The sequence below is a fragment of the Vanessa atalanta genome, chromosome 2, assembly GCF_905147765.1.
Source record: "Vanessa atalanta chromosome 2, ilVanAtal1.2, whole genome shotgun sequence".
Classification (NCBI taxonomy): domain Eukaryota; kingdom Metazoa; phylum Arthropoda; class Insecta; order Lepidoptera; family Nymphalidae; genus Vanessa; species Vanessa atalanta.
The window spans coordinates 10,417,699-10,640,393 of NC_061872.1; the positions used below are offsets into that span (position 1 = coordinate 10,417,699).

The 222,695-nt window shown below is 31.9% G+C and overlaps 15 protein-coding genes and 1 long non-coding RNA gene across 30 annotated transcripts; 5 read left to right on the forward strand and 11 right to left on the reverse strand.

Moving 5' to 3' along the window:
* Positions 1–850: 850 nt before the first annotated feature.
* LOC125072322 (ribosomal RNA small subunit methyltransferase NEP1) lies at positions 851–2,314 on the reverse strand. The gene is made up of 3 exons (XM_047682913.1): positions 1,994–2,314; positions 1,401–1,644; positions 851–1,218 (listed from the first exon to the last, which is right to left on the reverse strand). Exons 1-3 carry the CDS (start codon positions 2,135–2,137, stop codon positions 896–898), a joined length of 711 nt encoding a protein of 236 aa, XP_047538869.1. The 5' UTR covers positions 2,138–2,314; the 3' UTR covers positions 851–895.
* A 293-nt stretch (positions 2,315–2,607) lies between these two features.
* On the forward strand, positions 2,608–4,547 carry LOC125074216 (autophagy protein 5). Its single transcript, XM_047685485.1, has 5 exons — positions 2,608–2,939; positions 3,146–3,351; positions 3,429–3,553; positions 4,010–4,210; positions 4,291–4,547. The coding sequence occupies exons 1-5, from the start codon at positions 2,784–2,786 to the stop codon at positions 4,395–4,397; spliced, it is 795 nt and encodes a 264-aa protein (XP_047541441.1). The 5' UTR covers positions 2,608–2,783; the 3' UTR covers positions 4,398–4,547.
* A 141-nt stretch (positions 4,548–4,688) lies between these two features.
* Positions 4,689–6,483, reverse strand: LOC125074200 (torsin-1B). Of its 3 annotated transcripts, none has more exons than XM_047685454.1 (6): positions 6,227–6,483; positions 5,882–6,153; positions 5,661–5,812; positions 5,328–5,473; positions 5,048–5,195; positions 4,689–4,953 (listed from the first exon to the last, which is right to left on the reverse strand). In XM_047685454.1, the coding sequence occupies exons 1-6, from the start codon at positions 6,357–6,359 to the stop codon at positions 4,824–4,826; spliced, it is 981 nt and encodes a 326-aa protein (XP_047541410.1). In that variant the 5' UTR covers positions 6,360–6,483; the 3' UTR covers positions 4,689–4,823. The 3 variants fall into 3 exon arrangements, with proteins under 3 accessions (XP_047541410.1, XP_047541428.1, XP_047541419.1); XM_047685472.1 differs by having other exon boundaries at positions 5,882–6,130; positions 6,419–6,437; XM_047685463.1 differs by having other exon boundaries at positions 5,882–6,130; positions 6,227–6,366.
* Positions 6,484–10,612: 4,129 nt separating this feature from the next.
* LOC125074181 (protein-serine O-palmitoleoyltransferase porcupine) lies at positions 10,613–12,718 on the reverse strand. Its single transcript, XM_047685430.1, has one exon. The coding sequence runs from the start codon at positions 12,493–12,495 to the stop codon at positions 11,170–11,172; it is 1,326 nt and encodes a 441-aa protein (XP_047541386.1). The 5' UTR covers positions 12,496–12,718; the 3' UTR covers positions 10,613–11,169.
* Positions 12,719–13,534: 816 nt separating this feature from the next.
* LOC125074172 (ATP-dependent helicase brm) lies at positions 13,535–28,056 on the forward strand. The gene is made up of 29 exons (XM_047685419.1): positions 13,535–14,297; positions 17,453–17,982; positions 18,073–18,219; positions 18,416–18,575; positions 18,919–19,005; positions 19,097–19,197; positions 19,266–19,404; positions 19,542–19,731; positions 19,814–19,952; positions 20,033–20,207; positions 20,527–20,634; positions 20,715–20,832; positions 20,967–21,105; positions 21,310–21,391; positions 21,477–21,634; positions 22,128–22,305; positions 22,653–22,895; positions 23,049–23,215; positions 23,312–23,500; positions 23,735–23,893; positions 24,039–24,210; positions 24,434–24,543; positions 24,663–24,783; positions 24,886–25,071; positions 25,215–25,411; positions 26,317–26,442; positions 26,743–26,869; positions 26,997–27,177; positions 27,387–28,056. Exons 1-29 carry the CDS (start codon positions 13,827–13,829, stop codon positions 27,524–27,526), a joined length of 5,040 nt encoding a protein of 1,679 aa, XP_047541375.1. The 5' UTR covers positions 13,535–13,826; the 3' UTR covers positions 27,527–28,056.
* LOC125074223 lies at positions 14,594–15,917 on the reverse strand. The gene is made up of 3 exons (XR_007120094.1): positions 15,855–15,917; positions 15,126–15,210; positions 14,594–14,700 (listed from the first exon to the last, which is right to left on the reverse strand). It is a non-coding gene; the product is annotated as an uncharacterized LOC125074223 (long non-coding RNA).
* An 85-nt stretch (positions 28,057–28,141) lies between the features above and the next one.
* LOC125074190 (zinc finger protein 436-like) lies at positions 28,142–30,479 on the reverse strand. The gene is made up of 3 exons (XM_047685442.1): positions 29,557–30,479; positions 28,767–29,421; positions 28,142–28,429 (listed from the first exon to the last, which is right to left on the reverse strand). The coding sequence occupies exons 1-3, from the start codon at positions 29,954–29,956 to the stop codon at positions 28,183–28,185; spliced, it is 1,302 nt and encodes a 433-aa protein (XP_047541398.1). The 5' UTR covers positions 29,957–30,479; the 3' UTR covers positions 28,142–28,182.
* A 588-nt stretch (positions 30,480–31,067) lies between these two features.
* LOC125073728 (60S ribosomal protein L5) lies at positions 31,068–34,023 on the reverse strand. Its single transcript, XM_047684730.1, has 7 exons — positions 33,882–34,023; positions 33,302–33,415; positions 33,070–33,219; positions 32,405–32,565; positions 32,017–32,175; positions 31,647–31,764; positions 31,068–31,287 (listed from the first exon to the last, which is right to left on the reverse strand). Exons 1-7 carry the CDS (start codon positions 33,882–33,884, stop codon positions 31,099–31,101), a joined length of 894 nt encoding a protein of 297 aa, XP_047540686.1. The 5' UTR covers positions 33,885–34,023; the 3' UTR covers positions 31,068–31,098.
* A 304-nt stretch (positions 34,024–34,327) lies between these two features.
* On the forward strand, positions 34,328–35,970 carry LOC125072811 (1-acyl-sn-glycerol-3-phosphate acyltransferase alpha). The gene is made up of 5 exons (XM_047683511.1): positions 34,328–34,540; positions 34,609–34,742; positions 34,816–34,997; positions 35,065–35,230; positions 35,295–35,970. Exons 1-5 carry the CDS (start codon positions 34,350–34,352, stop codon positions 35,447–35,449), a joined length of 828 nt encoding a protein of 275 aa, XP_047539467.1. The 5' UTR covers positions 34,328–34,349; the 3' UTR covers positions 35,450–35,970.
* A 140-nt stretch (positions 35,971–36,110) lies between these two features.
* LOC125072801 (protein-associating with the carboxyl-terminal domain of ezrin) lies at positions 36,111–39,942 on the reverse strand. The gene is made up of 7 exons (XM_047683499.1): positions 39,511–39,942; positions 39,253–39,438; positions 39,028–39,167; positions 38,236–38,345; positions 37,823–38,152; positions 37,554–37,741; positions 36,111–37,291 (listed from the first exon to the last, which is right to left on the reverse strand). Exons 1-7 carry the CDS (start codon positions 39,721–39,723, stop codon positions 36,506–36,508), a joined length of 1,953 nt encoding a protein of 650 aa, XP_047539455.1. The 5' UTR covers positions 39,724–39,942; the 3' UTR covers positions 36,111–36,505.
* Positions 39,943–40,311: 369 nt separating this feature from the next.
* LOC125074579 (NADH dehydrogenase [ubiquinone] 1 beta subcomplex subunit 8, mitochondrial) lies at positions 40,312–41,389 on the forward strand. The gene is made up of 3 exons (XM_047685927.1): positions 40,312–40,469; positions 40,548–40,765; positions 41,019–41,389. Exons 1-3 carry the CDS (start codon positions 40,379–40,381, stop codon positions 41,229–41,231), a joined length of 522 nt encoding a protein of 173 aa, XP_047541883.1. The 5' UTR covers positions 40,312–40,378; the 3' UTR covers positions 41,232–41,389.
* Positions 41,382–43,430, reverse strand: LOC125074585 (mediator of RNA polymerase II transcription subunit 22). Its single transcript, XM_047685938.1, has 3 exons — positions 43,121–43,430; positions 41,802–41,903; positions 41,382–41,725 (listed from the first exon to the last, which is right to left on the reverse strand). The coding sequence occupies exons 1-3, from the start codon at positions 43,215–43,217 to the stop codon at positions 41,508–41,510; spliced, it is 417 nt and encodes a 138-aa protein (XP_047541894.1). The 5' UTR covers positions 43,218–43,430; the 3' UTR covers positions 41,382–41,507.
* A 3,793-nt stretch (positions 43,431–47,223) lies between these two features.
* On the reverse strand, positions 47,224–50,943 carry LOC125070940 (argininosuccinate synthase). Its single transcript, XM_047680968.1, has 10 exons — positions 50,833–50,943; positions 50,542–50,647; positions 50,261–50,421; positions 50,045–50,129; positions 49,526–49,671; positions 49,314–49,435; positions 48,911–49,062; positions 48,130–48,221; positions 47,584–47,732; positions 47,224–47,437 (listed from the first exon to the last, which is right to left on the reverse strand). The coding sequence occupies exons 1-10, from the start codon at positions 50,895–50,897 to the stop codon at positions 47,274–47,276; spliced, it is 1,242 nt and encodes a 413-aa protein (XP_047536924.1). The 5' UTR covers positions 50,898–50,943; the 3' UTR covers positions 47,224–47,273.
* Positions 50,944–51,553: 610 nt separating this feature from the next.
* LOC125069387 (protein ROP) lies at positions 51,554–60,198 on the reverse strand. Of its 4 annotated transcripts, none has more exons than XM_047678894.1 (15): positions 60,127–60,198; positions 58,253–58,402; positions 57,879–58,034; positions 57,432–57,535; positions 56,887–57,035; positions 56,645–56,705; positions 56,186–56,340; positions 55,920–56,071; positions 55,440–55,594; positions 55,219–55,299; positions 54,798–54,965; positions 54,344–54,433; positions 54,033–54,130; positions 53,268–53,350; positions 51,554–53,034 (listed from the first exon to the last, which is right to left on the reverse strand). In XM_047678894.1, the coding sequence occupies exons 1-15, from the start codon at positions 60,152–60,154 to the stop codon at positions 52,901–52,903; spliced, it is 1,764 nt and encodes a 587-aa protein (XP_047534850.1). In that variant the 5' UTR covers positions 60,155–60,198; the 3' UTR covers positions 51,554–52,900. The 4 variants fall into 4 exon arrangements, with proteins under 4 accessions (XP_047534850.1, XP_047534834.1, XP_047534841.1 ...); XM_047678878.1 differs by having other exon boundaries at positions 56,645–56,720; XM_047678885.1 differs by lacking the exon at positions 57,432–57,535 and adding an exon at positions 57,656–57,759.
* A 1,091-nt stretch (positions 60,199–61,289) lies between these two features.
* On the forward strand, positions 61,290–207,575 carry LOC125069305 (ras GTPase-activating protein raskol). 10 transcript variants are annotated; one of them, XM_047678754.1, is made up of 19 exons: positions 87,983–88,064; positions 90,213–91,156; positions 119,265–119,386; positions 122,184–122,213; positions 129,583–129,766; positions 195,802–196,027; positions 196,844–196,913; positions 197,939–198,066; positions 198,390–198,533; positions 199,940–200,085; positions 200,480–200,719; positions 201,391–201,799; positions 202,249–202,361; positions 202,681–202,847; positions 203,256–203,492; positions 203,689–203,783; positions 203,868–205,866; positions 205,946–206,061; positions 206,207–207,575. In XM_047678754.1, exons 2-19 carry the CDS (start codon positions 90,337–90,339, stop codon positions 206,454–206,456), a joined length of 5,496 nt encoding a protein of 1,831 aa, XP_047534710.1. In that variant the 5' UTR covers positions 87,983–88,064; positions 90,213–90,336; the 3' UTR covers positions 206,457–207,575. The 10 variants fall into 10 exon arrangements, with proteins under 10 accessions (XP_047534751.1, XP_047534710.1, XP_047534718.1 ...); XM_047678795.1 differs by lacking the exons at positions 87,983–88,064; positions 90,213–91,156 and adding an exon at positions 61,290–61,594; XM_047678779.1 differs by lacking the exon at positions 87,983–88,064 and having other exon boundaries at positions 90,246–91,156; positions 201,391–201,527; positions 202,247–202,361.
* Positions 207,576–208,194: 619 nt separating this feature from the next.
* Positions 208,195–210,481, reverse strand: LOC125069378. Its single transcript, XM_047678859.1, has one exon. It carries the CDS (start codon positions 210,378–210,380, stop codon positions 208,335–208,337), a length of 2,046 nt encoding a protein of 681 aa, XP_047534815.1. The 5' UTR covers positions 210,381–210,481; the 3' UTR covers positions 208,195–208,334.
* Between the last annotated feature and the right edge of the window lie 12,214 nt (positions 210,482–222,695).

Below are 222,695 nucleotides of genomic sequence, written 5' to 3' on the forward strand. Positions count from 1 at the left end.
GCCCATGGCCCCCATCCTGAGAGGGCCCCAAAGAACCAAAAATTTCTTTCACACGTTTGTTCTCACGTTGACTGCTATGTATATTTTTGAATGTAATATATTTGTAAGAAATAACTAACATACTTATCAAAAAACGTCAGAATCAGATTCCTACGAATATACGAAAATTTCCCCACCGTTTATTTGAAACTATACTTAAGGCCTGGCCCAAAGCAAATTATTTGGACATTTTAGTAAATATCTACCAAAAGGGCCCCAAATTTATGAGTGCCCAGGGCCCCAGCATAGCTTGAACGGCTCTGATTGGAGCTTAGAGTCTACTGTAATACCAAGGAACTCTGTTATTTCTAAAACATCTAACGCTTCCCCATTTAAAAGTACATTCGTTTTGACACATACATTGGGAGTAATTAATTTAATACATTTTTCGTTTTACTATTTAACAGTAAATTATTAACACTAAACCAATGTACTATTTCAGAGAATCATATATTAAAAGACGTCTTTTTATTTAAAAATTAAAGAAGTATCAAGTATTTTTAGGTTATTTTCTTAATCTTCCTCTTAACTTACAAATTTATAGAATTATTTAAATACAAATTTTTTGTTCTAGTCGTCACCGATCGAGAAAATAATGATGATTTAATACACATTACAAATGTAAAGTTTTTAATTTAATATTTTCTTTTATAATTAATGCAACATAATTACGATTGCAATCGGATTTAGAAAGCTAAATAATTTAAAATAATCATTTTAGTATTACATTACAAGAATTAATAAAAACTTTTTAATAGGAAAACTGTCCATAATATGATAAACAAGCCAACAAATGGAATAAAAAGCTAGATAATGTATTTAATGAATTTTTAATAGTAATTTTATACAATAATCTTTAGACTACTCCCCAAACTTCTTCAAAGGCGGAACACAACTTAGCACAAGTTAATGCAGCTGATAGTGGATAATTGCTGATAGAGATGACATCTTCTGAATAATCTACTTCAACTTTACCATGAGCCATAGCACCAATCACTAAAACAATTGGTTCATCCTTTGGTACCAATTCTCGGCAATTCTTTACTAGTTTTGAACTGAATGACATGGTTAATTTCTTAGCACCCACGGGCAAATGTGAAGTAATAGGATTCTTAATTACTTTCAACAACTTCATTGGGCCATCAGATGCTCTTATTGAAAACTTATGTAAAAGTTGCACTGAAATTATATAAATATTTATAAAACAGATTGTAATACAAATTAATAAAAAATCATATTTTTTTAATTCTTCACACATAAGATGTACCTTATACTAAATAAAAATAAAGAAATCGCATATCTGCTTAATGAGACTAAAGAATCAAAACTTATTGAAGCAATTATTATTTGAAGTAAATTACCTATTAAACCAGCAAATCTTTTAAATGTTCTTGGTATTCTTGTTTGTGGATTGATTTCAATTAAAACATTTTTTTCTGTATGTATGTACACTTGCAACAAGCCCGCTCTATTCAAAGGTGAATCCATTAACATAAGTAATGATTGATGAGCAATGTCAGGCCTACATGAACCTGGATCTCTGTCATTTTTCCTCAAAATATGGGCATGATCATCACAGTTTAAGAGCTCGAAACTATTCCCTGCCTGAAAAACAAAAACATGAAGTTTACTTCAGTATTGATTATATCCTGATTAGTAATAAGTACAAACCTACAAAACACTTTAATAAAAAATTTAGATTACCGTTGATTAATAAATGATCCATATTTCATATATAAATATTGGAATTAAAGTCCAATAATATATGAAATATGGATCATATATAAATATTGAAAAACATAGTTTTAAATGGTTAAAATTGTCTAACTATTTAATAATAACGAAACAAAATGAACGTGTAATCTATTTTGTCTAATAGTTAACAATTAAACTTTGATTAATAAGTGTTATAGCAATTTAATAATATTACATACTATTACAAGAAAGCAATTACCTTTACTGTTTCTAACTGAGCGTTTTCTAAAATAACTATTAAACGTTTCTCTTGTTTTTTGATATGCGATGTAACCAAATGCCTTGGAATTGGATCAAATTCAAAATCATCATTATTTGATCCAAGTTTTCTCTTTTTACCCATGATAAAAACCGTTTTACTTTGCAACGTTGAGAATTTCCTATTTGCTTTTAATAAACTCTTTATCTTTGTTATTGTTTAAGGATTTTTCACCTGTTTTAATGGTATATGGTTAACCAAACCACGTGTATTTTGATGAAAGAAAATTCAAACAAACAAATAATATATACTACTCTGCTTTGTGACAGTTACTGTCAATGTCACTTACGCACATTAATTATGACAGATCTAAAAATACCTTTATTTACATAGGAATTGTTAACATTAGCCCTAATGTTAATAATTATTTACTATATACAAATAAGAAATAATTAATGTAAAAATCCTAACCGCACGAATGGTGGCAAGAATTCTAGAAGAATTCCCCGTTGAATCGCTATTCCGATCCTCTGAGCAAAATATGAACCAGCTCTATATCTATTTATCTAACAATAATGACAATTGACAGTCATTGTCAGTGTCACAAATTAAAGGTTATTCACTTTTACAAAACGTAAAATACTCTGGATTTAATACAAATAATTTAAAATAAAACATGTTTTTTGTATAAACGATTTCGTAATGAGATGCAATAAATTAGTAAACATAGCAATAAATTATTTATTCAATATTTGTCTGAGAGTTTAAAAGATTTTCTTAATCAATAACCATGGCTAACGATAGGGAAGTTTTACGAGAAATATGGGATGGGAAGTTACCAATATGCTTTCAATTACACCAAGAAGAAATAATGGAAATACAACAGCCTGACCCATTCTATGTAATGGTGCCACGATTGAGCTATTTCCCCTTGGTTACTGATAAGGTATTGTTTTTGTTTACTGATGATTTGATATAGGACTAAAATATAGAAAATGTCTGAAAACCGCAACTTATATTATATTATTTGTTGCAATCCAATGGTATACTGAGTGTGTTTTGTATATTATAAATTTGTGGTTGGATTTTTAAAAATGCTGACTCATGAAGCTTTTTTACCAAATGTCATTATTTTTGACTATTTCATTTCAGATGAAAAGACATTTTTTACGTTATATATCCCAAGAAAGTGCTGACAATGAGATGTGGCTTGACTATAATGGACAACCGCTAAAGTGGCACTATCCCATTGGCTTTCTTTATGATCTTTTTTGTGGAAATGACCCTCAGCTGCCCTGGACTTTAACAGTTCATTTTACAAAGTTCCCAGAAAATATTTTACTACGCTGTCCCAATAAGTATGGCATTCATTAATTGCTTTAAGTATTTTTTTGTCTTATATATTTGTGTTAATTCATCACGTTTTTTATTTTAGAGATATTGTTGAAGCACATTACATGTCTACAGTAAAAGAAGCAGATGTACTTAAACACAGAGGACAAGTAATGTCAACAATGCAAAAGAAAGACCATAATCAGTTATGGCTAGGTTTGCAAAATGGTAAAACCATAACAAACTTGTTAGTCAGATTTTTACACTACCTGTGTTGAGTGCTTCCATTAATTGAGCAATTCACGAGGCTAAATATTTCCAAGGAGGATTCTCATCAGGCATTTAGCAGTCTTTCTTAGTAGTTTACACATTAAACATATCTCAAATAAATTGGATAGGGCAAGTGAGTGATAATGATGGTGGACTAAGTCTTTAACTTATATTATCACCCTCATCATCAGTCTTGTTTTTTTTACTTGCATATTATAGTTTCATCTCTATTGTATTTTTTTACTATGCCCTCATATAAAAATATTTTTCTATGATAATAATTATAAATTATTATAGAAAAATGCACAGGAAATAAATGAGAAAATATGTAGGAAATAAATTATCAAGTTTTATTCTTATGACATTTTATTTATGATTCAAATTCATTTACAATATGAAATATTTCTTTTACAGATAAGTTTGACCAATTTTGGGCTATTAACAGAAGATTAATGGAATCACATGGAGACAATGAAGGTTTTAAACATATACCAATTCGAATGTATTCTGATGATGGAATTTGCTGTCAAAGACTAATAAGCCCCAAAAATAATGATGGAAGCCGAAAGATTATCCAACAACTCCTATCAGAATTATATCCAGACAAACCAGAAGGTTAGTTCATTTTAAGGGTTATCTGTATTAAGATTATTGATTATTTAAAAAAAATAACATTTAATACATATTTTTTGCAGTTAAACTAAGAACACATGGAATCCTTATCCCATTGGACACACCACTTCAGTGGCTTTCAGAACACATGAGCTACCCTGACAATTTTCTACATATTTGCATGTGCTAAGCTTGCTGTTACTGCATTTTAATCATTTGGGAGTGAATAATTTACCAAGAAAATACAAGAATTTTCATATAGAGCTATGTAAATTATGAAATATATTTATAACTGCAATCTTATGAGACATGCTATTATTAAAATCACTACATTCCTGCACCAATGTTTTTTATTCCAAAATGTACTCAAGAGTTTAAAAAAAAATGTTAGTATGATTTTAATCTTAACAATAAAACTTATACATAGAGAACATGAAAATTACTAAGAATATATACACATATTAAAAAAAATTTTACAAAAAAGCTATAAATAAATTTAATTCCTTTAAGGACATTCGTGAGATGATATAAACAGGTACATCTGAGGTTCCTAAAAAATAAACATTCAACTTTCATAAATTATCACATACATAATATTAACATTTACTGTAAAAAGTTATAGTTCAGTTTTACTCTTATGTTTAAGTATTACATATGGAATTTGCTTTGTAAATCTTTTACAACCATTATTTGCAAAAATGGGTTGTTCTTCAGTTGGTCCATATGTAATCACAGATAGAGCATCTCTGAAATAAAATTAATTATTAATAGATGCTTAAAAGATTACGAGTTATATAATTTTTATTAAACAAATCTTTATTTGATATTAAATTAACTCACGCCATCATTTCTTCAGTGGGATGATAAATTCCATGAGCACGAAACTCTGCTAATGCACACATTTCTACGTGATGTTGTTCAAGTGGTAAAAAAGGTATGTAATGATCTATCAAATGCTGTGCTATGGTTGAAGATTTTTCAAATCCACCTGAGAATAAAATATTTCAAGGTTAATATTCAAAAAATACTAATCAATTCAAATTCATTTAAAAAAATTGTAATAGTAATTTTCTAACATATTATCAATAAGGTGTTGTCATTAAGTGCTAAGCAAGCTGACCTGTGCTATATGCCGCTCTTCTTATAATGGGCTCAAAGTTGTGGAAATCAACATCATTTCGTTTTATACCTTGACTGTATAAGTCTAATAAATTAGATACTATTTCTTTTCCTCCTATATTTGATATAAAAATGAAAATGGTATTCCTGAAATTTAATAAAATTATTTATGATCAAATTATTTTTTACATTAGCATTTGGACTTTGTGTTGTTAGAAATTTTGAACATTATTCAAAAAATTGTAAATTTTATGTATCATAACAGTTTGTTATGGTGCTACTTCACTATTAATTTTCTTGTTATGAATAAAAGCATTAAGAGTTACAAGTTTACCTATAGTCAACCCCATCCACTGCATGGTGATGATCTAGCATTGGTTTTATAGCGTCCAAAATGGATGGACACATTTCATGTATTTCATCAAATATGATCAATGATGCAGGACAATTCCTTACCAACTCATTAACCTTATTTATTAAATCAATCTGAAATATTCATTAACTTTGTTATATATTTATGATGAACTGTAAAATTAATTTAAAACATTAGCTAACCTGAGTTTTTTGCACATCTGAACAATCAAAATCTTTTTTTCCCATAAATAGTTTTACATATTTACTTTGCATTCCTTTTTTATACAGAGCTTCAGCTATCATTGTGGCTGCATAATTCTTTCCCACACCGGACCAACCATGTAAGCTCAAAACTAAAGCTTTTTTACTTCCTTTACTACTATTGTATAAATTCTTATGGGCTTCAAGTATATTTGAAATTTCATTCACCAAAGGTTGCCCGAACATTTTCTGTGAAAACGATTGTCTAAGTTCTGAAGGAATAAATAGATTATTACGATTGTACTGAGTTATTCATATTATGTATTCAAATATTCGAGTACTCACTATCGATATCGAATGGAACGTGATTTACATCACAACATTCTGTGTAACGACATATTGTATTTGATTTAATTAAATCCCACTTAAACCAGCTACTGCCGAAAACAGCAGCTCCAAATACAAGTTCTAACAGCATACTTTATATATATTGTATTTTATTTACGAAAAAAACTTTTTTACGAGAAAAATAAATACTTAAAATTTGAAAGTTCCTGTTGCGAATTTTCTTTGATTTATTTTTGTCAAAATAACATTTTCCTTTGTTTTAGTCAATAATTTTAAAACTAGCGAGTGTAGATAACTTGTAGTGCTGGGAGTTCTTTTCAGAAACGGTTTTAAGAACTAGTTACTTTAAAAAGAACGAACGAACTGTTTCTGGATTTAAAACGAACGAGACAACACTCGCCACCGGCGGCCTTCGTTTTGGTACTGCTTCGCGAACCGGTTCCTTTCACGTGTAACTGACTAAGCACTCTATTTTGATCGCCGTAAGGACTATTATTGTATGAATATTAAACCAGTTATAAAGAACTACTTTGGATTTGAAGTAACGAATATGCTACAATGAATCTTATTTCTATAGAAATACAATACAAATTTGGTTGTAGAAGAATAGACTAAATCGAAAAACCTGTTTCTTGGTACCGCTGCGCGAACCGGTTCCTTTCACGTGTAACTGACTAAGCACTTTATTTTGATCGATGTAAGGAGTATTATTGTATGAATATTAAACCAGTTATAAAGAACTACTTTGGATTTGAATCTTATTCCTACAGAAATACAAATTCAAATTTGGTTGTAGAAGAATTAAAAAAATACGAAACAAAAAAAAAAGTTTTCGTAGGCTCCTTATACGCTTATTATTTTTTTATTACAGATTTAGTATTAACTGCTTATTAAATTACAAATCATTTAAAAATATTTCTTAACTTTCTGTTCTTTTAAATGCAAATAAGTGCGTGACGTAAAATTAATCCAAATAAATTATAAAGTCGAAGTCTATTTTCAAAATTATATAATATGACTCCAGTGTTGAATATACATTATTTCAGTAAAGTATCGTAAATATAAGTATATACGTAAGTTCTCGAACCTATGAAAACAAACCGGTTTTTTTTATAACCATTTCGAAGAACTGTTTTGTAAGTGTAAAAAACCGGTTCGTTTCGTTATACATAAAATCTGAAATGACCCAGCACTAATAACTTGATTTTTTTGACATTTACATTTTTTTTTTTGTTTAAAACTTCCTGAAAAGGACAAGGATACTTGCAAACAGCCATTTAATAAAAGTCTCAGATATTAAAGATAAAATAACAAATAACATTTAGTGATTGTTTCATCGCTAAAAATTCAAATTACAGCAATTTAAACATCAATGCTACTTATAATGTCATATTAAATTTTTAAATTTCCTAGATGTCCGAAAATCCGCAACAGCGCAATTTTTAAGACATTTTCTGCCTCGCACAACCACTCTGTGGAACCAGCTTTCGCCGGCGGTTTTTCCGAACCAATACGACTTGGGAACCTTCAAGATAAGAGCGTACTCCTTCCTGAAAGGCCGGCAAGGCACCTGCAAGCCCCCCGGTGTTGCAGATGTCCACGGACGGTGGTAGCCACTTTCCATTAGGTGAGCCTCCTGCTCGTTTGCCACCTATGTTTATTTGAATTTTAAAATATCATTTATAATTTAAAATATTAATTATGTTAACTGTGATAATTTATCAGAGATAAGTATAGATGTACTGATACTATCCTTTAAATATTTTTTTCAGTTTTCTTATAACATAAAAAAGGGTATAATATAGTCAGCGAAGCAATTTAATTTTAAGCACCTCAAAACCATTGCGAATCTTAGAAATAAGTGAACGTAAGATAAAACGCATAATAAAAATAAAAAAATGTTAAGTGTTGACATTATCGTGTTATAATAACTTTTATAAATGTATTAATAATCATTTGGCTAGGAGAATCCTATTACCCAAATTATTACCATTTCTCCATTATTTCCGATAAATCTTTTGACTTACTTCTGAAATTTGTTGTTATTCAGGTTTCCACAAGTATATATTTTTTTCAATATTAGTTTTATATCAAGAAACGTGTATAAATAAATCCTACGATTTTTATATACACTGAATTTACGATAATAATCGCATGAATCTGTGTATTAAGGAAACTCATACAAGCGGCCGCACTAGCGGTTTTTACCTGCGACTGATTTAAAAACCGTGAAATGTTACAAAATGCTCGCGGGTAAAAACTGCGACAAAATTTGTAATCCATAGAATTTAGTTGGCGCGCACGCACTTACGATAACTGCGGGCGGTTTTTGGTCAATATTCGGTAGACCACCGCGTGATGATGATGATGATTAGATCAAGGTGATGTGTGGACGCACCATGTGTAAAACCTTATCAAAGCTGTTTACTGAAATCCTATAGCAATTGAAAAATTTCTCAGGATGTTCTCTTAAACTTTTTCTTATGGAGAATCATTTCTCAAATCTACGGCTTGTGAGAGTCTTCTCTTTCTATTTCTTAATATCAGAGCAACAACACACACTACCATTTTGAAATCCATCTTCAAACTGTGAGAATCGCGGGCGGTTTCGCGGTTTTTATGCGTAGTGCGTGCGTCTCAAGCGGTTTCGCGGTTGGAGCGATTAACCGCTAGCTGGAAAAAACCGTTATGCGGCCTCAGCCTTATATGTATTATCTATGTACTGTACTCTGTACCAGCGTTGTAGAACTATCGTTAGCTCTCCGTGAGGAATACTATTGATTACGGCACTACTATCGATAGTATCGCTAGCTCTCTGTAAGCAATACTATTGGTAGCAGCGTTACTATTGATACTATCGACAGTATTGACACGTGATAATACTATTGATACTATCGCTAACTCCTTAATTATCGATAGTCTATCGATAGTGGACTATCAATATGCAACACTACTCTGTACTCCTTAAGTCAACTACAATGCTACCAATATTACCTACATTAGTCATTAGAAAGTTCAAAATCGTCGAAATAGTGTGATATAATAGATTATAACTTAATAACAGGAGATTGACTCAAAAAAATATAAAAATCACCAAAACTTCACCATTATTCGAATGTGCATAATCGAAGTCATAGATAGATAAATCGATTTTTTCTAATGGTTTCTGTATGTCACATATCTTTCTATATTATTTAGAACGAACAAAATATTTGATTCTTGGTATTCGTAGTAGTTCAGGTAATCAAAATATTTGAAATATCTAGGATACTTCTGTTTCAAACTTTATTTTTCTCAATTCTAAAATAATTCTAGATTATTAACAGATATGACGTCTACTAAGTGTAAAGTTGAATCGGGTATTCAGTTATTGGCCCGATTAACAAAAAAAACAGGAATAGAAAGGTTTTACCCCACTATTTTTGGAAATGGACCAAATCTTGGAGAAATTATTGAAATTTACAGTGAAGAAAGTACTGCTTGTCTTCTCGCTGAATTTATATGTGAATCATTAATTTCAAATGAATTAGGAGGACCAGAAGCTAGTGTGATAGTTTTTAATACTGATGGAAAATTGACTTTAGATTATCTTATAAATATAGCTAAGAATAAAATTTTAAAATTATCCAATGACAACACCCACAAATCATCAACAAATAACATCAATGTTTTGCTTAATTCAATATTAAAAAAAATGTTTATTGTAGATATATATGAATCTACACAATTTTATATAACTATACAGAATTTAGATTTTTTTTTGATAAAGAACCCAAATATATCTTTGATAATATTTGACACACTAACAGCATTTTATTGGGATGAACAAGATTTACAAAAAGTTACTAAAATGGATTTGTATATAAAGAAGTTACTTCGTATGATACAAAAAGTTGTTAAAGATTTCAAAGTTACAGTAATCTATAGCAGACCAGAATATTTCAGCACTAATAAGGAACCTATTGAGAACCTGGAACCCTGTTGTGAAAAACCAGTAATTGAACAAATCAACTATAGAATACAGATAGTTTACAATGACAATGGTCAAAATCATATTAATGTGAGGACATATGATAAGCAGTTTCAAAAAACTTTTAATATAATTAATGATGAGATAATATGGATATAAGATAAATACACTATAAGAAATCAATTGTTTTATTTGGCAGTTAGAGGAATCAACTATTTTATAAAGGGTAGAAATATTAGATAAAAACAACTATTTGAGATATAACCATACAATCTAGTTTCTACATTATTGTGCAATTTATTATAAATCTAAATAGAAGAGGAGAATAAAGTGTTATCTATTTTAAACAACTTGTATGATGAATAAACTGGAAGTATTTGATAAATTTCATAACATTACTTCTAATGATGCATTACAATTGTTGATGAAACCATTATATTTAATAAAATATGATAATTCCACTGCACCAAGCAATAACTTGATTTATATACTGAATTTGTATTAAATACTTTCAAAGGCTTAAATATACCCAATTTACAGAAACAATATAATATTTAAACTGCTATGCCCCAATTGTAAAATACTAATTGAATTAAAAATACTGATAAAAGTCTCTACCTAATTATTGTGCATTTAGTTAAAACCTAGTAACCAAATCTTTGCAAACCTGTAAGGTTTCCAATTTTATTGACTCAGCAGTATGACAGAATACAAGTTTTGTTTGTCATCTCTATAAACTTATATAAATTCTCAATTTTATTTTAACTACCAATTTCATCAAAGTTAAAGTAATATAGTGCATATCTACTTTCAATAATGAAAGATTTCATTGTTTAACATATTTGTTCAACTTTTATTATTAACTTTATCTATTTTCACTTAAATTTTATAATTAACCTATAAATACCATCATAGAGATCAAAAGAGATTAAGATTTTCAGTTAACATTTTCCTCTAAATACAATTAATATCACATCATTAAATAAATTAAATACATAAATGCTGCAAGGCCATGGCTAAAATAATTAAGGTTTTCCCATTTATTTATAGTATTGTAAAATGAATATCCTGATTCTTGAACAGAAAAGGAGGCTTCAAACATAACTCCAAGGTAGGCTAGATGTATGATGGTTAAAACAGAAAATAATGTGTTTACAAAGACAGCTAAGAGACTGTTCTTTTTATATTTGTGTTCACATTGTTTAACACATGGGTTGGCTAAACAACAAACTTCTAAAGCCAATGCAACTTTATAACGAAAGTTATACTCTACATATGAAAATGTCCCAATGCTGAGTAATACTGCAGAAAATTGAAAATTAAAGCCATGTAGCAAAGATGATACCGCATAAGTTGTAAGTATTGACATAAATTGACCATATGGTTGGCAAGTTTTAAAAACATAATTCTTTAACCATTGATGCATTGGAATATTCCAAAATATAACAACTTGAACAAGTGACCTTGGTAGCTCAATAAAGAATGGTTTTGTTACTTGTAAATCTGAATGACAATCATTAGTTAATCCAAATCCAGCACTTATCATTGAAACAATTGACATACTTGAAACAAAATAATGAGACATTCTAAATGCTTGAGCATCACGATAAGCAGTCAACCATTTACTCACATTATCATCTATGTACCAAGGCACTATACAATTAGATAAAACTAAACAAAACATTGAAATAAAAAGATTGAATAGAATTATCTGCACCCATCTCTTAGTCAAAAATTTTACATGAAGATATTGATCATAAGTGTGAAAAGATATCCATGGACCCAAAATACAATTAGCAGGACAAAGTATGTACCCACCAAATTCAAGTGGATTCAACATTTGTTTAAACAAATTTCTGTCTAATTCAATAGCTACAGAAATTACTTTCATTGCTACTATCATTTGAACACCTCTGATTTGCTGCCAAGTTTTTGGATTTATTAAGTATATCTCACACAATAATAAAAATAATATTACACAAAAAGATACGAAAAATCCTCTACATTTTTTTGTAAAAATGGACAAAAAAATAATTAGCACATAAGTTCCGATGGTGAGGCCGTAAATCCAAATAAGAGCCCAGCCAATGTTGTAATAAAGAAGAAAACTTCCAAATACGAGAGACAAACTGTGTCTCACATTGTGAGGCATAGAAATGTATTGTATGATAAAGCGCAAACATACATTCGCTAATATTAAATCTTTGGCGAATCTGAGTCCATCATATAGAGTCGGTTCACCGCACAACGAAATATAAGTCCAAGTATTTTCAAAGTATTCATCTTCTTCATCCATATTAATGCACGCCGGCAATTGTGCTACTTGTGATTGGAAGTAAATGTTTTACATCTCGTGCAATATATTATTGGAAAATCCATCGACTCCACTTTGCTGATTATGTTTCACTTATCAAAACTTTGTAGTATATTTACAATATATATATTTTTTTATTGTTTAATTAATAGAAGCAATTAACAATAAGAAATAAGAATTGTCGGAATGTTGGAATATGGAAATATCAAAATCTAGAAGTGTCAATCAACTTGACAAACCAAAAATGTTTTCAGTTAATAATATGCTTTTTTTAATTTATTTAAAATTAGTAGAAAAATTAATTTAAATTACTCAAGCCTTTAAATATTAATACTTTAAATTATATATTTCACAAAACTAAATTAAATACGTTCCTTATTAACAAAGGCTAACTTAGAGAATATTTAAGTTGGTAGTTGAGACAATTGGCAAAAGATTATTAAGAAGTACGTGATTCATGAACTTATTCATAAGTCTCAAAAATCGAGATATCGGTCAAACAATATAATTAACCTCAATGTTACTAGTCAAGGATTTCCCAGTAGTAACGTTCTAGGATAATTTAATATAATGTTGGTCTACATAATCCATTTAATATTCGAGTTTAATTGATTTTGGATTAAATAATATATATCAAAATATTTTAATGAATATTTAGTTGATAGCTATCACTAAAAATATGTTTATATTAATTGCCACTAGACGGCATGCACATATTGATCGGAAATATAGTTACACCTAGTAAATAAAGTCAACAATTATGATTGATAAATATAACCGTCAAAATCTTCATAGAAATAATAAGGATTGAGCACTCTTAATTATGTGCATCTGATTGTTTACTGGGGTAATTGTGAAAATCAAAAACTACAAAGGTTTTAAAAATGTACACTTTTTTTAAAATAACTGGCTTAGGCAGTAACACTTTTATTTACTCATTAATTATTGTACGATTGTCGATTATAATCGTATAAATACGATAACCATTCGTGGCGTCTGGCAACACTGCTGAATATTGCATTCGCGTTATATTTCACGTTTTGTCGTTTTCTAATAGCTGCGGCTTTTAAAATATATCAGTGAATAGGTTTTTGCTTCCAGATATAACATTGTTTTGTATTACATAGTATGTGGTATTTACTGCATTGATTTTTAAATTATACGAAGTATTTAAACAATGTAGAATTGTGTTATAAATATCAATTACAGTATTGACATACGCGCTACGTTCCGCCATGAAGCAATTGTGATTGTGTACTGTGTTAGTGTCTAAATATTTTTGATATGCTGTAAGACCAGTATACGGATTTAAAATGGCAAGTCCATCTCCGCAAAGTAGCCCTATGCCTCCACCACAGGCGCCTAGCCCAATGGGACCGCCGACACAAAGTCCGGCACCGCCACAATCACCTCATAGTCCTTACAACCAACAACATGTGAATGGTCCACCTCCATCACATCCTTCGGGTTCTGGACAACCACCCATGCAAAATCACATGCCACCGTCGGGTCCACCTCATACAATTGCGTCTAATACTAACGGTCCACCTGGTGTACCACAACAACATCCAGGAATGCCACCTAGTGGTCATCAAATGCCACCTCATATGGTTGGTCCACACATGCCTGGACCACCTGGACATCCTATGGGTGCTGCTGGTTCTCATCCACCTGGCCCAAATGGTCACAGTAATATTCCAAATAATCCTCAGCATTCAAATATGCCAGGACAAGGGCCTCCTCATGGATATATGCAACATCAAATTGGACACATGCCAAACCAAGTAAGTAAATAAATTACATTTATGAAATTAAAAATATGAATAATTTATAATAACATTATAATCATGCCTGTCCATATAAAAGTTATATGGCATTAGGCATAAAATGATCATAAACTTTATGTTTTCATACAGTAAATATTCAGAACACTATTAAACATATAGATATTATATATATGCTTTATGTAAAAAGAAAATGTGTTTACTTCATTGTTAAATAAGGGTCCGTATATATCCTGTGATATGAACATTGATTCGTTTAAAATAGTAAAGAACTGGGCCTTAAGTGGATTGATTTGGCTCGGAAGAGGAAGTACTGTATTTTCATCTTCTAAGTATACAGTGTACACAATTGGCGTGTTTAACTTAAATTTTACCCAGTCTGCCATATTACCTGAAAAATTGTCTAAAAATGGGAAGCAGGTCAGGCATAAATAATTAATTTATATCTTAATAGGTTACAAATAAATCTTAAAAGAAATCCTTAAAATATATATAAGTATATTTGAAATTATATATAATTATTTTACCTATAACTGCCCATAATTAACATAAGAACTTTAAATAATATTTTTTACTAGCTCTCAGCTTCACATGGGTTCAATAAACCCTTATTCACAAAATTTAGACTGAAGGACAAAAAAACTAGAAAAATCCTTCTTTTTTTTTCTATTCTCTACTATAGTATTCATATTATACAGATAAACTATTCTCTCTTTATTGATGAAAATACCATAAAATCTGTTGCATGTAAAATATTTAAGTATAAAGACGATGGCAAGCTATTTTTTTTATATTTGTTGATAATATATATTATGATTTAATACTTACAAAAATAGTTAGCTGTTGTTCCCACATAATATGTTATATTATGGTTTTCAAGAACCTTGGAACATGTAGACCTTAGAATTTCCATCTGGATAGTATTAGTTAAAGTAATAGTTATTTCAAAGAACTAAATTTACATAATTATCTATTGTGATAACAAAGATTCATTGTAATAGGTAATACAAGTTGATCTAATTCAAGTATACTGTACAATTTTATACACAGTCAGTATTTAATCTGCTTAAAAAATATACAAAATGGCTTATGACATCAAAGTAAATTGCAGAACACTTAAGAGATTAAAAAATTGAAATTAAATATTTTTTTTATCAGTTCATAGTTTAGTTATTAGAAATAGAATAGCCAAAGTCGGTACCAATTGATTTTATGTCAACTCTCTTTAATTCGATGCCATTGTGTATGCTAATTACGTTAACCACAATTACATGCAATTCATGTATGAACATGAGCATTTTTTATTTACGAGGATCGCATGAATTTGTGTAATGTAGCAAATTGTATTACAGACCAGTCAAATTACTTATACAAGTGATCAGCAAGTAAAATTATACTAATTTTCTGGTGGTTTAAAATTTTGATCTCTTAATAATATAATATAATACAATATAGCACATTTATGATATTGCTATCCCATTTTTATGACAAATCAAATATTTTTGTAACAATAGTTTAGTAAACAATCTAAAACAAAGAGTGCAAGTACATACTTACCATTATATCATGATTATTAGCAAGGGATGTAGTGTGTCCATAAGGTACTGTTATATATCGTCCAAAACCTTTTACATTTATAAATGCAATCATATCCAATGCAAGACTATTAAGAACATATGATAAAGCCTGGCTTTCTTCTTCTGAAAGAGCTTTGTGCCCAACATAAATAGAGTTGCATTCTTCATCTATCACTACAATAGAAAAAAAATACAAAAGATTGTGTTTACATAAAAGAATGATAATCTAAATCTTTCAAAATAATATGTATAACAGTCTTTTTTTGTTCTTCTTGCCACAGTACTCACTTTTAGGAGATTTTTCGAAAAACCAATTTCTAGCAATATTAACTCCAATAGGAAATTTTCCATAGTGGCATTTCTTTTGAGGATAAATATCTCTTCTATTTTTAGACCATAACCTATCCTAGAAAAAAATGAGTTGTCTTTTATATAGTTTGAAATTAAGTAATTAAATTTTACATCAACCTATTACTGATGAATGTTATTACTGATGATGAATAGGATGAACTGTTCTTTGCTACTAATAAAAAATTGGTTATTGACATTTTTTCCTTTTTATGGAATCACCTTTCAATTTCATATTGTATCCTAAAAGTTCATCTAGCTTTAAAAATTTCAATTCAAAAACTTATGTCCCCTAGATATCTCTTATGTTTTGAGAACTAAGTTTTTAACAAAAACAACAAACCTGTTTCTTACTGAAGACAAATCCATCTGGATTTAATATAGGTAAAAGATAAACATCAAATTTGCTTAAGAGACTGTTGAGGCTACTTGTACCATTTATTAATTCAGAAAATAGGTTCAAAATCAAAGCTGAAGACATCCAATCCTTTCCATCTTCCCCTCCTACTATGAAAACAATAGGCTTTCTCTTCCCCTTTGATAAATGGAGAATAAAAATATCACGTTTCTCAAACGTTTTTGCAATAACAGTTTTTTTAAAATTACTAGATTTTTTTCCATATTTATTTATCAAGCTCAAAATACTTTCCCAATCATAAAATGTATTGAATATGTCATACGGAGATGTATCGTTTTCAGTGGGCAAAGACTCTCTGAAAGATCCTTTGTAATTATTGTTTATAATAAATTGGGTTTATAAACTTAAATTTCAAATTCCTTACATTTGAACTTCTGAAACAATATTATATTGTATGTCGAAAGAATGCATTTTGTCTTCAAATATTTGTGCTGTCTCCTCTCTAACCATCACATCCATAGGTATTGCAGCCTCATTTGACACGCCATTCAAAAAACTTATAGCTTCTTTTTTTAAATGTAAGTAATATAGGAAAGCTCTTTCATAAGCATTAAAAGCTGTTATCTCATAGAGTGTATAATTTTCAAGAGTATGGGTACATAACAACGGGCCATTTAAAAACATATAGACAATAAGTAACATTTTCAATAATGGTTTTTTGTGTCAGTGCTAAAATATCAGTATGGTCGTGCCTAAATATTGATTACCTTATGAAATACCATGCATGCAAAGAAAAAGATTTCTTCAGTTAATTTATTTAACTAAACTAAACTAAAAAGTGAAATTATATACTGAATTTTTTTTGTTTGTAGGGTCCAATGGCTTTGACAGGCGGTCCACCACCTGGTAACGGGCCACAGGGCCCACCAGGCCAACCAGGAGTGCCACTCCCACTTGGCGGTCCTCCACCCCACGGTGTGCATGGGCAAGGAATGCCTCCTATGCCACCACATCATGGAATGATGTCATCACAAGGAGGTTACTCTCATGCAGCTCCATCCCCTAGTGGCGCTCCGACTCCTCCCGGTGGTCCTCCATCTAGCCAACCGCCTTCTGGAGCACCACCACAACCCCCTGCCGCACAAACCCCTCCCCATGGCTCAGTACCACCACCGTCTACTTCCTCGGCAAATGGGGCGCCTTCTTCGTCTCCGATGCAGAGCTCCCTCGCTGCGTCTGGACCGGACAATCTAAATGCTCTGCAACGAGCTATCGATTCAATGGAAGAGAAAGGTCTACAAGAGGATCCGAGATACTCGCAGCTTCTAGCTATTCGTGCGCGAACAAATTCACAAGATCCAAACAAAGGACTATTTTCTAATACACAACTGGGCCAGTTAAAGTGAGTCACATGTACTTAAAGTAATTTCGATGAAGCTTAATCGAAATTGGTTTCAATAAACTTATTATTGACATATTGTTTATTTTGCAGAGCTCAAATAGCAGCTTATCGAAACCTGGCGCGCAATCAGCCCATCGCTCAACAAATCGCGCTGATGGCGGCGGGCAAACGCACCGGCGACACGCCGCCCGAGTGCCCCACGCCGCCCGCGCAGCCGCCCTCGCCCTACAGTCAGGGGTAACGAATCGAGTTTTTACGGCAATAGCCTACGATTGATAAGGGTTAAGTCCTAAGATTAATAGACTTACAACAGAAGTTTAATAGACTTACAACATATTTTTGTAACATGATTGAATAGTTTATTATTTTATGATTTCTCGAGTATGAAAGTAGGAAACATGACTTAGGCTTCGACATGGTTATATTCCCTTAGGCAACCACAAGCAGGAGGACAAAGCGCAGGAGTCACAGGAGGCAAGGGTGCTGCCGGTGGAGATGCCGCTCGCGGTGGAGGTGGGGCGCCCCCCACGCCCCTACCAATGACGGGACAAATGGCCCCGCCTACTCAACCCACACCGCCTTTGGTGAATCCGGTAGAATGATTTCTTATAACGAATATTTATAACTTAAATTGTTTGCTAAAAAATATAGTTTCCATAATTAATATTTGTCAATTTAACATTTTACGTGGTGAACGGCTTTGTTCAAGCCTGTCTCGGTAGGTACCAGGCTCTCATCATATGGTCGGTATAACTCATCATTTGTTTGGCGGTGGCCAAGCAGCAATACTAAGTATTGTTGGTTTTCGGTTTGAAGGGTGAGTGACCCAGTGTAACTATAGAAACAGTGGACATAACATTTCAGTTCCCAAGTTTGGTGGCCAATTTAACCATCCGCCATAAAAAATTGTATACATGGACTATAATTTTATTGCAGCCAATGGGAGGCGCGCCTGCATTGCGAGGCCCCGCGCCGCCCCGCGGGCCCGGCCCCGGAGCTCCCACGGGACCACCAACTCAGCAGGTTAAATATTTTATTCAACAACATATTTTTTGTTTGTTTTACAGTTATTTATATTACTAACAAAATTAATATTTTTACGATATATTTTCAGCCTGGTGTTCCGACTCCAGGAGCAAAGCAAAATCGTATTACCTCTATCCCCAAACCAGTCGGGATCGATCCATTACAAATTTTAAATGAGAGAGAAAACAGGTAACATCTTCACTTCTGTAAATAAATAATATTATTTAAATATCGCTTAAATGTAATTATTTTTATAGAATCGCAGCACGAATCGCTCATCGTATTGAAGTCCTCTCCAACTTGCCGGCGAATATATCAGACGACCTCCGCTTGCAGGCACAAATAGAGCTGCGGGCTCTCCGTGTTCTTAATTTTCAAAAGCAACTACGAGCCGAGGTACTTACTATTTCTTAGCAATATATTTTTTTATGTATGTTGCGTCATTGATATTTCGTATCTAAAAAAATGTAGTAACAAATATAACAAAATTATATACTATGATATGAATTAAATCATCAATGTGTTTCTGTTAGATTCTTGGACAAGTACGTCGTGATACAACTTTAGAGACGGCTGTAAATATTAAAGCCTACAAGCGCACGAAGAGACAAGGATTACGTGAAGCACGTGCCACAGAGAAACTCGAGAAGCAACAAAAGTTGGAAGCAGAAAGGAAGCGCAGACAGAAACACCAGGAATTCCTGCAAACTGTATTGCAACATGGTAAGACACTATTTAGTCTCTACTAAATAAACATACACACTTAGCTTATATTATTATTTTAACACTTTAATAATATTTGTAGCTAAGGACTTCAAAGAGTATCATCGCAACAATGTCGCTAAGTTGTCTCGTATGAATAAAGCCATCATGAACTACCACGCTAATGCTGAGCGAGAACAGAAAAAAGAACAAGAGCGCATAGAAAAGGAACGTATGCGACGGTATGTATTACAATCAATCACTTATATAAAAGTATTTTTTTAGAAAATAATTTGAACTAACAATATTTTAATATTCCTAGCTTGATGGCGGAAGACGAGGAGGGATACAGAAAGCTTATTGATCAGAAGAAAGACAAGCGGCTGGCATTCCTTTTGTCACAGACTGATGAGTACATTGCCAGTCTAACGGAGATGGTCAAACAACATAAGCAGGAGCAACGTAAAAAACAACAGGAAGAGGAACGTCGAAAAAGGGTGAGATAGATTTGATTTTTGATTTGAAAGCTAAAATAATGCAATTATGTATATGTGATAATCATTTAATTAATATTTCATTATTATTAACAACAGGAAGAAGAGCGTAGGAAAAGGGTGAGATAGATTTAATATACCATTAAAAGCTATAATAATGCATTCATAATAATCATTAGCCTAATATTGTATTATTTGATCGTTCATATTTTATTGTCAAAATTAGGTTGAACTATTTAAATAAAACTTGCTCAAAATTTAATACTTATCAGTACTTTTAATTTGCTCGCATAAATAAATAATTTTATTTTTACTTTTCAAGAAATCTCGCAAGAAGAAGGTTCTTGAAGGGGGTGAAATAGACGCAATGGACGACAGCTCACAAACATCAGACTCTCGTGTTAGTGTTATGGATCCCAAGACTGGTGAAGTAAGTAATTATCAAAATTATATTTCTTTTTAGTTGTTTCTCCGTTTCATAATAAATACTGTAATACCGTATTGTAACAGGTGCTGAAAGGCGAAGAGGCTCCGCTGTTATCTCAACTTAAGGACTGGATGGATACTCATCCTGGGTGGGAAGTTTTATCTGATTCTGACGATTCTGGCGACGACAGTCAAGATGATGGTAATTTCGTTTTATTAATAAAATTTTTTAAGACATACAATTATTATAAATATTGTTTTTTTTTACTACATACAATTTATATTTAGAAGTCATATTGTTTTATTCAATTGCTAATGTCATTGAGTGTCTTACAGAAAGGAGAGAAAGAAGGGAGAGGCACCACCATGAGAAGAGTGACAAAGAAAAGACAGACGAAGAGAGAGCTCGTGATATGATCAAGAAAGCTAAAGTTGAAGACGATGAGTATAAGACTGAAGAACAAACTTATTACAGGTTCAATATAAAATTATGTACATATTTGAATGTTTATAGAGTTTATCAGAATTTTATCTCCTTTTCATAGACCCCATTGACAAAGTCTCATACTCTACTCATTATATATTTATAAAAATTAGACAATGTTTTTTTAATTTACTTGATATTAATACAGTTTACCAAAATATAATATAATATTTGTATTATGTGTGTTATGTGCAGCATCGCTCATACCGTGCACGAATCTGTCACCGAACAAGCCAGCATCTTGGTTAATGGAAATCTAAAAGAATACCAGATTAAGGTTAGCAATATTTTAATAATTTGTATCAACCATTCAATAAGAAAAAAAAAATATTTTATGTTATTGGATTCCTTTGTTTTTTTAGGGCTTAGAGTGGCTGGTATCTCTTTTTAACAACAATCTTAATGGAATTTTGGCTGACGAGATGGGTCTTGGCAAAACCATCCAGACAATTGCTCTAGTAACCTATCTAATGGAGAAGAAGAAAGTTAATGGGCCATTCCTAATTATTGTCCCTCTCAGGTAATTTTTAACTTTACTTACTTTACTTATTATTTTAGTAATATATCGTGATTCGACATCGTTTTAGAAATCGTGAAAACAACGTTAAGTGTATTTTTTTTTGATAATTTAATCGTTGTCTTAATTAATATATTGCCTTACATGCTTAAACTGGTAAAACGTATTTTCAAATAAGTGATGCTTTTTGGATGTTATTATATTTTGGCAATTCAGGTTGGATACTACAGAGGTGGATATTAGTCATTAGTGCAAGTCTTCTTAAAAAAACCTTTTAGAATTACTTAACATTTGATTAAGCGTCAATTCAAGAGATCTACATACACTCATTAAAAAAAGTTTCTAATAATATTAGTACTTATATAATACATATATGTGTACATCACATGTACATCTTGGAAATCCGTTTATAGCAAGCTCCTAGTTTATAATAACTATTTTCATTTTATTCATCTATGCTCTTTTTACTAGTTATTTTTATTGATTTTTATTCCAGTACACTATCTAATTGGGTGCTAGAATTCGAGAAGTGGGCACCCACTGTGCAAGTAGTCTCATACAAGGGCTCCCCGCAGTCGCGTCGTCTTGTGCAGACGCAAATGCGCTCCACCAAATTCAACGTGCTGCTCACCACTTACGAATACGTCATCAAAGATAAGGGCGTTCTGGCCAAGGTAGGCTATTGCTCAAATGAGATATACGGAATCGTGTATCTAAAGTAAAAGAAACAGCCTACAAATGTCCCACTGCTATGCTAAAGCCTCCCACTACTAATGAGGAGAAGGTTAGGATCTAATTCCATGATACTGCAGATGAAAGTTCAATGGTGCTGGTGTTTTGATTTGTATCCACAATCTTCGTTTATGATTTCGGTGTTCTAACTATCCTAGATGGCCCAATTTCGGCATCATCGGCATTAATAAAAGCTTAACATTATTTAATTGCCCAGTTGGCTTAAACGAACCGCATTCAGTCAAATCTATATAAATGATAAAAAATTCAAACGACTTGTGACCGACAGGTGCAATGGAAATACATGATTATCGACGAGGGTCACCGCATGAAGAACCATCACTGCAAGCTGACACAAGTGCTCAACACGCACTACGTGGCACCGCACCGCCTGCTGCTGACGGGAACGCCGCTACAGAACAAGCTGCCGGAGTTGTGGGCATTGCTTAACTTCTTACTGCCCTCCATATTCAAGAGCTGCTCCACCTTCGAGCAGTGGTTCAACGCTCCTTTTGCGACTACCGGAGAAAAGGTAACTTGCTTGCCAAACACATATATAAATCGAATAGTTCAATCCCTTTATATATGTGTTATATACTCATCTGGTTGACTTATTTATCCCATACTGATTTATTTGCCTAAATAAATAATGCTTATTAAAATTAAGCCTAACTTTTGTTAAAAGGTGGAACTGAATGAGGAAGAAACGATCCTTATTATTCGTCGTCTACACAAAGTTCTACGTCCATTCTTATTACGGCGACTTAAAAAGGAAGTGGAGAGTCAGTTGCCCGACAAAGTGGAATACATCATTAAGTGCGACATGAGTGGTTTGCAACGCGTACTTTACAAGTAATATTTTTTGCTTTGTATAAAAAAAAAATAGAAAGTTATAGTGACATTTAAAACCGAAGTTCACATTTTATCATTACAAAATCTTTTGATTAGACACATGCAGTCGAAGGGTGTGCTGCTAACAGACGGTTCAGAGAAGGGCAATAAAGGCAAAGGCGGAGCAAAGGCGCTTATGAACACCATTGTGCAGCTTCGCAAGCTCTGCAATCACCCCTTCATGTTCCAACACATTGAAGAAAAGTTCTGTGACCACATTGGTACCGGTGGAGGAGTCGTTTCAGGGTAAAAAACTCTTTATTGTACTCATGTGTTACATTCAAAATCTTTACATAATATTAATAGTGCTATACTAATATAAATATCATTTGATTTAAATATATTTATACAACCCATGTGATACAATTCAAATTTTTGATACCAGATCTAAACAGACAAATACTGTTTCAACACTTTTTGAAAAAGTAATGTAATAAAATATACTGAAAAATTAAACTTTGTCTTTTTTTTTCTACTTAGACCGGACCTATATCGAGCATCTGGAAAATTTGAACTTCTGGATCGCATTTTGCCCAAATTGAAAAGAACTGGACACAGAGTACTAGTGTTCTGTCAAATGACGCAGTGTATGACCATCATTGAAGACTATCTCTCATGGAGGGCTTTCCAGTACTTGAGGTATAAAAATATTTGTTATGATTTAATAAGTAGTTTTATCTTCAATAAAAATCGTCGCAAATAAATATTTGTACTATTTAGTTAATATTTTGTAATTTTTTGTAATAATTAACATCGATATTAAGAGTAAATTTATTATATACAGACTGGACGGTATGACGAAGGCTGAGGACCGTGGTGAGCTGCTGAAGAAGTTCAACGACGTTGGCTCGGACTATTTCATCTTTTTGTTGTCAACGCGCGCGGGCGGTCTTGGTCTTAACCTGCAGAGCGCAGATACTGTCATAATTTTCGATTCCGACTGGAATCCGCACCAGGTACTGATGATATTTCGCTAGCAACTAGTTCACAGATATTATTTGATAAAATTAAATATTTTAATTCATGTGTAACAATTCCATTGTCACACACATACATTGTCCACGACCGAATAAACAAAAATGCAGTTATTTTGTGCAAAATATAGTTTGATTACATTATTATTGAAAAATAATTACTCTTATCTTAAAATAAGATTTTTAATATGCATATTAATTTTAGGATCTTCAAGCTCAAGATCGTGCGCATCGTATCGGACAACGCAATGAAGTTCGTGTTTTGCGTTTAATGACTGTAAATTCAGTGGAAGAAAGAATTTTAGCTGCAGCCAGGTAAATTAAATAAATTGAAAATATTGATAAGAAATTGAACTGTTATTATCAAAACATCAATGCAGTTTCTATTTATTTATTTCTTTTTATCTATTATACTAAAAAACACTTTTATTCAGGTACAAACTAAATATGGACGAAAAAGTTATTCAAGCTGGTATGTTTGACCAGAAATCTACTGGTTCAGAGCGGCAACAGTTCTTGCAAAGCATTTTACATCAAGATGGAGATGATGAGGAGGTAATATTACATTTAAAATAAATGCAACAAAATGTTGCTTCAACGACTTTATTTATTTTTGAATAATACCATATACATAATTGTTTTTGTGATAAAAACTAGGAAGAAAATGAAGTTCCCGATGATGATTTAATCAATGAGATGATAGCTCGTTCCGAGGAGGAGCTGGAGATCTTCAAGCAAATCGACATCGAACGCAAGAAAGTCGAGACGCGAACCCGACTCATCGATGAGTCGGAGTTGCCCGACTGGCTCGTTAAGAATGACGACGAGGTTGTGTGCAACAAGGTAACCTTCACAATGCTAAATTACAAGAATAAACTTCTAATACATACTTTAGACTCTAATTACAAACATAATGTAGAATAAACCTTAAAAAGAAACTCCACTACTTAGCTCATTCTAAAAAATGGTGTTAAAAATGTTATCAGGGCCAAGGATGGAACTACTTGGACGAGGACGAGACATTGGGGCGTGGGTCCCGGCAACGTAAAGAAGTTGATTACACGGACTCGCTCACTGAGAAGGAGTGGCTGAAAGCTATCGATGAGGAGTTTGAAGAAGAGGAGGAGGAAGACGATGATGATGAAGTGCTTGACAAGAAACGAAAGAGAGGACGAAAGCGACGGTAAATATTAAGCTGAGTGTGTGTGTGTGTTTTGCAACATGAAAAGTAAAATAACAGCCTGTTAATGTCTCACTGCTGGGCTAAGGCCTCGGTTCCCTTTGAGGAGAAGGTTTTTGGAGCCACGATCCTCCAATGCGAGTTAGTAGATACACATGTGACAGAATTTCATTGAAATTAGACACATGCCGGTTTCCTCGCGATGTATTCCTTCACCGCCGAGCACGAGATGCTTTATAAACACAAATTAAGTACATGAATTTGCCTGGGTTTTAACCTGCAATGATTGGTTAAGATGCACATGTTCTAACCACTGGGCCAACTCAGCTCCAACAACATATGTTGGTGCCATAGCAGACTCTCTTCCAACACAGTCCTCTACTACAAAATCTCTAATTTCTTTAATATTGCAATCTAATTTTCTTAAATATTGCAGTTACATTTCCAACTATTTCACTAAAATCCTAGATTATATAGCATTAAGATGTTCATTGTTTTCGTCACAATAGATTAATTATTAGAAGAGTGTTTAATTAATAAACCATTAATTTGACATACAAATAATTCAGATGAATCTATCATACACAGTTATTGATGTTTTAGATAATGATAAAATAACTAAAGTGTGCTATAGCCGCAAAACAAGGCTTACCTATGAATAAGAATTGTAAACCATAGTAGTGTCAAAAAAAATATGCTGGAGTACAGACAATTATAATGTTCTAGTAGATTAATAAATCCCAATAAAGAATCCTATAAAAAATATATATACTATTCCTAAATATATAATATTACTGCATAAACTTAATATAGGTAACAAAAATAGTAAATTCCTTTTATCTTAAAACAACCATATTGCTTGTTATATCTTTGTGATACAGGTTTTTTCATTTATGTTTTAATTACAGTCGCCAAGATGATTCTGACGAAGATGAAGTGCCGTGCTCTTCAAAAAAGAAAAGCAAAACGGAATTAAATCAACTCAAAAAGAGATTGAAAAACATTATGAAGAAAGTAATTGACTATTCTGATGAGTAAGTGAATCTAAAATTATCTATACTCATCATTCAAGTTTTTTTTATTTATTTATTGCAGGCGTGATAAACCGGGGTGGTTCACTAGTATTACTATTACTAGAATCATTGTGCTTTCAATTCTCATACCAACAGTTTCTATCTCATTTGCTATTTTCAATTTTACTCCGTTATATTTTTATTATAAGTATGAATAAAGCTTATTGTGTAATACGACATTTCTTTTTAATAAAATATTTTAGTGTAATTCCATAAGATTTTTAATATGATATAATAAGTATAGAACCCTTTATTTCTCAGAAATGGTAGAGTTTTATCAGAGCCTTTTATGAAACTACCTTCTCGGCGAGAACTACCTGACTATTACGATGTAATTAAGAAACCATTAGATATCAAGAAGATTATGAATAGGATTGAAGATGGAAAAGTAAGATAATCATGAATTGTTCCACATGGAATTTTATTGAAATTTTTATTCCATAATTCTTCTATTGAAATACAGATTTTTTAAATTCTATAATTAGCAGGTAATCTTATTCGTCTATATTTTTCAGTATACTGATATTTCGGATTTGGAACGTGATTTCTTTACGTTATGTGCAAATGCTCAAACTTATAATGAAGAAGCATCTCTAATTTATGAAGATTCAGTACGCCTACGTAATGTTTTTATAGAAATTAGACGGCGCTACGAGAGCGGACAGAATTCTGAAGATTCTGATGATAATGATAAAGGTAACTTTCGAATTACATATCTTTATATTTATAAATCTTCAGTAAGTGTGTAACTGAACTCAAACTACACTTGCACTTATTTTATTGAATATGTATTGGTCCTTGCATGGTTAAGGTTGGACTCACTATTCATACTCAATTAAGTGTTAATTTAAACATTTTAGATTATTTTGTATCTCAATTTGTATTTATTAAAAAAAATATTACAGAAGATGAAGATTCAGATGGGGAATCAAATCGTTCGGTGAAAATGAAAATCAAATTAAAAAATAAGAGTAAGAACACACCATCAAGAAAGCGAAAACAACGCAAATATATCTCGGACGATGAAGATTATGAGGAAGATTAGATCTTACATATATTGAACACAAAACTTTTTTGAACAATTGAATATTAGATGTAAAACTGTTGCACCAGTTTTAATATTACCTTAACAGTATCCAATTTTAAATATTTATGTATAACATCAAAGTTAAATAACTAAATGCTTATTTATTAGTAATTCAACTTAAAATTCAAGAATTACTTTATTGTAAGACAATATATACCTTAGCACATCGCTAAAGAACGAGATTATATATAAGAATTAACCAGAAAAAAAAAACGTGAATGTGGTTATAAGACTTTTTATCTAGCTATTTTTAAAGCATAAATGTTTTAATTAAACATCTTTTGGAAATACTTTTACTAAAAATGTCTAAATATTACACATATACATAATATATAAATCTTTTCATTTTAATAGACAACTGTAAGAGTGAATATTTAAAAAAAATAGAATGAGCTGTATCTCTAAACATTTGAAAAAAATTATGCCCTTAAAAAAGAAGAATTATAAGCTTAAATGATAAATTGGTTTTTAAGGATATTTCTTATGTTTAAATAATCTTTTAACAATAGACAATTAAATAATAATATTGTGTAGTTGTAGAAGAGACATGTTTTGGTAAATAAAATAATAAGGAACATTTTTGCTTTTAATTTGCTCTTCAAAAAAATTTATCTTTAATTTTCCAGAGTTAAGTTTTCTTTTTGAGTTTGTTTGGACTTAATATCTGCCCATTTGCAGTCTATACCATGTACAGCTTTCATATGCTTGTTCAGACTAGTACTATGTGTAAACCTTTGAGCACAAGAAGGGCAGGGGAAAGGCTTATCTCTTGTGTGGACACGTTTGTGTCTCTGCAGGTCACCATTAGTAAAAAAAGACATGTGACAATTATCGCATTTGTAGGATTTATCTCCAGCGTGTCTGAAATTAAATAATTTTTCATAAATAAATGATATTGTTAAGTGCAACAAAAAATGTCAAGCTTTAAGTACTGTACTATCTTGACTTGTTTGGATTGAAATAGTATTTGGTGTTTATGGTTATTAAAGACATTATAATAATTATTTATTTACCAATTAATAATGAAGTTTGATCATCAATCAGTTAATAAATATAATATGATAATATTAAGGCCCTTAATGCTCAAATTTCTTTTCATATATAAAAGGGTTATGAGTAGTTCATAAATTAAATAAGAGATTACTTTGGATTGTGAATGAAATTGAATTTCATTTAATAAATACAATTTTTTTCTTACCTCTTAAGATGGATAATTAAATTCTTTTTTGTATGTGTTTTGTAACCACATAAATGGCACTCAACTTTTTTAATACTGCTATGTCTTTTTTTGTGGTTAAGTAGTTCAGAGCAAGTTACAAAGGTATCACCACAATCTTCACAGTTGTAATTTCGAATGTTATAGTGGCGATACATGTGGTCTTGTAAGGATTGTCTGGATTTCAATTCTTTATGGCATATATCACATGAATATTTTCCTGTTTGGTGAACATCTAAATGCTTTTTGAGTGAAAAAGCATGTTTAAACTGTTTTCCACATATTGCACAAGTATAATCTGCAATGTTAGTGTGAGTTTTACGATGAGCAGTTAAACTCGAAGATTGAGTAAAGCTCTTGCCACACTCACAGTGATATGGGCGATCTCCATTGTGTCTTCTCATGTGATTTACCAAAGTTTGACTGTGAGGTGTACTATATAAACATTTAGGACAATGATATCGGCGATCAACTCCAAATCCCGTGACTTTGCCTAGATGTTTTCTCTTTTGATGCATTGAATATTTATGCTTTAGTAATGATGTGCTTGTTTTGAGTATTTTATTGCAGATTGAACATATATGTAACCTCTTCTCTTGAATGGTAATATTTATTTCATTATGTTGGATGTTTGTATCTTAAACAAAATTATTAACAACAAAAAATATTATAACTGTGATTATTAAAAAATCATAATATCTAATGTAATCCACTATAAGAACATAATTAAATAGTATTTAAACTTTACACTTTCATATAAATATTGTGATACCTGATGGTTTTATTTGAGCATCCTTATATTTATCTGGCAGTGAAATTGGACCCTCGATAATGGTTAAGTCTTTTATGTCTTCAGTTTCAACTTTTTGATTATTTAAATTACTTTTTTCTGTCACTTGTTGATAAAATAATGAGAATCTTTTTTCAAAGGTAATACATTTTTGACGAAAACTATATGCGACATTTAATTCTTCTATACAAATCTCACAAATAACTATGGGAAAGTATTTATCATAATTTAAGCTTAATTGAAAACAACTGTATATCTTGTTTAATATATTTTTCGACTCTTCTTCTTCGGAAAATAAATATTTTGCATGTGTCGCGTTTCCTAAACATATTCGACAGATATTTGTGTTTTCAGTTTCGAGCAAATAATTAATAATATCCATCAAAATGTGCTCTTATATGTAAATTTAATAAAACTTAAAAAATTCAGCTATATTATTATTAAATATATATATTTGGTATGGTACTCCATAAGTCATAAGTATTTTCTTATGCTTAATTATCAAATTTTTTAAAAGTATAATTATAAATACATCATTTTTGTTGTTTTATAATTAAAGAGAAAATATACAAATCACCTAAGGTGAAAAGACCAACACAATATTTACATTTACAAATTCAAAATTGTTTGACTTGACTATTATTGTGATATGAATTGTGAACAAGAGCGCAGATTATCGATCAACCAGAGACTAAATTAATAAAAGTCAGGGTACACGTGTTCAGGTTAAGTTGGTTTTCTTTTATTACACTGTGACATGAACACGAAGAGTTGTCGGATTTAGCAAACGATTAAAATTATAACGTTTTCAAGTAAAGGAGAATCATATCTAAAATAAACAGCGAAATTACAAGAATTGACTGCTTATTGTTGATGTTAATTAGGAACTTCGTGGACTTTAGGAACTCGGGACCAAAACGAGATATTTCTTTATACTGGACTTAAAGGGTTAACTCTAACATGATATAAATAAAACTTAATCGCTGCAAAGCTGTGTTGCAGAACTATCGATAGTTGACCTCGAAAACTATTCAGGATATCGATAGTATCGTGTTGACCAATACTATCGATAGCTCTCCATTAGCAATACTATTGATAACGGCGATGCTATCGATAGAAAGCAATACTATTGACAAAGTTTGCAATACTATCGATAGTATCAATCGAGTGGTTTGTTAGAGCGGTACCTCTACAAATGCTTTTACATAAAGCTGAAGGTAACATAGTCAACTTAAGGTTTTATTGTATAAAAAAGGGGTACAAGCTACCTTGCACCCTCTTATTCTATATCTAAACTTTTAATAATTATAGGTACTGGTATAGTATCAATTTGTGTACAAACAGGCTATTGCACCATCATTTATTATAAAGTAAATTTATTCATCAATGTATTTAAATATAGTATTTATAGTGGTTATAGAATTTAGATTTTTTATAGAAGAAATAAAAAATATGTATGTACATATGTATTTGTGGTTAAATAATATACAGTCTTGTATTATAAATGGCTTTATTTTTGAGCCTTTAAGCTTCTGCTTGCAACCTCTTGATGAAGGACTCTTTCTTTTGCTTGATTCTGTTCTTCCTCTCAGCTAAGGTAAGCTTGCGTTTGTTCCAGCGTTTTTGTTTGGCAGGATCTTTCTTAGCTTCCTTCTTCTTATGAGATGGGTCTGCACGGATTGCTGCATGAGCACTCTTGTACAGGGATTCGATCTAACAAAATATTAATCATAATTAACAAAAGGTTAAACAATTTAAAGTATTCATCTTGGTTTTATTTAACATATGAGTAAATAAGAGTAATTGTATTAAATTTTGTGTTTCTTTTTTATTTTGTTAAGAAATATTAACACCCATTTATATAGTAAATTAGTAGCAGCAACTTAATAAACTTAATTTAACAGATACAGATTTGTAATTTAATTGTTGCTGAATTGCTGTCATCTTTGAAACATGTGGCTTTAAAGAAGAAATCAACAATTTGCATTAATTTTGTCCAACTTCGACACTACTTTAATATAAAACTAGGCAGTAATTTGGTTGGACGTCTGAAAATAAGGAAATAAACTTACAGCATCAGCAGCAACACCAAGTTTAATGTATTTGCCAAACTGTCTCTTGTAGGAATCTTCATCTTCCTGTTCAAGATTACGCATGTATTCTGCTACATGAAGACCAAAGATGTGAGCCCTGTAAGTTGTTATTAATGTTACAGATAATTCAACATAAGCAAACTTATTTATTGTTTGAAAGTATTTGTATATTTACTTTAAGTGTCAGTAAAACTGGTTCAAAAAAGCTATATGATACTTTATTTGACAACCAATAGTCATACACATAATTTTGCTCCTTTAAGGCTGTTCAATTAATAGATATTCTATTTATCGAAGGATGAAAGGAGCCACTTTGCTACATTTTAAAAATTATATAAAATTATTTTACCTGTGTACTTCAGCATTGAATTTTTTAGCTTCTGCATCATAGCCAGGGAATCTCTTGATGGAATGAGGAACATTGAGACCACCGTCTACTGCACCCTTCATAGCTCCAAACACACGGGCACCAGTGGTAGTACGTGCGAGACCAACATCTAAGTAACATCTAAAAAGTTAACAAACATTGTTAAAAAAAATAAATTTTAAGAGTAAAATTATAACTAAATAGAAGAACACTTTCAGAAAATTACAATTCAACATTTTGCATTTGTCCCTTATGGTATGCTGTCTGTCCGCCCGTAATATATCATCATAAAAACAATTGCTTATTTGCAACAATTACACAACAGATTAATATAATTATTTCTATACTAGATAATACAGAAAAAAAGTACCTGAATGCACTAGGACCATTGTCTACAGGTTCAACGTTGTATTCATCACCAGTAACTTCTGTAGCTCCAGCATACAAAGAGTCAAGGCCCAGCCTTTGTAGTAAGCGTCTGGCTAACAAAAGACCAGTGCAGTAAGCAGCGGCATAGTTGGTAAGGCCAACCTACAAAATGTTCTCATTAAATAATAATAAAAGTAATGTTTGATAGTTTAATCTGTACATTTGATTTTATCAGTATTGAACATATATCAACATGGGGATTGCATTTGTACATTGCTTCAGACCGCCCGTTCAAAATCATCATAAACAAATATTTTTTTCTATGGTTAGATTAAATTTCCATCATTTGATTAATTAAATTTGATAATTAATCAATAAAAGAACCAAATTGGCCCAGTGGTTAGAGCATGTGAATCTTAAGCAATTATTGCCGATTCAAACCCAGACCAGCACCACTGTATCTAATTTGTGTTTATAATACATCTCATCACTAAACATCACAAGAAAACATACATGCGTCAAATGTTTTGCCACACGTGTATTCACTAATCCGCATCAGAGCAGCCTAATCAAATAATCTCCTAACCTTTCTTCAATAAGAAAAATCGATTTAGTCCAGCAATAGGACATTTACAGATAGTTACTAATAAAAGAAACATAACTTACTTTGATACCATAGTTCGGTAATTCGTGTGAGTAGGCAGCACAAACAATGTGGTCCCCTTCAATTCTAGAATAGGCAACTTGACATGTCACATCTTTGTTCGAAAGACGGACGATCAGACGATATTTAGGCGTATTGTATTTATTCTTATCCTAAAACAAAAGTATATGCATTTAACAAAGTTAATTGATAACCAATAAATAATGTAAATTTTAGATAAATGGTTGATCATACCTGCACGACAAGGCGTTTACGTGCATAGTAATCAGTTTTTCCTTCACGACGCCTCTTGAACTTGACTTGGTAACGCTTAAAGTACTGCTTGTTCTTCACCACTTTCACGAAACCCTAATGAAAACAAAGCTATAAAAATTGTACTAAAAGAAAAATCTTTAAGTTTTAAGTGAGAAAATCAGAGACACTTTATAATCATAGTTATTGCTTCAGAAAACATACTGATATGGCTATACACATAAAACATGGTAAAGCCTATCGAATATGTATCTTCGACAATATCAGATGACGCGCATGTGTCGTTTTTTCATCATTTAGGTTATAGTAGTAATCCATCGTTATTCTAGTTTATCCTTATAAATATAATTTATTTTTACCTAATCTAAGATTACTTGCAAACCTATTTATATAATAATAAGCAATAAATAGGAGAAAATAGGGCTCTTTAGGACACGACATCTGAAGAACTATCGAGATTTATTTCACTAATCTCAGCCTAAAATATTAAAATATATAATAAAATAAGGAACTCTCTTATAGCACAATACACTTTTGATTATATTTAAATCACTAGGCTCACCATTTTATTATTTTAATCACAATCCGGCAAATAGGTTACGTCCCAAACGGTAACCTACGAAAAAGACTTTTTCTGTGGCATATTCTAAACAGACTATATACTAAGTGGTGTTGACATAGAAAAATATTTGTTTTATGAATTATTTAAATAATTTTTATTTTAAAATAAAATGTTCTATGAAACAATGAAATAAACATTATTATTAAATATAAATTTACAGGTCCACAATTTAATCACTGTTAGATAAAAAAAAGAAAAATAAGCAAAATATTCTTTTAGCATTCGCACAATTATATATTTTTTGAAGTGTACAAAATATTTATAAAATAGAAACTATTAAATTGTTTCTTAATTACATATTAAATATATCATATACAAGTAATTAAAAATATAGGTTAATTATTGTAAATTGATAGGATAGTAACACTATTTTCTTTTATTTTTTTCTCTTTTTGTCTATGGTTCGTTATGGCTTCCTCCTATTCATATCCTGAATTATTTTTGGCGGGTTTTATATTTACCTTGCCGTTTTTATATGAAAAAAGCAATGTTTTTCGATATTACTTGAAGTTTTTCTTATATTATGTTTATGTATTAATAACGTGTACAATATTATTGCCCGTAGTGCTGTTATATCCCCGTGATGTTACAAATCTAATGTAAGATATTGATTATTTTCTGCTGTCTTATTTTACTAAGCGACTTGAAATATTTTCTTGTTTTACAGCGTGGCCTCTCGGTTTTGCCGTTATGCTTCTCATATTGTTGGAATAGAGTGGGAGTTGAAGGGATTGGAACACTGGGATAATGAACAATGTTACATCGTGATTTCTAATCACCAAAGTTCATTAGATATTTTAGGTGTGTAATATTTTATAAAAAATATTATTATTATATATATATATATATATATTATTTCACTTAACTTATGTAGGTATGTTCGAAATGTGGCCTCGTATGAAGCGATGCACCGTTGTCGCTAAAAGGCCATTAATGTTTGCGGGTGCATTTGGATTCGGTGCCTGGCTCTCAGGATTAGTTTTCATTGATCGCCTCAGAACTGCGAAAGCTCGGCAACTTATGAGAGAAGCTACTGAAAGAGTAATAGCAGATAAGGTAAACGATTTTAACTTCATAAAATATTATCGAAAATAAAATTTTAATAATAATAATTAATTTTTAGACAAAGCTGTGGGTCTTTCCCGAAGGAGCGCGCTTTAATAAAGGCAGCATACAGCCTTTCAAAAAAGGAGCGTTTTACCTTGCAATTGATGCTCAAATTCCAATCATGCCTGTTGTTTTTAGCCAGTACTATTTTCTTGATAATGAGACTAAAACTTTTGAACCAGGTACATAAAATATATTTTTTTTTTTTTTTAAATTATTTTTAGCTAAATTTACATTATTTTTTAGGAAAGGTAATTATAACTACTTTGCCACCTATTCCTACAAAGGGAATGACAAGAAATGATTTAGAGGCTCTTTCTGATATGGCTCGTGAACAAATGATCGAAGTCTTCAATGACAGTTCTAAGGATTTAGTAAAACAAAAGAAAATAGCCATTTAAGAAATATTAATTGTGCCCTTATGTTATATATTTATATGTATATAATTTGCTCCATATCAAAGACATTTATATAAATTAGATGTGAGTTTTTGCCAAAGATATTAAAATTGTTAAGTTTGCACTAACAATCAATGTAGTCTATTAATTTCTAGTCAAAATGAATATCTTCCTGATATTTTTCGTTGTAACCCATATATTTTGTAATTTTTATTTCTATAAGCAGACTAGTATTGTAGATAAAAACTTTTATCTTAGTTGTTGTTATAGATTGTTTTGATTTGGAATGTGTCAGTATTCCTTAGATATTTAAGTATTATTCCATGCATTTTAAATAAAACATTGACTTTAAAGACAATTAATGTCAAATTTATTTGGCCAAGCCATCTTGTTATACTTACATAGCTAAATTACAATTTTTTATTAAATATTGTAATATTTTGTGGTTAACATGAAAGTGATACATCAAATATAACAAAAAAAAAAAAACAATAAAACGCAATTATTTCCTGATTAGCTGGTGATGTTAAAAATTTAAGCAGCATTGCGTTATGCGCCCAAATCACGCAATCCAGAGATCAAGTGCAACCCTAGCGCGGCGAGACGATATCGCGTATATAGGTACAAATGTGTATGTTATAACATTTAACATTAAAGATTTGCAATTGCTCTGTTCCGATTGGTCGAATGTATTTAATATTATTAAGCATTTCATTAAATTTGTGATAAAATGTATTTTTTTTCTAGTATTGCTTTACATAATTATATCATAATACACAACCACTACTTTAAATTATTAAGGTACAAAAAGGATTAAAGAGTAATTCCTTATTCAATATATTATTTATATGTTTATTGAAACACCTTGTCTATGTTATCCGACTGGATTCTCACATTGCAAAAGCAGAAATTTATATTATGTGAGTAAAATATGATATGATAATTTCTATGAATGATTTCTATATACATTTACATTTATACAAACAATATACATAATATACTGGTCACAAATCCAAACAGTATTGCTTTGTGTCATTAACATCGCCTTCAAGGAAAAAATTATTCATTCCAATTTTCTCCCCAACCTTCATTTTCATCTGTTTCTTCATCGGGTACAAAGTTTAACTTATTAAAGTTTTCCGAATTTTCTACAATAGTGACTATTTTTTGTTTTTCTATAACTGGCATCATATCAGCGAAAAAGTCAAAATCGTCCTTTTGCTTGCTTATTTCTATTTTTTGATTCTTTATATCCAGCTCAGATATATCTAATATATTCCTTTTAGCATCAAGAGCAGCTTTTTCCAGTAGTGCAGATTTTGTTGGTGGTTTTTCGTTATCGATTATTGAAAGTTGTTGTATTGATTCTGTAAACTGTGGTTCTTGTGAAATTTCTTCCTTTAAATAATAGTTATTAGCTTGTATATTATCAATTGTTACTAAATGTCGATTTGAGTTATCCCAATCATCCCAGTCATCTTCCGATTCCACAAGTTTATTTTTTTGAGTATCTATTGTTATGTCATTTTCTATTGATTCACCACCAACAGGAGAAGGCCTTTCATTTAAAGTAATAGTTTGTTCAAAAGCAGGCGCACTTGCATTAACTGGGAAAATTGGCTGGGAGCAATGATAATCTCTAAGTACTTTGTTTGCCAAATAGAAGTCATTATCTATTTTTGTGTATGAATTTGTTAAATTACCCTTGGGTCTACCATCAGTAAATAGTTTTGATCTTTTTCCCCCAACAACTGTATCAGCACCCAATATAGGAACTAATTCACTGAGACAGATTAAAGTAGCAGCTACTAGATTATCATCTGTGTCTTTTATACCCAAAAGTAACTGGAAAAGGAAAATATATATTATTATATAAGTGTTTGACCACTGGTAATAATTGACGATAATCATCTTTAAAAATTGGAAAAAATATAATTTATGTAAATAAAGAACAAGTTCTGATTATTTTTTTTCAAAATTAATTTTTAATCATTTTTTTAGATAAAAGTTGAGGTGGTAAACAGCCACCAAAATAAAAGGAAATCGGTTGAAATACAGGTACAATCTGTTGATAAATGGAGATCAAATATGTGTATATAAATTATACCTCTGGTAAAATTTGACGAGCAAGCTCCTCGTGGGAAAATACATGGACAAATTTATTGAAATGAGACAATAATAGCATTCGAATTTGACCATCTCTCACACTAAACAACTGAAGTAATCTTGGTTTTAAATGTTCTTTGAATATGCTAAGACAAAAGAATCCAGCAGATTCACCATTTTGCAATCTATCTGTGAACAATTTATATACACATTAAACATAAATTATTGTACATACATAAATAAAATAGATAAATAGTAAAAGTATTATACCATTTTTAGGTTTCAATATAAATGGTAAAACATCTTTTCGTGCTGTTTGATCTAGGAGAGTAAGTCTTGACAGTAACAATCCCCCGAGCTGTTTAGCTACAGTTTCTTCATCATAACACTTGAGGTGACTCAAAATATTTGAGAAGAATTCTCTCCTCTCGTCCTCATTTTTTAGAGGTAGAAAATTAAGAAATTTATATATGGAAATGAATTCATGATTAAAAAAGTTATCTTTTAGTATATCTGATAAATTGGGTCTTTTTTCAGGATTCGGATTCTGCAGATCATTTCTGCAGTATGTTTTAAATTCTTTCAAATGGGGAACTTCATCTGTAAAAAAAGTATAATTTTGTTTCTTATGTAAAAAAATACAGTTCAATAAATGATTTAGAAAAATGTTATAAAAAATTTACCATCACAATGGCCTTTAAAAACATCTTCAACTAAAACAGCAAAGGCATACTGATCTACCTTGGAAGTGATTTCATGTGAATCTTCATTTGGGTCTATAGCTTTGTCATACCTGAAATTGTTTAACGTCATGGGATTTAATATGGTAATGATGAATTTATTTTCTAAACCACATAAAAGTATATTATTAAAAAGTTTGTCACTGGGTGCTAAAATTATTCATTATTTACCCTTCCAAATTTGTATGGCTAAAATTAATACTTATTAATACTTTTGTGAATTAAAATGTAAAGAGAATTAATGTATTGATCCAAATTTTCTATCTGACTCCTCAAATACATTGTAATGTATACTTAACATTTTCCATTCTTTTTCATAAAAATACTTGAAAAAAATTTATGTCTCTAAATATTGGACAAAGTTAGTAAGAGTAAATATTTAAAATATACTAGTATGTTAAACAAAAATTATTATTGTCACACAATGTAATTGTGTGTATAATTTAAATTGAAAGCAGGTCGAATGGAAGGTACAAAGCTAATCAAAGAAAAAGCAAAAAATCATATTTTGATCTAAATCTCTTATAAAAATTAGCATAATCAGTATTAATTGTACAACAACAATCATTTATTTGTCTACTTAATTATTACCTTTTAATGATATTATGTTTGTTCTGTTTAAGACTTAACTGCTATTGATATGCTTGTTTACTAATCAATCTACTTTATTTTCTCCACTCTACATGCCTAGGCAATTCAAACCCAAAAGAAAATCAGGCATTTGTTAATACATACCTGTGTATTCTAGCATGTTTTAAATAGGCAACATTTGATTCAGCAAATGTACATAAATATTGTAATCCTGCAAGTTTCCATTGCCCATCTCCAGATACATAAACTGATGATACGCAGATGTTGTTGTGTGACATTCCTGCCTGGAATTATATATAAATGATTATGTCAATAAAGACAACATTTTAGTAAGAGGACACGTATCATTCATATTGTTATCCCACTTACTTGTTCATGGAGAAAAACTAAGGCTTGCAAAATATTATTCAGTCCTATACAAATTTGAAGAGGTGTTTGTGAATTTAAAATATGTGCTAGAGGTTGGACATACTCTGTTGCTAAATGGAAAGTAGATCTTTGCTGCCAAGCTGATAGATATTTCACTATACATGGATGACGGTATTTTAAGAGGTTCTGAAATCATTTAAAAATTAGATATAATCAAAAACTTAAAATTTTTTTTTTTATAAAAATAAGTATACATACATTTGACAACTTTTCCAAAGGTGTTGACACTGTCCAGAGTGGCCCTAATACTGATAATCCTTTAAAAACAGAAACAGAACCATCACTCTTTAAACTAAAGTATCTGCAACTGTCTTTAATAGTTGCCTGGTAATGCGACCAAAAATCTGTTATTTCAATTGCTTTCTCTTCTATTTCTAAGCCGTTTAATTGCGAGTTTTCGTTACCCATCATATAAATATTTCTTAATATTGATCGCAATCTATGCCATTTCCATTCGGGTTATTACAATAATCATTTTATTTTAAATAATAAAGAATTAATAGAGTATAAGATAAAAATTATTAGTAATTTTTTTTCTTGTAACTCATTTATATAAATTGTTAGTCTTGAAGTTCTCACAACTTTAATATTGTTGGGTGACAATTATGACATGGTACTTAAAATACAATTTCGTCAATATTTTGACAAGTGACAGATGACGACACAACACGCAGTTTTAAGTTATTGGTTAATGAAATTGCTTAGCTATATGATACACGTAGACACAAGGCTGGACATTGCAAGATTTAAAAAATAGTGGTAGTAAAATATAATATATTCTATTATACTTGTACAAAGCAAACCTTAACCTAACTACCACGCAAGTGAACCACATATATTGTCATAGGTATGTTAAAATATAATACTATATAATTTTTTTACTGCGTGTGAAAAACTTTACTAACTAACTTTTTGTGTTTTTTTAAAGTAATATGTTATATGACAATTAATGAGCACAAAACATATTTTATATCTGTGTTAATGTTAAACAATTGTCAATGTCAAATTACCTACTTGTCAGTTGGCGAGACAAATTTTATAATCGTTAAGCCAATTTGTGTGAAAAATGGCATTGGCTTTAGTTAAAAAAGCCATTATATCCAATCCAAGTTCCTTGCGTAAAACTGTTGGAATATTTTGTAATGCTGCAAGAAACCGTAAGTTTGTATTTGAAAGTTTTTTTGGTCTAAATTAATGTATATATTAATGTGATCGTTACGTCATAATACTTTTAGATTGGAACTACCAGTACAAGCCTGGTCCATATCCTAGGACTCAAGCAGAAAGAGAAGCCGCTGCAAAAAAGTATGGCTTAACTATCGACGAATATCAACCATATCCTGAAGAGATGTGCTATGGAGATTATCCAAAAATGCCAGATATTGGTGCCGATTCAAAAGATCCATCGTATCCTTATGATTCGCCGGAATTAAAAAGAAATTTTAATGAAACAGTTAAGATATTTTCTAATAATCATCTAAGGACCAATTTTTGTTTTCGTCAGTTAAGTTTTATCGTAAAAAATAGTTTGATAATGACAGATTTTGCAAACAATTTTTTTTTCTGTGATAATAGTTAACTAGAATTTAAAAATTAAGGATAAAATTTTATTATTTTAAGTATTTCAAAATTTTTATAGTAAATTATGAGATAATGATTAACAACGGTGGAGTCAGTTTAAAAATAAAGTAAACATTTTTTTTCAGTTTCATGCACAAGCAGAAATATTTGGAGAAGATCGCTATGATATAAGCATGAGGCCTCGACTTCCTGTATTGACTCAATTAACATGGTTTTTGTGTACAATCACAGGTAGTTTCCTGTTATACTTTTACTTTGAAAATCATAAGTTTGGACGACCTGTAACTGCTAAGCAATATCCTCAAGATGGTCCACACTACTTATTCAGTCCAAAATAGGAAAAAGAAGTTTGTCAGTGTAGTGTTCTAAATTATTGTTCAATCAATAAAATGCTGTTATCAAATAGATTGATTTAAAAAATTATGTTTTTTTCCTCACAAATTGTATATTGAAATAGGAACAAAATGAGAAAGAATATCTCCTTATTGTTATTGAATACCTCCTTTTATTACTATAGAAAATGTCCACACACACAATGACATTGTCTAATCCTTATAATATTTAAAAATATACGATTATTATTGCTATACAATATTTAAAAAACTTTATAAATATTATTTATAAATGCTTGTGAAATATTCATCTTCTAAATCATAAAGGTCTGCTGCTATGTCATCACGAAGTGACATCAATTTTTGATCACATTCTTGCTGTTTGGTACGAAACAACTTTGAATTTTGAGTTATAGCTTCATTTACAGATGGGAAATCATTCAAAATTAAATATTGTTTTATATCTGAAACTAATTTCATCAGTGACTCTCCTGCTCTAACTGAAAAGAAAGAAAAATAATTAATTTTGTAATCCTTTCAATCAGATGAAAAATTAACAGTTTGTCCTTTTTTTACCAATATTTGCAGCTCTAACTTGCATTTCAAAAGTGTCCTGTTCAATTTGTGTCATTCTGTTAAGTTGGGATTCATTTTCACCTTTAGCCAGTTTTATTATTTCTGAAAAAATATAGTTGTATTTATTATTATATCTCGAAATTAAATGTTGGAAAATATCAAACTTAACCATAAATTAATGTAGGGAACCTTTGAACTATAATAATGTCTCAATCTTTAAAACCAACCAATAAAAAAAAGATATTCTTAAACTTAAGCACCACATTAGACTGAAGCTTTGGTTTCAGCTACATTTGGTTAAACCTTAGCAATTAGACAACCTTTTACAATGTATCAAGAGCGATGGAAAGCAAAGGAAGAGTTGATGCGGAGGTGGGGTGTCACTAATTATTTATGATTAAATTGAACCTAATTAACACTTATTTTTAATTTAATCAATTCTCCAAAAATGTGTACTTATTAGGCCAATTTTGAAAGAGTTTATTTGCTAGTCTGGTGTACAATTGCAAATAGTTGAGCAAAACTATAAGTTATTGTGTATTTGTAAGTAAATAGAATGTTTTATTTGACAACACTTTGAAGTGACATTAGTTTGTTTATCTATACCATTTAGTTGTCAATAGACAGTCACAATAAACTTTAAAAATATATAAATCTAAATATATACATGTTTTATCCAATTCTAGCTAATCTTGAACTTAGGCTTAGACCGAAGGTTGAAGCGATAGGCAATTAAATGGATTCAGAATCTTCCTCTAGTCTGATACTAGACAGTACTTAATAATAATCTCAAATATAATCTACTTATATTTGATTATTTAATAGCATAAAAATATAAGCTGATGACACAATGAAATTAAAAGCTTACTACAATTTTGCTTCTAAACTATATAGCATTTTTTTAATTAACTGTAATTTTAAAATTACAATTAAAATCACTGTTCTTCTAATATTTTAGTCTTCAAAGCAGTTTTTAAATGAGTGCAATGTACAGAATGAATTAATAAACTTTTGTATGCTCTTAATTATGAATTTCAGAGTTTATGCATCACGTCTCAATAATATTAAGCAAAAACGCGTTTTTCACAATCGATTGCTCTGTTAAATATAATTCTACAACATGTTCTTAAAGGCAGCATCAGTCATGACTTGAAATTGTCATAGGTAGTCCAGGGTTATTAAGCTATTAATATTATAGATTATGATATCACTTCACATGCAATTAAACGTGAAAATATATGGACAGGCAAATTATTTTCCAATTCATAGTAGATAAAAGTATGATCTAGTAAAAAAATTAGTTCTCTGTCTTGACATACCTTCAAAATTTTCTAACATACTTTTAACATCTTCTTTAAGCCGAGTCGTGTAGGATTTAAGTAATGCTTCTTTGTTTTGTGGTAAATTACGGTGCATCTTTGGTAATTTAGTTAAAAAATAATAATAAAAAGTTAATCGATTGTAAAAAACGAATTACTGCAATTCAAAAGTTAATGAATAGTAATATTGAAATCAGTTATAATTTTTAGATTTCAGAACTTTACGAAGTATCAAATACATAATAGTTTTATTTGAAAACAATATTAAAGTAACCTTCTAAATGATCTTAAACTGTCACTGTCACTTTCAAACTGTCAGATAACTGATATGTCATTTTGGGCTGCTAAGTCCGATTTTTTTTATGAAAATACAATAAATAAAATTTGAAATTACTACTATTCAACTATACTATACATGTGCTTGATAATTATTAGTAGTAAGCGTTCCCACATAGAATCAGTATATGCCTTAAAATTACGATCGGATGATCGTTATTTAGAAAATTCGTTAGAATATATTTAGTTGCTAAAAATATTTTTTTATTGCTAAATAGATGAACGACAAGTCTCTGCCCATAAGAAGTAGGATAACTAACAAACCTTTGACACCAGTGTTCCAGCACTATCGATAGTTTGACTATCGACCTATTTTTATACCTGACCTTGAAATTTATTTAGGATATCGATAGTATCGTTTTGATTAATACTATGAATAGTATTGATAGCTCTATAATTTTTAAACTTGAGTGTGTACTTTAAAGTTTTTTGATAAATCGAAAAAATAATATTGACAGCAGCAACAGTGTAACTTATATTGGTTCACCTAACACCACACCACAAGTAAGTAAGTACCACAGATTTAAAACTTTTTCGTTGAATAAAATGTATATATCTTATACTCTTTACCAGCGCTAAATTTAATTAAACTTTTTTAAATATAGTGTCTTTACTTGGCCTACTAAAGGACTTATCTTGAGAAAGTAATACTATCGAAAAATCACTGGCTGTTATCGATAGCACAAAACCTTCTACACTATCGATAGTATCGGTAGGTTTAGGTTAAAAATAATGTTTTTTTGCAATACTATCGGTATTACAAATAGTATTGCTTATGGGGAGCTACCGATACTATCGATAGAATCGACACGTAACAATACTGTAGATAGACTCAAAGTCAAAAGTCTTATTGATAGTCAAAAATCTACCAAAAATCTACCACCGGTTCGGAATTTAGCACCTCGGACCTGAGAAAAACCGGCGAAAGAAACTCAGCGGGATTTTTTTTTTTTATCATTTTGCATGTACAATAATAATTATATTTTAGTTATTTGAAACAGCCTGGAGGCGATCATTTCATTCCCAAGGTGTGTGGTGGTGTGTCAACTAAAAAGTAATTAATGTTGTAATATCCGTTAGCACACAAACGCTCTTTAACGATTCTTTTGAAATTTATAATTGAATAATTTTGAACGTTTTCTGGGATCCTGTTTTAAAAACGTATACATTGCCCCAAAAAAGAGTTACGAACCCTGTGTAATTGGGTACTAGGAGTAACAAGTTTATTCTTGTTCCTAGTGTTAATAGAATGTACGTTACAATTTCTGGGAAAATCATTTATGTTTTTGCGTACATACATAACATTATCAAAAACAAATTGAGAAGCGACAGTCATTATTTTAATTACTTTACCCCAGAATAGGATGCTATACGACATTATACTGTGGAAATAACTGAAGTACACAAGGCCAGCCGTATCCACATCAGTCAAAAGTCTAATTTTTTTTTCCACATAGGCTGCAGAGCCGAGTCTATTCGACAATTTATTTATATGGGGGCCCCATTGGAGCTTAGAGTCTATTGTCATACCAAGGAACTCTGTTGATTCTAAAATATCTAATGCTTCCCCGTTTAAACGTACACTCGTTTGACACATCTGACAGTAGTGAATTTAATACATTTAGTCTTTTTACTATTTAACATTAAATTATTAACACTAAACCAATTTACTATTTCATAGAGAGTATTGTTCACATCGTCATATATTGAAAGACGTCTTTTTATTTTAAAAATTAAAGAAGTATCATCAGCAAACAATACTATCTCGAGTTTATCACCTAGGAGATGTGGCAGATCATTTATATAAACAAGGAAGAGAATTGGTCCAAGAATTGATCCCTGACCTTGACCCCCACAGTAAGTGGAGACCCGGGAGATCTCTTTCCATTTACATCAACTCTCTGAATCCGATTGCTCAGATACGAAATCAGAAGACTGATTCAGTGTCCCTAATTCCATAATGACGTAGCTTCCTGACCAAAGTTTCGTGTTGCACACAATCAAAGGCCTTAGATAAATCACAAAATATCCCTAAGGCATCCTGTGACTCCTCCCAGGCCTTTTAAATATTTTTAACGAGCTCAACCCCAACGTCACTTGTTGGGCGACCCCTTGTAAATTCAAATTGTTTCTTGTGTAGCAATTTGTTCTTGTTAAAATGTACTAGCATTTGATTTAGTAATATCTTTTCAAAGATCTTGCTAAGAGTTGGTAGTACAGAGATGGGCCTATAGTTGTTGGGGTCTGATGTACTACCTGACTTTAATATTGGTAACACTCTACTATGTTTCATGAGGTCAGGAAACACGCCACTAAGGACACAATTATTAAATATAGTGACACGGTAGGGTGTGATTACATCAATTATTGAATTGACTACCTTAACAGAGATCCCCCACAGATCGGCTGTTTTCTTAATATCTAGTGATCCAAAGGAACTTATTACATCACTTACATATACTGTATTAAATTTAAAGCTAATATTACATTCTTCCACATTGTTTTTTAATAATGATTCAGCAACGGTAGGAGAGGAATTTAATGAGTTAGTAGTCGAAAATGGAACTAACTAGATAATTTGATATGATAATTAAATTTGGTACTGCTTAAAATATAATTAATATTTTATGTATTAATATTTAAAACATTTGTTTTTAGCAAATGATAATTGACTTAAAACATCTAGACATATGAATCCTTGATCATATTTTGGAAACTTTTAAAATAGATATCTTAGAGCGTAATCGTATCGTTTTCTCGCAAATATATGTGTGTATGTCTTTATTAACTGGTGACATATATCCGAGCCTATGCTAACTTCTCAAGATAGTTCCACCGGGTCAACCACTGCGAAATTGGAATCTCACCTGATGAAATGCACAAAACAATAATGACCTAAGTTGATAGGTCTCTATTACGTCCGTTAAGGATATTTTTTTATTTATTTATTTATTTTTTTATGTCAAAACGTGGCAAACGAGCAGGAGGCTCACCTGATGGAAAGTGACTATCACCGCCCATGGACATCTGCAACACCGGGGGGCTTGCAGGTGCGTTGCCAGCCTTTCAGGAAAGAGTACGCTCTTTTCTTGAAGGTTCCCAAGTCGTATCGGTTCGGAAAAACCGCCGGCGAAAGCTGGTTCCACAGAGTGGTTGTGCGAGGCAGAAAATGTCTTAAAAATCGCGCTGTTGTGGATTTTCGGACATCTAGGTGGTGCGGGTGATATTTGGAATTTTGACGAGATGTCCGAAGGTGAAATTCAGCAGCCGGGATTAATCCGAACAATTCCTCGGAACATTCCCCGTGATAAATTCTGTAGAAGATGCAGAGCGATCCAACATCTCTACGCAAAGCCAAAGGATCAAGCGGATCGGAAAGGGCTTGATCGTCGATAATTCGAGCCGCTCTACGTTGGATACGGTCAAATGGAAGGAGCTGGTACTGGGGAGCACCCGCCCAGAGGTGAGAGCAGTATTCCATGTGAGGCCTTATTTGCGCCTTGTATAGACTTAGACGATGGGTCGACGTGAAATACTGTCTTGCCTTGCTGAGCACACCGTGCTTTTTTGATGCCAATTTGGCCTTAGGTTAAATATTTTTTTGTTAATTCAACGTCTGATTTTTTATATTTATTTTCCGTAAGCACCTTATCTGAAGAATTGCGAAATTATAATGACTTTAATCGATAGGTCTCTATTTGGTTCGTTAAGCTAAGTAAGTACTATATCGATTCCTTGTATGAGTACAACTCAAAAAAAAAATTATACTATCTATATATTTATATTTGAACAAACGCAGTTAGTATAGATATTCGTTTTAAAGCTTTGTAACAGCAGAGTATCGTGCATATTCTTTAAGCCTGACTGCGTTGATATTGATAAAGCCAGTGCTATCTTCTGGAGAAAATCCTCCAGCAACATCCATAGAAACTAAGTCCTTATTGTATAAACTTGTACTGCTTATTCTGGCGAGTACAGCAACTGGAAAGAAGAAATAAGTATAGGCATCTAAATATATGTTTATGAGCTTATTGATATAAGAATTTGGGAGTATGATGTGTAATAACTCTAACTAAATGGAAAATTATATAAACATAGGTATGTACCATGATTTCTAGTTTACTTACCGTTCCCTTTGAAAATCTGTAACGTTACCGTGCCGTTGACAGAGTCTTGCGATAATTCCAAGCATTTTCTTGTATACGTCGCTTCAGGTGAAAACCAAAAGCCATTATACACAAAGTCAGCCATTTTATCTTGGAGATACTTTTTAAGTCTGTAATTATTGTTCAATTTAGGTATATTTATTCATTTAATTTATAAGTTACCTTTTGAAATAAATGAGAAAAATTATATATTTCGATACATTTACATTATGTTATAACCAGAGGAGTAGTAAAGACAAAATAAATGAGTTTGACATTGAATTGACGCGATATTATTGGTCGAGATCGTGAATAGTCTATAAAATTCTTTATGAATTCGCTAGAAAATTGCCTTTTCAATGCCTGGAAAATTGTTATCAGTACTTAGGAAGTAAAAATTAGAGTGTTAATAACTTCTAAATTGGAATAGTGCTCATGTTTATATGACGTAAATCTAACAGATACGTTAGATACAAATAAAAAAAACAAATCAAATCAAAAATTATAGCTCGGAATATTTATAATTACCTAAAAACTTCCTTGTCGAGCGCGTATGCTTCTAAATCCAAATGAGCAACATGCAGTATAGTTCCTGCCGGGGTTTCATAGAGTCCTCTTGACTGAAAATTCGAAACATCTAAATAAGTAAGTAAACAGCCCACGCGTGATCAATATCGAATGCTGGCTTATGAAACTGAGAAACATGCGGTTGGCCTGTTATTGTTAGCATCGGCTAAGTCGGGAGACGTTGTTACCTGTTTATTAGTGGGGATTGGAGCAGCGTGATGGAATATGCTTCAAACCTTCTCCTCAAAGGGAAAGGAGGCCTTAGCCCAGCAGTTAGAAATTTACAGGCTGTTAATGTTGATTTTTGCTCTTGATGGGCTACTGAATTATTTTAAAGTTTTATAGATAAACAATAATTTCAGTAATATAATTATTATATGATTAGAATAATAAGAAGACAGAGCGTTAAAACTTTAAAAAGTAAATTACACGAAATAATTTACCATCTAAAAAGTATAAATAGGTACGTTAGTATCTGACGCAGCAGCAAATGGCGAGTCATAAACATGGACTAGGTACATAGAAAAAAATGTTAAATATGTAGATGTAAGGTAGGTACGATTGTTTTGAGTCAACGTCGCTGATAATAAATTGTACAATAACATGATAAAAAATGACCTTTGCAAAATTCCGTAAAACAATGATTTTGTTAGCCAATGTTGACTTTTTATAGATTGCTGACTCCATTGGCAAAATTGTCAAACAAAATTAAAAAAAATTTTTACTATGTTAAGTATATTACCTTGAGGCCCAAGAAACGATTTTCTACTATATCAATGCGACCAACGCCATGTTGTCCACCAATTTTATTCAATGTCTCGACTAACGCTAGTGGATCTGATACAACCAGTGCCTTTTCTTGTCCGCTTGGAATTTTAACAGATATTGGCAAACCTGAAATATGCCTTATAGTAAGTAAAATAAACTGCCATACCGCTGATGATAAATCTGTACCAGGCGTTGTATATTGCAAAATAGAAAGATAAAAAAACATTTTACATATATTCCTTTTTAGTAATCTATCTAAATTTTGCTGCTGCTCTTCTGCCACGTATTTTATTAGGCTATCGATTTGTATTTATTTTACTTGATATCTAAATGTTTTAATAATCATACTACCTATTGAGTTTAATTGCGTTACAAACCTTTTTCAAACGAAATATCGATGGTACAAGGATAATCATCTGCTTCTTGGAGGTCACGAGTCATTTTATAAATTCCAGTTGGAGGTATAGCACCAGGATCTTCCAATACCCCTGATTCGTAACTTATAAAAATTAAAACATATATTATTATAGCATATAAGCGTAAAGTGATCGTAAATCTGAAGATTAAGATTATTAGAAGAAGATTTCACCTGATGTGCATTATGTTTTCATCTGTAGACCAAGGAGCTTTAGGTGTGGCTGCAACAGGTATGTTTTGTTGTTTGGCATATTCAATGAGGTCGGGTCGTCCTTGAAATCTATTAAAGAACTCCGGTAGACGCCATGGAGCAATCACCTATTGCGGTAAAATAAAAATTACTACAAATAAACGATTACACTAAAATGTTCTCCTGCCGAAATTTTGAAAAAGTTGAACTCTACGAGAAATAAAGATACTTATTGTTCCTTTATTCATTACTTATTGGTCGGCAGTTGGACACTACTGGATGGAGAGATACCCGAGGCTTTAGTTTTAGGATCTCTATTAGACGGCACCGGAACATTGTTAATTGATTATGGAAAGTTTAATTTTTAACCAAAATCCAACACTTTCACTGGCTTGACTCGGGCTGCGAACCCAGTTACTCGGGATTCGCAGATGTATAAGCTAGATCCGCTAAATCAAAAGGGGAATTAAATTAAATGTTTCAAAAGTAATAAATAATAACCTTTCCTTCTGGCCATAATGAATAAACACTAAGCTCAAAACGAACTTGGTCGTTCCCTTTGCCTGTAGCTCCATGTGAAATGTACCTAAAATAAGATAGTGTTAGTGTCGGCTTATATTAGGAGTTATATCACAGTAGTTTTAAAAGCAAATTTAATTACTCTATTCCGAGAACAATACATGAAATTTCAATAATGAAAAATATGTAAATACTTACTTGGCACCTAATTTTTTAGCAGCATTAACTATTCCAACGGAAATGCATGGACGCGCTAAAGAGGTACCTAAATAATACCGGCTTTCATAAACTAAGCCCATTTGTATGCCAGGTAACATGTAGTTAGTAACAAATTCTTTCCGCAAATCTTCAACGATCACCTAAATAGTAACAATAAACGTTATCAATAAAAAATTAACATTGTTAATTTTCTACTCAAAAAATACATTGATCGTTAAATATAACATACGCCATTCTCTGAAATTGAATTATGTACTTACATCTTTAGCTCCGATAAGCTTTGCCTTTTGGCTGGCTTTCTCGAAGTCTTCATTCTGACCAATATCAGCCATGTAACACACAACATCGTAATTCTTTTGAATCAACCTAAAATTATGGTTAAATCCGTTAATCTGGGTGAAGAATGCAATAAGTGATTTATTAGACTCTACTAGACCAGATAGTTATTAATTTTGATTTTAATGAACAAATTTTTGCATCTATTGTAAATTATATTTAATTAGGAAACATGCAAAAATTAATAACATAGTAAAACTGGGTAAAATTTTTACCATTTCAAAATACAACTAGTGTCTAATCCACCGGAATATGCTAAGATAATAAGATCCTTTGCCATCGTGTCAAGAAACACAATAAATCAGAATCAGAAACTAACTAAAACTAAAGAATAATGTTTGTAGCTTTATAACTCTAAACTAGATAACCTATGGGTCACTTAACATTTAGATAATTATAATAATCACATTTTACATATTATTTATTTGTCTTTGATATTCTTAAATATATGTATAACTACACATATCATACGTATTTGCATTCAGCATCGTCAACATTGTCGTATCCAATCTGATACAAAGAAATATGAACATCGTAACATAAGAATTATTTTGTACAAAAAAAATCTACTTGTAAAATTATATTAGTGTTAGTAGACTCGCTTATTCGCGTCGTGGTATTAGTTTACGGTTTTAGATACTTACTAAATATTGTTGAAATAATTATGAACTAAAGCTCATTATACACATGGTATGTAAAAAATATGTTATTGAATTAAATATATAGAGTTCAATTAAGGTATTTTTCAAACGTAAATGTGAGGCTTTGTAGATAATCCTAAAGAAAACAAAAATTTTCTTGTATGTCTTCTTTTATTAGTTTAATATTTTATGATAAAGATATAAGTCTCATATGAAACTATGCATATCAATTCAGTAACTGTCACTCCATTAGCCTTTAGTCGTTAAAAGCTTGATATAATTAAAACAACTGTCGGATGATTAAATATTTTATTAATATGTAACACTTGAATACTGATAGTTAAGTTGGTTTACACAGGTAAAAGGAAATGCGTATATTCTACATAATTGCACAAACTTGGGCGTTGACTATTAATTATTAGGAATTAAATGTAAAAATTGTTATAGTTAATATTCTAATAATCCATATCATACGATATGTAAATGTATTGTTTTATATATATTAACAATTTAAGAACCAATATTGTTATTTTTGTTTTTGACACTAAATTAATATAAATAATTTTTTTCTATATAACTAACAACTACCTAATGTCTCATGAGTTATTAAGTATTAATTAAAATGATGAAAGTCACGATATCTATATATTGATACGAGCACATAAAATTACTATTATTGGAATGTAGAGATAACTAAAACACGAATTGCTATAACATATTACTTATATGTAATATGTGAATATTATTATCGGTTTTAAAGGGACAATCTTATGAACATTTATTAAGTTTTTTTAAAATTATTCATTCTATGTAAACTTTAAGATACTTTGATCTATTTCACGTGAGTGTTTAATGTTGTCTCTACAATGTAGTGGATTAACATTCAAATAAGCCATTCCTCCTCGATCCTAAAATTTAATTCCAAAAATTTCATAACTAATATTTACTTCGTCTGTTTACAAACTTTAAGACTTATTACAGGAGGCCGTAATTATTTATCGAACTAGAGTTCTTTACTACAAATAGTAACTATTAAAATTATAAAAAAATACTTATGTCCTTTAACATATTAATTATGAATAAGGATCTGTTACAAGTAAATTCATGTCAACGTCTATTATGAGACTTTACAAAATAATATTAAAACTTGTAAAACATCAACAATATAAATATTTTGATCAAAATATTAACCTAAATCTACAAACATAACATAGAATTGTTATTACAATTCATCGCAAACAATATCACAATTACATTAAAACAAATAATTAAATATTTATCGAAGCAGTAATGTTTTAATTTCGTTTTCGACACAGTTGTTATCGACAAGGTTGTAAGTTAAAAAATGCTTAAAGCAAATTTTATATCTTTCAAATGTTGTTATCATATAATTTTCTGTTTACGCATGTATACATTACTACGTTAGGTACTGCCTAATTGAATGTATTAGAAGCACTTCGCTAGCCTATGGTAATAATTGCCATGTACAAATATTAGTTGATAAACATCGCTATCCACAAGGATTGCTAGTAAAACTAAGATTCAATCTAGCTTTTTTATCAATTACATTTTTGCCCATCGGTAGTTCTATAATACCATAAAGAAACGGCTAAACCTAAAAGGTATCCCTCGATGTTGCTGTTTAAGCGGTAAGAGAGCTGAGATCCGAGAGGAAGTTGTCCGGTGTGAGGATGTGGGACGAGCCCATGATCACCTCCCAGTTCTTGAGAGCCGCCGTCACCTCGTAGGCGCAGCGTATCTCGGAGAAGCAAACGCCTTGAAAGAGATGTTATAGTGAACATTCGTTATATTACTTTACAATCGTCAGCTTTATGCCGCCAAGCAATATAGTGTTTTTGTATTTTAATAAATATTCATAATTCACATCACAATTCATTATTTACTTAGATGTTGATTATTCCGTTATCATTTTAGACATTGATTATTTAAATAGTATTTTTTAATAAGTGTTAACTTATTACGGAAACGGTTTAAAATTTAAAACTTACCTCCAACTACAAAGACGATCAGACGCGGTACATTTTTAATAGTCTGTTGCGCCTTATCTTTATGCCAATGGCCATAACGCACACTAGAACAAGAAAAAACAATGTTTTTACATAAATATTATTATTCTGACGTATTTATATACCAGGATATCAATTGACGGCCAAAACAAAAACTGTGCGGTTCTATCTTTGATTCTTCTCAGAGAATCTATATTTCCTAACATCTATATCATCGACAGCAGTTTTAATTTCCTTCCTTTAGCGCCTTGTACAAAAACATTTTTCAAACACAACGCAGTCACTTCAAATATTTACTTTCTAGCCTATGAAATTGTGAAGTCAGTACTAGATTACTCAATACAAGTTAGTAGTATTTGTTGATTGCTAGACATGATATATAAAAAAGAAAAATGGTGGACAAGTGTAACTACTCAGTTTCTTGCCTGTTCTTCTTGGTAAAATTGGTTGATTTACATCTATTACATACCTTGTAATAAAGTGTTTATAAGCCTACTTGAATAAAGAATATTTAGATTTTATAAATGTTTGTTTGTTTATGAGTATTTCGAAAACTGTACGGAATGTTTTCGGTTCATCAATTAAATTTAAAATTACACACTGGTGCATTACTAAGGGATTTATTTTGTACTCAAAAAGTTATCTAATATGTCGGCGATTATAATAAAATAAAAAATAAACAAAAAACAATCTGTGATGGGAAAGTAATTGATTATTTATGCGTGAGTGTACCCCTAGTTGTCTTACCTCGTTGGAGCTTGGTATCCAGAAGTCTGAGCGCGTCCTGCGAGGAATGGAAAATGGCGTTGGTCCAATTTATCTTCAATCGAATCTTCAATGATGTCCTATTAGTAAGAATATAATTAATTAGAATTTAATAGTTACACGAAAATTAACTGGCTGAATAAAAACTATACTAATTACATAAAAATTAATAATTAAGTTTTGAAAAATTGAATGCTAATAAAAAAAAAAGAAAGTCAATAATTTAACTTAAAGGCATATCAAGAAGTGTTAACATTGATATCTCGAAATGGACAAAATAATAAAAAAAATACCTTGATCACTGGTGTCCAACGAGACATCTGATATGTCTGTTCAGTGATCCTCTCCTTTCGTGGTACTTGATATTGCTTCTTTCTATTACCCTGCAATATAAATGATGTAAAGGTTCGTTAGAGCAATGTAATTTTACCCTGGTGCATATGTTACCCATGTATTACCAGAGCACATTTGTCTCTTTTATCGCACATTGAAATAAACAATATGAAACAAATGGTTGTTTGAAGCCAGTTACAATATATATTAATATGCTATTTATACACTTTATTGTATTTTGTTTTTATTGTATTATATTATATACATTACATAATTTGAATATAAATCGTATTGGTTCTTTTTACTTAATGATATTAGTACTTTTTAAATAAAATTGTTCACTTCCAAGAGATTATAAGATCAAAGGATCATACTCTTTGTCTGTTCAATATTACTGTGATGTAAGGTACTGACATCGACGACGACGTTGAGGCCGAGGTTGGCGAGGTTGAGCAGCGCCTGTTTGTCGGACGGCTCGAGCTGCGCGTGCGTCACCAGCTTGTTGAGGTTCTCCTCAGAAATGCCATTCTTCGACATTATATACAGAGCGATAATGCGCATCTTGTCGTAGTTTTTGATCGTCTGAAAAATTTTACAAATAAAACACTCTAGAACTTAGAACACATTTAAGTAGTAACAAGTAGAAGTAATAATTTAAGAGAAGTATATTTTATTACAAAGAGTATTATATTTATATACTATTTTATACAAAGTGGAATATGATTCCCAGGACAATAAATTTGATCTTAAACCAAAAAAAATGATTCCTTTTGTTTTAATTTCATATAAAGGTTTATCCAAATGATTAAGTCATAGTTAGCACAGTGCACAGTACCTGATCGAGTAGAACTGGTACAATGCTTCTCATATGGTCCTTAATTTTTTCTCCCTCAGCGTCGGTACCCATTGCGAGATCCTGAAATAATTAAAATGGCGCTATAATTACTTGCTGCGCATCATCATATAGAGATCGCAAATGCTAATAGCAAAGTGTTAAATTACGTTAGTGTTAAACCTAAACGTAAAATAAATAAATAAATAGTGTAAAATCTTCACCTGTTCAACTTTGCACAGTTTGTCGACGTAGCCTTGGTAAGACTTCATGCAGTCCTCAGCAAGACGCAGGTGGGTCGCGTACTTAGACAACTCTTTCTGATATTGCGGCATCTTCTTGATCATTTGTGACAGGTCGCGCATCGACTGCTTGTCACCTAACGCAAACATTGAAATCTTACTTATAATGGTTATTTTTGTACATTTCATGTACTTGTTTTGCCAATAAGCAATATTTCCGTTGCAGTATCATGAACGTTTTGAACATTGAACGAGGTGGTTCGTTTGTAATATCATTATTGTTTACAACAAAATTACCAACAAACAGCATTAAACTTTTATTTGATTAGATTAATCTTGCACTTAGCAATCAAAACGAGAGGTCTTGCTCTTTGTCCATTCTTGAGATATAAATGGGGTATTAATGATAGTAATATATTCCCATATGAAACAATATTTTTTTTATGACTTTTATTTACATACCTCCACCCATACGTTTGGAATCAGTGAACTTCTTGAGATTCTTGGTGACAGACGTTGATACGACCGCAATGTGCTGGTGTCGCAGTTCCACCCAAAGTTCATCATTTTCATCTAAAAGTACCTCCTTCATGTGCCCCTGTGATGCATCATATCTAAAAAAATCCAGATTGTTTATTAATATAGGCTAACAAAAATTAAGTATTGATTATTAATTATAAACCTGTAATAGGTTTCCATCAGTTGTGAATGTTTCTGCTACAACATACCTATAGACGTCATTCTCAATGGGGAGTAGGTCATAGGCCATAGCCTGGAGCGTGAGTTCGTGCAGTAACGGCGAAACACAGTCGAAGCCGCGGTCCAGCACCAGCAGCTGCGAGCGCGCCTTCTCAGGACCTTCGCCCATGGTCGGCTCGTCTGCCTAAAAGGTAGAATGTAAAATAATTTGAATGCTACAATTTCACTGAATATGGAACAAAATAAAGACATTGCAATAATGTAGCTATAATGTTTGTATACCAATTATTTTTGGTGCGGTTAAGGTAATATAATATTATGAAGAAATATATAAGTATATAAAATTTATTATTTAGTAAGGCACCGCAAATTGACGTAAAAAATTTGAAGAAAAATCATTATTTTTCTAGAAAATATTTATTTGATGAGCGTTTCCTTGCGTCATATTTGCATAAAAGGATTGTTGGTAAAAAATTAAGCAAGTGTACCTTGTATGCGTCGAGTTTTTGCTGAATAAGTTGCGCTAGTTCTACATTACGCTCCCAGTCGCTGTAATAAATGTTACTAAATGTTACTATAAAATGACTTTAATGAGTGCACATACACAGTAAAAATCATTGATTTGACTTCCTTGAAATTATGTACTAAAAATAATGAATACTTAATATAATTAAAAAAAACATTTTTCATTTACAGTTAGTTTTTTTTTTAGTTCAGTATGCATTTTCACCTGCGGTAACGAACCGACGGGTACTCTCCAAGAGTAGCACAGAGAGTGGCGATCTGTTCGGCGATGCGCTCCATGTTGGCGTTGCGCGTCTGCGTGAGCGCCGGGTTGTACATGCACTGGAATGTGTCCGGTGAGTCCAACGAAAACACCTGCAAATATTTACCTGAAGTAATGACTGGATACATATGTCAAAATATACAAACATTTGTTTACTGGTTACTCTACCATTGCTTCAACATTATTCAATATTATTATTGTTGAGTGAAAATAATATGTTGATTGTAGCAAGGTTATGTTCTTAATCCAGAGAAACAATATTTTTTTTGCAATGCAATTGATTTTATAATGCTATTAAAGAAAAGAACTAAAAAATTTATAGATATTTAGCATTGGCTGAAGTCTTTGATGAGCTGTGACCCAACTACTTGCTGTATTTTGAATATATAATTCGCCAAAACATGAGCACCTTTACATTCATATGAAGTCCATGTAGTTAATGGAAATAACAGAAAGAAGTCTGGTTTAAGCTTCAGTAAATATATTACCTGACTCTCATAAGGCAAGAAAGCAATGTTGATTTCCTTTAAAGTTTTGATTTTTCTAGCAGCTGATGATTTGCAGAGTTCATTGAACAATTCCTCTGGGCACACTAATAATGGCAGCGTGCAAAATAATGTTACATCTTAATTATTAATTTAGGCAGAGACTTTATGTTATATCTTTATAGTTAAATGTCCCCTGTATATGAAAATATTACAATCCAACAAACCTGTTGCTCATATGGTATGAAAGCTATGTTGATTTCCTTTAATGTTTTGATATATTTAGCTACTTGACTACGTGATAGTTCATCAAACAGAACATCAGGACAAGCTGTAAATTGAAATGAAATAATAAATGCAACTTAATGTCAAAGCAGTAAAAAAATGAACGTGCAAATTAAAACATATTTTAAGAGTGCATAACAATAAAATATAGAACACTTGTCTTACCTTCAGTGAAGAAGACGTGAGCAGCTTTGTACATTATACGGTTACCAACTGAGAAATCGTTGATCAATGCATGAACAGATTTCTCACAGGGTGTTATCAGGTAAATGCCATCCATGGTGTAAAGCGGCTCGCGTTTCTTGTGAATGTCTTCTACCACTGAAGAATAAAAATGTTGATATCGAGGAAAACAGTTTCAAAAAGTCAGTGCTTATCTAACAGAATAAAATTTGGCATTCATATTTAAATAAAGATAGACAGTATGAGATTGATTTAAATATCATAGAACTGTTATGTAAATGATTATGCAATAATCCATATTCACATAAGTTTTTGAATAAATAATAATTATATTTAAACAATTGTAAAACACTTACAGGTAATGCCTTCCGCTGAGATGTCATGCATTTTGCAACATGCAGACACCATGCGCATAGACAGCTGATCCACGATGAGAATACGCCATTCTATGCGCTGTGATTCCTTGCCTTTGGGACCGCGATAGCGGATCACCTCGTTCATAATCTCTATAAATGATATAAAAATGTATTACATATTCATAAGGTAAAAATAAATACATATTACAAGTAACATAAATTACTAATTTAATCTCTTAGATTTAAACAAGAATTTACTAATTCAATGGACATGGAACATGTTCCACACAGTAGCATTTACCAGATAAGGTAATAACTATGTCTTTGTATTGTTTTTATTTCTTTTTATTACAATCTAAGTATAAGGCAAGGTGATTACCTTACCTTATACTTAGATTAAATAATTTGATTAAATTGAAAGACAGAATCACCAAAAATGTATTCTTATAGAAAATTTGTATACAAATATATACATGACAGTGAAAATTCATACCCAGTTTTTTATAAGATTGCTTAGGTCAGAGGTTTTTTTTTATTGGCAGTGATAAATTTTTGACAATCAATAAACTAGTGTAACATTTTGACTTCATACATTTCTTAAATTCTCATTCTTATTTGTCTATAACACATAAATGACCTAATAATATCAATCAAAACCTTTAAGTTCTGAAATGGTGACTGTGTGGCTAATAAAATAAATTTTGCAATAAAAATATATTCCCACCATTGGATTGGATAGTGAAGACAATAAAATTATCCCTGACTAAAATTTGCTGTGCTACTAGATTTATTTTATTTATTTAGATAAATATTACTAAACTATTATATTATATTTATAGTATCTATAAAATTGTTGAAAGTGTATATAATTATAACATCTATATACATATATTAATATTATAAATGCAAAAGTAACTCTATCTGTCCATTGCTTTTTGACAGCCACATAACTTAACTGAATTTGATGAAGTTTGGTATGAAATAAGCCTGAACTATCTTTTTAGGATAATACATGATGACCAACCCCTAAGACACGAGTGAATCCATAGGCGACAACTAGTATATCATAAAAAGTGTCTATATTTATATTTTCTCTCAGTATAGATTTTTCTTGTATCATATTTTTGGATACTCTACAATGTAATTGATATCAAAATATTTAAAATAGTTTGCTTTTTATGGAATTTAAATATTTAAAAGGAACAAATACAGTAATTTGGTAAGTTATTGTATAGTGTATGATGTAGATATTTGCAAGTGTTAGAGCAGTAATTCTTTAATAAGTACTCAATGATTTAATTTAACCATATAATTATGTCTTATTTTTATAATTTGTATTATGTACTGTAGAAGAGGGAATATATCGACCGCAATGAATGACGTACCAACATCGCCCACTCGGTCACCTCCCCCACCCCACTGTCGAGTGACAGAAAAATCAATAACAAACACTTAGCCCAGTTATGTATGTATCATAAGCACAATACATGATCTTTCTTCGTATTATATAAAGCAATAATTGGATGTAAAAAATAGAAATAATTTACAACTGCAAAACTTGGCTTGGAATTGTAGATTATTTATCCTGAAAGATTATACGTAACATAGAGAAAAAAAGTAGCCGAATAAATTTAAAAAGTATTTATTAATTAATTAATTGATCGTAGCACATACATTTAGTTTGAATTGTAAAGAAATTCTAAATTCTAAAATTCAATAATAACATTAGTCATTGATAAGATTACAATTACTCATTATACCTTTGAGTAACAATTCGTTTTTTGTTATAATGAATTGACACTTAAACAAAATAAAATACCTGTGTTTATGAGTTTCATAGCGAATATATCAAATTATATTAATATTTTACTTACTTTGTCCGACAAGTGCTTTTAGTGCCATCTTGTTCCATAGACTAACTAAATTGGTCGAAATTGTTGGGAATATTACTATTGAATTTTGACATTTGACAAGATATTCTTAGGAGAATTGCCATGTATAAGAACGATGTGTATTAAATGATTAACACGAGAGACGTTAATAGTTTTTGGATAACTGATAAGAAAATTTTATTTTTAGGCGGGGAGGGCCAAAACTAATACTGATTCAACCGACTGTTTGTAACTGTATGAATTGTAGTTGATAATTTGTTATATATATTGAATGGCAATACAATGTTGACAAATTATTATTCCATCTTGACAATACATAATAAAAATATAATATAATATTTATATATTTAATAAATATACAATTTTCTCAAAAGCTCGATTGTACTAATCACCTTACACAAACAACTTGTTGAACACGCGGTGCCATAGCAAATTGACGTGTAGGGCTTGCCTTAAAATGATGTCTATGGTATGACAATTAGTTAAAAACCCGTTCCAGTATTTATTTAAACATACATAATATATTTTTATTCAAAAATATAATTATTTTATAATTACACGTTTAATTTTATTTTAATAGTTTGTATGAATAAAAAAAAGATATATTGCGCGCGCATTTTTCAATCACGTCAATAACAGAAGACAGAGAAACAACATATTCCTTTTTCTTCGATCATACGAAATGTTGAAGAGAAGTGTATTCGCTATTTGGTATTCGCCGATTTAGATTTAGTTTTTTATATGCTTGCGTAGGTGATGGATGTCGCGCAAGGTTATAAGCTACTATAATCACGTGTACGTAAATTGTGCGGTATTTTTATAAATGTTTTTTTTTTTTATCTGCACAACTCATGTTTTTTATTTGCCAAAAAATTACGTTCGATCAATATCGTATGTTTTTTTTGAATAAATTGTATAATAAAATAAAATATTAATAAATACAAGGAGTGTCGACTGCAAGTAATTAGGAAGTGAATTACTTTAAATATAATTTTAATTTGCTTCATGAAATGATTATAAATATTTTGTCATGGTAAATTACAAAATTATTTAATATTATCATTTACATAGCGAATTTGTTTAAATAGTTAATGATATTATAGATAAGTATTTAAATATATTACAGAGACTATAATATGAGTTGATTTAATCACTTTTCATTGATCAACGTGGTTGTCTTTTTATCGGTCGCTGGTGAAAGTGAGGTGCGGTGTTTGAAGAGTCACTTTGTATATTCCACTGGCTGGCTGATTAGTTGCAGCTAGTGTCTAGTGTGGTAGTGACTAGTAAAGTGAAATGTAGTGGCAAATCGACGATGTATGTGCTAGCGTTGGGCTTAAGATTTTAGCCAATGTATGTTTTTGATTCGTGATTGAGTGCAAGATGAACGATGAAATGCCTGTTGTGATCTCCTACCCTTGCCGCGCTGAAGGCTGGTTGGATAGATGTGGTAAGTTTTTCCGTTTTAATTCTGTAAATATTTTAGACGACCTACCTATTTTAAAAAAATATGTTGCTTTGCTATTTTTATGATTACATCTGTAAGTTATTTGGGGCGATTTACGTAAGCGTTCAACAAGTGACATGCATTATTTGTGCAAGTGAAGCGCATTGTTTTGGTAGGAACAGCGTACAGATTTGTACGTGTAAAGGAATCTTTATAATGCTTTATAGAGATTTGTTTAATTATAAAACTAATAGATACTAAGTTTGTACCTACTCATACATATATGCATACATATATATTACCCTTTGAATAACTAAAACTTAAATGTTAAAAATCTAAGATTCTATCTTAATAAGTTATTTAAAGTAATTATTCCTCCTAGCATAATCTTCAAAATTTTCTATTGAAAACGGAACATATAACAATGTAAGAGCTAAAAGCCGGGCTGTTACTATAGTTTTTTTAGAGCTAAATTCTTGTTTTTATTCATGCTAAATATATGTTTTCTAATAGATTAAATTATAAGTGAAATATATATTATTAAAAAAGCTATAAAATAGCCATGAGATTGTACAACCAATCAGATTCCTACGAATATACGAAAATTACCGCACCGTTTATACTTAAGAAGTAACCGAAACTATACTTAAGGCCTGGCCACAAGCAAATTATTGGTACATGGTAGTAAATATCTACCAAAAGGGCCCCAAATTTATGGGTGGCCAAGAGCCCCAGCATAGCTTGAGACAGCTCTGTATACTACGCAGTACATACATATTATACTGCACAAATGTGTACGGAAACACAGATTATTATTCCCCTTGAAAGAGATTAGCCACAGGACTATGGGCTTACGTGTTATATATATTATTATTGTATGTAATACGTTAATACTGAGAGTTTTACGAAAGAAAAACCCAACAACATTTTATCAACCCGACCTAGGGTTTGAACCAAGGATCACGGGATCTGCCGACTTACACCTAACCACTAGACTACCGAAGGCGACGTAAAAATGATGTTTGTTTATTTTGTTGAAAAAAACTGGGTTTACTTGATGGCAGGGCTTTGTGATAGCCTCTCTGGATAACCACCCACTTATCAGATATTCTACCGCCAAACATCAGTACCCAGTGTTGTTGTGTTTCGGTTTGAAGGGTGAGTGAACCAGTGTAACTACTGGCACAAGAGACATAACATCTTAGTTTCCAAGGTTGGAGGACCATTTGCTCGCCCGCCTACCTATATCATAAAAAAATAAAGATTCTAGAACTATGAAAACCTTTGAATTAGTCAAGAGTTTGTATCATGTTATGAAATAATGAAGTCAACAAAAGTTTTGGGTAAATACAGTACACTCTTGGTTTGGTTTAAAGGGTTTGTCATGGCTGGCATCGCATTGACGATTAAAGTCATTGTTAATATTTCTTACGGTGCCAATGTTGCTGGCAGTATCACTTATCACCAAGTGGCTCATTTGCTCGACTTCCTTCTAATTATAAAATTTATATTTTTCCCGTCAGGTCCATACTTTGAGCAAAAAAATATTTAAAATTACCATTGATAATAATATAAACAGACGCAATAAAGAATTTGACGATAGAAAAGAATTTGTTTAAAATGTGCTTCATAGAACAAAACAATTATCTTCTATTTTGAATTAGGGAGATTCTTTGTCCAGCAGGTTAGCAGTGTATGCCCTAGATAGAGTGAAAACTATACGGTGTTGTGGTTTTCTATCGAGTTTCGGTTCATCAGCCTAGGCTTAAACGACTCGCTTTCTAGTTGAGGTTCTTAAGAGAAAATAATTAGTTGGTGTAATAATTTCAGCATTTCATGCTGTTTTGTTTAAAATGGATGGCGAAATTTTAACGTAGTCTATAGATAAGTCAGGATGTCTATTCGTTTATTACAAATGGCGTACATAAACTGTTCACACTTACATTGACTGATATAAGTGTCTATTAGGTATTTACGTAGCTTTGCAAGGGAATAGGATAGTAATTACTTAGTATATAACAATACCTGCCGCGACAACTACAAATTCAATCTAACAGTTGGCATGAGCATTGAGCAGTATCAGTAACTTGAGGATTCGGGCGCCATGTTAATATTTATTTTCATTGCTAGAGATGTGAATTATTTTATTTGAAAATATTCTCAATAAGATTAGTGGAAGTAAAAAATAGCTGAAATGGGCCAGTAGATACAGTACGTGTAGCCAAAGGTTTGTATGTTTTTGCATGCTCTAGTTGTAATTAAAATCCACCATCCACAATATCGTGGAGGTAAAACCAATCATCTTTAGGAATCCCTTGCATCAGTCATTTGCCACATGCATATCCACCAAACTCAGATTTGATCAACAATAATACAGAGATGAGGGTGTTACACAGCAAGGTAATGTACCGCATTCAGAAAACATACACGTACTCACCCATAAACTGATAATGTTAAGACGAAGACTAAATTTTCTTATACTGATAACACGAATTATTGTCGATTTACATATGTACTGGAACTAATAATTCAATTATGTAGGCCAATGAATATCTAGTGATGGCTTGTCTATCCAAGCAGATCATTACTGCATATTCTGTATTCTTATTTCAAATTAATTCGATTTCATAAAAATAATAGCTTATTAAACGTGATTTAATTGATATGTAATCTATATTATGTCCGATTTTTCCAAATGAACGTATTAGATTTTATTTACTTTAAAATTTTTTCAAATTATATTTAGAATTATTTTATTAAGTCGGATTTCATAAATTTAAATAACAATATGTTACCGGTGTAAAATAGCTTAAGTGAGCTTAGTTATGTAGTAATTACGAATGCTCCGCGCCCAGCCGCACCTCTGAGTATAGTCTACATCTAAGATAAAGATACCATTTTCGAAATTTTACACTCCTTTAACTGTTTCTTCATCCGGCTTTGTAAGCGTGTATTGAATTTTCCATTTTTGCATATACGTACGCTGAGGTACGACTTTCGTAGGGATGATGTCATTACTGTGTCAGGTGGATGCTTAGTTTAGGTCGGCGAGCACGTCCTGCCTTGTTTTAAGAAGAAATCAAATAAGGAAAAGTATTTAGAATTCTAAAAGCGTACACTGGTTGTCGTACTACATCCGTCAGTTAAACCCATTTGCGGCTTAAATTGTAACAGATTTATTTGAGACACGTCTTTTATCCGTTTTTAGGTTTTCATTCATGATTTATGTTGTTATTTATTTAAATTTGTTTCTATTTGAAATGTAATTATTCTTTTCGTACAAACGATAATATTAGTGATGTAAATACGTAGATATTTAATTTACCTTTATAAATAATTAAAGAAATATAAAATCTATCCACTTAAGTAATACCTACATGGTTAAGATTAATCAAAATAATTACAATTTGTGTCGCTATTTATAACTTTCTATTGAGCTTACCCTTAATCAAATATAGAGAGACATTTTGTAGGTTTTAAATACGAACGTTACATCCGTACGATGCCGTTAGATTCGACATCGGTGTCCGCGCGTGTTTAGCTTACAAACTAATTGTAGAAAGTGAACAAATAAGAAAAATCACTGGCGAATTTATTATTCGTATATAAAACAATTCGAAAAAGTTAACAAGTAACAGCCTGCAAATGCTCAACTGCTTGGCCTCGTCTGTCTGTGAGGAAATAGTTTAGAGCTTACTAAACACATGCAGGTTTTCACACGACGTTTGCGAAAACGAATCTATAATCACAAAATAATCACATGATAATACAATAGAGATTGCTCTCAATACTTAATTTACTTTCAGGTTTGGAAGCTAGATGTAGTCTAGTAGATGCGTATTTTCATTTGGTTTTGCGTTTAACTCTTAGTTCGGATCGATTAAAAGTGATTTGGTTTTTCTTCAATAAAACTTAGGATATTAGGATCTTCCGACAGAAACTTCCTAACACCAAACATACTCCCAAGCCTCGGAAACCACGTAAATCCATCCATTCACCTGGTACCTTTTTTATTAAGTAGGTAAGCGAACCTGCAATAGATTACCTGATGGTAAGTGGTCAATATCCTCATTAGACATTGGCCACTAACCTGGGGAACTGAGATTTTATGTCCTTATGCCTGTAGTTACACTCACTTACCCTTCAAAACCAGAACACAAAAATACTTAGTGATGCTGTTTAGCGGAAGAATTTGTGATGAGTGGGCGATACCTATATATAAAGCCCTACTATCAAATAAAATATGACAGTATTTTCTCTGGTCATATCAAATTACTGAGCAATTACCACTCGGGAGTTTTAACTAAGAGTTTTTTTTACATAATATTGACAATAACACAAATGAAATGGTCGCACAATGTGATAAATAGTTTTGTATAGAATGTACTTTTGAGCAGCATCCTCCAAGCAATTGATTATTTTGAAAAAATATTAACGTAATGTTTTATAAAATAAACGATTATAAATAATAAGCCAAATATTTGTAAATGTCTGACAGTGGATCTAGGATAAAAAAAATCAGAACTCAAGTAACCAACTTCAAATAACCAGATTCTATTTTTTATTTGAATTATTTTAAATTCTGTCCCGATTCAACTGCAATGGTTTCTTTTATATTGTACTCGAAGGAATAATCAATTTTATCACGTAATAATTTAACAAGAGGGGCTTTAGCGAATTCAGCTTTATACAAGGGTGAGTGTCAATAAGGGAGTTCGATGGCACTTTCGGTCATTCGTGAGCATCTAATTATGTGCCTCCTGGGAATGAGATAGACGACGGCCTCGCCATAAATCAAGATAACTGCTGGCGCGGGCAATGAAGGACGAAATTCTGCTATCGGAACGCAAGATTAACTCAATTGGATAAACATCTTTTAATCTGTTCATTAATAAATTATATATTATATAAATTTTAAGCTGAATCTTCATTTGAATTTTAAGCTTAGATTTGGTGGATGTGAATATAAATAATAATAATAATAATTCGGGCTTATTTATACTTTACTGTAGACACGATTCAACAACAAAAATAGATATTACAATACAAACTTGTTACATTAATGCATCGAATCGACTGCGTCGAATATTAATATTTATGTATGTGTATCTTGCAGACTTGCATCACATAGTATGTGGTATGAACAAAAGTCGAACGATTTCGTTTTGTAACTCCAAAGGGAAACCAAGTTGTGCCAATATCACATGAACAATTATTATCCAAGACGATTTCTAGTGTCTTTAATTTATATATATACACATACACGATTTTCACCACGGAGCAAGATATGTTTTGGTGATTTTATATTTTTAACGTCTAACAATTAAGCTGTGCTAATTAATATAAATGTAGTAACTACTAAAATTACTAAAATATTAAGCGCGGTTTTGGGTTATATGCGGTATACCCATATACTGTTATTGAGCAATGTTTCTGTATGACCACCTTCAATTGTAAAATATGATAGATTTTTTTATTAACGAGTTACAATAGGCGTTATTCTTACTTCCGGTTGATGATGTAACAGTGATCTTACAGCATATAATACATATATAGTTTGTTTTAAACACATGTAGTAGAATACTAGAAGCATGTAACTTACGTTCTGTAAATATTTTTACTTAAAAAATAAATATGTACATACATTTTTATGTACACAACTGTGTTACGTATTTACAAGTGGGCATACATTAAGTATTGCACAATGCGGAATATATCGTAAACCTGTGTAAATATTATCATATTCTTATTGCTTTTTACTGTACTCCATTTCCAACCGTGTGTATTATTAGATATTAAAGAAAGAAAGAGGTTAAATACGAACGGCATATAAGTACATTTTTGTTAGGCAATTTAGAAATATATAATTCGTACTGATAATAGTTCTACTTTTAAAATAACTTATCAACGTATAGCAGCTCTGTAATGCAGCTGGTGCAATATTGTGATAGCATTTTAATTATATATTTACTTAATATAACTAACTAGGTTAGTTAGATCGTTTCAGTAGAAACGAGCACAGTTTCTTAAATGATCCATCGAACATCCTGACCTCCAGCTCTTGAGACGAAGGCAACTGAGCAGATTTTTTGTCAAATTTTATTGTATCTTTACAATTATCATTATTATAACCAGCACTGGACTTTTTCACTTTTGCTGCGGTCATGTTGCACATTATAATATATTGCCCCACAAATCTCTATGTTAGTTAATTACAAAATATATTAACTAAAAAAAATAACGTAAGATAATTTTTTGTTTCATAATAATTCCACATTTGCGAATTTTATGTAGATGATAAATATTTTTTTAACTATTAATTTTTTTTTAGAAGTTTTAAAAAAACTTGATAGGTCAAAATATATATTGAATTTAATTTATTAAACTAGTTTCCGCTTGCGTGCGTATGAAGGGTTTGAGGGCGTGTGCAGGTAAGTGTTAGGTAGATTTTTCCGGGATAAAAAGTTGCCTTTGTACTATTCTAGACTATAATCTATTTCTGTATAAAATTTTATTCAGATCCCTTCTGACGTGATTGAGTGACAAACATCTATCCAACCAAACCATCGCATTTATAATATTATCTAGTATAATAAGATGGTATAGCTATCTATGCAAATGCCCTCGATAGGTACGAATAAAAAAAGTATTTAAAGAGGTTATGTGAAAAGTTTCTATTTGAGCACTAATTAAATTTCAAGTTGAATAAAGTACTCAGAACCTCACTTAACATACATTATTATCGATACTTTTTTAACGAAGATAACTAGCAGTAAATAGGAGGTTCATCGACATTTTTGTTCGATGTTTGTTCTCGTCAGAGCGTACTGCGTAACTAATATTTAGTGGTCCATCATTCAATTAGATGTTCCGAGAGGTCAGGGAAGCATTCCTCCCACGGTCAGCGGTTTATCGGACAAACTGGAACGGGTCGCAAGCTCCCGCATTGCGCTGCTATTGTTGTACTCGACTCTTGGAAATTAAAATGCAAACTCTTCAAAATTAAACGAGACTACTTTAGAGCGAAATAATGTTGCGAAATTTTTGTGAAGAAGTTGCTTTTTGCTAAAAAATATTGAGAAAAAAAGGTGGTAGATATACGCTGATATTGAAATGTCTTTTAGTTAGCATCTGTAGTTGCTCTTTTAAAAATATTTGTTATATAATTAAATAAGATTCGTCGTCAATACCTAAAATGACATTTCATTAGCATTATTGATTAGGTACCTACTCGTTTCTGTATACATAATACGTATTTAGGGAAGTGTAATGAAAACTGCTAAATTCTTTGTTACGTTCTCAAAATATATTTTTTATTTTTTTAATATTTTGCTATCGAAATAAATAATATTAATACGCAGTAATGGCATTTTACGTAAATAATTCTATATATTATTTACATTATTTTTTATTTAAATATATATACGAGAAATATATAAATATGAGAAAAACTTTCAATTCTTTTTTTTATGCAAGCGCTCTTTCGTTTATGCAAATTTACTATGTCAGCTGCTTACATTACATTATCATACACATTTGCGGGATTGTGAAATTATTTACACACCAAACTACGTCATAATGATATGTACATCATACATAAATATTAGAATCAAAACTTCTTATAAAGAAAGGTGTTTCGTAAGTGACCGGTTATATTTTTTTCTGTATACTTTCGTATATACGTACACGAGACAAGTGACTCGTTATTATGTGTGTGCAAGTGAACTTACGTTTTGCTATGTCCCTCGGCAATAGTTTCATAATGCTTAGAATATATATTACGTAAACCTTTTAACGATATGTCTGTTTCTTATCCATTTACTAATCGACGAATTGTGGCGTGATTATTAAAATTTAAACGCATTAAGTTGTAATTTTTTTTTTGCCTAATTACCTACCTGTTTAATAAATTTTTCCAGTGACAAAAGTTATTTGATAAACATTAACAGAAAAATATTATCTTAATTTTTCCACTTTTATTATAATCGTATCACGTATAATATTAATACAGATGATATAGAATATTTTATTTGCTGCAAAATTATTAAAGCTATATTTGTAATGCATTTGTTGGTGCTCTCCCGAATGAGTGCAAAGAGAAGCAGTTTTGAACGCAGCTGATATTATATCTAATGCGTAGAGTATTGTAGGCCCGCTGGGTGTAGTTGGTTCATAAAGTGCTGATATGAAAGCTTTGACAATGGTCTCTAAACAAAGTCACTTTTACGTCTACTTTAGACACGAACACACTCGTCGCTCGGCATCTGTAGCGCCATTTATTGTCCCGTCACTATTAGTTCTATGCACTTAAACTTAGAGACATTTCTAAAGGCTGTTTAAAAATACTTATGGTATATAAGCAAAGTGTTCGCTTCGTTAAAAAAACTTGTTAGTAAAAACAATTTAGATAATCACCGAATAACCATGTTCTTTATGAAGTACAACAACCATAACTTATTCTAATACCTTAGAGATTTTCGAAGAGAGATAAGTAGTGCGCTTCGTCAAAACGAAGCTAATCTTGAAGTTATAGCTTGATATTATTCATTAAAAAAAGGGAGAGGCTTAGACTATTATACCTTAGTTTCTACAACTACATACACCTTGTAACTGATGTTATTAATGCAAACATTATCTATGTGACTACCAGCACGGCTTTTACTCGTAACTACCAGCTCGTCGATACTAAATTAAATAAACTAGGAAGGACAGGTCTCCCTGCCTCACACCACAAACTAGTGCATAGCCGAATAAATATTGCCTCATTTTACATATTTTTCGATATAATCGATCGAATTCCATCAATCAATTCGATATTTTGTTTAAATGTTATTATTTAATTTTAATGTATCATTAAATCTGTCTGTTCATTATTTTTAATCGACGTGTAACACGCCGATTTTCTGGAATTCCTGATAAATCATGTTTATTAGATCATCGAAGAATACTACCGATTTAGATCATTTAAACTTACGTTACGTTTACGTTTTACGAATTACGTGTTTCTAAACGAAATCGGTTCATTAGTTTCGTAGGTAGTTATAGTAAAACGGCTTAAATTAACGTTCATTTAATGACGTTCGACTTTCTGATAACTTTAGTTCAAAGTATTTGATACAGTAATTTTTCTTACCAATAGTAAAATATAGTCGATTTATCTTTAAGGTTTGAATTACAGCTATCTTAACAGTAAACGTGACGTATACTATTAAGATTGCTTGTTTAGACGACGCTGATTGTTTTAAATATAATAATATACATATATATCTATTTTAATATTTGGGTTAGTATTTTAGTGTTATGTAAGAAAATTTAATACATATGAGAAGAAAAATCGGCATGAAGGCTACTTCAGTAAGATTGTTTTAGCACAGAAGGTACATGCGGATCGATCATTATGATTGTTTTCTAAGTAATTTACTTGGTTCTAACGATAAATTGCAATGACGTTTTACGTTTTCACTCCACTAAGAACAGTATACATTTGCTATAATAATATTGCTCTTTGATTAGTGATTATATTACGACGTACGGGTAAAACAGCTTTCTCAGCCTACAGTAATACAACTCTAATAAGACCCATTAAAATTTAACGACGAAAAAAAAATAATTGTCAAGTCCAAACTCTTTTTACACTATTTTTGTATTCTGTATATATATACTTAGTTTATTTATGCGCTACTTGCAAGCTATCATATAAATTGTGTACATAAATACTTATTTATAATTATATTCCTATTTATTTCGTTATTAATATTCGTGTATCATAAATGAAGTTGTTTATGTTAATTATAGGTAAAACCTTAGACAACTCAAATGTATTATTTGTATCTTTTTAATGCATTTTATATAAATTTTGAACTTTGTTTTTTAAATTATAATCTTTATATATTTATAAATTTAGCGTTATTTAATAAAGCGTTTAGTTATTGTGATCAAAATATCTTCATTTAGAAAGTACAGTAAAGGCTTATCAAATCGCTTTATCGGCGTAAACACTTCTAAATGATTTGTTTCCGTCACGTAACAAATCAGATTGAAACGAGAAGCTATCACTAGTATGGCACAGCGAAGTGACAAAGTAGCAGGTCATTGTATTTAATTTTAGCTCCCAGTCTTTATATAATCTATACGACACGTATATATAAAATAAAAGAGATAGTGTTTGTTTTCCGTACACGAACAGATTTAAATATCCCACTTTGACTTTTATAACCCGACTACTATTTATATTATTTCACCAGCCTATGTATAAATATATGTTTATTTATTCTCAGATATCTTCTAAACTAGCTAGTAAGTAAGTAAGTATAATTGACAAATGTGGTATCATTACATACTTTTAGATCGGCCGCTTGTTGTCATCATACTAAATTTAATACGGCGCCCTCAAGGTCCTCGTTTATGGCAAGGTAACATGCGACCACGGCTATCTTTTGAACATGACTATATAAGTAAATAAGTGATAAATTGCAATAATTTATATAACTTGTCTACTTATTAGATGACTATTATTTTCTTGTCTTACAGTTAATATTTACGCGGAAGTGTGTAACTGGACGTTTAGAGTTTTATAGTACTTACTGTTAATAAAACTTTTTACTTAGGTAAATATTACAAAAAAATAGGAACTTCTTTTTTTATTTTCTTTTATTTACGTCTATGTGTGATGACGACGGGAAATAGGTAATTCTCAATATTTGTTTTTTTTGTTTCTTGTTACCGACACAAGACACATTTAATAAGTAGGTACGTAATTATATTATCGATTTATAATTTTGCGGTAAAAAAGTTGGAAATTTGTAAAATAATTCATCCAATATAATTATTTACAGTTACGTTGAACGGTAAAATATTTCGAATGATTAATATGAACTTCTTAATTTAAAATTCCCAACATTTTATTATATAAAAATAGATATATGCGATCTGTTATGAATAGGAACAATTTTTACCGAATTATGACGTCATAGCTTTATTATTATTATTGTGAATAGTTTAGGTACTTTTAAGATAAATCTCCCTCATAAAGAAATATGAATATTTTTTTTTAATCTACATTAGCTTTTCAATTCCAGTAATATCAAGTTTCAAAATAGTTCTACTTTAACAAAAATATACTATCCCATCAAAAACATAAATGTAAAAATGAGAGCCAAGTTAAATATTATGATATATACCTTGGTTGTTGTCTTCAACGACAAAAGAAGTGAGATCTAAATTTGTGCCAAGTTAAATAGTCCTTTCTGAAATTTATTTATAACTACATAAAATATCATTTCTTCTTATAACTTGGGATAATATATTGTTGCCTAAGGTCTGACTTGGCTAGTTCTCATATACAAATTATATTATAGCCTTCGTAAGTTCTAAGCCTGTTACAAATGAATTATAAACACAAATTAAGCACGCAAATATTCAATGGTACTTGTCTGGATATCAACTCGCAATATCTGGTTAAGATTCATGTTTTCTAGTGACTGGACCATCGCAGCTCTTAATGTACGTTAATACTAATTAAGCAATACTGAGCTGTCCTCCATTCTTCTTAGATGTTCTGAGTTATAATTTGTTATTCTAAACACAAACTACAATTTGTGTTTATAAACATATAAGAACTAGCCAAGTCAGACCTTAGGCAACAATATATTATCCCAAGTTATAAGAAGAAATGATATTTTATGTAGTTATAAATAAATTTCAGAAAGGACTATTTAACTTGGCACAAATTTAGATCTCACTTCTTTTGTCGTTGAAGACAACAACCAAGGTATATATCATAATATTTAACTTGGCTCTCATTTTTACATTTATGTTTTTGATGGGATATCACTACTTTTTGTATATAAATTATTAGTAGGTACTTATTAATAACAAAATTAATACCAAATTAATTAAGTAAATTAATTAAATTAGTTTTTGTTAAGCTATTCTATTTTCTTATGTTTACGGGGTATAATTGTCTTTTTTTTGATACGTTCTTATTTTTCTTGTAGGTACCTCTGAAATGTTCGAGTGAATTGCCCATTCAGTGTCCGGATATTTTTTACGCGTTTTCTGTTTATACTTAATTTGCCCAAGTAGGGGTGGTATAATGCGCGCAGACGATTGTACTCTACAATAGAGCTTTCTTGTGTCTTGATTTGACTTGGACCTAAATTGATAAGATGTACTCCATCTAAGTTTTTAACTCTAGAGAGGCCAACGTAAGCCTGCTCTTTACTTAATATAGAGGAGCCTATGTCGAAAAGAGCACCGTCAAGGCGAAGGCCTTGTGATTTGTTTATAGTAGTAGAATATGCTAAGCAAATAGAGAATTGTTTCCTTTGAACATATATGTACATTACTTAATATCTGTAACTTGGTTTGGCTTCTAGTTCGCAAATAAAATTATGTTTAAATTGAATTGTTATTTTACGTGCGCTTTTGCTGTTGTCGACGTCCTCAATGTGCTTTCTCTATTTTTCCATTGGACCCATTCACCAGTACTTTGCTGACATCAGCATGCTCGCTCGATACTGTTCTTCCAAGCAATAAGGATCCCCGTTTGTAGCGCTAGAGTACAAACTTAAATCATTCCTGTTACGATATACATACTCTACTACAGTCTCACGAAACCTATTTTATTGTTGTATACTAGTATACTCAAACAAAAAATATGCAGTCGAATAGACTAGGCAGCTTCCATCGGAAGGCATTGAAATAATTCTTATGAGCGCGGTTGCCACTCGCTCAGACACGTCCTCGTTAAGGTTTAATCGCAACGCTCCTATCCCGCTGCTCTGGCGTCGCGTCGCGCGCCGTGTACCGAAATGCCTATTATTATTTTTTTTAAAGTATATATATAGATTTTGCACCATTGATGTGCGCTAAATGGTAGTTAATAACGTAATAAATACCAAAGTCGGCTATACTAATAAGCAATAAAACCGAAATATTTGGATTTAAAAAACTTAAGGGTGGTATTCAACTTGTTATATATGCACGTGAAGACCTTAAAATCCACATTAAGACCGGCTGTCATAAGTTTTGATTGCTGGTTCTTACATTATTTTTTTTATTACAGGAACTTAAGTATATAAGTGTTCCTATAGACCCAATAAAATGAAAAAATATAATAAAATGATAAAAAATTACCAGTTTCAGATTTTTTCCTTTATATTGGCCTAATTATCTACCTGCATGCCAAATTTCAACTTTCTAGGTCACCTGGAAGTAGGTTATAGTTTTGATCTATAGGTCAGTCAGTGATAAAAATGACGATTTTTAGACGTTAATATCTAAACAACCATTTGAGATGCGTTTATGAAATTTGGAACACATATGTATCTCGCGAGTCTCAATATATGAGCCAAATTTGACACATTTATGTAAAATAGTTTTTGAGTTATGAGGAGGTCAAAAGTGGCTCCAAATGGTTCGTGTAATATTACACACGGTGCTGCACGCCAGTTCTGTTACTAGAACTTGGCTGACACGCTACCGCGTGTCTAGATTATAGTCTATTAGAATGTCTTGGGTTCATTCAATATGTATGTACCTAATGTTCAACGTAGGCGCTTTGAGAATATTTTAAATAATATGGTTAAGGAACGGCGGTAGTAGCAAAGCAGATGGCAGACGTCTTTAGAAAGTCCCGATTAATTATTGACCCGCCGTGAATTATTAATAAAGAAAATGAGAATTGTTCTTAGCAAGGAAGGATGTATGTTTATTTATTTCATAACGTTTAATTATTTGTTAACTTAAATACCTATGTAAGAAATATGAATATTTAAAATATTATTGAATAATAAATTAAAATTTATTTATGAATTATCTGTGACACTAAGACATAAATGTATAATGCTTATTATTCAAATTTGGATAGTTTAAACTGTCAAAATCTACATTTTATAGTATCTGTTGTCTGACTACCCGTTATACAGCGAAGGTTTTTTTTTGTTTCACATAATTTGGAAAAGGAAATATTACCTTTCTTCAAATGTTTTCATTTGAATATAAAATTGACTTCGCAAATAACCTGTTATTTCTAATAGATAAAATTAGTTATTATTATAATATTAGTATCTTATAAAATAGACAATTGTTATTGCGAGCTTTTCTGTAGACATTTTTAAGACTTACAATTTTCTAGTAGGTAAATTGTTTTAATATCACTTATATTTTTAAATAAATTTCTCCCAAGGTTTTTATTGTTAGTTATGTAAGCGTACGAAAAGAGTTTTTTGGATAAAACACTGATATAGTTAAGCCTTTTTGTTAAAAATATTTAAAAAGTATATTCGTCGTTTATTGCTCTTTTTGTTCGAGAATATATAATAGATACAGACAGAGGCAGGAAGCGATCGTTTTATACTACTTATAAATTATAGATATATAAATTGGAAAAATGCAATATGCGACATTGTAACAGTGACAGAGAAAACAATTAATGAGACATCAATTGAATTATGTATGCCGTTAATGAGGATTGGAAATTAATTATAAAAATCTTAAGATAATCATTTTAGAGACAAGAAATTGTCTCAGCAGATGAGAACGAGCAGCAGAGCGCGACCAGTTGCGGGCGCTGGATGATACTTCTCACATTACTGTGAGAATATTTTATATTATTTGACGTGAGAGGCTTTTAACTTCAAGTAACACAAGTAAGCGGGCTTAACATAATTGCGATGAATTACTGAAATACTATGATGACTTAGGTTGAATGCCCAATTAACTACTAATAGCTTTATATACGGAATTATGATGTGAATTATTTCAACTAGATTACCTTAAATAAGCATAACGTTAACGTCTGAAATTAGGTACCTAGCTAATTATGAAGTACGTTATAAGCAGACATGCTGAGGTTGGTCTTATCTAAATGTAAATCAAACGACACGCTCAGAATTTTATACTTCATACCGAGTACGATTACGTTCCCACAACATGGTGACACGTCATGGGATTTCGTGACAAAAGTCATAATTTGGTAGTGTTTGACACGCTGCCAATAAAAGCTTATGTTAGTCCAAGGCGCAATATTAAAACAGTTGTGTTCTGGTACGTTACATATTATAACTTGCGTATTGAGCACAGTATATTAGCTGTTTTAGGAATAAATGGCGTCGATACATAATATGTTCCTACATCTCGAACATTAGAATAACATAAAAATACCCTTTATCAGACATGCACTTACCACTAAATTATCTGGACTTTATCACTAAGTAATAATATTTTGCGTTTTGGGTATCGCGACTATGCTACTTAGGATGCGCGAGTTTCTTACCGTTTTTTTTCTAAAGGCTGCTTTCCGAAACGGTAGAATGTATTTAATATCGTCAGGTATTATATATTTAAACATTGACTATTTAAAGATGCTTTATTATAAAGTTTAGTTGAATCAAACTTTTTAATTTGATTTGTGTAACAAATTACTAATAACATGTTTTTTTTTAATGTTTTCATATGCATTACGTAAGAGAGAAAACATAGATTGCAAACAGTGAAAATTTTTCCTTTTCCATTGTTGCTGTAAAGTACAATTAAAATAAATAATTAATCGACGGAATCGGTCATGCGCGTATCGTGTTTGATCTGTAACAGTCGATACGTGCTTATTTTTGCAATCAACGAAGATGTGATGAATCTGCTAATCCGTTTGTTTCAGTGGCTTGCAACAGATAATGATGTGCATCTACTTTATATATTTCGTCAATATTGTTGTAAATTATCCGAAGGTTATTGTGAAAAATCTTTTATAACGAAGCACTAAATTCAAACACTTCTCAATCTTGCCGACATTCTATATTTATGGATCATTACCGTACAATGTAGTGCAATATACTCCGGTCCCTTGCATTAAACCCTAGACAACAGAGGCCTCTTTTACTTTTCGCCCTCCGTTCCGTCTCTTTTCGATGCATTGTACAAGGAGGGCAGCGACCGTAACAAGAGTGCACCCTCGTTGCCATGACAACGCCTGTTCCCGCGAAAATATTGACACGGCGATGGTCCAGACGGGGAATCAGCCCCTGTTGCGACGCGTGCATATATCTTGATGTATTTTACGATTATTACCCGCAAAAATAATGTGCTCATTACAAGCGATAAGGAACCTCCGCTTTTATTCGAAAAAATTGTAGGGTTCATTATGTGTTCTATATTGTAATTAGTTTGAATTGGGGCTAGTTTTATAATAATAAAATAATACTATTATACATAAATAAATATTAATATGAAGAATAACAGCTATCAATTATAATCAATAAGTAAACGAGATTACAAAAGTTTGAAATCCAGGCATCTAACTTTAGTAATCTCGAGATAAAGAATGATGAATTCTTCGTTTTTGATCTAAAATAAGTTAAGTAAATAGTAAATCTTATCCGAAGAAAATATTCCATTTAAGGAATATCAATTTCACATAAAGAACAAAACTCACATCCAAAAATACTTTCAGGTTAAGTGAGGTAGCACACCAACGATCAAAAGAATCACTTTTATATCTGAACTCAATTCTAATAATGCTTCAGTGTTCCGCATTCTGGCATTGGGTTACTTCCTGCTTGCATTTTAAATATGTACACGACATACAGTTGGCATTGCCCACGCACGTGAGCTGAGAAATGTAGTAAACAAAATAACCTGTGTACTAAAGAATATCAGAGGGTGGTCTACGGAATATAATGGAACCAGGATTGTAAGAATTTAACAAAGTTTTTATTTTTTTTCTCTTCAGCAATTTAAATAGGTATAATATAAAAATATAAGCTCGAATGAACTCAATACTATGACAACCTTTTTTTAAATAAAATAGGTAGACGTAGTAGATGAGCAACTCAGCAACCTAATGGTAAGCGGCGATCATCGCCCATGGACATTATCGACTTAAGATATTTTAGCCATACCTTAGATCGCCATTGAGTAACCATAAATAAACCTTGTTAACTGAGATGTTATACTCCATGTGCCTGTAGTTACACTGGCTCATTTATCTTTTAAACTGGGACACAGCAATACTAAGTATTGCTGTTTTGTGGTAGAATATAAGTAGGAGGTATCAAACCAGATGGGTTTACATTAAGCCCTACCACCAGTATGGTACAATTTAATTTAACACTATAAAATCTGTATTTTACGATGTTTATAAACAACTGAGAGTTTGTACATATTGGCTTCTATCGTGATGAGTTATGGTACGCAGTCACGATAACTTAATTTAAAGTCTACCCAGAATTAAATTGGTAACACTAATCTGAGCATCAGCGACGTGCCTCGTTATCTACATTTTAGACAAATTAAGGTCAATTAAAAAATCAGGGCATTTCTTCATTTAAGTCATTTGAGTTTGAATTCATTTAACTGCGTTTTATCGCATTTCTTTCTTTCTTTTATCCTTATATGGACTTATTTAGTCGAACGAACCTATTGAAACTCATTCGTGTGGTGCTCGTTCGTAATAACAATAGAAAAATGGGCGTGTATAACTGTAGGCATACAATAAAACCATTTGTAATAATGGAGACGCTCAACACATGCCTGTCCTATTCAATTTAATCGATTTATAGAAAACATTGCTTTAATATTAGAAGCACTTTACTAGCCAACGAAATGTAGCACAATAGGTAATTACTGTAATAGAAAACAGTCTTGAGTATTTTTTTTTAAAGTTTGGCTGGAAGTTATATTGTTAAATAAGTACTATTAAATCACGAGTCAGCGGATATTGGTACTAATGTGACCTTGACATAAAACTCTTAAGTGAAGTAAGACCAGTATTGGTGTAAATAAAGGTCTACGTCAGCGCCTTGCTCGACCGAATATGGATTATTGACGGAAAACAAGATGCATAATGACCTCCAGCATAATCAACAAGTTGTCCACTGTTTATTATAATCAAGTGACCGTGTAATAAAACAATAAAAGCAAACTGTAATAACATTTCATATTGATTCGGGGGTTTTGTACGTATTAAGAAATCTCTTTATTGGTTATGTAAATATACATATATAACATTTTAATCCTGTTTTCATTTTGCTCTCTGCCCTATTGAGTATATTATTAATCTGCTGTAAAGTTGTTAAAAGTAAGAGGTCGGCTCTATACAAAAATGAGCAATTTCACTATACGTAAGTAATTTATTTTTCCTCAAAAATGATTCATATGCGGAGCACTCAATATCGACCTTGAAAAAAGTTTCACTTCAAAAATATTCATCATGATCAAATATTGTTCATCTAAGCATCACCTAATATTTACTGAATACGTTTCAAACAAATAACGGTATCGTTTCCTTTTGATACACTTAGAATAATTTTTGACGCAGGAATAAGATCTGAAGTGGTAGTCAAAATAATTACCGTATAACTTAGTGCGTAGTATAGTACATTTATATATATTTTTAAACAACAAGGTTATAAATATAAAACAACTTGCTAAGGTTTCTGCCGTGACATAATTGCAATGTTAAAAAGCCCTACAAATTAAGATTAAATCGACATTGCATATTACCAATATAATCTACTTTACGTTGAAAATATTATATGTTTAAACAACACATATTAATGTACGTACTTTATATTGTGCCATCGAACACGACCCGCTTTAAAAATGCCTGATTCATTTGTATTTTAAATGTACAAATATCTTTGAGTGTAACATACATACATACATATTTATGTGTACGTGTTCGTACAAATTCTCGTGAACACTATTCACCTGCCAATCTCGCGAAGAGCAGTCGTATACTCATATCCACGTATACAGAAATAGGATATACGCTTTTCTGTCTATTTATATATTTAGTAGTTAGTATTGAACTCTTAGATTTCCATTTATAATTATTAACATTAAATGTACAGTAACAGACCCATTGATACTTTCTAATTCGTATACGTTTTTTGACGTTTATAAGTAAATTTTAATTACAGCTTTTAAATGTTTTGTAAATTTGTAATAAAAAAGCCGGTATGTATGCTCAGGCAAGCTCACACTGTGAACTTAAAGCTTTTACTCCATGTAGCGTTATGTATAAGATGAGTTAAAATATTTTTAATCAATATTGACGTCTCCTCAAATTGGCTTGGCGATAACGTAAGCGTTATAAATCACTTCGTCAATGTATCGAGACGCAGAGGCAGGCTGTTGCGTCCGGCGGCGGCGCGCTATTTCCCGGAGGCAGATGCGACGCCCCCGTAATTTCATTCCCTTCGTCTACCCTCGCTATGCTACTGCCAATTGCATTTTTATTAAATTATCCTGAAATGTCTGTGCTTAGGAAAATATTTATTACTTATTAAAAGGAGATGTAGTAAATGCTGTTTTGTTATTGTCGAGATCTCTAATTTTTGAATCTAGAATGAAATCTCAGTGAAAGCTTATTGTGTAGATTATAAAGGATTATTGACTTTGTAATATTTTTTGAACCGATTTTGATAAAAACAAATTTGCTGTGATTATTCTCGAAGGTCGCCTAAGTTTAATTTAAAAATGTGTCCTATTTAAATGCCCTTATTAGAAAGATTTTCACGTCACAACGTTGTCACTTTTCCTGAAGATATTATTTTATTCAATATCTCCGCTGGTTGTACATTTATATTGATGATGATGTAATGATTGATGTCAGTAAATGCAAGGCAATTCTGTTAAGATATAGGTAAACGACTCCAGATGATTACGTAACTATTAAAAAAATATATTTAAGTTTTTTGCATCTAAGTGAATTTTTATTGTATTTTTTTTTATATTATAAAGAACATAATATTAGCCTTCATATTTTTCTCGATTATTTATATGGTAGGTAAAATGAACAAATCTAATGAGTATGATATTTAAAAATGTCGGTAACATACAACTTTTCTACAGTTTTAAATAGAAACTTATTTTTTCATACGACACACGTTCACTACTGTGTAATTTAATGCTTTTTAAATTGAAATAAACAAGTAATTGATTATTTCCTTTGTAATTTAATTTGACTCGTCGATGCAAATAATATGTTAGGTTAGTAATATTTTTGCTAGCAATATGTTATCTATTCAATTATATAAGTAATTAGAACATTTAACATTTAATTAATTATGTGTTTTAAATCTTAATCTAATATAAAGTGTTGACCTCTACGAGTGCGAGTCGTGATTTGATTACTTCATTTCATGTGATAAATACATAATAATGATATTATGGTAACAACAAACGAATGCGGACAGCCCACATTCGTTAGTGGTGAGTTGGCTGCGCATTGCATAACACATCTTTTGTAATTAATCTAATTATCATATCGATGACGAAACAAAGCGATTATGAATAAAAAGTGTGTTATTGGCGTATGTTAAATATGAATTTTGTAACTCCACGCTTACAAATCATAATGAAATTCATATAAATCCTGGTTATAGGGAATATTTTAACAAACAATAACTATTACGTTATTTGATCACATATTATAATTATAAATTCGCTGTAATAATCTTAATTGCATCCGCTTGTTATCAACAATAATTACGATCAGCCGTTAGTATTTAAAGGGAAGTTTCAATACGCCTCGTACACTTTGGTCTAGCAAACAATAAAACGGTAGCTCGATCACGCAAAGATAATTCAGGTTCAACGGACTAAATGTATTCAAATGTGAAAAGCGAACGTTCCAAAAATGAGTGTAGTCACGATGTGCAAATACGTTAACGGTACTGTCGGCGTGAGGCCGCCTGCCGCCAGCCCGTTGTCTGATATGTGCTTGTACCGGATGGGTGAGGAAGGACGCGGCGTGTCCTGCCGGACGTATGGGCCTTCACCAAAACAGTGATCTCATCATAAATCAATACGCATTCAATACCACATTGAATATTTAACTATTAAATAAATGCAATATGCCTTCGTCTATCTTTCAAACGGAAAATGCTTTAGTATTGATTTGAAGGTTAAGATTTATCTTAACTTCAATTAAATGATATTACGAAGATGAAAAAAGTTAAAAACTATAACTTATATTTGTTGCTTGTTCGTTAATCGTTATATTCACAGGCTATATCGTTAATATATAATAAGTTGCGGACTACAAAACTTACAAGCGATTACATTCGTCTGAGTCATGTTAACTAAAGGCCAACGAACGCTAGCTGTCTTATGTATTGTCGTATGACAAATTGTTATGATAATATTTCAACTTTAGGGAGATATTAGACTCGAAACATTGGGCTTTACTTAAGTCAAGTATTTGTATATAATTGATATTAATTATCTACTTAATAACAATTTAAAACGAATGATTGATAGACAACTCAGCCTGGTGGGTCTAACAAGATGAAATATTGTATAGTAATTCCTTATTCAACAAATAACCTATCAATCCTCACCTAGAGCACCATGAAAATATTTTTAAAATCTGTACATAAGAGTGATAAAAGTTTGTATTGAAAATTCGAATTATCAAAACTAGAACTATGGTATTCGGTGTTTAGACTTACGTTAATTAGTTGAATACAGATGTTAATGCTTTTTTGGAAAATCATCATCTAGAGAGTAAAACTTAGAATTTAAATTTTTATTGCAGTATGGAAATCGGTGTTTACAGTTCTCCTCATGAGGTCAAGTTAGTTGTTACAGCGTTTTTGAAATAACATCACCGAAGAGGCATATTAGGGGATGACAGTTCGCATTTTATTAATATTAGAAAAATGGAAAACGGTTTTTCGTTTTCTATTTATAAGTAAAATTTACTTGGTATTTTGTTTATGAAAATTTAACATTTGGATGAAATCAACATCAGGATGAAATTAGGTATAAATTGTTTGTATAGATTTTCGAAATGTTTGAGGATAGTAAATATGGCAATACGTTTCAAAGGCAAAAAGTTCATGTAGTTTTCAGTTTCACTGAGTTGATGTAGTTTTCAATTTCACTTTTGAAAGGATAATTTAAACTCAGCTTGTCACCTCTTACTCAACTCTATATCTCTATTATGTTACTACTAACGCTAAATTTGGGGAACCTGTGCGCGAAGTTCAACCGGTGCTTCATTATAAATATCATAATCGAAACCAATGTAATGTTTGTATTCTTTTTTTAATTACGTTGTTAATTAATTATATTATCAATGTCAATTGAGTATATAAATTACATTATTCATTAAAAGTTAATTACCAAACACTCTTCATTAAAGAAAAATTGAGACATCTGCACAGTTTGAAATAAAGTTTGAATGTATTAATTTATTTATTTAATTTTGTTTTTTGTATTTTCGTTTGCATTTTTATTTGTATTAAATTTTTTACTAAAAATACTAAACGTTTGGTAGGTATGATCTTTATTGTGTTAATTATTTTATCATTTGAAGACATTTAAAATAAAAATTTAAAATTTTTAAAGATTTTATTTTGTAAAAAGGTCTGTAAAAATTAGCACAAACTAGATTATTTTATATTAAAAACTAAGAATGATGTTATGTAATATAACATAATTCATTTTCATTTTAATCTTATGTGATATATCTGTGTACTTACGTAAAATATAAATTCACATTATTAAAATCCTTAGTTTTTTGCAACAGCTGCATTAGTTCGGGCAAAATAAAAGATATGATCTCGATGATAGGAATGTCCTCGAGATTTATTTTACCCTATATTTTTGTTAATCTATACTAATATTAAAACAGGTTAAATCGGTGGTAGCCCTTTGTGTAAGTCCGTCTGGAAAGGTACCACCCGCTCATCAGATATTCTATCTCCAAACAGTAATTTTTAGTATTGTCTTCCGGTTTGAAGGGCAAGCAACGCCAGTGTAACTGCAGGCACAAGAGACGTAGCATCTTAGCTCCCAAGGTGGTGCATTGGTGTGATACAAGGAATAGTTATTATTTCTTACAGCGCCAAAGTCAATGGGCGGTGATTACCACTTACTATCAGGTGGTCCATTTGGCCGTCCCCTAACCGATTTCATAAAAAAATATGTTTTTTATGCAGTGGGTAATCTCCGGAACTAATGATCCTTATATAAAAATATTCAATTGTACAAAGCTACGTTAATGCCTAAGTGCCTAAATAAAGTATAAATTATATTGGTATCATGCATATTAGCCGAGCTATCCCTATTTTTGTCTAACAAGTCGGAGAGAAATACTGCTTAAAACAGAATATCTCTAGTAGATATCACCGATTCCATATTATGTGCAACCCATGAAGGTCGTTCGCTGTGAAGTGGGCGATCGGATAACTGAGTGTAAGAATAAAATTGATTTGATCTTTCTTTATAAATAAATTGCGTTAAGTACCGTATTAAAAACATTTTAACATAATTATATTCGTATTAATAATTTAATAATATATAAAGAAAAATAAGTGTCATGTACATGTACTAGCGTAATTTTTCTGTACGACTTTCTCTATTCTGTACGACAGTTTTTATACCAATATCATTACATTTATGAGCTATATAATTAATAGCAGGTTTATTGGGTAGAATCTGTTGTTTTTCAATTATACAAATAATCAATTTTGTCTCTATGGAATGCTTGTAGGCATTTAATTATATGTGCCTTTGCCAAATGGGTTTAATTTAACTCTGATAGCGAAGCAATGGACAGGAAGTCTAGAAACCCGATGTAAATATCCAAATGACATCAGGTGGTCATATTTGCTTATACACATTGGCATTGAAAGAAGAGTAAACCACTCCCCGCATTGTCAATATGTCAAGGTGTTGTGTCCGTTGTTCTGGCTGTAATTGTCTAATTATATTAGATCACTCAACCTTCGGTTTGATGGCAAATTAATCTATAAATCAGCAGTATTAAGTAGGTATTAAAACGGGCCGACTCAGGGCTTTAATTCGGATTTATTTCTATTATTATTTTTTTTGTCTTTCTTGGTATTCATTTGATATTATTTATTTACACAAATTACATAGAATTCATTTTCTACTTTATTTTGTGTACTTAAAATGTATTAAAAATTATAAGAATTACAAAATAAATTATTTTGTTGAAACAACGCCATCTATGAAGCATAGTTATGACTACGTTAAATATTGATAGGCTTTTCCAATCACATGATTTTTCTATTCGACACTAGATGGCACTGAATACATTTTATAAACTAACGTCGGTTCTTAGAAATATGTTATTACTGAACAGTCCCTCTTTTTTTAAAGAATAGTATTAAATAATTATTAGAAAACGTTTATCTCTGTTTTTTAAAAGTGGTGAAATTGCTTTTTTTTTTAGTCTTAACCTAATTATAATATATTTCTAACAATTCGATATTCTGAGTTCAGTAACACCTACAATGGCAAGGCTGGTGTGGGTGTCATTGTTATTTAATTGCGGAAGGGTTAAAGAACTTCATGTCGCATTTTGCATTACATTTACAGAAATCATTGGCCCCTACGCAGTATTTATCTATTGGAATATTATTTATTACATTTGGTATCAAATCATTAAAAACATTCCAACCAAAACATACGAAATTTTTATACAACAAGAGTGTTTCCTTTTCATCATTTTGTAGGAATAATGATACGACGATAGCAGATGATTTATACCTTGTTATGTGTATTCTTATGTAGGAGGACTTCTTAGCTATCCTTAATTTACTATTTCTAATCCGCATGTTACATTTTATTCATTGATTTTTAAGATATCTATTCAAACAATTTGATAATATTTATCTTTTCTCAGTTTCAATATTTACGGAACGCAACCGCTAGTAAGAGCTGTCAGCAAGCTATAGACTTACAACAAACAGTGGCTTCCCGTGAGAATAGCTTTAGAAATCAGTTTTGACATTTATTTATAAAAAAAAACTTATCATTATATTTGAAAATTGAAAAATATTTAGATATGTAATTATGTATATAATTAAGTCTATATAAACTATATAATTAATTTTTAAAAAGGTTTTATTAGCTATTTGTTTAAAGAAAAAAACCTATATTTTAAAAGTAATAATTTACGGTTGATAGATCATTTTACTATAAATTCAAGGCTATGAAATACCATGTAGCAATATATATGTGCCGAAACTTTAATGGCGTAAGATGAATTATACCCTTGACTCATTAATTACACTCTTGCGAGTATACGTACTATAATTATAACCTTTACCTCCGTCGTTTCATACAATTTTAAATATGCCTTATGATAAAGATATTTATTCAGTACGCTTGCAGTGTCGTTAAATGGTTAAGACCTAAGAATTTAATAAAATGGAAGTAGGACTCTGAATTTTTGTATAGAAATCCGAATTCTTATCATAGACAGTTTTTTTTTTTAAATATAGAATATATGCTTGATTGACAGACATTTGAATTTTGTATGTGTAAAAAGGAAGCATCACATTTGTATATGTGAAAAGGATCTGAGTAATGCCGTGCCTCATTGCAAATGTTTTTGTAGTTTGGTTTACCGCAACCATTTTGGTTGGATATTGAAGCGCTAGTTGATAACATTAATGTCCAGTAAAATCAATTATATTTTTATCAAACGTAGCCCAATATTTGCACTGTTATAGTGATATAAGGTAGAGCTGTTCTATGTATTCTAGAAATCACAAGATCTCCTAAAATTTATGATTTTCGATGATATCTTCTGATAAAATTATTCAAATGAATATTTTTGATGCAAATTTATGCGAGTTGGTTGCAAAGATTAAAGTTGTTATCACTTCTAATACACTTCGCTCTATGGTTAACTCAAGTCGTTAAAGCTAAGCGGGTCTGCGAAATGCAAATACGACTGACTCGAACCGGTCCGTTCGAAACGATAAAGCGCTCGCATGTGATTGTTGATAGATATGATCTCCATGGGACTTGATTAGCGATGACGCATTGTACCCACCCCTATGTTAACTATACGTTAATGCTCACAAAAAACCGATGACATCCTTTATATAAAACGCTCTGTGCTCCCCACCGTTGTCTAGGATTGACTGTAAATCAACGATTATACAATTTTATGGAGGGGCATCTGGTTTAACTGAACGGGTGCAATGTTAAGCCCGACTTATTGTACTCCTAGTTTTTAATTCCGTTGCTTATCTGTTGTATTCGATTAATAATATCAAAACTTTACTCATGTAACAACTATAGTAAATTTTAAGTTTAAACGATGGTCTTACTGAGTCGAATGTTAAATTCAACAAACATATTTTTATTCGGTGAAAACCTTTGATTAATTCAAACGTTTTTAAGTGAATAACATTCTTTAAACATGAGTAGGTACTTGAGTTTATTTAAAGGTACAATCGATTGAGTATTAAGGAGTATAGTCAAGAAGTCGTGGTGTACTTCGGTGATAACGGTCCTTTGGTTGGCGAACATCTGCGAAGTCGAACAGATGAGCGACTCATACTCAACGTTCGGCAGTCGCGGCTTGTGCCCTCCGCGCACTCGCAGCCTGTACCAGTCGTGAGTCGGCTTGAGCGCGACACGCCACGCGCACCTTTACGCGCGTGCTCGATACGATTTTACCAAAACATACGAACAAAATACGGTAAAAACAGTGGCATAATTATTCTGTGCAAGTGTCAGTTCTATGTTTATATAATGTAATGTGTTGTAATACTACGGTCGCTATCCCGCTATCGATAGAGCTGTGTTAGATTTATTTACCGGTCGATTTGTTTGAAAATATATGGACCTAACGTTTTACATTGAAATTTGAAATTATATTTTCCTTAATAAGTTGTTTATTGTTTATTATAATTACTGTTACTTTTCCTCGATTCTGGGAACTTCAAAAGCGATACTCGTGTTCTCGACATTGTTACATTGTAAATATTACGAAGCAAAATCTTAATCATTCATATGCCTAAACTAAATTGGTTTAACATAAATCAACCGTTTCTTAATTCGCTCCCCATTCCAGTTAGAAGGAGTTTGTATTTTTATTTAAATTTCGTAATAGATAACTGAAACGATGTCTATATAGTTAATAGAAAATAAAGTAAAGTTTTTTTTATGTTTTATTAACCGCTCGAGTGTCGGTTAACGGACTTAGTTTAAAATCCTTTATCCATTGCAACGAAGCTGCCCGCCTCCAGGCACTCCGGCACTTTCGAGTCAAATCTCTGGGGAATATTTCCATAATGTCTATGAGGCCGACTTTCCGATACAGTATTCACGGAATTACTATTCAAATTGCATTCGACTGAGAAAACCTGTAGCAATCGTTCTTTTGAATGTACGTACTTACTTTTATGCACTTAAGTAACTTATACAATAGCCGATACGATTATACCATTACCTTAATGTTTTAGCAATTACAATGTATATCAGGCATACGTTCAGATTCCAGTTACCTAAATGATAAATAAATCATCATTATCATTAACGTTCACCATAACTCTTATAATCTAAAAATTGTTCATTTAAAAGTTTTATTAATCTCTTATTTCGATTCACTATTTGACAAAGATTGTTTCACAACAATACGTTATGTTTATATGTCATACGTTTTATCTCAATTAATAAAGGGCGTAAAGGCGAGTGCGGGGCAAGAAAATGTTGTCTATTTTCGTTCATTGACCGAAGTTAGCAGTTTTGTGTGCTGATGTAGCTATTTAAGCATTCACACTTAGTTAAATCACTTTTATATCAGCGCAGTTGGTTAATAGATGCAATTCGCTACAATACGTCCTATTATAAATATATCCGTAAATAATATATCATTTTGTAATATAATCACTAAGAGGGAATAAAAAAATAGAATGACCTATGAAATATTCAGTTTCTTCGACTAATACTTTTGAAGAATGAACGTAAATATCTTGATGTAATAAAATAATTTTAGTTGTGAATTGATTCAAGAAACAAGCAAACACCATCCATTTTTTGTTTAAATGTTTGTGTAAAGGAATACACATAGAATACATAATCCGAAAACTATTTAAGTCATAGATTAAGAATTATCTACCTACTTAGTTATAGGCACTTATTTCACAATTGTGTACGATTATACATTTTATTTATAGGCGTAGATTTGTCTTGCTGCGTTCTTGTCTTGAACAGCCAGCGCCGCCGGCGGAGCGGGCGTCACGAAGTTAATCTCATTATTGGTTTGGGCTTTCATTCGCTGTAAATACAAGCTTATCATATTATAAAATGATAGGCGACTTAAAATACATTATAAATACTTCCTATACATCAAACTGTAGCCGTCACGGACCCGCATCTGTTATTATTGAGCCGCTATAACAATTTCAGAGTACTTACAAAATAATTGCATTTTCTAAGCACGACTCTCAGGCATTGAACTTTTATTCCCTTAGTGAGTTATTTTTGTGGAGAAATATATGTTTAGTCTAAAATAGGATTATACGATTTTGTTAACTATCGCAATATTAGAAGTGGGCGAAAAAATATATATATTTAGTAACGACTGATTTACCACCATTTTCAGTAAATTATTGTCCATTTTTTTAACCCAACCATTATTTGAGTTTCTTTCAAGCAAAAATTGTTAATCTGCGACGAAAAATAAACTAAGTATAAAACAAATAAAATATACTTCCATGTACGTATTACGTAAGTGTATATGTAGGTGACATACGCGTATGTGATTCAATAATAACAGAAACATACAGTTTATTTAGTAATTAAATGAAAGTGCAAACTCTTCTTAAATAATATATTTGTACAGGTGCGGATGTCGACCGTAGTGAAATTCGGTATTTTCATCTTCATAGTTGAAAGTGTGTCATGTGTTCTTGGGTGAAGCCAGAGACAATATTAGTGTTCTAATATAGTGATGGTGTTTATTTGCAATGCCGGATTGGCGATACAACGTTCTGTCGACGAGCGAAGCGTACATAGACGCCGAAGGGGGTCCTCCTCGCGATCCCTTCGCCGCTAGTTATCCGCGTCGAGCCGATCGCTCTCGGCCACCTCATACTTGTCCCTACACTACTATATTTCTTGGAACACGTACACATGTGCCTTATCGTTTAACGCCTCTGCAGAGTGAGAATGGCGACCTATATGCTGATGCTTACTCAGTTGATCGGTCTTCTAATCTCACCGATACATCAAGCTTCGCCCGCTACGAAGATTGTCGTTCACAATTGGAGAGTACCCTGATACCAAAACGAGATAATGCATATTCTAACGACAAAACAGAAGGAAGTGTAACGCTGCAAGTTCAAAAAGTGCCCTATACATCGGGCGTTTTTTATGTGGCGGCTAAAACGGACTCTGTCAACGATGTGCCGGGAAATAGTTTATTTCCATGTGAAGCGTCAGATTCGGACGCCTTGTCGTCCTGTACATGCGACAGTTTCGAACGATGCGAGTTTGATTGTAGAGATTTTGAACCGTTTTCGGATACGTGTTGTTGCGATCCGCTTAGTGATGGAGTATGCAGTCGTAGTCCCAAGGAGGTCGACTCCCCCGAACACTTTTGTGATCGAGTTGTGGAAGAAGATCGCGTGTCAGCACGGAGTGACATGGATGGTCTGGATTTAACTCTATTCGAACCAGCACAAACTGATTCTAATGATTGTGGAGATGAATCTACAGACCAAAATTCAGCGTCCGCTACAGCCGCTCTATGTGGCATTCTATACGCGCTACCGATTGCAGAAAACGGTAAGACATTTCTAAGGCTATTAAAATTATTTGAGGAAACCTAAATTTTGTGGTCCAACTAAATTGTACTTACCGTGATCTATTAGGAACATATTGAATAGTTTAGCTGTGCACTTGACCATCGTGTGGTCAACTTCAATCTTATTCGTATCGGATACGAACAACGGTGCGGGGAAATTACTAACACATCAATCACTAGGAGTCATTGTCATACCAGCGGTAACAAGAATATATCGGCTGTTCCATAAAGAAGCGAAATGTTAGTGCAAATGTATGACACTCGTACAGCCTTGGTATTTTGCAGAAAAACACATTCCTTTTGCTATTTTTTTGTACAAATTTCCAAAGAAGTTTATTATGTTATTAAAAGGATTAAAAAAAGTTACTTACAAAATAAAATAAATACTATTGAGTGTACAGATGTTAAACGATGGAAATGAAGATTTTGTAGGCGATCTTGATCTACAGATTGCATACCGTTACCCATTCGTAAGTTTCTAATTACCTGGTGTAGATAGAGAGCGATTGTTAGCTCACATGCAAATCCGATAGATTTTGGACCAGATAAGTGAATACAAAACTATTTTCTTGCATGTGTTATTAAGTTCCTCATTTACAAACGAGTACATAAGTATGTGTTTAACGGTAGCGAGATACACAAAGTGTAAATATTTAACGTATGGAATTTCATCGAGTATGTACATGGGTAAATGGTAATTTAATTCTTTTTATTTCTGTGTGAAAAAATAAAAATAATAGACATTATATTTTGCGAGGTATCTCTGTTGTCTACGTTCGTTTTAAATATGCAGTAAAATAACTCGTTTGACTAAATCTGGTTTTGAATGGCTTTTTACGATATTTTTATATTTTATTGTATTCATAATTTTTTTTTACACATGATTTTACGTAAAGATATACTTTACTCATATTAAAAACGTATAAAGTCTTGCAAGTTTTATTAAAAGACCATTCTACCGGGGTACGAGAAACAAAGGGTTATAATTTAAAGCTATAATATTCCTTCTTTGTAGCAGTGTTTACGAAAGAAATGTATTTTTTTTTCTATCTGTATGTCAACAACACATTTGATACATTTACTATAATGTTACAATCGCCTTTTCGTGGTGTTTATAATTTCATAATTGATCAACTCATTTAAAAAGTAACCACGTTATACATAATTATGTTAGTGTATATATCATGGTTTGGAGTTTATACGATATTTTAGTATATGCATATATCAGTTCTGTAAAACATTTACATAAATTTTTAAAAATGACCATGTCGTGACAATATTTATATTCCGTAACAATTGAACGTGTGTTGTACACTCATTGTTAAAAAAGAATTACGAGTGACCGTGGCCGACCGTATAAACATTAGTGCTTTACGTGTTCGCCGAGAAAGTTACAGGGTCAATACGGCGTGTATTTTATGATGTTTTGTTGCGGCTTCAGGAACTTTACCTGTCGACGAGATGACATCATATACATTGTGACCAATAATAGTACCTTATTTTACAAAAAAACATTAATATTTAAATTATAAATAACAGGAAATGTTTTGTCTTTAACACAATCACTTAGGCTGCAATTAGCGGTAATCGTGTACGGGCCGATAGTGGCAGTTCGTAGTCGTAATCGTACAGACAACTATAAACAATGCATTAAATAAACCCTTCGTCATCATCATCAATAAAGGAATTTCTAATAAAAGGATCTCTAAGTTAAAACATTGTCATTAAAAGTGAGATGAGAGCTTTTGTTGAGTAATGAGTTAATGTATGGACATGAAATGCATAAAAGTATATAAGGACGATTTTATCGTGTAAGCAGATAGTTTTTTCCCTGTCGCCGCTCCTACTTGTGAATGAACATTCTTTGTAACTGTTACACTGATATGGAAAAGAATGTCCCGTCGTCTGCTGTCTCTAATCTATTCCGTGCTAATTGACCAAGTTGCTAATTCATAGTTTTTATAACTTCCCTTTCCCACATGCAGTTACGTTTCAGGTTTCTGGATTTTTCTCAAGAAGTCTATTCGCAGGTGCATCTGGGAAATTCTCCTACATATAAAAAAATATATAGTGGAATATACAAGGAATACCTAGTAGATATAATATTTAGAAAACTGATCCGTTTTTGTTTTTAAAATCTCAGAAGTCAAGTATTATTGAAAATTATGTTCGATTGAGTTCCTCTTAAGAAACATAAGACGCGACCAGTAATATCATTTGATGATCTGTTTATACTTTCAAATGGCTATTCCCTTCCTGTACAGAACCTCTCCAATCAATGTTGTAACACTTGTTCTTAGCTTGTTTCTTGTAGTAGCTTGAATATGTTTCATATGGAAGATACACCGCTGGCAAGACATGGTTTTTATATATATCTCGTACAAATTATTACATTAAGAAGCGCATCTTGTATGACATAACGGATTAAGCTTTATTTATGTGAATGTCGTTTCTAACTTGAGCAATCTGATCTTATCTTACTGTTATTTAATTAGCAAAAAAGTATGAGAGTTGATTTTCAATTTAGATGATGGGCAGCTGATTATGATGTCATTATCATAAGTGTAACCTGTAAATTATACTTATTTATATTTGACTTTAATAGGAGGAAGTTATACATATGTTCGTTAACATACTTCAAAAAAGGAAGTAGTTATTGTCGGTTGTGTATTTTTTCTATGTTTGTTATCTTAGAACTGCATCGTTTATTAACCGATTTCCAAAAATATATATTTTCTGGGTATACTTGGTCCTATCTAAATTTAATAAGTTGACGACCTCCGTGGTCGAGTAGTGTGTACACCGGTTTTCATGGGTACGCCACTCTGAGGTTCCGGGTTCGATTCCCGGCCGAGTCGTTGTAGAAAAAGTTCATTAGTTTTCTATGTTGTCTTGGGTCTGGGTGTTTGTGGTACCGTCGTTACTTCTGATTTCCATAACACAAGTGCTTTAGCTACTTACATTGGGATCAGAGTAATGTATGTGATGTTGTCCAATATTTATATTTATTATATATATTATAATAGTCTTTTTTTTTACACAAAGTAATTAGTACAATAAGAATACATTAAATTTACATTACGGATATTATTGCTTAACCTATAATAAAACTACTACTCTCGCTACAATGTCTACAAATAAAAATAATTAACATATTTTTTTAAAATAATTAAACCGTTATAAAAATAATAGAAAATGCACGAAAAAGTGAACAATACAACTTTTATAAATTTTTTGAGAACGGAATTTAAAACTTCCAAAAGGGGAACGTTTTGCAATGAAATTCTATTTAGAATTCAAATCTTTAAATTTATATCAAGAGGGCTTTATATTAAATGGCTTTGAAAAACATTTCAAATTTTAACTTTTGAGTTAGCATTGTAGTGTGTTGTGCACAAGAATTTAAGCATAAAGCACGCTCCCCCATCGCACTCAAATGAAAAAGATTTTCTGTTAAAAATGTTATGTGTATAAGATTCAAAGGTATTTTAATATTTTATAAAGTAATCTTTTATTTTTACTTATATATATCACCATCGTTGTAAACTTCAGTTCACGAGTTTTTTTTTTATGTTCAAGCGATTAAAGCATTTCAAATATCCTCAAGCTTTTAAAACATCGTAAACTCTTGTCTTTCAGTAAATTTAAAATTGTGCGTCATTTTTCACCTAATATTTTTATAACAGTAGATTAACACTCGCTCAGCTGTGGTACGCGTTTACTTTTCATCAAACCAAACCATTGAACCGAATTTGTCAAAATTTGTTATGAAGCAAGCTTTAACCTCAAGGACGTTTTGGACAAAGACAGCTTTTTAATGCCTAACACTTGACCAAATCTTTAAACGAGAGAAAAGTTGCGGGTTATAAACAGTATTATATGTACATAAGGTAACCGACCGTTGACTTATGCCGATTACAGTCAATCTCGTAACCCTATCAAACTATAATAACGAATGATCGCAATAGCAATGGAATGTTATTTTCTATGGGGAACCTATTACATTACAGTTAGAATAATAGAAAAATGTACTCTGCGAGTGATGACAAATAACAACATAATAAAACCAACGGAGCATTATTGCGGCGGTATTTGGTTTAATGGCGGCCAATTTGTGTGGGAAACAATACGAACATGGAATTGAGATTACGGTATATAATTAGACTATAATGATTTTGTACGTGGTTAAATTAATTCGGTGCCGTGTAAAAGATTCAAATTGTTTACGTCCGAATTTCATTTTATTTTAGTTTCAAATATTATATTAGTTGAATAACGTTATGTATGATGTTTACAAATATATTACATATTCCAATAGAGATGTAAGTAATATTTACCCGATAGTTTCCGATTAAAATACAAGGGGATTATTGATTCAAGTTGAGATAAGATTACGCCTCGGTAAGGTTTCTGATAAGGTCAAGGCAGTGTTTACATACCTACTACCCGATACCCCCCCCCCCCCCCCCCCCCTTAAACATGATGGTTGTGCAGAATTTGGTTACATTACCCCAGGAGGGTACCATCAGCGACTGCGGTGGAGAATCCCTCTCTGGGCATCCATGCTCAGGACATACACCACCTGAGCAGGGATGCCCAGGCTGCCCTCCGAATTCTGGGGGGGGCAATTTTGCGCTCGCCACTGTTCGGGGCAAGCGGAGCAGGCATCATAAGGCAACCCCTACCACCCTCACTGTGGACTTCTGCAACATAAGGGGACTCAACTCGAACTTGAACGCCGTCCACTTTCACCTTGAGACGGCGAAGCCGGCCTTGCTCTTTCTTACCGAGACTCAGATATCTTCTCCTGCCGATACGACTTTTCTTTCCTACCCCGGGTATAAATTGGAACATTCCTTTGTACCACGAGCTGGGGTGTGCGTTTACGTCAGAGATGATATCTGCTCTCGACGCCTCGGCAGCCTTGAAGGACAGGACCTATCAATTATCTGGCTGCGTGTAGATTGTGACGACCATCCGCGAATCTACGCTTGCCTTTATAGGTCCCATAGCGGTAATGCCGAAACCGACCGACTGGTTGAGCACGTCCAAATGGCTACAGATTCCGTACTGCAGCAGATCCCATCCGCAGAGATCGTTATTCTTGGCGATTTTAATGCCCACCATGCCGAATGGCTTGGATCGCGCACTACCGATCATGCGGGTAGATCTGTTCTCGACTTCGCTTTAGCATATGATTTGACACAACTAGTCCCCTCGCCAACGCGAATACCAGACGTGGAGGATCATACACCTTCCCTGTTGGACCTTCTGCTGACTTCCCATCCGGATGGCTACCAGGTTATCGTCGAACCCCCTCTGGGCTCGTCGGACCACTGTCTCGTCCGAAGTACAGTGCCGGTTGCGCGTTACTCACGACCTCGTTTCGTGGGCTGCCGCCGAGTGTGGCACTACAGGTCAGCAGATTGGGATGGGATGCGGTCCTTCTTTGCATCCTACCCATGGGGGCAGGTTTGTTTCTCGCCGGATGATCCGAGTGTTGTTGCTGACTCTGCTGCCGATGTGGTACTGCAGGGTATGGAACTATTCATTCCGTATTCTGCGGTCCCCATCGGTGGCAAGTCCCAGCCCTGGTTTGGTCGTTTCTGCAAAACGGCTTCACGCAGAAAATGGGAACGCTACCAAGACTGGGCTAACGCATCAGCGTCTCGTGATGTAAATACCAGCGCAATCAGAAAGGAATATAACTCTGCCTCTAGGTCCTTCAAAAACGTGATTGCTAAGGCGAAGACGGAGTACATTGGCAGAATTGGCGAGAGACTGGTGCGCCTCCCTTCAGGAACACGTGCGTTCTGGTCTCTCGCCAAGGCTGTCTTAGGGAATTTCTGTCAGCCTTCCTTACCATCTCTGCACAAGGACGGTGAGTCATTGGCCCATACAGCGAAGGAGAAGGCTGATCTTTTAGGCTCTCTCTTCGCAGCGAACTCGACTCTGGATGACCGAGGAAAGTCACCACCAACAATCCCGCGGTGTGATACCACGATGCCGGAGGTTAAATTCCGGCAAAGTGCAGTTCGTAAAGCACTTCTTTCCTTGGATATTCATAAGTCGAGTGGACCCGATGGCATCCCTCCAATCGTGCTACGGACTTGTGCTCCCGAGTTGGCGCCGGTCTTAACGCGTCTTTTCCGGCAATCCTATGCATTCGGCGTCGTCCCGAACTCCTGGAAGACTGCTTTGGTGCATCCGATCCCTAAAAAGGGCAACCGCTCAGACCCGTCCAATTATAGGCCTATAGCCATCACCTCCTTGTTCTCCAAGGTAATGGAGTCCATTATAAACTGCCAGCTCCTGCGGTACCTAGAGGAGTACCAGCTGATTAGCGACCGCCAGTACGGTTTCCGTCGGGGTCGCTCAGCCGGTGATCTTCTAGTTTACCTTACTCATAGATGGGCGGAAGCAGTTGAGAGCAAAGGGGAGGCATTAGCAGCCAGTCTGGACATAGCGAAGGCCTTCGATCGCGTGTGGCACAAAGCGCTTCTTTCGAAGCTTCCTTCCTATGGGCTTCCCGGGAAATTATGCAATTGGATTACCAGTTTTTTGGCAGATCGGAGCATCAAGGTCGTTGTCGACGGTGTATGCTCTGACTTAAAATTCGTCAATGCTGGTGTTCCACAAGGCTGCGTTCTATCACCCACTCTGTTTCTTCTGCATATCAATGACTTGTTGCAAATCAGTAACATTCATTGCTATGCAGACGACAGCACCGTAGACACCTCATACACCGGCCGTGCTAATATTTCTCGGGAAAACGTCGAAGAAAACCGGAACAAACTTGTATCTGAAATCGAGTCTTCGTTAAACAAAGTCTCGAACTGGGGTCGGCTAAACCTAGTTCACTTCAACCCCAAAAAGACGCAAGTTTGCGCGTTAACTGCTAAAAAAACACCATTTGTCGTATCTCCACGATTCGAGAACATTCCGTTAGCCGCTACAGCTAGTATCGGAATACTTGGCGTTGATGTTTCGAGTCTCGTTCAGTTCCGCGGTCAATTGGAAGGCAAAGCCAAATTGGCATCAAAAAAGCTTGGTGTGCTCAGCAAGGCAAGACAGTATTTCACGTCGGCCCATCGTCTAAGACTATACAAGGCGCAAATTCGGCCTCACATGGAATACTGCTCTCACCTCTGGGCGGGTGCTCCCCAGTACCAGCTCCTTCCATTTGACCGTATCCAACGTAGAGCGGCTCGAATTATCGACGATCAAGCCCTTTCCGATCTGCTTGATCCTTTGGCTTTGCGTAGAGATGTTGGATCGCTCTGCATCTTCTACAGAATTTATCACGGGGAATGTTCCGAGGAATTGTTCGAATTAATCCCGGCTGCTGAATTTCACCTTCGGACATCTCGTCAAAATTCCAAATATCACCCGCACCACCTAGATGTCCGAAAATCCACAACAGCGCGATTTTTAAGACATTTTCTGCCTCGCACAACCACTCTGTGGAACCAGCTTTCGCCGGCGGTTTTTCCGAACCGATACGACTTGGGAACCTTCAAGAAAAGAGCGTACTCTTTCCTGAAAGGCCGGCAACGCACCTGCAAGCCCCCCGGTGTTGCAGATGTCCATGGGCGGTGGTAGTCACTTTCCATCAGGTGAGCCTCCTGCTCGTTTGCCACCTTATGACATAAAAAAAAAAAAAAAAAAATACTTATTATTTATGTTAATAACACTTTTAGAAAGAAATAAAAAAACTTTTAAGTGGAAACAAAACGGTTTTGGAAAAATTATGAAATCAAAGTCAATTCTAATATTAAACTTATTAATATTGTTTAACGTTAATGTTTTTTTTTAATCCTATCTACTCTACCTCGTTTTTTAAGCAAACAAAACTAACATAAATCCAAAGCGAACGAACTACTCCACTGTAAGATATTTCTTGCTTTGCTTTATTAGCAGGACAAGGCTTATAAATAGTATTGAAGTTTATTTTGATTGCATAAGTATTCCCTTTATATTCTGAATGAGGTGCGGTCATTGGCACCAACGTTTGAATAGAAAGACGTGAGTTGTTGGTGAAATTTGTCGCTGTCCGAATAAAACATTTCGTCAAACAATGTTCGAAGTAGTAGCCGATATAATATATTGCTCGATATAAAATTCAATGATGTGTTATAAGTTAATAAGGTTTGTCATTATATTTTTATTAAGTAGGTGAAGCTTTAAGGCGATTAACTCAATTTCACTAGAGAATTTAGCAGTTTAATTTCTATTACAATTTCCTGTATCATTTAGGTGTGTCCACGATTATATTTCCATAGACGTATTTTATGATATTTTGGTTTGGCAGGAAACTAAAATAAAAAAACGTTCGGTATAATATAATCTTCTTTCCTTTAATGGATGAACAGCGTAGTCATCAGTAATATGTTTATGGTTGATGATTAATGTATTTAGTTAGGTGATAGACAAACTAAAATAAATTAATGATTCACACTCGCAGCCCTCTCTGGAAATCAATATTTTGGTCTTATTGTGCACAATACGAGCCAGTTACACAAGGCACTATCTGACCATAAAAACGACTTATATGTTATTTGAACAGTCCGTGAATTGAAATCGTTACCTAAGTCATACCAACTAACTGCAGTGCCTGTGTATTATATTATTAATTTTATTTAAATATATATGTATATTGTTTTATAGTAAACTGAAAATTAATATATTGTACACGTATTTTGCAAACGTATTTCATACTAGCTGTGCCTGCGACTTCGTGCGCGTTTGAATTTACCAAAAAAGTTATTGTTGTATCCTAAATTCACTTGGTGGTAGGGCCTTGTGCAAGCCCGTCTGGGTAGGTACCACCCACTCATCAGATATTCTACCGCCACATAACAGTACTCTGTATTGTTGTGTTCCGGTTGGAAGGGTGAGTGAGCCAGTGTAATTACAGGCACAAGGGACATAACATCTTAGTTCCCGAGGTTGGTGGCGCATAGGTGATGTAAGAAATGGTAAATATTTCTAACAGCGCTTTTGTCTGTGGGCGGTGGTGACCACTTACCATCAGGTGGCCCATATGCTCGTCCGCCAACCAATGCCATAAAAAATAAATATATTACATCAGCTATCTGCCAGTGAAAGTCCCGTCAAAATCGATCCAGCCGTTCCCCAGATTAGTCGGAATAGACAGACAAAAATTTGAAAAAATGTTATCTTGGTTTACGTACCGTGTATACATAAAAAGCGGTTATTTTAATATTACAAACAGACACTCCAATGTTATTATATGTATAGATATAAATCGGAGCTTCTTAGTTCTGCATTTCTAATTAAGAGTCGGAACTACTTCATATTCTACAATTGTAAATAACGAGACGGGGCGACAACCTATCGCTCACTGCTGTGTGTGGGGTCGTTTAGCAACCAACAAGTTTAATCATTCCCTATAAATTTATGTGATCAAAGAAGCACATCACTAGGTGTGTCCCTCTGTGTCGGTACCTCTCACTCTTCAATAACTCTACCGCCAAATGTTTGAATATATACTCAGTTTTGTTTTGGTAAGTATAAAACGAAATGGTAGGTATATTGACGGTATAAGGAGCTCTTTATATTTCTTGCAGTCTCAATGTCTATGAGCGAAGGTTGGACGATCACTTCTTTTTCATTACAGCATTTTCTTGACAGCATTCTAAAAAAATATTAAAATATCGAAAGAATAAGTAAAAATGTATTGTTATTTAAGTACACGGAACGCCTGGCATAGAAATACTAGAACTTATAACATTTTGTAAGTTGACAGTAATCTTAAATTACAGAAATCCTAGCTATAAAGCTACAGGCACATATTATATATTTATTTATAACTAGTTGTCGTCCGCGGTTTCGCTCACACTGATCGTAAGGTACTAAGGCATAAAAAAGTAGCCGTCCTTGCAGTTCAAGCTTGCTTCACACCAAATTTCATCAAAATCGGTTCAATGGTTTGGCCTTGAAAGAGCAACAGACAGACAGCTACTTTCTCATTTACAGTATTAGTATAGATTATAACAACTTTTTATACTCCTATTATTTTACGAGCAACAAAAATTATCAATAATCCATGTGACTCAATTAGAATTGAATTAAATGTAGGCAAATATGTTTATATATCAAGTTATAGAGAAGAAGATGTATCTTATATCTCACTTAACCTTATCTAGTTAGTTAATTAAAATTAAGCTATGATAATAAATTCTTAATCTACAGAAGATGCAGAGCGTTTTAGTATATATACCTAATATTATTAGTTGCTGTGCAGTTTTACCCGCGTTCAATTTAGACTATAGACGCGATAAGAGTGAAAATCATGTACTTGTAACTTATATAATCAAGTAACTAAATCAAATATATATTACTACGGTTCTGATTAACATCTAAACTAGAATCGAGCCGAAGGATAACACCTTTTGGTTGAAAACTCTTAATTGTTTTGTCTATAATGAATATCTGACCTTAACAATTGGACTTAAACAATGGCTAATAATATAGAGACTGGTTGATTTTATTTCGATAACTATTACGTTTCTTAACCTTAAGGTTAGGTAACTCAAGATTTCAAGGTTCACTTTAAGGTGTTTACGATCGTGAGAAAATTTAACATTACTGGTAGATCGAATCTAGTTTCTGTTTTATTTTAATTCAAGTATTATATAATTAACTTTAAAGTTTCGTTCTATGAATATTAAATCCAAATTTATGGGTCGATGGAATTGACACAGCTGGTGACGAATGTAATTGACAAGACCTTATCTTTTTGTTTTTATTTTTATTCCTTGAAGCCATCTGTGGCAGGAGACAAGTTTCAATTGGAAAAGTTCGCGTGCATTTTCAACTGGCAGTTGAATGCATTGTAAAAAAAGAATTTATAAAAAATGGACATTCCTCATACCAAATAAATAATTCGAGTTTAATGAAACAAGTACATATTCGAGAGGAGTCTGCAGCTCATGCGCACGCGCCGTACACCTGTACTGGTCACCCGCCGGACTGGTTCAATTCCCGGTTCGCTTCACACGTCTCTGACGTCACCTTTGTATAAGCTTCACTCTGTTTCTTGAAAATTCTATATGTACACTTCAACAAAATATTTAAAAATAATACCAATTTCTTATTAGGTAAGGCTTTAATGTCATGAAATTTGAATTTACAACACAAGTAAATTTTTGATCTATCTACATCTAAAACTTACAGTGTGTCTGAATGAATTCTTTTTTCAAATTTAAATAGTACCTTTGTACCTTTAAGTACCTTTGCGCTATAGCTGATTTAAAAGCGTGGACATAATACTTCTCGACTTAAAGGCATTTTTTTTTTTTAGCAGCCCGTAAATGTCCCACTGCTGGGATAAAGGCCTCCTCTCCCTTTGAGGAGAAGGTTTGGAGCATATTCCACCACGCTGCTCCAATGCGGGTTGGCGGAATACACATGTGGCAGAATTTACGTTGAAATTAGACACATGCAGGTTTCCTCACGATGTTTTCCTTCACCGCCGAGCACGAGATGAATTATAAACACAAATTAAGCACATGAAATTTCAGTGGTGCCTGCCTGGGTTTGAACCCGAAATCATCGGTTAAGATGCACGCGTTCTAGCCACTGGGCCATCTCGGCTCAAAGGCAGGATATAAAATATAAATTTGATTGTAATTAACTTACATAACCTTGTATCTTAAATGTTGACACAAGTAACAAATGATTTGCCGACTTTTCTCGGTTGAATCTTCATTCCGAACCGGTAGTAGCTTTACGTTTAATACAATTATGTAAAATGACTATTCAAAAGTGTTTGTAAAACACTACTCGAATAAGGTAGGTATATTTTTCTATAATGAATATTTGACCTTAACAATAATAAGGTAGGTATATTTTGATTTCGTTATATTATTAAAAATGTTCACAACCGGTATAGATATCGACTTGTTATAATCATACTGCCAACTACTACTATTAAACGAATCATTACTACTTCTACTTATGTATGATATGGAGGCTACTTCAGAGCTCCAGCTCTTTTCTGTTATTAATAATAACTAATTAAGATATCAATATTTGCGTTTTGCCACACCAAATTAGGACGCAGTTGGCAATGCAATTTATAATGTTGATTCACACAACCGAAATGACATCATTAGAGATAAAAATCCGCTTGCAAGTGTATTAAAATAATTAATTATAATGCATTAAATATGCAGTAAATCTTTTATAACCATCGTTTTCAATGTGAGAAAAGTTTCGAAACAAATATCACGACTATTACGGATTATTACGATTCAGCGCTAATGAAGGAAGAAAGAAACGTATTACAACGCAATTTAAAACAAACTGGCATTCTAACCGATGCAAAGATTAAAGATAATAATCTATTCTGCACCTAATGTTGCGCGTTTTAATGTTATTTTTATGTGTTCCTAGATAAACAACGCCTTCATTGTTATTTCTTAACCTTGTTGAGAGAACTACAATTGATAATGTGTTATAAATATGTCACTATTTTTACATAAGTATTGTTTAAATTGAAGACTCTAATAAGCACTTGTATAAAAAATAATATTAACAATAACTACTGTACGAATCATAACAAATTTAATAATGTTAGCAGCATTTTCCCGTTGAATCGCAAAGGATCGCGTTGGGCGATACATGAACCAGCCGACCTGTCAACAGTGAAGGCGATAAGGCTGGGTGCTGTATGATTTATAAAAGTAATACTTTTTCCACTATTGATCCAAGACCCTAGTGGTAAATTACATATTGAAATGGTATATTGCAGCGTAAACAACAAGCATCATTCTATATACTCCGCTACCATGGGAAATAGAAATATTTTATGTCCCTTATGATTGTACTAGCTCACTCACCTCTTAAACCGGAACACAGGCATATAAATTATTGCTTTTTGGGGGTAGTATAATCAATGAGTAGGACATAAACCAGACAGCTCTGCATGTGGCCCTACCACCAAGTCACCAAGTCTTACTTCATTTTTAATTAAAAAATTACGATTACAATCCTTTAACGTAAATTCAAAATAAAGTCTCCTTTCCGTATTCCAATTACTATTTAATTAACTTAAATTATTTTTAATTTGGACGAATAAAATGTATTTCCCAAGATAAAAAAAATGAATAGTTTTTTTTATATTAACAAGGAATGAATATCATGTCAAACATGATTAACATACTTCCTATCATTTTAAACAATACATAAAAAGTAACAACTCTTCTACTTTAGTAACATTAGTTTAGAGCCTCCAAACATATTTGCCATTAATTAAGGTCTTTTGCCATTGGTTACTTGCGAGCTTAAAACTGCCTCGCTAGCTTTTTTTAAGTATGAGAATATTTTTACTGTGTCACCAATAAGTTATAATAAAATTATATCTAATAACCCGTAATGTTTAGGAACCGATAGGGACTGCTTTACACAGGCAAAACTGTAAAAAATATCTCTAAAGTGTTTAATACTAAAACTCGCAGCTGAAACGGGACAGTCTCAATAATACCATATACGTACACCACTATATGTGACTCTCAACTGTAAATGCATACACATTTACCTTGATCGTATAAATACATTAGCTAATACACTTATATATGTTTTTTTATCACAACTATATTTTAATATAATTTTATTAAAGCGGCTACAATAACATAAAGTTTATTAAAATAAATGCAAATCAAAATTCAAAATAGCTACTGTACAAAATTGTAATCTCCTAGAATATGAACAACATTATATATATGTAAATGTATATGTTATCACATGAAAAAAAATAGTTGATAAATTACCCTTCTTAAAGCTAAACCAAGCGTTAAAACATATTTTATATTGAGAGTCAGATCGAACTTGTATATAAATTTGACATTTAAATCCAGTTTATATAATTTACATGCAGCAAGGATGAAGACAAATATTTGATATTCAATCAAAAAAGTTAACGACGGATGTAAATAGAATTCTCAATCGTAATCTTAAAAGGCGTCTGACAAGAAATGTTGGCTTTTGAATAATCTATCTTAATTATGAAATATTTAAAGAGATTTTTTTATAGTATCGGTAGACGGATGGGCAAATGGTATATAGCCGTCTCATAGTATATGTTCACCATCAGTATAGCACCAGAGACATTAGCTTAATAAGATATATTAAACACTCTTTACATTGTAAATGTACACCACCTTGGGAGCTAAGATGTTATTTCCCTTGTGTCTGTTACACTGGCTTACTCACCCTTTAGACTGGAATACAACCATACTAAGTATTGTTGTTTTGTGGTAGAATATCTGATTAATGGATGGTACCTACTCAGACGGGCTTGCACTAAGTAAATTTACATAAATTTAATTTGTTGAATTAATATCAAATAAATAGGCATAGGAACCGTTCATTGTGATATTGTTAATAATTATAAAGTGCAAGCAATCCCTAATGAAGGTGTCATGAATTCAACGTACAGCAATTTCAGGATAAAATGTAAATGAACTCACTTAGAACTAGGGTTATGTTTTATACGGGTTATATGTACCAACCTATACTCTGTTAAAATTGTTAATATCTAGAATATATTTATATTTTACCCAGTTATTTTGTATTACATAACAAATTACATTTTAACTTTAGTAACATATTATTACCATCGAAAAGAAATATTCACGCGCCTTACGTCACAAGAGCTAAGACACTTAATTCAAAATTTATTTCAAATGTTAATACATACTTAATAGTCTTATGCTGGCCTCTTTGAGAACGCCCCGTCCCCAATATTATCTGACGATTATGCTACCGCTTTTGAAATTCATTTAGTTCGTCAACACAAAAGGACTTAAGCCAAGTCAATTCTATTTAATGTCAGAGAATTCGTGACTTGAGCTGAGAACCGATTCATACATTTTAATTCCTATTGAGTCATATTGTCGCGCACATTTAGCTTTTGAATAGAGTTGTAATGGTTTTTTTTTCTTCCAAATTCCAAAGTATATAAAGTGACTTGGAATACATTTAACTTTTATCTGATCCCAATAATTAAATAGACGCTATTTTTAACTACGTTAATGTTATTTGTCAATGATTATCAATATTATAGCTTATCTACTAACAAGAACATTAAATTTGCTCTGGTCACTTCAATAGTCTTAAGCAAGTGAAACTTTAAAGTCCAAAACCGCTCTGCGTCTTCTGGTGTAAGATTTATATATGTATATTTTTCTTATTTATTTGATTAGTATAGTTTAGGATGAAGGCGAAATTATTTTTATATAATTATAAAGTTTTTTTTTTCATAATGTTTCTTATGATTTTTTTTTTATTTTTATTATAGAGCTTAGTCATCAATCTGTCTATATCGCTCTGTACTGTAAGCAGTTTACACAAATTTATTTTCTTAATTTTAGAATATTAATAACTAATTTATACAATTTTTTTGCTTCATATGATGTAGGAAATGCTAAAAAGCTTATACAGTGCGCAATAGTTAAAGTAATGCCCAAATCAACATTAATATCCTGTCTTAGGGACTCGCTCCGGCCGCATTCCAATAGAATATGGTAAATATCTTCGATTACACCGCATTCGGTGCAATTTGGGGAATTCACTTTCTTCATTAAGAAAGCAAAACAGTTTATTGGAAGGTGGCCGGAACGGAGTCTTAAAGCAACAATAAGATCACGGCGACTCAAATCACAATTATCAATCCACGGTATATTTAAGGGCTGAGGTTGCATCGTTCTGTACCATATACCTTTTTCTTTTGAACGTTCATCAAAGTACTCTTTCCATAAAAATGAACATTTTTCTTTTACTTTCCAAATTACATCAGAGAAATATGAGTCCAACGAAATCTTAACACCCTCCATACAAGCTTGCTTCGCAAAATTATCTACCATCTCATTGCCAGTTATTCCAACATGAGATGGTATCCATTGAATACAAACAGATTTAGATGCCTTGTTAAATTTATTCAATTGATCTAAAATTGTGTATGCTATCGATATACCTCTATAAGCTGAGGTACATTTTATTAGGTGCTGAAGAGCACTTTTAGAATCTGTAAATATTACAAAATTTTGGAAATCAATGGAATCAATATATGCCAATGCCTCAGAAATTGCTAACAGTTCTACAAACATAATACAGTGATTATTACTTAACTGAAATTTCATAGAATTATCTGTTTGTACATCATAAAAAGCCGCTCCAGAATTAATTAATTCTTTTGAGCCATCTGTAAATATTTGGTAATGGTTAATATAAACATTATTAATAAAGTGATAAACTAGTTCTCTAATTTCGGTTAGGTCGTATTTATTTTTTGATTTTTTTAATGTAGGAATATTACATTTGATAAATTTCTTCACATCTATGTTACTAACCCACGTTTCTAAAGAAAACATTTCTAATTGATAAGTATATTGAATGGAAATGGACTGTAATTCTGTATGGGTGACAATTAGTGCAGGTTTTCGTTTATTAGACCAATAACTTTGATTTGAATTCGAATTAACCATTTTATTAAGTAAATCAATAACTTTATTATTTTTGATAGATTTAGATTTAAGCCAAAACTTCCCAGCCAAAAAACGTCTACGAACAAATAAGGGTTGTAAACAGAGTTCACTCTCCATGACGTGCACAGGAGTCGACTTTATAAATCCACCTATAATTCGCATAGCTTGATTTTGCAATACATCTAGTTTTTTTAGTTTATTCTGGGCTGCATTGGCATATAGAAAGCTGGCATAATCAATTCTACTACGAATTAACGAAGTATACAAGCGTCTTAAGTGTTTTGGGTGCACACCCCAATCTGGTCCAGCCAAAACTTTAAAAGCATTCAGAATTTTTAAAACTTTATTGACAATCTCATGTATATGCTTGCTCCAACGTAATGACCGATCCAACTACAGCCCTAAATATTTCACATTTTCAACACATTCTAAAATGTAATTATCTACTTTTAAACTTATTTCATTTGCTCTTCTTCCTTTAGAGAACAAACATATTTTACTTTTGTTAGGGGAAACATCAAGCCCTATCATATTAATTTGTACAATAAATTTATCTATCGCTACTTGTAGGTCTATTTGAGCCTTACGAATATTTTTATTTGACGTATAAATGACAAAATCGTTAGCAAATTGAGAAATTAAAATAGAATCACTATAAATTGGACGACAAACATGGATAGTTACTATATTAAACAATAAGGGCGACAAAGGATCGCCTTGAGCTAATCCTAAAGAGGTATATCTACAATGTTCAGAATTATAGATATAAACTTTAAGCCGACGTTCACTGAGAAAATTCCAAAGATAATTACATATTTTTAAGCCAACTCCAAATTCATGCAGTACGTTTAGTTTCTTGTGATTTGAATATCTTTTTATTTTGGCAATATTAAAACAGTTTCAGGGGTCTTCGTAATAAAAGTTTACTTAAGCTATAATTTTGTATATAAGATTTATAAATTTTGTGTTCAGCTTTTCTTATCAAACATTAATGACAATTAAAATATCTGAAAGTTTAAAAAACAATCTTAAAATCGAATTAATATTAAATTATGTGAACTGTTAACAAAGTTACAGTTATACACATTTAGTTAATATACAAAACTTAAACGTTTAGCTCTTTTACTTATTACGTTACCACATTCATTATCATTTGAAATACAAAATTTTATTATTAAAAGAAATCTTTTAGATCAATTCTTATAAATCATAGTATTGATTCATTTCAATTCAAAATGCAAAGGAAGTTGTTTTTACTTCATGGAAATATGTAGATGTCGCGCGTGCCCGTGCATTCGGATATCCGTACGGCGGCGTACCTCCTGCCGCACAAACATCAATAGAGAAAGTTTAATCTTTTCCTGTCTAACATCTTCGTCTTGTAACAGTCATTACGTAACTTGTGATGGGAACTGTTAAATGTTCTTCGGTTCGTTGTGTCATTAGTACGCAGTTCTATAACAGACATCGAAATATCACTTGGTACAATTACATAGAGACCACATAACAACAATAATTATTATTTTATTTTCACGTATTGCATGGAGTTTTAACAAATTTCATTATCGACTATTCGAAAGTTACAACAAAATTTGTAATAAAATTTCATGTATAGTTATGAAATAATTATCTTTTTCTATGAGTGTATTCTATATATGCAACGTTGGCACAATGGCTTAAGGTTTAACTAGCCACAATAATCGGCTTGAAGTCGAAGGGTTTCCATAACAATTACATCAGCCATCGAGAATCTTTGTGTTGTTTGTTATCGCTCTTCATATGATTCCTAGGTAATAAGAGCATGTTTCTGTATTGCTTACACTTGTGTTATGCATTCCATTTCATTCAAGTAATGATTCATACATTTTCAATGAATATTCACATGTTTTATGAGGCGGAGCGAAGAGTTAAGTTCAACGGTGTGAGTCAATTGAAGAACAGATTGAAAAAAAAAACTGAAAGGAAAATGTAAATTGATGTTCTTAGCCATAAATTATATACGTGTTGTTAATTGACGTTAAATATAATTAATAATTATCATGATTTTGATATTAAGCTACTTTTAGCGCTTTCTTCTTTTATGAGAGTAAATTACAAAGTCGTAATTAAAAGTAACATTGTTGATGTAAAAGGGTCACTTGTACTTTGTCGAATGCGTTTTAAATTTCCCTAAAGGTAATATGAGTAGTTAAATATTTGTTTGTGAGAAATTATCCAATGGCTGAATGTTAAAGTCAATCTTATCTAAAATCTCTAGATGTAATATCGATATTTTGTTAGATATGTAGACTCTTACAATAATAAATCAATGGATTGTAATTTTTTTCAATATCTCTTAAAATCGGTTCTTAAATTAGGGATTCAATAATCAAAATTTCAATTTATGACTCCATAACCTGCCGACAAGCTTTGATTTTAAATGTATTTTATTTTATTTTCACGATTGACATATTTCTGTATTTTAATAGTAGTGTAACATTTCAATTTCGTTATAAGGACCCAAATTGAAGATCCCTCTTTTAGTGCTAATCGATATGGAATCTCGGATTGCAGGTATAATGATTTTGTCTGTTAATTGGATGAAATATTTTTTAACAGATTATAACGATTCGTTGAATGAATAATAAAAATCTATACTGGATTTAATGTATTAAAGTATATTTAAAGGTTTTTATAAGCAAAACGTGCTCTATCCGTAATTGAGAGTTAAGAAGTGCCTTGAAGCAGTCGTCGGTTGTTGACCCAATTGACCTAATATTTTATCAAGTACACCAATATAGGCTTACTGAAATTTGATCAACGCCCTTGCTATAAATTATATGAGTTCATAAGCGTTCTAGTAAAGGGCCACTTAATATTTTAATGTCTACATTTTATCTATTTCAATCCAACCGCTGTCAAGAATAATCATAATTCATTCGGTTGTGTACATTGTGTATTAGGAGTGGTACCGAGTTAATTGTGTCAAATTGTATCGCTTTCTCGACGTTTGTCGCGGGCCCTGTTGTGCTGGATGTTGCGCCTACGCTTTATGAAAATTTTACAAGTACTATGAATGTAGGTACATGAACTATTACACATTATACAATATAATATGTTGTTATTGTTATATGACTTACATTATGATTACTTTGTGCAATATATTATTTATCTTTATAAATAGATACATCATTGAATATATCGTCCAAAAATAAGTTATTCTACTACCAAATATCAATACTATGCAGAGCTATATAGTATGGATTGGAAGGGTAAGGGTATGTTACAGTGACAAATTTTATAACAGCTTATACGACTTAAGGCCATATAAACAATGGTTAATACTCCTCACTAAGTCAAGTGCATTGAAGTGAATTTCTTCCAGGTCACAAATTTTCCTAACTACCTTATGAGTTACCATCAATATAATTTAACGAATAATTTTTTTTCACATTAATAAGAAAGTAAAATTGAATGGCTACAGACATGAATTTTCTTAGATAAAAGTACGTATGACGGCTACGTTGATAGAATGCAATATATTACGCGTAGCCGTTATTTCGATAAAAGTGTGGAGCCGTCTAGTGCGACCCATCTCTATTAAGTGTGTTATTTATATTCAATGCACGAAAATCACGCACGATGACGACCATACTTGGATTTATAGTCTGGTAACTTCTGTAAAACATATTTTTACACTTGAGCCGTCCGAGCGTTTACATCATTTCCAATACGCGGCGGGTAATACTAGGTACTACTTTATATTATATGTTTATTAGTGTTAGATATGATGTGACTATTGTATATGATCTTATTTCGAAATTTTAAAATTTTCATTCAGTTTTAAATTGATTTCAAAACCACTAGCGAATAATCGACTTAAATACAAAAAACCTTATACCAGTAAAATATATGCGAATACATTCACTCGAGAAAGCTAAATAACAACATTTTCTTTTTTTTTTTTTAATAAGAAATATTACTCGAAGACATTGTCGATTGTGAAATGAAATGACTTCAGCAATGCCCTTTTTTTATTGCACCGGCTTTACTTCGAGGGTGATGTCATTTATATTCAGAGAATATATTATATCCGTAAGGGAGACATATTCCTAAGGGTGGATTCGTCACTAGATTCTTTAAACGACGTCGTCGCATTTGAGTAATACTTTTACAAAAGCTTGCCAATATTCAATATAAAAACTATAAGACTTATTTATTACTAAAAAATCAATTAGATTGTTTATTTATTTAGATAACAAAAACCATAACTACATTACAGTATTTTGTTAAATAATATAGTATAATGTAAAATATGTCTAGTGTCAATATTTATCAATCGTGGTAATGTATTAAGACAAGCTCTAACAAATCAATATTAGAATCAGTCAGTTGAGAAGCGTACAGTTACTTGTGATACGAATACTGTCGCCCACGCAGCAATCACTCGGCAGGAAGCCACAATACATATCATGCATATTGTTCTCCAAGCATGAAAGAGTTACAAAAGACGCCATGTTTAATTTAAATACCATAATTGAATGGATAAATTCCGACCACGCTTTGCCGCTTGAGGTTGAATTGGCCGTTATATTCTCACGATGTTACTGATCTAGTTCAATGTCAGTGTAATTTGGCATATAGATGCTATATCACTAATGTGGTAAATATGTATTCCAATCTAGATGAAGCAACAAGATAAGACACCGTTAAGTGTAATTTAGAATGTTCTTATGGTAATAAAAATGTGATTATTATAGCATTCCTCGTTATACTATGGTTGTGATATGTATGCATATTATAATTATGTTATGCCTCTAAACGGCCTTTATTGTTGGTCGACGAGTGACCTTTAGTTTTACCCTGTCTAGGGATCGTGCAGGAATACATTGAACTTTTTACTTTTTTGTTAAAGACTTGCTCTACCATTATGGCGTGCAGAAAAACAAGTATTATTAAGTAATATATAGAATTATGAAATTGATTCTACATAATCGTATAAAGATACACTTGACTTGCAAGATTGTAGTATACAGGTATATTATAACGATTAATTTAGTAATGTATAATAATATACCACATTCTAAATGTAATAAAGATTGCGTTAGTTAAACATATTTTATTAATGTACATCGCTTATATCTATTTTTATTAAATTTATTTAATTGACAAAAGAACGAATAGACGTTCGAGAATATTTTTTTATGCTGTAACTTATATTTATAATAAAACAGTAACGGTTATATAAAATTATTAATATAAATGAAATGAAATAAATGTAATATTAAAGGTACATTTGGTTGTACAATATAATATGTATAAAAATAAATCGACTTCAATCAGTTATATCCGTTAACTGTATCGCAATTACTTTAACAGCGTGCTAGTTTCCTTACTTTAATTATAATATGCGAAACTTGACAACTAGGCCTTGTATGAGCACTGGCTTATTTCGCGTTAATGAAATGTCTCGGCTGAGTATTGCAACCCGCGGCCGGCGACTGCATACTTCCTAGCAATTAATAAATATAAAAATGTGCATTCTCTCCTGACAATTGCTGTTATCATTGCCCACAGGAGCCAGGGTCGCCAGTAATAAATTATGGATTTATAAATATGCAACACCATAATCGAAATACATAAAGTGTTATAAAACTTGATTTAAACGATGCTTTCTTTACTTTCTTATTCTTGATAAGTTTCATAAATATCTATAATAGTTTCTAAAATACCTCCCAGTGAAGTCTAGGATCTAGAAGCTAGCTTATTTTATTAGGCGTCGTAATACGTACCCAAGAGGGCATTGTCTGGCAATGTCCGTCAAAGAGGGAATGGATGGCGAGCTTAACAGCGTAATGTGTTGTAATACGTGTCCGTATGTATACATAATTGCTATTATTAATTGCATACTATTGTAAATGTCAACATATCATGTGATGATAATAGTTCCACAGCTGTTTATATCAATTTAAATGTTTGTAAATGTATCGATGCTATTGAATTTCTCGACAAGTGAAGTTGGTTAAAAGTTTTTCAGAAGATTTCTTGTCTTGTAAAGTTCGAAGTTAAAATTCGTGCAGACGTATTCAAATATTCATAATTTATTCAATGTTTTAAAATATGTATATTAGTCCATTATGGTGTCGATTACAAAGATTTTTATTTGAATAAATTAGAATTTAGACTATTTTTACCAATACTTTTAATACTAGCTACGAGACCGGATAATAGCTAGGATTGAGAGACATTGCTGTATTCGTGTAGCTGATTAAATCTGGGTGATACGTTGCCAAATCCAATATTACTCCGTGTAAACCTATGTCGTGCGGGATATCTGTTTACAACGACTTAAATGTGGAAATAAATTAATTTTATGTTTACTATATGTAATAACATATGTAAATCAACATATTTATTATGCAGGATTTAGTTTGATTTCGTAAGTAACGGAGCGAAATATAACGACAAAAATAATACGCACTAAAAAAAACATGGACTCATAAGCCCGAACAAATAATTATGAATCTACAACATACTTTTCTTTTATTCAGTATTTTACGTTTTTTTTAATTCTATTAAGCGCAGAAACTGATTTTGTTATACCGATTGTTACGGGGATGATAATGATACTTTATTTCATTGAATACTTGATTAAATTTGAATTTGATGCGCATTTCAAGTGGCGGCAAGTCTTTAACCTATCACATCCCGCCGCCGCATCCGCAGAGCCACACATAAACTTATTATAAGAGAGACGGGTATTTCTCGTTCGTATGAAGACTTGTAAACCGTTCTTTAACTAGGCTCTAAGCATTAAATTCTAGGATGTAGCCGGTTTTGTAAAGATCGTTTGCAGGAAGGAAACATTTATGTGCTAAAACCAAGTCTTTAGGTATAAGTTATAGTATTTCACATAATTTTCAAATAAATATAGGTAATTTATAGAAATACATATATTTTTTAAAGATGATAACATTTTTTTTGTTTTAATTAATATAGTTGTGTTTCTTTGGATTCCTTTTTTTGCTCATTAAATATGATTATAAAGAAAATTGTTTTTACATTTTTCAATGAATTTGTAATAATTGTTTATGAAGGATGTATGTATAATGACGGCAAAGATAACAAGCTCATGTTTCGTAGTGTAAAGCGGAACGCCTGACCGTCTCGGAGATGGACCTCGATTGCTCTCATCGCCTCAGCGGGATGCATTTTATGCCTGTTTAATGAACTATAATAATACTCCGTATGCCTACAATTTAATGTACATAAAATTGTACGTTAGATCTTAAAGGTTTCTTTTTAATACTTTAAAACGATTATTATTGAACGGGTACAAACCAAAAGAGTTTAGACATAGTGCCCTTTCCACAACTTTCGTAAAGTAAGTAATTGTGTTCATTGTAGATACTTCATGTCCTCATCAGTACATACATTGTGGTCACTAAACTGCGTAATTGGTGAATTAAATCTAAAGCTAAATTTAAATTTACATATCCGTTTCGTTGCCTTACAGAGTATGGTTTAAACAACAACATCTTGTGACATTTTTACTATTATTAACTTTCTATTATAAGTTATTTAACGACTTTTTTATATTCGGGACGATTTTTGAAGATTATATAGAGTATGATTTTTTTGTTATTAGGATATACGTATGTGTGAATGTTGTATAAGCATGTACGTGAATGTGTTTATGTCCGTGATGGTTTCTTGCATGTCTTATTGAGTTTCGATTCGAAACCAATTTAGTCCCACTCGTAATTGTATATTGATCATCTGATTAAGTTTCCAATACAAAAGTATCAGGCGATTATTTTTACCTGGGTATAATCAGCATCAGTAGGCAAATTAGTACATTTTTTTTAAATCATGAAGCTAGCGAATCGTTTTGTTTTAAGATAAAGTTTGTTCCTAAAAGAACAGAATTAAGATAACGCAGCTTGATTATGTAAGAATATAATAAAGTAACGGTTCGGTGCAAACTATGGTTTTGGAGAAGTTTTTTTTGTAAGGGTTACAAAGTATTTAAAAGATAAGTGTATTCGAAAACGTTGAGCTTTCTTCTGCTGATGGTATCGTGAGTCAGTGTTTAATAGATTAAATGGAACGCATTAATCCACGTTGCAACGTGCGGCGTCGCGTCAACGACTTTTATTAGCTGAATAAGTGCTCCAATTGCCGCCATTGTTCTCATGTGTGTCTGTATGTTTCTGGGTATTCATACACATTAAGGGCATAGGTTTTTAATTGATATTTATAAATAAATATTGTTATATTCATCAATTATATGCAACCTGGGCTAACGTTTAAATAAATAAATTATATACATTTGAAGATTTTTCAATATTCTGAATAACGACGAATAATAATATAAAATATAATTTAATGTATAATTAATTATTTTCGGCACTTTTATTCTAAATTGTGTTTAATATTTTAAATTTTTATCGAGACACTCATACTTTTACAGATTCAATAAAAAAGTTATTAGCGGTAGAGATAATTAAAACTCACTCAATAAATTGTATAGTAATTTTATATCAGTCTAATAATTTTATAATAATTAGTATTAATTAAATTATTAATAACTGAATTTTTTTCTTGTTAAAGAAAAAAAACAGATATTATAAAAAATGGAATATATTAAAATCGATCAAGTTTGTAATATATATATGTAATTATATATTTGTAATATATAATATGGTGAGTCAGTGTTATAACGAGGACATAATCTGTTATGGAATTAGTACACAAGATTCGTTTGTAGAGTCATATTTTATAGACAGACAATTACTTATTATTATAAATTAGACGCTGAGGTAATATTCTTGGTCCTTAGATAATATTTAAACATTCGCGTGATTACCTACTTGTCAACATTTGTCTTTCTTGGAAGAGACTTTACCGCCTATTTCTCTCATCGGCAATACATATATACTAATATTAGAAGGATACAGAGAAACAAGTCCCTGTTAAAGATGAAGGTATCTGCGGTAAGGATGTGACTTATTCCTACAATTAGGTAACACGTCATCAGATAGCAACGCAGGTTACATATCGGCTTGTTGAAACAACTTAAACCTTAATAGAAAATAATTAAAATGTTTGGCAATTCGCGTATTTCAAAACAATCAGGTATGCATTTTGGTGTAAAATTTATTACCAATATCCTATCGACTTGTAATGCCGATGCAATCGTCCAATCGTACAGAGCCTTCTTGTTTTTTCATTCGTCGCAGCCTTGAGGTTCCACTGACCGCAACTAGGTTTAAATAACTGTAGAACCGTCGTCCGTTTCACAAAGCGGAATATTTCGAATGTACGCAACAAGGGCTTATTATAATTTTGTCTATGGCTCGACAATAAACGACGAGTTCGCATTTCACACCTTGTTTCGTTAGCATTATCGTTTGCAATAAATGCAACATTGTACCGTGGTACCTATTCATAGTTGAATTTGGATTGGTTTGCCTCTAACATATTTACTGCGTGCGCAATAAACGCAATATGTAAAAACGTCTGCGCATATGCATTGAAAAGAATTGGTAACAATTATTGTTCCCCTTGTATAGACACAAGGCGTCAAGGCCTTTGTGTATTAACTCCTATAAATACGGGTATATGGTACAGGAAAGTTGTGCTTTATCGCCATATAAGGGACAACAATTGGTATCAACTAGCAATCTCTATACCTTATTAGAGTAAAGCGGTATTGGTATTTTCTCTGGTAGAATTTACCAAATAATTGTTCACATATTTATACATACTAGCCCATTGGTCGATATTCGACAGTAATTTATTGCTAATGAAATATAAGATGCGTTGATTCGAAAGATACTTAGGAAAAAGGAGGCTCAACTGGACGATACCTTGACCCTTCTACAATAAAACACAAATGTAAAAAAAAAACATTGATTTTCGTCTTTGACATGACGTGTGTTATCATTGGCAATATGAACGTAAACTATGAATGTTTCATATTAAATACTATGTAGATAAACGTATGTGTTAAACATATTGTAGTTTGTGTAGTTTGTTTGCCATATTTTTTTTATTCTAATGCATTTCTAAGATTTATTTTTTTAAATATTAGTTTCCTGCACAAGGAGTGCTCTACATAAAGTTTAATAGTGACAAATTTCTAAAAACCTCCGTCCGCTTCTTTTTGGTAAAAATGGGTTACAAAGTTATTGCTTTACGTATTCATATATAGATATAGATAACATACTTAATCCAACGAATATTATGAGTGGATATTTGTTACTTAATCACGCAATAATCAATAAAATAGCTATAAGATTTTGGATAAAATTAGGGAAATGAAATACGTGGGGTTAGCCGATGGTAAAGCTAAACACTATACAGATGAGATATATGCAATATTTTAGCAGCATATATATAGATGTCTATCATTAAATTCGTATATTTGTTTTCGCTTGATTATTAAATTAAAATGTTGTGACTTATTATAACATAAAATTGATCGCGAGTAAAGACAGAAAGAGCAGGTAAAATTACATATATAAATTACCTCTATCGTTCCACATACCTACTTCGTTAAATTATCGTTATAAATTAGTTATTATGTAATTGACTTATAACACAAATTATTGTAATCTCCATGTACCGTATTAGATGTTAGTATAAAACATTATACTACATCGTAAGAACACCTGTTACTTTGCTATAAGTGCAATTAAATTATATAAGAAAATAGGTTAAGTCGATTAGACTTAATAGCTTTTCAATTATATATTTATATTATATAGGCTCTGGTAATGAGTTAATATAACAGTTACACACAATGTCTCAGTGACATTTAATTTCCCTACTCTCGGTGGGCTATTTGCATGTATTGAGTCGTAAATAGTAAAAGCTCATCTCTGTCATATTATAATCATTGGTTTGATAATAATTGTAATAACTGTAATGTTTACATTTATTTAACTCTATAATTAAATATATATATATATATATATATATTAGAAGCCGAGATGACACAGTGGTTAGAACGCGTGCATCTTAACCGATGATTTCGGGTTCAAATCCAGGCAAGCACCACTGAATTTTCATGTGGGTAATTTGTGTTTATAATTCATCTCGAGCTCGGCGGTGAAGGAAAACATTGTGAGGAAACCTGCATGTGCCTAATTTCGACGAAATTCTGCCACATGTTTATTCTACGGAACAGCGTGGTAGAATATGCTCCAAACCTTCTCCATAAAGGGAGAAGAGGCCTTAGCCCAGCAGTGGGAAATTTACAGGCTATTAATGTCATGTAAAAATATGTATAAAATTGAAACGGATAATTGCGAGTCTTGTTTTGCGACAATAACTTCGGGAATTGTAATGTTACTTGTTTCAGTTTGTTCTAAGAGAGATTAGGATTATTTTTATCATCATATAATAATATGTATATTATAACCTGCAAGCAAACGAAGTTGTAGACACATAGCTTGTATTTTAGAATTTATTTATACAATTATTCGTATAAACACATATAATTAGCCCGTCGTGTTCATTGGTTTATTTAACAGCTCAATTAAAAAATAATCATATAAATTTTAATTAATTCTCTATTTTTATTTAATTTCAGATGTAGCGACAAGTGCGGTTAGTGGTGCCGTTGTTGGTGTGCCTCCTTCTTGGGAGCCATTCTACTGTGTCCTGCAGCAAGACCGACGGACACTTACAGCATACACTAGTGAAGAGTTAGCTGTAAGTATGCCAGACAGCTCTATACAACCTTTATTATAATTCTAACATCCTGCTATTTCGATTTATTGCCGATCAACATTTCATTCAAATAATTATTCAAAATTCCAAGATAGACGTTATTTTTTATAGTTATACGGTTATTGTTTGATATTTTGTAATCAATATCATAAAGCCGGACATAGTAACGTAATTATATCTGACATCAATAGAGCGTAACGGATTTACTAGAGCTGTTTCAATCAAATGTGGAACTTTGTCGGTTGAAAAATTTTTTTGCACGATTTGTTCATTCATACGAATACATTTGCAATTACAATTAGCGCAAGGACGTCGTGATACAAATAATGATCATCATTTCATCATCATCACTTTTGACTGAAAACTTACAAAATAGCCAATGCATCGCACGGAACATTGAATATTGAGCAGACATTGTTAATTGTTTTTGTCTATAAATTTGAGCTATATTAGGTCAACGGTTCCGCTTTCCTGGTCTTTGAGGTAATTTATCTTTTACTTGAAACTCTCGATTTTCACTTGTTGCAAAAACTTTCAAAGAAATAGAATAAAATTTACGGATTACGAGCAGTCTGTAAAAAGTACATTGTGTTGTGTTCCAATCCGTTATATATATGAGCCCAGATCCATTTTATTCTGAACTTTTAAACATACTTGAAAAACTGACATAAAACTTATATATTTACTTAAAAAATCAATACCTTATAGATATTAGACTTATCAGTAAACACTGCTGCTTCGTATGAAATAATAAAAAAAAATGCTTATTATATGATTTATTTGTGTATTATTATTATTATGTAAGCATAATATTTTAGATATCTTTTCGAATAGTATTCCTAAAAAGCTATGTAAAATTTTACATAAAACTTATACGTTAAATACCATTTAATCATTATTTAAGTCGATACATGATTAAATATGAACGCAAAAATCATAGACAACTTTTATTTACTATAACGGTAATTATGCTAACGTTTTTTTATCTGTGGTAATCCAAAAGATCATTGACTTAGTTTTTTAAATTATACAAAGTGACTATGACAAAATGTCCGCTCCTATATCAGTGAATCGCGTGCACGTGTTGCGTAGCGTTTAGAACTGATTTCACCATAACTATACTTTTAGATAATTATTAGCAGATGAATATCATAAAAACGTCCACCGTTTATTCAAAACCAGTGCTCACGTCATACTATAATTTTTAAATGATATATCTTCGGAGTCATATTTAAGAAAATTTGTGCGACATTTTAGCATGAGTAATAATTTCCTTTTTAATATGTTTTATTAGAATCAGCTGCATTGGAATGTACCGTGTAAGCACTTTAAAAAAAACTATTTCAGTGGAAAGTTGTTATAAACCAGTATATATAATGCTTTGTATATGAAATAATATATGTGAGTACTGATCGCCTTTATTAGCTATATCTAAATATTGTATAAAAATAACTATAACATTAAGTTACGCATATAAGCTATTTTGCCCATTTATATTTTTTAACATTTTGCAATGTTTATTTCATAAGAGTTCAATATGTAAAGATAATGTATTTGAGTATTTCTCTAAAGTACAAACAGAGCCTTGAAGCGTGGGCGCCTGTGCTGGTTTAATGCATAAATCGAACCTAACAAAAGAGAAGTTCCACTTATGCTTATAATAGTCTTCCTGTATGTATGATATAGAAAAAGCTTTTCCTGCAATGGTCGTTTGCAGATATTGATTACATATTATGCATTATATAAAATTAATAAGAAAATCATTTACATATGCTTAAATAATTTATTTGTAATTAACTAAATTTATGATGAATGAAAACTAAAGATATGTATATTTAATGAAGTCCCTTTTCGAAATCACTCATTATTCTTATATTAATATTCAGAAACAATAAGCAGTATGAACTAAGTTTTTTGTACAGATAATGTTAAATAAATAATGAGAGGATGTATTTGTCTTTCAACTTAAAAGCTCTAACTAAAATTTCAAATACAGATAAAACAAATACGATGTATTTTACCTCTTTGAATTCTAACTCCTTGCACACCGACGAAACTGGAAACCAGTCCAGTAGTATTTACATAGTATCTTATCTTAATGTCCATTGCAGTAGCGATATCATTTAATGGGTATTGGCAAAGTGTTAGCGAGAATAGGGTCTAACACGGTAACAAAAAAAAATCTCGTAACTCGGTACATGTGACAGAAACGTAACTCGTTTTTGCGTTAATAAGGTATCATTTCGTTAACGTTTAATCTTTAATTATAATAATGTTGAAATGTTATATATAACGAACTGCACTGAAATTTGACTCTTATGGCAAATAATTATTCAATCTAATAAAAACCACTAAATCAGATAATGTTCTTAATTTGTTATACTGTATGGACTTTTTTATTATGTTTTTTTTTTTAACTATTACTATTAATATTTAATAATCGTATTAAGTAATATGCGCTGTTTATATAACAGGTGTGACGCCAATTGTCAGCGTGTAGAAGAATGATATTATTTTCACGTGATCAACCCGTTTCTCAAAGCAATTTGTGTTAGTTATGACATCGGAAGCGTATTCTCAATTTCTTTTCACTGTTGGTTGTTACATTAATGTAACGATTAAAAAAGTTTATGTCTATAACCGTGGTCGTGGATTTTAAGCGGTATACAAATCGAGGCATATCATTGAAATTGTTATTTTAAATAATAACTTATGATTTATTGTAATTTAGCATTTTATTTTTCTTAATAAAATTTTATTGTTACACGCTATCCAACAGTCATTTCCTGGCTTCTATTTGGACTATAAGGTAAGAAATGTGAGAGTGTTATTTATTTTTGCCTTGTGTTGTGTTTTGATTAAGTAATTCTCGTATTCATAAATACAAAACTAGTCTATTCTAGTTGGTAATAAAGTTTAATCATTTTAAAATGACTTAATATGTCTTGTTTTGTTTGTTTTCGTAGTCACAATGATTTATTTAGTTGTTATAACACTATAAAGCATTGCGTTTTTGTTGTTGAGAGTGACATGTGCTCTACTTTCCTTTTGTGGTCTAATTGTAGTACTTAAATCTATTCGTTGATCGTTATACCCACTTGTGTGATAATACATTTTAGTCCTTATACCGCAGATAATAAGGTTGTGTTAATTGACAAGCTGAATTGAACGTTTCGTGTTTCGACCTGTCACGGTTTTACAGAGCAATAAATAATTTTAGTAACTAAATCTGGTTACTTTGTAAACATTATTCATTATTGTGAACATCAAAACGTAGGTATATCACACGGGAACTAATATAACACATAATAGTTGTTGAAGCTGCAACGAATATTCGGCTACTATTCGGTGTTCGAGATCTTCGGCCTTTTACCGAAATTGAAATTATACTAAGATATAACTACGAAAGTTTCCTTTCCCAAAACAGGGCATAAATACATAATGCTATTTTATGCATTGCTTAAATAACATAAAACTGTTTATATGATTAAAGTAGTTTGAATTAATCACAGGGCAAAATAACGAAACGGTCGTGAAACGTGAAGAATTTGCTCGGAATACCTCCGATAATTTGAATTCGGCTATCGGTTAGTTCTTGCAATAAACTTTCAGCTTTATGTGAATAATGTATTCATTTCATCTGTAATAATACTTAATAATGCTCGCTCAACACACAACTCATTTAATTGCGTATGTGTTTCATTTTATAGGCTGCAATTAACACATATTTTAAACATGTGGTATTTATTTAAATAAAGACATAGACTTGGCTTAGGTATTTACTGGCGGTGGTTATCCAGATTCTTAGAACGGTGTTCTAAATGGAAACGTATTCGCTTATGTCACTGACCATATCAGTAAGCAACATTAGAATCTTTTTAGTATATAAAACTTTTTTAAATTTGTCAAATTGATTGAATAATATTTAGGGATACATTTTTAATTTTTTTTTTCCGATAACAATATAAATAATAATTTAATTTAAATGATAGACAGTCGAACATACATAGACTATTTTAAGTCTAATAAATTCTAACAAAATTTCTGAATAAAACCTAACTGTCATACTTTTTTTCATTTAAATCTTACATGTTATACACACGTTTTAAGTGTCATAAAGTCCGGTACGGTAAGTTCTTCTTAAAAAAACCGGAGTGTGAATAAATAGCATATGTTTGAAAACGATTTATTATTAGCATTGCGAATATCGTTTAATGTTTAAGGCAAATCGTTCTGACTCATGGCTTTATGTCGGTGAACTTAAGTCGATAACACGTGACCCTTTTGAGAGGTCTTTTTATTATTTGTAGGTTGTTCAAATTTTCAAAAACGATATTGAGGTTTTTATTTTGTTAGAATTTGTATCTGATATGATGTTATTGTTAACATCGAATGTTTATACACTTTAAAGGTTATTGAACTTATCTTTCTATGCTTAAAATGAATGTGCTGTTTTTAGTGTAAATATATCGTTTAGCGGAATGTAATTTATCATGTATACTTCCTTTTTTAAATTCAAAATAATTTTAAAATAAAAAGCTGTCTAACGCCCATAGACATTGGCAGTCTAATAACTTATATAAACTGCATTGTAGCGCCATTAACTTGAGAAAGGATTGCAAAAAACTTACACGAAAAATATACTTACAAAAACCAACTATAATGATAATCAGTTAAACGGTGTCGAAATATTTCAATTTGAAATAGTTATCATTTTACATGCATGTACATGAACATACGCAGAGGATATTTTAGTACGAAATAGTTTAATCTATACATAAGCACTAATTTCAAATAGTAAGTCGATTATTCATAGTTAAACAACAATAGGCTATCGAATCGACTCTATAAAACAATGAGGAGAGGAACGCCTGGCAGATAGTAACTACGAGTATCAAGTAACAGGGACTCGTTACCGGTCCGGGCTATTTACGTGCTAAGTACTATTTGTATGTATTGCTGTGTTTCACTCAAAGAGGATAGGAGAGGTGTATTTAGTTTGGAAAGCATTCGACACGACGTTTGTTAGCGAATCGATTACACCTGAACAAAATTCTCGGGAATATTTTTTATTTATTACTATTACGCATCATTTACATAATTGAATTATATTATCTTTTGATTTAAATCGTCATTTCAGTTATGTATTTATTTTTTATCTGTGTCCTAATGTCCAATTTGAACTCAATATTAATTAAAGGACACTTGTCAATCTTATTCTTAAAAACAATAAAAATCGAAATGTTTGAACGTCCTTACTTCGAGTAGGCTGTTTCAAGTACTTGGATCGTGGTTACTATTAATAGTGAATACAAGATAGTATGAAATGTAAAGCTACCAGATAATTTAATAGTGCCATAGGAAAATTATTTACAAGCAGCTCCAGCGGAACTTGCATTTGAAAACGATACGGATCAATAGTTTCCAACACGTACGGATTGACATTGCATTATGTCCTTTAAGTATATTGGGCTAAGTACAATATATACTTGTGTTTATGCGAAGCCAATGTACGCTAAGGTGCATGACGCGCACATGTGTATTATGCAAGCAATTATCGATTCATACTTTCCTTAGATCAGAGTAATATGGAAATGGAATCAAGATTTAATAAGTGTGTCGAATTACGGAGATAATATCTTCTACATTATTGAAAAATCTGATATGAAGCAGTTCGCCAAACTAACACATTATTAGTAAATGTTAGACAAACTGTCCAATCCGTCCTTACCAACTGGACCGTGAAAGATTTATTATATGGTTTATTTTATAGAATACGCGAAATACAATTAATAATAAGAATTTGTAATAAAACATATCATATTCTTAGGATAAGACAAATTGTTACGATATAAGTACCTACTTTTATTTATTGTAGTAAAAGGTTTTTTGTATGTTATTCCAGTGTATTATACTGAAAATTCAAATTTACCCATTAGTGCTTCCATGATTAGTATTTTTTATGTGTCATAAATATTTAAAAATAATATATAGGACCTAGGAACTCAGCATGTACAGAAGCAAAACTTATTGCATTGGAAATATTTTGCGCAAGGAGGTTTCTACTTCGAAAAGGTTGGTTCCTCTATTGACAATAGACAATAATAAATATTTTATGCGCACACATATGATTACAACGCTTGACACACACCACTTCTATTGTACCTGTTCTCAGTTCTGAGGTTTTATCATCGTTGCTTAGTTGCTCACTAACATGTTCGTATTGATTTGAAATGTGTTGACGAGCTTTTATTCAAAAGCTTACTTGCGTTTTGTATCTATTGAAATGTACATTGCTTGCTTTGATTATCTTTCTAATCTAGCTTTTTTAAATTTAATTGTTTTTTTTTTAACTTAACGTTTAATTTATCGAGTCCTGATGGAAGCAAAAATCGAAAAGGGAAACTTTAAGAATATTATCGGTAAAAATTTAGTTATATACGATGATTTTTTTTAAATAATGTTAACGAGTTATTTGACATCTAATGGTCAAGGCCACCCATAGAGATTAGCACTGTAGCATATTTTCTTACACCGTTAATGTCCCGTCAACTATGGGAACGAAGATGTCACGATCCTCGTGTAATTACTACACTGGGTCACTAACAAATCAAATGTTCATATTCCATGTTCTAGGTCACCGATACTTGATATGACTTTCTTGAAATTATCAATTTCAATTGCACTTATTTAAAATAGTTATTTCGTCAAAATATATCTGTAATTACTCATAGTTAAAGATTAATTTTATCATTCTTAAATAAATCATTTTATCCACTTCGAATATATTAAAAGTTTATATATAACTTAAGTAATTTCAAGGGCGACAGTTAGTTTTTTTATAAAGGAAGTTATAGATATTAAAGAATACGGGCAGTTACTAAAATAAATTGTTAAAGTTAAAACACATTTAATTGAGGAACAGATTTAAAAATATTAATCAAATTATTTCTCAATGTGTAAATTATATGAATTAAGCGATTTTCGTTGTGCTTATTACTTAGTTAGTTGATGGTATTGGAATTGGTTACTTTAATAACTCCACCGTATACATGCCGCCCAGCGATGTGAAAGGCGCAGATTCATAATTCTTTAGAAATTGGGATATTCAAGAATGAATACTACAAGCTTGACGTTTATTTGAAGATAAGTAGTAGGGATATACTATGAACTATGGTGGCCTAGTGATTTAAACGAATTCGTGCGCCTTAAACAATAATTGCGCGTTCAACCACAGAAAAACACAACAACATTTTTATGTACTTAATTTGTGTTTATAATTCGTCGCGTCTCGGCGATGAAGGAAAACAAGATTCGGTAGAATATAAATGTAAAGTGGATACACCACCAACTCGCATTGAAGTAGTTAGGTGGAATAAGCTCCTCAAAATACATAGGCTTTTGTTTTATTATTGCAATAGTAGATTTGATAAGTATTTTATATGTAACGCAATGTTAAGAAACTTCACGTATATATTTATTTTTGTATAAACTATATTGTGTTTTTTACAAATACTATGTGATATAGAAATACAACAAAATTTAAAAGTAATATTATTTATCTATTAATAAAAAGTATTTAGTCAATTACGGTAGTACTCATGATTTTACATAGACCACATGGTGTTGTGGACTAACCAATAGATTTTAATCCTTTATTAATCAAATCGGTAGGGAAGAAGTCTGTAAAAATTAGAAGCACATGTCACGCTATAAGCTACAATGAAGCTTTGTAGCCCCATTACTCCTACAGGATCTGTTAGAACGAGCGATGACATCATGCTATTACGCTGTTCTAGTTAATGATACGACTACAGAGTAAAAAGTTTGCTATGTACCTTACGTATTCTGTAGTCACTATTCAAATGGAATTTGTTTTTGTACCATATAACAATAGACTTCCTTTATAAATATATTTTTTATCTATTTTAAATCGTATTTAATTTAAATCTTTAAGATTTCTTTAAAGGACTGACGTTAGATTAGTCTAATATGAAATTTGTTTTATAGTATATTCTACAAAGTTAAATTGAAACAATCACTTAATTTATATTATAAAACGTTACAATAAATAGAACTAAATAGACACACACAAATATTTTTGATTGAGTCGATCAACTAAACTGTCTACACTGCATGCAACGATTTTAGTAGTTATTTATTAAAATAGTTCCTATACTCTTGTAAAACTATTTTCGTGACTTAAGGAAGCCATGTTTTATTAGAAGCGCCTGTTTTACTAAAGACCATCCTCTAAAACACAGTCAATTGTTTAAAATAAAAATAAAACGAAATAACATTAACTTTGTAAGATCTAATAACATAAAGGGAGGGGTCCATCATGCCCGACGTGCTTTCTCTGACCTATTAATAGGCTTCTATTAATATACGTCGACTGATGTTGCCACTAGTCATTCTGAGAAATACCGCACTTGGAAAGAAAATACCTTATTAGGCTGTTATGTTTGGTTTAAAAGATGAATTATCTTCATACATCTAGAATGCCCATCAAACCTTGATTTTGCTAGTATGTTTTTAAATAAAAATCTTGTATGAATAATCATTAGGCCGATTAAAGGCTCATTGAGACAACGTAATGACTCAAAATTAGCAATCAAAACATTATTATGATTAACATATTCATGATGGATTTCTGCAGTAAAATAAGCAGTTTTGCCTGGACAACTCTTGGATTAAGATGTCATGTTACAAGAACACACTATTATATTTATATAAAAGATCTTTTGGTATGAACATTTATAGCACATCAATATTGTAGTTGCCCCAAATATTGGCTGCGCTATACGTGTGGCAACACTAGCATGGTGGTCTGCTTACTTGTCTTCTCCACATGCGCTTCGGCGAAACGTGTAATTGGGTCAGATTCGTTAGAATTTGTTTTATGATTTCGTTCCCTTAACCCGCACTTAACTTGTTTCAATGTAAGTTGCAGTAAACATACAATTTTAATGACTGTACAAAACAAAAAATTGTATTTTTTTAATGTCCAAACGATATTGTTTCGATATTATAATTTTAATCTTCACACAACTTTTTAATACATTTATTTGTGAAATATGTCGGTGTGTGTGGATCAGCCATTATTGATTTATTAATTTTTTAAATTAAATTTTAATTTCAAGAATCTTGTAACGATAAAACTTTATACTATCTTCAAAACTAGAGTATAGATGAGATAGCGTTGAAACATTGCGTCGATAGGAATGATTCAGGGCATATTAGAAAGGAGATAGAAGGACGTGGGAACATAATGACTGTAATTACAATTATGACTTATTAATATAAAGTATTATGTTATATCAGATGACATTACCATTCTATGCGTCAAACATAAGCTATTTGATCCATTCATGGTATTGTTATCTAATTCAAATGACCTTGCACTCTTATAAATCATTTGAATTTTAACATGTGAAACACGTACCTAATAAGTTAATGTAAAACAGCAACGTTATCGGATTTTGGATATATAAAGTAACTATAGGATAATAAAGTAACAGACTGTAGATGCCTCCTTTCCATTTAAGGAGTTTATCTATGATATTCGAAGTATTTGTTTTTAAATTTTTATTTAAATGTTTTGTTTAACTCTAAAGTAATATATGTTCTTATATATTTTTTATATATTTTCTTATATATTGTTTAACTCTAAAGCAATATATGTTCTTATATATTACTTTAGAGTTAAACAAAACATTTAAAACTATAATCCTTTTGTGATTAAAATAATGAAGCATTTTTATTTATGGTGAATGAACTCAAACGTTTAAGTGAAAGTTCTATCAATACACGCTCATCGATATTTTGTTTTTGATGATTGTGTAACTTATCTATTGTGTTTCAAGTTGTGTATTCGACTAACAAGGGATTGATTAAAAAATCTATTTGTACTAGGCGTGTTTTATAACATATATTTTTACTTATTGTTGTATCTAATATATTTTTAAAGTTTTGAGTTGATGCTAAACTAATTAGTATACACAGTTAAGTTTTAAAATGTTTTGTAATATCGATCCTAAACATAATTTCTAAAACCATTTAAATATTACGAATTGAAATAAATCCTCTACTAATCTAAGCTAGAACATGCTGTATAGTAATTCTTATAAAATGTTGTTAAAAAAAATTACAAACATTTTTTAAATTTAACGTTTCAGACATCCAATAATAACGGAGAGTATGCCACGCGAAGCCTGCCTCGAGTGAGGATAGATGGCGGTAGCAACGTTGGAAATGGAGTAAGACTACGATGCTGGGCTGCACCACCATCTATTACCGAAGAGGAGGTTGAAGATGAAATAGAGGACGATGCTGTTTCATTACGAGCATTACCATCTCAAGGTAAGAATATATATTTCTAGTTATATTTAAACTTAAAATTTCAAGCGGCATCTACCGTTGACCGGTGATATTAATAGAAATAAGCGACACCTATGTTGAAGAATAATAACTATTTTCAGTGTTATATCTATTCAACGCTAGATGGCAGAGTGATTGTTATTAGAACACCGTGTTTTGTTATTCGAATTTTTGTTTTTTCTTTTTTTTTTAATAGTTATCAAGTATGTTAATATAAATAGTCTGTATGGTTTTCACTATGTATAATTTGAACAGTTTTTCTTTTCAATATAGATGTATGAATTATTAGTCATTAGCGAGTGGCCCAATTAAAGGGCTTTAGTGGAAACAATTGGTGACGTTTTTGTGAACTCTCGTTAATTAGTGGTTAGTATATAGGGCTGCTATCTAATTAATAATTTTATAGAGGAGGACAAAATAGAAGAGGTATTTAAACTTTATGCTACTTTTCATACATTTCTTTTTATAAAAATTAAACAATACCTAAAACAATACATACCTAAAATATTACTATAATATTAAAAATTGTTTCATTTGAAATTGACACATTTAAAAAATAACATTCCTACAATTTAACCAGCATGTTTTTTTTTTTAAAAAAGCTTATTGACCGAGTTGAATGTACAGTAGTTTGATAAATCTTTACTGAACCCTGTATCCCAGCCCTAACGAATGACGCGGTGACGCTCGCGCACCCATCCGGCACCAATCGATTACAACGAGTTTCACGCACCAACTGCATACTTGCGACTGTTTTTACTCCTGCTTTGGACATTACTGCTTATATTTTAATGCGTTTTAGTTTCTCGCTGTCCGTGTTTTTTTCTATAAAGAACATCAAATGCTACAATGTTTTTAAACGTTTTTTTAAAAAAAGAATTCTGATAGCCTGTCATTACTGTTCATCGTTCGTCCTCATTCATATTTTTAAATTAAATATTTCGTAAAGTTTTTACACTGTACTTAAATTGATTTGAACGATACTTGCAAAAATAAGGCTTTTTATGCGGAATGTTATCTTGTCGGAAAATCAGATGAACGTATGTCAGTAAGTACTTACAAGCATTATAAATAAATTGTAGACGCAGTCGTTCAGAAACCATACAGGCTTATTTTCACCGTCTGATGGTCTTGCCCTTCCCTGAATCGAAACAAACAGACAATTAGGGCTTGACCGTTTTTAATTGACATTGCTCCCTAAGCGTTGCTCATTGACTTGGACAGTGTGACATTCAATCCCTCTCGTGGAATATACTTCCAGACGATTAGTTGATTAAGTGAAATGAAAACGTTAATCGTGTTAAAACCTGTTTTTTTTTTTGTAAAATATTATAACTTTGTTTAATGAGTTAAGGCAGAGAGGAATTTGTTTAGTTTGTGGTTTATATTATTTCATGAAATAGGTGATACTAAAACTTATATATAGCTTATTCCGCAATAAGAAATATACTATTTGTTTTTAGTACTTTTCTTAATAGAAACCATCGTTTGTTTCAATGTTTTACGTGTCTTCAACTCGTATGTTAAACTTTAAAATAATGTCTGATTCCGTAAAACCGATTTTTTCAGTTCAAACAACTAACGACTGACAAGTCCAAAATAGAAAAAGTAAACGGGCTGCGACGAAAGAGACATTCTAAATATGAAACGAGTTACATTTTTCGTCGTTTCATACAATATTCTATGTTCAGTGAATTTAACTGCATCAAAATGAGATCAATTTATATAAGTATGCGAACCCTCTCAACAGTTAAAAATAAACAAAAAACTTATTTTAAATAAAATTTGTTAGGAACGAAAAAAAAATGACAATCACGTAATGAGTTGCTTCCTGGGAAATAAATTAAGATCACTGAAAGAATTGACAATTAAAAGACAAGATTCACAAAGTATGTAGGGCAAACACACAAAGAAAATATTTATTATTTCGCATCATAAAACGTTGATAATTGTTTGACCTACAATGTTTTAATTGTGATTTCGTCAAAATTTGAGTCATGATCTAATTGAGCGGCTAACGCTTGCACACATCACGATTCCTGTGAACGTAGAAACGCCCGACCTGAATGTTAATGTACCGACGAATATGTAGGTAAACAAAGGTATAAGGGTGAGTCGTATGCCCCTTAAAATAAAGGTCATTATACATTGACACCTGACAACGGTGTGTGGTTAACCATACGAACGGCAATGCGGTTAGTAAGAATTGTTCCAAAAGTATTGTAAGTTTCTGATTACTTTCGGACGTGCCATATATTATTAAGGTGATTCTTGTGCTCTTTGTAATCAAATATTTTGTTTTTGCTTATAACTATTTAATGGATTTCAATAAGGTTTATTATGTAATAATAATATCAAGTATACATTACAACATTTCTAAAATTTTATTAATTTAAAAAGACAGAACTGTAAGTATATCAATTTTGCACTTTAATCCCATATAGTAAGAAATGTATTGTTCCATGTTCATGACTTTTGAAGTTATGTTGGTAAATATCGATGTATATTTCCTTATTGTAACATTGTTTTTTACCGTAAAATGTAATTACCGGAATAATGGAATTATTATTACTATAATGAAATCAACAGACGGCGAGCCTTGCTTGTATCGTTTTCTGAGTCATTGTTGTTGTTGAAAATTATTGAAATGAACTTGTCATTGCAATAAAATGATCATTCTGTGATCCGAGAAATAAAATTATTGATTTTTATTGGCAGAAATTTAAATTAGTTAGTTTTTCTTGTAGAAGGTAACTGTCGAATACTTTGGCTTCGTGCACATGTCGCCGCAGTCGCACCGGTGACGGATCGCGAGATGTATAAAACGCACTTAAGGCACGGCCACACACAATTGTAGAGTGTTATACGTTATTCGTGGTCGTATATGGATGGTCTTCCAACAATTTTTAATACTAATTCGTAAATATTCGAAACTCTTGGTCATCTTAACTTTACAATAATATCATGAAATTGACTCCTGCTACAAACGAATTGTCGGAAACAAGATAAAAACATTGTCTGCAATGTTCGTTACTTGTATGTTTTTTCTAGATAAGATGGATTATCACATTTTAGTATTGTCACTGTAAAAAATAATAAAAAACATACCTCAATAACGAATATATTGTCCTTCTACATTCTGAACTTTGATCTACCAAACACGGTGCGGTTTTGATATGTAATACTCATTATACTGTATTGCATTTCAGCGCCGGTGTGGTCGCATGTACACAGAGCCTTACAGTAAACAATAGTTATTTATTATAAATAAAATTTCTGTCTAAACTCTAAAGTATGTATACGTATCAACTCATCATCTATTCTACTATTAAACCGACAGCAGCTTTACATTTAATTAAATATTGTAACATGACGATTCAAAAGTGCTTTTGTAAGCCTATTTGAATAAAGATTTTCTTTTAAATAAAATGCAATACTGACTATTATGGTTGTGCTCCCGATTAATGGTTTTTGGTATGTGGTATAATGGTATATGGTTTAAAAAGCATTGGATATACTTAAAATGCAAACGTTTGTGGGCAAACGTGACAATTTTTTACGCTGATATGAAAAATAAAATTAATAATCGTAAACAGTATTTTTTCAATTCGAATAACACTGATTACCTTTACCAAGCATGCGTTAAGACTAACCATATACTGTAATAAACCGTCAACATTAACAACATTAACAGGCTGTAAATTTCCCACTGCTGGGCTAAGGCCTTCTCTCCCTTTGAGGAGAAGGTTTGTAACATATTCCACCAAGCTGCTCATGTGCGGGTTGGTGGCACACATGTGGCAGAATTTCCTTGAAATTAGACACATGCAGGTTTCTTCACGATGTTTTCCTTCACCACCGAGCACAAGATGAATTATAAACACAAATTAAGTACATGAAAATTCAGTGGTACTTGCCTCGGTTGGAACCCGCAATCATCGGTTAAGATGCATGCGTTCTACCACTCACGACTGAGCCATCTCGGCTCTCACAGTAAAAATAAAATAAGATAAACGGTCAAGCTGATATTATGTTCAATTACCAAATCATGTAATATTGGTTTAGTTTCAATCTTAATATAATAAAGCTGAAAAGTATGTTTGTTTGGTTGAACGCGCTAATCTCGGATTAGTTTGAAAATTCCTTTTATTGTTGCCTTAGATAGCCCATTTATCAAGAAAGGCTATAATGCTACGTCGAATAGGTTAAAATTTCGCAAAAATCGAGTATGACATAAATAGATAAGTTTTTTATATAAATTGTGTATAAATTTTGTAGTACTAAATTATAGATACCTAAAGAAGATTAAAAGACCAAGTACTTTTACCTAACTTTCTGAAGTTCAATTCTTACTGTATTTTAAACAGCTCCTTAATGTTCTTAGAAAGACTTTACAAATATTTTCAACTTCTAAACAAACGAAATCGCGGCCAAAAGCTAGTCAATGGATAATCTTAAGTGCATTTTACCTTGTACTTCGCAATGTCAATTGGCAGATTACTTACCAGGTGGGCGACCTCGTCCGGCTTCTTGCTATTCATAAAGTACGAAAGATATAAAAGCGTTAATTAAATGAATCATGTCACCTGATTTTATAGTTGATCAGGTTGAAATGGAAGTAGTTGCCTTTAAAGGTGAACCAGACAGACAGTATTAACTTTCATAAAAGCATTGCGGTAGTTTGTAGCTGTGTGCTTATGTCTGTGTACACACATCACGATGTACACTTGTGAGCATGGTTTTAAAGCAAGCGCGTTTATTTTGAGCGTGCTAGTTCGATTATTTAATTTATGCTATTTTGTCATCCGTTCTGTCAACTGTATAGTGTAGCATTTATAACGTTTTCACATTTAAAACTGGCTCTTGTTTTCAGTATTAAAAAATAACAAAATCTTTTCTGGGTAAATCATGGACGACATAAACCCTCCATCTCCACCAAAAATAGTAATTAGTTTTAAACATTGTTAACCAATAATATATTAAATTAATGTAACTGTTTTTAATATTAATTGAGTTTACTAAAGTATCAATAATTTCGTTTCTTACAAATTGCATAAATAGTGTGATTAATGCTTTACTTAATCAAAATAGGTTTTATATAAATGACATTTTTTTTCAATTAAATCGTATTATAAATATTATATTGATATAGTTGTGCTGCTCATCCATATAAGCTGACAGAGCTAGCGCGCCGTTGATGCTACTGTCTATTGTCTCTACTAAATGCAGTCAGGGTTGTCGGAGTTCATAAAACGAAAACAAGAATTATATCTATTAATCGATAGAACTCGATTATTTAAATGGTTTATTTCATCTCATGAATGTTCACATTAAAAGAAAAATAATTAGACACAATTAAACTACTTAATACTTTTTTTAAATTATACGTGTTCGAAGTTGGACTAACTAGTAACTACTCCCGATCTCATCCAATCAACGATTATTGTGTGCAACTAATGGTCTTTACAATTTACATTGAATAAAATAAATATAGTAACATTATAATTCTAATTAGGTAGGAATAGTAACACGACTGCGAAGAATTATTTTTATCTCCTAAAAGAAAAGTGTATTTTCATGAATAGGCTCGTGTTGAATAGTCGTCACATCCATTTCCCTCGTGCGGTTTGCATGTTAATTTTTAATAAGCGGAAAATTACGCAGGTTCATCACAATAGTAACATATTTTGACGCCCCTACATTTCTCTGCCGGTGTCTGCGAGCGGAGCGTGGCGTTCGCGCCAGTGCGTTACGCCGCTTCCGACTCGCAACACATCGGTATATTCGAAATTCGAGTATCGATACATCGCGTTTGAATCGCACGCGTTACTTTTTCAAAAAAGTTTTGCGCAGTGCGTTAAATTTGTGTTAAGGTGAATTTTTTAGTGAATAGTGTGGTGACTGTTTATGGAATCAGCTGTTTCGGATAACGATAAAAATTATGAAGGGTCATTATTGTTCTGTTGTTATAATGTGACAGTTGTTTAATTACTAACATTTTAATAGCGTTCTTTCGTTAGTATTAATAAAATACGATTTTATAGTAGTTTAAGATTTTAAGCTTGATGTATTCGTTCATATGAGGTTTTCTTTGACACTATTAAAAGCAAAAAATTATAACTGCGACGTCTATTTTAAATAAAATAATTTTAACACATTACAGATAAATTAAATCGAATATCAAAAAGTGGAAAATGCTTTACATATTATTGTAAAGTAAAATATGATTCTAAATAATATGTTACTAATTTTGTTTTAAAGATAAGTAAGGTCTATTTTGAGAACAAAATAATTAGTGATGCATCATTCATTGCAAACATCCGATAGGTATTATAAGTATGCGTAGGAGCCTAGCAGTAGCGTCCATAATAGCACATTGCATTTTTATTGGTTATTAATAACAATTTGAATGATAAAAAAAAGTTATGGCCACATCAATATAACATAAAGAAAATATTTCAAACTCTACAAATTTAAATATTTAAATGTTTAAATATATTTTGGTAACAACCAAAATGTATTTAAAATTTTTAATAAATATATAAATAATTGTGGAAAAAAATCAAGAGCGTATTTAAAACTAAGATTGATTATTGCAATATATATACATCGAGAATCATTTAATTGATAAACGAATCTGCACTGTTACTTTTATCGCGAAAAATCACAATTCATCGCTTACGGGACAAATCCGTTAGTCGAATGCCGCAGATTTCCGATATTGAGATAAAACAGTTCTGTTAATTATTGATTTCATACATCAGTTATGCAATATAGATTACTTTCGTATTGCATAAAAATTCCGTGCCGCTATACTTAGACGATATGGATTGGAATAGTTCGGTATAGTTCTGGTTATTTCCTGCAACACGTGATGCAATGGGCCAATTCGCTTTGATGGCACATCATGTGGGTGTCAAGTTATCACTTATTGGAAGCATTTGTAATGGCGATCGGAGAGCGGTCACGCGAGGGCCCTGATAGAGACAGCGTAGCGCGTACTCTAACTGTGGGGTCAAGTATATTGTATATCCATATATAAATAATACTTTTGGCAATATCTGTTTTAATTAAAAAAAAATAAATCAGGCAAATGTTTTCCGTGGAAATCTTTATATTTTTGAATTGATTTCATGTATTATTATTATCAAATACATTACACGATTCCGAGTTTTTAAAAGTTTCGATTTTATTTCAACTAATATTTAAATAAAAATAAAATGAAGCAGTTTTTAAAAATTCTATTTATTAAATATTTAAGTTATTAAATTAACACAATAAACAAAATCTATGTATGTCTATGTATATGTAGGTGACATTTAAAGTACAAGACAGGAAAATCAATCGTGAAATGAAACTACTAATAACTTTTGACCATAATATTACAACATAATCAAAGATACAATAGCGTGTCGATGTCTACCAAGTCACTTTAAATTCATTGTCGAGTTTCGAGTTTCTTCAGTCAAGCTACGTTTAAACGAAAACATCACAATTGAAAAATCTAAAATCATCAACCGATTACAAAACTATCGGATGAAACATTGTAACTCTCAGAAGTTGTCAAACTACAAAATCGGTGAAACTAAAACGAGCGAAAGTTGACTTCTTAGATGTACGATAATATTATGGAAATTGTTGAACGGTTTTCAATCATTGCGTAACCAATAAATGTTTCATGTTAAGTGATGTGTGACGATAGATTTACGGATAATCGTATGTCCTTGTGATGTCAGAACAGGGTCATTTGATAGTGCAATCTAGACTGGTATTGAAACTCATGAAATTGATATTGTAGGAATCGAGTAGCCATATTTTGTCACATTATCCGATTTAAAATAAATTAAAATAGTGATCTAGTAAAAAAAAACAAAGCCCATTTGAAAATAACATCCTTCTCTTCAAATGTTCCTTTCAATTTCCTTTCTCTGCAACACAAGATTTAATAGTTCCCATCGATGTTGCCATTTTATAGTTTCGCTCCTTCTATAACATTCTTTGGCGTCTCGGCATGATTAGTTTTCCTGTTTTCTTTTCCATCCGATGTCCGTCTCTGATTAAACTTTCTTGAAACGGAATGCCATCTCAATGCCATGATGGAGGTAACCGCGTTTAAACGGTGTAGAAAAACAACACTAATTAATTAATTCTTCCTGGTTTTATGTTACCTACCTATTTAGCGTCAAAGTACAATTTTATAACACAGTAATGTTTTAAACGATTCTTAAGAATTTATCGGACTGAAAACTAACTAGTTTTTATAATATTTTAAAAATGCAAAACACTTTTTTTTATAGCGCTCTTGCACGATTTGTTGGAGGATCGCAATATATAAAAATCGTTGTGTGTTCTGTACATATAACGCATACAAAGCTTGAGTTTGTAAAGCACGTTATGTGGGGTCAATTTGGGAGGTTGCCAAACTAAAAGATGTGTGACGATTAAAGATGGCGCCGAGAGGGTTCGAGCTGCAAGCCATTATTTAAGTTATTTTCCTGAATTCAGACGGAATCTATTTTATTTCAATGAACGATGACTTTATTCGTTATTTCCTTGTAGATTTATAATTTATATATTAATAACAAGGGTGTATAAAATAGTTATTTAATTTAACATAAAGCATAACGCAATTAATTTACTAGTTTATTTAATATTTTTAATTATCTTATTTTCTACCCTGGTAATTGTTATACACAGTAACTTTTAAACTGTTTGTCAACCTCTATATATCTAGCTTATCTGCTGTACAAGTACCTACTGTCAAATGAAATCCTATAATAATAATCTTTATATAATTCAGTCGTTTGAGGAAACTGTACCTGTAAAATCCGAAATAATCGTTACGCACCGTGTATACTGATTCGATATAACTTTTATAGATGTTCACATAAAAATGGCCCCGCTATAGAAACATCGTATATTAAAAATCTTAATTAAACATAAAATAGGCTTTTTGCTCGACTTTCTATTACAGCTTTCCAAAGATGGTAGATATGACATATTCTCGATTTTTAGGGATTCGCGTAAGAACCAAAAAACAGACGCACATAAACCATTCAAATTGTGAAAGCGCATAATTTTCTCGTTTAATATATTCACAGAGTTAGTCTTTGTATGAACACTTCTTGTATGGATGGATGATTGTATGGATGGAGTCAGGGCAACCGTTCGAAAGTAGAAAAAATATTGTTCGCCGATGTTTTTTTAAATATTTTTTTTTAGTTGAATAATTGTTCGACTATTTTGAAAAGGCTTTTATAAAACTGAAATTGCCGTAGGATATGGCTGTGAATGTGAATTTTGCTCGTTCTACATTTAAATTTCATTTAAAAATTAATTTTAAATAATGTATAGCAAATATTAACCATAGCATAATGTAGCTGGCCCCGTGAAACGTTTAGGTGATCCTGTGCACTAATTAAACAGGGGCATGATGAATGCGTGGATAAAGCGTCTAAATTGCGAGCTCAGCTCATTTGAACCCTCCGGCAGATCCCCTGAATTCATTAGGTACTATCCATAAAGCTAGGGGCTAGACTTCCCCCGTACTAAGTCCTGTTAAAGGGGGCTCTGAATACATTAGTGCAGTCGGTGAGATGGGCGTTAAGGGTCATACGTTTATTCGTGAATCGTGCGAAGAGTTAGACGTTTATTTGTCACCGGGCGACGTGACTACAGTTTTACTTTTGTGACGTTTTCATGTACTGTTTTTAGTGTTACTTTAAATTCCTTTCATCATTTGTTTTCTATTTTATGCTATTTGTATCATGTCTATTTAATTGCTTATTTCTTTGTTAAACGTTTATGAGGTGATGTATTATCTAAAACTAGCTAGATCGTTATAGAGCGGGAAATATATTAATGAAAACAATGACGTATGTGTACAGTGTAATGGTACCAATACTATAAACATTGTAACACAAATCATGTTCGAAAATAAACAAAAATACTACACGCAATGAAAACAACAATTTAATATACGTTTAATACTTATTGAGCTTTCGATACAGATGTATTATGAAAATAAACAACATAAAATTATAATTTGTAACGATATTTAGTAAATATTATATCAGAAAAGTGACGTGTACAATCAAACATAGACTAACGAATGCGTACAAATATCTTATGGTAACATGTAAGATCTGTAACACTTTATACATATTGATGTATATAAATTTTCATTCATTAAACGCATCGCTGGCTTGGATATAAATATAAGATTATACGATCCGTTCTGTACGTACATGCTCGTGTATCCATTTGACTTTTAAATTAAAAATCACGTTTTACGGTTTTTGATAAATCGCTGAAGAGAAATTATTTGATATGATAGATAGAAGATATAAATCTTTTTTTTAAACTATTATTGCTTTAGCTATGTCCTGTTCATCCATATTTTTGGTTCGATTATGAGTTTGCCATGTTACGTGCTTAGGTGCGTAACGTGGGGTTACATAGGTTATATTCAACCTCAATTATTATCCTAAGCAAAAGTTGTATAGAGTTTTATATATATAGTTGGAGACGGACGAAAATAAACTAGTGAATTCACCTTACGATGGTTTTTGCATGGTATAAGTTTGTACTGCGTTGCCAATGCGCTGCCAACCGTAACGTAAGTTGTAATTTCCCTTGAGCCTATTATTACGTCAGCTCACCCACATTATTACCTGAACACGATAAAATGGTTGCCTGATGGCAGAACAAGGGTGGGGTTCCAGGGTTATTTTTCCAATGAACTTACACCACTATTGTCATACAACACAAAGAATATGCTACTCGATATATGTTTTAAACGATGCATGTACATTAATATTTTAAACTTTTTAATGAACAAATTATGGTAATTAAAAGGCTCTATCAAAATAATGGAATAAAAACCACTTACAATATGTTCATGAAATATATTTGATCGTTTTTTTTCTAGGCGATCTATTTCTTACAGTATAAATTTAGTCGCGTCGGCACTTACATTGTTATGTTAATTATAATAATAAAACTCAGCAGTATAGTGAGATAATGATGCCAAGGTCGCAACGGACGAATCGATTATACATATAGATAGCAATATTATTAAAAATACAAGCTTCCTTAAATGGTGTTACTGTTTGAACAAGTGAATCTTGAACTAAAGTTGATTAATCTTTGTGTTGGTTGAAAGGGATGGAAAAAAATATATCGAATAAATATTAAATTGTCTTTTCGTCACCAAAATCGATTTTAAAAATACAATGTACAAAATGTGTTTTTCAGTTAAATTGTCGCAATAATGTCGATTATCTTTATAAGTATCTATGTAGATATATAAACCATTCAGACACTCTAAAACGAGTTATTAATACTAGTTTCAAGAGTATAGTAAATGTTTATTAATAAATCAAATCCATTTGTATAAGATATATATTTTGTTATAATGGTAATTGAATATATTTATTTTAACGAAGGAATCGATTACATTTTGTGAAATAGAATCGAGTGTATCGATTAAAAGATCTCGCCGTTGGGAACGTGCACATGTTCGCTTCCGCAGCTAACTTCAAGGATCATTTGACAGTTTCTGAAGGATCTTTCTCCTCCTTAATTTACATCTTCGTTTTGAAGTGGATCGTGTTCGCTGGCATTTTGCTTGAACTATAATCGCTCTTTGTTATTTTACGTATTTACAATATACTTTAAAGACGAGCTATCACCAAGGAAAAGGTTTAAAATATTACAATTAATAATTTAAAAAAAAAAAAAAGTTTTCAAATGTTCGTGTGTCAATGGTTAGGTAATTCAGGAAATATTTTTAATAAATGTAATTGATTTTACTATATATTAATTTACAATATCTATCATTATTTGTTAATAGGGATATATATATTAATATAAACATCATTATAAATGAATAAGAATATTCTATGAACGCGTCTGTAATGGAATTTTATTTTTCTCTAAATATTTACTTTGATTTTCATCGTATTTTATAATAATATTGGATACATATACGACGAAAACCGAAAAAAAATTGAATATAAATGCGAAAATAAGTTTGTTTGTTTGTTATGCTTACGCGTAATATGTTCTCAACCGATAATTAATCATAATTAAATTATGCATATACACATTCTCAGAAGTACACAAACGCTTAACAGTTAACCTAACAATCACTATCACACACTCTATCGTAAACAAATATCTATTAACTTTTCAATTATTATTAGACAAACCTCTGACTTGTGAGTGCTGATAATAGCAGCCGTCGTCATTGATAAAGTCTATTATGATACCGCGTTAATTGAACATCTTCCTACTATCTTTATAAACATTGATAAGGTAAGTAGGTATTGAAATCTCCATTATGCCTCCGTCTTCTCGCATTGATTGATAAGTCTGTACATCCTTCTGTTTCTAAATTATCTACTAGAGGAGCAGGCCAAACATTCATAGCACAGAATAATATATGTATGGAAATGTAGCAATTCGATTTCTCCTTAAATGATTACAATTTATGCCAAGTAACTGACAGGAAGTAAGACGTTTTTTTTTGTCTGATTTCATTAAAGGCGTCTAAGACGTGTTCTGTAAGATAATGTATGGGAGCACAATACACTCATAGATCCCTCATTTGATTAACCAACGGATTAAGAACTGTTATTATCGTATTAAATTATGATGATAAAACTGACTTTTTTATCTCCAATTATTATAACATGAATGGTAAAAACATAGCATTATTTGTATTAAACATAAAAATACAAGTAAAAATTAATAGTAAACAATTAACACGAGCTTCCACATTGTGTGAGGTTATGGTTATAAATAGGTGAGTAAAAAATACATTATATTTTTTTGAAAAATTAAAAACAATACGTAATATGTTGCTAATTTGATTGGATACAATTAATAATAACAAAGAGGTTGTTTAATTTTATTTTTTATTTTATTGAAATTAAAAGGCAGATTGACAAGTGAGACACTTGATGCTGAGTCCGCGATCTCACCGCCCATATATACATTTACATTGACACTGAAAGAGTAGTACTTGAAAGAAAAAAATGTTTCTTTTGTACTTTTATACCATCTGAAAACATGTATGTATACTTGTTTAATCAATTGTATCATTAAATATTCAAATAAGGAATACTTATTTATTTAAAAATATGCTAAACTTACTCCTATATCATTCAAAGAGGTGCGTTTGATAAGTTTTATAATGAGTCATTCCTAAAAGTATTTTAATTTTATAATATTACATCATTAATAAATATCAAGGTTAAACTCTTAATTTGTTTAAAAATACGTTGAATCAACAGAATTCTCTAATCACGTCATAATTTAAGGTAGAGTACATATCATCTCGTATCTACCGTTAAAATTTTCTACTAAGCTTAGGGTGTGTCCGTCGACCATTTATATAATGGACTTTTTTATGAGAATTCCCTCCTTATCTCCCCATGACACTACAAGAATTTAAATAGTGATCAAGGATAACTGCTATACGTAAGACATTGTTGTTGACCTGTCGACGTCGTAAGATTTCGTTTCCTAAATGAATCACGCGGCGAAGACATGCGATTTTCCTCTAGGTTGTCTCTATCTGCGTAAATTGAGAAAATAATGTTAGTGATTGCGTCAATCTTATTCCGGTGTTTGGTTACTTTTCACGATGAATTGTTGCGCAGCCCTATTAATAGTTTATATGGAGTAAAGATAGGGTTGCCACCTGTAAGTCATTAAAACAGTTCAAAACATCTGGATTTATGAGGTTGATATTGAGATGTTGTCAGAAATTACTTCTTAATTTATCAAGACGTCTCCTTTGTTCTTATGCCTGACCACATACTAAATCGAATGTTCTCTTGCCCTTAAAAGTACTTGACAATTAAATCCGAGCCGAATGTGATCACAGCCCTATCCTACGATATTTGGTGACGGTGTAAACAATGGAGTTGGCATCTTGCCACCCGTCGCCACCTTCAGACATGTATTTTATACTGATGAGCAATACAAGGTTAATCATGTTTAATTACTGCCATCGTTATGTAGAAAATGATTTCAGATGTTTGGAAAACGTGTAGTTTATTTATAATGCACGTTTCACAGAATAACGTGCACTCTTTGCTAAACGTCAATAAATACCTTTGATAACGGAATTTGTGAAGTTTACATTATACCGCGACGTTACCGCTAGTTAATTGATTGCTCAATCTGTGATAGATTGAAAAATGATCAAAATCAACACTAATTTCTTATAACAGGTATGTTTTATTGTAACAACTTTAATATTTTTGATGTAAAAATTGGCTAACCGTCTTTTGTTTTATGAATTTATTTATTGGTATTAATATAAATTCTAAATATACGATACTAGATATCATCGACTGCTTCGTTCGTGTTTTAGGGCTTAGTCGTCAGTTGTTAAGTCATAAAAAGTAGCGTATGTCCTTCCTTGGAGTTCAAGCTTCCCTTACACCAAATTTCATCAAATTCGGTTCAGTGGTCTGCCCGTGTAAGAGTAACAGACAGACAGACATAGTTACTTTCGCATTTATAGTTTTAGTATAGTTGAGATATAATTTGTTCGATGCATACCGAGAGTTTACTGTATTGTTTAATTTGTTGACATACAAATGTTTTTTCATAACGACTCGGATCTTTTGATTATATATAGTATTTTAATAATAATCTCGTATTACAAGTTATTGATTGAATGTCTTACGCGTGGGAGGAATGCTAAGATTACATCCACGTGCGAGGGCGAGATGAGTAATGTGCACCTAACGTAAGGTAAATACATGAAGTTCTCATCTTGTATTACTTGAAATTAGCCGAGACTAAATTTAGCTAAGACTAATTATGCGATGCCAGAACTTTGGACGTGGATTATTCTTGCAATATCCAAGAATCGAGGACGATTGTTATAAGTAATCATATTACTTTTATTAGCCTTGTTAACCTAGCGGCTAGTGTAAGGCAGATTCCGAGTTCCTGGGTTCAAATCCCGGTTCGGACCAATGAAAAGTCATTGAGGTTTTCCGTCTAGAAATTCTCAGTAACAGCTCGAATTCAGGAAGTATTTTGCATTTACGTTCCCGTGCTTCGGAATCCGCGTAAAGCCGTTAGTCCTACGACTAAACTCTTTTCGGTTATGCGGAATTTGTTGTCACATTGGATTATAGGAGTAAGGGAATATAATAATAAACACCTATGTTTACGAACACACTTGTACACCATACTATGTGTTGTGCAGTGATAATTGCCGTCGTGGCCGAAATCTAACAGGCATCATTATCATCAATTTTATTAAAATTAAATTAATTTAACTTTTATGCCATACTTTAAATTTTGCGTTATATATTAATAATTTATTACCTTATCATAATTCACGACAATATCAACTTCAATGACAAATTAAATTAGATTCCACCATTCGATATGGAATGTGTAAAATCCGAATACGTTAAAACGACAATATTTTCAACAACATTAGCATTTTTAATGTTAGTAAAATTTTAATTTATTTATTTATTTAGAAAATGCCATCGATTATAAGTCATTCAATGTTATCGCATCTATAAGAAAAAGTATATATAACTTATATTTATAGCTAATTATAGTATAACGCACAATAAAATAATGGGATTTACGTAATTATGTTTTTAATGAATGCAAAACAATAGGCAAAATTGGTTAACCTATATATAGACTACGCAAAACTAAACCGCTCCGTAGTTCCCCGAAACCGGGCTTGAAATAAAAACTTCTTGGTTCTATAATGGGTACGAAGTATGGACTTAGTAATATCCTGGGGTCATGTGCCGGACATCTAAGCAATGACTGTATATAAGTTACCGTTGAATCAGCGTATAATTTATGCTATTGTATTCACCAGTGACGCGTGCTCGCCAAACTTAGCCTACGTTTCGATAAACAATAGGGACATGTCGATAGAAGTAACTCGTATATCCCTAGAGCTGAAAACATGATCACTTGATGCATTCGCTATTAATGCCCTGCTATATCTGGCACGCTTTCAAAGTGAAATTCGAAAAATGTAAAAATCGTGCCACTTATAAACGCATTACAAAAACCGTTAAAATATACTTAGACGTAAGACGGTTTTTAGTGTAAATCGTTTATGATGTTAAACGAGGTTTTATATTCCTGTATCAGACTTTTGATACTTTTCAAAATATTCTTAGCAGTCTCAAGGTTTGACATTGTCTGAGTACTAGTTATTGTAGGCACAAACATCAGTCTTTCCTTCTGTGTTCCAGTTTGAAGCCAGTGTAATTACGGGCACAAGAGTAGGTATATCCTCCTTCCATCCTTATATCCCAGACAGCAGCGTATCGACATTGCAGGGAATATTTTATTTTTCTTATAATCTAAACCAGGGAGGTTATGGAGCTCCATTACCGTAACCGAAACTCTAGGATATCGGAAATGAAAATCTATCCGAAACTGTAACAGAAACCGATAAAAAAAAATGTTTATTATATTTTTATTTTTCATTGTGTTTTTTAAGGCTATAATTTTTTATATGTGGTTATATCTAATACGATAATATAAATAACATATTTTATAAATTAAGTTAATTTAGTACCTTCTAATTTACTCTTTGAAACTATTGGAAACAATCGGATAATCCGAAACAATATCGTATTCGTAACTGTATCTGAAAGCGGTAAAATATTATCCAGATCCAAAATTAAATATCCATGACATCCCTGATCTATAATCTTATCTTCTAAATGACCAAATATAACTGATCAAACAAACATATAAACAAACTCTTCAACTTTTATAGTTTTAGTACAGATTTAATTTATAGAGTATTAACATGATATATCCAATCCTACGTTAGAAACGCATAAATAAAGCACACGACACAAGCCAACAATAAGGCAATACATAAGACTACACAGTTGGAACTAATTAGTCAAATTAATATAATATTAAATATATAATGAAACTGTTACTAATTGCTAGATTTTTGTATGGTTTTGACTATTCTCTTAAGTTTATTTCAATGTTCAATCAAACATTGGAAAAATATTCTCATTTCAATCTACTAACTAGAATTGAATTAAGGAAAACATGAACATTGCTTATGTTTATTATTGTACATTACACACGCTTATATTTTTATTTTACTTCAATGACAACATCTGTTCGGTTTAACATGTAGTGCAAAGCTCAAATTCTGAGCTATATTTAGATATAAAAGATATTCATATTGAGAAATTAATTTTATATCCTTAGTTAACAACTACAAAAACATTAATGATTATCCCTCCGTTTACTCGCTTTGTTAACTCGCAGTGTTATATTTGTTACTCCGTATTGTATGTGGTATGTTTTTTAGATCCCATCCCGTCATACCACTGGTAACAAGGCAGTTGATTATTTTTTCGTCCAGAGAGTACGAATTGCAATTCAACGGGAATTTATTGTTAGCATTCTTGCTACCATTCCTCGCGATCTTAATCTATATAGTTACTTTTAATTTTGATCCGTACAGTACGAGACTATACTTGCCATGTTAATCGGTATATGTTGTAAGTAAGTCTATTATGATTCGTCGTCTGTCATAACGAAATGAAATTGCTACAAATAACATTAATGTAAATGTATATTTTAATTAACTTTTAACCGTTATTTTTTTAATGTAAGTTATATTAAAATCTGCATCCCGTGTGTAACGCGGTTTGAATGGTGTGCATTCGAAATTCACGAGCTTACGTTCCCATCATTGTTTAGACAACAATCAGAAGCCAACAGAAAATCACATTTATTGCTTAAGCATAAAATATAATTAACAATGTGAAATATTATCTAAGGAGCACAGGCGCTCCTAGAAGTGTGTTCTGTGATAGACAGACAATAATTCTGATTTTATCATGTTTCCATTTTAAATGTGAAATGTAGAGGAAAAATTATTTGAATTTTAATAATGGTCGACTTTGTACACCAATTGAAAAGATAATATTAGATTTTTTATTTAATTGGAATTAAAACATTTTAAAGTGTGGGACAAATCTTACAATATAAAATCTTGCAATTGAATTTGAAACAAATGTCACCGAGCCAATGGTGCTGAAAATTTGCCATTAATGACAATACAAACTAAGATTCTAAAATTCAATCAACAGCTTATGTTTCAAGCATTTCTTTTTTTCAATATTAATTTATTTCTCGGTAAAATTTGTTGAAGTTAAAATTATGATCACTCCCTTTTTACTTAATAATAATTATTAAGATTCAAATATTGTAAGTTACAATACAATAAATCGCATATATATTAAAGAACCTTAAATGTTGTTATCGTATTAACAATGACTGGTAATTGAAAACACTTAAAGCACGTGTACTTTATTTTTGAAAGTATCACGAACCGTTCAGTGGACTCCAATTTCACAGTCCCATAAGGTGCTGGGTCCGTTTTGTTTAATAAAAATGGAGCATTGTGACAAGGAATATTGATTTTAGATTTACAGCTAAACGTTTTATCGGTTTTTCTTGAGATTTTCACGGTTACTTTTTATCGCAGTTTTGATTGAAGTGTACATAAAAGTATGAACGAATAACTCTAAGCTTGATATAAATACAATAAATCTGTAATGCAGTGACTTCAAATTTTTAAACAGATCTGCATGGTATTATTAGATGTAGATACTTCTTCACACATTTATTTCTTTATACAATGACAGATGAGGAAATGTGTGCAAATGTCGAAAAGGGCACTGCCCCTTACATTCACTTAAGGTCGTTACGTCTTGTTGCTCCAATGCCCAGTGATTTACTCGTCAATTGTCGGTAACGCATTCAATCGCAACTGTCCCCGCATACAACAGAACAATATTAATCCAAATTCTATGAACAATGAATAAATATTTTTACATAGATAAACAAAACATCGTGAGTTTGTTGTATGTTATTAATTGTAAGTGCTCGGGAAAAATATGTAAATGAGTTTGCAAAGGCCGAAAAAAAATAAGTTCAAAATGTGGAAAGCAATTATTAACAAGAAAAGAAAATATAGTGATGTACCTCCTTGCGATTTGGAATCGTACGCCGCCCTAGCGGCGATGCAAGGAGGTAACGCTGCAACATTACCGCCATCTCTCGACGCATTGCGAGCCTGTAAGTATTTTTTACTACTCATCAATAGATGGCGCCAGTTACAATAGAATAAAAACTAGCTTACAAATTATTTATAGCTTTAAATATTTTTACTAATTCCTTTAAACAACAATTAATCCCTTATTTACCCGAAATCTACAATCATAGAACATTATATTATATTTATTAATGATTGTCAAAAAAACATACAAATGAAGTTGAATACTTTTATTTCTGTAAATTAGGTTTATATTATACATATTATTCGATATACAATTCTACAGATGATAACATATTGTGTAATAAGTACCCTTCCATTGAATGTCATGGAGGATATTTTAATTGTAAAGAAATTCATCATTTCAATTCTATTAATCTATTAAAATAACGATTCTAAAACGTTTGTAAGTCTAGTTATGTTATTAAAAGTTCATTTAACTGATTTATATTCAGGGGCGAATCAATTAAATGTTGCACGTTGAATGCTGTCATTAGCAAAACCTAAATAATTTTTCGCATTTACAATTTTAAATCGAGAAAAATATGATTCACTCTATTGTGTTTATGGTGTTGAACACGATAAGAGCTGTTCTATGGTAAAGGTCAATCTGCGTGACATTTGTTGCGTCTGACTTCGTGAGCCACGACTCTATATTAGTAAGGATGACCAATAGATATTTGCCAAATGAGCATAACGAAATTAATAATTTCATTTGTGTCTGAGAGGAACACTGTAATAGGTTGTAACATCAACATAGACTTAGAACATTATCATCAGCAAACATTATTTTTGTAGTTAAAAAAAACAATTCATTATATCTAAGTTTGTTTTATTATTAAGTATAGAGTTTAAAATCTCTAAGCATACATAGGGACAGACTGCGTGAAGCGACTTTGTTTTATATTAAGTAGTGATATTATAAATGCACATGCAGTTTGTGTATTCGGATGTTTGCTACTTAATCACACCAAAAGTATTGAACTGAAAATTAAAATAAACAATAGCGAAATGTAAACAATGTTCGTCGTTAGAAATATCTTTCTTAAGAAGAATTTGACTGGATCCTCAGAACTCTTGCCTTTTTAGGATAGCATATATTATGTAAATTCGAAATTTAAATGATGACTGTACTGAATTTTGCGCAACGTGCATAATATTTTAACGTTTTATATTTAAATAAATGACAAAGTTTCGATACGCGGGAAAGTTTTGTACGAAATATAAAATAATTTATTAATATTCGTTACATTAAACTTTACTTGTTAATTCTCTCTCGGTTTCATTACACAAATAATAATTATTAATTTAGAAATAATTAATTATGAATTATCTTCTATATGGCTCTCCTGATTGTAACTTTATGTGCCTATAAGATTTACTTGTAAATAAACATTTTTCATTTATATAGTATATTTTTCGTTCAAAAATGTTTGGTAAAATTTGTTTTTGTCTACAATAGCGAGTACCTTGTTATAACAGTATATTTTACCTGCGACCAAAATAAACATTTACCTTGTCTTATTAATATCTAGTTATCTAATACTTAGTACAATAGCCCACGGCCAACACAAGGCCTTTTCGTTTCACAGCTTTACGGTTGGAAACGTAGCAGCTTCGTGGGAGACTTGTGAGAGTAATAAAAAAAATTGCAGAAAACATTGTTATAATACTTCTGATATTGAAAATGTATAAATGTTTTGTTAGGTATCATAGTAGGAAAATGTTTGTTCTTAAGTAACTTGATACCGGATTTTCATTAGTTAGTTTTATGTTTATATTAATGAGAAAGCCTTTTTTTCTGGTCAGGATATGAAATAATCCAACCTATTTTTAGTAGTTTTTAATTCTACTAGACAAAACATTGGTAGTGGGCTCTCGTACTATAACAAATAAACAGTATATTAAAAACAATTACATATATATGGCTACAAAGCCTTATACGATTCTGCGTCATCTACTTGTATCGATAATCCTTTAAAAGTAATCAGAATACCCTAAACAAGTTTCAAATAAGCCTATCTGTAGTATCTGCTACAAATTATGACGTTCGCTTCAAATAGCCGCTGTATAAACCTTGAAAACTTATACGAACACAATTGTCTTTGTCTAAAGCAAAAAGCGTGAAAGGACAACGGCTGGCAATCCCGCAACAGTGTCCCTGTTTGTGTAACAGCGAAACAATGACATGACCATAAAGAAATCTAGAATAATTCGTAGAACTGTCAAAGACAAAAATATAATCGACTCTATGCTTCAATAAAATAGGCATACAAACACTTTTGAATCATCATTTTGTAAGATAAATTGAATTCCATTAAAAGTCTATTCGAAATGTAGATTCCGTCAGCATGATGAACCGGTAAGAAACTACTTAACTTACTGTTTTCTTACAATTCAGTTACATAAATATGTTAATTACATACAATCAATTTAATATATCCTGCATAAAAAAAAAAAAAAACTAATTCCAACTCCACGTTTTTTTATCATCTATAATTATATAATCTTGTATTGAGTATAATATGCCTATGAATACATTTTAATGTTTTTTTTTTTTATATACGTGGGATTTAAATTATTAATTGGTAAAGCTTAAAAAAATCTGCGGCATTTTATTATCGAATACCTTGCCCAAATAAGGACTTACTGATTTTGCGGAGTTACAAACTTGCTGTTATATGCTTGTCTTTCTTCTCGTGTTTATTGTTTATACAATGATCGTTACTGATTTTAGTAAAATAATTAATGATGATTGTTATTTTTTATTATATGTCATATAATTCGTTTAATTTATAACATAATTTTGCCATAAATATCAATGCTTATTTTATAATAATAAAGAAAAAAAAAGTATAAAATTAAAAAAAGAAGACTCTCGTTATTTCTCTCATTATGAAGTATGACTAGTCTTTTTTTAAATACTAATAAAAAATATGTTATGTTCAGCCTTATCTATGGAAACATTGTATATACACAATACACCTCCCACGACACAGTTTCCATGACTTTACGTAAATCTGCTAATTACAACAAATTTACTCAGCTCTACGAAATATTTCCGTTCTCAACGTACACAATAGTAAACATTATGAAAAATCTTCCTAAATCATTATTATATTGAATGCATTGTTAGCAGCTAAAGATCTTATTAACAAAATTTTAACAAATCAACAAAGTAATTACGGCTTTTACAAGGTTTTTCTTTTAAAACAATTATGACAATTTCTTGATTGTAATAAAAATGAGTTAGATAATAATTGTAAGATATATTGTGTGAGATATGATTATATGGTCAAAAAAATGAATAATAATTAAAATTGGAATAAACTAAATTAATTGTTTAAAATAACTTCATTATTCGAAGAACTAATATTTAAGCAAGAAATTTGTATTAAATGATATAAAAAATAAAAATAGTCTATTAAAAAGAAATCCCAACTCTTAACATATGTTTATTGCTTATTGATGGTAGATACGATTCAATGTATTCTAATTTCGAATAAATCGCATATGCTATGAGGTAAACAGCGTGTCAGTTTGTGTACACGCGGAACAAATGTCGTTACCGCGACGCTAGATGCTTTAGAGGTTTGGCCTACTTTTTATAGGGTTATCGAAGGCATCTTTAAACCCAAATACACATTAAATACTTTTAATTAGGATGTTTTTTGGCAGGATGATACTAAATTTTAAAGTTAAAAATCGTGTGTAACTTTTAAAATTAAAACTGAGAACGGCAAGAAGTTCGATATATTCGTGATGTACTTGTGTATCTGCCTGTGGTGTACTTGTCCTTTTTTTTAAATTTTATTGTTTACAGGTTAAGATCTTTGGGAACGTTGACATTTCAAGTAACGTTTTAGTTTCTGACGACATTACGCTTTTTTTATCTTTATCTCACATTTTGTATGGATTTAAATGTGAATACAGATTTTATTTGACGATATATGAATATTTTTAAACCAAATACCGACATTTTAAATAAATGTTCTATGATCTAACAACCCTATTTAAATAACAATAAGCTCGGATTCTGTCACAACATGTGGCACGTCCGCCCAAACAATAAAATACACATTACATATTTGTGTATACACTATACATATTATGTTATAATTACACCTCTTTTTTAGGCATTAAACCATTAATTTCATATTTAAAAGAAAGTTCTGGATATAAAAATTTCGTTACGCGACATTGACAATAAGCAAATCCTGGCCTTAATATTAATTGATCCAATTCATCGCATCCGCTTCTAAGAACTTTATTACATCTGGCCTTGACGTCTTAAATACTTTTTATAATTGCTAAGTACGTATATTAATACTTTTTATAATTGCTAAGTACATTTGCGATAGTATATTTGCTATGGTAACACTTTGGAAATTTTCAAAATAATTTCTAGTACATAAATGAATATTTCATTAGTTGAGAAGTATTGAAAATTAAAACATCGTTATGAATAATTTCGATATCTGTAAAATTAATAAACTATGAATTTCATTGGTAAGTACTTGATTTCTATTAGATTATAAATGCAATGACGTCATGTAGAAAGCTGTACACAGGTAATAATAAAATGTTTAATAAATTTTAAGTGCTGCCAATTCAATATAATTTCGTAATTCTGCATATTTAAATTTATGGAACTAATAAGCGGAATCGAACAATATACATTCTAAACGTCTCGTTTTTATATAAGAATTGAATGAAGATATTTGAATTATCGTATTTCCTAACAACGTCCTTAAAGTACTTATTTCCATCTTATACATAGTCATAGAGACAGAGGAACGTGCCTAGAATAAAATTGCTTAGTGCTTGACCTCCGCGTAACCTGTCTAAGATAGAGTGCTTGAATCTTGAATGGCTTGTGGTTTAATTGATGTGATTATTGCATTTAATATCATATTCATCATATATAAAGACAAACTGGAACCCTGTAAGGATGTCGACGTCGAAGAGAGAACGCGTGCAAGTTTTTACAAAAAACTAGTTACTCGTGCGTTCGGAAAGCGACCATTACAAAATTCTTCGATGTTTTTATCGGCAAAGCTCTGAGAAGTCATTTTAAAAGCTGGAAGTGCTCGCTAGTTTTTCTCCGATCGTGCAAGAGAATATTAAGTATAGGAGGTTAATTTGCGATTAACATTCGCTCGCCTTGTCTCGTTGCCATCTTTATTCAGCCTACGCGTCTCGTTGCTAATACAGACCTTTCCATTATACCGATGAAAACAATGATTCAGCGGAGTGCTCGTTAGTGAATGAGTCACTGACTCGCTGCGGAGGCCGGATTACTTCTGGTGAGACAGACGAGCCGTCGTATTCCTCCATTTTAAAAATACGCCTTTCATCCATCTCCACGAGGTGGTTTATACGTAGCCATTGTAATCATTTGTATGAGAATGGCTTTAGTTTAAGTATTTATTAAAAGACGCAATGCTTGTATATAGGACGTTGAGTTTCTTATAAACTTTACGTGATAAATATTTTAATTAATTTTGATTTTCTTTTTGTTACAGGTAAGTGAATTGGCGTTTTATTTATATTAATTAGAAACGGGGTAAGTACAACTAGAAAAGGCCAAGTTTCATTTCAATTTTACGCTCGCAAAAGCAACTTAAACTATGATTTATGCTAATTATGTACTTTAATATGTAAAGTAAGTTCTAAGTGCTTATTTTGCACCATCAAATTAGAATAAAACAATTAAATACACGAATGTCTAACAGCACGATACATATCTATTACATTTTCGCTTTATTACTCATTGAGGACGGCTGAGAAAAGATAAAAAAGTGAAAATAATTAAGTACGATGTTTTACAGTGGGACAAAGTGTCATTCTGATTTTGTAACTGACTATACATTGAAGTACACACATGCAATTAGCACTAATACTACTACTAGTATTTATAAGAAATAGACTATGTCATGGTAATCAGACACCATTGCACATAGACATCACCATTGTATGAAATATTAAGCAACCTTGGGAATCCTCACACACACTTCAAACCGGAATACTAAGTATTGCTCTTAGCAGTAGAATAAGTAATGACTGATACCTGAAATCTTTGTGCAAAGACAATTTACGGCTGTATACAATTTAATAACGAACAAAAAATGGTTTATATACTTTATCAGAGATTCTTATATGAAAAAGCTTCCCATTCATTCTCCATTCGTTCACATAATCCGAATCTTACGAGGTTATTTAGACAAACACCTGCCCACGCGTTTCGTTAAAATTATGTTACATTTATTAAGATCGGAATTTTTTCACTGATCCAGAATTATGCCATTAGCTGGAAATGTTGCCGTTAGCTGGTTAAATAATGTCTGCCGAATGCACCACAATAATTGACCGTCCACAGTGGTCACCGGATGCTGGTGTTAATGTTGATGCTGGATCGTGAACCGTTACGGACTGCGGACTTCGGTGCATCCGTTTAACATAGGGTTGTCTCGTATTTAAAAATATATACCATAAATAATTGTTTTAGTAGCTCATCATCAATTTAAATTTTGTATACGCGTTAAAGTTACCTAAAATTAGAAGGTTTAAGCAATATATCAAGTTAATTATGAGTATAAGAATATTACGCTATGATAGTTTATCTATTCGAGCAATATTAGTTACTCATTTCTTTGTGGAAAGCATTACAATAAATATTGTTTTTTGAATAAACGTAGTTTTTATGATTGTTTTAAAGCAGACACCCCTATTAAAATCCATTCAGAACGCGTGAACATTGTTTGTTTATGAAGTTATTTTGAATTCGACGCCTTCGTTCCGAGATTTTTTTTTCTTATCGGTCGATACGTCACGATTTATGTGTTGTACAATCAATTAGGAAGTCATCCTTATTATTTTTACTTATTATTTTAAGATACTTTTAACCAACTTCTTCGCCTTCTATAATGAACCTATAATATCCACTTTGTTAATAGTAAATAAACATCCAAAAATAAATTAATGTTTTTCAGTTTATATCACTACGTGGATATTAAATGGTAAAAATATGTACCAGAACAGGAAATGTAGCGTGTTTGTTCTGATAAACAAAAGTTTCTCGTTCTGAACTTTTCTTTGAAAAGTAATTTTTCAAAGCAACTAAAATGTTTGTGCTAAAAGATATATTTAATTTACATGTGCATTTACGTCAATGCAGATATAATACGTATTTATGATTTGTTTTGAAAATATCGCTTCGTTTATGTTTAGTTGCGTAAAGATCATAGATGTTAATTGAATTAAATGTTAGATAAACTACCACTGGTTAGCATGAACGTTACATAATATTTTTAGAAAATGAATACACAGGTAGTGAAAGATAGAGAGAGAGATCTATTAGATTTTTTTATAAACATTATGTTTTATTTCATATCATAGCTGTATTGTTATTATTATTATTTTAACTCGGGTTATATTTCCGACTTCGCGTCACACTCTGTACTTCAAAGCAAGTTTAGCTTATCTCTTTGCTAAGAATCTACTTGCATGTTTATGTTAGGAGTGTCATATATCACGTATCCGTATTTTATCTTCGCCGTGCCCACGTGCGACATCGACGCTCGTATATACAACATCGCCGTTATGATTATCTATTTCGTTTTCCATCAAGCGACACAAAGTTAAATTTTACTATGTTAATAATAGCTCTGTGTTCTGTTTATTTCATTCTTCCGGTGGTTGCTGCGATAAATCTCGCCTTGGTTTAAATAGTCTTTCTACATCTTCTTGGCATTCAATCTTCGCTGTTAACATCAATACGCTAGTCGTTGGTCTATTTTTATATAGGTTTGTTTACGGGCATAATGAGGCAACCCTTTGAAATGTGTTCTATACTCGAATGTGTTTTTTTCCTTAATTTATGTCATAATTGATATCGGTGTATTTAGGTATAAAACTAAATATGAGGTAATGAAAAGATTTTTGTTATTACCAGGAATGTTTGTCGGTTATACAATATGTGTATAATGTATTATGAGTGGACTTGGATAAGAATATTCGACCGTTAGTCCGTTTTTATCTATCAATACTAAATATTAAATGTTTTTGTTTTACAATCACATAGTAAATAAATGTTTACGTGACAGCTGCCTTATTTTTATTATCGTGAGCGCGCTATCTCCATTGCTCAATAATTGCACTCATGGTAATAAAACATTTTATTTTAACATATATTTCTACGCCGATACGCTTTAAAAGTAGCACCTTGTCAAATGTATATTTACACTTTTTCGAAAATTATAAGTTACTCGGATTCACTGCGTCTCTTGAATTTAAATTTAGTCACGCAAATTTAAATATTTAGTCAAGCGAGTGTACAGAACCGTACCAGATTTTAAATTACAAGGCTCTTTTTTATTTTATAAGCGAAAAATTTTAAGTTTTTTCAATTTGGTTGAATAATTGAGAGTCTACACGGCATACACGTACGTTTGTTTTGTGCTCAAAATATATTATTCTAAAGTAGACACGTGATATTTTAATTAAAAATTTTGATATGTTTGGACCCGTAAATATCAAAGCGCTTGCGAAAATATCGAGAGAAATAGACGAAGTGTTATTAAATTGTAGACGAAACAGTTATGCCTGGTAATCGGCAGTAGAGCAAATAAACAAAGTCATTGTCCAAAAGTAAAATATGCAAGGGCTATAACTGAAACATTTAATTATATATCAAGTTTTACTAGTAGTTAAAATAATTGTATCAGTCTGTAAATGTGGTGCCTAATGCTGGGCACAGTCCGTCTTAAGATTTGAACGAAGCATTTCGTAGATTTCGTAGATAGTAGCGTTAGTCCGTCGTTGTTCTTGTTTTATAAAACCTAGCCTAGGTTCGGGTTGTCGGATTAGAAAAAAGAGAAACTTTTATAGATGTTATCATGACTGTTTCGTGCTATTATATTGTAACGAAAGGAAAACGCATGTTGTGAATTATCGCGTACGTTTGCCCTCGTTCTGTGGCTATCAGTGTTAATGTATTCAGTGAATTAACGTTACACACAAACTTGTACTTTTCTAAAATTGTATTTCGAATGAAGAGAGGCCCGAAAGTACGTAAATAAACTAATAAACTTTTCCGGAACATAATTTTATTACTTTCTATTAAAGATCCGCTTTCAAAAAGTTATGGAGATTCATGAAGGTATTTTTATTTGAATTTGCAAATATTATATACTTTCACTATCGTTCAACACATTTATTATTTATTTAAAATAACAAAAAATAAAAATACTTGAAGTTGGCATCCACGACACTAGTAGGCCCGGACGATATGATAATTCTTATCGTTACGTGCCCGTTTTTTTCTATGAAAGCGGCACTGTACGCAGTACGGTGGGCCAAAGCTTGGATAAAAAGCAGTTGGAAAGAAGCCTTTATTCGTATAGAAATAAGACACAGGTGTACTGTGAGTTTTGTCGCGTGTACGGTGGTGGGTGCAGCGAGCGAAGCGTTTAGTTTGTAAACAGTTTCTACGTGCCCGGGCAGCGCGCGCGTCGTACCGCAGCGTTGCATGCGTTAAACAAAAAGTTAAAATTCTGTGACAGTTTTACCTCAGTGTACATTAGTAGCTCACAATACGCAGGAACTCCGCGGCTTGTTCCGAGTCAAGCGTGAACTTTTGTGTTTCAGTGCAATAGTTATCCTTTCTGATTGTGGGATTGTGTTGTGTTGAAGTCGTGTGCGTAAAAGTTTTTAATAATATAATAAACCATCAAAACGGTTTGTAACAAGTCTACCTTACAGATAATATGCTAGATATGATTTACAACGAAATCAATTTAAATTAGGTTTATTTAATACTGCTCATTTGCAAAGTATGTTATTGTGTATAATAATTAATCATCTCGTATATTATTGATTAACTTGGCCTTAGCCCATCACACATCGGTGAACCGCTGCTGCAGATACCTAAATATAGCTTCTCCAACGCGTGTCAGGCCACCCTTGTGATGATAACCATAAATTTCACATCACACCTCATTAGATCAGAATAAAACAAATACTTGACACTCATTACAACAAATTAAAATAAATCTTTCAATTTAACGTATGCTATTAACAAACCATGTAAGGCTCGTAGAAGACTAAATTCTAAAGAATAAATTCCTTTATCTTATATACTGACAAATGAGTTCTCTTTAAACAAGTTTCAAACGGATTACGTAATATTTTTACCTACTATGACTGTTATCGTGATGTTAATGAATGTTAAAATTAATCTATTTAGTTTTAAAAAAAATATATTTAAGATTTTTTTTTGTAAGCAGCTGGCTCGTGCTTAGCATTAACGAGTCATAAAGTGGGTACTCCTTAAAAATGTGTCTGTCAGCCTAATGAGCGTTATTCGCACTGGCCTACATGCTTACAATCAAAGGACATTCAGGTTAAAACAATAAATTGACATTTAGTTATGTTTAAAGTTTCATGAAATATTTGTGAATGTTTAAGACATATATAAAAAATTATAGGTTAAGGTTTAAAAAAATGTGAGCGAATAATAGTTTATTTGTCACAATTAGTATACGCCAACGCAATTGACTGATATCGTCACCCTTAAAACGCAATATTTGCGTACGTAACGACACATTGAATACGATTATCCTACACCTGCAGGGTAATCGATATTTACCACAGGCGCCTATCAAATTCCGATCACAAAATTGGATTTTGAGCATCTGCCTGGCCGGGTGGCAAGAAATCACGCACATGTCGCTGCATCTCGGAGCCCGCATCCCGCTACCTGCCCCGCAACTATTGTTACCCTGTACCCTTGTACACTACAATAGACCTGCTTACCCTGTTTTTTACGTTTATTACGAACAAGAATAACATTTTGTCGTCCTTCAAGTGCGCTTATTACAGCACTCGAGTTGGGAATGTTAAGTATTAATGCACCGCTAGCCCCGTTTCTTCCAATTTGTAGTAAATTCCAATGCGTAGTGGTCTCGAAATCAAATTCATGATGTTTGAAAGAAAATTTTATACATAGCAACAGATTTTTAGAATCGATTCGAGTTTACGATACAGGTAAACGATTCATAACAGACTGTATTATGGTGATGCAAAATTTGTAACCCCGACCACGTTCCTAACACACCGTGCATCAGACTTTGAATGCGATGAGAATTCGATTTCAAGCGCCCCGTGGACTGGAATTTTAATCACCGTTACACGACAAAAGAGAATTAATAAAGCCTAATATGATATGAAACAGGCAATTATTTCAGTTAATACAAACTCGGACCTATTTGATGCATTACGTAGATTAGTTAAGTCGCAGTACTGACTTCCGATTGTATTAAAAATTGATAAAAATACTTTCTCGCCACTAAGTCACCGTGATTCCGACAGCGTCAGACATCTAATAAATGTCAAAACGGCGCTCGTGTATACTTTAATTTACAGCTATGTTGTGTATCTACATTTTATTGCATTTATTTTTGTTTCTGCTATTTTTTTCAATTTTTATAGCCTTATGCTTTTAAAAGTCAAGTCAACGTGTTGTTATAAATCAGGATCTTGGTTAGCGACTGATAAGTTAACGGTTATCATCTCCGAATTCCCCTTGAAGCCGATAACGACCCGTGAGAATACGCAACGAAGAAAATAATCTTGAATTTTTATTATATCAAGACGAAATGAACGATATTTATAAAAATGTGTTAGTGTGCGTTTTCTGTTGTGTTTTTGCCTTTTAAAACATAGTCACGAATTTTGAATTATCGCAGTTATCTCAACAGCTAATATATTAAGGTAGATTATTCACTGTGTTAGTTAAAACGATTGATTGATTATCATCAATATATACTACGCTTAATATATAAGTTTTATGATATCGAAGTAAAGTTAATGTTCATTGCGATTTATCCGTTCAGATCTGATACACTGAGGTTTTGATATATGATCCAAAAAAATATAAAACGATGCACATGGCAGCCGCCTGCAACTATTGTAGTTATGAGTTTAATAACTTGTAAGAATATAAGTAAATCGACACTGTTTTTAATATAAATTTAAGTACTGTTTTCCTGTAAGCGACACTTGATCCAGTTTGAGAGGTGGTCTTCGCGGTTGAGTGGCGACGTGTCCTCAAATTCCTCAATTTATTGTTCGAGTTTGTACAGAGTTAATTTAACTCTGCCAACTCAAGTGTGTAATATCTGTAAAAACGTTAACCTTTTAACTCATAATGTAACATGGAAAGACAGTCTTTTGATATAATAAAATGTAAAAATTTATAGCAAAAAGTGACCTTAACATTACTTTAGATCAAGTTCGCTAACAAAGAAAATATTTGCGTGACATAAATTGTATTGCTATTAAAAAAAAACTAGTGTATTGTTATAGATACCAATTCTCATTACTCCGTCAACAAAACATTAAGTGGTCTGCATATCCGCGATCAGTCCCTCGCACTTCCGGTGCCAATTATGGCGACGGAAACCGATACGCAACTGCCAATACTTTGGCAAACGTATACTGTATGCATAAAGTACAATACGTTACATAGAAATAATTGAAGGAAGTATTAACAAGATTAATTTATGTCACATTACTCTCAGAGTAATATGTAGTTTCATTTTTCAAATTCAAATTTCTCTTAACATTAATGCAGCGACATAGTCAATGTTCAGCATACCTCGTTAATGTAAGCCTCGAATTATCGTAGTCGTATTTGCATGTATTATAGACCAATACGAGCTTACAGATAATCTCAATTGCATTAAACGATTATAAAGTATAAATATTGCGTATAACATTAAAATGAAGAAGTTTCCTTTTATATAAGCTGGTCAAACATATCTACATTTTTAATTAAATTAAAATATCCAACATAGGGTATTAATTATTTAATGTGAAAATATGCAAAAGTTCCACTCGATGACGTAATATAATTTTGAAAGTTTATCCCATAAAATAATAATTAGATTAATATTTACGATGTATTTTACGTATTCGGCTTTGTTTTCATGTTCTGACATTTACGCAATAACTTTCTCTTAATCACACGACTTTTTGCGAAACCTGTATATACGTGGTTATGCAATAATCAACTTTATGACATTAAAAATAATTGAATAAAACCTCTTTAACGTCCGAAAATATGGTATCGAATAAATTTAGAAATGCTATAGAATTTTGTTTGTTTCGTAAACACAAAATGTATTTCTACAGAAATATTTACAAAATAAACAAGTTACAAACACAAAGTCGCAGGGGGATAGGCAGAAAGCAGTAACCCGGTTTCTTTGTGTAAATGTCGGAAATAGCCCTACATAATATAACTCAATGCGACGGTAGCTACTTGGTAAGGCATTCGATGTTTACGATGGACAAGCCGTACTACTTACCTAGTACTTGTGAGTTTTGCTTCGAGAGAAATTGGAGTGTCAACCTAAATTTTTTTTATATCACTTAAGTTTATCGTTACTGTTAATCGGATATTTTATATAAATTGTATACATATCATGAGAAGTTTTTAAGTCTACTTCATTAATTTAATATTGAGTGTGGTTGAATTTCGTCAATGTCGTTGACTAACTCTAACCTTTGGCACATTTACGGTACAGTAGATTTCATATGATATGAGTTTTGTATCCGTTTTCTAATAAATAGTAAAAAAAAAACGATTCAATATATCGATATTTAACCAAGTATTCACAAAATTAAAGATAAAGCCAAAAAAGATCTGTAAATATATTTTATTATTATTGAAAGTAATGTAAAACATTTGATATTCTGAATTAAACGATATACACGAAACCGTTTATCGATAACGATTCGCTAGAACGGGACGCGGTGGAAGCTGTGATCTGGATTGCTGGCGACCTTCCAAACATGCTTTATAGCATAATTTACTGATCCGCTGCAGCAGAAATATGCCTCTGCAGTATTCTAGCTATTCCAGAATTTTTGAGCGCACTCTGTAACTTTTATATGACGTGTTATGTATTATGTATACTTGTACACAAGGTCAGCTTAAGAATGAAAATTTTGTTTTACAAAACTGATGCTATTTTTATTAAATAAAGAGATTTGTAAATATTTCTCTGGCTCAGACGTTATGCCGGACACTGACGACATACTTGGATCTGGTGCTACAACGAGTATGATATATACAAGTATTATAAGTGATGATTAATTTTACTGTATTTAACAACTTTCCATCTTTAAATTTTCTATGAAACATATGTATATATTTAATTTATTTTACAATAAATTCGAGATGTTTACTTGTTTATCGGCAATCTGTCTATAGCTTTATTTTTGTTGAAATATTTGATAAAAATAAAAGTAAATATCTGAACCAAAACTGATATCAACTAGAAAAAATATTTTTAATTTTGCACTTAAAATTTTAAGTGCAATATTACAACCATCTGGCGAACAAACTAACTTCTCACGATCGTGGTCGAGACCCATATGTCTTACAACGTTACCTTTCTTTACCCGTCTGTGAAGCTGAGACCATAATTCCTTTTAGCGAGTCATGATCTCATTACATCGATGCCGGAAAGTATGTCAGTATGTGTAGGCTGGTAATGCACCGTTGTGAGCGCGCTGCGTGCTTAATCTTACCCATTGAGCATTTGTGAGACATTGAACTATATCTCTTTTTTTTTAAATAGGCATTCGGTATATTGTAATCATTATCTCGTAAACAGTCCCGAGCAAGACAGAAAAGTGTAAAAATTCATCATCATCATTATTATTTGAAAAATAAATGTATCACAATAATATTGAATACCAGGCAAATATTCTCCACCATATATTATCAAATTAAATTATTTATTTTATTTATCGAGCAAATACTATCGGTTTCATTAACGGGCGTTATAATTGCTGTAATATTATAACAGTTACTTCTTGGTCTTAAGTCCAGTGGCATACTTATTTCTGATGAAAGTCATTACAGACACTATACATACTGTTTGGCAAATTCCGAAAATTATTTTGTTTAATTAAATTCTCAGTATCAGCCTGAAGTTGATTTGAGCTGAGCCATGCAGTTGGCAGGGCTAATACTCTCGTGTCTCGGAAAGCACGTAGAGTCCTTAAGTCTGTATTTTATTTTGGAAATATGTCATGCTCATTTGACTCGCCTTCCTTGAAATTTTGTGATAGTGAACCTAATCTGTAACCTTATCTTGCGTGACGAAAATGTTCGTAATATTTCAACCTTGTAAAAATTGATTGTAAATATTAATTTCATAAAATTAATTTGAACAGTAACGAAATTTATCTAAATATTAATTTAACGTAATCTTGTAAACGTACTCTATAGCTTGTAACGTAGTCATGTAAATGCATTTTATAGTTTTAAATATTCATTTAACTGTATAATTAATTTTCAAGAGTTTCTTAGAAGAAGCCAACACAGTATATAATTGAATAAAACAAAATTATGCTATTGATTATTTTGCCCCGTTATGATGAGCTACTTCTACCGTTAGTGATGGTGAATGGACGTATGCCTTATTCGTTATAATGATTGAATATTACGTTGTAATCATAAGACTAACGAGAAAAACGGGCGATAGTTATAAAATATATTATATTGGTAATAAAATTAGTGACGGGCCTGCTGCAGCTTCGATTGCGCAAATCTGAAAGCCATATTATCCAGATTGTATAATCATTGGTCAAAATTAATAAATGTTAAGTATTTTGAAACACAGAGAAACAAAAACGTTCCGTAGTTATTTGTTATTGTTTTTTTTGTAAACTTCAAAAGAAAACTAGATTATCAATACGGTCTTTTTTTACGTGTTCCTCGATATTTTCTCCTCATTTTAATGATTCAATTTCATTTAATATGTTATGGATTGAAGTCAGGCCGTCTTTTAGAATAAAATGTTCTCGTTATAATGGTGGTATGAAAGTGTGGAAAACTATGTTTTTCTAAATGGCGCTGTCTCATGATTAGCGGACTGAGAAGTTCGTACCCGTATTTTTGTGCAAGTTAAACTAAAAACTTTAAAAGGTAAAAAATAAATATTAAAAGTTACGTGTTAACAAAAGCAAGAGAAGGCAAATCTGCTCAGACAAAATATGAATATTGAATGAAAATTAACTAATTAGATATTATAAATATTATTAACAAGTTAATTTTATTAGTAAATATATGTACCGCTTTAAATATAATTAGTTAAAAACAATTTTTTTATTGGTATAGTTAAATTCACTGGAGTATTTATTCAAGGTGCAAAGTTTGTTGCTATAATTATTAATAACTCGAAACACGAAATCGAAACAATGAACAAACAGTCTGACGGCAAATGTAGCAACAGAAGGGTACTTATGTTTTGACCATCGCTTTCGTACGTCATTAGATCAAGGCTTCAAGAACGGCCTTTGTTTTTGTATTCACAATGTTTTTGGGAAAAAAATATTATGGAATTTTATTTTAGGTAAGCAATATTCAATTAGAATGAACAAATAATATAAAAAAATAATGAAAAAAAAAACATAAAATATTTCTTTAAGAAAAGAAGTTTGTTCAAATAAATATTCTGAGTAGTAATAATTTATTGCTAGGTTTGAAGTTGCACTGATTAAAATATAAATTTAAAATATGAATTCCAAATTTATTTAGATACAGGCAATCGTCCAGTTATCAATATAGAAGGGCAGTGTACTGCAGATTGCGCAAAGCAGCGACGTGCCAACTCTCCCAAGATCACTCGCCCACCGCCCGCCTTAGCAGCTCCTACACAGAATTCATAACATAAACCAGACTGCAATCAGTGATTGTGACTCAATTATACAATAACTAATGATATAATCTCAAACTCAAGTAAAAGGTGTTCGTTCTAGTAATATGTATTAAATTGTGACGGATCTCTTTTACATTATGATATGTGCCTCGATTATACGTACTCAAGTAAAATGTCAGACACTGAAATAACATTCTGAATTAGCATTCAGAATTTTGAAATATACACGTTGTCTTATTTTTTATAATATATCAGAAAACGAAACAAATAAATAATATACATATAAAAACATTATTTCAAATGATATATTATATTCAGGTGCATATTTTTGTATGAATCAAAGTTATACTTTTAAATCTTTATTAATAATTAAAGTAATTTATAAAAGGATAGGATTAATACAAGGAGAATAGGTCCATTATTATTTTTTTGTACCTTACGTTTACCCATGGCTATGATCTAACAATTACGAAAGATTAAGATGATGTTGATTCAAGGTCGCTCTTCGTTATTTTTATCATATTAGGTACTTTATTAAAAGAAATGCGTGCTTAATAACTAAGTACTAATATTAATTAGATAAAACTGAGAATATTTACGTATTCAAGCTATATTATAATGCCTTACTACAACACAGAATATTATCGAATTTAGAAGTTATTATACTAAATAGTAAAGTAAACGATCATATTATAATGTTTTTAATCGAAAAGTAATTACAACGCTGAATAATGTTTACCAACAATGAGATATTTTAAAGAGACTATTTGTTAAACATATTTTATTACTTATTATATTTATCAGAACTAAAACTCGTAAGTTTTCATCTTTGCAAATCTACAAGGATTTGGAAACTATATATTGCATTTTAAGAAAATGACCTTTTTATGGATTATTATAAGTTTTTTTTTAATGAATCACATATGACGTTACAGCCCAGACCATTTACGTACAATTTACATTATAAATCTAAACAAGCATATTTTTTAAGGCAGAATATAATCAAATGAGACTTTTTAACAATTAGAAAAGTTTTGTACAAAATACTTTAGATCAGAGAAGGAATTATAATAGGTTCAACTCTGGTTGTACATACGCAGGACTCCGAGCACGCGGTCGACATTCCAGTCGTACTGTTTGCCCGGCCCGTCTAGCGGGCTTAAAATAATTACACAAGTGTACTACGAGCTAAGACAACCCTCTAGAGTTCGTTGTTCCTTCGTTTGCTTCGTCGATTTCAACATTGGAGAGTAAAAGTTCTTCTTTAACAGGTTTCTGAATCGCATTGACTGCGGCGAAAGACGAATGATCACTTTCTCTTATATAACGATTACCTATCTTCGCATACGGTCTTATGGTTTGCACATCCAACATATTTTTAAGAAAACATAAAGTGGCCAGTTATATTCGCGACTTTAGTTGCATGGGCTTTTGTTCGAAATATGAATAATTTTAGGACTCGTATTTATATTCTTAAAAAAAAGTTTTTGATATTCCACGCACTTATGTCCAAATAAAGCGCTATTTGGGCATAAGCGCTTGACACTTGTAATTACACATGCACGCTCGCCTTTTTCAGAAAACAACTTTAAACGAAAAACAATTTTGGTTAAATTACCACGCTATTAAACTAATGTAATGTTACTAAACATAGTATATTTACTCCAGTACTATTTAAAAAATCTTTGGATTCGATTCCAATTTCGATCGACCTACAACTGTAACGATGAAATAAGATCGATGCTGAAAGTGTTCTTATTGCATTGAAAATAATCTGACTGGACCGGCTCATATTTCTCGATCATCTACCTTGGACTAAGATATGGTTTTATGTTATTTAATACTTTGTTTTTAACCTTTTCGCAATATCACCTAAAAATCTTGAATAATATTTATGAAATATTATATAAAATTTTCAATATTTTTTTCGTTTGTACATGGTCTAGTTTGTTACATACAGTTATCTACAAATCTAGTTGTGTAAATTAGTTTTTATTCGCTAATCACTGTTCTACAGCTCATCTGTGCGGTGAGGATTATTGGAGCACGTTCGAATTTTAAACTGTGAATAGTAAATAAACGGACATAGGCGGCGCGGCGCGAACGTGCGCGTGCGCTTCTCGTCTTGTTACTCGCTTCAGTGTGTTAATGTCTCTGAATGGAGGCAGTCACGCGGCTTTCCATTCTTTTATATTTTATCGTACGTACTACGAACACAAAGATGACCTAGTTTTTATTTGCAATTTCAATATCAGTTACAATAAAGTGTATTGTTCAAAATTTGCATTAGTGAAGTTTGTGATTGACTGTTTGTAGTTTCCTCATACTTTTGATGCGTAGGTTTATTTTGATGTCGTGCTATTTCAGTAAATATGTTCTCTGTGTGGATAAACAGCATGTTCGGAATATTACAAACGGTGTTTATATCCTTCGATGACAAATAGTTATAAATAAGTTTTTAAATATGTAACATTGTTTCCATACTTAATTACTGTGTAAGAAATAGTAGTGATACTTTTACTAATTAAAAAACACATAACCAATTTCTATACGAAATCTATTTTATTAGACAATATTATTTTCAAATCGATTTGATAATTAACCTTTGTTCATTCTAAACACGTGTTCATTTTAGATCAAACATTTAAAAGTATATAACGTTAATATTATACATGTACATGTTTAAAAATTTATATGCAAATAACTCCAGCCTACTATTAAAGAGGTTTCTTGCTATAGTATTTCGATTATCGAATATTCAATTTAGTTTATAGGTACGAATGTTAGAAGAACAGCACTGGCTTGTTTAACACATTACCTTTAATTCCATCACGAGATCCAGTTTAACCTGTCTAATGAGTCTTTAACTCGATTTATCTGTCCAGTCTGTACTAGTCCCAATGGTCATATCCGTTGCAAATCGACGGTTTCCTTCGAAGATGGTCGCTCGAGTCTTTCATGAACATGATTTATACCTGCCACGTCATTAGTTTATGTCAACGCCTGTCACTGGCGGATGCGTTTATTTGCCTCGACAGCCTATTTAATGATACCACTTGGTTACAAAAGCTTTCAAGCAGCTTAACACTGTTAGATAACTGTAAGGACTTAACGAAGTCTTGAACATTATAACCTCGAACCCATTTTAAATTGTAGCTAAATATCATTAATGTTTATGAAATAAAATTATTTTAAAATGTTTACGATTATAATTGAGTTTTACAAAGATATTAATTTGATATTCGTGATTGTGACCTACATTAGCGGTTTAGGGAGTTAAGGCGATCGATATACTTATCATGATTTTAAGACAAGGTCGCTAGATATGAGTAAGAATAAAACATTAACGCGAGTAAATAACGCATTATAATGTCACTGAAACATTGCGTGCAAATAATTTGCGAATAAACGCGGTCCGTTGTTGGTCCCACTGGGAGCCTTGGCTTATCTTGAGAAAACATCAGTCTCGGGGCGGAAAATGCTGGCTATCTGCCAAGCCTGGCCTTATGCGTTACTATAACTGTATCCATCAGATTTTACCGGTTAGCAGCTTACGAGATAAATGTATATAATTTTTATAACAGAAGCAAAGATTAAATTATCATGATCTTTCGAAAATGTGTATTTTACTCGCGAGTTTGATTAATTTTGAACTATTTATTCAACATTGTTCACAACATTTTTTTTACTTGTCTCCAAGTAAAAATTTTTATAAACTTATTATCAATAGATCGTATTAGTTAGTCATTACCAAAACATTCGCACCGGATAAAAGTATACAGCTTCCGCAATTTTCTCCTGACGAGCCTCTGTCTCCGAGATTCTCTCACGCTGAACTTTCCATTAAACAATAGCATGTTTGAGATTTCACTTTTTTGTCAACAAACGAAGCTCGCGTAAATATAACTACACAAAAACGACACTTTTCCTGTTCCTTGATTATAGTGACGTTTTCAATCAATTATACCGAAGATACATTGTCGTTTATTAATTAGTGAAATTTTGCAACTTAATATAATTATATACTTTGTATTGTAATAACACAATACAGCTCACTTATAATTTGAAACGTGTCCAATATCGATCTGTCTTCACTAATTGTTGTTATAGTATATTCTTGCTAATCAAACGAAATGAAACATTCCGAAATTGAGTAATCATTTTTTTTTTTATAATTATCAATATCCTTTGATAAAAAGTAATTAAAAGGAACAAATATTGGTTTGATAAAAGCGTAAATTTATTTGCAATTAGCGGTGGGTTTGATAAATACCTAGAATTATTATGGCTGAAATAAAATGATGAATTTTGTACAAAATTTGAAAGGGCTTTGGGTTGTTTTGCGGTTGTTCAGATGGCTTTGATAGATCATGAATTTGACACTTTTAAGTCTTTTTAATTTGTTGAGTTTATTATTTATTTCATACATGTCGCTTGAGACTAAAGTGTGAGATGTAATCGTACGTTCAAATGGCAGGTACATGTGAGTATGTACCCGGTTCTTTACAAAGATGTTTCCTTTTGTTCGAGTGCCATTCATTAGTCGAATGTCACATTGGTAGACCCCATTCTTCGGGAGTGCATTGAACCGACGCTGTCATATCTCCAGGCGTCATACGAGGCTTTGCGCTAACGTGTTTAACGAGTTGTGCTGTCGTGTTTTTGGTTATCCAGGATCTTGCAATCATTAACAGCGTTTTTTGTCACCGGCAGCAACGAATGAATCGGCGAAATAGCAAAAAGTAACGGGGACTTGTTTACAAAACCGAAGTCGCTACTGCATCGTATATATAATTATATCTTTGTTTATTTATTCGATACGCACACCACTTTTTAATATAAATAATTACTATGCAATCTCAGATTCGTCGATAAGATATACGAGTAGCTACGTCACGTGATCCGATAAATCATATGAAGTACCCGATACATAAAATCACATTATAAACGCAATGGCGATATTCACCTTGATGAAACTGTGATAGTGCAAAAAGTGTAAATTAAAGTGACAATCATAGCGAAAGAATTCAAGTGAAGAAAGTGAAGTTTTGTATTGGTTGCCATTTGACACGTGTGTTGTGAGTGGTGTTAACGCTGTTAGTTAATTGGGATATGAGTTAGAATGAGCACGGAGCGACGTCTCTCTCGGAGTTTCCACTCGTGCTTGAAAGGTTCCTCGACAGAGGAAGCGGCAGACGATGAGGAGAGCTGCTACCACTCCCTCGGTGGTCGCCACACACTAAACAGACAGCCGCAAGTGTATGTCGAGGACTTGTCCAACATCACTCTCGCCGACTTCGATACTTCACAAGATGAAAATGACGGTACGTATATTTATTAGAGAAAAGGCAAATTAACAAAGGTGATTCAACAAAACTAATTTATCAAAATAAAAATTAATTACGCAACTTGATATATTGTTGTATTTATAATATATTATGTTTAATTAAAGAGTTATTAGGAAAGTTATATTTATCCTAAACGTACTAGACGTTTATCACGTCAAATTAATTAACGTAATAATTGTGATTGTTATAATTTCAAATGTCATTCATGAAGTTGACAGGCACATAACATCACGCGTCTTAAAGTATGCGTGTATTTAATTGGTCATTTTCTCTAATACAGATAAATCCGTACTGTGATGGCTTAGAATTGTCTTTAACACTTCATTATGTCCACTGTACACAAATTACATTGTAACGTGTAAACTAAATTAATTGAGATTGACATTAGGATGTTTTTGTTCGCGAACGTTCTAGAAGAACAGTCTCGAAACATGGCAGGACATGACCGCGAAATGTCAAAAAGGATATATATAAATGCGAAAGTAACTCTGTCTGTTGGTCTCTCACGGCCAAACCACTCAACCGAATTTAATAAAATTTTATTTCTTATAATTACTTCAAGGAAGGGCAATAGGCTCCTAACACCTGACGACCAACTCCTAAAACGCGAGTTAAGCCGCGATCGACAAAATTTTGCTATATAATCATAACATTTAAGGGCGCATCGAAATACAATGCGTAAACTTTGCAATAGAACTTGTCATAATATCTAATTTAACAATATTTTAAACCAGAATATGTATTGAAATGCTAGGAGGATAGAAGTGTGTTATTCATATCCTTAACGAGAGTGAATACGTTAGTGACGTCAGTGTCGAGATCGCTTGCAAATAACGAATTATGATAATGCACTTTTACTAAGACACAAAGATGCGATTTGTCATTGATTATACACAAGAAAAAGAAATAAGCAAATAAAATACAAATCGTGGTATAATTGCAATGTTATTTTGTCTTTGTTAATGAGATTTATTCCGCGTACTAAGAGATCGTACGTGTAATTTAAACTAACTTATTCATAAGCTTTGAATACTCATGACACATAAAGATTACTAGAAAGACACCGCCCCGTTTAAAACTCTAACAATAAAAGTACCTTTTTATACATAATGTGCAGAAAAATATGAATGCTTATTACATTAAGTTTGATATGATTTACGAATTAATATTAATTCATAATTTACGTTATAGCAATTGTTTTGTACTAAGAATATTCATGATAAACCTACACAACAATTATTACACTATCTGGTATGTTCGATTTCGTAATTCTTATTTGTATATTTTTAGTCATCCAAGTTATATCTAAACTAAATTTAATAAATCTATTAATGTGGTAAAAGAGGCGGTAGTCTATTAAAATACCAGTGGGATTTAAAAAAATCTTTGTTACACATTTGATAGCCGAAATGTTGTGGAAGGCTATTTAACATAACGCTACGGTTCACGGGGGCGGAGCAGGATCATTTAATGTGACTGAAACCGCATGGAGTTGCTAGTAGGTTATGAACGATCATTTTATACATTACTAGCAAACCGTCCTGGCTTCACAAGGGTACAATAAGAGTTTATGAACAACTTTTACGTTGAAGAACAAATATAAAAAGAAAAGTTTTCGTTTCTTTTTTCCGGCTAGGAAAGATGAAATTCTCGACTTCTCGATGTGCATCTATTTTATTATGTAAAAATCTGCCCCTTGAATCACTCTGTTTATTGATGAATACCGCATTAAAATCAATTGCGTATTTTAAATGTTCTAAGTATACAGATGGCGGGAAACTTTGTTTTATACTATGTAGATATATGAGGTTTACTAACTTAACTCCCTCCAACTCTAATCATATCATTGGTTACTTGCGTCTCGCATATATATCATCCACACAAAGTCCATTTCTTTTTCTTGCATTTAACCTTTATTAATTACAGTTTTTTTTAAGTCAATATCGACCATATTAGATATATTTATAGATTGTATTTACTTTTAATATATTTTTAATTTTTCTAGACGATGTAAATTTTAAACGAAACTGACAACTTGCACAAAATATACGAGTCTTGATTTGATCTTGACATTGATAAAGTACGTAATAGGTATCTTCAACGAGTGAGTCATATTTCACCGGATACATAATACCTCTCGACAGTGTGTTATGGAATACCTAAACAATCGTGGCATTGCGAATAAAGCGATATCGTCGCTGAATTTAATTTTGATATATTAACATTATCTATGTTCCATTAAGAAGGAAGCGCTTTAATCCCGATTTTAATTTTAATATTTCAACAATAAAACCTAAATATATTTATACGCTTATGATATAGATGTTTGGTTTAAGAAATATCTAAACTGGTTTCCGGGTTAAAATGAGGCGACACGACGTTTATAACAATTCCCTTCACGTTTTATAAAGTTAATTGTTTACGTCTGTATCGCGGTTAAGTTTATTCAGTATGTGTCCCACACACCTGCGCACTAGCCACCGTCACCGCTCGCATCCGCTTCCCGTACAACCGAACTACCACCCTTTTCGGTTCCACTCGATGCTTCCGTTCCACGATGTAACATAATCCAAACCAAAGTTACTCTTATTAAGTTTTAATTATTATTTATTATTGTTATGTCCTTGAATAGCCTTATCGTTTCACTGGGATTCAAAAGAATCAACTAATTATTATATACCTAGTAAGGTAGTAACCAAAGGTAGTAACCAATATTAAAATTAATCCAATGATTTCTGTGTTATCTTTGCACGCAAAATAATTATTTAATAAATATTATTATTAGATTAGCCTCTAGCAATAGTAGTGTTTCAGATTAATTTTATCAATATTGATTTTGGTATATGTGGGAGATTTTTTTTTAAATACATTTAACATTTACTCATTTTACTAACATTACAATGACGACAGCATAATAAAATAAAAACAAATTTTCTATTTCATTCGACGTTACCAAATATCATCAAAAATGGGGGTTACAGCGTGTGTTACGTGTTACGCCTTTATTCCAAATTAAAGAAATATCGAAACCAGTGGGTTATACCAGTAATAGTTGGGTTTTACATAACGACGAGTACCCACTAGTCAATAGGAATAAATCAACTTTAAACTTATTTTTTATAAAATCTCAGCTTTATCGTCGTATCTTATCGCCTCTGAACTTTTCCGTTGGAATGTGATCTCGCTTACTGCATTGTGTACAGCATCCCCACGGACGGAAGTTGAGTAGGTTGAGGGGCATTGTGTTTTCCTATTGTACGAAGGGTGAATGAAATTTTGAGGACCAGGAAATATTTTAATCGGAAATATTTTAAACGTGATAATAATTTAATCGAATTACAGGTTAAATTGATAATATTTATAATTTTATTTTATACTAGTGACCCACCCTGGCCAAAAACTGAAGAATAAAGAAGCTCTTTACCAGTGAATGTTTTTAGAATTGGATAATTCCAGAGATTAACCCCTGCAAAAATAATACCTCTCTATTTGTATAGATATTCGCACATCTGATCTTGATGTTTATATTATTTTAAACTCGTGTATTTTTTCCTTTACAATGGACGTGGACTAGATCATCTAAACAGTATGCATTTCTATGCAATAGAGGCCTTCGCCAAAGTGATCGAATCAAAACAAGATGTTGATGTCAACTACGACTTTAATCAATGGACATAATATATAAATACGGAGAAAAACAAAGAACTATATGCATAAACAAATAGCAATTATCGCATTCCAACTGGTTGAAGAGTTTTGGGAAAACCTTGACGGGTAGGTATAACTCAGGGATTAGTTAATCTGGACTCGAAAATACTTATATCGCTGTGATCATATTTGACGGGTTCGTTCAATTATAATGGGCGTTTTGAGTGGATGTAATTACGGGAATATGGAATTTAGAATCTAACATTCCTATAACTAAAGGCTAAGCATTGACGGAAGGAATTGATTGTAAGGAATTGTTTATCTTACTGATCACTTCCAATCACGTAACTCAGTGAAATCATAACAAAATATATCCCTAACAAGGCAATAGATGTTAATATTTATATACGTATACGTGTTCTTCTTAATCAACAAACATATAAACGCTATTAATGCTAGTAGTCGGTTCGTCTGTGATGACATGAGATCATTGATGACTTTATGTTTTTAATTACGCCACAGACTGCACAACGTCGATTAGCATCATATTATCAATATCACATCTGGTTGTCTTTGTAGTTACTGTCTTTTTGATTTAAACATATATAACAATTTGTATTAATATATGATGCACTAAACTAAAACCGTAAGTTTTTAGGATGTTTTTTCATCGTAAAAGTATTTGTCGTTAGTTATCGTTGAGTTAATAACATCTTTTGTTACATTGATAAAAATATCAAAATCGTTCCTAAACTCTACGAGACTAAGTACTTAAATAAAATTTGGCAGGTATACTGTAATCCTTGCTAGTCTTTTGAAATCAACGCTAGAATGAAATAGCAATAATTTTCGATCCGTCAAATTAGTTTAGTCTACAAATTCTGTTCGACAGAAGCGACACTATAAAAAACCATGTTTACACGGCCTAGTATTTTATACTAAGTTTTGATAACTCGATTATATATTTATAGAATTCGCTTTTTCTACCGAGTTTCCATGACAAAGAGTGGAAAGTTCGCTCATGTGTACTTAAGGTGGCCTGGCTTGAATTATCCCGTACATTGCACTCTCGGAAGTCTATTTATATCGATAATATTCTGACACGTTCTTGGCAATCATTCCCCACCGAGCTGACTAACGACACTTTTTGCCATTCATACTTTTTAAACTTCTTACGTAATATCTTATGCTATAAGATTAATTTCATGCAATAATTATTAATATCACCTTTAATATTTATGCATAAAGTAATAGTCATAGGTCCCGGCGAGTACTTAAAAGTAAATGGAAAAATCGTTTGTGTGCTATTTATGTTAAATGTTTAAAAGAAACGGAAGGCAAATTGGCGTAGGCACCATGTTATCGTTTGTGAAATGTATGCCGTGTACAGGAAATGATAGTTGGTTTAACGACACGTAAATTGTATTTTTTAAATATTTTAAAAATAACTATATTTAATAATTATATATATCAAATGCTTAATCGATTAAATATATAAATGGCATTGTTTCTCAGCACATTAGTGTTTGTTATTTCGTAAAAATAGATACGGATAAAATATATAAAAAAATATTTTTCATTACAAACAAAAAAATATGAAATAAAATCAATGCACCATTTTTTCTTGGATATATTTAAATTTTAGTTTACAGTGCCCTCTGTATTATGTCAAAGGTAACTAAATGGTAACTCACTTAAGTTCCACTACTCGCCACAAGAGGTCGCTAAGAGTATTTTACTTGATACATAAGAGATATTTAATTTCCCTTAAAATTATATTAGTTTTTTCTTTAATTTTATTTATTATATATATTAAATTTACAAAACAAGTAATTTTTGTTGTTTAGGGTTTACCTAATAGGATTAAGGATATTTATACATTAAGTTATATTTGCAACGAGAAATTACAGCTGGAAGTAAATAAATATTAAAATAAATGTATTACGCTCATAATTTAGTATGTGATTTCATATGATTCCTATATTTGGTAAAGTAAAGAAAAATACAATGTTGTAATAAAGTTCTCCTCTTGTTCAATCGAAGTTCAGAACAATACCATAACCAGTTTAGTAAGTTCACGACCAATCCGCCTCGTAATGCCAAGACTTCGTATCGTGATTTATTCAATGTACTTATGATATAGGATTGACTCTTATTCCTTGTGATTTAAGGAGTAAATTTCTTTGTTTATGTTTTAAATCATGGCATGCCTTCAGGCTAGGAAGATCTGCCGACGACCTCCATTCTGTTCTAACAGTAATATAGGATGTACTTCGTAAAGGTTAAGACTTGCATTAGTTTTAATAATGAACGAAGAAGTCATAGCTGATAACTTTGTATAATTTTCTTTAGAACTAAATAAAGTGATATAAGCAATTCGAAATGCTCACTTATTATTTTTATAAATTGTGTTTTATGGTTTATTTGTATACATGTTCGTAATTAGTGATTTACCTGGTAAACTTCTGGTGTATCTAATGGCGTGTGGTTACAATAATTTATTGTCGAACATAAACATTTATTTTTACAATAAACAAACTGTATATTATGCTGAAATCAGTTCCCTGATATCTAGTAAAAGCACATCCGTTACTCGAATAAAAAAACATTGTTATTACATATTATTGCTTTTATTATTCTGAATTATTATTCGTCGCGTAGCAAAAAGTTGTATTATTTATTTAAACATACCATTTTTCTTTTTCGTTCTTTTTGTCTCTGCTAAATGTGTATGTTGTAGTGTTAATATGTTTTAATCATGGAATGTGTAAAAATACAATATGGGTAATGATTAATGAGAGATGTTTTTAAAATTATTTGTATTAATAAAATACATACGAACGATATAATCAAAATTATTCTGCTACAAATGTTTTCATTAAAAATCAATTGTAATGCTTGTAGATGCTAAATATTTTATGAAATTTTACTGTAATGCGTAAATAATCTTTGTTTTAAAAGCACATGCTAAAGTAATGGAAATCATATAAAAAGCTTATAAGTTATAAGTGATCGTGTATTTACAAGTTTGTCTACTCTAATCGCGACCCGCGAGCTTTTTGTTCTGAGAAAGAGTGGTGTGATACTCCGAAAATAGCCGACGCCGGCCGAAGACAACCGAAGGTTTTCAAACATGGCAGCGGGAGCGCTTGTCAACAAAGTTTCTAGTTGACTTCGAGTAGTGTACTCGTCGCGCGCATTCGTACCGCGAAAATACTTTACGATCAAACATTCAATACCCATGTTATAAAATGTCATTTTAAGTAAAAGTGATTGTTTAGTTTGTGAAAGTGAGTGAATGTTGCAATGTTATTTATGTTGTGTTTTGTTTTATTAATGTGTAATGTTGGAATATATGCCCATGGATAATTTGTAACGATACTTTTGTTACTATTAAGTTGTTTATATTTCTATGAAGGTCGGTAGATTGTTATAATTATAAACGAATAATATAATATATTATAATCGTAGAGCGAGTGCATTGTACTGCAATAAAACAAAATTATTAGAGGCAAAGGTTACCCGGAAACGTAACTTATAATATCGTATCTATACGTTACATTATAAAATTGAATATACAGTGACTCTTCTTGGCGCTATCAAACAAAAGCTGCGAATAAATAAACAAAATCATTATTTGTCATTAATCAATAAGGTTAAATGATAAATAAATAAATTAATACTGAGATACTTTTTTAACTTAAGACAAAATATCGATAATTATATATAATCTTTTCGATAACTAACTTTTAATATAATTTAGGTTGTTGCTTAGGTGAAGTTATGTTCAACTGTGTAGTAGTCGTCGTTATTGTATGTATATAGTCTTACCGTATCTTATAATCTTCCTAACAACCAATTATTTATTTATTGAGGATTATTAGTATGACAAAATTGAATAATTAGAAATTAACATTATACAGAGAAAGTCTAAGGCAACTGTTAAGTTGACAATTGCCATACAAAGTACAGAAAACATCTTAAATAAATATTATAATTAAAAATGTTTATATGGGTAATTCAAATACAGTATAATTGAAACTGAATATATGTATATATTTATTTATAATGATTCTGGGGAAGACATTTTCCTAGAATCGTTATAAATAAAGTATAATTAAAATTATAAAAATAAAATACAATAATGAATGGTAATTAAACTTAGATACTGAGTTATTTGAATTCTGTTTCTAAGTTCATTAGCTAACAACATAGTTATAAATTACGTAATATAAGGGCTATTAATCCTATTACGTCTTCAGATTAGCGACAAATAAAAATAAATATTGTTTCGTTTGTATAAGATTTATATAAATCGATGAAAATAATTTCGTTTGAAATAAATATTTAGTAGGAATTGAATTTTGAATCAGCTCAGTTAAATCCCGCACGTGCTGAAACTTGTTGCGAGAGAAACTAGACAACTTTTGTCAAAGGAACAATAGTTACCAAGATTTCAAAAGATTTGTCCCAGACAAAGGCTTACAACTTATGTTGAATAGCAATTTCTTACCTTATTTAAAAATATATATGCCACAGATACTTTGTGATATGTCGTAATGAGGCCTAAATTTCATCTTTAAGACAATAAAATCACATTATTCGATATTTTAGAAGATGTATCATAAGTCCTTATTTTATAATTTTACTAGTAAAATATTTAAATAAATAAAACATTTAATTGATCTCGTGAATTCTGATTATATCACAATAATCGTTTTAACAATATTTAGTTTCTATATATACATTAAATAACAATTTCAATAAAAAATTAATTCCAATTATTTTTTACCGTTTAGTCATAATTTACATAAGACGTGGTCAAACAACTTAGATCACAAAAAAAAAATAGTACGACGACGACTTTATTGGTATTTTATACACTCGGTAATGTTTATTATTCAATACCCCTAGTTTAGATAGTCTAACGATAAAAAATAGCTCAAAAACATTAATATACATAAAGGAATGAATCTAATTTAATTTGAAGTTCATACTATTAAATATAAAAAAGAAAATTAAATAAATGGTAAACATTTTATTTTTGTTAATGTTTAACAGTCGGAAAGTCACAAGAATTCCTCAACTACCCTTCCAGAACGCTATTTCATAGGCGCTCAGAGAATCCGCAGCCTCTGCGTCATCTTTGAATAAAGTCTGGTCTACACTATGTCACAAAAAACATCTTATTCTGAGAATCACAATAAAAACCAAAAAGTCATTTGGAAATGATTTGCTTCTGAGGATATTTTAATAGTTATAAACGCGGAAGATTGTAAAATATGTTAATAATTCGTAAGAAAAAAATCTTAGTAAGTATATCTAATTGTTGTTTGTAGAGCGCTGATTACGGTTTCGGGTAGAGCCTTGACGGCCATTGTAATATCGCTCGTTTCGTTAACGAAATATATTCACAATGCAAGGATACTTATTCATATAATCTCACATGTTTTACACATGTGGGATGAGAATTATATGTAATGTGATGTAGGCGTCATATAATCCTGTTTTTCTAAACACCCACGAAGTCCGTCGACTTTCTAACAGTCATTGAATCGTGTTATTTAAAAAGTAAATTCACGTGAGTCACTGATTCGAGTCTCCCGTGTGGGTCACATTCCAGGCCTGCCCGCTCGAAACCGGACCCTATAGCTCTGCGACTCGCGCTCTTCCTTTTTTTTTTCTTTGACAACTTTATGGTTTAAGCATCGGTAGTGTTATTTCATGTATATTAAAAACAATATTTACATTTTTATCTTTATTTAAAGTTCATTTTGATCTATTAAAATGTTTTTCGTGATTACATCAGGATCTAATTGAAAAATACCTTGTTAGATGCAAATTAGTTCGTTTACAACGTAGCGAAAAACATGAAGATCCATCCACGGTCATTTAATATTTTAATAGCCTTTTATTGCCTTGTATTATGTGAAAATTATAATTATAACCAAAAATAATAAAGTACTATAGTAAGTACTAGTAACTATAACCCATAACAATTAAATATGAGGTTTTGTTTATTTTTATAATAAATCATTTTTAATTTATATTCATAGTGAGTGAACAAATTCTGAAATCTATCAGGGTTACGAGTTTCGGCTCTCATGTGCCAGTTTCCGGACGGAGAGGGTCGTATATTTTTTGTCCACCATCTGTCGGTCTGCAGGTGTTGCTTTACATACTAAGCAGGTGATTTCAATTCACCTTTCTACTCATTTTACATGTTTACTAGTACGTTTTTACAACATATGGTCATCGTTTCTGAGATTTGATATACTTTTTTCCTATTAATTATAACAGATGTTTCCAGAATGATATGTCGATAACATTTAGTCTTCGAAAATGTCGTTCAAAAATCTTGTAATTATGCTATCTATTATTAAATAATTAGTACAACACAAGTGTATTCGAGTTATTGGTATTTTGCGCCAAATTATTAACAACGTTAAAACGTTATTCCCATACTTCATAATTTAAGATATTTGCTTTTATCAATTTATAACTTCAATATATAGCTTCAAGTTTCCCGTCTACTTTAAATTATAATAAACTCGTCTATCACCCTCATTATGTCATTTACGGTCATATGTTTACATATTCACGTCCGCTGTAGAAGTTTATAATATTTTCAAAGTAGGGGTTATCGTTCCAGAACCATCTGGACACTTTTCCTGTTTATGTAAATTATATTTAATAATCATATCGACCTATTAAAACGCATGATGTATACGTGCAGAATTCTCACAAATCATCTGGGACAGGAAATCTTCAGACATGTAAATTTGTAATTGTTTTGTCGGTCACTTTATAAACTGTTAACTTATAATATTTTATTTAAAAATAAGAGTATTCAGATGCATTTATGAACTGACCTTTATATCTACATTAGTGGGTATGTGTTTACAAAAACTATACAATTGTTCCACGCACTGACTCATCACGAAATATGAGGACTAAAAAAAAAACTTTGAAAACAATGTTGTGGAATATTCTAGATAGATTAGGAAGGTTGTTTTTTTTTTAAACGGGATAAAGCAAAGATGTCTTTATCGTGAAATAATCCATGGAACACACGAGCACAACTGTGGTCAGTCCCTAGTACACAACTTAAAAGCGTTTGGAAATCAATGTGCAATAGTGCATATAACAAGTAAATTATTGCCCATTGTCTCTATTTCACGCTTCATTTGACAGGATTGCTTAGTGAATGTGACCTAGAAAAGGGAGAGACCCGATCGATAAAGATCGTTTTATGAAATACCTATATTTTTTATTTCACTTTATACCTAGCCTTTTTGGTATTTCACACAAGTAATCAAATAATGTTTAGTATTGTTAAAGGTATAAATGAGAAATTAATATAAATATTAGTGTAGTTTAGTGATTAAGCTTAACTGATAATTAAAAAGGCAAAATATAAAAACACAAATTATATTTTCGATTGTGGGTTACTATATCAATATAAATCGTTTTCTTTTTGATGACATTAAATATATCAAAGCTTCGTATGTATTTATAGGTTATATTTTAACTAGATCCTTTGAAATCCCTTCCACAAACCTTTCGTTAAACGTGCTACCGATACATAAATGTTATATCGAATATGGATGTCTCTGAAAATAATGTCCAAGATGCTCAGTTACACTCAGTGAGTCAATACGTGTTTAGATTAAAATTAGATTTATTTGACGCAAAGTGGAAATAAAAAATAAATAAAAAAAACATTGTAATAGAGCTACTTATTTGTCGTTAACAAAAAATTTTGTATATAAAATTACAAACATTATCTTTAACATTAGTGTTAAATGTAAAAACATTTACAGGAAATAATTTTATCTGAATGCCAAACAATATGCTCTTTGTTTCCTTTTATATTGACAAATTAATATGATTAATAGCATGACCAGAAACGTTTGTGTACTTATTTGTTAAAGGTGATTAGTGTTTATCAAAATATTACAAATATTTCTTCTCCTAGTTATCACCTATACTTAATATTATAAATGCGAAAGTAGCTCTGTCAGTCTGTGTCTGTCTCTCTCTCCTGATGGTTGCTCTATCACGGCTAAACCACTCAACCGAATCTGATGATATTTGGTATGAAGCAAGCTTGAACTTTAAGAAACGATATACTTTGTTTTTATACCAAATATATGAAGATCAAATTTTAAAACGCAAGCGAAAACGCGAGTTAAAAAATTGATAATTTTCTTTTAATTAAGTTGTATAAGCACTCGTTATGTAAAAGGCGACGAAAATAAAAGGTCATATATAAGTATTACTTCAAGTTTAATATTCGTCCTATTATATTTTTAAAGATTACTTAAATATTGGTTGTTTAATGAATCACACGTTGACTTACATAATCTAAAATTACATTACGTAATGTATTAATCAATACAAATAGCTATTAAGAAAATATCTTTTACAAATTGTTCAAACAGTAATCATAATAACTCATTATACATGTAATATTAAATTGCTAATTGCAAACATTAAGACCGAGTTTAGTATTGAGTAACGAGGATTTCGTATGACCGCTTTAATAATCTTTTTCTTATTTATCCGACATTGTAAAGCATTCAATTATCTTTTTTTTTTATGTGATAAGTAGGTGGGCAAATTGGCCACATAATTGTAAGTGGTCATCACCGCCCATAGACATTAGCTTAGTAAGAAATATTTATCATTCATGATATTACACCATCGCCACCAACTTTCAGAGCTAATATGTTATGTCCCTTATGCCTGTGGTTAAACGGGCTCAATATGTTGTTTGGCGGTAGAATATCAAATGAGTGGATGGTACCTACATAGAAAGGCTTACACAGAGTAAACAGTAACTTTATCATTCATATATTACAATTATTCCATCTATCATTGACAATTTTAATTGCAATGAAAATATTTTTTTTTTTTAGAGAGATATTTCATTTGAAACATGAAGTCGATTTAATTTACATACATCGTACATTCCTTACTTGTGTATTTGAAACTCGTTTCGATCTTACGAAACTGATACTTCAAAGCGTCTTCATAAGATGATACAACGAACTTGCTGCGTTTAGCTACTTGATCTGTACGGAGAGGGACGAACTGTAGTTCTACAAATAATGAAATCGTTCTAGAAATGATTCAAGTAATCCATAAAGTTTTAATACAAAAACAATGTATTGTTATGTGTGTGTAATATGTATGTGTGTGTGTGGTAAATGGTTTTTAATAGAGATCAAAGAGACATTTCGTCTCAACGAATGACCTTGGTAAAGTGAATGTACTGGGAGTTCCAGCTCGCTACTGCATTTATATCGATTGTTCTAATAAATAATACATATTGGTCTGTACTATAATATTGCAAATAATGCATACAATGAGATTTGATGATTTATATTGAACAAGCATTATTGACTGAATAAAAGCGAATCCATATTGTCTTTATATGTAATTCAAGAAATATTTTTTTGTTTCGTTTTCATTTTAAATTTTTATGTTTAATTTGAGGATTCTTATGCGTCAGCTATGATGTTCTACCCATAAAGCATAAATTCTAAAGAAGAGTTACTTTTGTAGTAGGAATACACTGTCGTGCTCCAAGGCCTTGACGTATTTAGCTTCAATATTATAATGAAGATAATATTAATATACTGGTCGTACTAATAATTTTAGCTGGGCAGAGTGAGTAAGAACAAAACAGCACGGCTCGTATCACTTCAACAAAGAGACACTGTACTTTAAACGTATGCCTTTAATAGTTTTCTTTGTCTGTGCAGCCTCGGTAACGATGAAAATCTCTTTTGAGATTTTATACCAGAACAAAATAGGATTGAATTTAGTCATTATGAATTGTAGTTTAGTTGCAAATAGATGTATTTTAGTATGATTATATTTAAGGTTTGCTTAACTGGATTCTTATGCATACATATGTAACAAAAGCGCTTACTTTTTACTTTAACTCAGTCATGGGTGGGTCATTGAACATTTTCTACAATAGTACTATAAATATAGTTATGGTCGACTCATAAACATTCCGTTCGTTGCAATGTTTGCATCATTCTGAATTAATTCTCGTTTAGTTTATCTGACCTTAGCCGCTTCTCTACAAAAATTTCCCTTTGACGTTGCGTCACAAGATTCTTTTGATCTTGATTGTACCGCCTTCCTCGGTTTAGATTGTATTATACTAAAAGATACCAAATCAAGTACTCGAGTGATGTTGAAGGAGTATCGTTGAATGTGATATCAATGTATTTCTTAAATTGTGGAGTAAGTACTCGACCATTTTTGTGGAGTAGTCAAATTTTGGAATGAATTTTTAAAAGCGAATTATTGTTCATGTATGCCATTAGTATATATGTTTTATTTATTATTGCTTTTCCGATTATTTATACATTAACTTTATAGTTGTATAAATTTTGCGCAACATATTTCTTACAAGGGTCATTAATGTTGACATAAATTTCAGAATATTACCATATAGGCGGTTCAGGCTGAAATATATATCGCACAATCTTTATTGCTGTCTCCTCTGATTTTGAAAACAGTTATATTGATTTATTTTAACATATAAGTAGTATGTACTTATCTTTCAATATATAGTAATAATAAATAATTTATTCACACCCGTTCTTATCATTTATGATTGAACTAATTAATATCAAATAATTAAGACAATTTTATATATTTGAGAAACTATACACTAAATATAATCCAATTTAAAGTTTTTTTTTTTATCAAGAACTGAACAAACGAAAAACGGTGTTTTTACACCGTTTTTATTTGTATGTATATTTTTTATATTATTTTGGTTATATGCAACGCTTTTTGTCCCGTTTACATTTTATAATCTATCCCCAAGAAATATGTATAATTCTTTCTTGAAATTTACTTGTTCTTTTATTATTTTCCGTAATACAATCGACTAGTTATTGTAATAATGCACGGCTTCATGATAAGTGAGTTATACAGGTCAATCGTGAAACAGTATTTCCCTTAACGGGATCTTACCAGTGCTTTTTATATTAGTCATCGCGTTACCAGCAAGGAACATTTATGTTTTGATTATAAAGTTCAGTCAGCCTTTATCTTTCTCTAATCTTTAGAATTAGAATGAAACAGGGTTTATTTTTAAACAACCTAACTGAACCCGTGGTTGGACAAAATGTACAATAATATTCAATCAGAACTCAAACGTATTAATAAAAAGTTACGAATTTTGTGTATGTTCTATTCATTCGACATAATATGTTTGTTAGAAAAGATAATACAGTATTCGAATTAAACGTATTTTGACTACGTAAAATAAAATCACCAAAAATAATTATTGTAGTGACGTTAACAGTAATTACGTTGTAAAGTTTTAATTACTAAATTATTCTTAGCAAAGAGCTTAAAACAGCTCACGTAAACGATCGCCGTCATTTGCGTGATTCCAAACTCTGACACATTGACTGGATCCCTTTTGCTTGAGCTTGATTAATGTTCTCCCTAACAGTTCATTATCGTTAATTTGTACTTACAAACGCAATCTCTGCTGTGTTTTAGGGCATTAATATACTAAATGTGTTTTGATGTAACCATCACTTACTGGAATTGATAAGTAAATGGAACGGTTTGTCAAAAGTTTTGATATGGAGTTTTATATTGTTTTTTATAGCTTATCTGCACTTATAATTAAACGTTACATTAAAATTTTCATACAATGCAAAGTTTCAGAGACGATTTTATTATACTGTATATATTGTCTGCAATGTATATACATACATATATTGTTTGCGAGAGACTTGGATACGGGGCCGATTTTAATGAAACTTGATTTAGTACCTTTATAATAGTTTAGACCAATCACACAAATCTGGCAAAATAAATGGGTGCTTTCGACCATTCGCAACCAAAGGAGTGTATTTTTAATATATTCATGCTCTACATTATTTAATTATAACACTAAGCGATAGCAGCTTATATTGTACAAGGAAATTTTAAAGGTTACACTTCGAGCACCCGTCGGGTTTTTTTTTTTGTTTAATTTAATTTAATTTTATGGCAATAACATTGGTGTAATACAAATTCTATTCGACAAAAAGTCAATTTTAGATATTTATAAAACAATAAAATACTTTATACGTATAATATAATATACGACATCACGATGTCGTGACATGTGAACAAAGTTTTTTCCCATATATTTTTTACAAGTTCACAAAACCATCAGTTTATTTTTTCTAACGAGGCTACATAGAACGTATTAGTTGCTCATTAATCATTTAAACACTATCATTTCCGTTGCATTAACTGAGCTCTCATATTTTAATATACAGAGTAGGATAGGATCTTGTTTAAACAAACCTATATAATGCCATGCGGGTCCGGTCGTGGAACCTGTATTCGACTAGGAAACTCGTCTGTCCAGCTTCGCAAGGGAAGTATGTTCACATCCGTTGAACACTGTTCATTGCTTAGAGACAAAATAGTACGTCTATATTGAAACCGAAGCTCACTTATACTTCCCGTGTGCCTGTAGGGTTTGAAAATAGAAGTCAGCTAGTGGCCTAGTATGGTGAGATACCGTCTTAATTCAATACAATTCAATCGTATAAAATTAATGTTGTTTTCTTTGTATTTTTTAATTTGATTTTATTTTGTGATCTATGTTGTATGATTTGATACTAAGGATGTATAGTACATAATTATTAATGTGGTGTAGATAATATTATGTGCTGTAATGCTGGTTTTCCTTGATTTGTTATTGTATGTTACAATTATACAATCTCTTTCACGACAAGCTCATAATGTAGAAATCTTATGTTTTTATAATAACAACATAGGAGCTACGACCGCAAACACAACTGTTACGATTACTTCAGAGAAAACTCGTTTGTTTACTCGCGAGTACTCTGTGTCAGTTCTCTTTCATTTCCATTCTAACTGCGTATATAATTAAAGCATACATTTTTATTATTAAAATGAAATAATGATACACTACAAGAAATATACATAAATATCTAAAATTGAGTTACTATTATCAGGACTTACAACGCTCGTCGTGTGAATTTTATATGGATGTAGCGAATCAAATATGATATTAGCAAATTTGGATAATAAGTCTACAGAGAAAGTCTTAATTGTTTTTCAAAATAATAATATTAGTCTGGAACTTTAATATTTATATGTAATTCCAAGTTCTATGTTTTTGGCGAGGCTGGTCACATACACGCGAAAGACTATGATTTCACAACTATTGTTTTTGTTGAACCACATCTGGTACGTTAACTTTTATCGCTTACATGATTTTGTTATTTACAAATCGAAAGGAGGAAAAAATGACAAAGAAAATTATATTACATAAAACGAATAATATTTAGGGACGGTGCAACATGAACGTAATGTATTTAATGCCCTATAAAAATTCATAGAACGGCGCCGGGGGTTGGTATGGGATCGCGTAGAATTTATCATTCCACTCAACGACCGACGAGTAAAGAACGTTCATAATTCCCTTGAATAATTTGCGAGAATTGCGTGTGAAAAATATCTCCTCGCTACCACAATAAGTTATTTATTTTTATCTTCACACACAGCACACTTGTAGCCGACGCGACGTATTGTGGTCGGGATATGAGATAGTAATAATTTAACATGTGGCAATAATGTTAGTCTCAAATCTTTTGCTTGTAAATGATTATATATTTAATTACTATTCCTGGGAATAAATCAAAAGTAGGCCATTTAATTGTTTTAAAATTCCCTTCGTGATAATGTAAATTATTACTCGTCTGTTAAACTAGGAATTCATTGTTTAAAATAACAAGGTTAACGGCATTCGACTTTTTTAAAAATAATAATGGGAATCCGTCAAGATATTATGACATAAATAACTAACATAAAAAAGCTATAAAACATTTGTACAATTACGAGTTGAATTTACAAAAAAATGTTTTAATTTAATTGTTTTTAAGTTATATTTTGACTAAGAATAACATCATAAGTTGAAGGACCTAGGCTGTAGGCATGGTTGCAGTCTCGATCACCTGCGCTACCTTGAATCGTGATTGCGCGCGTTAGTCACGCCACTGACTGCATCAACGCCATGAAGGATCAAGTTTCTTCTCTCATTTTATTTTTAATCATACTGAGGCATACTTTCTCTGTTCCGTTAATTTAATTTTTTTTTTTTGCTTTTACGTGCCGATGGTCAATGTCGGTCTGTCTAAGGATTGATTACATCCTTGTCATTTATAGTAGCAATGAAGAAGATATTAAAAAAAAGGAGTGAATAAAAAAAAAAATATCTATATTTTTTTAAATATTTCGAACGTGCAAATTACCGAATAGGTCATTGGTCAGCTCTGTTTTACGTAACGAAAAAATGATTGCGCATTTGTCTAATATTTGTGTGAGAACACGTTTTATAAATGCCCTCTTAAGCGGTGGCGGGTTAACAACATTCGTTCCGCAAGCTTTGTTTGCTCCGTTTCGTCTTGCACTATATAACTACTTGGATCTCTCTGTATCACGACATCCGGTGCTTTATTTCGTTATGAATACACAACAAAGACGTTTTAATCTACGCTAAAATTGCCGTGTTTTAATTTTTTTTGCTCTCAACTAACTGACAGGGTCAAATGCAGACCGGGGTTCAAGGATTACACTATACAGAAAAACCTTATTAAAATAAATTATTTATATTTGATATAAATCGGTATGTCTTATATTACATCTTATATATTTAAGATAATATCTGTAGTAATCGCGCAAACGACAGTATGTTACTCTTTTTATAAATTATCTATCATCATACCTGATACGAGAAAGTTATAACGATATCTGTACATTAATACTCGATTCAAATAATAAAACTGTCGTTAATGTGAATACACACGTTCACTTATTAAACAACATTGCCAGCGCAAGATTTAAACGAAAACTGTCACGTTTTACGTAACCGTTAACTAACAATTTGTACGAAGAAACGTCATTAAACAAATTTTCTTTAACGCAAGTGTGGATAGTCAGCAATGTCGCGAACGTAGCAGACTAATGAGGTAGCTTTAAATATGTTCACATTTAGCACGACAGCCGCTCCTCTCACTGAACAAACACATGCTTTAAAATTACTTTCCATTTCCACTGAATTAGTTACATACTTCTGTATTACTCAAGTGTCAATTTTTATATTTTTAAAAAATACTTAAAAAATAGTTTCTAATATCCTTTGTGATATTTTGTGTGATTTGTGATTCCTTTATGATATATATAAAACCAACCGTATTTTTCTGTAGACTTTATCAATAACTTTGATAAATACTAGTTAAGATCACGTATAAAATCTACAATGGGCGTACCCGGTTAGTTTTAATTAACAAATTATTTTACATATTTTTTTATTTTAAGAGGAGATACTGCTATTTGTTATTAAAAAGGAGAAAATTTGATGATTAAGTAATACACGATGACCTGTTTTCTTGATTGGATTCGGATATTTGATTGGTTCTTTTGCGGCATAATCTTATCGCCTCGTGATAAAGTGAAACTGTTCGCAGTACTTGTTTTACCGCGATCAATAAACAGTTGTAGCTTGCTACCCTGCAAAGATTTCCTATGTGCATATATTCCAATATTAAATGTTCTATGTATGGTTTTTAGTATTTGAAACTAATAAAATGTGAAAAACCCTGTTTCGTTTAAGTGAAGTGAAATGAAATCAAAAAAGGATAATTTAATAGGAAATTACTTAAAGTGAAACGAATGGCTGCAGTGATGCGGCGAGAAGGCGGTGTAAAAGGCTAAAGGCCGTAACTCGGTGTGTTTCCGCCAACGCAGGATGACCACCATGCCTAGAGCGCTGTCCCCGAACTCTTCGACCACCTGCGACGAACAGGGGAGGCGCCGCTCAGTATTTTATGTGCCATTGTTCGAAAGCTTTGACAATTACTTGCCTTTGACGCCCGAGGAAAAAGAAGCCATAATATGTGGGCAACATGGTGACGATGTTCCCATAAAACCGAAACGAAGGAATACAGAGTTGGGAATATTACAAATCCCTTCACACGGAGACCTATCCTTGATAGAAACCGAAAGTGACATAAGCGTTGTCAGTCCTGTAAGGCGATATCGACGACCTTTGTCATCGAGAATGAATTCCAGTGAGGGCTTAACAAGAGAAGGTCAGCGCGATCTCACGAGCCCGAAACTAGTCGCGGAGAGCAGTCTCATAAGACATTCCAAACCAAGATTAAGGAGTACCACATCATCTGAACCCCGATATGACAGAATATATTCTCCAATAGGGTCATCTATTTCCTCGAACAGGCTGAATACATCAACGTCAAGTATAACAGCCAGATTGCCATCCAAACATCCCATACGAACTTCGAATCTGTCTTTGATTCCTGATTCTCCAAAACTTTTAACACCTGGCAAAGAAAAGTCTAAAACTTTACCTCAAAATCTTAATGCTCCTTCGCCAATTAGAGGAAGTAGCAGTTCGTCATCGATATTTAAAACTCCAAAAATAACTGTCACACCTGAAAGTCCAAATAAAAGCCCCGGAAAAATGTCTGGCCTTAATTTCATAAGAAGATCACGAAGTACAAAATTGTCACGAAGTAATTCATTGCTTCGAAGTATAACTGCGAGACATATCGAAGAAGGACTTGAAGATAATGTCACCATAGTGACTGATTTAACTGAAGATTATGATAAGTTTGTTGGTAATCACGGCGGCGATAAAGAAGTTATTGGTGCCCTAATTAAAAAGAACGAAGAACAAGTTGCAAATAGTCCTCTTAGCATACGTCGGGCGTACTTAGATGTTGACGATGACGTGGCTGTACACTCTGGTAAGATAATTGTGTAAAATTGACAAAGTTAATAAAAGTATTTCTTTTTTAATTTGATGTAGATTGATGATGCAAATTATTTGAATTCATTGCTATATTCTCCCCATAGTCTATCATAATTTTGCTATGCAAAAGAGGTCATTAAACCGTATAAAGCAAAATGTTTATATTTCATATTATGCTAAGTGAACATAAATTTTAAATTAAAGAACTTATATATTTAAATAGCTAATTTTTTGGCTATATATTTATATTATACTCTTTGTTTCTGCTACTGGGAATACTCACGAAAATTATATTTTATCTTAAGTCTAACGAAAGTCACTGGAACTAAACTAAGATTAAATAACCAATTCGCCATGTATTAGTTATTGTTGCTATTTGCATGGCAGTTATATTTCTATTTTTATTGGTTATAAGGGTGTTAGTCGTGATGTAGGTGACCAGTTATAAATAATAACCTTATATCTTACAACGATCTAACAGGCTTATTTATTTATTGTACTTTGATTGTTAAACTGGACGTACTCTTGCAAAGCTCAAATTAAATGCATATCATAAAGTAGTAGACATCTGGCTCCATCCCAGCGACTTAGAAGATAATGAGTATGACTCGCCGCTTTTGATCCGCATTGTTGTTCAACTATTCATAATGGTAGACGGTACTCACACTCTAATTGTCCTGCTAAGAGCAGACGCTAACAGCGCCTTTGTAACAAGCGTTATGTCATGTCCAGGCGATAATATTAAGAAACGGAAAATCATGTTTTGAGAATCATAAAGCTACAAAATTATCTGCAGACTAATTCGTTCTTTTGTTTTTTTTTTTTGTATTAGGAAATATGCTGTATCGGATAATGATTAAAAATGTGTTGACCGCAATCTATAAAAAATATATTCAAATAACAATGTTGATAAAGACAATAACTATTATCGATATCTAAATAAACAAGGTTACGAAATATTTTATTAAGCTATTTATATTCGATAGACTTTTCGAAATTTGGCACTGTATTTACTAAATTTACGAACAGAAAGACGATGTATGGAATCCTAAAATGCAGACGTTCACCGTTACGAAGTTAGTATTCTGATCGTGTTATGTACGTTCCAATACTTTACTTTCGAAGCCCATAAAACGTGTTCCTCTGAATCTTGTTTTGCACAATTCAAGACACGCATAAAACATAAATTTGATTCAATTTGTCTCATATGTTAAAACCAATGTACTGCCAATGATAAACCTGCGTCTTTAACAAGAATAATATAATACATTATTTTTATAAGGTCCAGGCCGTTTATAGTAACATCTTGTTTCCAAATTTAAATATTTTCTTTATGTGCAATTATAAAGCAAAATATTGGCACTATCGATCAGCTTCAGATTAACGACTTCATTATTGCAGTTGTCACACCCTCATCTAGGGACTTTTACCTGTTTTATTTATTTGATAGAGCTGATGTTTACTTGGGTTCATAAAGTAAACGTTTACCTACATACTTCTTATATACAAATTATACAATTCAACAGCATAAATATTTATAAATAACATATATTTGGAAGTGTTATTATATCGCAGTACTTCCTCGAGCTTATCTCTCTTTTATCAGTACAAAGGCGTGATTGTTTTCATTAATATCGTCGGTCCAGTTAAAACGTCTAAAATAATGAAATTATCTATGAATTTTGTGAATGACTTACTTAATTATTTTAAAGGGTGGAGTCGATGAAAATTTGTTCCTTAAAAATTCTGTGTCACTAAAATTATAAAAGTAAACTTTATTATGTATACTTGTTGTACACTCACACGATGACTGCTGCCTGTATTTAAATGAAATGACTTGGGTAGTTCCATTTAAATATATTCATCAGTTATCGTATGCTTTTACAAGTTAGTAGAGTTTGTAAGTAGAGAACGGGTAGGGTAGAGATTAAGTTAAAAAAATACATATATTGAATGGGAATTATTACAAAACATAACTTCACATACTTACTACTGGTAATGAAATCGTAATTTCTAGAAACGAAACTGATACCGTATTTTATGAAGTTTTCTCTTCAAATTGCTTAAAATTCCAGGAACCCCTTTTGCAAGTGTTCCGTGTTGCGCGGCGAACTGCAATAATTATGTTGCAATGACTCACTGGAACCAAGCAATGTGGAAGTTTATTGGTTTTAGGTCGTTCACCTCTAGAGGGTGCAACGAAGTTTTGTTTTTTTATTTATCGAGTAATTGCTTCTAAGACTTTGTTTTTAATACTTGGTTATAACATTTCGTTACCTACATTAGATGCATATTTGCTTATAAAAAGCCATCGAGCTATGCTTTAACCACTGCAAGAACTATAATTTACGATCCGTTCATTATTATTATGACTATTTTTTTTTTAAAACATATTATGAAAACTGAAATTTGTATAATTCATAGTAACGTGTAATTCTATTAATAATAAATATAAAAGAAATTCGTCTAACAATCTGAAGTAACCGTCCTCAAAAGTCTATATAAACGTAATAGATTTATCAAATTTATATGAAAATCAACTAAAAACCTTTATAAACAGGGTGCGGTCATAACTCAGTACGTAACAATACATCCCATAACCGAAGTAATAATGCTAATAGGTTTGAAGAACATCTGCTTCGTTCACACGTCGGCGTGTTGACATGTCATTACGGTATAGTCGGGTTATCGGATAATTTAAAAAAAAGTCGTGTTTGTTTATTTTAACGTAGACATAACAGCTTGTACTTGAGTAAAGATAAAAGAAAAATGATAAAAAAGGATATTTGTATTGTAACCGCAGTAAAAAAAAAGTATAAACATTAATTTTAATATACAAGAGCAAATATTGATTACTTCTGATCAATATTTAAAAATTAACTTTTGATGTGATCAGCTTTAAACAATCTGAGCTACGTGGGAGATATTTCAGGACTTATTTAGTTAACACGTGTCATATATTACAAGATCTAGTTAAATTCAAAAATAAATCAATCAATTAAAAAACATATTTCGCTTAGCAAAGACCATATCTGTATGTATAAAGTGTTTTCTCACATTATACTTATAAAATCGATTATTTCTTAATAAAACTACAGTTAACATATATGCGTGATCCACGAAAAATCCATGTCACAACAAATAGTTTGTTCAAAGCGCATATTTAAATTACTTACAACGGTGCACGCGCAGCGGTCACGGCCGGCGTGTGCGCAACGTCCGCCGGAAACCACGCTGCAGTATCGCTGTGCTAGCGATAGAGAACTATCGTTTTGCTGACGTGTGTAATACGAGATATAAAACTTTACAGCTACTGGTAGCATAGCGAATGCTATGTAAACTTACCTATAATTCTTGACATTCAATATTATTGTGTAATAAACAGGGCCGGATTATCTAGTGGGTATAAGCAACTAGGTAGGAATACCAAATCTAGACTTTCGCTTAGGCAAGCCAAAGTAGGCAAATATGGTATTAAACTTCATTGTTAGTGAAATTGTTAAAGTCCAATATTTCTATAACATACCTTCGTGTTATAGTAAAAAATAGCGTAATCATAAATAACCCTACGTTTGGGTAAAAGTCTATTAGGAAATTAAAAATGGTTGTTCCAAGAAGTGCGTTGCCAAGAGGCTTCGACTTGGTTAATCCGGCCCTGGTGATAAACAATGTACAGCAACAAGGTATGCCTTGTTGTTTATTTACAATGCAAATAAGGTATCTAGGTAGCTTTCAATTCATCGCATGATATATTCTTATCAGATTTTCTTGGAGACGTACAGTTACAGAATATAAACGAGAAATTCACTTTATATTAAACTAAACTAAACTTAATTACGCATTCATCTGAGGATAATAATTATTCTCGGTTTTATAAATATTATAGGTTAATTCGATATTACTGATCAGAGATTTTTTCGCTAGATAGTGGACCAGAGTCTCAATAGCGTACATCATAAACAATATTACCGACGTGCTTTGTACACGGCCATTTTATTGACAAGGTTACTTTAAATCGGTTTTGATTACGACTGGAAGGAATACATATGAAATTTTTCTTACGTTCCCTGTCCTGTTGGGGTAAAGAATATTCAAATTATTATTTATTGTTTAATGCGTAAATGATGGGTTGCGAGATTGTATCTATTACAAAAGTTTGGCGTGATTTGTATTAACTAAAGTTGACTATTCTCAGACGTCTTCGTAGTTAAAATATAATTATATTGGGTGTAAACATTTTCTTTGTAAGAAAGCATATTTTATTCTATGCAAATACCGCTATGTATAAATTGCATTACTTTCGGTAGAAAATGCTTAATAAATCCATCTTTTTACAGACACATCATACGAAAAGGCATGTCGGCGAGGTTCAGCCCCCAGCACGCCAGTCCCTGGTGCGCAGGCGCAACACAGTCCTTCGCGTCTGGCCTCCTTCTTCTTCTCCAAAAGATCATTCAGAAGTAACCCTCTCAAAAGGACTAAATCAGCAACAAAGTTAGAGAGGGAGCGGGCGCTGGCGGCCGTGCCCACGCACCCAGCGACACACGCATTACGAACCTCAAGGTAATAATAATTTCTAACAATGAAAGGTCACGTCTGTTCAAACGTAATATTTTTACAGTGGCTTAACGCGTGAAATGTATATCCGTCTAATACGAAGTACAGTTACAATACAGAAAGTTACTCGTTCAGACCTGTCTGTATATTGTGTCTCATAATATCCTTAAATGTCTATTGAAGGCAATATAAATCCTAGGCTCAGACCATTTATATAATTTGGATAGATAAAACAATTTATTCCATCGCTAAACAATAATACTTTATATTGTTAATAAATGAGTGAGCCAGTGTAATTACTGGCATGAGGGTTGCCACTGATTCATTTAATGTTCTAACGGTATAGGGAGCATTCAGCATAATGCGACACAATTCAGTCTCACAATACTAAAAAGTAACATTATTTTAACAAATAATTGAATACAGCGAAATAAAACTATTTAGAGCGTTATGTCGTGACGCCACAACGTTACACGGGGTGTTGTAATTTAGTTAGTGTCGCCCCGCCCCGTATTTAACGAGGCGCTCTAAGTATTTGCTCGACAATAAACACGAAACAACTACCTTGATGTATCAACAAATTAATTAGAGAAAGGGAATGTAGCTGTATGTTGCTATATTTAATCACTAAATAATATGCAAATGGCAAACTTCCACGACACAAGTTATTTGGAAAGGAAATAGTTTGTGACTAAGAAAGTTCCTACTAATTGAGTAAATTGAATTATGTTATGATATAAGAAACAAAAATTAAATACAAAATTGTAGGTAACTTAATTATATGTAATATTGTAAGTTCAAAGCTTTTCTCTTCCATTTCAGATCTCATGAAAGTCTTCTATCAGCTCATTCGCCGGCTGTGTCCACGATGGACCTCGGACCACCTAATCAGGTAAATGATCCAACTATAAAAAATAACGTACTAAAAGTTTTACATTTGTGTGAAAGATCATTGGCTAAATTTTATTTTTATTAAAATCCAAATTACATTTATAAACTCATAATTTCATTGATTGTACAATGAACAGTTATAAGGACTTATGTTGATGTATGTTGTTTTGCCTGACCCCTGAGAAATCTTACATAAAAAATATCGAACGTATTCCATATGTAGATGATCCGTTATCTCTCACTATGTCAGTAAGGTTTTATCGGCGTCTGCCGTGTAAAGTATTAGAAGCTTTAAATAAAGAAATTATATTAAAAAAAAAAAAAAAAATTGAATTAAAATCAAAATCATTGTATCTATTGTTAAGATAAAGCTCTCGACACACAACGGTATTTTCTTTCCATATTTAATTTACAGAACCGACATATTAATTTGCAAAAAAAAAATATCGTTTTCAGAATCTTGTACATAAATGATTATAGGTAAAAATTATACATGACAAACATAGTCGCTTTCGAAATTCTGAATCATACTTAAATAATAGCTGGGCTGTATCGCAACATTACTGAGCACTATCTTGGATCTCGATATGACGCATAGTTCCAATTTTGTAAAAAATTAAAACGAGTTAGACTCGTGAGTCAGTTTGCAATCAAACTCACTAATTGTTATTTTATTTTCTCGATGGATACTTAGTAATTGTTAGTGTTTTATTCGTGGTTTTAGTAATTTTATGGACATGTTTTAAGTCTAATAGTAGCCAGGCTGCGCGTTAAAGGCGAGGGTCAAAGAGTTCAAACGCCATTCGAAGATTATCTGTCTTAAAAGTTACCGATTTGCTCTTTCAGGTGAAGGAGGTTAAGTACCATTAGTTCTGTGTTACTAGTATCAAATAAAATTATTAGGAAACCATGTGGTACACAAATGAAGTTAACTCAGAAATGAAATATGTAATTTTAATATATCTTTGTGTAAGTAACATGTTGGTTTCCTGGCTAGTTAATCATGCTTTTATCTTTAAATTACAGGTTGAGATCCGAGCTCTACACTCGTCGGTTTTGGGCAGACCACACTGTTTCGCATTGAGCGCTGAGAACCGCGCGCCGCGATATTTCGCGTGTGCTTCACGAAAGGAACGAGACCGCTGGATATACAGGTATTTATTTTTTACGAAGAATTATTTGGTTTTGTTGTCGTTTCTATACGTGACAGTCAGAAATTAAATGTACCCTTAAATCAAGTTTGGGTAAAAGTAACCTTGTTCAAAGGTCTTTTCTAGAATATTGTTATTTTATTGTATTGAATATACAGTTAAATAAAATATTATGAGGTTAAGATTTAACATAAGACTTATAACTGCTTTTGTATTCTAAATTTAAAAAAAAAAACCTGTACAACATTCATTGGTTAAAAAAAAAGTATTTGTTTAATCCTATTTCTAACCTTCGTACATACTAAAGCAATAATATTCCATTTTAGTTTACGGCAAGCGGCGCGACCGGATGAAATTCGCACTCGCAGATGTGAGAGGACCGTAAAACTGTGGCTGCTGGAAGCGAAAGCTATTCCTCCCAAGAAACGATATTACTGTGAAATTCTACTCGATGACACATTATATGCAAGGTTAGTAAATTTATGATACTTATATATCTTTTTGTTTCTATAAAAAATCCTAAGCGTCAAAGCGCAAGTTCAACTGTGGTCTTAATTACGATGTCCTGAAGCTGTATTTTTGTGTTATTACATACGATGTACATATGATATACCGACTATCAGGTACAGTACAAGTGATTGAATTCGTTAATGAATAATTGGAGTAGATCATGGATTAAGAATCGTGCTTATAGAATTGTAGTTTTCTTTCGATATTTTACGTATTTCACGTTACTAAGTGGATCACTGTTACTATAGCCATTGTGCAACGGAACATTAGTTCGTTACGAAACGGGTGTAACAACAAAATATTTGACCTCGCCAGTTAAATTACCAGTTTCACAATAAAATTAGACTTACTTTTATAAACTAAGAAATAAAAAACGTTATAAAATAAATATTGGTTTATAATAAATTGTAATCGTGCGAAGTCGGGCTGGGTTGCTTGTTATATATAAATCATTAAATTTGGTATTAAAAATCTGTGGAATGAAAAACGTGTTATCTCTTTCTAGCAAGGGTGTTAAAATATTAAACCTTTCAGTCCTGTCAAATGTCAAAAAAAGTCACGTATTAATTGGATATACAGTTTAGAGTCTAGAGTAAAAACGGCATTTTATGTACCTTATATTTAGAAGAAGGATTTTTTTTTAAATTTAATATATTTTAATAATTGTATGCAATATTCTCATTTGTGGCAAAATCATTATTTGCTTTGAACGTTTGAATTTTTAATTTATTTATAGTTTAACGTTTGTGTGTCTGACTAACCAATTGACATCGATTAAGAGAATTGCAAGATCAATTTAGGAATTCAACATCAACGAAAATATAATTTTGAATACTCAATACTCAATCATTTATTTATTTATTTGATTATTATAATATTGAGATTATTATAGACCATTTTGGGAACAGCAAAATATTAAGAGGAATTAACTACAAGTGATTCTGAGTCTATAATGTTAGTTAAGATATTTATAAATTTAAATTATTCATAATTAAATCTTTATTATTATTATTTAATAATTATCAATTATAATTTATCATGTTAATTATCACCAATAGTATAGAATAATTTAATAATATTTTTTGCATTCATTTTATCACATATATTTATTTGTAATTTAGTAACTTGTTTTAGATTTTTATCGACTTATATATTTACCGCACTCATTTATAGTACGCTATTAACTTGTAGAATGTATTTTTAATTGATAGAATGGCATGTCACCCTAGAGTCACTTGTAGTAAAATATGATTTCCGCGTACATATGAATTTCGAAAAATTTAATAATTTTTTAAAAATATTACTTGAATATTTGTTAAGATCTCGTGTTTTTTAGTTGTGTTTAACAAGTAATATATTTTTTCAGATCATCGTCTAAGCTGAAGACGGAGCTGTGCTTCTGGGGCGAGGTGTACGAGTTCAGCGCGCTGCCGGCCGTGCGCGCCATCCACGTCAACGTGTACCGCGAGCCCGAGCGGCGCGCGCGCAAGCGGGACAAGCACGCCCTTGTCGGTCAGTGACCCTTCAGATTGTATTGAAAAATATTTATCATTGTTGCGTCTATAATTAAAGTACAGCAAAATACCCTTGATGTCATTACCTAACATGTGTGATATATGTATCAATTAGCTATTATACAAATTGATACTAACTACTACTACTAATGATGAATGATATAAAGTTTAATAAATTAAAAATGAATATAATTTAATTTAATAATTACGCAATATAATTTGGTCTTGCTCATTTATGTTATATAACATTGCAATTTTAAGTAATAGCCTAAAAGTCTAAAAAGTATTTTTTTAGTAATATCAATAAAAATATTGAATCGTCTTCCTCTAAAATTAGTTAAGTATAAAATAATAACCAAAGCAAACTTCAGTGATGTGAATGTCATCAACAGGCACAGTCCGCATCCCGGTCGACGACGTGTCGTCGCGCTACCTCAACGAGCGCTGGTACCCGGTGAGCGAGGGCGACAAGCCGCAGTCGCCCGGCCGCGCGCCCGCGCCGCCGCCCGCGCTGCGCATCAAGTGCCGCTACCAGTGCGTCGACGTGCTGCCGCTCGACCACTACGCGCGCTTCCTCGACTACCTCAAGAAGAACTATCGCCGCCTCTGCGAGTACCTCGAGCCCGTCATCGGTTAGTAATGCGACTGTATTATTACAATCAAAAGTCAAATGTTCATACACGTGACCCCTGAGTGCCGCACGCGTTACAATTACTAATATTTGAAATTGATCGGTTTGCGAATGTACACGTACAAAAACAATGTCATCGTTCTGGTTTTTTAGTAGCTAGCTTATAAGGCAATAGTTCACAAAAACCTCAGTTTGAATCTTAGTTAATCCTACCCAATCCTAGACCAATAAAAGTTACTTATATACTCATAATATAGTTTGTTGGAATGGCCGACAAACTATATTATGAGTGAGGGAATGAAGAGAGCGCCTCTGTTTGTGCTAAAACACACTTTTTATAGAATGTAATATAATGTGCGCAGTCGAGAATGCCCGCGGTGGTCGAAATCTAAAGACTTACTTACTTACTTATTGTTCCAAAAGAATGTTACAACATTCATTTAACGAAACTTACTGGTTAACTGATAAATAATAACTTACATATATATTAAGTATACAGGAAAATTTATTTAATTATACTATCGACAGTAAGACATTTTACAATAAATAGTAGTAAAAAGTAAGTTTTTTTTAAAATTACTTTACATTGAAGCACTAGCTTAACCAAATGAGTATCAACGCAATGAGTGTTTCTTGAAGTACGATACTACAATTTTTCCGTTCTACTTTCAGGCGTGAAAGCGAAAGAAGACATAGGCTGCGCGCTGGTGCTGTGCATGGCGGGCGCGGGGCTGGCGCCGCGCTACCTGGCCGACGTGGTGGCGCTCGACGTGCGGCGCACCGGCGACCACTCGCTCACGTTCCGCGGGAACTCGCTGGCCACCAAGAGCATGGAGGCGTACCTGAAGCTCGTGGGCGACCAGTACCTGCAGGACACGCTGGGCGAGGCGGTGAGCGCGGCGGCGGGCGCGGGCGCGGCGGAGTGCGAGGTGGACCCGCAGCGCGCGGGCGGCGGCGCGGCGCTGCGGCGCCAGCAGGCCGCGCTGCGCGACGCCGTGTCGCTGGCGTGGCGCGCCATCGCCGCCTCCGCGCCGCGCTTCCCGCCGCCGCTGCGGGACTGCTTCGCCACGTTCCGCGAGAGGTGATGCCATTGTACTATTGCTAGCTTTGTTGCGCATATACAAACATCTCTTAGTTTATACATGACAATTATAAAGTTTACCGTATTTACTTCAATTACTCTCTGCTAATTATTTAGATTAGTTAAATCCTGAAAACTTGTTATCAGTTGACATTGTAGAAACTGAATAATTATCGTTTACAGGAGAAGGCAAAAGTGACGATCCATTTAGGATAGGAATAGTTTTCTGTGTAACCAAACCAAACGTAATATCAGTATCTCTGTCACTGGATACAAAGACATGATACGCATACAAAAAGTAATATCAGTTATAAAACAGCATAACTGCATAGCTTCTTAAAAAAACATCCTTTAAAATGTCTGTGTTTGTGTTAATTTTGCATGACTTTGATAATAAATTATTTTTACCATAGAGTTTTTTAATAATAAGTTTAAAATTGTTTTTCCAGGCTATCGTCTATGGGCCGTGAAGATATATCGGATAACTTAATCAGTGCATCTATTTTCCTTCGTTTCCTTTGCCCCGCTATTCTCTCTCCAAGTCTATTTGGAATAACTCATGGTAAGTAAAAATATATTTTATCATACCGATAATTGCAGTACCAAATAATAAAGATACTATTGATTGGTAACACAATTTATTCAAAGATTCGGAAAATCGTTGACACTTATTATGGAAACCTAATCAATCATTAAAATGATGTATAGATAGAAATATTTACGAAGGCGCGGCCCTCCACGCTGAATTATCAGCGTTAGTTATTAGTATCATTTTTTAATTTAGTATAACCTTTTTCTAAATTTTGAATTTCTTTAATTTTGTTTTTTTTTCAAGGCATAATTTTTTTATTTTATTTTTAATAATACTATGCTTTTGACAGAATACCCGAACGAGCGAGCAGCGCGTAACTTGACGCTGGTAGCGAAGACGCTTCAAACACTGGCTAACTTCACACGCTTCCAAGGCAAGGAGGCCTTTATGGAGTTCCTCAACGATTTCCTCGAACAGGAAGCGCCCAACATGAAAGCTTTCCTTCGATCGATATCTGTAAGTTCACTTGACTTGTGTTCTGATTTTTTTATTTATTTACAAAAAACTTATCTAATATTATTACAGTAATCCAATGCGTTAGTTACGATGACTACCAAATAATTATTGTAATAATTCCTCAGTTTACATTTAAATTTAACAATATAAATCAATTTATAAAATCCCATAACTAATTAAAAATAATATCAATAATTCAATATCAAAATTAAAAATACACAAATTAATATTCAATAAACAATAACATAAATGTTTTATACTTTCTTGGTAGTGGTTAGCGACAGTTTACTCTTAGATAAAAATGAGTTTATGTAATAACACAGCCAAATTCTATCATATTTTATTTATAATTGTAAAATAATGCGTAAATTTGAAAAAGTTAATTTATACCTGATATATTCTCTCCAGACGCGACCACAGGAACAACAGCAGTCACAATCTCAACTACAACAGCAACAAGATGGCAGCCAACGTAACTCGTCCGCATCACAAGGTTCCATCACTGGTTCAGAAGGTTCTAGAAGCGAAGTAGCAGTGGATGCTGATCCAGAATGGGCACCTCATGTTGACTTGGGGAAGCAACTGGCAACGCTGCATGGATTGTTGGCTGATAGCTTACCCAAACTTCCTGCTGGAAAGATACAGGTTCATATCCTTACTATGTTCTTATTTAAGCATTGAACAAAAAAAATCAATAAACAAAGCCTTAAATTTCCTACTCTCTTAGGTAAATTTTACGCTTTGTATTTTGGGTAACCAAGTCAATCGCTAATAAAGGATGACTAAAATTCAAATGCATCATTCATTGTGAAAAGAGACCAATATAAGCTTTTTATCGCAGGAGCTGGATCCATTGTCTGAAATCTTAGAGGACCTTAATAAGAGATTGATGAGCAATGATAACGGACCGGCACCAGTAGGTGATAATATATTTAGGTAAGTATTTACAAATAGAAAACCTTCTTACCTACCTACACTTAACAGTTAACACAAGATTTAATTTTTTTAATTTTATTCTAGATTCAATGATCCTACTTGCAATACACCAACAAAACAAAACGTCGATGTACCGACCAATGGTCCACTAAACAACAACTTCGCTCACAGTTCACCAATAATGAACAAAAATGGCGTGCAGTTCAATATAAGCCCATCTAAATCTAACGCCGAAGAATCTAAGTACAAAGGATCTTATGTAACCGTATCGAAATCGCCCAGTTTCAATTTACGCTCAGCGACGCTTCCGAGGAATGGATACGGATCGAGTCCTGTCAATCAAAACGTAAATCCGGACCGATACAGTTCTCAGTACAATAATCAAGAGCACTGTGTTAACTTGAAGGTAGTTCAGATCGGCTTCGGCTCAGATCAGTATCCTAAAGGCATTAGCAATGGCATCAACGAAAGCTTGGAGAGGAGATTCCAGGAGAGATATAAACCGAATAGCTTCAACCAGCAAACGCACTACCATAATTCTAACTATAACAGCACTGAAAGATCACCGAGCAGTGACAGTATCAACCACAATTATAGTGCCAACGAAATGCAAAATATTATGAAGGAAACGGCGACGTTGGACGAGCTGTCGGACCTCCTGAAGTATGCGGATGATTCGGACATAGTCGATGAAAAAATCATGAATAAAAAAAACATGTCACAATCCAAATCAAACAATAACAACATTATTAATGGAAACAAAAATTCTTACACAAATAACGGCTCAAATGTTTCAATCAGCGGATTATCGAATGTCGCGAGCTCTGGATATCAAAGTATTGCAACATACAGCCAAAGTTCTAGTCCCATCGAAAACACAACGCACTTACATCAGCCATACGAAAACGGCGGGCAGCCAATGAGTCGTTATTCACAGCTAAATTACCAAAAACAGAGGGATAAACAGTATTACGACAATAAAAATGAGAAGTTCTATCCAAAGAGCCCAGTGCAACAGAAGATTGAATATGATATTCAGAAATATGGTATACAAAACTTCACAACGGCTGACAACGTACAAAGTAACACAAATGCCAATACTAAAATAGCTCCTCTCGTTTTCACGAATCCTGTCTACAATATGGAAGATAATCGACAATCGCAGGAAATCAAGAAAACCAATGAGAACAGAAACTCCAAACGATGTCCATGTGGCTCATCCAGTTCATCCATCGATGAGGAGGGTTTGAGCACTGACAACGTGGAGACTAACTCCGAAGAGGGTTCTACCAACTTCAATGATGATGGTAGAAACTTTGACCAACAGAATCGCAACAATACCCACCGAAAACTCACCAGAGATAATTGTAATTACGAAGATTTGTACCAGAGGAGTAATCAAAGTCACTCTCCTAGAATAAGGGAAGATGAGTCTTCTAGTAATTCTCCAAGTTTGAGAAAAAGTAGTAAAACACGAATGCCTAGAACAAATCCTATGCTTTCCTACTCGACTAATCAAAATCAGCTTAACCTTAAACACTTCGGCCAAAGAGGTGAGTCGTTGTATGAAAGTAAACCTCACCACATTTCCACGGATTCTGGCTATCCAATGAGCAGATCTGAATCAAACGTGGAAGAGGTAAATAAAGAAATGTACCGACTTCAAATATCACGAAGTCAAAAGGCGTTGTTCAACATGGAAAACTCGAAAAACTCACCCGAAAAGTTTTTGACGGAGAGTTCTATTCCGGAAACGAATTATCCTTTGGATAGAACGTATTCTGGCGCGAAAGTATCGAGTAGCAGGTTGAACGAAGATTTGGAAAGACACCAGGATTACTATGGTGTGAGAGAAAGAAGAGAGTCGCCTTCCAAAATGTTTAATCGAGAGTCGCATTCTAGTGAGGCTAGTGAAAGAGCGCCGGTGAGGACCGAAAGGGATTTGCCTGCAAGAGATAAGTTGCAGCGACGGCTTAGCTTAGAATCTGCCAGGGAACTCACGGACAGCTCTGACGAAGTGGACGAAACGTTATACAGTACAACGGGCAGACGACGCACTAAGCACCACAGAACCATTGAACAGGTCGGTTTATCTTTTAAGCAGTTATTAGTATTTTGGGAAACATGAGCATGATATTGACAAAATAATTATGATCTTTCAGTATGAACGTGAAATAGAGAGGCTAAAATGTTCAGTAGAGATGCTGCGAGGACGTCTGGGGCCAACTGACTCTGGTCAGGACCACACTGATGCCAAGATGAAGGCTATCATATCCCGGTAAGAAAACAAAATAGAAGTTTAGTAATGTATGAATTAGAGATGTTAGACTCAATTTAAATTTACACAATAACTCAGTAACCTTTATAATTCGAATCGAAGCTAGTATTTTGTTTGTGAAATAAGTGTATCAATGTACTTTCAGACTGATTTGTGTCGAAGAGGAGCTTCGGCGAGAACAGCGCAAGATGGCGGCCGCGCTGTCACACAAGCAGCGTGTCATCGAGGCGCAGGAACATCGCATCGCAGCTCTCGACGAAGCAAACACAAGGCTGCTGTCCGCACTCGTACACTTACAGCAACGAGCCCCCCACCCCGCCCCCGCACACAACACCAACCACAACAACTCGCACTCGCCCCACTCGCAACATTCGCATCAGGAATTACAGATATGAAATTTCAGTTAGAGACGATAGTGTTGCTAGTAACTTGTAGTTTTGGGAGTTTTTAAATTTTTGTAGGTTTCGGTACGACTGCCATTGCTCCTGACTATTTTATTGGCTATTCCTTCACGATTTTTTTATAATAATTAATTGCATTATGTGAAGATGGCTTTATATTATTGCCAACCCCTCGATAAACTTATAGGGCATTTGTAGAACTAGACGTGGTTAACTTGAAAAACGTGGATAGACAGGATATATTTATTATTCAGACTAACAAACAAGTGTCTGCACAAATCAGAATTTTCTATTCGATTGAATTTGAGCATTTCTTATAAATCTTACAATTAAAATAAGCTTATATATTTTCGTGTAATTTGCAATGATTCTTGTTATATGTCATTTTTTAAACTACATTTTTTATCACAACCATTTACTCTGTCATTAATGTGTACTTTTTTGTTGAATGTTGTTTCTTTAGTTTTAATGAAAATGCTTTAAATGACATTAACATTTCGTTCTTTATCAGTATTCTGTAAGATTAATTCTGGGTTAATGTTTTCACAAGTGACAATTTTTGTTTTGTTTTTTTTTTTTGTAACAATGATACCAAAGACGTTGAATATCCATTGGACAGTAGAGTTGCTAGTTACGACAGTTTTGGAAATCGTGTCCTATTTCTGCCACACTGAGGTCACTTTTCGAGTGTTATCTATAACTTTGACATTAATCCTTAATATTTAGAAACTGTCCTGACTAGCATCAATGCTCGTTCTAAACTAGAGTGGTAGTGGGAACATTAGCGCCCCCTATGTCAAATTCTAGTTTTATAATTTAGAATGTTATAGATTTTATAATAATGTAAGACTTGTATCATAATATTGTAGCAAATATGCTTATTCGTAGTGAAACCGATTAATAAAGAGAAATATTTTTAATACCCTCGAGTATTAGTATGAATGTAGAGTAAAAATTAAATTGATATGAAATTATGATTGAATAACTCTGATGCATTTCGAAAATGCTTTGAACAAATTCAATACCCATCATATTATATTAAATTAATTTTATGCATTGCAATTTATACGGAATCAACAACTTAGTTGTTTTACAATGGAAATTATTTTTAAGCCATAACTTTGTAAAATACCTAAATAGGTATATTATTATAATATACTTATCACATTAAATTATGGATTACGTATTGAAGACTTTCATTTTTTACGACCTTACATGATGATCATTTCTATTAAAATAAATAAATTATCTGTTTAAAATAATATTTCGAAAACGACAACACACATATGTTTAACGTAGTTATTCTTTAATAATTTAATTCATACGTATATAGAATAACATCATGAATACGCGAACTTCCAGCTCGCCACATTTATAGTCAAACGTACTGGTATAAGTTTTATGTATATTGGTCTAGTAGTTTTCTCTCAGCGAGACATAACAAATGAATCTCAATAGTCTCCTAATTTTTTAGTATAGACATAATTTTAATTACACATTAAAACACATACTTCCTAATAAATTAGAAATTTGTCACTGCATAACTAAACGTCCTTATTTACATTAGCTGTTTCTATTAACAGCAAATATTAGCTGATGGTCTAAAATTTGTTAATCATAGTCATTTAATGTTACCAGTTTCACGAACATGAACACGAAAAACAAATCGTCATATCAACCCCATTACATTTTTAAAAAAATATATATTCATTTGTATTATAACGATTAATATTTTAGGACGTACGACTATATCTATATTAAATATATACCTATTTTTAGCAATTTTTATGACTCAGGTTCATTATTTGACACATAATTACCGTTATTAAATTGAAAATGCATTTTAATGTCCAGTGATTTTATGACAAAAAGTTATTCTTGTGGCTCAACACCGTGGGGAGGACAAACATATCGCTTCTTGGCCATAGCAAACTTACGTTCCAACGTCTCTTTTGTGCTATACGGATGCATTAAGTGCAAATCTTCTATGCGACCATAGAGATATGAAAAATATATTTCACGAAACTTTTTATCTGGGAATTCCGCTTGGCACATCGTCCGCCACAGCAAATTGTTTATTCTCGCGTATGACCTATATAGCTCCAATTTATATTGAAAAGAGGATTTCCGAAATTTATCATTCAACTCTTGTTTATGTATCCAATTGGTGTGACCAGCATACATTGGGTCTTTCTTAGGAGAAACATGCCCGAAACTCTTTTGTGCTAACGTCAAGAACGTCTGCCAAAAAGCTATACTTTTGCGTAACATTTCTTTCTTCGCATATCGCGTGAAGGGACCGTAAATGCGCATTCTCATCCACTCTTTCAATTCGGGTACTAAATGAATATCTGGTAATTTAGCCGCAATATTGATACGCCTCATTTGGCGCAAGGCACATTTTAAGTAGTCTTCTGGTTTCGGAGCTTCACCGAGACACGTTGCGGAAGATTTTTTAGCTTTTTTCTTTTTCTTATCTTTCTTTTCTAGGACAACACCATCACCTATGTGAAGCGCGCTGTCTGTGTCCCAAATTCTTTTAAATTCTTTTTCGATGTAAAGATGCTTTTGATCGAGGTTGTAAATCGTTTGATAGTTGAATTGATAAGGAGAAAATTTCGTTGCCTTTTGAAAGTATGGGAGTTCTTCTGGACCAAATGTGCCTTCGTTTCCATAATCGTAATGATGTCCACATACACATTTATTTTCCTTCACATACTTCAACACGGTGTTTTGCCATTTCTTGACGCAATCACAAGGTTCAGGTTTCGGAGGTGGTGGTTTTGCTCGGAAACCACAATGTATGTTAATGTATTCTCCGCCGATATATTTATAACCACCATTAATCAGATCACCATCTGGGGGTAATATAGAGACATTTCCAAGCACGAATACTGTTTTTCCGTGTATTTTATAAACACCGTGGATCTGATATTGCGCATTTGGAATACCAGTATTAGGAGCAGTAAGCTTTCTTCGTTTTAAACTTTTACTCGGTCGTGACATGCTGATACCATAACTTTTCTTTACCTCTACACACATTTTAGATCCTCGAAGCTTATGACCTTGGCTTCTTTGAGTAAAAGTTTTTACAGCGACTGTGGTGACCGAAGAGTATGGTTCAATTTTCACGAAACCTGCTAACTTATCACAAAACGAGCGATGTAGTCTCTTTTTAGGAGGCGGAGGCGGAGGCGGAGGTGGTGGCGGTTTGGGTATGGTAGGCTCTTCTTCATATGGCTCGTTAAGATCGTCTAAATTTGGAAGAGGAAGTGGTTTAAATGGTTTCCTTTTAGGTGGCAAATATAATACCGCAATCATATCTTGCAAATATGGCGATTGTAAGGGAGTAAGATTTTTTGTTTTTGGTTTTTTCTCTGGTGATTCTTTTACATCTGTAGCCCTAAATCTTTTTCTTAAAAGTTCCAGTAAGTTATCAAGGCCCAGGTATAAGATGGCCGATAATATAAGTCTAGAATTAAGGTCGTACAATGATCTTTTGCCTTCTATCGGATGTCCGTAGGTAATAAGAAACAGCTGAGCTAACATTTTTTTCGGGTCATCACGACCAAAATGAACACAATTCATAAGGTCTACATTGTTTGGTCTTGGATATAATCCGAGTTGACGCATAATACTTGCAGTTCTTACAGGACGACCTTCAAGTATATCCTGATAAATAGAGAATTCTAAAGAGTTCAATGCATTTCTTTGAGGTACACTAAGGGCTTGCAACCACGTCGGACCAATCAGTTTTTTAACAGTTTTTAACACATTTTTTTCTTTTCGTCTTCGGATCTCATTAAGTTCTTGCATAAAAACTTGTCGTTCTCGAGTATGCCTCGAATATAGGACCTGCATGTGACGCTGCTCTCTCATCTCATGGCTCTCCTCGGGACCTCTCTCTTTATGCTGCATTTTAAAGCAAAATTATATTTTACCACAAAATATTTAAATTAAGCGCAAGATTTTGAAAAAAATAATATATTCATAAATGTGTATTACATATATGCTATAAAAATGACGACTGTAATGTCAATATAATATTTTTTTTGTAATTTGACATTGTAATTGACATTAAATACAAAAAGGTAGAAATCCGCATACTGAATATTATATTTTATCGAATTATATAATAATATACTCCGAATATTTTTCTTGATACACTGCCATCTGTTATCGAATAGCTAGAACTAAAAAAAATATTTGTTTTAACTGTTTACCATAGGTATTGTTTTCCTTTAAAGTTTTATCAATATTTCTGAATTTGTTCATTTATCAAATAATAAAATATGATTTATTTTTTTTTGTAACTCAATGGTATATCCTTTTACTTTTATTGGAATAAAGCCTTAGATTACCTAATACAATTTTATTTTATTTATTCTTTAAATATTCTAGCTACATTAAGTTTTGACTAATCAAAACATAAGCCACCGGATAGGAAAAGAAAACAAATAGGAAGAGTGGATAAAAAAATGAACCTATGTTTAGTTTTTTAAATGTCATTATCAATTTCAAATAACAGTTACATAAATATTCACGAAGTCGATCGTTTCATTTGCAACCCCCAATAAACTCTCTCTATGTTTTTAACATCAAATAGATACATTTTGCGATTATTAGGCATTTTTAACATCCCATTGTATCATTCAAATATTTTGAAGAATGTTTTAAAGGAACAATAACTTAAAAATCATACATTGTAAAATTAAATCACTAATAGCTAAAAATAAATACTTTAACATAAGATGGAAACGATTTCAATTCAGTTATGTAAAATAAAGTCGCATTCACACGTCGATGTTACGTCAATAAATCACGTTTAAATTAATAAGTAACGGACATCGATATCGGAGCGAAACTATTTGTTAGTCATACACATCAGTGACGTGCGGTCGCGATCAGCTGTCTGGAACTCGGCCGGTCCACGACCCGCGGGGTTGAACGCCCTGCCATCCATCACCTGAATAATTCCTCACCTCATTCATACGCACCGGCGAATCCATCTCAATATTTAAGTCCATACATTGATCCGGAAACCATCAATCAAAGGAACTCTTACCGCAAATGTAAAATCGATCTATTGAGATAACGTAAATATCACTAGTCAGTGAACGTTTTACTAAATGCATTTAGCATTGTAGGGGGTGTCTGGTCTGTAGTCGCTTAAAGAAAATTGTTCAAACATCGTTGACACTCTATAGTAAGACCGTTATTATAATTCTCTATAATATTAAGGCTTTAAATTTAGGAGTTGTGTATTTTTTTAACAATAAAAAACCTTTTATGTTATTTTTTTTTCTGTAACATCATATGTTTTTTTCTAATTTATTAAAGAAATTCGAAAATTTCCTCACCAACTACTTTTTTACGAAATATAAAAGCGAATACGATACTGTAAAGTAATCAAAATTCTTCACGAGTTAGCAATTCTATTAAGACCGTTATCGTTTCTTAAACGAATATAATGTGAGTACATAGTTGTATTTGGTTCTTTAACTCCGTTGTGTGACCTTTACTCGTAGTGTATAAGTTCAATAAATCCGAACTGTTCTGTCGTAGGAAATAATTTTAAGTGATGCTCATTGTCTTAATTATGAATTATGATAGCTTTGATCTTGATGTGATGGGCATATGCGTTGTAAGTTTATATAAACGTAATCTATACTTCTCTACTTGCTGAACCAAACATTATTAGCATTAACAAAGACGTGAAAATTCTATAATATTCATTGAAATTATGAAATGAGTGAATTACAAATTTAACTCGAGATTTCGACTAATATTTGATTGTGTAAGACATGTGTATGGTGATCTAATATCTCATGTGTTACATAAAACAGCGTAACGTCTAGTAATTTTTCGAAAACGCCTCAATTCGCTAAAAGAAGTAGCAATGCCATGTCCGTTTAAGTAACACGATGCCATTGGTGGTATTACGTATTATTTTTTGCTGTAGCAATACCTTTTCGGGTGCGTTGAACCCGACTTTCTTGGTTTTCTATTGAACAAGATACTATCTATTGCCTAGGCAGGGCTAACCGGCGCATGCGACGTTCACTTTCCACGTGTCAGGAAGTAGGTATCTGCAGCACTTTCACTCCATTCAAGATCAGAGACCGCTCCGCCGAGCGTTGTTGCTTCTAACAATAACTCGATGCTATTGTTTACGACTTAGGTACTCTTCATCGGTCATAGCCTTATATTTAATCATCTCTAACTACTAAGAATGTAGCTTCTGTCTTACTAAAATAACTTTGAAAACCACTGTTCTCTTTAAGTTGTTAGAGATTATTGTATACATCATACGAATTAATCGTTATTTAAATTTAATCGTACGAAAGTTTTTACATAAAATGTAACCGGTTTCAGCGATTGTTTTCATAGAGCGGTTTCAGGCGCCATTTCCCCAGGGTCAGTGACCGGACTCTTATCTCGTGTGCATGTGAGCGTACACGTGTGTCAGTTTGAAGTGTGAGTGCTGCGCCTGCGTCTATTATGTATGTACATACATGCAAGCGTAAGCGCACATTATTATGCAACTCTGAGAAGCGGATAAGCATATCGAAGAGCATATCAAAAATGTGTAAGAATAGCATATAGTTTAGGTAATGTTTTATTTTCGCGGTCACGATGTCGTCAATTCACGTTTGCAAAAAGTAGGGCCTTATATTAAAAAAAATACAGAAAATAAAATGTGTTATTTGACAATTGAGTATCACCGAATGAACGTTATCGTAGAACATATTATTCAAAATTCTGAGTTGAATAGAGACAAAAAATTTTTAAATTATTATACGGAAGAAAGTCATAACCGACCGTTACATTTAAATATATATAATGACGATATATCCAAATCAAGTACAGAATCACGAAGCAAGTAATCTTAATTAATATAACAAGAATAATATATAAGGAAGAGAGATAGTTATTATGTCGTGAGATACATTCTCACTAGCTAGCAGTACACCACGCACAAAACATGTTCTATTTAACTTTGATATACAGCAGAGTAACTTTCATCGTTACAAAACATAAATTTCTCCATTTGCAATGGACGGCTACATCAGTTTATTTTCAAATACAACATCGAATAAATCTGTATAACAATTACAACTTATTATTATCAACAATTTATTCTATTGTACATAACATAAATCATTTATTTTCTACCGTATTTTTTTTTATATATATTGAGGTCTAGTAAGACTAAATAAATAAATAAGTACAATGTAGAAACTGTTTCTTCCGTACATCATAATTAAACAAGACGGTGCAGCCATACACTTACATAAGAATATCTATGTACAAACTACTTATAAAAAACATAGTGAAGTAAAAATATAAAATAAATATTACTATATACAAGTACAATAGGCAAGTTCACGATAGAACCGTGAAGTTCGCGTATTAAATCTAGGCACACGAGATTCCTTTGACAAATAGTCCTTTAACTGAGGAACGATGCCCAAATATTGGGTGAATAACCTTTTAATGCTTAGAGGAGACATTTTATTTTTAACCAGCTACGTATCTATGCTTGCTTCTGGATAGTATTAGAGATTTTAATATATTAAAAATAAGTATTTACTTGAATCAAGTTCAAGTGGGCTCTTACAAGAACTTTTGAATCAATCGATTGACAAAATTCAATTTAATTTAAAGTAACCATCGGCTCGGAGTTCAACATTCTACCGAAAATAATCGATAAGAAACTTAGCAATTACTCTTTCTTGACGTTTAAATGACATATGAATGAAATATATATCTTAATTACATATAATTTAGAGATATGTTTTAATGGAGAGAATCAATCTAGGGTAGAAAACTTTTCTAGGCGTGACTCTGAGAACTGTATCCCATATGTATTTATATTTTTTTAAGTTATATTATCGGATACGTATTAAGTTTCTTATTTAATCTATATTTTTTAAACGTCAATAACAGAATTGGATTTAAATTCAAACCATTTGTCGATACTTTTTGGAAGAAAACATACTTTTAATTTTTCCTTTAATTCTGTTGTTCAACATCTTATTTTTTTTAATTAAAAAGTAAAGTGCTCATAGATAAAAAACCAATGACTACTATAAAATATCACTTATGGTTTTATTCATGTGATAGTTGAAATAGTATGTTTCATCAATTGATTTCATTATTTCACATGTTAGACAAAAATTCATAATATAAAAGGGTTTTTTCAAGATGAAATAATAAAAAAATCCGTGCATTGTTTTCAAAGAAACAAAGGATTTCCATTATTTTTAAAACGTTAGCCGTTGTATATAATGGCCTCTAATTTCGATCCCCTTCAGTGATATGAGCCCTTGTACTTTGAGCCCTTATTGGAGTTCACTTTGAATATTTTAATTTAAGTATGTGAATAAGTCGAATTTCGTTAGGTTTTGTAAAAGTAAACTAAAATTGCCTATAAACTCCTCTTCCTTTTAAGTAACTACAAACCAATTTGTAATTATTTTGTATCTGTATTTAAATATTTTTTTTTATAGTTTTAAGCACATTAGGGCTGACCACAAGGCAATACGTGGATAGTCAAATCAAAGATCAAAGTATCTGATGCCACTGTTGTTTAAATAGTAAGGTAAGTGAATTTAAAACTACCAAATACAAAAACTAATAAAAAATTTTATATTAAACAGTTTTTATTACAAAACGGATTGAAAATGTTGCCGCTTAGAAAAAAAAAAGATAAATAATTGCAACAGTATATAATATTAATAAACCCAATACCATTGAGTCAAGTACATAAATATATTTGATATTATAGATATATACAATATTTCTCTTTCTAAATTAGACTTACGCTTGTGAATTATAAATGTCATTCAATACTCAAACATAAAAGTGTGTAAACATTCATATTCCAACGACATATGTAACTTGTACGAGCGCTGTTATCATTATCAGTTTAATTATAGCCGGGCAAAGACCTCGCTGCTCCAGTCAAGGGTACGTTCACTTCAAGTTCAAAGGTTCACGGCTGAAGGTTTTGGCAGACTGGCCTTGAAGCAGCCGATCGATGAAGGTCAATGCCTAGACATCATTTTGTCAGACGCGTTCATAATATTTTATATATTTTACGAAAACGTAATGCTTAGAAATATTTATACATACACAACGAATCAGTTGTACACAACTGTATGTCTGTTGCTTAAATATTTTTGTCGGGTTTTATTTCTGTGGAATATACAAATTCGGTTTTGATTGCAAACTGCTATCGGGCTGTGAATTTTGAGCTCCTTTCACCACGCTGCTCCACTTTAGGTCGGTGGATTACCATGTTTCAAATATTATTTCAATAGATGCAGATTTTCCAGAAACCATTTATTATACTATCGTGTATTGTGCTATCAACTATCTCCCGAGTAATGTCATACAAGTACAACCATTTAAAAAAAAAAGAGTTGTAAAGAAATTCTCGGTTAGCAATAACAGGAAATAACCTCCATCAAACAAATGCAAGACGTACAAATTAAAAAAAAAAAACTTTTAAAAACCTTTATTGAATTAAGATTCATTAAAAAAAAAACTTTTATTCAAAATTGGCTCCAAATTTAAAACTGCATTAACGTTTTCAACGTTATCTTCAATTACATCCCTTTTAAAAGCCATTTATTCTTGCAAAAAGATATATACCGTATGTATTCGTACGACACAAATAATAATTATAATTTTGAAATGTTATTTTATTAGTAAAAATAGAACAAAAACCTAACAACTCCATCTACCGAAACTTTGAGTGAATGATAATCTTTAAAATACTGATATAATCAAAAAAATTGCGATATGATGATCTCAGTTTTTTACAATAGTATCTTGTACAGATAATAATTCAATGATAATTATTATAAATAAAAAATTTGGAAACTATGAGTATTACAATAACAGTGTGCATGAACACGGATAATATGATCAAAATTAAGAAATTCTAAATTCCAATAAGTCGTCAAAGTATGTTAAATTGAGATGATTTCAAATATATATTATTTATAATGTGTTTTTTATATTTTAACTACGGAACAGAGCTGTGTAAGCATTAAAATGTATTGAATTAATACATTCAGTTCCAAGTCACGTGACCGTTTTAGAGACTCCGACGCTTGATTATTTATCGATACGAATGACGTTTCGACAATGGTTTTCCGGTTCCATATTATCGCGGTGTAGCTGTGTATGCGTGAGAACGTTATGATACGGACATCAAGTGTATGTGTGCGTGCAGGATCGCGTTACAGCTGAAACTCAGGGCGCCTGCCGAAAAGTGCGGTCATCGACCCGGTCAGGAGCCCGGCCGTAGAGTTCGCCCGATACGTCTTGATACTATGTCTAACTATTCTCTTTTCAAGGTTTTTTGTTTTTATAATCAAATTACGTTTTATGTTTTATTATTACAAGATTCTATTTAACTTACAATATATGTGTATTTAGGTCAAATTTTGCAAACTGAATTAGGATCATTTCTTCTTATCCTACGGACTTGAAATTTTAAATGTTGGTTCAGTTTAGATGATAATTTTTGTTGTTGCCAATTCCTAATTCTACACCCAGGGTTGGTCCTAGATATTAAAACTCTTTTTGATTCATATATATATTTTTTGATTCACTACTAATTTACATTTTCATTTATTTATTCAACCTATGCAAAATGAATTAAGGTCGGATGAAATTTTAATATAAACTATTATGTTACTATACATACTTAAGTGGTTATGCAATGTATATATTTCAAATTTAAATATAAATGATATATAGTAATTCGTAAGTAAATGATCTCAGAAAATTTATTTACCTCCATGTTTATTTGTATAAGTACGATTTATTTTAAAAGATAAAAGTAATAACATCAATCAACAGTATTACGATCAAAATCACTCAACAGTACATCGCTCCATCCTTATCCAAGTATCAAGAGCGCACGCCCGCCGTGCACCGCTCGGTGATATATTTGGTGACATTGAACTGAGTCCATTGCCAACGACCTCGCTCCTCGGGGAAGCTCCGCGGTTTGCGTAATCGTTCCTGCGTACAACAACATCGACCCCGACGCACACACGCACATCTACTACCAATCAGTCAATCTTCCACACACGTAAAGGAATGGGGAAGTGCCGGCGCATGTACGCTCGCTATATTAATCATGTTAAAGACGCCCTTCATTGTGATAATATGACCTCATAGTAAGTCTTAGAGAACTATTCGTAGTCGATATACATTCAGAGTTTCTTTGTCAATGTCATAATATAATTTAAATATCAATTTATTAAAACAATAATTATTATATTATTTAATTTTATAAACCTTCTAAATCTAAAAGACGAAAATATGCAAGATCTTTGTAAAAAAAAAATCTTAATAAAAATCTATTACATCATTCCCAGCATAAAATATGATAGAAGCGCTTTACGAATAAAGCCGACAAAACCTAATCGTCTGAATTATAAGAAAATGATTTATATTTTAAAAAACATTCCTGTAAAATATGTTTTTTTCTGATTTAATGTTACGAACAATGTTATAGTTCCACGATTTACAACTTCAAATATTTATTATCTGTATTTTTAGTATTATATCTTAGATTTCAAAATATGTAAACTTTATATTGAACTATTTGGAATGCCTCATTTGGGAATTCCAATCAGTATCATATATAAAAAAGTCAATAAAATAATCCCAATAAGTCTCTCTCGGTTCTTCTATACCTATGTAGTTTTGGCATTATGCGTGGCAGATTTTTTGTCGATAAATATGAAAATGTAATTGTTCCATTTAATAAAATGAAATAAATAATATAACTTATAAACTATAAGTTATTTTTTTAATTGAATAAACATTATTGTATATTAAACCAAGGCCGATGTTGCCAAGTTTTATTAAAATCCGTCTAGTCGTTTGATCGATACTTTGACCCTTGTAAAGATAATGTTCACAATAATTAATCTTTCCCTGTCACGTTATATGTTCCCATAAATACTCTTTACAATGTTACTATAAGTATAAATTAGTTCGCAAGTTGCAAAGAGTCTATAAAGATCAAACGGCATTTAATAGAGAGTTAAAATAAAATAAAAAAACGTTATCATAATTAGAAATCTAATTATTAAACTTGTCGGAAAAAATCTGAAGCCCGAAACATAATTATTGAATCAAAGTTTAGCTTTTAACAATAACATTTAAGTAGAACAAAAGACAATTTAAACATCGTTCAGCTTGTTTCTAAACAATATTTTGACGACCTCCGTGTTCGAGTAGTGTGTACACCGGTTTTCATGGGTACGCCACTCTGAGGTCCCGGGTTCGATTCTCGGCCGAGTCGATGTTGAAAAAGTTCATTTGTTTTCTATGTTGTCTTGGGTCTGGGTGTCTGTGGTACCGTCGTTACTTCTGATTTCCATAACACAAGTGCTTTAGCTACTTACATTGGGATCAGAGTAATGTATGTGATGTTGTCCAATATTTATATTTATTTATTAATATACACCGATCATTCCTTAAAAGCCGAGATGGCTCAGTGGTTAGGACGCGTGCATCTTAACCGATGATTGCGGGTTCAAACCCAGTCAAGCACCACTGAATATTCAGGTGCTTAATTTGAGTTTATAATTAATCTTGTGCTCGGCGGTGGAGGAAAACATCGTGAGGAAATCTGCATGTGCCTAATTTCAACGATTTTCTGCCACATGTATATCCACCAACCCGCATTAGAGTAGCGTGGTGGAATATGCTCCAAACCTTCTCCTTAAAGGGAGAGGAGACCTTAGCCCAGTAGTGGGAATTTTACAGGCTGTTAATGTTGGTGTATTCCTTAAAATAACCTTATCTTTGTATCCTTTCAGACAACTTGATCTTCGAGTAACGATCCAAATACTCGAGCTTCGGCTGCGAACATGACAGTATGGGTGAAGTTTCCAGTTCTATCCACTCTATCAGTTATTCTACAGCTTAAAATCAATACTTTGTACTGTCGTTTCAGCTTAAAGTGCAAATAAGCCTGTGTTGTTACAAGCTACTGGAACATAACATCTTAGTTCTAAGAATATTATTTATTTTGCGCCTTATCATCACATACCGTCAAACCCCATTTCGAATTCTGAGTTTTATTTAAATAAATAAAATTAAATAAGAAAGAACTTTTATTGTTTCTAAGTTATTGTGATGTAACTGGATTGGTTCATTACACACATAAAAAAAAAACTTTGTTCGTTTACATTTCGAATTCTAGTAATTATTTTGAGCGTAGCGTGGGTGAGGGCAGGGATGACCACGCCCATACCCCCCAAGAAAACATGAAATCTCATAAATCATAATCGATTTAATAGAATTTAATATAAAATAATTATTATTGCTTCATTTCCTAAAGTCATTCAAATATCGTCGCATCGCACACGAAACGTCACATCGCATTTCAAAAATTATAAAGCGGAAATAAATTAATAATTCTTAAGATTCATAACGGAATCTACGGAGAATCGAGAAGAATAATCCAAAAAGACAATGTTTTTTTCATTTTAATCCATGATGGGCATTAACTAAATAAGATGTTATGTGTCCCTTGTACACTGATTCACAACAATACTATTTATTGCTGTTTGGTTTTGTTCAGGATTGTAACATCCAGACGAGCTTTTAAAGCCTTAGACCTACGGAATTTTAAGTGAAGAATACCACATTCTAGCTCTAACACATAGATGATCGAGTCAGTTTGTGGTAGCGAAACTTAACCCCTCTTAACAACTTAAAATTTACAAAAATAATTTTTATAGTAAATAATAACAAGTCAGTGCTATGATTTCAGCGTGGCCGTGATAGGTGATAGGTGGCCTCTTCTGGCTCACATGAAAGTGCACCATGGTGATGTGATGTCCAGGAATAGCAAGCTCGGACGTCACCATGAGATCGACGACATGTCAGGGGGTTAGAATCGTGATCTGTATATATTTACTTATTGATTACGATTTGCATATATATTTAGTTAAATCCTCAATGAAAATAACTTTGGTTTTGACTTTCTTCTATAGCTGATTCAGCTGCAACACCTCCTAGGTTCAAAGTCTGGAAACTCCTTTACACTTTCGTGTCTAGGAATTTCTGTCCCATCGGGTTATGGAAGATGACAGTTAGCTAGTCTCTAATGACCAACCAACAGGGTTACACGTCTCAAATGTATATTACATCAAAAGTTTAAAATAGTTAATAACAGACAGTCTATGTGCCACTGCTGGACAAAGGCATCTACCCCTCTTTAGGCCTTGTTGTCACTACGCTGTTGGCAAACTTGTGGTAGGAGACACAGCTTTCGTCCCCGTTGAACGTGATAAATTGTCAAAAATATAAATCAAGCACATAAAAACTTAGTTGTGCTTGCCCGGGTATGAACACCCTATCTACAATTACGATCGATCGCGGCTTCTTAAAAACGATGTCCATAAAATCAGTAGCAACCATACAAACTTTAAAATATTAATCAGTTGTGTATGAAACATACTTGTAAGCCTAATTTGTTTTTTAAATTTCGTTACAATTAATCATAGTCGGCGTGTCCGTTGTATATAATGAATCATTAGATATATGTAATGTCAGGAAATATGCTGTAACGGAAATATCCTCGGTTAGTAGGAAATTGTATATACTAAATAAAATAACGCTGTTAGGGTACTGTATATAACATATACATATGTATAATTTATATGTTTTAATTTAAAGCAAAGCATGTTTGTATGACCATATAATTTGTAAAGTATGACTTTGTTGTTTTTTAGATGTATAAACATATAGTATGGATATATTATCTGTCAGATCTGAATCAGTGACAAATATATTGACAACTCCATCCCATATACGACGTTCTCACTCCTATAGTTCCTCGCCCTATTAATGTTGAATGTTTGATAATGTTTGTGTTTAGTCCACTTTGTAAATTTTTATGTAAATTCATTGAGCGTAATAAAATTAAGTTGTAATTTTTTTGTGATTGTTCTTATATGTTATCTTAATAATCATTTAAGTTTATCTAATTATTTATTATTGTGTTGTCTTAGGTTATGGGTTAACAAAGACTCTACTACTATTCTGCCTTTAAATTTAAATTAAGCTTGTAATCTCGACCGTACCATTCCATCTCCATCGTGTCTTCTCCATCGCACGTGACATTGGAAATATTCTGCGATATAATCTGTGCCCTCGCGGCACAAATAAAAGCCAAAATTATATAATATATATATTAACAGTATTCTAGTTGGCTTTTGAAAATAAACCATCGAATTCTTAGCACGAATGCCTCCGTTAAACAAGGCTTGGAGCTTATTTGACCACTACGAGTTGGTGGATATTCACTGAAACAAAAATAGATAAATTTTGTGTTTAAGTGTATGAAATATACTAATCTGGATCATATCAATATAGAGAAACCTTTATTTAACCTTTTAGTTAATTCTATACATTGTTACTAATTCAAATGAACTTTTTAAATATAATAAAAGGTTTTTGCACAGAGGTATAAAATTTTTGGGCCAATTTTTAGGTTCTAACAAAGTAATAATAATTATGGATTACAAAATAGAGGAAAAATTTAAAAATGTGAATGAACTGTTACAGGAAATTAGAATCACATTGTCACTGCAATAGTACTTCACATATGCCGCTACTGATAGTAGTTACAAGGCAACAATGACTGTAATTATATGCGACCGTTAGAAATAGAGCCCATTTATAAGTGACTTAGTTATTTAACTATTCTGTACAAAAATATTTACTTATTTCTATAACGGACGGCTTGAAGTTAATTCTCTAGAATAGTTGTGATTTGAATCTCGACAAAGTGACAAGACCTTAAGACTTAAAACTCTTAAGGCATAAGGTTTATATATATTAAGTTTTATTTCTACCGTGTGTGTGCACACATATTTTTATTCCATTCTATCTCAAGCACTGTAACTCTACGATATACGCAATTAAATATATCTTTAATTGTATAAAACTAGTAGTCCGTCCCGTCGTATGGGTAAAATTCATACGAAGTTACCCCTCCCACTAAAACCCCGTTGAAATTTCCAAAAACCCTTTCCTTGTGAGTCTCTATGTCGCAAAAGACTATGCAAAATTATAATTCATCAAACCTATAGTTTTGTGGTATTTCACTCATATATAATTATATAAATATCCTTTCTTAAGGTTCTGTATATAAAAGGATAAACATAATAAGACTCGTAAGAG

Bases quoted from the DNA above. Each gene is read 5' to 3' on its own strand.
- LOC125072322 (XM_047682913.1), bottom strand. From the start codon at position 2,137: ATGGGTAAAAAGAGAAAACTTGGATCAAATAATGATGATTTTGAATTT. The intron at 1,645-1,993 runs GTAATTGCTTTC...TTTGTTTTTCAG, and splicing joins CTCAGTTAGAAACAGTAAAG to GCAGGGAATAGTTTCGAGCT. The intron at 1,219-1,400 runs GTAATTTACTTC...ATATAATTTCAG, and splicing joins AAGATTTGCTGGTTTAATAG to TGCAACTTTTACATAAGTTT.
- LOC125074216 (XM_047685485.1), top strand. From the start codon at position 2,784: ATGGCTAACGATAGGGAAGTTTTACGAGAAATATGGGATGGGAAGTTA. The intron at 2,940-3,145 runs GTATTGTTTTTG...ATTTCATTTCAG, and splicing joins TCCCCTTGGTTACTGATAAG to ATGAAAAGACATTTTTTACG. The intron at 4,211-4,290 runs GTTAGTTCATTT...TATTTTTTGCAG, and splicing joins ATATCCAGACAAACCAGAAG to TTAAACTAAGAACACATGGA.
- LOC125074200 (XM_047685454.1), bottom strand. From the start codon at position 6,359: ATGCTGTTAGAACTTGTATTTGGAGCTGCTGTTTTCGGCAGTAGCTGG. The intron at 5,813-5,881 runs GTTAGCTAATGT...TGAATATTTCAG, and splicing joins CAGATGTGCAAAAAACTCAG to ATTGATTTAATAAATAAGGT. The intron at 4,954-5,047 runs GTGAGTTAATTT...ATTTTATTTCAG, and splicing joins CCCACTGAAGAAATGATGGC to AGATGCTCTATCTGTGATTA.
- LOC125074181 (XM_047685430.1), bottom strand. From the start codon at position 12,495: ATGGATGAAGAAGATGAATACTTTGAAAATACTTGGACTTATATTTCG.
- LOC125074172 (XM_047685419.1), top strand. From the start codon at position 13,827: ATGGCAAGTCCATCTCCGCAAAGTAGCCCTATGCCTCCACCACAGGCG. The intron at 14,298-17,452 runs GTAAGTAAATAA...TTTTGTTTGTAG, and splicing joins TTGGACACATGCCAAACCAA to GGTCCAATGGCTTTGACAGG. The intron at 23,501-23,734 runs GTAAAAAACTCT...TTTTCTACTTAG, and splicing joins GGTGGAGGAGTCGTTTCAGG to ACCGGACCTATATCGAGCAT.
- LOC125074190 (XM_047685442.1), bottom strand. From the start codon at position 29,956: ATGGATATTATTAATTATTTGCTCGAAACTGAAAACACAAATATCTGT. The intron at 29,422-29,556 runs GTATCACAATAT...ATTTTGTTTAAG, and splicing joins TGCTCAAATAAAACCATCAG to ATACAAACATCCAACATAAT. The intron at 28,430-28,766 runs GTAAGAAAAAAA...ATTTAATTTCAG, and splicing joins TTAATTATCCATCTTAAGAG to ACACGCTGGAGATAAATCCT.
- LOC125073728 (XM_047684730.1), bottom strand. The intron at 33,220-33,301 runs GTATGATCAACC...CTTTTGTTTTAG, and splicing joins GTAAACGCCTTGTCGTGCAG to GATAAGAATAAATACAATAC. The intron at 32,176-32,404 runs GTACTTTTTTTC...TTAACTTTTTAG, and splicing joins AATGGTCCTAGTGCATTCAG to ATGTTACTTAGATGTTGGTC.
- LOC125072811 (XM_047683511.1), top strand. From the start codon at position 34,350: ATGGCTTCCTCCTATTCATATCCTGAATTATTTTTGGCGGGTTTTATA. The intron at 34,541-34,608 runs GTAAGATATTGA...CTTGTTTTACAG, and splicing joins CGTGATGTTACAAATCTAAT to CGTGGCCTCTCGGTTTTGCC. The intron at 34,998-35,064 runs GTAAACGATTTT...ATTAATTTTTAG, and splicing joins AAAGAGTAATAGCAGATAAG to ACAAAGCTGTGGGTCTTTCC.
- LOC125072801 (XM_047683499.1), bottom strand. From the start codon at position 39,723: ATGATGGGTAACGAAAACTCGCAATTAAACGGCTTAGAAATAGAAGAG. The intron at 39,439-39,510 runs GTATGTATACTT...AAATGATTTCAG, and splicing joins CTTTGGAAAAGTTGTCAAAT to AACCTCTTAAAATACCGTCA. The intron at 37,742-37,822 runs GTATAATACTTT...AATTGTTCACAG, and splicing joins TATATTGAAACCTAAAAATG to ATAGATTGCAAAATGGTGAA.
- LOC125074579 (XM_047685927.1), top strand. From the start codon at position 40,379: ATGGCATTGGCTTTAGTTAAAAAAGCCATTATATCCAATCCAAGTTCC. The intron at 40,470-40,547 runs GTAAGTTTGTAT...TAATACTTTTAG, and splicing joins TTGTAATGCTGCAAGAAACC to ATTGGAACTACCAGTACAAG. The intron at 40,766-41,018 runs GTTAAGATATTT...ATTTTTTTTCAG, and splicing joins AAAGAAATTTTAATGAAACA to TTTCATGCACAAGCAGAAAT.
- LOC125074585 (XM_047685938.1), bottom strand. From the start codon at position 43,217: ATGCACCGTAATTTACCACAAAACAAAGAAGCATTACTTAAATCCTAC. The intron at 41,904-43,120 runs GTATGTCAAGAC...ATATTTTTTCAG, and splicing joins TATGTTAGAAAATTTTGAAG to AAATAATAAAACTGGCTAAA. The intron at 41,726-41,801 runs GTAAAAAAAGGA...CTTTCTTTTCAG, and splicing joins AGTTAGAGCTGCAAATATTG to TTAGAGCAGGAGAGTCACTG.
- LOC125070940 (XM_047680968.1), bottom strand. From the start codon at position 50,897: ATGGCAAAGGATCTTATTATCTTAGCATATTCCGGTGGATTAGACACT. The intron at 50,648-50,832 runs GTAAAAATTTTA...CCATAATTTTAG, and splicing joins ACTAGTTGTATTTTGAAATG to GTTGATTCAAAAGAATTACG. The intron at 47,438-47,583 runs GTAAGTAAACTA...TCTTCTTTCCAG, and splicing joins ACAGATTTTCAAAGGGAACG to TTGCTGTACTCGCCAGAATA.
- LOC125069387 (XM_047678878.1), bottom strand. From the start codon at position 60,154: ATGGCACTAAAAGCACTTGTCGGACAAA. The intron at 56,721-56,886 runs GTGAAAATGCAT...AGTAACATTTAG, and splicing joins CCGTCGGTTCGTTACCGCAG to TAACATTTATTACAGCGACT. The intron at 56,341-56,644 runs GTACACTTGCTT...TCTACCTTTTAG, and splicing joins AAAAACTCGACGCATACAAG to GCAGACGAGCCGACCATGGG.
- LOC125069305 (XM_047678754.1), top strand. From the start codon at position 90,337: ATGCCGGATTGGCGATACAACGTTCTGTCGACGAGCGAAGCGTACATA. The intron at 196,914-197,938 runs GTAAATGATCCA...TTTAAATTACAG, and splicing joins ACCTCGGACCACCTAATCAG to GTTGAGATCCGAGCTCTACA. The intron at 205,867-205,945 runs GTCGGTTTATCT...ATGATCTTTCAG, and splicing joins ACCACAGAACCATTGAACAG to TATGAACGTGAAATAGAGAG.
- LOC125069378 (XM_047678859.1), bottom strand. From the start codon at position 210,380: ATGCAGCATAAAGAGAGAGGTCCCGAGGAGAGCCATGAGATGAGAGAG.